At 42.6% G+C, this 288358-nt stretch overlaps 1 protein-coding gene across 1 annotated transcript; it reads right to left on the minus strand.

Moving 5' to 3' along the window:
• Positions 1-11361: 11361 nt before the first annotated feature.
• Positions 11362-242004, minus strand: LOC145391705 (nicotinamide phosphoribosyltransferase-like). The gene is made up of 12 exons (XM_080266243.1): positions 241954-242004; positions 217095-217165; positions 185312-185474; positions 182841-182969; positions 165544-165663; positions 153961-154041; positions 77384-77546; positions 56890-57044; positions 48343-48457; positions 45034-45116; positions 18219-18404; positions 11362-11493 (listed from the first exon to the last, which is right to left on the minus strand). Exons 1-12 carry the CDS (start codon positions 242002-242004, stop codon positions 11362-11364), a joined length of 1449 nt encoding a protein of 482 aa, XP_080122369.1.
• Between the last annotated feature and the right edge of the window lie 46354 nt (positions 242005-288358).

Genomic DNA, 288358 nt, shown 5'->3' on the forward strand with positions numbered 1-288358 from the left:
AGTCCCAAAGAAGGGTGACCACTCCCAACCCTCCAACTATCGTCCAAATTCAAAAGTTTTTGAGTCAATTCTCAATAGAAAAATTTTAAGGCATCTTTCCTATCACAACCTTCTTTCTGATCGTCAGTACGGGTTCCGTCAGGGACGCTCCACTGGTGATCTTCTCACCTACCTTTCAGACTCCTGGTCATCCTCCTTTCGGGACACTGGCGAAAGCTTTGCCATTGCACTATACATCTCAAAGGCCTTCGATCGAGTCTGGCATAAATCTTTAATTTCCAAACTGCCCTTTTACTGTTTCTATCCTTCTATCTGTGCCTTCATCGCTAGCTTCCTTTCTGGTCGTTCTATAGCCGCTGTTGTAGACGGCCATCGTTCTTCTCCTAGATCTATCAACAATGGTGTTCCTCAGGGCTCTGTCCTATCACCAACTCTCTTCCTTTTATTCATCAATGACCTTCTAAGCTGTACATCTAACCCTATCCACTCATACGCTGATGACTCCACACTTCACTTTTCCATTCGGTTCCCACAACACCCATCTCAGCAGTTACTTCAACAAACAAGGGATGAGGCTATGGCACACCTAATGTCTGACTTGGTTCGTATCTCTGACTGGGGTAAAAATAATCTTATTGTTTTTAATGCATCTAAGACTCAGTTCTTACACCTATCAACCTGACATAATCTTCCACAGATATACCCACTAATGTTTAATAATATTCAGATTAATCCTACATCATCCTTGAACATGCTTGGGGTTCATTTACTCGGAACTTATCTTGGAAAGATCATATTACATCTCTTGTAAAATCTGCTTCCAAGAGATTGGGTGTGCTAAGCCGACTCCATTCTTTCTTTACCCCTGCAAAATTGTTGACTCTATACGGGAGTTTTATCCCCCCGTGTGGAGTACAACTCTCATGTGTGGGGAGGCTCCCCACATACAGCTCTTCTCAATAGGGTGGAGTCAAAGGCTTTTCGTCTCATTAACTCTCTTCCTCTTACTGACTCCCTTCAACCTCTGTCTCTTCACCGCACTGTTGCATCTTTATCTCTCTTCTATCGCTACTTTAATGGTCACTGCTCCTCTGAACTGTCTGCATGCATTCCTCCATCTCTACGACGGGCGCGTAGCACCCGTCTGGCAGCAAACTCTCATCCCTTTTTTGTCCAACTCTCTAATGCAAGAGTTAACCGTTACTCCCAGTCCTTCATTTATGCAACAAGTCAACTCTGGAACTGTCTCCCTCTGTCTGTGTTTTCTGCTGCCTATGATCTCCAGTCTTTCAAACGCAGTGTGTCCAGGCATCTCGAAATGAATGGATCTTGAATTTGGCTCTCGTATTTTGTTTTTCTCTTGGAGGGAACTGTTACTGTGGGCTCATGGCCTTTGGTTCCTTCTTCCTCGCATAAAAAAAAAAATTGCAAGGAGAGTGGAAAGGTTACAAGAGGATGAAAAAAAGGCAGAATATAAGAGAGAATTGGAAGAACGATTGGGTAAATATGAATTAAAGCACATGGAAGACAAAGAAGGCGTGAGCAAGATATTCACAGAAGAAATCTGCACAGCATGTGAGGCGGTGTGTGGGATGAAAAGAAAACGAAACGGAGTGTTGGGAACAGAATGGTGGAATGAAGAGGTGAGACAGGCTGTGGCACAAAATAAGAAAGCATATAATAAATGGACGAGAAAATGAGGCGCGGAAGAAGTTGAGAGACAGAAGAGGGAGTTGTATGTAGAAAGGAAGAGAGAGGTGAAAAGATTAGCAAGAGAGTAAGAAGAGAGTGGATGAGGAATTTGGAAGGAATTTGAGTGTAAAGTGGAGGGAATGTAAGAAAATGTTCTGGAATGAGGTAAAGAGGTCAGACAGGATGGCAATGAAGTTAGTAGGGGAGTGAAAGATAAAAATGGTAGATTACTAGTTGAGAAGGGAGAAAAAATGAGCAGATGGAGAGAACACTTTAAGGAATTGTTGAACATAGAGAATGAAAGTAATGCGAGTATAAGTGGCTGGGGAATGGCTTGGAAAAGGAGGGAGGTGAGAAGCGAGGAAGAAATCAGTAGGATGGAAATTGTGGAAGCAATGAAGAAAGTCAGACTGGGGAAAGCCCCAGGAATTGATGGAGTGTGTTGTGAATTGCTGAAGCATGGGGGAGAGATAGTAGTAGAATGGATGTGGAAGATGTGCAGATTGGCCTGGGAAGAAGGTAGAGTCCAGGAGGATTGGAAGTCAGGTATAATTATTCCCTTGTACAAAAGGAAAGGGGAAAAAGAAGTGTGTGGTAATCATAGGAGCATCTGTCTTCTTAGTGTAATAGGAAGAGTATATGGTAGGATACTTATTGACAGAGTTAGGGAAAGAACAGAGAAATTAGTTGGAGAAGAAGAGGGAGGCTTTAGGAAGGGAAGAGGTTGTGTAGATCAGATATTCATTCTTAGATCTTTAGTGGAAAAGTTTCTAGAGAATGGAAAGATGTTGTATCCGGCCTTCATGGATTTGGAGAAAGCATATGACAAGGTGGATAGACTTGGATTGTGGAAAGTACTAAGGATATATGGAGTAGATGGGAAGTTGCTGAATGCTGTGAAGAGTATTTGTGAGTGTGGTAAGGCTGCAGTGCGTGTGGATAGTGAACTGAGAGAATTTTTCTATTTGAAGGTTGGGTTGAAACAGGGATGTGCCATGTTTCCATGGTTGTTCAATCTGTACATGGATGGGGTTATAAAAGAGATACAAGGTAGGGTAGTGGATGTTGGAGTGGCCCTAGTGAGAGAGGGCAGTGTTTGGAAACTCCCTGTACTGTTGTTTACAGATGATACTGTGTTGTTAGGTGAAGACGATGGGGAGCTGCAAGGCACGGTGGATGAGTTTGGGAGAGTGTGTAAGAAACGGAATCTAAAGGTGAATGTAGGGAAGAGTTAAGTGATGGTCTTTGAGAGAAGTGAAGTCAGTGAATGTACAGTGAGGTTGGATGATGAGGAAATGGAAAATGTGAGTATGTTTAAGTACTTGGGTAGTCTGGTGAGTAAGGATGGAAGTTTGGAGGGTGAAGTGCTTGAAAGGGTGCAACAAGGAAGAAAGGTTACTGGTTCCTTGAAAGCAGTGATAAGAAGCAGGGAAGTGAGTATGGAAGTGAAAAAGTTACCATAAGACAGTATTGTGATACCAATTCTAATGTATGGAAGTGAATCTTGGACGTTGTTAGAGGGACACAAGTCAAGAGTGAGAACAGTGGAAATAAGTTATTTAAGAGGAGCCTGTGGAGTCACATGGAGAGACAGGCTGAGAAATGAGGATGTAAAGGAGCGTTGTGGTGTGGATGTAGATGTGATGGGAAGTGCTAGGAGAAACGCATTGAGGTGGTTTGGCCATTTGGAGAGGATGGAGAGTGAGAGGATGACGAGGAGAGTGTATATGAGTGAGGTGGAGGGGGAGAGAGGGAGGGGGAGGTTAAGGATGAGGTGGAGGGATGGAGTGGAGAGGTATATGAGAGATGGGGGTGTGCGTTGGAAGCAGAGCAGTGAAATGGCGGGGGAAAGGGCGACGTGGAGCCGATTTGTTTGTGGTCACCCCGTATGGGATTAAGGCGTCTGGCAATAGATAGATAGATAGGCAGATAGTCTGCAAAAACGAAATAGAAAGTTCCTGGACCTCTTATAACCTCTCCTCAAAAGTATAAGAGGTACATGGTCATTTAGGAGTAGAAAGAAAGACTGAAAAAAACAAAAAACAAATAGGATTAGAGTGTTTGCCTTTCTGGTCCGGGGAATGCCGGGTACCCCTGCTAGTATACACACACACACACACACACACACACACACACACACACACACACACACATATATATATATATATATATATATATATATATATATATATATATATATATATATATATATATATATATATATATATGGAGTCTCTGTGGTACAGTAGTAGAGTGTGCGTTTCGCACGCTGGTGGATGAGGTTTCGCCTCCCGCCAGAGTTGTAAAAACTTTGGGAATCGTTCACAGAGCCACTTGCTACTTTGGCGGACATAAGGGGTGCTGTGGTTGAACCAGTGTCGTATACTAGTATGCTTGCACCCAATAGGCTTAAGGCGGGCCGATACACTTGGTTCACAGACTACACACACATCCAAAGCCACTACAACACTACAATCACACTTACAAGCACTTCTAACCCTACGTACAGTCTCTACCAGACAGCCTAAGCCACTGGGTAGAGATACATTGGCTTCTATCGTCCCTGGTTCGGTAGGGATAGGCCGGTCCTGCAGTGGACCTCAACGGCTGCTGCTGCTGATATATATATATATATATATATATACCCATCTGTCTATCTATCTATCTACATATCTGTATATAGAAAGATAGATGGATAGACAGATAGAAAGAATGATATATATATATATATATATATATATATATATATATACTGTGAGGCTTGACATCACACCATTAGGTTACCTGTGGTTTACTGTATGTAAGGTTCGACATAATGTAAATGTAGTTCCCACGGTGGGTACATCGATATCTTCTACAAGTTTACGACAGAATACAAGAGCAATAAAGTCTTTGCATAAACAGCCATCAGTGCATTTGTGACTTCACCCCTAGACAGGCAATTCCACACTATGTGTGTCAGTCAGAATAGGGTATGGCCACCATTTGCAGCCATGTAAGATGTAATCCTATCCCTCATACTGGACACTAGTTCACGTAATGTGTACTGTGGAAGCCTCTCCCACTCTTCTTGCACTACCTGGATCAAGTGTCGTCAGTTTTGTAGTTTGGGGTCACGCTAATATAGGCGCTTCTTTAGATAATCCCACACATGCTCAATTGGGTTTAAATCAGGTGAGGAAGTAGGCCATAGCAATATGTTGACATTCTCAGCCTGCAGAAACTCAGTTATGGCACGAGCAGCATGAGAAGGAACGGTATCTTGTTGCAACGTTGTTACCTACGGATAGCCTAGTCGCGTAGAAACAAGATCACATGGGGCCTGAGAACATTGTCGACGTATCCTTGAGCCGTCAGGTTGCCTTCGATTATCGCTGGTGGCGTTTTATAGCCTGCTGAAACGCCTGGTCCACCCATGCCATGATGCCTGGTCCAACCCAATGGTTAACTCGTCTCACACAACAGTCAGTATAAAGTTCATTACGTCGCCTCCATACACGAAGACGTCCATCAGAGTGATCCACACAGAAACGACATTCATCACTGAAGAGAACAACATTCCAGTATCTTCTGGTCCAACGTTCATGTTGGCTACACTATTGGTAGTCTGTTCCGACGACGGGCGAGTGAGGGATCAAGACCCCTTACGGGTCTGTATGCTTTTAGGGCTAACGACTGTAGTCGCTGCTGCACGGTGGACCAGCTTATCCGATGATTATGTCGACTAGGAATCTCACATGCCGTTTGTTATGCCGACCAGAATCTGTACCGGAGATGCATCCGAATGTGGTGATCTTAACGTTACGTTATGACAAGTACTCTTCCAGAACGCTGTCAGTCGTCGACTGAGCGTCTTTTATGATGCCCCGGGATGAGCCTGACAATCATTGAATGATGACAGCCCATTCTATAGAGCTACCTCACGCCGCGCCATGCCGCCCTCCAGCATCCCTAAGACGTGTTGACGTTCAAGGCATGACAAACGTGGCATGGTGGCAGTTTTCAAGATCTAACAAACCGAATATTCCACTTATACACAACCTAACCTACGTCCTAGATGTAAAACAACCACCTGTCCAATCTCCACCAATAGGCAGCAAGTGGAATGGGTTGAATAGATTAATCTTACCTCTGAGACATTCCTTCGTGCACAATGTGATTCTCTTTGCTCAGACGGGTGTTAGCCTATATGACTATATGATCATAACAGATCTGATCAGTGTTAGGAAAGTACAATGTTACGCAAATTATTGCATAAATATAACGTGATGCGTTTTCACTGCTTCAGTGTGTGTGTGTGTGTGTGTGTGTGTGTGTGTGTGTATATATATCTATATATATATATATATATATATATATATATATATATATATATATATATATATATATATATATATATAATAGATAGATAGATATGATATACAGGTGAGTAATATCACACGAGGATGTGGTGACAGATGTTTGACTCGCCGCAAAATAAAGGGGACCAGTAACTGTTCGTCTGCATTTCAAGAAATCTTCAGAGCGCTATTCATGAATAAGTGCTACGGAAAGATGACAGAGCCGTAGTATTGTTTTACTTTGCCCTGATCTACATCAAATACGCTGCAAAAGGAAAAAATAGAAAGCGCTCAAAGAACGCATACCTCCTGCAATTCCATTGCCATTTAAAAGGATCCGGATCCGGATCCTTGGATGTGGGTTCCGGATCCGGATCCTTCCCCAAAATTTAATCGCTTCTTTCTTGGTCCATTGCCCACCTTTCCACAAAATTTCAATGGAATTAGTTGAGAACTTTTAGAGATATTGGGCTGGATACTCCGGATCCGAATCTCGCTCAAAATTTAACTATTTATTCCCTGGCTCATGGCCCACCCTTCCACAAAATTTCATCAAAATCTGTTCATAACTTTTTGAGTATTCCTGCTAACAGACAGACAAACTAACACGGGATAAAACATAACTTCCTTGGCAGAGGTAAAAATATGGGCTAAGCTAAAAGCGTGTGGAGTACGGAATGAATTGATTACATCTATAAATATCCCTTCGTGTCCGAAAAGTATCTTTTAAGGTGACTGAAACCGTTGCGGAACTGAATGAATATAGGCCTATTAATAAATACTGTACGTCATCGGAGTGACGTGCTTACAGTACCGGATCCGCCTTTACATCACTTGCCTGCCTCATCATCATCATCATCATCATCATCACCACTGGGATCCATCATCATCACCACTGGGATCCATCATCATCTTCATTATCCATCCTACTTCTCCTTTTCATGCTCCTCCTCCTCTTCATCATCATCACCATCATCGTTAGCATTCACCATCATCATCATTGTCCACCCTCTTCCTCATTCACGCCTCCTCCTCCTCCTTCTCCTCCTCCTCCTCCTCCTTCTCCTCCTCCTCCTCCTTCTCCTCCTCCTCCTCATCATCATCATCATCATCAATATCCCGTATATCAGGAAACATAAGAAACTGGCTTATTCTTGCCAAATCTTTACGATTATACAAACCACGATCTTCACAACTACTACCATCATTATTACAACTACCCACACCATCACCGCCCCCACCATCATCATCACAGCCACCACCATCACCACCACCATCACAACTACGACCACTACCACCACCACCACCACAGCTAAAACCATCACTATCATCACAGCTACAACCACCACCACAGGTAGTATCATTATCTACTGAATAAATTCATTTGTTCACAACATCAGTGAAGTAACAGACGTCGGACTGTAGATCTGCAGTCACCCCCTCGCTCTTACTCGCTCTCTCTCTCTCTCTCTCTCTCTCTCTCTCTCTCTCTCTCCACATCCACAGATATCCCCACCGTATTTTTCTGCATACACTTAATTGGGGACAATCATTTGGAGCCAAAACACCCCATCAGAAAACTTCAATCAACTTGAAACTGGTCCATCTGGGATCCGGATCCGGTTCCATCCATCTTGCCAAATTTCACCAAATCATTTCTCCAGTTTTCGCTGCCCAATGAGCGCGAGCATGCTTGCACACACACACACACACACACACACACACACACACACACACACACACACCCGAGCGAGTGTGCGTCCAAGATTGTACTATATCAGATTCATATAATAATAAACCTTCTCAGTGGAGGAGATAGACAAACCTTCCATCACCTTCAACACGAGTGCTGTTTCTAAGCGGAAGAAAGTCGTCCGAAAGTAGCAATAAAACTAATGTGACGTCATCGGGTTTTAGGGGCTAATTACAGATTTTCAGTTGATGAATTATAAACCTTTTCACCACGTTTTAAGTAGTCAATCTCCAGACATTTTATGCAGCTTAGGTGAGAGTTTGAGCTACTATACCAAAAAGAATAATTCACGTTTTCCCCGTTCGGCACGAGGAAGTTATTTGTCTTTCTGCGAACAAATGACCTAATTCAGCTTCCTAGAGCATCTTATTAGTGAAGAGGTTGACACGAATAGTTTTCAATATGTTTTATAGTTTGATAATTAGCCTATACAGTAGTTTTACCTTAACCCGGCCATGATTTGTGTCTTTATGCAGTTTATTTTACGTAGCTCAGTGGCAAAATAAGATTATACTGTAGGTCTTCATCCTTTTCGTGACACCTTTTCACGACAAATATCATATTCTAGTGTTACAACTCAGTAGGCCTATTCAAGTTGGAGAGATGGTAATTTTGGGCCAAGTTAGAGTAAAAAGAGTAAAGTAGCGGATAATTTTATCCAGCGTAAATGAGCTTCCTTATAGGTTGTACCAAACCACAAAATCAGTCACGTTCATCAAGAAACTAAACAACTTCCAGTCAAGGATTAAATGAATATGAAAGGCACACAGTTCATTCCTGCAGCCAAGACCCATCCCACCCTAGTGACGTCATGTTGCGTCATTTCCTATACAAAGGAACATAGAACAAGCAACCTTCCAATATTACACTGAGTATCAGCAATATCCCTCCTCATCTACCCAACACTACGCATCACATACACACATAATACATAAATACTTAACTCCCACAGCCAACCAAAGTCTTCAGCCAAATAGCATCCTTCATGAACTATTACCGAACATCCATCTCTCAGAAACAATCTTACCCAGAGACACACGAGTACATCAATCCAGACTGTGATGCGGTCACCACCCTTCTCTGCCACAGTTCCAACACAAAGCACAACTGACAAACAATTCACTCTGCCCACACTGCAACTCATCCCCCACCACCATCACCACACACACATGCACACCACAGCACACTTGATCACCTCATGCACCACATTGGTACGGCACAGACAGTCGTTCAGTATAACCTCGATAATAGACCTCCGGGAACGACTGGTTGAAGTGGACGGCTTCCTGCAGTCCACTGGACTTACATCCAGATGAGGTGGGGTTACAAAAACAACAACTGACTAAGGAAAGTTGCCAGAGAAAATTGTTATTTTTGTATTCCTGTTTGCACGTGTTTTGCATGCGTTTTGAGAGGACCGTGGACGTGAATGGCGTACCCGTGTATATACTGTACAAAAGATAAAGTTTATCTGTCTGTTTGTCTGTCCTCTATGGAGATTGAGAGGGATGCATGTAGAACTCGTAAACAGCTCTAGGAGGTGTAACATTTTACGACGAAATTATATGTGATGATTACAGTTGTGAAGGTGGCGTCCCTGATGGACAAGATTAGAACTAATTAGAAGTAATCAACATGGAAACATGGTAGCCAATTACCGTAGATTTTTTTTTTTTTTTTTTTTACTTGTACAACAATATCGTTATTGGCTACAGCGGGTCAGGTGGGTGGACGGAATGGTGGAGTGGGCTTGGTTGAGTGGATGGGTGGGTGTGGAGGGGCATGGTGGGTGGAAGGGTGGGTGGGTAGGCTTAAGTGGGTGTGACAGGGTAGCATGGATGGGTGAGTGGGTGGGTGGCATGGATGGGTGAGTGGGTGGGTGGCATGGATGGGTGAGTGGGTGGGCAGGATGGGTGGGTGAATGTGAGTGCGTCGACTGGGTGGGTGGGAAGGTGGGTGGATGATGGGTAGGGTAAATGAGTGGGTGGGTGAGCAGGGTGAGTAGGAAGGGTTGGTGGGTTGATGGGCAATGGGAAAATAGGTTTATGGCAGGAATTGGTCCATAGGAATAGATCCCAGGGGAAATGGGCCCAAGGAAGAATATTAGCTCCATGGATAAAATAGGACCCCAAGCGACTTTTCCCACACGAGTAGTGGCCATCCAGGGTTCCAGGCAATGCCGATATCCACGATAACAGAGTTTTACCCGGGCAAGGCCGGGTACCCTTGCTAATGTACAGTAACATAAATTGTGTAGGTCTGTGTCTGTGTTGGACACCTGTGCATTCAGTTTTGGATACTAACACGCCATGTGCTTGTGACGGCTGAAAAAAAGAAAAGCTTGTTATCTTCTTCATTTTTGCTTACCTGTGCTTGTGTAGACGAAGGGGAAGGTGAATGAAATACTCACTGTGTTGAAAGGGATATATTTGGACACGTGTGCTTGCTACTTTTAATTTCGAGTACTAACTTAAGTGATCAGCTGGTGAATGCTGAAAATTGATTGAGTGTGTGTGTGTGTGTGTGTGTGTGTGTGTGTGTGTGTGTGTGTGTGTGTGTGTGTGTGTGTGTGTGTGTGTGTTTTATTCTGTCTACAGCATACAGCATGAATTCTAGAAGAGGTGACGGGCAATTCTATTTTACCCCTCCGAGGTGTGGGATCCCGAGGCAAGGTTAGTGTAGCCCAGTGGATTTTATGATAGATGACAATGGTACTTGCGTTGCTGGAATGACATGATCGAAAAGCCCCCAATCACCTCCTTGCGATCCAACCTATGTAAAGCCGCCACTCCCACTGGGGCGTTCTAATCTCTACATCTCTAAGCATCTGACTCAGTATCTAGGGTCGTATGCTTCAACAAAAATGTGCAGGCCGTGAGTCGCATTCAACACTAATAACATGCTTAAAAAATTGTGGAATCCTCGTTTTTGGAGTGCCACATTGGTGAAATCTTCAAACGGTAAAATTACTGGGAAAAAAGTAAAGCGTTAGTAGATTTTTCACAATCGTTCCCAGATACAAATATAATGATATAGTATAAAACCATTCTTCTTGTACCGTCACGGTCTCACCCCACGACACAGCCGCGATTAGCATAAGGACAAATATTATTGTGGAATGCACCTATGGAGCGCGCCTATCGCACATATGTGAATGCCATCATTTTGTTTAAGCATACGACCAACAGTAAAACAAAACCGTCTAGTGCCAGCCTCAATATAAAACCTATAGTCTTTTTACATTAACCTGATCCATGTTTTTCTCTTTTTGCAGCTTTCTTTCCACATGGCTCAGTGGCAGAAAAATGTAATCCTAACTACAGCTCTTAAATATTTTCCACATCATTTCCTTGTGACTAAAATCGTATACAGGAGTAAATCATGGCAAAATTATGCATTCAGTATGGAGGGAGGGTAATTTTAAGCCAAGTTCGAGTCAAAAGAGTATAGGTTTTATCTATAAATACTAAAGAATTAATTCTAAGATCCTAAAATGCCAGAGATTCCTTTACCTATGCAGAATCGTCTTGTGTAAATATATGGATCAAGGCTGGATTACTGCTCTCTCTCTCTCTCTTATTCTACTTCCTCTGCCAAAAACTTCATAATATCAATATCGTCCGCAGTTATCTTGGCCCTCTGGCGGATGTCTTCGAAAGTATAGTCTTTCACAAGCTCTCCGTTCTCAAACACTGTCACCAACATGTCCTGTGGGGATAAATAAATGAAAATAAATACAGATAAGTAAACAGACGGGCCAGTGACGCCTGGTGGTTTATTTGGTTAAGGCGATCTAACCGGATGGGGTTGTGGGGGTTGCACCTGAGAGGTGGTTAGGGTTCATTGCTCACGCAATACCACTCAGAGACAAGTAATGCTGATGGCCTTTTCTTTAAAAGTCAGCACTGAATAGCATAGTCCCGGACACTGAGCCCCTGTTACATATGGAAATTGGGATTGAAACTGTGGGTTGAAGAATATCTAAATAAACTGATAAATAACTAGAGCAATTAATTAATTTTCGTTTTGTCCTTGCTACTCTGGGATTATTTCTTTTCTTGTCTTATGAAGGATCTCAGACAGGGATGTGGTTATTGGTTAGCTCTTAAAGTTCGAAAGATCTTTCAGAATCTGTGTAAAATCGCCTGTGGAAAGCAAGAATAAACTGAATTGGACGTCATCTGGATTCAAAAGTTATTATTACTGCCACTATAATCCCCATTATAATTAATCTAAAGTCACAGTCAAAGCCAAAGCATTTATTAGCCTAAACAAATTACATTTGCATAATGGAAAAAAAAAGTATCATATGAAAAAGACTGAGTCCATCATATGAAAAAGACTGAGTACATCAAATGTGAAAATTTTTTAAGGGCCTCAGGAAATCATTAAATAACTATTGAGAAATAAGTGGCATAGCTAAAGACACATTATTATTATTATGGTATTTTAGAATTACAATAATGCAAAATTATATAAGGGCTTAATATTCACAGAATACTAAGATTCGTACTCTTGACTTTAAAAGCAGCTTTGTTAGTAACTGACATGATATCAGGTAAATTATTCCAGTTCAGACGTCCTAAATATGGTGATGAAACTTCTGTCTAATTCACTGTTAGGTTTAGGAGGTCTTACCATTGATTTATTTCTGATGTTACGGTTGTGGGCATTTAACGCAGCTTCAGAACTTATATGAGTTACTATGTAGTTGATCATACATAAGTTAACCGAATTATATATATATATATATATATATATATATATATATATATATATATATATATATATATATATATATATTGTTACATAGCCTATGATTTCATCATCCTTTGTGTAATTTTAACGCACAGTATGCTGCATGTTTGATCACGAGCGTGTTCTGCCTCAGTTCTCCCCTTCTACCGTTATAGTAGAGTAAGTCGACATTTCTGTTATTCAGTGCGGGATTGTCATCTCTTTGTCCCCATGGCTTCATTTGCGCGTCCTTCTCACAAGTTGTATCAAGCTCTGCCGGCCCCTATATAATGAGCTCAGTCTCTGCATCATTGCCACTTAGATCTGCTCCTCATTTTGTTCACATCTCTGTCCTCCCCTGTACAGATATTATTATTGTGAGTGCTCAAGAAATCTCCAAACATCTAGCAGCTGTGTGTAATTTGAGTATAACTGTTGTATTTTTTTCTTGTACTGTATAGCATAAGTTTAATTTGTAGGCCTAGTGAAGTTTTTTGTAATTCATGTAGGGATCTTTATGTCCATCAGTTTTAATATTATTTTGTATCTGTAATAATTTATCTTGCATTCACTGAGTATTATCTGGTATCTCATTTTATCAGGGCTGACTTAGATAAATTTACTCTTGCTAATTTCGTGTTAATAGAGGCTATTGCAGTTAACCATATATTTAACCTGTTTATTTGCCATTACATTATCCTTATGAGTCCTGAATGTTTTGTTGTTAGTTTAAGCATTAAACTTTAACTTGTAATTTTACCTAACTCTTTTGTTTTGAACCTGGAACTTTACGGGACAGTAGTGACTCTTCGTATTCTCACTTAAAGTGTACATTATCTTTCTCTGTTCCGTAACATAAATTTGGCGACCTCATATCAGGATATTCAGGATATTATCATAAGGATATTGCTCGATATTTTGTGACTTGTTACTTATTCATGATGGCTACTATTACTACACTTGATGAAGCCAAAGATTTTTTGTCAAATGTGCAAACAGTGTGTGATATAGAAAACAGAACAAAGAATGAACTTAAGCTTGTTGCTCAACAATTGGGAATTGCTGTTCGCTCTCATCATTCTAAAGATCAAATTGTTGACATGATTAATGAAAGCTTGTTTAATGTAACTCCTCCAAATGAGCAAACGCAGATTGAATTAGCTAAGTTACAGCTAGCCCTGCAGGAGGCTAAGGCTAAGGAGGCGGAGTCTCGTGTTAAGGAGGCTGAATTTCAGGCAAATGCTCGTATTCACTCTGTGCAGAGTGAATTTAGAGTCTGGTTTTGTTAATGGTTCCGTTATGGTTGGGTTGGTTGAGACACTCCCAATGTCAGGTGTAACTTTCAAATTGAAATTGCTAGGATTCAGGCAGACCATGAGTATCGCATGAAACAAGGTGGAACTGGATCATCTAGCTCTGATGATTTTGATGTGGCTAAAAATGTTAAACTTGTCCCTCCTTTTAATGAATCTGATTTAACAAAGTATTTTCAGTTGTTTGAGAGGGTAGCTACAGGTTTTAGTTGGCCCAAGGAGTATTGGCCAGTACTCCTTCAAACTGTTCTCACCGGTAAAGCTCAAGTAACTTATGCATCTTTGCCTCAGGATCAATCTGATAATTATGATGTAGTTAAGAGCTTGATTCTTAAGGCCTATGAGCTTGTTCCTGAAGCCTATAGAGTAAAATTTAGGACAACTTACAAGCAAGATAAGCAATCCCATGTTGAGTATGCAAAAATCAAAGAAGATTTGTTAGAGCAGTGGTTAAATTCTAAGAATATGGATTCTGATTTTGGTAAATTTAAGCAGATGATTTTGCTGGAGGATTTCAAAAGGTGTATTTATAAAGATGTAAGCCTATATCTTGATGAGAAAAGAATAGATAATTTGTCTGATGCTGCAGTTTTAGCTGATGAATATGTTCTCACTCACAAGAGATATTCTGGAGGAAAAAGGAAAGCTGAGAGTAAGTACGTTGCCTCTACTCAGAGTACAGGTAACAGGAAAGAGAATAAGGATGATGTTTCTCAGGAAGTAAATACCAGCTTCACCTCTAGATTTCAGAAAAGTAAATGTACTTATTGTAGTAAGCTTGGTCATACTACAGAGAGATGTTTCAGGAGACAGCGTGATGTGAACAAAAAGGAGTCTTTAAATATTCAGTCAATTGGTCTAGTGTCCACCCTTGAGAGTTCCCAGAATTCTTTAACTGAGTTAACTGAACCTGCTTTGAGGGGTAACTTAAATTCTCATGATGGAGCTCCTCTTTTGAGCAGTAACGTGGGTGACACTCTCGAGAGTTCATGTGCTAATTTCCTGTCTGATGGTTTTGTCAGTCCTCTGGACAGTAATGACAGGAAATCAGTTAAAATATATCGTGATACAGGTGCTTGCCAATCCCTTATGCTGACCAGTGTTCTAGGCTCTAATGTTAATTCCTCTGATGAAACTGTAATCTTACAAGGTGTAGGGAATAATTACTTCTCTGTCCCTCTGTGCAGAGTGAATTTAGAGTCTGGTTTTGTTAATGGTTCCGTTATGGTTGGGTTGGTTGAGACACTCCCAATGTCAGGTGTAACTTTCTTACTTGGAAATGATATTGGTGGAAGTCAAGTGTGTCCAGCTCAAGTGTGTCCAGCTCCTCAGTTGTCTAGTGAGCCAGTGGCTGCGTCCCAGGATTGTGATGTCCCTGATGTGTTCCCTGCATGTGCTGTCACTAGGGCTAAGTCTAAAGTTACTGGTGATTTAGAGGATAATGATGATGATGATGTTATCCTAGCTGACACTTTTCTTGCTAATTTGGACCACTCACCAGATGAGGCAGTACCCCGTAGTGTTGATAATTTGTCTCGTCAAGAGTTGGTTGAGTTGCAGGTTGCTGACCCTGAGTTGAAAGGTCTAGCTAACTCTGCTTACAGTGAAGAAGAGTCAGCCGGTGCTTCTACTTGTTATTATGTAAAGTCAGGAGTACTTATGAGGAAGTGGAGACCCCCAACAGCATCAGCCGACTGTGAATGGGAGGTTGTACATCAAGTTGTCATCCCTCGTGTTTGTAGGCAGGATATCATTAGAGTGGCTCATGATTCCAGTTTGGCAGGACACCTTGGAGTGAGGAAGACTGTGGCACACATTTTGAAACACTTCTACTGGCCAGGTATCTTCAGGGATGTTTCCTGGTATTGTAAGTCTTGTCACACCTGTCAAGTTGTGGGGAAGTGTAATCAGACCGAAAAGGTTGCACCTCTAGTTCCCATTCCTCCTTTTGAGGCGCCTTTCACCCGTGTGTTGGTGGATATTGTGGGCCCTCTTCCTAAGACTTCTTCAGGATTTTCTTATGTGTTGACCATGATTGATATCGCTACTCGTTATCCTGAAGCCATTCCACTTAGAAACATCTCAGCAAAGAACGTGGTTAAGGAAATGCTAGGGTTCTTCACAAAGTTTGGTCTGCCCAAGGAGGTACAGTCAGACCGGGGAAGTAATTTCATGTCAAATGTTTTCAAGCAGTCTCTGAAAGAGTTGGGCATCACCCAGATCACGTCTTCAGCTTACCATCCCCAGACCCAAGGAGCGTTGGAGAGATATCATCAAACACTCAAATCGATGCTCAAGAAATACTGTTTGGAACATCAGAAAGACTGGGATAAAGGTCTTCCATTCGTTGTATTTGCTGCAAGAGAATCTCCAAATGAATCACTGGGCTTCTCACCTTTTGAACTACTGTTTGGCCATGAAGTAAGAGGACCCCTTAAGCTACTCAAGGAATGCTGGCTGTCGGAGGAAGATGACGTCAACCTGCTGGAGTATGTGATGAAGTTCAAAGAACGGCTGTCCACTGCTTTACAGCTGGCGAGAGAGAATTTAGGAGCTGCTCAGGAGAAGATGAAGACTTGGTATGACAAGAAGTCCAGGTTACGCCACTTTCAGCCAGGAGATCAGGTTCTGATTCTGCTACCAGTTCATGGGCAACCTCTTCAAGCCAAGTTTAGTGGCCCTTATTTCGTGGAGAAGAAACTCAGTGATGTCAGCTATGTCATCGCCACACCAGATCGTAGAAAGAGCAAGCAACTATGTCACATCAACATGCTAAAGTTATATCACAGGCGGGACGAAAATAATCCAGTCTGCACTGTAGCTGTTCCACTCGAGTCTGCAAGTGAAGCTCTCCCATGCAGTATGAGCCTGAGTGATAGTTTGGGGAAGAATCCTGATATCATGAATGATCTCCAGACTAAGCTTTCTCATCTACCTCCCAAGGAAAGGCAGGAGTTTTCGGCATTACTGCAGGAGTACCCGCAAGTGTTCCGTGCCACTCCAGGAAGAACCACTGTGTTGATGCATGATGTCGATGTTGGAGACGCAAAGTCAATTAAATTGCCTCCTTACCGTGTGAACCCAGTGAAAGTTCCTCTCATCCAGAAGGAGCTTGGCTACCTGTTGGACCACAAGATGATTGAGCCCTGTCAGAGCGAGTGGAGTTCTCCTGTCACTCTGGTCCCTAAGCCAGGTGGGTCACAGCGGCTTTGCATTGACTACAGACGTGTTAATCAGATAACCAAAACAGACACTTACCCTCTCCCTCGTGTGGAAGATTGCACAGACAAGATCGGAAAGGCTAGGTACATAAGTAAGTTTGATTTGTTAAAGGGATACTGGCAAGTACCTATGACTGAACGTGCTAGGGAGATCTCATGTTTTGTAACATTAGGAAAGACCTTTGCATGGTCTGTAATGCCATATACAGATTGTTTTAGAGTAATAATAAATTTCCTTTGTAAATTTCTTTTTTCTTTGTGGGGAGGTGTTACATAGCCTATGATTTCATCATCCTTTGTGTAATTTTAACGCACAGTATGCTGCATGTTTGATCACGAGCGTGTTCTGCCTCAGTTCCCCCCTTCTACCGTTATAGTAGAGTAAGTCGACATTTCTGTTATTCAGTGCGGGATTGTCATCTCTTTGTCCCCATGGCTTCATTTGCGCGTCCTTCTCACAAGTTGTATCAAGCTCTGCCGGCCCCTATATAATGAGCTCAGTCTCTGCATCATTGCCACTTAGATCTGCTCCTCATTTTGTTCACATCTCTGTCCTCCCCTGTACAGATATTATTATTGTGAGTGCTCAAGAAATCTCCAAACATCTAGCAGCTGTGTGTAATTTGAGTATACCTGTTGTATTTTTTTCTTGTACTGTATAGCATAAGTTTAATTTGTAGGCCTAGTGAAGTTTTTTGTAATTCATGTAGGGATCTTTATGTCCATCAGTTTTAATATTATTTTGTATCTGTAATAATTTATCTTGCATTCACTGAGTATTATCTGGTATCTCATTTTGTCAGGGCTGACTTAGATAAATTTACTCTTGCTAATTTCGTGTTAATAGAGGCTATTGCAGTTAACCATATATTTAACCTGTTTATTTGCCATTACATTATCCTTATGAGTCCTGAATGTTTTGTTGTTAGTTTAAGCATTAAACTTTAACTTGTAATTTTACCTAACTCTTTTGTTTTGAACCTGGAACTTTACGGGACAGTAGTGACTCTTAGTATTCTCACTTAAAGTGTACATTATCTTTCTCTGTTCCGTAACAATATATATATATATATATACTGAATGTGCTCATCTCACGAATCAATGCAAATTGACGGAAACTAAACTAAACAAACTTAGCTAAATGTAATATGAAAATGCTCACCTCATCAGGGTTTCCACTTCCATGCTGTGCCGTGGTCCATTGTCCGTCCTTGTAGTGCAGTGACAGTCGACCTTTTTTGCTGGTTTTGCCCGGGTCTGTACGTGGTTGTTTGTATACTTCCACCTCATTCCCTCCCACCACTGCATGGCTTACCTTGTAGGCACACTTTAGGGTGTCTCTGTTTAGCTGGGACGGTCATATTACTATTATTATTACGATTAATATTATTACTATTACTATTATTATTATTATTATTTTTTTTTTTTTTATTATTGTGTGATAGGTGGGAGCGCTCACCATCCACTCACTCGATGTAGTGCTGCTCTCGGGCGTCTGTCCTTTCCTCTCCTCTCTCCATTTCTTCCTTCCTCTTCTGTCTTTCTTTACTTCATTCTTTCCTCATCCTTCTACCTACGGGTGACTTTACACTCCCTCTTTTGTATTTCTTTCCTTCATTCTTTCCTCTTCCTTATGCCTATGGGTGACTCTACACTGAGTGACAAGCCTAATGGTTTCCTGTACACCAGGAAACCATATACTACGCTGGGTGGTAACCATATAACCAAATTATGGCGCCTGGTGGTTTTGTGGGTATTTACAGCACTCCAATCGGATTGAGCTGGTGAAGGTTTATATCCAAGGGATGGCTAGGTTTATTGCTCATGTAATGCCACTCAGGGATGAGTGAGGCTGGTCACTCTCATCTTAAATGTTAGGACCGAATTGCCTAGCCCCGGGCTTCTACGCTCCTCATGGGGCAACTAAGAATTGGATGATGGATGGATTATAGTTATTATTATTATTATTATTATTATTATTATTATTATTATTTCCAGTCGATCAGGGCGGTACTCCCGAGGAGGATGGGAATGCTGATGATTATGGGGAGCTGGAGCTCCTGTTTCACTAGCCTAGCCATCAGGATACCTTGACCTTCCCCCTTTGCTGATCTTTAAATGCGACCCTAACACGGAGAGTAGGCCAGCATATTCCCCTAAACACTTTTCTATAAATATCTCATGCCCTACTCTACACGTACATTACATACTGAACAATGTACCCCACTACATCACATGGGATGACGCCAGCAAGAGCATTCAGCCAGAAAACTTTGCCTCTGCTGCCTAGTGAGTGACCTAAGGGGAACGGGCTTCGCCAGAATAGTTTTTGGAAAGGGGATGGGATGGTGCTTGGATCTGTGCCAGAGGGCACAGTGCACTGCGGTTCCCAGGCTACCGCCTGGGTCCGACAGAGGGTGGCTAAAACCTGAGAGTAGCGCCCTAGGATGTTACCCTACCAGTGGGTGTATAATGGCGGGGCAGTTACAATGCCAAGGCATGCTTGAAGGCTGTCCCTGTAGCTGTCCTAGCAGAGTGCCCCGAGGCCACTGCCACAGCCACTGGCCACGGCTGGTGGGATATGGCTTCCAGGTCCCATGCCTGGACTTGGGACTGAGAGGGTTGACAGGGCTTGTGGTTTGTCTCATTCTTTATTTTATTGTCTTATGACAAAAAAAATGAGAAAAAATAATAAGTACAAGCCTGAAGAAATTAAATTACCCAGGGGGTTCAGCATGGTACCATAGACTGTGTGTAGTTTGAAGGGTACAGTGGGGGAAGTAACAGAGACACTAAGTAGGAGTAGGGTGGATGTTGGCTGGGTTCAAGAGCTTAGATATAGGAAAGGATCAGTTACAGTGATATTCAGGAGGGACTGTAAATATTAGCTATTTTGGCAGGAAAGTGTAGACGGATTTGGTGGTGCTGGTCGGGGAAAAATGAATGGAATATGTCATGAAGGCAATGATAATAAGTGAAAGGATTATAGCTGTGAAACTATTGTTCAGCGAACTCATGATTTCATTTACATTGTCATATGTTCCATACCCTGGCTTGGATGTTGCAGAAAAAGGAAGATTATGGGATGATATGATACGTTTGGTAAGTGGTATGGGGAAAATGAGATTGTAGTTTTGGGAGGGGACTTAAATAGTCATGTGGGTAAAGTGGCTCAGGAATATGAAAGGATACATAGGGTATGCACAAATGGCACGAGGAATGTAGAAAGAGAAAGGATACCCTAATTTTGGGAGAAAATGAACATGACTGTGTGCAACACACATTTTAGGAAAACAGGTTGATTACATATGAATCTTCGGAAAATAGTGGCCAGACTGATTATTTCCTGATCAGGAGGGCTGATAGGAGATGAGTGAAGGATGTTAAAGTCATAGGGTGCGACGAATGTGTGCTGCAACACAAATTACTGATGTGTGTCATGGTGCTTAAGGAGTGGGTGGTGAAGCAAAGGACCTATGCACCTAGGAGGAAAAAATGGACGCTGAAAACCAAGCAATAGGCCCGGGATGCCTTCTATAGCGAGATGAGTAGAGTTGCGACTGAACAGGGGGCTGCCGACAGAAATGTTAATGAACAGTACAGAGTTACTGATTCAGTGTGTGCATGGACAAGAAGCCCTCCAAAACATACGGTAACATGGTGGTGTGATGTGGGTGTAGAAAACACAGTTAAGGAGAAAAGAAAGCTTTTCAGGGAATGGAAAAGGGGTGGTAACAGAGAGGAATACTTGAACGCCAAACGTAGGGCTAGAAAAGAGGTACAGGGCAAAATCGGAGTCTCAGAGACTTTTACTGGATAATCTAAATAGCGCTGAAAGAAAAAATATGGTATTAAATGTGGCAAATCAGATGAAAATGAAAAACAGGAATGGCACAGATGAACAGTGTGTGAAGAATGATGAATGAAAGTGCTGGTGCACAGTGAGGATATTAAAGACGCCTTGAGATAACATTATAATCAATTGCTGAATGATGAGTTTCACTGGAATAAAGAAGGTTTGGAGTCAACGGATCCAATGTTTGGCCATGGCCTTTGATTGATGCTGGTACTGTGAGCAATGCAATGGGCAGGATACAGTTAAGGAAGGTGGTAGGTGTATCTGGGTTCACTGCTGAAATGCTGAAGGCCTTAGGAGGTATAGGAATGGGTTCAGTTACTGACTTGATAAATACGATTACATATGAGTGTGCTGTTCCAGATGACTGGCTGAAAAGTGTGACTGTAAATGCGTACAAAGGGAGTTGATGCCCTGGGTAGAAGAAATTACAGAGGCATAAAGCTTTTGGACCAGATAATGAAGGTAATGGAGAAAGTCCTAGAAGGTATGATTAGGGAATGTGGGAATACTGAATAACTGTAGTTTGTGTTTATGCCAGGCAAAGGGAACATTGATGGCAATTTCATTGTCTGACAGCCTCATGAAAAATACACAGGAAAGAAAAGGGAGTTGTACTTTGTTTTTATTGATTTGGAGATGACCTTTGACAGCGTCCCTCAGAAGGTGATGAAGTGGGATATGAGAATCATTGGGATCTAAGAATGGCTGGTCAGAATGGTTGTGGCTATGCATGTGGGTGTTCGCACTCAAGTGAGAGTGACTGGAGATTTGAAAGATGAGTTTTTCATGAATGTCTGCATGCATCAAGGGTCAGTCTTGAGCCCCTTATTGTTCTCAGGGTGCTTGAAATTCTATCACATGACCAGAAATTGGCTTCCATGGGAGGTGTTGTATGCTAATGACCTGCTGTTGATTGTAGAACATGCAAGGAAGACGGAGGAAAGATTTACAACGTGGAGAGATAGAATGGGGCAGAAGGATTTAAGGGTAAACGCGGTGAAAACACAAATAATGAAATCTTAGGCTGGTGGTGTTACTGTTTGCCACAAGGGTGTGGGATGTAACTCCATCTTGTGCAGTATTTGCGGTAAGTGGTTGTATAAGAGATGCAACGGTATAAGAGGCAGACAACGAGATACAGGCCACGAACCAGGAAGGCGTATCTTGTACCCCCCCCCCCAGGATCCTCCGTGGGTGGTCTGATTTTGTTCAGGAGACACTTCTGGCCACAAAAATCAAGATGTTAACAGACATCCATGGGGAGAGGAAAAAGTTATGAACAGTTTTCCAAGACTGCTGCCATGAATTCAGGCAAAATCACTAATTCACTAAATTATCTTACAGACGACATATATTTCTTAATATTTTGGTTAAAATCTCGTTGTTAGTGACCAGTGTTCAGTTATCATGTAAAACGTGTAATTATCCCAGTTGTTCTTATATAACATTATGTTTAATCAGAATATTGCAAATAAAACTTCGTGTTTTCAGGAAAATTTACATACTTTGTTGGTGTTTTGATTTAAAAGTAGGCATACACATGTTCAAAGGGTTTCTTCAGTTTCTATAAACACAAAATATTGTCCACGAATTGATCATGGTTTTTATATGCTTGATATTCGTTTCAGCAACATTTTGAGAGGCCATACCCACACCATATTCAAACTGTGAACATGTGCGTATGTCTCATTTACAAGCATACACTGCTCCCAGCCCTTGCCATACATGGTTGTGACAGTTAAATAATAAAACTGGGCTATTTTTAGCCATACCTAATAGAAGTAAACAAACCTGGCCCTTGGATATGGCCTCTGCTGTAAATGGTTGCTGAGGTGATAAAAATGTTAGTACTTCAGGAAGAAGTACAGTTTTCTTACACAGTCAAACCTTTCACTTTATTTATGTTGCAAGATTTTATAAATATTAGCAATAAAGTTCCTGCAAAACTTATATGGAATCAATGGTCATCCTCTGTCCCTCTCGTTCAGTTCGCACTAATGTTCTTCATTATCTTCTTCATTACTACTGTCAGAGTCCTCTACATCCTTGTCAGCGAGAATCCTGCCATCATCCATAAGGATTGGTGGTAATTACTTTCATCCCATAGAAGCACCATTTCGCCATCTACGTTTATCCAACCATGACCATCAGTAGCGCGGGGTATATCAATGATAGGTTTATTTGTGTGTTTCCAATTTGCCATCTGATAGTCTACTTGGTGAATATGTTGTGTGAGCGACCTCCTGTATGGCGGAAAACTGCAGAAATCGATATTTTGTAGGTTACTTAATTTTCCTTTTTTTCACTTTTTTTTTTTTTTAATTTTTGATAAGGATACATCTCAGTTCATCGACACTTGCGACATGACTCCCTCCATGTACTGCACATGTGAATGCTTTCAGACAATTAATAACCTCTTCTGCAATGTACCATCCTTCTCCAAGTTTAGCAAGTACCCTCTGGAACCTAGAATTCTTCTGCCTTACTTTGATGGGCTTTACTTGCCACTTCCCTTGAAAGCACTGATCGAGCTGCATTGGATGAAGGCATGTAAGGCAGTAAGGACTGTACAGTACTCCTGTGTGATGATTGCTACAAGGTTTGTCATGTTGATCAGGCGTTTGTTATTCCCTCTCCCAGTGTCAAGTGTGATGTTGCATGAGAGTGATGATGTGTGATACAAGAGTACAAAGAACATATCACTGTCGGGACTGTGAACACGAACATATTCTTATCCCTTTTCTTGAACAGTACAAGACTACTCTGGAGTCTGTGTCTTTCTGGTTTGAATGAAGTGACTTATCTCTTCTGATTTGGTGAACTTGTTATCACAATAAAGGCAGTGAGCATATCCGTCAGCGATAACCATACATTTCTTGTTCTGATATTTGTGTGCTAATTCATTAATCTAGACACGTAGAATGAGTCTTGTTAGCTGAGCTTTGTTTTCCTCATTTACTAGAAATGCTTTCCCGACAGATGGTCTTTTTTGTCATTTCTCCCTGAAGGATGGACTTCTTTCCACATCCTCGTCTCCTTCTCTCTACAGATTTGACTGAATTGGGCCCGTACATGTCAGTACTAAATAATACATCTGTACCTTTCACCTTCATGTCAAACAGCTTTAGACAGATAGCCCTGATGTCGTCTGGATGCTCATGCATATAGTGACGCAGAGCATTTCCATCTTCAGTGGTCAGTGTTTTCTCATGAAGTGGCAGAGTATCATTCTAAACATCTTTGATGAGGTAGTGCAAGTCTTTTGCGTTGTCTGTCTTACTGAAGTTGCCATCAGCTGTGGCTGAGCTGTAAGGAACAGGTGTCAATGGGTATGTCATAAATTCATATACCTTTATTGTCCCACCTTCTTATACTTTCATTAGCAGTTGGAGAAAGACATTACCTTGGCGACGATACTCAACAACTTTGTTTTGGGTGGTGGGGATTTTTGCAGTCTTCTTGTTACTACCCATCGTCTTCAGCTTCAACTTTTTCAGAGGCTCGAAGAAATGATCTTTTCCAAGTCTGTGTTTTATGAAGTGTTCTTTGGCTTCTTTCCCTGTCTGTTCTTCAGGTATTACGTCTTTCTCGATCACAGGAGATGCTGCAGCACCTGAAGATAAACAGTAAAGCTTGGTTCTATCTGGCATGTCGAAAGGATTTCTGAAACTTCTAATTGCTGCCACGGTTTTCGTGACCTGTTATTCCCCTTTCTTTACGTCAGTTGGGCATAAATCTTTGTGTTTTCTGCACTGTCGAGACTCAGAAAGCATATTTGCAACAGATAACATCACTTCAACAAACTGGGTTCTCTCATGTGTGGTTTTCACCCATAGCCGGTATGCCTGAGAGTCACTGACAAGACCAGGTAGACCTATTCCTGTGCCACCAGCACCTCCGTGAGATTTGGAATGACGCATAAAGGCCTCTTCCATACGCTACCTTCATGTAGGTAGCGTTTTAGCATACATATCAATCTTGATTTTTTAAATAACTTAAGCGACCATTTAGAGGACGTACCCAATAACCAAGTCTGTTTATTTCTATTAGGTATGGCTAGAAATACCCCAAGTTTATTATTTAACTATAACAACCATGTACGGCAAGGGCTGGGAGCAGTACAGCGTATACTTGTAAATGAGATATGCGCACGTGTTCATTGTTTGAATATGGTGTGGGTATGGCCTTTCAGAATGGTTACCGAAGTGAGTATCATGCATATAAAAACAATTATCAATTTATGGATAATATCTAGTGTTAACAGAAACTGATTAAACCCTCTTAACTTCTGAATATCTACTTTTAAATCTATCTGTCTGTCTATTGCCGGACACCTTAATCCCTTATACGGGGTGGCCACAAACAAATCGCCTCCACGTCAGCCTGTTCCCCGCCATTTTGCTGCCCTGCTCCCACTTCACACTCCCCTCTCTCACATACCTCTCCACTCCATCCCTCCATGTCATCCTTGGCCTTCACCTCCCTCTCTCCCCCTCCACCTCACTCACATACATTCTCCCCGTCAGTCTCTCATTCTCCATCCTCTCCATATGGCCAAACTACCTCAGTGTATTTCTCCTAATGCTTCCTATCATATCCACATCCACACCACAACGCGTCTTCACATTCTTACTTGTTAGTCTGTCTCTCCATATGACTCCACAGGCTCCTCTCAAATAACTAATTTCCACTGCTCTCACTCTTGACTTGTATCTCTCCAACAACGTCCAGGCTTCACTTCCATACGTTAGAGTTGGTATCACAATACTGTCATGTAATAACTTTTTCACTTCCATACTCACTTCCCTGCTTCTTATCATTGCCTTAAGGGAACCAGCAACCTTTCTTCCTTGATGAACCCTTTCAAGCACTTCACCCTCCAAACTTCCATCCTTACTCATCACACTACCCAAGTACTTAAATATGCTCAATTTTCCATGTCCTCATCATCCAACCTCACTGTACATTCACTGACTTCACCTCTCTCAAAGACAATCACTTTACTCTTCCCTACATTCACTTTAAGATTCCGTTTCTTACACACTCTCCCAAACTCATTCACCAAGTCTTGCAGCTCCCCTTCGTCTTCACTTGACAACACAGTATCATCTGCAAACAACAGTTCAGGGAGTTTCCAAACACTGCCATCTCTCATTTGGGGCACTCCAACATCCACTGCCCTACCTTGTATCTCTTTTATAACCCCATCCATATACAGATTCAACAACCATCGAGACATGACACATTCCTGTTTCAACCCAACCTTCAAATAGGAAAACTCACTCAGTTCACTATCCACACGCACTGCAGCCTTTGCACAGCATTCAACAACTTCCAATCTACTCCACATATTCTTAATACTGTTACATCCTCTCCCCACACTGTCATAGGCTCCAAGAGCAGTAGTTCAGTACAGGAAGGACTTTGACCAGTGAGTTGTTCTTCTATGGTCAGCCTTAAGGTGAACAGCACACAAGATCAGCTGAGGCGAAAATAAGCACTGGCTTCTTAAAGATCACTGTCTTTATTTTCCAAATAATTCCACTTAATGCTTTTCAACTTCACTGTTCTCACAAGCACTGGAGCTATACACACTTTACTAACTGCTGTTACACTTAATGCTTAACAACACTTCACTGTTAGTACACTTAATGCTTGCCAACACTTCACTTATTACACAAGTACCGAAAATAATCTTCACTGACAGTAATTACACTTAATGCTTGCCAGCAACTCTTCACAAACTTCACTAATAGCACTACACCAAAACCGACTGCACTTCACTCCAACTGACCTGACACCCGACTAAACTCAAAACAGTCTCTACCCCATCCTTATATAAGCTTGCATTATTAGAGAAACGTCTACATTTTTCCACATTATTGGTGTATTCTAGAGAAAGAGCACAGTTGCCAACTCGGAAACAGCCCGAAAACATGCCAGTGTTGTCTTACATTACATAACACTAAATCATTTACTATACGAACTTAAATTACATAATTTTACAAGTAATTCCATAAATAAAATATAAAGAAAAAGAGCACAAAAATTAATGCATAACTTACGAAATAACTACGCTCACAAACAGCAGGCTAACTGGCAACTCTGACTGGTACCGATCCCGGAACCAGCGTACCGTAAATACTGGGAAATATCGAGATGCTTCTCGAGCACCTAACGGGCAAATCTCGCTTCTTAACACAACCCCCTCCCTAGTTCTTTGTCGTACCGACAAAACTACACAGTATATCCTGTACAAACATAAACCTTAGTCCTAATGAAACATCTAACTGTACATAAAATAATCCTTCAACTTATTAGGTCTTCTTCTATGCTGCTTCTGACGATGTCCTTGTTCATCCATACAGTCCACTTCTCCTGGAAGGTCTTGGTCCTCTTCTTCATTCGTTTCTTCTTTTAAGGAACTGTCACCATCCTCTTGCACTTCATCTCCTTGGTCCTCCTCAACATCCTCAGGTGCGGATGAGCACAATTCCTCGAAGACGTCCCAGCTGTACTGTCCTGGCCCATGGTACTGCCGCAGACGGTTCGAGTGTACCACCTTAGGCCGAGATTTCCTGTCTCCCCGAATCCGATACATTATGTCTGATAGGCGGTCCAATACAGTGTAAGCCCCCTTCCATGGGCTTTGGAGCTTCGATGACCGTCCCTTCTTTCACTGAGGATTGTATAACCAAACTTGGTCACCATCCCTGAAGCTCACCTCATTTGCCTTGGCATCATACTTGCACTTCATCACCTCTCCTGAAAACTTCAGGGCTCTTCGCACTTGATGATGTACCTCAGCCAGCCTTTCCTGAAGGTGCTTCGCACAGCCGGTGGTGTCTGTAGGCAGCTCTTCACCAGGTGGCCTCCCCATTAACAAGTCGACTGATAAGTGTAACTCGTGGCCCAGCATCAGTTTTGCAGGAGTGTAGCCAGAAGACTTGTGGGATGCAGACCGATATGCCATCAGCAATGCAGGTAACTTCTTGTCTCATTCTGTTTGTCCATCAATGCAGTACTTGGCCAGTTCTTGTCCAAGGGTCCTGCTGAATTTCTCCACCATTCCATCTGACTGTGGCCTTAGGGGGGTCGTCCTGGTCTTCTTGATCCCCAATAACTTGCAGCAATCACGGAACACAACAGACTCGAAGTTTCTATCCTGCTGTGAATGTAGCCCCTGTGGCATCCTAAAACGACAGAAAAACTGGTCAACCAACAGCTGAGCAACAGTCACAGCATAGGCTTCTGGCCACTTTATGAAGTAGTCCATGGCGACACATATATATATGGGTTTCCTCTCTTAGTGAGTGGCAAAAGGTTCAGCAATGTCCACCGCAACTCTTTCCATCAGTGCACCCACTTGGTACAGCTGGAGAGGGGTGCAGCAATGTTTCTTGTGTCCATTCTTGGCACACCACACATCACAGGCCCAATACCACTCTTCAGCATCCTGATGCATGCCAATCCAGTAGAACCTCTGTCGAAGCCGGCTTAGAGTTTTCTTCACTCCCAGGTGCGCACCAGTGATCTGGTAATGGGACTCATCCAAGATCTCGGACCTCATCTTCTTTGGAACCACCAGTTGCCAATCCTTGCTAAGGCCATCGGATGTCTCCCACTGATGCTCCAGTAGTCCGCTGTTCAGATGAAGAAGGTCCCACTGACTCAAGTAACTCTTAGTTGTAGGGCTTAACCTGGAAATTTCGTCCCAAGATGGTCGCATTGTACTCCACTGCAGTCAGTCTAGCACTGGTTGTAAATCTGCATCCTCTTCAGGTCTTCATCTGACGCTAGCCCTGTCTTTGCAGTGCAGCTCATTTCTTACTGTGATCTTCCTTTTTACTACACTGACGGCACACTGAATCACAAGGCCGACGACTCAGGCTGTCAGCATTGCCATGTACCCGCCCAGGACCGTGTTGCACCTCATAATTGTGTTGGTCTAGCTTCCCGAGCCAGTGTGCCAGTTGTCTTTCTGGATTCTTCAGCATTTTCAGCCACTTGAGTGCCACATGGTCTGTTCTGATGGTGAAGTTTGACCCATACAGGTAGGAATGGAAGAAATCAAGGCTCTTCATCACTGCCAAGAGCTCCTTACGGGTCACACAGTAGTTCTGCTCCGGTGGGTGGAGCTTCTTGCTGTAATAAGCAACCACATACTCCTTGTCATCTTTTTTCTGTGACAGGACTCCACCAATACCATGGTCACTAGCATCACAGTCCAAGATAAATGGCTGATTCTGGTCTGGGTATGGCAATACTGGAGAGCTTGCCAACGCATGCTTGAGTTCGTCGAAGGCTTTCTGAGTCTCTGATGTCTATGCAAATTTCTGCCTTTTCCCCAAGAGCTTGTGAAGAGGTGCAGCTATCGTTGCAAAGTCTTTGACAAAACGTCGATAGTAGGTGCACAAGCCCAGGAAACTCCGTAGCTCTCTCAAACAAGTTGGAACTGGCCAGTTTTCCACAGCCGCCACCTTCTCTGGGTCAGTACAGATGCCGCTTTTGCATACAATGTGTCCCACGTACTTTACTTCCTTCTGAAACAAGTAGCATTTCTTGGGGTTCAGATTGAGGTGCACTCTGCGGATGCTGTTCAGCACCTCCGACAGCCTCTCCAGTTCCTGGTCGAAAGTCCGTCCAAACACAGTTACATCGTCCAGACAGATGAAAGCTGTCTGCCAGTGCAGGCCTTCCAGTACACGATCCATTAAATGCTCAAAAGTAGCTGAAGCATTGGATAGCCAAATGGCATCACCTTCAACTGCCATAAACCCCGCCCGTATGAAAAGGCTGCCTTCTCTTTGTCCTTCTCTGCAACCTTGACCAGGTGGTATCCTGCTTTCATGTCTAGGGTGGAGAACCACTTAGCACCTGACAGAGCATCCAGGGTGTCATCAATTCTTGGCAGGGGGTATGCATCCTTCACTGTTACTTCATTCAGGGCTTGATAATCTATGCAGCACCTTACTGAGCCATCCTTTTTCCTTACCAGAACCACTGCTGATGCCTAAGGACTACTGGACTTTTCTATTACTCCTTGACTGTGAAGATTCTCCATCACCTTCTTCATTTCTTGCCATTGGGTTCGTGTCATTCTTCGCGCAGGCTCTTTAATTGGGCGGTGATCCCTGGTGTCTATACTATGCTCCACCAGATCAGTGCACCCCAGGTCTAGGTCTCCTGTTGAAAAGACATCAGCATATTACGTCAGCAGCTGCCGCAACTTCAGCACTTGTGAACCATCCAGGCATTGGCAACTCCTTGAGAAGAGGTCTTGCAGGTGGTCTGGCACATACCCGTCTTCCCTGACTATGCTTCTTTTACAGGCCTTCCTCCGATGCCACTCAGGGTCCACCGTCTGGCACAGTCGCACAATTTCTCCCTCGTTAATCCTCTGTGGCTCGTGGGAGAATTTGGCCACCACAGCCGGCACTTCACCTGCACCTGTTTCCACCAGTGTTCTCCCCACCATCACTCCAGCCTTCGTCTTGCACCATACATCAGACTCCACTACCCCTATACAGTTGTCAAAACAGCCACTCACCTTACACTGGAGCAACAGTTCTGATTTTGGGGGTATCACTGTAGTGTGGAGGGCCCTCACCTCGCCACCAGAACTGGTACGTTTCACTGCTGTAACGGGAACTGACCTTTCCTGAACCTCCAGCTTCATGGAGCATAATTCCAGCTCACGTCCCATGGACATAAGGTAATCCAGACCCACAGGGCAAGGATCCTCCATGTCGGCCATGTAGACTGGTAGAGTAGCTTCTTGCCCTACCACTTCAGTCCGGACATCCAGAGGTCCTCTCAGTTCCACACGGTGCCTAGTTATGCCACACAGTTGTCCTGATGACTCAGGCAGGTACCGATGATGTAACACATCAGGCCTCACAAAAGTCTGTTTTTGAGGCTGAATCAATCACCAGGGAACGCTTCTTTCCATCTATCCTTCCATCTATTCACACAGTGTCGATTGCCATCCTCTTGCATTTTCTCAATGGTGGGGGCTACTTGGGAAAAGCTGGCTGGTGGTTGCCCCTTCACACCAGCCTCCACTATTTTTTCCGCTTCTTTCTGGTCTTCTGCAACCTTCTTCTTATCATCCTTTTTCTTCTTTAGACACTTGGAACTGAAGTGTCCCACCTCACTAAATGTCCAACACGCTTTTGTTATAAGTGAAGATATCCTTAAAATTGCTCTGTTCTTGCTCTTTCTTCCGTTTGTGACAATCTTCCTTCTTGTGCCCCGACTTCCCGCAGAACCAGCAGCCTCCTCCGGTCTTCTCCTGGTCCCTCTTCCACTTGTAGCAGTCCTCTTTTCTGTATCCTGACTTTTCACAGCGTCAGCAATTTCCTTCAAATTTTTCTTTTTCACATAGCTGTCTCTTTCTTGCCTTGAATCCTGCACTACAACCTGCATGAAAGGTGGATGTACCTGACCTGACGTAGGACTCAAATTCTAGAGCCCTGGCTAGTGCTTCTTGCATGCTTCTTGGTTGTGCCTGCTTCACTTGCACTTTCAACTCTACATCCATGAACTGGTCCCTCACTAGAATACAAACAGGTTAGATGCTGCTCCAGGGTACACCTTATATGCCATACTCTCCAGATCATGAGCAAGCTGCTGTAGGGATTCTCCTCGAGACCATACACGGCTCCGAAATCTTGCTCTATAAATCTCAGTCTGTTACATGGTTCCATATCTGCACTCCAGCACTTCTACAAGGGACTGATAATTGTTCCTCTTCGTCACTGACATCTGGCCCAGAATTTCCACTGCAGCACCCTTAAGGCTAGTAGCAAGCGGCACTGCCCTTTGCCTATCATCCCAACCATTCTGATCCGCAAGTAACTCAAACTGTGCACGGTAAGCTTTCCAAGATACTCTGCCACCAAATTCCTGAGGATTCTTTTTAACTGGACCCCCATTATAGCCATGCATTTCACTAGTTCGGGGCCTAAAAGCTGGGACATCATAATTAAGGCCTGGACCCAAAACCTCTGCATTCCGATCATTCAGCTCTGTAATGTTACCTTTAGATGCCTGAGATCCGTCAAGATTCACCATATACTGTCCTGTCCATTCCTGTCATACGGTGCCCGTACACCAACCTGAGGCTCAGCAGTGCAGCATCTCTCTACAGCCCCAATTTTCTCACTAATTATCTTAACATGGTCGACTTCATGCGTCAACTTGCTATCTACATGCTGTCTGCACGCTATCACAATTCCCTCACTAATCTTTAGCTGGTTGTCTAGATGCTGTCTGCACTCCGTCCCTATTTCTTCACCAATTGTCTTCAACTGTTCATCCACATGCTGTTTACACTCTGCCACATTATTGCTTACCTCATACTTCTGCTGCTCTAGCTTAGCATATACTTCCTTCTTCAACTTCTGCTGCTCTTCCTTCATTTCCCCCATGAAAACATCTAGCTGTCCTTGCACCCTCAGTTGTACAGTACTTCCCTCTGTTATTCCTTTGATGCCTGTTGAAGTTGTTCATCTTGTTCTTTTTATTCTTCACTTTGTGCCTCTAGTTGTTCACTTTGTGGCTTCAGTTGTACACTTTGTGCCTATAATTGTTCTTTGAGTTCTTTAGTTTGTTCTTTGAGTTTTTTTTTAGTTTGTTCCTGTAATAGTTCTTTGAATTCTATATGTTCTTTATGTTGAACCTCCAGTTGTTCACTCTGTGTCTGTATTAGCTTCACGATTGTCGCCAGGGAAATTTCCTCCTCCTGCCCAGCTCGAGACGTTGTCTTCACACCCCCTGCTTCCATGTCAAAGGTTAAACTCACTCCAGCCCTAAATAATCCCACACTCCTGACACCAGTGTTACGTCCACACCCCACACTGCCACAGGCTCAAACAGCAGTAGTTCAGTACAGGAAGGACGTTGCCCAGTGAGTTGTTCTTTTATGGTCAGCCTTAAGGTGCACAGCACACAAGACCAGCTGAGACGAAAATAAGCACTGGCTTCTTAAAGTTCACTGTCTTTATTTTCCAAATAATTCCACTTAATGCTTTTCAACTTCACTGTTCTCACAAGAACTGGAGCTATACACACTTTACTAACTGCTGTTACACTTAATGCTTAACAACACTTCACTGTTAGTACACTTAATGCTTGCCAACACTTCACTTATTACACAAGTACCGAAAATAATCTTCACTGACAGTAATTACACTTAATGCTTGCCAGCAACTCTTCACAAACTTCACTAATAGCACTACACCAAAACCGACTGCACTTCACTCCAACTGACCTGACACCCGACTAAACTCAAAACAGTCTCTACCCCATCCTTATATAAGCTTGCATTATTAGAGAAACGTCTACATTTTTCCACATTATTGGTGTATTCTAGAGAAAGAGCACAGTTGCCAACTCGGAAACAGCCCGAAAACATGCCAGTGTTGTCTTACATTACATAACACTCTAAATCATTTACTATACGAACTTAAATTACATAATTTTACAAGCAATCACATAAAATATAAAGAAAAACAGCACAAAAATTAATGCATAACTTACGAAATAACTACGCTCACAAACAGCACGTTAACTGGCAACTCTGACTCGTATCGATCCCGGAACCAGCCTACAGTAAACATTGGGAAATATCGAGATGCTTCTCGAGCACCTAACTGGCAAATCACTCTTCTTAACAATCCTTTCCACAATCCTTGTCTATCCACCCCGTCATATGCTTTCTCCAAATCCATGAAGGCCGCATACAACTTCTTTCCCTTCTCTAGAAACTTTTCCACTAAAGATCTAAGAATGAATATCTGCTCTACCCAATCTCTTCCCTTCCTAAAGCCTCCCTGTTCTTCTGCAACTAATTCCTCTGTTATTTCCCTAACTCTGGCAATAAGTATCCTACCATATACTTTTCCTGTTACACTAAGAAGACAAATGCCCCTGTGATTACCACACACTTCTTTTTCCCCTTTCCTTTGTACAAGGGAATAATTATACCTGACTTCCAATCCTCCGGGACTCTACCTTCCTCCCAGTCCAATCTGCACATCTTCAACATCCATTCTACTACTATCTCTCCCTCATGCTTCAGCATTTCACAACACACTCCATCAATTCCTGGGGCTTTCCCCATTCTGACTTTCTTTATTGCTTCTGCAACTTCCATCCTACTGATTTCTTCCTCTCCTCTCACCTCCCTTCTTCTCCCAGCCATTCCCCAGCCACTTATACTCGCATTACATTCGTTCTCTATGTTCAACAATTCCTTAAAGTGTTCTCTCCATCTGCTCACTTTTTCTCCCTTCTCCACTAGTAATCTACCATTTTTATCTTTGACTCCCCTACTAACTTCATTGCCACCCTGTCTGACTCTCTTTACCTCTTTCCAGGACATTTTCTTACATTCCCTCCTTGTTTACGAGTACACTCAAATTCCTTCCAAATTCCTCATCCACTCTCTTCTTACTTTCTCTTACTAATCTTTTCACCTCTCTCTTCCTTTCTACATATAGCTCTCTCTTCCGTCTCTCAACTTCTTCCACGTCCCTGTTTCTCATCCATTCGTTATATGCTTTTTTCCTTTGTGCCACAGCCTGTCTCACCTCTTCATTCCACCATGCTGTTCCTTGCACCCCCTTTCATCTTCACCCCACACACCACCTCACATGCTGCACATATATCTTCTTTGAATATCTTGCACACACCTTCCACGTCCCCCGTGTGCTCCAATTCATATTAACCCAATCATTCCTCCAATTCTCTCTTATATTCTGCCTTTTTCTCATCCTCTTGTTACCTTTCCACTCTCCTTGCATCTACTCCTTCCTCCCGCCCTTCCCTTCTTCTATTTCTCCATTTTACTTGGACCTTGATTCTGACCAACACCAAGTGGTGGTCAGAAAGTCCACTCCCCCAGCTTCTATGTGCTCTTGCATCCATTACACATCTTCGCATCGTTTCATCCACACACACATAATCAATCACTGCCTTCCTTTCATTCAGTTCACCATCCACCCTTCTCATCACTTGCCATATATCCCTGTGGACGATTTTGTGCCTGAAGAGGGTATTGGCTATAACCAACCCCCTCCTGGCACAAATGTCCACTAAAGCACTGCCATTCTCATCTATCTCAGCAGGCACACCCCACTCATCAACTACTCCGTCCACCTTCACATTCCCTACTTTACCATTCATATCACTAATCAAAAACACTCTCTCATTCCTTTCCAACTTTTCCAAGCACACTTTCACATTTGTCCAGAACTCTTCTCTTACTCTGTTTACATGTTCTTGTGTTGGTGCATACACGCACACAGTCACCCATATTTGTAGTACAACTTTCAGTCTTACCAACACAATGCTTGAGCCAGCTGATCCATCCTATCTTATATTCTCCTTCCATCTGTTACTCACAACAATACACACTCCTTCTTTTGCCCTCTCAATCTCATCTACTCCTGCACATATACCCCATCCATACTCCCATTCTCTCACACTCTCACCTCAGCATTTAGTTTAAGTTAATCCACTTACATCCACTTTCGCACCCTCAAGCACCTGGACAATCTCCCTCTCTTTCACCTCATCATTGCACCCCTTACATTCCACGTCGCCATTCGTATCACGTCCTTTGTTCGGTCCTTAGATGTCATCTTTTGGTCAGTCCTGGTCCGAGGCTTCTTGTTAGTATTTTTTGTTAGTTGTGTTCCGGGGAGGGGCACTAACCCTCTGCCAACCAACTTGCTTTCACGTAGAGAACACGTGTCTGTTGGCTATAAGGTTACCACCCAGCACTGTAAATGATTTCCTGGTTTACAGGAAATCAATTGGCTTGCCACTCGATGTAGAACCACCCTAAAAAACAGGGTATCACTACATTAAGAGGGTGGATGATGGACGGCCCCACCTGCCACACTTTTAAATAAAGACATCAACAAAGTATGTGTATTTTCCTGAAAAAGAAACGAAGTTTTATTTGCAACATTCTGTTATAAGGGAAAAACTGGGACTATTACACGTTTTACATAATAACTGAACACTGTGGTCATTAACAGCGAGATTTTGACCGGAATCAGGTTCAAATCCCTGCTGCAACAGGGAACAGTTTAAGGATTTGAATTTCACGTAAAGCAGACTTTACCGATCTACCAGAAGACCCGCCGACATGTAAAAATACCCCCGCTAATACCAATACACCAAACCTGTATGAGACAGCCCTAGCATGTATTCTGTATGGACGGTAGGTGTTAGCGCCGAAGTGATGACATGTAGAGGTGTATGATATGCAGAAGGACCACTGGGCCTTGGAAGCAGGTATGAAGCCTATGCCCAGAGTCGAGCACATAAATATATATATATATATATATATATATATATATATATATATATATATATATATATATATATATATATATATATATATATATATATATATATATATATATATATATATATATATATATATATATATATATATATATATATCCTGTATATATATAATTATGTCGTCTGTAAAAAAATTTAGTAAATTAGTGATTTTGCCTGAATTCATGGCGGCAATATAGGAAAACTGTTCATAACTTTTTTCGATCCCCATTGACTTCTTTTAACATCTTGATTTTGTGGCCAGAAGTGTCTCCTGAACAAAATCAGACCACCCATGGAGGATCCTGGAGTGGGGGAACAAGGTCCCTCTATGCTGGCTCATGGCTTAATAATGCTTATTTTGTGTGTGCGGTGTATCGGGGCCAGCATGTGAAGATTGTCAGGCGTAAAAGGAATGACTTTGCTAGAAAGCCTCCTGAGTGTGTGGAAGAGTTTTTTTTATTTAGGAGATATGTTATGAACTGGAGCTGGAGCTGGAGTCACTTGGGTATGAAGTGGTTGGAAGAAGTTCAGGAAGCTGTTGCCTCTCCTGACACTTAGAGGACTCTCCCTCCGCGCTATGGGATCTTTCTATGCGGCATGTGTTAGGTATGTAATGCTGTGTGGTAGTGATACCTGGTCAGTAAAGGATAAGGATATACGCTGGATCAAACGCACAGAAACGACAATGATTAGATGGATGTGTAGTGCGTCCTTGAATGCGTGGCCTGGAGGGGCTAAGTTTACGATTGATGAGTTGAAAGGAAGGATGGAACTGGAGTGTACAGATGTTGTGATGTGGAGGAGATTGAGATGGTTTGGGTATGTGGAGTGGATGGAGGACTAGTTTTGATCTGGGCTGACGCCCGCGCATGTACACCTAGTATTGATGGGTAAGGTGGAGGTTATGCAGTTATGGCCACCACCACCACCACCACCATCACTGCTACTAACAGGACCGTCATCGGAACTACCATCACCACCACCACCACCACCACCACCACCACCTTAAGGCTACCACAATTTTCTGCTTAATAAAATCATCCATTCGTGGCATCACATAAGTGATAGAAATTTGACTGTTGATATGCTACCCTCTCTCTCTCTCTCTCTCTGCATAGATGCATGAGTCCTACGGACATGCCCGCCGTATTTTTCCTGTGTTCGATGGAATATTATCGAAGAAAAATCACAAATGTTAAGGTATGTGAGAGCTGTACAAAAGATTAATACCCCTCCCTTAACTACAAACATAAATTTATATTTCGAGGAAGTCTTGAAGTGTTCAGCCTCAACACTAAAGAGAAGAATCCTATGACACCAATCACCGAAAGGAGCAGAATATAATATAACCGAAAGGAGCAGAATATAATATAACCGAAAGGAGCAGAATATAATATAACCGAAAACTGAGTCGGGAAAATGAAGTGTGAGCGTGGGGGGCAGGGCTGCAAGAGGCAGACAGAAAAAAAAAAAACTGGGACAAGGTTATAGAGTGTGATCTCCGGGATAAGGGACTAAATAGGGAGGCTGCCAGAGATCGAGCAGCGTGGAGAGCCGCCATTAGGTGACCGAAGCCGAAGCATGGAAGCATACTGGATCCTTTATAAACGATACGATTATTATCATTATTGTTATTATTATTATTATTATTATTATAGTGCTATGTTGGGGCTCTCACCATCCATTCACTCGATGTAGTGCTGCTCTTGGGTGACTGCCCTTTCCTCTCTTCCTTTCTTCCTTCCTCTTCATTCTTTCTTTCCTTCATTCTTTCCTCTTCCTTCTGCCTATGGGTGATATTACACTTCCTCTTTTATCTTTCTTTCCTTCATTCTTTCCTCTTCTTTCTGCCTACGGGCGACTCTACACTGACAAGCCAAATAGTTTCCTGTACACCAGGAAACCGTTTACTACACTGGATCGTAACCATATTACCAAATTATGGCGCATGGTGGTTTAGTGAGTAATATTAAGGCGCTCCAACCGGAAGCCTGTGCAGGTTTATATCCAAGGGGTGGTTGGGGTTTATAGCTCACATAGTGCAGCTCAGGGATGAGTGAGGCTGGTCGCTTTCATCTTAAATGTCAGGACCAACTTGCCTAACCCCAGTCTCCTACGCTCCTCATGGTGCAACACAGGAGTAGATGATGGATGGATGGATGGATTATCATTATTATTTCGTAGTAGTAGTAGTAGTAGTATTGGCGATGGTGATGGTGATGGTACTGATAGCAGAATCCTCCTCCTCCTCCTCCTCCTCCTCTCTCTCTCTCTCTCTCTCTCTCTCTCTCTCTCTCTCTCTCTCTCTCTCTCTCTCTCTCTCTCTCTCTCTCTCTCAGGTTTTCGATTTTAATTATGTTAACACCAGACGATCTTATTCAACTTGGTAAGGTCGACTAGTACCGAACGAGTTAATGAAGGTTGTATCTAACCTTTTCAGTTCAACTGGTCTCTTCTAAGCTGAATACTTGTAAAACTGTGTGCAAGTAGCCATAATAGTAGCAGCAGCAACAGCAGCAATAGTTGTAGCAGTAGTAGTAGCTGGGTCCTTCATAAGGTTCTCAGCCTCACTCAAAATAATGTAACTGGGGAGAGTCTTGTATTATATCTCAACACAGTCTCCCCTAAGTCCATGCCCTTGGTCCACCGATGTTTAAGCATTGCTACCCCATTGCAGAAATAGGTCACATCTTAAGCCACCAAAAACAACTCAGCAGAATGAACGACTTCATCATCACTCCAAAAATGGTGCCCACACAGGTCATTTGAGTTTGAGAAACAGATGGAAGTCAGATGGAGCCAGGTCGGGTGAGTAAGGAGCATGAGGCAACAGTTGGCTGCTTCAGTCACTGCTGCCTGTAACATGTGGACAAAGGCATTGTTCTGGAGCAACAGCACACTCTCTTCGCAGCTTAACTCTCTGTTTTTCTCAGACTGCTTCTTTCGACTCGCACTTCTGAGACATAATAGGTCCCATTAATGGTTTGACCCTTTTGCATGTGGTCAGTCATAAGAACTCCCTCAGTGTCCCAAACAGAGGCCATCACCTTGCCGACATATACCACTTGATGAATATTCTGGGAGATGGAATCGTGGTTTTCCATTACTTGCTTTAATTTTTTTTTTCCTCACTCATCCTGGGTCATCCTGGGTCACAAATCTTTTGAAGAAACTGGCTGGATCAGCCTGGAAACCACTCAAAAGTGTTCTTGAAGTTTCCAGTTTGGTCAGCTTCTGGTCTGGTATCAACATTCTGGGCACCCATCTTGCACACAGCTTACTCATACCAAAGATGTCAGCCAAAATAGTGTACATCGAGCCAACGCTGACGTCCATGGTGTTGGCTGTTACACAAACAAACGTCTATTACTCATGACTATGCCGTGAATGGCTTCCACTTGATTGTCCATGGTCGATGATTTGGGGCGTCATGACCGTGGGGCGTCTTCGATGCTCTCTCTGACCTTCTTGAAATCAGCAGCCCACTTCCTTATAGCGGAATAACAAGCACAGTCCGAACCAAGTGTGTTGACTGTGTCTTAATGGATGTCTGTGAGGGTCTTACACTTTTTTTTTTTTTTTTTTTCAGATACTTGTTCCCAGCACAGGCTTTTTTCTTGTCCATTTTTGGATCTTGCTTTAACTTTCCGAATTTCAAATGGTCCCACCCACAAACAAATAAAGACAAAAATTTGAGTTCTTGTGTAGTCATATGAGACTTTATAATATACAGTCATACTCAGAAGTTGTGGTTACTCTCCTTGGTTTTGGATGAGACAGAGAACTTTCTGAAGGACCCAAGTAGAAGTAGTAGTAGTAGTAATAGTAGTAAAACCGGTCTATTAAGTCGAGTAGACCCACCAACCGCAGGCAAGCAGTCACCCCAACAGAGCCTCCCTTGCAGTGAAACAATGTTCTCTTGCGGTGAACAGGTTTTTGCCACAGTGAGGCACAAGGAAGAGTATGTATGTTTGGTTCCTGGGCGGACGCCGCATTTGCGTCTCCCCACCCAGATAAGAGGGGCACAATAGTACGGTTCACAATGGACCATTATTTGGTTATATGGTTATTATCCAGCGTTATAAACTGTTTCTTGGTTTAGAGGAAGTCCTTTGGCTTGTCACTCAGTGCAGTCACCAGAAGTGGAAAAACAGGTAATAAAAGTGATAGGAAAGACAGAAAAAACCGAGAAAGAATGTCAAAGGTGGAGGACGAAGCTAGTAGTCCTACATGGACCGAGTGAACGAAGGTCGGTACCACCTACCACTTCGCCTGGAATTTGTAAAAATAACCATATAACACCACTTCTGACTGAAGGGTTTAAAGTACCTGGTACAGTATACTGAGTGTAAACTACCATATGTCTTTTTGACCTAAAGAATGGAAATGATAAGTTCGTTCAATGGAATTTACAAAGGCAACAACAACAACAACAACAACAACAGCAACAGCAACTTTCTGTCACTTTTTCTCCCATATAAACAGGAGCATAGGAGTCCCGGGCTTGGCTACTCGTCACGGTATTTAAGGCAACGGTGACCAGCCTCACTCGCCCCTGAGTGGCATTACACAAGCAACAAACCCCAACCACCCCTCACATGGAGCCCCTGCACTCCTACAGGCTACGTCTGGCTGGAGCGCCTTAGCCCACTAAACCACAAGGCGTCATCTGGTTATATGGTAACCACCTAGCATAGGAAAAGGCTTCCTGGATTACAGATAACCGTTAGAGAGAGAGAGAGAGAGAGAGAGAGTGGATGATGAGCTACTGCATCTACTGCCATTTATAAATGATAAACATAATGTTCCTGACATTCATCCCATGGTAGATTTTGAAGCAGGTTCTTCATAGCAATGTATTATGTCTATTACGCCATGATATTCCCTTTAGACATAGGGTGGTCCATAAATAACGCTCCACTAGAAACTCACATGGCGGTATGTTACACGTTGCAGGGACGGCTCAGTCAGCTTGTGTGGGCGTGATTGTGACAGTAGTAGGTAATTAATAAATGATTCATTACCAGCCACACTGACTGGACCGTCCCCGCAACACACCAAAAATAACCTGGCGCAGTGGAAGAAAAAGCATTATGTGAGTCATCATACATATGATATATATATATATATATATATATATATATATATATATATATATATATATATATATATATATATATATATATATATATATATATATTTCATTCATTCATTGCCAGACGCCATGTATCCCAAACAGGGTGACCAAGGGCTTAGAGTTAATTGTTTTACAGGGAGGGGCACTAATCCTCCACCAACCCCACTTGACACGTAGGGAGAACGTTATGCCAACAGCATCTGGTGTTCCCAGGCGGTCACCCATCCAAGTACTAACCAGACCCAACGTTGCTTAACTTCACTGATCGGACGGGAAGCGGTGTGTATATATATAGATAGATAGATAGATAGATATAGATAGATAGATAGATAGATAGATAAATAGATATAACAAAACAGAATATACAAAATAAATCGCCTAGGAAGAGGCATTACTGTACATCACCAGAGCCACTTAGAATACACGTATAGGTATCACATCAATATAGTATCAGTTTCGAAATTACACCCAATAACGGACTCTTAAATTGGCCACTTCCGAGTTTTGGGCTACAAGGAAGTTAAAATTATCGACATCGGTAAAATTTTCATAGCGTTAGTTATAATCGCGCTTAAAATTGATAAAAACGTATAAAACACCTTTGACTTAATTAATACCAGCTACTCGCTCAACTAAGTTTTGTTTTGACGCAAAACAAGAGAAATAATATGCAAGTTTAAAAAAAAAATGATTGGTCTTCGATAAATTACTTTTTTTACGCAAAATCGAAACAAAACATAACTGAGGAAGTTTTTAATATTGTGTCAACACTATTTACATTACTTATTTTTTTGTTTTAAACGCGATTTGTCAACGAAAGTTATCCATGTCGATAACTTCAAATTCCTTCCGGTCCAAAACTCACAAGTGGCCACTTAATATGCTCATTAATATACTTCAGCAATGGACTGGTTGACGGTCGTCTGCAAGTTGTATAAAGTAATACAATTGTCGCTCATAATCCTCGGAATATCATTATTTTGCTCTCCGATTACATATTTATGAAAAAAAAAAAAAAGCCGATCAAAGTTGGAGATTACCGTACCTCGCGCGAAACATGTACCCTCACATTGACGTCGCAAACCCTACTAGGGCCACAACTGACCCAGCCTAGCTGCCACTCACAACAATGGGAACCATTCTTCAGTACCAGTAAGATTTCTGTGATATTCAGCTAATATAATCATACTATGTGTGAAATACCTAGTGTGATAACTCTCTTAAAAATGAAGTATGCTATGTTTGTGCTTTAAGGACGAGTTTTGTTGGTTTTAGAGAGACTAGTGACAGTGAACCTTGTGACAACCAGGTACCTGTAGGACAACTCGGTAGCTACAAAGATTAGATTTGATAAAGTCGTAACGAAGTGATTTATGAACTGAATCAGAATCAGTATTGGTAGGTCCTGACTCTAGGGCCATATAGTCCAGAAATTGGGCAGTAATACACAGGGAATATGCCACAAAGACCGAAATATTTCAGTGTTTTTTCCTCTTAGGCTTGACTGTCGACAACTAGAGCTCTGTGGATTATTTGGTTATCTAATTTCTTGGTCTTATGTACTGTTGATGTTTGAACGTCTTTCTGGTAACAACCAGTCTGATCTGGAAAATAAGACAAATCACATCGCTACCAACGGCTTAAGCCAATGTTAGGGTTGGTTTTGCTTGACAGGTGACTGTTAGGTTAAGCTGTATATGATAGACAATTATAATTTTTATCATCATATAGGTTCATACACACGTAATTATCTGACATATCATCAAAAATTTGTTTTTAATTGACCATTAATATTTCACGATTTAGAGCAAAATTTGCTGAAGTTAGCAGAAGTGTTTCACCTCTAGCTTGACAACTTTCACCTCTAGCTTGACAACTTGCTTTGACAGGCTTGTTTTGTGTAAATATTGATTTAGAATGCAAATACATTTACTTGTGTTTTAAATCAATATTTATGCGAAATGGATGTCTGTCAATTTGTGTTAACAATCTGAAGGGTAAATATCTGCTAACTTTAGCACGTTTTGGCTCTGAAACCTGTTTTTATAGTAAGAGTCATCTTAAGCACAAATTTTTTACCTGATTTCAGATGATTAGGTGTGGATGAACCTATATGGTGATAAAAGTCATAATGTTTTATCCCCGATTCGGTATTTCCTCGTACAGCTGCACAACAGTCGGAGATGGCAGTTGTGACTCTCGACGCACTGCATACCATTGCAGCTTCCTGGTTTTCATCTTTTGGAACAGTGATGAATCTTTTTTCTGGTGTGATTCTACTTGTGTTCTTGCACAGTGGAACAAAGCACCAATGATGTTTGTTTGTTGACCTGGCCATGACGAAGCAAAACTTTGCTAATCAGCAGAACCACAATCAAACAATTTAGCTGGGGATCACAGTCTTGTTTTGTCTCCAGGCTTGGCGGCCAGTGACGTCACAGCCACTGAAGGCTCGCGCTACTATCAACCTCTTTTGTGCAGCTTTAAAGGCTTCTGTCTCCAAATTTTTACCTTGGTTTTTCAAATTAACTATATAATAGGATAATTCAACACATTCATCACTCAAATAAATTTTGCTTAAAAAAAAAAAAAAAAAATCGACCGTCAACCAGTCCATTCCAAGTACTTTTTCTCTTATCTTTAGGCATACGTCACAAATGTTTTTTCTACGTACAAATTATAAATGAAGGTGCTGGGAATTTCTCCAGATCCTATCTCCGTCATTTATTACATCTACGTTAAAACGAAATAACCTAATCTAACCTAACCTAACGTAAGTTAATCCTAATCTAACTTTAACATAGGTGCGATAACTGAAGGAGCTAGGAACTGGATAACCCCTTCTCCCTCCTGTTATACAAAGTACTAAAAAGTGCATTTGCAATGGTTGTATACAGAAGGGAAATGGCTTAAAATTGCATAAGCTAAATGATGAACCTATTAATGTCATTCTCCATTGGTTAAACATAATTCCGACATACTGCCATCATCTGCTGCTACCCTGAACATATTCGTCTGGCCAACTGTTTAAAGAAATTAAAGACATTAAGTCACCATCAGCAGCAGTACTAATGGAGATGTTCTTGTTGTTTTGGCCCCAAGCTCCTCTGAAATTGAACCCGGTGGATTGCAGGCTGAAGTTAGTTGCTTTTTTACTGTAGTCATCCATCCTCCTTTCGGGGGTCCATCCTCCTTTCAGGGGATGGGGAGGGAGTTATGGACGCTTGTATGGCCTTGCCTGGTTATATAGTGCCACCACGTGAAGGCTTCCCTATCCAACACCTTTCTGGTTATTTTGAACATAAATGTGGTCGCTGTTAAAAACGTGTATGCCTGGCCTGATACTATGCAAGAAGATCCTCCTCCTCCTTCTGTTCCTCCTCCTCCTCCTCCTCATCATCATCATCGTCAACAACAACAACAACAACAACAACAACAACAGTAGCTCAGAAGAGTAGGTGTACGAAACTAGGATACTCAGTCCCAACATTTATGGCAAGGGAAACCACTCTCCAACCAACCCTTGACTGCACACTCATGTGGGGCACATCCAGCTGGAGCTCCTTCACCCACCACGCCACCAGACTACCAGATCACATGAAAACTGTTAATAGTTACCTTCTGGAGTATTGCTGCTCCTGATCCGAAACTCACATTTGCAGCAGACCATCCTTTCTCCTCCATGGCGCCCAGTGTCTTGGCTGAGAGAGAGTTAACTACAGTATATATATGTATATATATATATATATATATATATATATATATATATATATATATATATATATATATATATATATATTTAAAATCTTTTTTACTTATTCTAACAAGTGAACAAGTGAGTTTCTGTACATCAAGAGGGACTCCCTGTAGTTAAAGAAGAAAGTAAACATAGACCTTATTCTCAAGTGACATCATGGGATTCACAGCACCTCTTCCTTAGCGATTTATTTTGTTTTTTATAAACATAGGATGAACAGAAGGAAAAATAATAAAAAAAATGAATGATGTAACTGATTACAGGTGTCCTCCATTCATAAAAAATCTCACACAGTTGGACTTGAACTGCTTAGGGTTGAAGTTTGGGAGGAAACTAAACTGAGGAAGCGACTTTTAAAGGGAAGTAGTTCGGGGAATAGAGGAATTCTGATCGGCAGACGTTCTGCAATATGGCAGTGTGACATTCCAGTCATGAGCGTTACCAGGTGGGAATGTAGCATGGGGGAAGACGTGGAGAGGTGACGCAATGACTGCAACTTCGCGTGAACATTTACCATAAAAGTATCTGTAAAATATTGCAAAGGAGGCAACATTCCATCTAACTTGCTGGGGGGGGGGGGTTGTTCATTTGTAACTGCAGGTTACAATTACTCTTATAGCTTTGTTCTGAATTTTGTCCAGCAGTTTTAGTGCAATTTTCTACATTCACTCCACAAGGGTGAGCAATATTCCAGGTGAGGGAGCATATGACTCTCGTGAATTATAGCTAACCATTGGTTAGTGAAGAAGTCAAGGACATTGTACAATAATCCAAGTTTCTCTGAAGCAGTTTCAGCAAGTGAGAGGTTTTACCGAGGCTAATGTTAAGCGAAACACTGAGAATTTCAATACTCTTAGACAGGAATATTGGTTGCATCGAAGATCAGGCAATATCTGTCGATTAGTATGTTGGATATATTGGATATTAGTATGCTGGATATATTTGATTTTCCTAGCATTAAAAGAGACAAGGTTATTTTGTTCCCATTCAAAGATCTTAATTAAGTCTTTATTTACGAAGATTGCTCTGCTGAGATGGGATACCGAGATATCAGACTTTATGAATAGGTGGTTATGTGTAAAGGAACAATGACGCGATGAGTCATCTACATATGAGTGAATAGTATTATAAGCGACAGACAAGGGGTCTTTAATATGAACGAAGAATAGGGTTGGAGCCAGGACAGATCCTTGTGGCACACCGGTATTAACTCAGTGAAATCTCCAGTATACATCATCTATCTTTACTCTTTTCTTTCTGTTGCTGAGAAGTGAGGAAATCAGAGGGAGTAAAGATGACAGGCAATAACAAGGGAGTTTGGATAACAGGGAACGGTGCCACACAAAAGCGCATTCTCTTGTATGTTATTCATAACGTTGTAATATCGACATGGTTTGCATCAGTAGCACACAAGAGAATACTGAAGTGCAACGCGAAGAAGGAAAAATTTAAGGAAGAGCGTTGTGGTGATGTGGACGAGATTGAAAGTATTAAAAATCATTGACATCGTTTGGTCATGTGGAGAGGATGGAGAATGGAGAACGAGAGACTGGCCAGAAGAGTGTATGTCAGGAGGAGGAGGAGGAGGAGACCAATGATGAAATGGAAGGATGGATTGAAAAGAGATATGAGAGAGGGGTGTGTGAGCTGGAGAGAAGGCAGCCAAATGAGAGAGGATAGGGCGTAGTGGAGGCAATTGGATTGTGGCCAACCTTTACAGAATTAAGACGTCTGACAGTAGACAGATACGATATATAAATAGATAGATAGAGAAAGGCTGTATAGAAATTTTCAGATTTACTTAGGATGTGACTCCAAATGGCCTTGGAGGTTCCTTAACACCTCTTCATTAGCGTTTTATTTTGCACATTACGTCTCTGCGTCCTCTTGCATGTCACTGATACAGACTGATATTGCTCGTAATGCGGTTATTACCAAATACACGGGAATGGAATTGAGAGAGAGAGAGAGAGAGAGAGAGAGACAGACAGACAGACAGACAGAGAGTAACCCTTCCATTCCGCTTAAAATACACTCCTAAAGTTGTGTACGCAAACCTTAAATCGCAGAGTGTATACCCCTAATGTCTGAAGGACACTAGTGGAACTCCTGCGGTCATCAGGTAAGATTAGTCTGCATCCAATACTACAAAATGCAGTAAACAACGCTATAGGATGGCTAAATAAGTTCCCTCTTCGTTAAATGCTTCAAAAGTAATTTTCAATTTTTTTTTTTTTTCGGTCAGCGCCTCATATGCTTAAATAGTAATTTGCAATGTGGAAAGCAAACATAATATTTTTTTTTTGTCATTTTCGGAGCATCTGTGGTTATTATATCATCTTTTTTACTTTAGCTTGGCCTAAAATTGTCATCACTCCATCTTGAATACTGATCTGTGACTAGAAGGGCAGATACATGTACAGGTGCTATGGAACGCATGAAGATCCGTTGTACTGTCATTTGTCACTTAGTGACGTGAAATAAACTGTCAAAGTACGAAAATCAAGGCCAGGGTAATGTAAAAGCATTATACTGTATATATGGTCGGCCTGCATCCAGCATTATAGAGTGCTGTCAGCATCATACAGGAAGGCTAAACATATCCATCTTCGCCATGTACCTCAAAAATTAGCATAAAAAATTCTGGGTCTGAATGAGTAACATACAAGAGGCCACTGACACGTACTGTGCAGAATAAATCACTGCGGAAAAGGTGCTACGCAATCACCAAAGCCACCCACAATAAGACCTTACTATGCTCCGTATTGTAGGTGGCATGACAGGCTCCTTAGCACTCCTTCCTAAGCGCCTTATCCTGCAGATTTCACATTTCTATCCTCCTGTATGCGACTGAAAGAAACCAAGTCCATAACTGAAATGTATAAATAACATCAAAGAGATTATTACAGTCAATTATGAAAAATGTCACTTAGGAAAAGGTGTTATCATATCTCCTAATTTCCGGTTCTAAGACGGTATTGTATGAGTGGCACCGGAGACTTCCTAGCACCTCCTCCTAAACGATTATTTTGCTCATGACACCTAACTTTCTCTCGTATGTCATTAATAAAATTTAAATATGGGCATTGTGAGGGATAAGGTACAGAATAAATCGCTCCGGGAGAGGTGCTATGAAGCCTGGTATGTCGTTAAAAACGAGCACGTCTCACCAATGGAGCGACAGTTGACGCCGTCACCAATGGCAACCCTGAGGAATGGCGGGAGCAGCTTGTATCCTTTGGCGTTCATCTCTGTGCCGAACTTCTCTCCTATTATTTCAAGGCACTGTGAAGGAAATAATGATATTGATAATAACAATAATAATAACAATGATAATCAACATCATCATCATCATCATCATCATAATCCTGATCTCCTTTCCCACCCTAGAGCAGGGTGAGGAGTAGCAATGTCAAGACAGCCCAAATCTGCCCAGTCCAATGGGCCACGCTTCCATTCACTCATCATTTAAGCCCCCGGAATCCTGGCTCTATCGGATACGCCAAAAACATTCACCACGTTCTGTAGCTTCACATAAACGTATCCGACTGAGTCAGTCTGGACTCTGCCACGTTAAAAAAGGGGTGCCAAATCCCTGATCATGCACTTCTCACAACATTCATCCAGCCAGCTCGATCTCTTGTCAGTTCCCTAGCCTCACCGACTTCCAAACCTCTCTTCCTTACACATTCATCCACCATATCTCTCCACCTTCTCCTTGGCCTACCTCGCCTCCTCCCATACCTTTTTCACCACTGTGTTGTTATCCTTCTCTCTTCACATGACCATATCATCTCAGTACACTCTCTTCAATTCTGGTGTCCACCAACTTCCTCACTCCACATCTTTCACGAATCACATTATTTCGTATTCTAGCCACCTTCTGTACTCCACATACATTCCTCAGCAGTCCCATCTCCACTGCTCTTACTCTTGCCTTTTCATTTTCATGCCACACCATAGTCTCACATCCATATGTTAAAGTTGGCGCTAACATTCTTTCACGTAAGCCTCGTGCAGCTGCAACACTCAAACCTCTGTTTCTTATCAAGGCCTTCATTGCATCAGCTACTTTTCTTCCTTGTGTCACTCTGCTTTCAACTTTTGCACATTTTCCTCTCTTTTCTATCACCGTACTCAGGTATTTGAACTCTCTCACCAAATACAGTCTCTCTCCATACACAATAACATCGCACTGGGAGTCACCTTCTCTCTCAATAACCACCACATTACACTTTTCTACATTTACTCTCAAGGCACGACGCTCACAGACATCATCAAAACTCAGCACTAGCCTACCAAGTTCTTGTCCGGTACTTGCAAGCAGTACTGCATCATCAGCATGCAACAAATTTGATATATTTCATTCATCACCATTCATTAGCAACGTCATCCCTCTCTCCAATACTTATGTTTTTATTTCTCTCATCACCCCATCCATATATATATTGAACAACCATGGGGACATCACACAACCTTGTCGCACGCCCACACCGATCGTGAACCATTCACTTAGATGCCCATTATTCCTTACACATGCTTCACTACCATCATGAAAACTCTTGACGGCACCAAGCAGCTTACCAATTACACCGCACATGCGCAAACTTTCCAAAATCCTTCTCTGTCGCCTTTGTCATATGGTTTTTCCAGATCCATGGATGCCATAAACACCTTGTGGTCCTTCTCACAAGCCTTCTCTGCTATCTGCCTCACTGCAAATACTTGATCCACACATACTCTGTCACTCCTAAAGCCACCCTGTTCATCACTCACTAGGGCTGATGATATCTCTCTTACTTTCTCCATAAAATTTCTTCCATACACCTTCCCCACCATACTCAGTAAACTTATGCCACGATAATTCTTGCACTCACTTCGCTCACCTTTATTTTTGTACAGTGGTACAATCACAGCCTTTTTCCACTCTGCAGGCACAGTTTTACTCATCCATGCCTTCTTAGATATCGGTAGAGAGGCGGCCTGCAGTCCTAATGGACCCAGGATCGAATCCCGGCTGGGGCAGGGAACAGTTTAAGGATCTGAATTTCCTAAAAGCAGACTTTCCTGATCTACCAGATGACCCGCCAACATGTTATAAAAATACCCCCGCTAATACCAATACACCAGTCCTGTATGAGACAACCCTAGCATGTATTCAGTATGGACGGTGGATGTTAGCGCCGAAGTGGTGACATGCGGAGGTGTAGGGGGACTACTGGGCCTTGGGATAGGTTACTGCCCCCGAGAAATAGGCCCTGAAGCCTTTGCCCAGAGTCGGACACGTATAAAAGAAAAAAAAAAAACTACACTTAATCGTCTCTACATACACCTCATCAACCCCAACTGCTTTTCCATAATAATAATAATTATAATTATAATAACCAGTGTACACCCATACCTTCACTTTCTTATTAATTTATTATTATTATTATTATTATTATTTGATAGCAACAACAGCAGTAGCAGTGGTCGTAGTAGTAGTAGTAGTTGTTGTTGTTGTTGTTGTAGCAGCAGTAGTATCTGCAACCCAAGGCTCAACTGAAGGCCAGGTTGAAGTTGCCCTCCTCCAGTAGCCTAGTTCGCCATTTTCCTATGGAGGGATAGGGAGTGAGTGAGGGATGTTTGTATTGCCAAACAATGTCACTGTCCGGCCATAGTTTTTTTTTTTTTTATGATAGGAAGAAGGAACCAAAGGCCACAAGCCCGCAAAAACTGTTCCTTCCAAGAGAAGAACAAAATACAAGCGAGAGCCAAATTCAAGATCCGATCATTTCGAGATGCCTGGACACACTGCGTTTGAAAGACTGGAGATCATAGGAAGCAGGAAATACAGACAGAGGGAGACAGTTCCAGAGATGACGTGTTGCATAAATGAAGGACTGGGAGTAACGGTTATCTCTTGCATTAGAGAGCTGGACAGAAAAGGGATGAGAGTTTGCTGCTTGACGGGTGCTACGCGCCCGTCGTAGAGGTGGAGGAATGCATGCAGACAGTTCAGAGGAGCAGTGACCATTAAAGTAGCGATAGAAAAGAGATAAAGATGCAATAGTGTGGCGAAGAGACAGAGGTTGAAGGAAGGCAGTATGAGGAGGAGAGTTAATGAGATGAAAAGCCTTTGACTCCGCCCTATTGAGAAAAGCTGTGTGTGGAGAACCTCCCGACATATGCGAGTTGTACTCCACACAGGGGGGGATAAAATCCGTGAATAGAGTCAACAATTGTGCAGGGGTAAAAAAGTAACGGAGTCGGCTTAGCACACCTCTCTTGGAAGTAGATTTTACATGAGATGTAATATGATCTTTCCAAGATAAGTCCCGAGTGAATGAAACCCCAAGCATGTTCAAGGATGATGCAGGATTAAGCTGAATATTATTAAACATTAGTGGGTACACCTGTGGAAGATTTGGTCGGGTTGATAGGTGTAGGAACTGAGTCCTAGATGCATTAAAAACAACAAGATTATTTTTATCCCAGTCAGAGATACGAGCCAAGTCAGACATTAGGTGTGCCATAGCCTCATCCCTTGTTTGTTGAAGTAACTGCTGAGATGGACGTTGCGGGAACCGAATGGAAAGGTGAAGGGTGGAGCCATCAGCTTACGAGTGGATGGGGTTAGATGTACAGCTTAGAAGGTCATTGACGAATAAAAGGAAAAGAGTTGGTGATAGGACAGAGCCCTGAGGAACACCACTGTTGATAGATCTAGGAGAAGAACGATGGCCGTCTACAACAGCGGCTATAGAACGACCAGAAAGGAAGCTAGAGATGAAGGCACAGATACAAGGATAGAAACCGTAAGAGAGGAGTTTGGAAATTAAAGATTTATGCCAGACTCGATCGAAAGCCTTTGAGATGTCAGGTGCAATGGCAAAGCTTTCGCCAAAGTCCCGAAAGGAGGATGACCAGGAGACTGAAAGGTAGGTGAGAAGATCGCCAGTGGAGCGTCTCTGACGGAACCCATACTGACGATCAGAAAGAAGGTTGTGATAGGAAAGATGCTTTAAAATTTTTCTATTGAGATTTTGACACCACGTGAGGGCATCCCTCTCCAGAACCTAGTAGTAGTAGTAATAGTAGTAATAGTAATAGCAGTGGCAGTTGTTGTTGTTGGTGGTGGTGGTGGTGGTAACAATTGTAGCCTAGTAGCAGTATTGTTGTTTGTTGTTGTTGTTATTATTATTATTATTATTATTATTATTATTTTTATTATTATTATTATTATTATTATTATTATTATTTCTTTCCTTCATTCTTTGCTCTTCCTTCTGCCCACGAGTGACATTACACTCCCTCTTCTGTCTTTCTTTCTTTCATTCTTTCCTCTTTCTTCTGTCTGTGGATAACTCTGCACTAAGTGACAAGCATGGGTGGCAACCATATAACCAAATTATGGCGCCTGGTGTTTTATTGGGTAATTAAAACGGTCCAATCGGATTGAGCCTGTAGGTTTGTATCCAAGGGATGGCTGGGGTTTATTGCTAACGCAGTGCCACTCAGGGATGAGTGTGGCTGGTCACCCTTGTCTTAAATGTCAGGACCAACTTGCCTAGCCCCGGGCTCCTACGATTCTCGTGAGGCAACATAGGATTAGATGATGGATGCATTATTATTATTATTATTATTATTATTATTATTATTATTATTATTATTATCATTTTTATTATTATTATTATTATTAAGTAGTGCTGCCTACTTCTTCCTTAGTCTTTATCATTCTTTGTCTGTGCCTGCCCTCCGCTCTTCTTATTTCTCCCATCTTTCCTGTCACTTCTTATTGCTTTTCTTTCCTTTACAGGTGGCTTTACATTGAGTGACAAGCCAAATGGTTCCTGTACGCCAAGAAATCATTTACAACGCTGGGGGGTAACCATATAACCAAACCATACGTTCTCCCTACGTGTCAACAAGTGGGTTGGTGGAGGGTTAGTGCCACTCTTCGTAAAACAAGTAACTCAAAGTCAAACGGCTACCCCTTACGGGATTATGGCGTCTGGCAATAGATAGATAGATAGATTATTATTATTATTATTATTATTATTATTATTATTATTATTATTATTATGTTTGTGGTAGGTGGGGGCGCTCACCATCCACTCTCTCGATGTGGTGCTGCTCTCGGGTGTCTGCCCTTTCCTCTCTTCCATCCTTCTTTCCTTCCATTCTCTTCTGTCTTTCTTTCCTTCATTCTTTCCTTGCCCTTCTGCCTACGGGTGACTTTACACTCCCTCTTCTGTCTTTCTTTCCTTCATTCTTTCCATTTCCTTCAGCCTGTGGGTGACTCTACATTGAGTGACAAGCCAAATGGTTTCCTGTGCACCAGGAAACCATTTACTACGCTGGGTGGTAACCATATAACCAAATTTTGGCGCCTGGTGGTTTAGTGGGTAATTATTGCGCTCCAATCGGATTGAGCCGATGAAGGTTTATATCCAAGGGATGGTTGGATCTGATTGCTCATGTAATGCCACTCAGGGATGAGTGAGGCTGGTCACTCATCTTAAATGTCAGGACCAACTGCCTAGCCATGGGCTCTTACGCTCCTCATGGGGCAATGTAGGATTGGATGGTGGATGGATGGATTATTATTATTATTATTATTATTATTATTATTATTATTATTATTATTATTATCATTATTATTACTATTATTATTTTTTTTTTATTATCATTATTACTATTATTATTTATTATTATTATTATTATTATTATTATTATTATTATTATTATTGTCATTATTGTTATTACTATTATTATTATTATTATTATTATTATTATTATAATCCACCCCTTACGGGATTATGGCGTCTGGCAATAGATAGATAGATATTACTATTACTATTATTATTATTATTATTATTATTATTACATCCGCCAAGGAGGTTATGTTTTCACTCTTGTCCATTTGATTGTTTGTTGGTAGGTTGGTTTGTGAGCAAGATTATACAAAAACTACTGGACGGATTTCCACGAAACTCGGTAGAGGAATAGGCCTTGGCCCAGAATAGACGTTATTATATATTGGTGCGCATCCGGATAAAGGTGCAGTTCCAGGATTTTTTTTTTTTTCACTTTCTTTAACTTTGCGAGATATGGCGTGTTTCGACATTTTCGTAAATATTCCATGTTGGGCCTTGGCGGAGGTATGCGCTCTGTTGAGTGCCATTTTAGTTATAAGAATAATAATAATAAAAAAATAATAATAATCATCAACATCATCATCATAATAATCATAATAATAATAATAATAATAATTATTATTATTATTACTGGTAGGTGGGGGCGCTCACCATCCACTCACTCGATGTAGTTCTGCTCTTGAGTATCTGCCGTTTCTTCTCTTCTATCCTTCTTTTCTTCTATCCTCTTCTGTCTTTCTTTCCTTCATTCTCTCCTCGTCCTTCTCCCTACGAGTGACTTTACATTCCCTCTTCTGTCTTTCCTTCATTCATCCCTCTCCCTTCTGCCTGTGGGTGACTCTACACTGAGTGACAAACTAAATTGTTTCCTGTACACCAGGAAACCAATTACTACGCTGGGTGGTAACCATATAACCAAATTTTGGCGCCTGGTGGTTAAATGGGTAGTTACGGCGCTCCAATCGGATTGAGCCGGTGAAGGTTTATATCCAAGGAGTGGATGGGGTTTATTGCTCACGCAATGCCACTCAGGGATAAGTAAGGCTGGTCACTCTCATCTTAAATGTCAGGACCAACTTGCCTAGCCCCGGGCTCCTACGCTCTTCATAGGGCAACGCAGGATTGGATGATGGATGGATGGATGGGTGGATGGATTATTGTTATTGTTATTGTTATTATTATAATTATTATTATTATTATTATTATTATTATTATTATTATTATTATTATAATTATTATTATTATTTTTATTAGACACGATGATATCCTCAGTTTCCACTAACTAGATCTAGAATTGTCACCTCTCCATCTTGAATGCCGAGTGGTGGCACTACATTAACACAAGATCATGGTGCTAGTTAGGAAGAAGTGATAACACGATGAAGAACCGTAGTACTTTATTTTCCTGGCACTGAGCTGCGTGAAATTATCTTGCAAAAAGACGAAAATCTGGGCCAAGTTAAGATGAAAAATCTATAGTGATGGAGAAATGCTATGGGATTTATGTAGAACAGTAACACTACCTTCTTTTCCTTCTGCCGCTGGGCAATGTAAATTAAGTTGGAAAAGGGCGAAGAACTAGGCCAGTTTAATATAAAAAGGGTATAGTAGAAGGCATTATATTACTCAGAGGGACGTTGTAAATTAGCTACAAAAGATAGTTTTCTGTGACTCCTTCACTGGAATATAACTCAGGATAATATTCTGAAACTTGAGAAACTGCAATAAAACACCACCGTATTGGTTGAGCTAGATTTAAAACATCATTACTCTCTGTATGTATATATATCATCATTACTCTTTGTATACAGGCATACCCCGGTTTAACGATCTAACTGGTTAGGTAAAACCCCATTGTTAGGCGAGGTATCATATATTGGGGTACTTTTAACATGTATAGTATTTCAATGTGGACCGTTTACCAGCCTTTGGTTTCTCCCCAAACCAAGTCCAAAACCCACACAAACAAGCCTCAAAACAGGTTTAAAGACAATGTAAATGGCCTAACAGCTGTCTAGGATGCTAACCTAAGCCTAATGCCTGTAAATAACTCACTAAAACCAACAAATCCAATTTGAATATCATCAAATATAAGTCTGGAAAAAATCAAGCTTAGTAAGCTGTACCTCAATATGGCAATGTTCATCCCACTTGTGGCTAAAACACATTAATCAAAGTCTAAAAATAGTTTATAAATCAACCTAAACAAACAATTTTAGTCTAAAATATCATCAAAATCGGTAAGAAAAATCAAAACCCATCATTAACCCAGGGTTTGGCCATCGTTAGGCAGGGTATAGTGCAATTTCTACTCCCATCATTAACAGGGGTATTGTATCTAGGGGTATCGTATATCGAGGTATTACTGTATATATATATATATATATATATATATAGATAGATAAATATATATAGATATATAGATGTATATATATATATATATATATATATATTTATCTATCTATCTATCTATCTATCTATCTATATATATATATATATATATATAAATATATATATATATAGTACTTGCTGTTGAGGCCCCAGGCTTATCAGAATTTACACCCATGGACTGCAGAATGAAGCTGTCGTTCTCCTGCAGTGTAGCATCTTCCTTCAGGAGGATTGGGTGGAAGCTGAGGTGATGGTGCCGCCACGTGAAGGCGTCTTTCTCCAGCAACGTACCGTAGCAAACGATACTGTGCACTAGGCTACACTAACAATTAAATGACATGCTTTAGGGGGAGGCAGTGGCCTAGTTGGTAGAGAGGTGATCTACTGCCCAATCGAAGTGAGTTCTAATCCCGGCTTGGGCAGGGAACAGTTTAAGGATTTGACTCTCATTAAAGCAGCTTCCTGACCTGCCATACGACCAGCCGACATGTAAAAATACCGCTGCAAATACCAGTACATCAGTCCCATAAGGGACAGTCCCACCCTATTCAGTATGGATGTAGGTGTTAGCAATGAAGTGGTAACATATGTAGGCATGTGGTACGTAGGAGGACAGGTGGATTTCGGGGAAAGGACAGTTAAACCTATGCCCAGAGTCGTGGGGGAATAAAAAGAAAAAAGATTCACCTTGAGTGAGACCTGTTTAGGGTCGCCACTGTCAGGCCTAAAGAACACCGAGCCACCATTCCTGCCCTGCTCCACAATCGCCTCCTTCAGTTGTCCGCAGAACACCTCCAGGCACCCCCACAGGTCGTAAGAGTCGGCCACGCAACCAATATGCTCTGGGGATTGATAATGTGCTTTCATTAACAACCACTAACCTGGACAAAATCTGCTGAGTGTCATAAAGAATAAAGCAATAAGGTACAGTATCCTGCCTACCATGCCAACTTTTTTTTTTTTTTTAATAACAGAACGGAGGAAGGAAAAACAAATGGGGGAAAAAAAAATAATCCATACACCAGATTACTGGTGTCCTCTATTCATAAAATATCTGTAACAGTTAGACTTGAACAGTTGTGGGTTGAAATTTGGAGGAAAACAACTCTGGGGAAGCGAGTTCCAGAGAGATGCAGTTCGGGGAATGAAAGAATTCTGATAGGCAGAAGTTCTGCAATATGGCTGAGTGACATTCCAGTCATGAGCGCTACCAGATGCCCGTGTAGCACGAGGGAAGGCATGGAGAGGTGGCACCATGGACGCAACTTCGTCTGAGCTTTTGCCAAAAAAATATCTGTAAAATAATGCAAGGGAGGCAACATTCCTTCTTATTTGCAGGGGAGGTAGTTTATATGTAATGGCAGGGTTGTTAATGATTCTAACAGCTTTATTCTGAATTTTGTCTAGTTGTCTTAATGCATCCTCTCCACAACCATTCCACAAGGGTGAGCAATATTCAAGCTGAGAGCGCACATGATTCTTATAAATTATAGCTAACTGCTCATCGGTGAAGAAGTTACGGACTCTGTACAATAATCCAAGTTTCTTTGAGGCGGTTTTAGCAAGTGATCTGACATGAGAGGTCCAGCTGAGGGCACTGTTAAGTGAGACACCAAGAATTTCAATACTTTTGGAGATGGGAATATTAGTAGCACTGAAGGTAATGTACGAATCTGGCAATATCTGTCTATTAGTAAACTGTATATATTTAGTTTTACTAGCATTAAAAGAGACAAGGTTGTTTTGTCCCCATTCACTGATTGTAGCTAGATCTTGATTTATGGAGATGGCTGTACTGAGTTGAGAGGTAGAGATATTAGACTTTGTAAATGGATGTCTGAGTGTGAATGAACTATGTAGTGTTGAGTCGTCTGCATATGAGTGAACGGGATTGTGAGTGACAGATAAGAGATCATTAATATGAACCAGAAATAGGGTTGGCGCCAGAACTGATCCCTGCGGCACGCCAGCGTTAATTGAGTGGAAATTCGAATATACATCATCTACTTTTACTCTTATTTTCCTGTCACTAAGATAAGAAGAAATCAAAGGAACAAAAGACGTTAGTCCATAGCAAGGGAGTTTGGACAGCAGGGAACGGTGCCATACTCTGTCGAAAGCTTTAGAGATATCAAGAGCTACTGCATGAGTTTCTCCAAAAAGATCAATTGATTGATTAATGGTATGAGTTAAGAGATTGAGTATGTCAATGGTGGATCTTTCGTGGCGAAAACCATGTTGTCTATCACTAATTAAGTTGTTGGATTCAAGATGTTTAACAATATGCTTATTAATTAAAGTTTCAAATACCTTACCAAGAGAAGATGTGACAGCTATTGGTCTGTAATTGGAGGGGTCAGACGAACTTCCTTTCTTCGGAACTGGGTGGATATTGGCTTCTTTCCATGAATTTGGGAATAAAGAAGTACGTATGCATAGTCTGAATAATTTGGCTAGGACAGAGGCAAGTTCAGGGGGACACTTTTTCAAAACAATTGGAGGAATTCCATCTGGGCCTGGAGCTTTGTTGGTAGGTAAATTGTCTAGGATGGATTTTACGAATCTTGTCTGTATTTTAAGTGGGGCAATTTCGGGAGAATCAAGTTCCAGTACTGAGACATTCTGGCTGGTATCATCTATGGTAGAGTTTCTTGCAAAGGTACTAGCAAAGATATCTGCTTTCCCACGTGGGTCATTTGTAATATTGCCATCTGAAGATTTTAGTGGGGGAATGGAAGATGACTTATTAAAGTTATTATTGAAAGAATTAAGAGTTGACCAGAATATTCTATTGTCATTAGGGTTGTTAAGTAGTTTTGATGCTTGCTTTTGAAGAAAGTTTGATTTAGATAGATTTAATACAGCTTTTGCATGATTTCTGGCAATTTTAAATTGGGAGAGTGAATCAGATGTTTTTGATTTTAAGTAAGAGTTATATGCTAATGACTTTTGGGCTGTTGCTCTGGCACAATTGCCATCAAACCTAGGGGAAAATTACCCCCCGAGGGTAATATGGCAATCTGTTGGGTGTAACGGAAGGATGACAGAATGAAAAGTCGACGAATGCGCAGGGAACCGGGAAAACAATGAAATGACTGGCGGCAGGATATTGTATTATGTATATGATATACAAGTCACCAAATATACATTTCAGGAAACATACACCGACTTAATGTAAACCTAGTAAGTAATAAAGTTAAAACTAATAACAATAACTATTAAAAATTATTTTTTTAAATCTGAAAAATGCAGTTACATGTGTGGCAGAAGTGACTGTTTGGCAGGTATGCTTCAGGACACAACCAGTCACTCAGCAGCCCTGAGAATGACGCATCATTGTTTAGTCAACTCACTCAACTGCCTGAGCCTGCCTCATACTCTCAGTTTCTTCGTGAACACCTGCTGGGGTGGATCTAAGCAGGTATGTACAGTTGCGGACATATCAAACAGAAACACACCGTCCACCAGCGAGGTGGTGTAATGTTCTCCATATCTGGTAACATTGATGAGTATTGAACTTCACCAGGTTACGTTTGTTTCGCTAGGACGAACTGAACGCGGTGATCATTGCCTCTGTGCGTAATTATTGGTGGTATATAAACAATGTCCTGCCTAACAATATACTGAAAATAACAACATTTTGTGAAATGGTTATTAATAATTTCACACCATCCATATTCGTATTTTGTTCATACGAAACACACAGGTTTCATAAGTGTGACTTTTGACAAACATCATGAACCATACAACATTTACCGATGGCCAGCATATACGCCATTATAACTTTATCTTCATTCCCACACCTATCATAATAACCACAAAATTCCCTTGACCCCCCTTTTTCATTTAAAAGGTCTACCAAGGGAAACTGGTAGACCTTTTTAATGAACACTATTTCATAAGAGGTGGGGCCACAGGAGGAGGCAGGAAGGGGCGCCTGGGAGACAGGAGGAGGGAGGTGGTTGAGGAGGGGGCAATAGTGGGCTGGCTGGTGGGAGGGAGGGGTCTTTACAGGAGACGAATGATGGAGTAGGGGAGAGTGGACTGTGGCAGGAAGCTAGGATGGGATGAATAAATGATACGCTGGTGGCATGGTGCCAAATCACCTATAGTTTAACGTTGATTATGGAATTTGATAGTCAGGCCGTTAAACGTTATGCAGACTTTGCCACGTTATGCAATCTGCCAGCATGTTTCGTTATATCGTCCATAGAACATACTTCCCATGGGGTGGCGCATTACACAGACCCTTCATTATTAGTGTATGGTGATGACAGTCATCACATGGTAATACATACTTCTCCTCTAGAATGTCTGATGTCACATCTGTTGTCGTAGCGATTTGGAGAAATTCTTATTGAGTTTACGTCACATCATGGATGACAACTGTGATATCAAAAGCAGAGGAAGGGGATGGAAGAATTTTTTTTCTCTTGCCTCAATAAATAATATTAAACAGTAGTGATTCGTGCCTATAGTTCTCGTTAGTATCTGTATGGCACCGATGTAAACGAAAACATGATTTGATGGGGGGAAGGGGTTGACTGGGTCCCAGAACATAGGTGGCGATATTGGGGTGGGCTAATAGATGGATAGAGAGATGCCTTACCAGCTGTATTACATGATCTTTATATCGGATTACAGTAAACCATATAATGATAGAGTAAATCGTGGTATGAAGGACGTGTAACTGTTAAGCAATCTGATTCACAACCTCAGTATCCAGTTCACTCTCCGCCCCTCCCTCTTCCCGAGGTGCGCTCAGACATGGGTACTGACGGGGAGGGGAGATGGCCGTAATGACTGCTACACCATGAACAGCGGATCACATGTGTATACATCAACGTTAGTGTTTCACCTGTCATCTTTAATGGAGTGCAATATACACCGTTACTTAGCCAGGGCAACAGCTCAGTGTTCGGACACTGCTGAGATATGTGGCCCAGTAATTGCTCTACATGAACAGGGCAATGGTAGCCTACTCGTGTTTATCTTTATCCTATCAATTTCATACAGTGTGAACGCTACTCGGTTGTTTATCATTACAGAACACACTGCAGATAAAGTGTGTGTTTGCATTTATACAAGCGACTTCTGTACCTAATGGCATAGTTCATGTAATATGCACGTGCTCAGACTGGATAGCTGCAGACATTACAAGATTGTTCCACTATTAATGACTCCAGGATTTGTGAGGGAATGCTTGGGGCATACGACTAAATATAACAAGTAACCACTGGCAATGTGTAAAAGCAACAGCCAAACACGGTATGCAGAAAACGGTAACATAAATCTGGGTTAAGTAAATCCACCTTTATTTTACATTGATGCTCTCTCTCTCTCTCTCTCTCTCTCTCTCTCTCTCTCTCTCTCTCTCTCTATATATATATATATATATATATATATATATGTTAATGAGAACCATAGTTACCATAATTACTCTCAGACTGTTCGTATTTATTGGTGACAAAGGACATATCTACATAGGTCTATCCGTACTCTGTCTGCGATATCAGTCATCATCCTTGAAGATATACTGTAATAGGCAACAAGAGATATTCCCAATCACTATGACAACAGCTGTAACATCTGAAACTGTAGGGACGTGTCTTAACTTTCACATTAACATTTAGTCACCATACTCATAATACAGGGGTTCTGAGCCACCTAGTGGAAAGTATGTCGTGAATTGTTACAAACCATGACAGTCGATGACAACAAGTGGCAACTTCAACGTAACGTTTCATGGTCTGACTGTAAAATTCCATATTCTCCAAGAGACAGTGAATTGGGCCAGTCATCACCTTGTAATCTGTCCCTCTCACTGTAGCTCCTGTCGTCTACCACAGTCCACCGTCCCCTGCCCCATCACCCCTCTCCTCTAGCCCCCAGTTCGACCGCTGTTGCGCCTTTTCTCATCCACTTCCCTCCTCCAGTTTCCTAGGTCCCCCCATCCCCAACCTGCCGCCTCCTGTGGTGCCACCTCCAGTACGTAATGAACTTGCTTCGATTTCAGAGGTCTACCAATGCCATGTTTACGGTGGGGAGGATGGGCGTCACGATAATTCTCTGTTCATTGATAGCTGTGAGGAAGCTGATAACTATGACTTATGATGAATTAACTGTTGTGTGGCTTATGACTCGAAAGTAAACTACTCAATGAAATCCGTGTCATAATAAAAAATATATATAATCTTGATATGCTATTATCACTATATTTTCTGACGGAACATTGCTTATATATTATATTACCACCAATAACTGAGCACAGCGGCAATGATCACAGCATTCGGTACGTCCTAGCGACCGAACGAAACCTGGTGAAGTTCCATACCTATCAGTGTTACCAGATGCGGAGAGCATTACACCACCTAGTTATTGGACGGGGTGTTTCTGTTTGATATGTCCACAACTGTACGTGTACGCTACTGTGGAGTATAGTTAGCTGTTACTGTTACAACCTGAGGTGTGAAACAGTGAACTTGTGAGGTAAGTGTACTACAATATTTTCTGTGTAAGAGATATACGGTATATATATATATATATATATATATATATATATATATATATATATATATATATATATATATATATATATACAGTATATATATATATATATATATATATATATATATATATATATATATATATATATATATATACAGTATATATATATATATATATGTATATATATATATATATATATATACAGTATATATATATATATATATATATATATATATATATATATATATATCCATCTTCCAATCCTACATTGCCCCATGAGAAGCGTAGGAGCCCGGGGCTAGGTAAGTTGGTCCTGACATTTAAGATGAGTGACTATATATATATATATATATATATATATATATATATATATATATATATAATTTCCTGTGGCACCCCACGGGATGCATAGGGCCTCGATGAACTCTCTCCGCCAATATTTGTCTCTTGCCATCTCCTTCAGGTCCCACCAACACTCCTCTCCCGCTTCTCTTTTCATTGTCCTCAAACAGGTTTCCCTCGGCCTACCTCTTCCTCTTCTTCCTCTAGCAGTCCACTCTGGCACATCCTGTAGTAAGCTGCCTTCTTTTCTATATATGTGCCCCAGCCACTTCCAGGGAGACAGTCTCACATATTCATCAACTGGTTCCGCTCTCGTAATATCTCTTACTCTTTCATTTGTAAATCTGTCTTGCCACTTTACCCCAAGAATCCTTCTCAGTATTTTATTCTCAAATCCTAATACTTTCTGATTTGTTGCATTTGTACTGTACCATGACTCATGCCCATAAATTAAAATTGATCTAACCATGGACTTGTAAATTATTACTTTAGTATGCATCGAAAGCATATTATTATTCCAAACAGATTTCAACAATCCAACAGCTCGCCAAGCCTGTCTAATCCTCTCCTCAATTTTATTGTTTAATGATCCATTAGATGATACAATCGTTCCCAGATATTTAAAAATTTCTACATTCTTCACCACATTATTTCCAATTACACAATGGATTTGGTTCTCCACGGTCATATTAATAATTTCAGTCTCTCCACAATTTATTATCAATCCCATTTTTTCTCCTTCCTCCACCAGACAATCAAGCACTCTCTGCATCTCGCAAATACTTCCGCAAATCAGTACAATATCATCAGCATAGTTCAAATCCATCAGCCTCTTATTTTTCCTTCCAGTTAATTCCTGCACCTGTTCTCCTTACAACTTTTCTCATAACATAATCCATAACCAAAACAAACAGCAAAGGCGAAAGAACTCCTTGAATCACTCCTGACCTAATTTCAAATGGATCACTCTAAGAACCACCCACCATTACCTTGCAAAATGTACCTTCATGCAAGCTTCTAATAATATTTACAAACTTTTCTGGTGTACCATTGAATCTCATAATTTTCAACATAGCTCCACGTGAAACACCATCAAACGCCATTTCATAATCAACAAAACACATACTAAGTGGCATTTTCATCTCATTAGCTTGTTGCATTAGATGCCTTACAATAAAAATTTGATCATTACAACCTCGACCCTTTCTAAATCCCGCTTGTTCTTCTCTTAGAATTTTATCAATTACTGGCTCTATTCTGCTCAACAAGATTTTGGAAAAGACTTTTGCAGCTACAGGTGTCAAAGTTGTCCCCCTCTAATTCCACACACACTTAAATCTCCGTTTTTTGGTATTTTTATAATCACTTTATTTATTAACTCTTCTGGAATTCCTCCATTATCCCAAGCCACATTAAAAAGTTTCAAAAGCGCATTCATCAACTCATCATTTTCAACCTTATGCATTTCAGGAAATATTCCATCCTCTCCTGGGGCCTAAAAATACTTTAACTCCTTTATAGATTTTGCTACCTCTTCCAAGGTTTCTATCTGCAAATCTCTCTCGACTGGCAAAACGTCCTCTTCAGCTGGGATTGGTCTGTTTAGAATAGACTCAAAATGCTTCTTCCACCTTCCTTTTATATCCAAATCTTTAGTCATCAAGTTACCATTTCTATCTCGTACAGGTATTTCCTTTCTTCTCTTTTCAGTCCCAGTTAACTCCTTTATAGCCTGATACTCTGCTCTTGTGCTCTGACCGTCATTTCTACTTAATTTCTGTCTCTTTTGCCTTTTCATCATACAGCCTCCTCTTATCACGTCTAACGAGTCTTTTTACTTCAGAATGTATACTCCAGTACTTTGCTGTAAGTACTTCAACTACCTGGCCATCAGCATGCTGTTCTTCACTTCTCAACTTCGCCTCTTTCCTTTTCTGATTTGCATTCCATGTTTCATCTGACATCCACTTTTTCCTTCTCGCTTTTCCCTTTTCCTTAATAGTAACCTTAGCACTCTCATGCAAAACCTCTTTTACCTCTCTCCACATTTGATTAATATCATTGTCTTCAGATTCCATCAAAGTCTGCAGGACTAGAAATCTGTTCCTACATTCCCACAGAAACTTCTCCTTCGTGTTCTCATCATTTCTCAGCCCATCAAAATCATATCCATCACCTCCTGTACAATTACCATTAACATTTCTCTTAGTTTTATTTTAATCTTTGACACAAGTTGATGACCACTACCTAATCTGTCCCCCTCCTTATGCAAACATTTTGCAAATAACTTCTATGCCTTCTGCTAATTGCAATGTGGTCAAATTGATTACAATATTTACCACATGGTGAAATCCAAGTAGTTTTATGTATTTTTCTATGCTCAAAGATGGTTCCACCAATTATAAGGTCATATACCAAACAAAAGCTTCCAAACCGCATCCCATTTTCGTTTCTTATACCAACACCCTCCTTACTCATACAATCTTCAAAGCCATCCCTACTACTATATATATATATATATATATATATATATATATATATATATATATATATATATATATATATATATATATATATATAATGTCTTGATGTATCATGTTATATTATATCTATCTATCTATCTATATAGATAGATAGATAGATAGATATAATATAACATGATACATCAAGACATTATATCTATCTATCTATATATCTATCTATCTATATATATATATATATATATATATATATATATATATATATATATATATATATAAATAAATAAAATGTCTTGATGTATCATGTTATATTGCGTAACGAGCCGAAAAAATGTTGAGAATCAATGCCAAGATAGTCAGGTAGACACAAAGTGACAAGGTTGTCACGAATCAAATTCGCGACATTTTCCTTTTGTGAGAAACCACGAACTTTAGTGGAAAACTCACTGTGTCTCGTTCAGTTAACCGTTTCTCTCTCCATTTCGATGGTATATTTTTTTCAAAACATTCGTCACTGTTTCAAATCTGACCGTTCTAATGCACGTCATTCAGTGCTCTACTGAGCAATATTATTGTTTCTATATTGCTCGCCCCTGCTTGCCTCAACCATTGGCCACGCCCTTCTTCCGGCTGGCCTGGGCATCCTACCCCACACATCGAATTTGAATCAGTCCTTTATATGTCGCAACAGAGTGTAGTTCTGTGTTCCAGTAGTGAGAGTGAGAGAGGCCTTCTAGCACCCAGACTCCACTAGATCTACAGTTCTCCAGGCTCCCACCCTTCCTTGGTGATACACAACATTGACCAGTATTTCTTTAATTTTTTTTTTTTAGTTTTAAAATAATTATTTTAGCTAGCTTTGTGAAAGAGTGAGTGAGTGCATTCCGTTTAATATTTGAATTCGTTTTGCTCTATGTAACGTAAATTTATTAATTGTAATCAATAAATTTACAGTTCTTTCCTTTGAGCTTAATTGTGAGTCGTGTTTTATTTCACCACGAGCTTCTTTAGTCTGCTTATCTTAGCTTGCACAACTTACTTATTTTTCATAACTGTACTTAAAGCAGTTCTTTCATATTAACCCTCCCCATCCCGACGTTTTCTGGGCAGTGGTACGCCCCAGTCTCGACATTTTTGGACCTTTTTTTTTTGGGTCAAACATCCCCTTTTGGTGAGAAACATCGAAAATTCATAAAGAAATCGCTCACCTGAGGTTTAAAATACTCGATCCAGGTAGGAGTATCTCCTTACCTTACAGGGTTTTCTAACAGGCTGGCTGCAAAGAAAACGAGTTCTATGGGAGGATAACTATTCTACACCACTCACAAACGGTATTTATTTATTTACTTGGTACGAATTTATATGTAGTACGATAGTATATTGGTTTTCAAATGGTAATATAGGCATTATAAGCATTGTTTCACTCACTTACTCATCACCATTCCTGACCTTTTTTTGCCACATTACCTGATCATCATTTCTGACTGTTTCTTCCTCTAATGTTTGTCCTCCACATTGTCATCGATTGGGGAATCACTCTGGCCCTGAATTTCGTACTGTGGCATGACATGGCTTTACTGGCCAGGTCACTGATAACAGGTGAATTGCTGAGAAAAGGTCATGCAGGGGGGGAGGAGGTCATGCTGGGTAAGGCATTGTCCCTGCCTGGCATCTTGTAGAGGAAGGTGTCCCGTGTATACATGCCAAAAATCACTCGCGAAAATTGAAAATTGTGCAAATTAGGGACCTTGCAATGTTGCTGCGTTAATTTACGTCTCCAGGATATGAGTGCACATCATGTGAGGACGTGATTTCACGTCTCCGGGACGGGGCGGGTTAATTCTGAAATCCGTTGTGCTAGCTAGGGGTTAAGCTTCAGCAAGAACCTGTCTGTTATTAATATTAAATATTGATTGTCAGGGGGTGAAAACTCTCAGGGGCCTGCAGTACCAACTGTACAGCATTTGTGAGTAATTAATCTCCGCTGTATACTGTAGAGAGAGACAGCATTAATTCTCATCTTTTGAGAATCGGCAGTCAGCCGGAATAAAATGGCGATCTATTTGCCATAAATTTATTAATCATTAAACTTCCATTAAGTTTTGGATTACACACATTCATAAATTACAAAACCCCATTGACAACTGGCGACCTCATTTCAGGATTTAACTCCTAGTACTATCATTAATGAAATAAAACTCACTCACTCAGCTAGTTAGTTATTAGTTATAATAACTAAAGGTTATAGGCACAAGCTTACTGGTGTTTACCGTTAGTTTGGCAAGTGAATTTCTGCTTTAATAATCCATAGAGTACTTAACTCTATTTAGTACTTTATTCTTGGTAACACCAGACGATTTTATTCGCTCCTGGGAAGTCGCCGTACCCATTGCATTAATTATTGAATCTTCCCAGTCATTTGCATTTTTGCTTTATTCTTTGCCAGTTAACTAGATAAGACTGGTCACCACTAGCTTGTGTCTGTATTCTTTACTTGTGTTTATTAGCATTCGTTTGCGAAGCAGCAGTCAGTACTCAGTTTTGGCTTGCTTAGTAAATTAGCATTATGGCTACCACCGTATTTTTACAGGAAGCCAAAGACATGGGGCTTACCGATCCCCAGGAAATTAAAGAGTACATACTCTCACGGCATAATCAGGAGCAGCAGCGCAAGAATGATGCCTGTGAAGAGCGTAAGATTCAGCGCGAATACGAGTGAGAACAGTGCGAACAACGTGAAAGAGAGCGTGCATATGAGCAAGAGCAGCATGAGAAAGAGTGCGAATACGAGTGCGAACAACATGAACGCGAGCGCAAACAACACGAACGCGAGCGCGAACAACGTGAAAGAGAGCGCGAACACGAGCGGGAACAACGTGAACATGAACGTGCTGAACGTAAGGCACGAGAAACACATGAGTTTGAGGTTTTGAAGCTCAAGCGAGATTCCTTAGCTTCAGGCACATCTGCTGCAGCCAACCCAAGCTCCACTAGCTCTCTTCCTACACATGTCCTGGCTACCCCACGCATCAAGCTTCCTTCATACAAGGAAGGCGAGCGAAATGAGCTGTACATAGCTCGTTTTGAGGACATGGCAGACATGTATCAACTGGATGAGGCAGCTAAACGGCTCCAATTTCTTAGTTTATTTGAGGGCCCTGCCCTCGATATTCTCCACAGAATTCGTGGAGACAATCTCACGTATAAGATGATGAAAGCTGCACTCATTAAAGCATATGGTCTCACAGTAGACGACACCAAAGTTCAGTTTATGCGAGCTCGTCTCCAAGACAAGGAGACAGCTGTTCAGTTCCTCGACCGTCTCACTGCTTACTTAGGTGAGTGGATGGAAAAAGATGAGACCCCTCACATGCTAGAGGGGATAATTGACCTCATGCTGTGTACACAGCTAGAGAGGTCGTGGCCTGCTGAGCTCATAGCACAGCTTAAGATCTGCCAGGTGAAAGATGCCAGCCAAATGGTGGAAGAGGCTGATTCATTCTTCACTGCTTACGGGTACCAAACTCGTAAGCAAAACACCTGGAACAGCAGAAAAGATACTGCCAAGTCTGGGAAGCCGTCTCAGACTGAATCCCAGCACCAAGGCCGTTCTCAGAGTAATGGCCAAGGTCCAAGCAAACCGCAGAAAGACCAGGGGCAAAATACACAGCAGCCTGCTTGGAAGCGGTACAACAAGCACCCCAACCAGCAGCAGTTCCCCAAGCAACAGCAGCAATACAAGGACAAGCCACGTAACCCTCAGTCAGGTCATTCAGTGTATCGGAGGCAGGAGGCAAACGCAGCCTTCATTCCACGACAAGCAGCACGGTGGTCACGTCCCTACCAGTACGGGTACTCCCCCACAGTTCTCTAGTCCCACAGTGACAGTGAACACCCCTCCACAGATGGCCAATGTTCCATCTTCCCAGGCAGTGAGTACGACCCCTCAAGTATCTAGTTCACAAGGCACCATGTTTGCCGCATCATTTATTCAGCAGCCTCATGAGTGGCTGGCTGCTTCCTCCACAGGCCCTCCCACAGGTGACAGTACCTTCCTTGTTCAGCCAGGGTTAGTGGGAGACATCCCTGTGAAGGTCCTGAGAGACAACGGGTCCTCAGGTTGCTCTGTCAAGCAGAGTTTAGTTCGGCCTGAGCAGTACACAGGTCGACAGATCCATGCAAACCTTATTGATGGATCAGTGAGATTGTTCCCTGAGGCATGTATCCAGGTGGCATCTCCATTTTACACTGGTATGACACTCGCAGTTGTCATGCCAGAACCTTTATTTGACCTGATCATAGGCAATATTCCCGGTGTCAAGGATAGTTGCACCGAAGATGACGCTACTCAGACTTCGGCTGCAGAAACACGAGCCATGACTGAGGCTCCAGATTGTGTCACCCCAGTGACCATTGAATTGCCGCAAGATCTGATGTGTAGCCAACTTGTTCAAGAACAACATTCTGACCCAACACTTGCTGCCGTGCAAAAGAAACAAAAGGGTAGAGTGATAAAGTATTCACGGGGAGGTCGAGCCAAATTCCTTCACAAACAAGGATGGCTCTACCGTGAGTCACGAACACCCGAGGGCAAGGTTCGATTGCAGTTTGTCGTTCCCGCCAAGTACCGCCTAGCAGTGTTAGAATGGGGTCATTGTTCAGCCTCAGGAGGTCACGTGGGCAAAAGGAAGACCCAGGGCCGTATCCAAGCTGACTTTTTCTGGCCAGGGATGGGACGAGACATAGATAGTTTTGTGCGTTCCTGCAATGTGTGTCCATGTAACACCAATCAGGGACCTGTCCTTCCTGTGCTGTTTGTAACCACACCCATAATCTCTGAGTCAGTTCAGAGACAGGGTAGTGGTGAAGTGGGTGCAGACCTGACGTCTCGCCCATTGGCCCCACAGGACACAGTATGTCCAGGGCCTGTGCATACATATGTACCGTAAGTTAAGGGAGGAAGTTTGAGAACCCACAGAGGCGACCCGTGGCTGTGTCTGCGGACACACGAGCCCGAGTTTGCGTAAGAATTCTCAGCTGCCCCGATATTGTATATACATGTGTACTCTAGGTTAAGGGGGAGGTTGAGAATCTGTGTGCAGTCCGAGGCTGTGTCTGAGGACACACGAGCCCGAGTTTGCATAAGGATTCTCAACTTGCCGACACTAAACATAAGTGTAGAGTTAAGTTTAACCAGTAAACTACACGAGTCCTCGAGACCAACGGCGTCCAGGGACTACGTTTCCTGGTTAATAATGTACCTAATAAATTAATGGCGACCTCAAATGTACGAAGCTTAGGCTGTCACTCGTATTTTTCAGCTAGAGTGTACCTTTCGTAGCATGTACTGATTGCTAGGCAGAGAGAGTAATTGTAATGTAATAAGAATTTTTGTCTCATTGACACTTTTGATGCTCCACCTTAATTGAGTTTGCAGGTACAGCGATGGGTGTAGCAGTTTTGCTGTGCGGGCCAGCTGATCGTCTGCCACATGCTGCTGCCTCTTCTTCTCTGCCTTCGTTGTCGCCATATTATTAATATTTACTGTATCATTTTACACGTAGGTACAGTTACACTACAACTGTCACATCTACACCGTGTATCTCATACACCATGCAACACAACAATTAGTTGTCAGTGTAAATGTAGCGAACTTTCACTCAGTTGACCTGAGTACAGGATTTTCACCGTCGTCACGGTTTTTTTTTTTCCCTCAAGCTTGCCTCTATTAACGTAAATACGAGGTTTTTATGCTCATTGGCGATAGTGATTTTCTCCTGTAGCAGGATAGCACACACACCACAGTGTGAATCATATGTGACTAAGTTAGGATGTGTACATATATATATATATATATATATATATATATATATATATATATATATATATATATATATATATATATATACACAAATTTTTTCCCATAAGGAAAACATTTCATTTTGAAGGGGCGTAATGTCACGAATCAAATTCGCGACATTTTCCTTTTGTGAGAAACCACGAACTTTAGTGGAAAACTCACTGTGTCTCGTTCAGTTAACCGTTTCTCTCTCTATTTCGATGGTATATTTTTTTCAAAACATTCGTCACTGTTTCAAATCTGACCGTTCTAATGCACGTCATTCAGTGCTCTACTGAGCAATATTATTGTTTCTATATTGCTCGCCCCTGCTTGCCTCAACCATTGGCCACGCCCTTCTTCCGGCTGGCCTGGGCATCCTACCCCACACATCGAATTTGAATCAGTCCTTTATATGTCGCAACAGAGTGTAGTTCTGTGTTCCAGTAGTGAGAGTGAGAGAGGCCTTCTAGCACCCAGACTCCACTAGATCTACAGTTCTCCAGGCTCCCACCCTTCCTTGGTGATACACAACATTGACCAGTATTTCTTTAGTTTTTTTTTTTGTTTTAAAATAATTATTTTAGCTAGCTTTGTGAAAGAGTGAGTGAGTGCATTCCGTTTAATATTTGAATTCATTTTGCTCTATGTAATATAAATTTATTTATTGTAATCAATAAATTTACAGTTCTTTCCTTTGAGCTTAATTGTTATTCGTGTTTTATTTCACCACGAGCTTCTTTAGTCTGCTTATCTTAGCTCGCACAACTTACTTATTTTTCATAACTGTACTTAAAGCAGTTCTTTCATATTAATTCTGAAATCCGTTGTGCTAGCTAGGGGTTAAGCTTCAGCAAGAACCTGTCTGTTATTAATATTTAATATTGATTGTCAGGGGGTAAAAACTCTCAGGGGCCTGCAGTACCGACTGTACAGCATTTGTGAGTAATTAATCTCCACTGTGTACTGTAGAGAGAGACAGCGTTAATTCTCATCTTTTGAGAATCGGCAGTCAGCCAGAATAAAATGGCGATCTATTTGCCATAAATTTATTAATCATTAAACTTCCATTAAATTTTGGATTACACACATTCATAAATTACAAAACTCCGTTGACAAAGGTATTACCCCTAGACCTACTGAAATAAACAACGAAGCAGTAGACCAAGATAAACAGAAATTGTAGTGTCTCAGCTGGCCATAGAACACATCCCCCTCGCAGGCAACGTGCTCTGGGAACGGTCACAGAGGGTTGGCAAATTTTTTCTGTTGTGGGCTAGATATGAGTTTATATTTCGAAATACAGAGAAACAGATAGAAGTAATGAGGAAACAGATGCACAGATAGATAGATAGGTAGAATGACTGATTGACTGACTGATTGATTGACTGACTGAATGACTGATGTGTAATTAGGTAAATGGGTATAGACTGTTAAATATATACATAGAGCGAATATAAAACTCAAACTCCCGCGTAACACTGTATGTGGTGTGAGCTTGTTTACATTTCGAAAAACCGAGATTAATATACAAAGAGGCCTCAGGAGATATAGTTAGATAGTAGATAATTTGAATTGTATGCATGTATAATACGATCTCAATGAACAAGACAATTAGGTAGAAAGAAATGTCTGCATAACATGACAAAGGAACTAGTGCTTCCTTCAGCTCCACACAAAACAGTCTCCAGGCACCTCCACCGGTCGTTCGTGTAAGCGGCGCAGTCAACCCTCTCTGGGAAGCTGATAAATCGTAGTTGTTAACGAGTACGCTCGGAAAAAAAAATGTTTGATTAGCTAGAATATAGTGATGATACGTCCTCGTTTGAATGACTATAGTACGAGTACAGCCTACAATACAGTACAAACTCCAGGACTAGACATGTTGTAGATTTGATTACGTATTGGAAGATAGAGACTGATGCATAAATCGACCTAGACAGACAGACCAATAGACTGATACCACCTGATAGACCTATATAAATAGACTGAAAGGACAGGTAGGTCAAGATAGACAAACAGGAAGGAATTGCAGTGCCTGCTTCCACATTCTCCAGGCAACCCTGCAAGTCAAATGAGTTAGTCATTTACAGAGACTGCTGTGGAGCCAGGCACAAGGGGTTGGTAAACCATCTTTGCTGTGGACTAGATGTGTGTTTTCTTGCATTTAGATGTACAGATGATGTAGTAAAGGGTAAAATCACACAGGGGTTAGGAGGAGGGCAGGACAGAGACAAGGCAGAGACGGTGAAACAGAAGACAGTTGATGTAGACAGGGATATAGTGTAACTCGTTTTTTTTTTTATTATTATTATTATTATTGTCGCTAACGAAGCGTTAGCGTATGAGTGTCCATCCACAAACTTAGTGGCAGTTGGTGGGGCTCGAACCCACCATTCAGCGTGCCCTCTAAATATAGGGCCAGCACTAAACCGGCCAAACCACAAAGTTATTCTTTCGATGGTGTAGATTTATATGGCATGCCGTCACCTTTTTGAGGGTTTAGGTTTTGTCCCTATTCGGAGGACTCTTGTTAGTGTTTGTAGATGCACTTCCTGTCATCCATTACTAACCCTAGGCTGGAATACCGTGCATCTGGACCACTGGACTATAGCTGCTCTATATCTAGAAGTACAGTGAAGCTAGTAAATACGCCTACACATATACAGGATGGTCCGTAAATTTTGCTTCCTTTGAAACTCACCTGGTAGTAAATGATAATTATATTGCACGGACGACTTAGTCGGTTAATGTGGGCGTGATTGTGGCAGTGGGAGTAGGAAATAAATAAATGATGTGGGGTAGCTAATGATAGCACTGATTGAGCCCTCATCATAACACACAAGATATTGCCCAGCAAAGCGGAAATGAAGCGCTATACATGAGCTACTCTATAGATAAATAAAGAAATGAATTTGCAGAGGAATTACTGATACACTGAACCATGTTGCAGGAAAGCGTTAGGGTGTATTACATTTGATGCGGCTTGTTTCTGTATGTTAGAAAGATTCTGGAAAAACTTGATGGAACTGCACCAACTTTGGGATTATAACTGGGGACCATCAGTTTAACAGGTGACTAGGGAGCCAAAATGGGATTTTGTGATCATAGTTCAAAGGCAAAGTCAACTCATGGAATTCTGATTCGATTTTGATCAAATTTGGTGGAAGTGTTCAGAGACAGAAAAGGATTTTTTGTGTGTGTGTGTGTGTGTCCGACTCTGGGCATAGACTTCACAGCCCGTTCTCAAGGCCCAGTAGTCCTCCTACATACCATACACCTCTCTACGTGTCACCAGTTCGGTGCTAACACCCACCGTCCATATTGAATACATGCTAGGGCTGTCTCATACAGGACTGGTGTATTGGTATTAGTGGGGGTGTTTTTACGACATGTCGGCGGGTCTTCTGGTAGATCGGTAAAGTCTGATTTAATGAAATTCAAATCCTTAAACTGTTCCCTGCCCCAGCGGGGATTTGAATCTGGGTCCGGTGGGACTGCAGGCCACCTCTCTACCGATTGAGCCACCGCCTCCCCCAAGTGATTCAATCGGCCACTAGCGAGTTTTGGATGCAATGAAGTTTTAAATATGGACATAAAAACAATCACAGAATTCGTACAATCGTGTTTAAGATACAAAAATACTATGTGAGAAAAGATTTGACATTCAATACTTGCTGAACAATACTATGGCCCCAGTCACACTGCAGGTACGACTTATCGCAAACCACCCACGACCTGCAAGTCATCGGTGGTTTTGATGAGGTTTACGACCGGTTTTCATATGTCTCAGTCTAGCCGCAGGCCACCATGGCGACCAAAAAATCGTTGCGAGGCTTTTCGTGCTGCACGAAAAACCTCCCCGCGACCACCAATGTCATGGCACAGAAGCCTCCCAGTGGGTGGCTGGACTGCTTCTGGCCGGCTTACGGAGTGCGACAGGTTAGCAACACCTGATTTTTAAGTAGTGGTTCCCATCCGGACGGAGACGGGCTGCCGCCCGCTCTGTGCGGTGGTCGTCTGCACTCCGTCAAGGCGACAACTGGACTGTGATGGCCGCCATCCACAAGCCTCCAGGCAGGGGTGGTGGTTGAAGTCTGGCCACCATCCAGCCGGCAACTGGCTGAGCGACAGGTGGTGGGCTGGACCGAGACCAGCCGCCGGCCAATCTGCGGCAGATGTCAGTCTGGTGGTCATGGTCTAAACTGCGACAGGACGTGGACCAGCCACCGTTTGTTGGCAGCCTGCCGACGACTGGCCGGCCACCCATTGGTGTCTTGACCTGTGTGTACCTGGCCATGGTTGCCGTTCGGCCGCCCGCTGGACGGACACTGGACGACCACCGGTAGCCGATCGGTGGCATAACTGCTCGGAGACCTCCGTGGTCGGGGACTGGTTTCGAGATTTTCAGGTTTGCGACAAGTCGTACCTGCAGTGTGACTGGGGCTTATGCTTCAACTTGGTCGTATAGGCTTATATGGAAAATGCAGTATCACGGACCATCCATATTTTCACAGTGGTTCAAAACCTATTATTTTCCCTATTTACAGTTAATATGACGCATAATGCTGTTCAACAAATACTTTACGCCAAAGCTATTTACATATGATTTTTATCATTTTTAAAGGGTAATTTATACTGATTATGAAAATTACCCATTTCGATAATTTCAGTTTCCTTCTAGGCCAAAACTCGCAACTGTTCAAGTATGAGAACAGTTGGTCAGAGATAAAGGCCAACGGTTTGACTTTATAACCCAAACATTATTATTTAAACTGGATCAATCTTTGTAGACCGTTTAAGGTTAGGCAAAGATGAACTGATTTTATTTCCAAAACAATAGGTCAAAGGTCAAGATCAAAAGGCAAGATCAACTTCAGTATATTTGAACCAGAATTGGTGGATAAGTTGAGGATCAGGTATAAGGATGAAGTTATTCGATTCTGACTAAGAAATCAAAATTCACTGGCAAACAGTGTGGCCTTAAACCAACCAAAGGACGCCGGTGATGCACTTTCTGAGTGAACCTGCATGCTTAGCCTGCAAGAGTGAAATGAACAGGTAGCCAGATATACAGAGAAAAATTAAGAGAAAAGCATAAATAACACACAAGCGATTTGACAGATAAAAGTTAAGCAATCTGATAGGGCGTCACACAGATCAGCATTTCAAGGAAAAAACTTGATAAGGTTTTGTGTGCTGGAGATCCACTTTTTCTGACCGTGAGATGCATGGAACAACAACCAGAGCAGAGCCTACAACCAACCCCGATGAAAATAGACATGGAGAAATCGATAGGCGTGGATAAGCAGACAGACAAACAAGTCTACACAGAGAGGTAAAGAGATAGAAATTAAAAGTGTAACGATGTACAATCGATTAAAAAAAAAAAAAAAGAGAAATCGGAACCCTGGGGTCGGATAAAATGTGAAATGCTTCATCTCTGGTTCAGTCGGTAGTGTTGACATGCATGTTTAAGTCACAAAAATTATAATGCAATACAGTATGAAAGTGTGGGGTTATATATTACTAACTGGCAACTCTCACAATAGCAGTACCAACATATTCTTGTCATTTCCTGTAAATCATAGTCTGTGTATCATAATGTCACACACTGAAAGGGTGAGAATATATATATATATATATATATATATATATATATAATATATATATATATATATATATATATATATATATATACAGTATATGATCGAGGGTACAACACCAACTACAAGATTAGATGTGTTAAGGGTTTGTTTGCATTTCGAAAACTGAGAGACTCATGATTCATTGGCTTAAATAAATACATGAAGAGATGTATAAATGTGTCGAGACAGACAAATAAATAATTGGGTGAACTAGCACAGTACAGTACAAACTACAAGACTACGCCCGATGTGTTAAGGGTTTGTGTACATTTCAAGAAACAGATTCATGAACACAAAGCCTATAAAGATGAATAACTATGCCTACACAAATAGATTACTATGTGAGTAGATAAGCAATACACCACCTCCAGGGTGACTCTTGATAATGTCTTCGTGTGCTCGAGCTTCGTTTTCTTTGCCCCAGGTGGTAACGGTGGAGTGCTCGGAACAACTGCCCGAGTACCCAGCCACGCCGTCCAGGTGGTAGTACTTCCTCAACATCATTGTGCCAGCCACCGTGTCTGATGACTGTAATTCATAAAAAGAAAATGCTTCAATTTATATTCTATTATTATTATTATTATTATTATTATTATTTTTATTATTATTATTATTCAAACTTCCACATCCCTGTGGGAAGTTTTCTTGTTTTTGTCAGTATTATTAAATTTATTCTAGGGAATATATAAATCAGTTTCATTTGCATACCATTTCAGCTACAGCCTTCATATCTGTGCCGTATTATAGTACTGGTTGGCTGCTTCAACGGACCAAATGTCATCCTGATCCGACTACCGGAGCCCGGATAGAATCCAGAAAAAAAAAAAAAAAAGACCCTGAAGCTCAAGAACCATTTAAGTTACAGGGATGAATTTTTTATGGCATATACATGGGACTTGATCAGAATACACTGCTTAATATAGTCCAGATCCGATCAATATTCTCTGAGATCGCCTATGGTCTAAACTTTTGAACTACTCCAGAAGACAGAGAAGTCACCTGATTTTTCATGAAAGAACAAAGCGAGAGCCACCAGACTTGGTGGACTTACAGATCTTGATGACCTAAGGTCACATGCAGAAAATCATTGACCTTGACCTCAAGATCCCCTTATAGCAATGCTCCCAGCAGGCAATGGCTGTGGGAAGTTTTTCTTTATCAAAATTGTCCTTGGACAATTTTTCGGCGTTATTGTCATTATCGTTATTACTATCATTAATTATTATTATTATTATTATTATTATTATTATTATTATCATCATCATCATCATCATTATGTTATTATTATTATTATTATTATTATTATTGCTATTATTATTATTATTATTATTATTATTATTATATTATTATTATTATTATATAGGGTAAGGAAAAACCTCGAAGCACAGTCAGGACACTAAGATATCATAACACACTACATAACAGCTAGTGACATATATGCTTTTAATTTGTAATATAGAAGTTTGAGGAAAGTTGTGCCTAAATTCGAGAGAGCTGGAGGCAACAGCAGTGGAGATTCTAGCTAGGGAATGTCGCACACGGCACATCGACGTCATGCACAGCCACACCTCACACCTAATGGAAATCACCACACGGGCCCACACACATGACCCAACCAGTCATATACAGGGAAAATTGGAGAGACAGGGTAGAAGGGGTTGGGATGCGATAGGAAACAGGAGAGGCACACGGGAAAAGGTAGGAGTAGAGGGCACGGCGATAGCTAGCATAAAAACCGCTCTCACCTTAGTACTGCTCGTGTCAAGATAATTCCCATGGGATTAAAACTGCAATCAAACCTCAGACTCATTTTTATCTTTCTCCTGCCATCCACGACAAGACCGACTTGAGAATTCTCTCCTCTTATAACCCTACAATCTAACATTTTTGGAAACACCTCGGCTACGTCTGTGAGACTTTTGGTGGCAACAATCCTACGAACCACGACTACAATTCTACAGTTGAGGCTACAAGGCAGATAACAAGAACTGAGACAAGTTCCCGCCATATGAAGTTCCCGCCATATGATGTCTTATGACTTTATATGCACCAGCCGGCTACCCTTAACCGCTACAACGATAAACAACAGCGTTAAACAAAGTCGATTAACGTCTCTATCAACAATCAACAAACAACCTGAATCAACGCTACAATCAAATTAAGAAATTACGATTCTACAAGTAAACTACAAGCAGGTGAGACGGTAACCAAGATCAGCTACAAGTTCTCACCATACAGCATGAAACTACAATTAAATGCTGGACAAGTAATCACAAGCCTACAAGTTAATCACAAGAGGAGGAAGTGGCGCGAGCATGTAACACAGCAAAAGAGTGAGGAGGCGCTGATATAGTGGTGACTGGGGAGAGACAATGCATCAACACCTAAGCCTGCATTCACCAGCCCTGACTCACCACTACTCACCTAACTCACCGGTACTCACCATTACTCATCGCTATTCCATCACCACCACGCTGAGTTTTCGAGGGTGACGGTGCATGGTGACATCAGGATGACAACCATCACCCACCTGCACACCCTGCATATCATCCTGAACCTTCTCTCCAGTGAGTGAATATACTTTTACTCTACTGTATTTCTCCCAGGGAGCTTAAACATATAATCCTTTTTTGCTTATAACTTCACAAATGCATATCACCACTATCCTGTAGTGATGTGTTCCTAATACAAAAATGAGAGACAAAATACTTTGCACAAACATATAACACGTGCTTTATAATTACAACCAGAAATATTTGTAGTTAATTGTAGAGAAGTATATGTTAGACTTGTGGTCGAGCGGCTTTTATATCTTGTAGTAGTTTCCCCACCAGATGTCATGTAGTGACGGGAGAGGTAAAGAATAGTATGGGACTATCTTTATTTGTCTTGGAAATATTAAACAGGTATAATAGTATAAGTCCTGGGTAGCTACCTCCCTGTCTCGCTATCTCTCTCTCTCTCTCTGTTCTCAAGCTAATCTCCGTCTCGACCTCTCTATAGGGTCGCTTGTCTCCTTCTGTCTAGCCTGTTCGGTGGCTAATCTAGGTCTGAGCTCTCTTTCCTAAATTCTGGTATAGCAGGGGTGTGTCACATGTGTTCCTCGTGGGTGGACTAGATCTTTCTCACGAGAGGACTGCTGACAGCTAACTGAATCATCTCCTTACTGGCCGCTGTCGTCAGCTTTCCTCCGTGTAAGCGTTTAGCGCTGCTCGCTTCTCGCAAACACAACACCTTCTCATCATTTGACTTCCTGCTTCTATCTGTCTCTCTATCTATCTATTTATCTATCTATCTAGTATGATTTGCAATTATAATATGGAGACCTACCACATTGCTCTGCCGCGCAAAATGGCGTACCATCGACATTTAATAGTCATAACATATTAATACATATTATATATACATTATAATGAACTTATAAGCTAATTAAGTGAAATACATAATATTGTAAAGTAACATAATTGTATGAATATTGTATACATATATTATTCATAGTAAATAGTGATTATTCAGTAATATTACGCATATAATTGTGCAATGGTAATACTGCTAGGTTATTACATTACATATTTGAGTTATCACTTTAGTAATGTCTAATATTTCACCTAACTTGTATGATGATACTGGTAATATAGAATTGTGCTATAATTGTATGACTTATAATATTGTACTAACATTGTGGTACTACATAATTGTAACATTTTATGAATTGTTACCAAATATTGTGTTAATGCATAATTGTGTTGGCCTTATAATTATAGTTACATAAAAGTTACATCTTGTTAATGCAACTGTTACATAATTGGCAAAGTGTAACATAATGCAATCGTTTGTCGTTACATAATTATAATATGGAGTAACATAATTGTAATAACTGCAGTCCTAACATATGCTGCGGTCGATGATAGTGATGATGTGTCGTGCCACTTGTATGTGGAGACAACAATTTGCTTTTTTGTTTGTAGTTTACGTGGTATTTTGACTTATGTAGTAACACTTACACTTATTTTCATTTGTTTGTTATGTGATCTTACTCTATTTCTCTTTTTTCTTTCTTACTTTTCTTTTTTTTTTTTTTTTATTTTTTTTCTATAGTTTGTTTCTCTTTGCTTGTGTACGCTTTTTTCCATGTTGTTCATGGTTACATAAGTACTGGCTAATTTCCTTGGGATACTTTTTTCAAAGTTTAGTTTATATTGCACAGATACTATGAAATGATATTATATAGTCCCATATTTTGTTATTTTATATAAAAAAAAATATATACATATATACAGTATTAACTATACACACTGACTTGTTCACCTGTACCTATCGTGAGTAATATGTGTGTCAGCACTGTGTGGAAATCATTGTCTTCACGATTGTGTTGAAGATGTTCACTCTTGCTAACGGCATTTGTGTTGGCCATTTTTTTTTTTTTTTTTTTCGTAAGTTAATTTATCTGTTTCCACTAGGTAGCTTTAATTAATAAATGTTTAATACAGTTCTTTTAATTGCTCACTGAGTAACTGTGATGGTATATTTTCTTTATCGCTTGTAGATATAATAATGTATAGTTGTATGTATGAAACACGTATTTTATGTAGGTATGAATGGTAACACTCGTTGGTAGTAAATAAATGTTATAATAAATGAATGAATATATACAGTGTAGAATATTTATTGTTGGTGATTATTTAGTGTTTGAGTTACGGAGATAACTGAAGTAAGTATGTGTATTTAAACTGTAACTATACAGCACGTTTTATATGTTTGTGCAGAAGCTTATTGTCTATCACTGTGTATTGTATGAATGAAGTAACGATGTAACTCACTAATTTTTTACCGTGGTGAGAAATGGTGTGAGTGGTGTTGCACGTGGTGATAGCGTTGTCCTTTGCGGGTTGATTGGCGTGTTGTCGTCTCAGCACATGGTGACGTCGGCTTCCCACACTGGTAGCTGTGGTGAGTGAATGAGTAGCGATGAGTAACTTGAGTGAAGACGAGTGAGTAAGATGAGTTGTAAATCGTGTCTCACTCTTCGTTTGTTTGTTCCCTTTATTCTATGTGGAAGTTTTCTCTGTCCTTTTCTCTAGTGATTTATTCGTAGAGTTGTTAATTGTAGTTGATTGTAGATGGCTGTAGTTGATTGTAGATGGCTGTAGACTTTGTAGAACTGAAGCTAACCTTGTAGTCTCGGTTGCTTTTGTAGAAATTTGCTTTTAATTCGGAGACGATGTCCGCAGATTTGCTGGTTTGGCGTTAAGCTACTTGCAAGGCGTCGAGTGATCTCTTGACCTCTGCATCAGCGTAATGATCTGGGAGACGGAGGGGGCAGGAGCTGATATTGTTGGTTGTTGTCAATCTTGATATTTTGTAGGCATTTAATGTTGATTCGTAGACGAGGTTCGTATACGTTCGCTGCTACCAAATGTCATAAAGACTTTGTATCATAAAGCAGCGACTTTGTATTTGCTTGTAGAGGCGTATATTTTAGACTTGTGGTCGAGCGGCTTTTATATCTTGTAGTAGTTTCCCCACCAGATGTCATGTAGTGACGGGAGAGGTAAAGAATAGTATGGGACTATCTTTATTTGTCTTGGAAATATTAAACAGGTATAATAGTATAAGTCCTGGGTAGCTACCTCCCTGTCTCGCTATCTCTCTCTCTCTCTCTGTTCTCAAGCTAATCTCCGTCTCGACCTCTCTATAGGGTCGCTTGTCTCCTTCTGTCTAGCCTGTTCGGTGGCTAATCTAGGTCTGAGCTCTCTTTCCTAAATTCTGGTATAGCAGGGGTGTGTCACATGTGTTCCTCGTGGGTGGACTAGATCTTTCTCACGAGAGGACTGCTGACAGCTAACTGAATCATCTCCTTACTGGCCGCTGTCGTCAGCTTTCCTCCGTGTAAGCGTTTAGCGCTGCTCTCGCTTCATAAACACAACACCTTCTCATCATTTGACTTCCTGCTTCTATCTGTCTCTCTATCTATCTATTTATCTATCTATCTAGTATGATTTGCAATTATAATATGGAGACCTACCACAATCAAACCAAGTAACAACTGAGATAGGGTTATTAAGGATAACAATGTTAGGAGAAAAATAAAACAAACAGGCAGTGAGTTGACGTTACGACCTGAGTTTGCACATACGACTGAGCCCTACCACCCTCCACAATCTGTTGTACTCTTTGCTTTTTAACACATTTTACTCTTTCTAGCAGTTTAACAATACCACTTCTTTTATATACAAACCTACGTACATATACCTTCTTTAATTATTTATATTAAGTCATCACTAATGTGATGTATGTTATCAACAGTAACCATTATATATACTGTATATCGGTAGAGAGGCGGCTTGCAGTCCTAATGGACCCAGGTTCGAATCCCGGCTGGGGCATGGAACAGTTTAAGGATTTGAATTTCATAAAAGCAGACTTTCCTAATCTACCAGATGATCCGCCGACATGTCGTAAAAGTATCCCCGCTAATGCCAGTACACCAGTCCTGTATGAGACAGCCCTAGCATGTATTCAATATGGACGGTGGGTGTTAGCGCCGAAGTGGTGACATGTGGAGGTGTAGGAGGACTACTGGGCCTTGGGATAGGCCACTGCCCCCAAGAAATAGGCCCTAAGCCTTTGCCCAGAGTCGGACACGTAAATATATATATATATATATATATATATATATATATATATATATATATATATATATATATATATATATATATATATATATATATATATATGTGTGTGTGTGTGTGTGTGTGTGTGTATCATCATCAGCCGTTTGAGTATCCACTGCAGGACCGGCCTATCCCGACCGAAGTCGGGACGATACAGCCAATGTATCTCTACCAAGTGGCTTAGGCTGTCTAGTAGAGATTGTATGTAGGGTGAGAAGCGCTTGTTAATGTAATTGTAGTGTTGGAGTGGCTTTGGATGTGTGTGTAGTCTGTGAACCAAGTGTAATCGGCCTGCGCAAGCCGACTGGGTGCAAGCATACTTTTATAGTAAACGACACTGGTTCAACCATAGCACTTCTGGTGTCCGCCAATGCAGTACGTGGCCAGGTGAACACTCCCAAAATTTATTACCCTGGCGGGGCGCGAACCCTGGCTCACCCGTGTACCACTGTACCACAGGGGCTCCATATATATATATATATATATATATATATATATATATATATATATATACAGTGCCGGATTTGGGATGTGGGGGACCTGGGACCCGTTTTGGTGGGGGCCCCATCGCTTGCATCAAATTAGCATGATGCTAAATGAAGATACATTTTTAATCCTCGCACTGTCGCAACGACATGCTCGCTCGCTCGATACGACTTGCTCCCGACGACCCATGATAAAGTGGGGACCCTCAACTAGTGTTTCTTCAGCTAGCGATTTCAGGACTTGCGATAGGATCGAAACTGTAACAGTCCCCATAACAAGTGTTAAAACCCCACAAACTAGCCGTTCGGCAGCTTGAATTTTGGTCAAAATTAGTTCGAATAGTCAATGTTGCTGCCAAGGTATTTTGACTGATATTATCTTTATAATGACTTTACCATATTGTAAACACACACTTGTGTCAGCTCCCCTGATGAAATATAGGCTCCTGTAATGAATTAAATAGTTCAGTGCACACCAACATAAAGTGGTGTGGCTGTCAGTAAACACAGCAAGATACAAAATGAAACATGTGACCACACTATCAGCTGATCTGTTTTGGCTACACACCATATCTGATATTTTTAAAAGGACTCATTGCTTTCCTGGTCCACTGAGCATTACATTACTCAATAATAATAATAATAATAATAATAAAATGTCAGAACTTATTTTGACATTATTATTATTATTATTATTATTATTATTATTATTATGACTGTTAACAATAACCAGTACGTGTTATATATAAATACAGGTATATTCTTTCAGGGGTTAAATGTTTTGACCAGCAAGTAGGAGTGGAGTGCAGCCTCCACCAATTTAGAATGTTTTGTTTTTCCGATCAGCTGATGGCCAAGCTTTTTTTTTTTTTTCATTCGATTCATATCCGGCAAAATTGCCTAAGCAGACACAAAGAACGAATTTTAAAGAAATAAAAAATAGTTATAGGGACACAGTTCATTCATTCATTCATTGCCAGACGCCATGTATCCCAGACGGGGTGGCCAATGGCTTAGAGTTGTTTTACAGGGAGGGGCACTAATCCTCCACCAACCCCACTTGACACGTAGGGATGCCAACAGCATCTGGTGTTCCTCGGCGGTCGCCCATCCAAGTACTAACCAGACCCAACGTGGACACAGGCACAAAGGAAAAAAGAAAAAAATCTGTTGTCAAACAATACCAGATCATGTTTATTCATTATCAGACGGATTTTTCATTATCAAGTCGGCCCTGATATGGTAATGAAAAATACCAAATGTCAAGCTGCCCAACGTTTGATGGGGGGCCCCTTCTTGTGGGAGGCCCGGGACCCAGACCCCGTGGGCCCACCTCTGAGTCCGGCCCTGTATATATATATCTATCTATCTATTGCCAGACGCCTCAATCCTGTTTGGGGTGGCCATAAACAAATCGCCTCCAAGTGGCCCTGTCCCCCGCCATTTCACTGCCCTGCTCCCAACTCACACCCCCCTCTCTCATAGACCTCTCCACCCCATCCCTCCATCTCATCCTCGGCCTCCCCCTCCCTCTTCCCCCCTCCACCTCACTCACATACACTCTCTTCGTCAGTCTTTCACCCTCCATCCTCTCCACATGGCCAAACCACCTCAGTGTGTTCCTCATAACGCTTCCTATCACATCCACATCAACACCACAACGCTCTTTTATATCCGCATTCGTCAGCCTGTCTCTCCATATATATATATATATATATATATATATATATATATATATATATATGAAGCTCAGCAGCTTCACATAAACTTATCCGACTGAGTCAATCCAGACGTTGCCATGCTCACAAGGCGTGCCAAAATCCCTGATCATGCACTTCTCCTCGCAACATTCATCCAACCAGCTCGATCTCTCGTCAGTTCCCTAGCCTCACCGACTTCCAAACCTCTCTTCCTCACACACTCATCCACCATATCTCTCCACCTTTTCCTTGGCCTACCTTGCCTCCTCTCTCCTTCAAATCCGCTCAGCTATACCTTTTTCACCACTCTATTGTTATCCATTCCCACCACATGACCATACCATCTCAGTACACGCACTTCAATTCTGGTGTCCATCAACTTCCTCATTCCACACTTCTCATGAATCACATTATTTCGTATCCTGTCCACCCTCTGTACCCCATATACATTCTTCAGCAGTCCCATCTCCACTGCTCTTACTCCTGACTTCTCATTTTCATGCCATACCATCGTTTCACATCCATATGTTAAAGTTGGCACTAACACTTCCTCATGTAAGCCTCGTGCAGCTGCAACACTCAAGCCTCTGTTTCTTATCAAGGCCTTCATTGCACCAGCTACTTTTCTTCCTTGTGTCACTCTACTTTCAACTTCTTTTGCACATTTTCCTCTCTTTTCTATCACTGTACTCAGGTATTTGAACTCCCTCACCAATTCCAGTCTCTCTCCATTCACTGTAACATCACACTGGGAGTCATCTTCTCTCTCAGTGACCATCACTTTACTCTTTTCTACATTTACCCTCAGGCACGACGCTTACAGGCATCAGCAAAACTCTGCACTAGCCTACCAAGTTTTTGTCCAGTACTTGCAAGCAGTACTGTATCACAAGCACACAACAATATTGAGATAATCCATCCATTACCATTCATTACCAACGTCATCCCTCTCTCCATTTGGCCTACTCGTGTTTTTACTTCTCTCATCACCCCATCCATATATATATTGAACAACCATGGGGACATCACACAACCTTGTCGCACACCCACGCCAATTGTGAACCATTCACTTAGATGCCCATTAACCCTTACACGTGCCTCGCTACCGTCATAAAAACTCTTGACAGCACCTAGCAGCTTACCATCTACACCATACATCCGCAAAACTTTCCACACTTCCTCTCTGTCTACTTTGTCATATGCTCTTTCCAGATCGACGAATGCCATACAGTAAACACCTTATGGTCCTTCTCACAAGCCTTTTGATCCAAACATCCTCTGCCACTCCTAAAGCCACCCTGTTCATCACTCACTAGGACTTCTGATATCTCTCATACTTTCTCTATAATAATTCTTCCATATACCTTCCATACCCCACTCAATAAATTTATGCCACGATAATTCTTGCACTCACTTTGCTCACCTTTATTTTTGTACAGGGGCATAATCACAGCCACAGTTTCACTCAACCATGCCTTCTTACATATCTCCAACAAGCAATTCATTCCACTCTATCCATTACACTTAAGCATCTCTGCATGCATCTCATGAACCCCAGCTGCTTTCCCATTTTTCAGCCGCCCCACAGCACTTGTCACCTGTGTGAGTTGCACGTTTCCTGGCACTGCATTCCCTCTCTGCACACCCCCAAAACCAATCATGTTCACAGCCGCTCTGCTCTCTATTCCCATTCATCAGGCTTTCAAAGTATTCTTTCCACCTGGTCCTTACTTCACCTCCATGGGTTAATAATCTACCACCAGCATCCTTCACACCATCACATTTCTTTCCGCTTTCACTTCGACATTTCCGCACCTCTTTCCAGAATAACTTCCTATTTTCAGAGTAGTTTGCATTCATTTTTCTTCCTAGATCCTCATTTCCCTCCCTCTTTTTCCTCTTCACTAGTCTCTTTATATGCTTCTTGCTCTCAATATACTCAGCTCTTAATTCAACTAAACCCCTATCCTGTAACCACTTTAGCCATTTCTTCCTCATTTCCTCCACCACTCTCTTTATTTCATCATCCCTCCATGCCGTACCTTTCCTCTTTGTTGTTACTCTTGCCACACCACACACCACTTTAGCATTTCTAACTAACCAATCCCTATAATGCATTCCACAGGCTGTCCAGATCCATTTCATTCCAGTTCACTGATTCTAACTCCTCCTCTGCTTTGGTCCTGTAATCATCTGCCATTTCTTTGATCCTCAACTTCTCAACTTTCAGTCTTTTCCCTGACTGCTCCTCTCTCTCCTGATCCACCTCACTCCTCTCCGCTTAATCTTGCATACCACAATAATATGATCTGACAGACCTCCACATCATCCTTTCACGGCCGTCGTATCAGCATCCATTCCCATCATCGACCTCTCTATGAGCATGTAATCAATCAGGCTTCTTTCAACACGGTCCCTGTTCTCTCTATACTACGTACATTTACGTACATCTTTGTGTTTGAAGTACGAGTTACAAATGCACAACCTCCTCTCCTGACACATATCCTTTAGTTGCTTCCCATTATCATTTTCTCCTGGTACTCCATTAAAACCCATTATGTCATCCTCAGGACCAATGCCTACTCTTCCATTCACATCCCCCATTCCAATCAGTTTATAGCTCCTGGGCATTTCTCCCACTACTTCAGCCAACTCATCCCAAAATCTGTCTTTCTCTCTCTCATTCCTGTCCTCACACGGTGCATATGCTACGATGACTGCCACTTTCACCTTCTCAAACTTGAACTTGACATATACATACACCTCGAGCTGACACATTTGTAGTCTCTCATGTCACTCTGCAACGCCTCATTCATCAACAAAGCAACTCCTTCCTTGCATCTTCCTCGCCCATTCGTTCCCAGCCTTACACGTTTCACACCCTCCCACTCCTGCACTTCACACCCTTTCATCTTTGTTTCACACAATGCCATCACGGCATATCTTGCACTCTTGAACACATTCACCACTTCCACCCTCTCGCTCTCCTAATTCACACCTCTCACATTCCACATGGTCATACGAATCTGCCCATTAGGTTGGGGCCCTGGGCAGGTATTGGGACCTCCAAGGCTCTCTGAAACGACTGCCATGATTAAGTGATTTTGGATAGGGGAATCTGGGGGACACTTAACTCTGCCAGAAACCCCGGTTAAATGGTTACCACCTAGTGTAGTAAATGGTTTCCTGGGTTGTGTAGATCAGATATTCATTCTTAGATCTTTAGTGGAAAAGTTTCTAGAGAATGGAAAGAAGTTGTATGCGGCTTTCATGGATTTGGAGAAAGCGTATGACAGGGTGGATAGACAAGGATTGTGGAAAGTATTAAGAATATATGGAGTAGATGGGAAGTTGTTGAATGCTGTGAAGAGTATGTACGATGGTGCGAAGGCTGCAGTGCGTGTGGATGGTGAACTAAGTGAATTTTTCTCTTTGAAAGTTGGGTTGAAACAGGGATGTGTCATGTCTCCATGGCTGTTCAATCTGCACATGGATGGGGTAATAAAAGAGATACAAGGTAGGGTAGTGGATGTTGGAGTGGCCCTGGTGAGAGAGGATAGTGTTTGGAAACTCCCTGTACTGTTGTTTGCAGATGATACTGTGTTGTTGAGTGAAGACGAAGGGGAGCTGCAAGGCTTGGTGGATGAGTTTGGGAGTGTGTAAGAAACGGAATCTAAAGGTGAATGTAGGGAAGAGTAAAGTGATGGTCTTTGAAAGAGGTGAAGTCACTGAATGTACAACGAGGTTGGATGGTGAGGAATTGGAAAATGTGAGTAAGTTTAAGTACTTGGGTAGTGTGATGAGTAAGGATGGAGGTTTGAAGGGTGAAGTGCTTGAAAGGGTACACAAGGGAAGAAAGGTTGCTGGCTCTTTGAAAGCAGTGAAAGAAACAGGGAAGTGAGCATGGAAGTGAAAAAGTTACTACATGACAGTATTGTGCTACCAACTCTAACATACGGAAGTGAAGCTTGGACGTTGTTGGAAGGACACAAGTCAAGAGTTAGAGCGGTGGAAATGAGTTATTTAAAAGGAGCCTGTGGAGTCACATGGAGAGACAGGCTGACGAATGAGGATATAAAGAAGCGTTGTGGTGTGGATGTGGATGTGATAAGAAGCGTTATGAGGAACGCACTGAGGTGGTTTGGCCATGTGGAGAGGATGGAGGGTGAAAGACTGACGAAGAGAGTGTATGCGAGTGAGGTGGAGGGGGGAAGAGGGAGGGGGAGGCCGAGGATGAGATGGAGGGATGGGGTGGAGAGGTATATGAGAGAGGGGGGTGTGAGATGGGAGCAGGGCAGTGAAATGGTGGGGGACAGGGCGACTTGGAGGCGATTTGTTTGTGGCCATCCCAAACGGGATTGAGGCGTCTGGCAAAATATATATATATATATATATATATATATATATATATATATATATATATATATATATATATATTCTTCACTGATGAGCTGTTAGCTATACTCTATAAGACCCATGTGCGCTGTCAGCTTGAATATTGCTCACCCTTGTGGAATTGATGTGGAGAGGTTGCACTAAAACAACTAGACAAAATTCAGAACAAAGCTGCTGGAATTATTAATAACCCTGCTGTTGTAAATAAACTACCTCCTCTACATATAAGAAGGAATGTAGCCCCCTTGTATTATTTTACAGATATTTTTATGACCAATGCCTAGATAAAGTTGCGTCCATTGTGCCACCTCTCCATGCCTTTCCTTGTGCAACACGTGCATCTGGTTGCACTCATGACTGGAATGTCACACAGTCGTATTGAACTTTTGCCTATCAGATGTCTTTTATTCCCCGAACTGCATCTCTCTGGAACTCTTCTCCCTGGAGTTGTTTCCCCCCAAACTTCAACTAAAGCTGTTCAAGTTCAGCTGTTACAGATATTTTATAAACGGAGCACGCCAGTAATCTGGTGTATGGATTATTTTTTACATTCATTTGTTTTTCCTTCTTCTGTTCTGAGAGAGAGAGAGAGAGAGAGAGAGAGAGAGAGAGAGAGAGAGAGAGAGAGAGAGAGCATTCATTTATTCCTAACCGTTGTTGTTATCTATATAGTTAGCATATACATAAAATAAGTGTTTAATGAGTACAACTAGGCAACATTTCTTAGCAATATGTGCCTCTTAATTAGTGATTAGTGTTATTATGGGATGTTAAAAAAACACCAACTTTAGTGCCAGAAGAGACAGCATGTGAATTACCCAGTGACAATTCACAGTTTGTAGAACGACAAGAAAACGTAACTAACATACATAGTTCTCCAGGAACACGAGATCAGGAAACAATTACATCACCTGTGAGAGGAGTTGAGGATAATGACGTTTCTTGGAAAGTTTTCTCTGACGTAGAGGGCGAAGATTATGGATCAATCCTACACACTTTTGACAACTTATTCAATAGGATACATAGGTCCAGAAATACATATGCAGCAGTTCCTTCTCATAACAACAAGGCACTTCAAGTGGATTTGACTGAACAAACAAGCAAAATGGCCAGCGGACCTAACACCACAGCCTCAGCTTCCCCACATCAAGTATTTGTGTATCATGAAGATAAAAATCTCACAAAATTTTCAGGCATGGACAAAAATTAAATTGATGTGATGTCACTTCTAAATGAATGTGACAACTTTTTGTTGAAAGGTATATAACAAATGAGAATGAAATTTTTTTTTTTTTTTTTTTTTTTTTTTAATCAAGAATTAACCAAGAAAGGTGCCCAGCTGGCGATTTGCTTTAATCTGATAAGCTTTTGCGAGCTCAGAATTTATGAAGTGTTTAAAACAGAATTCCTGAAGAAATTTTCTTGAGGTATACATTTTTTGCTTGGTATAACTCCAGAATGACATAAGATCGTGGATCAGTGAGCCAACATAACTCTGCCTTAGGTGAAATAACGGCAGACATGTCCACAGTCATGAGAGCACTGTTAGCCAGTATAGAAAACTCAAATTGGGTAACAGCTGATGGGAAGATGTTACTAATGCATGTTGTTGACATCCTTGGTTATGTAGCTGCATTGTGTAAATTACCTGATGGTGTACTCAAGATAGCAAAAACAGTTGCTCATATTCCAGGAATGTGTTTGTTAAATTTTATGAACGGGGAAGAGATGAACTGCAGCAAAGCAGGAGTGAGTGAATTATCATAATCCAGTACAACAAGGATGAAAATTAAAGACACAGTGACAGCCATGAATACATTTAGCACAAGTACAGAACAAAAAAGATCGTGACCTGACAACAGACAAATAAAACATCTGACATCAAGGCAACATTCGCAAACAGTAGGCCACAGACAGCCTCAAAAATTTGCACGTAGTCCGAGCAAAAACCGTGCCACAGAAAAAACAAAATATAGAAAGTCATCTCGTGGATCGCATTCGGGAGATAGACCTACTCTATGTTATTACTGTGCTAATCCCGGTCACATGAAAGCTGAGTGTTATATCAAACATAAGAAGGACAGAGCTAAAGAGAAAGGGGTACAGCCATATTACAGAAGGCATCAAACCAAAGGACATTGGACATCACACTGCAAAAGATTAAGTCGGAGGAAGGGCATGCCACTACAGAAAAAGACGGTACATAAAGAAACAATCCTAGAGTACATTTAGGAAGCATATACGAAAATTAGTGTATTTTGGTGTCCGCTTCCTGTGAAGATCGAAAGATTTCATTATTCTTGGATTCAGGCTCACCAGTGAATTTAACATCACAAAAGGAATTACAGAGGATTTTTAGAAATAAGAATTGTTACGGCTATAATTATTACTCCTCCGCCTCATCCCTCGTGAACTCCCATCTTTTGACTGAAGTCAAGCACTCGTCCACCTCACGCTACCAGCGCTCCATCTGTTGACTGGATTTGATACTACTAGTTTCCCAACATGTCACCTGACTTTCCCTCCCTTTTTCTGTGTGAAGCGAGGTTGCCTGATTATCTGGTTTCCCGCGCAAGTTCAGTTCACACTCATCCTCTGCCCTGGGAATATCTTAGTGAACCACTCCTGACCTTTACCTGGAAGCCTGTGTTATAGGGAACCCATCTTCAACGCCTTCTTTTGCTGTAAACCATGAGTATCAGTTTTCTCCTTGCATTAGTTCATTAATCTTCTGATGGTGAATGGCTTTAGGTATTTATATTGTTTTTTTCTTAGGTTTAGTTAGGTTTAGGGTTGTAATTATTGTATGTTTAGTTTGTTAAATTAAATGAATAATCAACCAAATCATTATCAATCTACCCTGTAGTTTGTCTAGTTGCATAGTGTTCATGATCCTTCTCTTTTCTTATTGCTTTCCATGGGTCTTCATAGGGTAGATACAGTTAAATACTCCCCATGGATCGTAATAAATGGCGACCGTGACAGGACCTATTTCAGCTAGACAGACATTTACAGTAATGGTGTTTTGAGGGGTTGCTGTTGCTTGTTCCCATAGATTTTAAATTTTCCTTGATGTATTTAGCATTTTGGTATTAGTGTGAAACTTGTTTCCATTCGATTTAAAATCCTTGATGCAATAAACATTTTGGTATTTGTGTGAACTTGTCAGCACATAGGTTTATAGGTTCAGGGGTCTTCATAGAACTTATCTTTCATTTTTAACGAAATACAGGGTCGTTATAAGTTCTATCAAATGTGGGGAATATATCCGGATCGTTTATAATGCCGTATCCCACGCTCCAGTGAGGTCTACATCTGCTAGTTGCGATAGGGCAAGTGGCTAGTTTGATACACTCACTCTTCCAAGTCCCAGATTATTCAAGAATCAAAGTTGTTTTGTCTTATCCTATAATCAGGGGTAATCCGGATCATGCTAAAAGCCGTCATCCTCTGCTCTTAATCATAGACAACGACTTTCGTAAGTTAATATTTTGGTCAAGGCTCTGGAAGTTTCCAGGACTTCAAAGAGTTTTCTTCCTGTAATCTGTGTCTAAAATATAACTTACCATAATTTTTCTCATACATTTTAATCATGTTTGACCTTCAAAAATTTGTTGAAAATCCTAGCCATGAGCAATTAAAAGACTTAAAGAAAGATGAGTGGAAAAGCATTGCTACCTACTTCCAAATAGAAATTGAATCTCGTATGACAAAAGAGGTCTTAAAAAACACAATTATAGAGTCTTTAGTTCAAAGGGAAGTCCTGGGGACAGAGGCTATTGATGTTTTGACTCCTATGAGTTATTCCTTTCCTACTAGGGTTGATAATCCTTATTCAACTCATACTAAACAAGGACACAGTGACCCAGTGGAGATGGAAAGATTAAGATTAGAATATCAGCTTAAGATAGAACAATTAGCTCAAGAAGAGAGAATGAGAACAGAACAATTAGCTCAAGAAGAGAGAGTAAAAATGAAAGAATTACAAATAAGAGAGCTTGAAGCAAATGCAAATTCAAACCTTAGGGAAAAGGAAATTGAATTGAGAGAGAAATTAACTGCGTTTAAACCACACAAGGAAGCTGCTTTATTGCCTCAGTTTGATGAGAATGATGTGGATGGATTTTTAAACACATTTGAGCACATTGCCAAGAAAAATGAGTGGCCTGAACAACACTGGATATCAGTCTTGGTCCCAAAGCTGATCGGAAAAGCTCAGAGAGTTTATAATAGTTTTGATGATAAAAATGATTATAATGGTTTAAAGACTAGTATTCTTCGTGCATATTCAATTTCTCCTGATGGATATCGACAGAAGTTCAGAAAACATGTAAAATCAATTTCTCATACTTATGTGGAGTTTGCAAATGATAAATTAAGACAGTTTAAGAAATGGCTTGAAACAACTAACACCTCAACATTTTCAGACCTGGTTAATCTCATGGTTTTGGAAGAGTGGAAGAGTAAGTTGCCATTCACCATCCTGAAGCATGTGGAGGAGCAAGGACAGAAGGATCTCATGAAAGCAGCGGAGTTGGCTGACGCCTATGATTTATTGATGGGATCTCTAAATAACAGGAGTGGTTCCATCTCAGGTGTTAAGTACTCCTCTGGTGTAAGCTCCGGTATGGTGGGTGGTAAGCAGAGCTCTTCACACTTGATGCCTTGGACTCAAAATATCTCCAATATATCCTGTAGTTATTGCAAAAAGCCAGGTCATTCTATCCAGTCCTGCAAACACCCTAATTGTAAAACTTCAAAAAACATGTTTAACCCCAAAGAAAAATCTCCTCATGAAATTGAAAAGCCAGTAGTGACTTATGATTCAAATAAGCCTCATCAGAATTCCTTCCTTCCTTTTATGTTTCAGGGTACAGTCTCACTGAATAAAGATGATGAGTCATATCCCATTACTATCTTGAGAGATACTGGAGCATCTCAATCAATTTTGGTCAGAAATGCTATTCCTTGTGTATCTAGTGCCTTCACTGGGGAGAAGGTGATTTTGTCTGACCTTTCATCTAATCCCTCCTATCCCTTAGCTGAAGTTTATCTCCAGTGTGACCTTTTATCTGGAAATGTTAAAGTAGCTGTCAGAGAAGACCCTTTGCCAGTCAAGGGATCTCATCTGCTATTGGGAAATGATTTGGCAGGAGAACTCATTGTGCCTATGGTTTCAGTGGTTGAAAACCCTTTAACTGAGAGCCCAACTGAGATTCTAGATACTGTTGCTCCCCACTTATTTCCCTCCTGTGTTGTAACTAGGTCACAGAAGGCTAAAAAGAACAAAATCAATCCATTACCACCACCTGCTCCCAAGGAATATCTGCTGGATCAGACTATCTCAAAAGAAAACCTAATTAAAGCTCAGAAGGCTGATCCATCACTTGCTACCCTGAGACATGCTGCAGTCGAAGGTAAAGACCTAAATACATTGCCTTGTTTTTACTTCCATGATGGCGTTTTGATGAGAGCTTATAGACCACCAGAACTAAAACATCTTGATACCTGGTCAGAAATCCACCAAGTTGTGATTCCCAAATCTGTCAGACAATCCATCCTTAAACTGGCTCATGACGGGATAGCTGGTCACCTAGGGGTCTTAAAAACTTACAAAAAATCCTACAACATTACTATTGGTCAGGTCTTAGAAAGGATGTTTCTACTTTTATAAAAACTTGTCATGTTTGTCAAGTGGCTGGTAAACCTAATGAACAGCTTAAGTCTGCTCCACTCCATGCAATTCCTGTAGTGACAGCACCTTTTGAAAAGGTAGTTATTGATTGTGTGGGACCTCTACCTAGGACAAAGAAAGGTAACCAGTACTTATTTACTATCATGGATACTGCAACAAGATACCCTGAAGTCTATCCCCTCAGAAATATCACCTCTAAAACTATAATGAAATCCCTGCTTCATTTGTTCACTGCATTTGGCATCCCTAAAGAAATCCAATCGGATCAAGGGACGAATTTTACCAGTAGGCTTTTCAAAAAAGTTATGGAGGAACTAGAGGTTAAACATGTCACTTCCTCGGCTTATCACCCACAATCCCAGGGCTGTTTAGAAAGGTTCCACCAGACCTTTAAATCAATGTTGAAAAAGTATTGCTTGGAAAACCACAAGGAATGGGATGAAGGCATAGACTTTCTTCTTTTTGCTATAAGGGAGTGTCCTCAGGAGTCTTTAGGATATTCTCCATTTGAGGTATTATATGGACGACAAATAAGGGGTCCCTTGAAGCTTCTGAAAGATCAGTGGTTTAACAGCACTACTCAAGAAAGTCCATCTGTATCTCACTATATTGATAATTTAAGATCTAGATTATCAGAAGTCAGAACGATTGCTAAAGATACCTTATTAAAGGCTCAGTGTAAAATGGAAAGACTTCAACATCCATCGTCTGTTGCACACAGTTACTCCCCAGGAGACAAGGTCTTGCTCTTTCTTCCCATTCCAGGTAGTCCCCTCAGGAGTAAATTCACTGGCCCATATGTAGTTGCCAAAAAACTATCAAAGTTGAATTATGTAGTACACACCCCAGATAGACGTAAAGACTCTCAACTTGTTCATGTGAATTTAATGAAACCTTATTTTACTAGATGCCCAGAGGAGCACTATGCAGAGAGAAATGAGATGAACCCTGTACTGTTTGTGGGAACGGAGCCAGAGCCAGAGCCAGAGACTTCAGACTTGACAAACCCAGAATTGGACCTACCCCAACCGTCCGGTAACCTACCTAACAGCATGATCATGGAATCTCTGTGATTACCTATCAAGTTTGACCAACATACAAAAGGATGACCTAGAATTGTTATTGAAGTCTTATCCTGAAGTTACTGCTGATTTACCAGGGTTTTGTGGTCTCTTAAAACATGACATACGGTTGGTTAGCGATGCTACTAGTCCAATTAAACAGCCAGCATATCGTCTTAATCCTTTAAAAATGAAAGTAATGAAAAAGGAAGTTGAATTCTTAACTGCTAATCACCTTGCAGAACCAAGTTTTTCTCCTTGGGCTTCCCCATGCCTTTTAGTTCCAAAACCCGATGGAAGCCACAGGTTCTGTACAGACTATCGTAAAGTCAATAAGGTCACTGTCTCTGACTCTTATCCCCTACCACTCATAGAGGACTTAATAGATTGCATAGGAAACTCCGAATTTATTAGCACAATAGATCTCCAAAAAGGCTATTACCAGATAGGTATGACAGACAGAGCTAAACTAATATCTGCTTTCATAACCCCATTTGGGTTATATCAGTACACTGTAATGCCATTTGGGTTATCTAATGCTCCGGCCACATTCCAGAGGATCATCAACTTCATCACACAGGATTTGGTTGGGACTTCAGCTTATCTGGATGACCTTGTGGTGATGGCTGACCAGTGGGACGAACACCTGACACGTCTCCATGCCCTCTTCAACAAACTAAAAGAAGTAGGATTTACCATCAACTTAGCTAAATCTACTTTTGGAGACTCTACAGTAACATATCTTGGACATGTTGTGGGACAGGGGCAAGTTCTACCGAAGGAGGCCAATGTGGAAGCAGTTCTAGCGTTCCCAACTCCAACCACCAGAAAGGAAGTCATGAGGTTTTTGGGGATGGCCGGTTTCTATCGTCGTTTTTGTAAGAACTTCTCCAGTGTTGCAGCTCCACTGACTGATCTCACCGCACTTCGAACCCCCTTCAAGTGGACCTCTGCCTGCGAGACTGCCTTTCAACGTCTGAAAACTTTTCTTGCCAGCAGACCTGTCCTCAGAACTCCTGACCACTCGCAACCTTTCCATCTTCATATCGATGCTAGTGGAGTTGGGGTTGGTGCTGTTTTGCTGCAAACCAACCCAGTGAGTGGTGTTCTCCATCCTATTGCCTACTATTCGTCGAAGCTGAAAGGACATCAACGGGGCTACTCCACAATTGAGAAAGAGGCTCTAGCTCTCGTGCTAGCAATCAAGAAGTTCGAGTGCTATCTTCGCCACCATCCTCATCCTACTACTGTCTTTACGGACCACAATCCTCTTGTATTTCTCCAGACTATGAAGAATTCCAATCAACGGATTCTATGATGGGCCCTGCTTGTTCAGCCATTTAATCTTCAAGTTCAGCATATAAGGGGTGTTGACAACATTCTCGCGGATACCCTGTCGAGACATCCCATCGAGGCTACAGAGTAATCTACCTCCTTCGTGCTTCCACTGCGTAGGTCTTTGTGGGGGAGGTGTTACGGCTATAATTATTACTCCTCCGCCTCATCCCTCGTGAACTCCCATCTTTTGACTGAAGTCAAGCACTCGTCCACCTCACGCTACCAGCGCTCCATCTGTTGACTGGATTTGATACTACTAGTTTCCCAACATGTCACCTGACTTTCCCTCCCTTTTTCTGTGTGAAGCGAGGTTGCCTGATTATCTGGTTTCCCGCGCAAGTTCAGTTCACACTCATCCTCTGCCCTGGGAATATCTTAGTGAACCACTCCTGACCTTTACCTGGAAGCCTGTGTTATAGGGAACCCATCTTCAACGCCTTCTTTTGCTGTAAACCATGAGTATCAGTTTTCTCCTTGCATTAGTTCATTAATCTTCTGATGGTGAATGGCTTTAGGTATTTATATTGTTTTTTTCTTAGGTTTAGTTAGGTTTAGGGTTGTAATTATTGTATGTTTAGTTTGTTAAATTAAATGAATAATCAACCAAATCATTATCAATCTACCCTGTAGTTTGTCTAGTTGCATAGTGTTCATGATCCTTCTCTTTTCTTATTGCTTTCCATGGGTCTTCATAGGGTAGATACAGTTAAATACTCCCCATGGATCGTAATAGAATAAAGTAACCTTCGTGGAGAAATCTAATTTTGACTTATATGCTAAGATAGCAAACAAACAACCATAAAGGACATGATACAGTTAGACATCAATTTTACAGAGACTACGAAAACAATCACCACTGATTTAGAGAACTTAACAATAAGAGCTAATGAGTTTGAGAACCATGAGGAAAGAGAATATCAAATTACTCCCACACATGGACGGGAGAGAATATGACAACGAATTCATAGAGGAAATTTCACCAGAAATATCATTCAACAATCGTAGAAAATCGAAGGGAGCTGGAACGATCAAACACCGTAGCAGAAGGATTCAGTCTAACCTCAGAGCAAACGAAAATACACATACACTCAATAAGCCTATTCAACCTAACTTCCCATCCCTACCATCCTCTTTACCCAGAGACTGAGGTGACAGTAAACTTCCAACAGTAATTCCCTCACATCTCACCAATGATGCAGTTATTCCACCAAAATTATACATGAAAGTCACCATAAACAGTAAATTGAAGAATGGCATTGTTACTGTCTTCGAAGAATCATGTAAAGTGAAAGGACTCACGATGGAAAACGCTTTGTCAGGTGAATAATGATGGGGAAATTCATGTGTTCCTAATTAATCAGATGAATGCAGAAGTGCAGATCAAAAAAGGAACTTGTATGTGCAATTTCGAGACTTGACCAGCTCCTATACATGAAGTAACAATAGCTGGAACATCAAGTAAGACAAAATCGACAAGCAATGACTGCATAGAGGAGAATTTCATTCACTCAGGAAATTATGGTGTGGAAAATGATCTACTGGATTTATTACAAAAACACCAACAGGCAGTCGCATTACCTGGGGGAAAATTAGGTTGTACTAACCTGATTAAACACAAGATTAACGTACACTATGCAGGACACACACAACCAATATATGTACAGCTCCGGACAGATGAAATGGCTACACCCCATCCACCAGCGACTTGGTTTGGGTCTCAGTGGTTCTGGTAACAGTTGCAGGTGGAGGGAGGGGGGATGTGGGAGGGTGAGGAGGGGAGAAATGTGGGCGGAGTTATATAGGGGGTAGTGTGGGAGGGTGAAGAAGCAGCACAGTCTGGCTGGTGGGAGGGGGAGACGAATGGTTGGGTAGCGGAGACGAGAGTCTGCTGGAGGGTAAGACAGGTGAGTGTGATTAGATGAAAAGAAATGACAAAAAATGAATTATTATAATATCTGCTGCATATATTGCATTTTATCTACTAAATAAAAACACTGTCTATTATTCACCACCGTATTTGGGTATCCTACTCATTATTATTATCCTTTGGATATTAGGCAATAAATAAAGATATTGGACGGTCTTTCGGACCCGAACCAATTTTTTCATAACTTTTTTCTTGAGCTATTTCCGTATGCCTATTATCCCTCGTGCTTGAAGTCCCCCTTTTTAGGCATAAGGCAGTTTAACTTTCTCTTTAAATAACCATATTTGTCAACAAATATTCCTTTCATTAATCTATTTAATTACCTGTTTTCTTTCAATATGCATTTGTCTAATAATGGGTGTTACACCTTAATTGGCGCCGCTATTTGACGTTTTGAATAAATTTGGTCTAAATTTACGCATATATTGCAGTCTCTCTCAAGTAGGCTGGCAACCTCACACATCCTCCCCCCTGTTTTCTCCTTCTCTCGCTACCCGTTCCCTCCTTTCCTTTTGTAGTACTGTTTATCTATTCTTTCTCATATTTTTAACATCATTCCTTCTTACAAACTTTTAGTGCCATAGGAATTTCTCCCTTATCACCTACAGTCCTACTACATGAAAGTGGAAAAAACTGCCATCGGGAAAAGAATAACTGGAAATTTATGGCGAAGGTTACGATATTAGTTATTTAGAATGAAAGTGTTGGCAGATACGCATTCTTGACGTGATTATCACAGCCACAGCATTTCGCCTTCATAAAATAACACGCACACAATATATATATATATATATATATATATATATATATATATATATATATATATAATCATACAGGCTCTACAATTATGAAATTTAACATCGAGTAACCCTATATGCCCAAAGTAATTTCCTCTGCATGGACTGACGTTGTAACGAAACTGGTTGTCCCCCTGCAGTAATTATTAATATATTTTTATGGTCATGTATGACTGAATAGTTTAGTTTATGCAAGCGAAAACCTCATAAATAATACTCACCGAGTATTATTCCTTCTCCATCAGTTGCGCCTTCAGTGACACACTTCCAAAAATCCTCTGGCTTGTCAACATAACGTTTGCTAGGGTCCTGTGATGCAACCCTGCTTCGTTCAATACTCTTCTCATAGTCTTTTCGCTGATATCATGGTCTGTGCATCGGTGTCTGTGGCGTGTAGTGCAACATGGTGGTTTCCGTGTGGTAGGTTGCCATGCTAGTTAGTGTCCTCTGCTTTACCCAACACAATAAATTTTAGATCAAACAGTGTTGTTCATGGTTATTAATATATATATATATATATATATATATATATATATATATATATATATAGGATCATGTATTTAATTTCTTCAGGTTACATGTGATTGTGTGAGCTGGTTACACCCTTGAGACTGCAGCACGGAGGCAGTTTGAGCTTTGTTGTATAATAAATGATAATTTGGTTGTATATATTGTATTTATTATCTTTGCCTATCATTGCCATGATAAGAACATAATTCTGAAGTTGAGCATAAAGCACTGTTTTCAATAGCCTATGGAGAGATTCATGAGAATCACGATGACTACCAGTACTGTCCTTGTGGTCCTTAATGTGTTATACATGGCGTTCTGCACAGTAATGCTGGACGTAAGGAGGTAATGCATGAAACCTATAGTCCTTCTGTTTTATGAAGGCGAAATGCTGTGGCTGCGATAATCATGTCAAGAATGCGTATCTGCCAACACTTTCATTCTAAATAACTAATATCGTAACCTTCGCCATAAATTTCCAGTTATTCTTTTCCCGATGGCAGTTTTTTCCACTTTCATGTAGTAGGACTGTAGGTGATAAGGGAGAAATTCCTATGGCACTAAAAGTTTGTAAGAAGGAATGATGTTAAAAATATGAGAAAGAATAGATAAACAGTACTACAAAAGGAAAGGAGGGAACGGGTAGCGAGAGAAGGAGAAAGCAGGGGGGAGGATGTGTGAGGTTGCCAGCCTACTTGAGAGAGACCGCAATATATGCGTAAATTTAGACCAAATTTATTCAAAACGTCAAATAGCGGCGCTAATTAAGGTGTAACACCCATTATTAGACAAATGCATATTGAAAGAAAACAGGTAATTAAATAGATTAATGAAAGGAATATTTGTTGACAAATATGGTTATTTAAAGAGAAAGTTAAACTGCCTTATGCCTAAAAAGGGGGACTTCAAGCACGAGGGATAATAGGAATACGGAAATAGCTCAAGAAAAAAGTTATGAAAAAATTGGTTCGGGTCCGAAAGACCGTCCAATATCTTTATTTATTGCCTAATATCCAAAGGATAATAATAATGAGTAGGATACCCAAATACGGTGGTGAATAATAGACAGTGTTTTTATTTAGTAGATAAAATGCAATATATGCAGCAGATATTATAATAATTCATTTTTTGTCATTTCTTTTCATCTAATCACACTCACCTGTCTTACCCTCCAGCAGACTCTCGTCTCCGCTACCCAACCATTCGTCTCCCCCTCCCACCAGCCAGACTGTGCTGCTTCTTCACCCTCCCACACTACCCCCTATATAACTCCGCCCACATTTCTCCCCTCCTCACCCTCCCACATCCCCCCTCCCTCCACCTGCAACTGTTACCAGAACCACTGAGACCCAAACCAAGTCGCTGGTGGATGGGGTGTAGCCGTTTCATCTGTCCGGAGCTGTACCAGCATATAGGGTAGCACACACAATCTACCTTTGCAAATGAATGTTGTTAGGAAGCGAGATTTGCCAGTTAGGTAGTCAAGGAGCTTTTCCTCGTTTCCCGTTGTTTACCGTAGCTTCGGTACGAGTCAGAATTGCCAGTTTGCCTGCTGTTTGTGAGCGTAGTTATTTTGTAAGTTATACATTAATTTGTGCTCTTTTTCTCTATAATGTTTTAAGCAAGTGATTGTTAAATTATGTAATTGAAATTAAGTTTGTATGGTAAATAATTTACAGTGTTACATAATGTAAGGAAACTCTTGCATGTTTTGGTTGTCTCCGAGTTGGTAACTGTGCTCTCTCTCTGGAATACACCAGAACTGTGAAAAAATGTAGCTAATACTAGAACAATGCAAGCTAATATAATGATGGGAAGGGGACTAGTTCAAGTTCAGTCGGTTTTCAGTTTAGTTTGAGAGTAGTTCAGTGTCAGCGCAGTGCTTGTGGAAATAGTTAAGTGCTGTTGGCAAGCTTTAAGTGTCAGTGCAGTGCAGTCTGTTTATTTCCGGTACTTGTTGTCAAACAGTGAAGTATTGTTGTCAAGCATTAACCCCTCCATGGCCGTGGGTCTGGAATTTTACATGCATCCCAGGCCAACACCAGAGCCATTTTCTGAAGTTTCGAAAATTGATTTTTTTTTCTTGCCATATTGAAGAGAAAGTTCAGACGCACGTAACAGTGCAAATCCCATCTTCCTAGACCCATTCTGTGGCTTGCAATGGAGCGCAAAAGTTGCAGAAATATCGGCAATCGATATCCGCCGCCGAGAGGTGCTGCTGCATTGCAACATCAAACATGTTATCATTTTTTTAACCCCCGAAAACAGTATGAATGGTGCTGAAATGTGCGCGTGTATTTGATATGATGATATCGAATGATTTCAGTACATAATATGTTAGGATTGGCCCAAATTTTTTTTTGAATATTTTATCACCTTTTTTATATAAAACATGTTTACGGTAATGTCGAGTTATTTTTTACATTATCGTTGTGCCCATGCTTGGAAAATGGAGTAAAAGGGTTGAATTTTCAGTCCTAAATGAGGAAATTGCCCGTCCCTCGAGGGTATGCTCTCTCACGGGGGATGAAAGTGGAGGGTCAGATCCGAATAGGAATAGGAGAGTTGAGTTGCAACTTCTGCTCCCACACCACGTGCATGGCTAAAAATAGAATTGTAATGCAATTTCAAAGCTACGAATAAGCCTAATTATTACGAATAGAGAGACAAAGCAGAAATAAATACGTTTACAGACAGGGGAAAACAAATTTTTCCGTAATAAAATGTTCACCTTTATCATTTTACCTTGTAATTTTCGCAAAACATTTTGCTGTCTGTCGTGAGTGTGGAAAAGTATATTTTCTGCCTGGGTGAGGAAAAAGGGTACAACAGGATGTTTCCCTTTATACAGTCTGAATTGGGAGACGACCTGCCTTTCGCACCTTGCACAAGCTGATCAGCAGGAAGGGTAGGAAGTTCTTTCCACCCATGAAAGCATCACGTGAACACAGAAAACTTTCCTGGTATGCTTGTAAAAGGCAAAGAATATGTAAAATGATTCAAAACAGTGCAACAAATCTGAGCAAATAGGTAAAGATACCAAGCAAAAATAATTTATTTTCGTTTTTTTTGTTTATGCCTGTGTTTACTTATAATCGTAAACAGGGTAGTTGTGTGTGTTCTGCAAGGGAGGAGAAAGATGATAATTTCTGTCTGGATCGAGATAATGGGTGTGACTATGTGTGTTTAGTCACGGCCAGGAGTGTAAAAATCGTACAACCACTCGTCACGGCAGCTGGTGGTGAACTGACAGATGAGGTGTGACCAGTGTTGCCAAGCAGAAATCTTCAAAAGCGCTAAGCTCAACTTTAAAACGCGCTAAACTATAGGTTAAGAGTTCAAATTTTCGCGCTAAATTGGACTTGAAAACGCGCTAGATATAGAAGAACTCTAATATTTTTTGGCGCTAAATTATTATAAAAAGCACTAGATCTAGCGCCAAAAGCGCTAAGTTGGCAACTCTGGTTGTGAGAGCATGAAGTGAAGGTTAATCTCATGTCCCAGATGTTCGTTCACCTCCCAAAAGTTTTCATAGTTTTCTACAAGTCGCACTGCATCAAATGATCCAAACCAAGACAAAATTGTATTTTCCATGTCTTTTTTGTCTGTGCCTGTGTTAATTCATAATCGTAAATAGGTGGTGGTGCGTGTTTTGCAAGAAAGGGCAAAGATTATTTTTTCTGCCTGGGTCGAGATGATGGGTGAAGTTGTGTTTGTTTAGGCATGGCGAGGAGCGAAAAAATCGAAAATCCACTCATCACAGCATCAGACTTTGAACTGCTTGATGAGGTGTATGGGAGTGTATTGTAGGTCAGTCTAAAGACGTTCAGAACTTTCGTTCACTTCCCCAAAATTTTTGCCGTTTATTATAGGCCGTGTTCGAACGACGCCTGTGGCCATTTATCAGCTAAACGTCATTTGACGCCGGTGGCCACGGAGGGGTTAAGTGTAACTGCAGATAGTATAGTTTGTATAAGTCTAGTGCTTTTGAAAACAGTGAAGTGAAGTTGGAAAGCATTAAGTGTAGTTACCTGGAATATAAAGACAATGAACTTAAGAAGCCAGTGTTTATTTACAACACCTCACCTGATCTTGTGTACTGTACACCTAAAGGCCGACCATAGAAAGAACAACTCACTGAGCAACGTCCTTCCTATACTGGACTACTGCTGTTGGAGCCTGAGGCAATGTGGGCACTGGTGTCAGGATTGTGTATTATTTAGGGCTGTAGTGAGTCAAACATTTGACATGGAAGCAGAGGGTGTGCAGACAAGGTCTCGAGCTGGGCAGGAGGAGGATATGTCCCTGGCGACAATTGTGAAGCTATTACAGGCACAAAAGAAAGAACTTGGAGAACAATTACAGGCCCAAAGTGAAGAGCAGAAAGAGCTCAGGAACGAAATCATTGAGCAATTACAGGTACAAAATGAAGGACAGAAAGAACTCCAAGAAAAATTACAAGTACGAAGTGTCCAACTACAAGCACGAAATGAAGGACAGAAAGAACTCAAACAACAATTGCAAGCACAGAGTGAACAACTGGAGTCACAACGTGAAGAACAAAAAGAACGATATGAACAACTTCAAGAGGCATTACAGGAGCAACAGAGGGAAGTACAACTGAGGGTGCAAGGACAGCTAGATGCATTCATGTGGGAAATGAAGGAAGAACAGCAATAGCTTAAGAAGGAAGTAGATGCCAAGCTAGTGCAGCAGAAGTATGAGGTAAGCAATAATGTGATGGAGTGTAAACAGCATGTAGACAACTAGTTGAAGACAAGTAGTGAGGAAATAGTGATGGAGTGCAGACAGCATGTAGATAGCCAGTTGAAGCATGTAGTCGACCATGTGAAGATAATTAGTGAGAAAATGGAGGCTGTAGAGAAATACGGTACTGCTGAGCCTCAGATTAGTGTACAGGGAGCATATGAAAGGAATGGACAGTGTATGGTGAATCTTGACAGATCCCAGGCATCTAAAGGTAGCATTACAGGGATGAATAATCAGAATGTAGGAGATTTAAGTCTTAGCCTTAATTATGATGTCCCAGTTTTTAGGTCTCAAACCAGTGAAGTGCATGGCTCCAATGGGGGTCCAATTAAAAAGACGCCTTAGGAATTTGATGTTAGAGTATCTTGGGAAGCTTACTGTGCACAGTTTGAGTTTCTTGCGGATCAGAATTGTTGTGATGATACGCAGAGGGCAGTGAGGCTTGCTACTAGCCTTAAGGGTGCCACAATGGAAATTCTGGGCCAGATGTCAGTGATGGAGATGAACAGTTATCAGTTCCTACAAGAAGTGCTGGAATGCAGATACAGAACCAAGTACCAGACTGAGGTTTACAGAGCAACATTCCAGAGCCATGAATGGGCTCGAGAAGGATCCCTACAGCAGCTTGCTCATGACCTGGAGAGTATGGCATGTAAGGCGCATCCTGGAGCAGCACCTAATCTGTTGGCTCTTCTTCTGAGGGACCAGTTCATCGATGCTCTTGACAGTGCAGAGTTGAAAGTGCAACTGAAACAAGCACAACCCAGAAGCATACAAGAAGCACTCTAGCTAGGGCTCTAGAGTTTGAGTCCAATGTCAGGTCCAGCATGTCCACTTTTCAGACAGGTCGTACTGCAGGATTCAAGGCAAGAAAGGGGCAGGTATGTGAATTGGAAAAAGTTGAGGGAACTTGCTGGTACTGTGAAAAGCCAGGACACAGGAAAGAAGACTGCTACAAGTGGAAGAGAGAACAGGAGAAAACCGGAGGAGGCTGCTGGTTCTGCAGGAAGTTGGGGCACAAGAAGGAGGATTGTCACAAATGGAAGAAGGAGCAAGAACAGAGCAGTGCAAGGACTTCTTCAATTTGTAACAGAAGCATGTTGGACATGTAGTGAGGTGAGACACTTCAGTTCTGAGTGTCCAAAGAAGAAAAAGGATGATAAGAAGAGGGCTGCAGAAAACCAAAAAGAAGCAGAAAACTAATGGAGGCTAGTGTTAAGGGGCGACCACCAGCCAGCTTTTCCCAAGTCGCCCCACCACCAAGAAAATGCAAGAGAACGGCAATCGACAGCGTGTGAATGGACGGAAGGATAGATGGAAAGAAATGTTCCCTGGTGATTGATTTGGCCTCAGAGCAGACTTTTGTGAGGCCTGATGTGTTACATCATCGTTATTTGCCTGAGTCATCAAAACAACTGTGTGGTATAACTGGGAACCGTGCAAAACTGAGGGGACCCCTGGATATCCAGATTGAAGTGGTAAGGCAAGAGGCTACTCTTCCAGTCTACGTGGATGGAGGATCCTTGCCTTCTGGGTCTGGACTATCTGATGTCCATGAGATGTGAGCTGGCCTTCTGCTCCATGAAGCTGAAGGTTCGAGGAAGGTCGGTTCATGTCACGGCAGTAAAACGTACCAGTTCTGGTGGCGAGGTGAGGGTGCTCCGCACTACAGAGATACCCCCCAAATCGGAACTGTTGCTCCAGTGTAAGGTGAGTGGCTTTTTTAACAGCTGTCTAGGGGTAGTGGAGCCTGATGTACAATGCAAGACAAAGGCCGGAGTGATGGTGGGGAGAACACTGGTGGAAACAGGTGCAGATGAAGTGCCGGTTGTGGTGGCCAATTTCTCCCACGAGCCACAGAAGATCAATGAAGGAGAAATTGTGAGACTGTGCTGGGCAGTGGACCCTGAGTGGCATCAGAGGAAGGCCAGGAAAAGAAGCATAGGCAAGAAAGACGGGTACCTGCCAGACCACATACAAGACCTATTTTCAAGGAGTTGCCAATGTCTGAATGGCTCACAAGTGCTGAAGTTGAGGCAGCTGCTGACGAAGTTTGCTGATGTCTTCTCCACCGGAGACCTAGACCTGGGGTGCAGTGATCTGGTGGGGCATAGTATAGACACCAGGGATCATCGCCTGATTAAACAACCAGTGCGGAGGATGGCACCAACCCAAAGGGAAGAAATGGTGAAGGTGATGGAGAATCTGCAAAGTCAAGGGGTAATAGAAAAGTCCAGCAGTCCTTGGGCATCAGCAGTGGTCCTGATAAGGAAGAAGGATGGCTCAGCAAGGTGCTGTGTAGATTACCGAGCCCTGAATGATGTGACAGTGAAGGACGCATACCCCTTGCCAAGAATTGATGACACCGTGGATGCTCTGTCAGGTGCTAAGTGGTTCTCCACCCTAGACATGAAGACAGGATATCATCAGGTTTTGCAGAGGACAAAGAGAAGACAGCCTTTTCACATGGGCGGGGTTTATGGCAGTTTAAGGTCATGCCTTTTGGCCTATGCAATGCCCCAGCCACTTTTGAGCACCTAATGGATCACATACTGGAAGGCCTGGACTGGCAGACAGCTCTCATCCATCTGGATGATGTAATTGTGTTTGGACGGACTTTCGACCAGGAATTGGAGAGGCTGTAAGAGGTGTTGAACAGGATCCACACAGCGTACCTCAACCTGAACCCAAAGAAATGCTACTTGTTTAAGTAGGAAGTAAAGTACCTGGGGCACATTGTAGGAGAGAGCGGCATCTGTACTGACCCGGAGAAGGTGGCAGCTATGGAAAACTGGCCAATTCCAACTTGTGTGAAGGAGCTACAGAGTTTCCTTGGCTTGTGTACCTACTACCAGCGTTTTGTCAAGGACTTTATGATGATAGCTACACCTCTGCACAAACTGTTGTGGAGGAGGCAGAAGTTTGCGTGGACAGCAGAGACTCAGAAAGCCTGCGACAAACTCAAGCATGAATTGGCAAGCTCTATAGTATTGTCGTACCCGGACCAGAATCAGCTATTTATCTTGGACTGTGATGCTAGTGACCATGGTATAGGTGGAGTCCTGTCACAGAAGAAGGATGACAAGGAGTATGTGCTGGCATATTACAACAAGAAGCTCAGCTCACTGGAGTGGAACTACTGTGTGCCTGTAAAGAGCTCTTGGCAGTGATGAAGAGCCTTGATTTCTTCCATTCCTACTTGTATAGGTCCTACTTCATCATCAGGACAGACCATGCGGCACTCAAGTGGCAGAAAATGCTAAAGAATCAGGAAGGACAACTGGCATGCTGGCTCGGGAAGCTAGACCAGCACAATTATGAGGTGCAGCACCGTCCAGGGTGGGTACATGGCAATGCTGACTGCCTGAGTCATCGGCCTTGTGATTCAGAGTGCCGGCATTGTAGTAAAAAAGATAGTAAGAAATGCAGCTGTACTGCAGTGGCAGGGCCAATGTCAGTTGAAGACGATCTGAGGAGGATGTAGATTTACAACCAGTGTTAGAGTGGCTGCAGTGGAGTACAGTGCAACCATCTTGGGAAGAAATTTTCAGGTTTAGCCCTGTGACCAAGAGCTACTGGAGTCATTGGGACCTTCATTTGAACAACGGGCTACAAGAGTCAATGGGAGACGCCTGATGGCCTCAGCAAGTACTGGCAACTGGTGGTTCTGAAGAAAATGAGGTCCAAGATCTTTGATGAGTCTCATAACCAGATCACTAGTGGGCACCTGGGAGTGAAGAAAGCCCTAAGCTGGCTGCAACAGAGGTACTACTGGAATGGTATGCATCAGGATACTGAAGAGTGGTGTTGGGCCTGAAATGTATGCTGTGCCAAGAAGGGACCCAAGAAACCTGGTTGCACCCCTCTTCAGCTGTACCAAGTGGGTGCACCAATGGAAAGAGTTACGGTGGACATTGCTGGACTTCTGCCACTGACTGAAAGAGGAAACTGGTATATATGTGATATATGTGTCGCCATGGACTACTTCACAAAGTGGCCAGAAGCCCATGCTATCCCCGTTCAGGAGGCTGCAACTGTTGCTCAGCTGTTGGTTGACCAGTTTTTCTGTCGTTTTGGGATGCCACAAGAGCTACACTCAGAGCAGGGTAGAAACTTCGAGTCTGCTCTGCTCCGTAAGTGCTGCAAGTTACTGGGGATCAAGAAGACCAGGATGACCCCACTAAGGCCACACTCAGATAGGATGGTGGAGACATTCATCTGGACCCTGGGACAAGAACTAGCCAAGTACTGCATAGAGGGACAAACAGAATGGGACCAGAAATGACTTGCACTGCTGAAGGCATATTGGTCTGCATCCCATGAGTCTACCACCTACACTCCTTCAAAATTGATGTTGGGCCACGAGTTACGCTTACTTGTTGACTTGTTAATGGGAAGATCACCTGGTGAAGAGCTGCCTACAGACACCACTGGCTATGCAGAGCACCTTCAGGAAAGGCTGGCTGAGGTACATCATCAAGTGCAAGGAGCCCTCAAGTTTTGAGGAGAGGTGATGAAGTGCAAGTATGATGCCAGGGAAAGTGAGATGAGCTTCAAGGAAGGTGACCATGTTTGTTTATACAATCCTCAGCGAAAGAAGGGGCAGTCACCGAAGCTGCAGAGCCCATGGGACAGGCCTTACACAGTGTTGGACTACCTTTCAGACGTGACGTATCGAATTCGTGGAAGGAGGAAGTCTTGCCCTAAGGTGGTACACGTGAATCGTCTGTGGCAGTACCATGGGCCAGGACAGTACAGCTGGGACATCTCCAAGGAATCGTGGTGTTCTGCAGCTGAGGATGTTGAGGAGGACCAAGGAGCTGAAGTGCAGGAGGATGGTGACAGTTGCCCAAGAGGAGATGTGAATTACGAAGAGGAATAAGACCTTCCTGGAGGGGTGGACTGTTTGGAGGACCAAGGACGTTGTCAGAAGTGGCATAGAAGGAGACCTGATAAGTTGAAGGATTATTTTGTGTATAGTTAGATGTTCCATTAGGATTAAGGTTTATGTTTCTAGATATTGTGTAGTTTTGTCGGGACGACAAAGAACTAGCGAAAGGGTAGTGTTGAGAAGTGAAATTTGCCAGTTAGGCAGTCGAGGACCTTCTCGACGTTTCCCATTGTTTACCGTAGCTTCGGTACGAGTCAGAGTTGCCAGTTAGCCTGCTGTTTGTGAACGTAGTTATTTTGTAAGTTATGAATTAATTTGTGCTCTTTTTTTCTATAATGTTTCATGTATATGATTGTTGTTAAATTATGTAATTGAAATTAAGTTTGTATGGTAAATAATTTACAGTGTTATGTAATGTAAGGAAACTCTTGCCTGTTTTCGTTGTCTCCGAGTTGGTAACTGTGCTCTCTCTCTCTCTGGAATACACCAGAACTGTGGAAAAATGTAAAAAATTCTAGAACAATGCAACCATATATAAGGATGGGAGGAGACTAGTTCAAGGCATTTCTCGCTGCTGCAGTTGTGCCGTCAACACCTCTCTCCCAGCTCTCCAGCCCTTGCCTAGTGCCTTGTTCCTGTCTCCACGTTGCCTTGTCGTGATGTTGTTTTCAGAGGCTTGCCTCTAATTAATCATCACTGGCTCGCCACTGGAGCTGTGACTACGCCTTAGTCGGTGCTGCTTGAGCTATGTTTGACCGTGTTTTTCCACTGCATAGCAATTTCTCCCTGCTTTTCAAGAGCTCTGCTCTTGCTCTCGGGAGTTTTTCCTCGTTTTTATTCCACGGCCTGCCGTTAGTGTCCCTCACCGTAGTACGACGCCGAACTCTGAAGGAGTGTCGTTAGGGCATTTCCATGAAGGGGGGCCTTTAGGGCCTAGTTATAGGAGGCAGTGAGGGCGGCTTTTCTGCTAAGGCTAGGGGTAGGCTTGACCCTCACGGGTCAGTGACGGGGTCTCTTGCGTCGCCATTTAGGGAATGGAGAGAACCCCCCCCCCCCGTCACTGTAGGACCTTAGGCCGTTTCTCATTTCTCTTTTTTTTTTTTTTTCACACATTATATATATTTATATCTGTATATATTTATATATTCTGTGTGCCTCCTGCTTTTTGTTTTTCCTCACACACATTATATATATTTATATTTATATATTTATATATTCTGTGTGCCTCCTTTTTTGTTTTTGCTTACACATTATATATATTTATATTTATATATTTATATATTCTGTGTGCCTTCTGTATTGTTCCCGCTCACTTGTAGATTGTTTTTATATACATATCTCCTAGCTTGAGTTCTCCAGGTATTTCCTGGCCCACTCACTGGCGATATATATATATATATATATATATATATATATAATCTATCTACTCAGCCCTCTTGTTCACACTACTTGTACAGTTGTACACTGTATGATTATTTATATAATTGTACATTGTATTTTTGTATCGTCAGAGTGAGCTCCCTCCGTGCCTTCATTCGTGCCTGCTTAGTCCCTGTGGAGGCCTGATCATGCAGGCCCCTCACCCCCCTGCGGGGGCTCAAAAACCGCGCTGTTCAACCGTGCGCAGCTCAGCCTCCACCATCAAGGCACGCAGTGGAAAATCGACCGCCACCCCCTCCACCTCCACTGCCCCCCCTCGTCGCTCGCTCATCCCCGCCCCCACCAGCACCCCCCCAGCCCCCCGCCCCACTCCCAAGCGGCGCCCTGCCTCCGAGATACTCCTCCTCTGACGAGTCTACCCCCTCCACCATGCTCACGACTGCCGCTAGTGACTCTGCTTCCTCCGCTGCCCAGGCCTGTACCAACTGCCCTCTCAAGTCTGCCCACCGCCATGAAGGCATGGAAAGATCCCAGGACCTCCCCCCATCAGAGATTCCTCACAGCCCCTCAAGGAATGGCTCGGACTCCTCCCCTACCACCTCAGAAGCCTTCCACTCTGCCAACCATGATCCCATGCCTACCTCTTGTGCTCCCTCCGCCGCTGATGACGATGATGGCTTCACCCTGGTCACAAATAAGAAGCCAAAAAAAGAGCAGGCAGGGAAACCTCCCTCCTTGGCTCCAGGCAACTCACCTCAACAATGCCCCACTGCACCCACCACCACCCAGCAGCCAAAAGCCACTACCACCCAGAAGCCATTTGTGTCTGTGGCACCTCGGCCCTGCCCCACATCGCAATACCCTGTGTTCCGTGTTCCTGTGCAGGAGGGTTTCAGCACCTTCTACAATGCAGTTGCAGACATAGAGGCCGCCCTGCCCAACCTCCGATGCTCCAACACTATGGGAGCCAACGGGAGCTCCGTCATGATCCATTGGACGGAGAATCCTACGATCGCCTCAAAACTGCTGCAGGAGATGAAGCCTTCCCTGTCAGGCTCACGGAGCTCCCCCCATACAAGCTAACCACCAGGGCCATTGTGATGGGATTTCCACGCCACTTCACCACAGACATTCTCCTGTCCCACGACCTTGTGGAATCAGCAGAAAGATGGCAAAAGGCTTGATCCCGAGATGAGACCAGACAGGTTCTGATCACCCTCCGGGGTCCCCTCATTCCAAAGATCTCACTGGGGAACTGGGGTGCATACAAGCTCTGCCCGTTCACCCCGGAACTGCTACGATGCTTCAGGTGCCACAGGTTGGGGCACCAGCAGTCCACCTGCAAGTGTCCTCCAATCTGTGGCATCTGCAGCCAAGGGCAGGACACCGACCTGTGCCTCTCTCAGTGCAAGGCGGGAGGAAAGATCCCTGCAAAATGCCCAAATTGCTCCAGCAATCACCATGCTTGACACCCCAGTTGCCCAATGCGAGTCTCATTAGTGAACCAGGGCCACCTCCACCAGGTCACGTTGGTTCAAGAAAAAGAGAAATCGTGCCCTGCCCACCCAGGCACCTTCATTTGGGGTACCCAAGTACAAGAAAAGACTCAACCTCTTCCTCCCCCCAGCGCTGCTGAATTCCCGCCCCTTCCTTCCCCCGCCCCCCCTCCTATCCTCACTGCCCCTCAATCTATCCCTCTGCCAACAGCTGCTCCTCCCCAGCAGCCACCTCCTGCCTCTCCAGACCCATCGCCCATCCTCCTCTCCAGGGACGACCTAAGGGGAATCCTTACAGAGATGGCCATGAGCAAGGCGCATCTGCTGGCGGGGATACTGAACACTCCCCTCAACCCCTGTCACCTCACAGCCCCAGTCAGTGCACTGGCAGAGAAGGTGGCAGATCAAGCCTTCGCCACCAAACTGGCAGCTCACCAGGCCTCCCCCCCAGCAACAGACCAGGCTCCCCCCTCAGCTCCCTCCCCCCAGCCCCAAACGAGGAAGCCACACTCTGCCCCCCTGGCATCTGCCAAGCACCCCAAGGGGCAGCCAGTCGCCAACAAGCCTCCAGTGAGCAAGGCATCTGCCGCTCCCACCACAGCTGCCACGCAAAACAGGGAACAACCATGCCCCTCACCTCTCCTCTAATGAGACCACCTATCCTTCCCACGCCGCGCCTTTGCATCCTACAGTGGAACTGCCTGGGAGTGAGAAGCAAACTCGCCCACCTTCAGGAAGTGGCTGCTATGGATGACATCCAAGTCATCCTCCTGCAGGAGACACTTCTCCCTGAGGACTCCACTGTCAGGATCAGAGGGTTCACTGGCCATTTTCTCCCCCAGATCCCTGGTGTCACGAGGGGATGTGCGATTCTTGTTAAGAACCACATCCCACATTCGCCCATTGCTCCTCCCCTTTTTTGTGGGGAGGGAGTCGAGGTGCAGGGCATCACCCTACATCTTGCCACCACCTCCCACAACATATTCAACATTTAAAGGAGCTGGCACCCTTGGTCTGGGTGAGATCATGACACTTGCGACTTCTGAGCCCACGTACATTGCTGGAGACCTTAATGCGTATCACTCTATCCTCTCCTCTCCCTCTCCAGCCATCGAAGCTGGGAGGCACCTCGCTGAGACCCTTGAGGAATTTCCTGGCTTGTCCTTGTTAAATGATACCTCTGAACCAACTCACGTTTGAGGTGGCAGATTGGACCTCTCACTCGTTACCTCTGCTCTCGCCAGAGACTCTGCATGGTTCCTACACCAATTCCTCACTAGTGACCACTTTGGCATAGTGACGGAACCTAATGTGGCTGTCCCCACACCGCCGCCAGCACCCCCCCCCCTCAGTGGAACCTACACAGAGCTCGCTGGAGTGAGTACGAGGAAGTGATTGAGGCACATCTTAACAATGTCACGTCCCCTTGTTCCCTTGATGATCTCTCTGAAGGCGTCGCAAATGCTTTCAGACAGGCTGCCACTGACTCCATCCCCCTCCCTAAGCCCCCCCGTTCTCCCATCAGAGACCAATGGTACTATGATGAGAGAATGCGGGAGCTTAACCATAGGCTCAACTCAGCCCGAAAAGCCTACAGGAGGGGACCCTCAGACCTCACCAGACAATACCTGGCTGCAGTGGCACGTCATGTCTCCAAGGAAAAGTGGCGCCTTAAGGAAGAGGCCTGGATATGATGGTGCAGATCTCTCGATTCACACTCCTCCCTGAAGGATATGTGGACGAAGATCAGAAGAGTCTCTTGCAACAAACCACCTAACCCCCCCTCTCATCCCGATCCTGCAGGAGAAGCGAACCGCCTTGCTATCCTTTTTGCCAATAGAACCTCTCCTGACATCCTTCCCCAATCAATTAGAGATGAGCAGGTGAGCCTGGGGGGCCCCAGAAGGGACGCCACAGATGCAGCCTGCTCCCCCCCTGATACCACCAATTGCCTTTTCACCCTCAGGGAATTGGAGAGTGCTCTCCATGGCAGAAAGGACACAGCTCCTGGGGCAGACGGCCTCACCTACTCTCTCCTTGCAGGAACGGCCATTAGAGGCAAAACCTCCATCCTCAAAGTTGTTAACAAATCCTGGGAGGAAGGAAAGCTCCCCAGATCTAGGAAGCAGGCAATTATACACCCAATACCCAAGCCTAAAGATCGCACTGTCATGAGACCCATATCGCTTCTCAGCGGCATTGCCAAAACAGCTGAAAGGCTTGTTCTCTCTCAACTCACCTGGAAGCTAGGTACATTACACCCTAGGCTCTTCTCCTACCTGCAGGGCCGAGGCGCCCATCAGTTTCTTGCCTCGTTTCTAGGTGAGCTGAGGAATGGCAGGGGTACTGCTGTCTTCCTTAATCTGGAGAAAGCCTTTGAGTTAGCTAACCCTGAAGCCGTCCTTGCTGCACTTTGCCAGGAAGGGGATCCGCGGCAGACCACTCCTGGATCAGAGACTTCCTCTTTGATCGTGCTGCTTGTGTCCGTTTTCAGGGCCAGCTCTCTCCTTCCTACCCCCATATCAACGGCACTCCTAAGGGGAGTGTGCTCAGCCCCTTCCTGTTCAATATTTTGATAGACAACCTGCTGTCAATCGACTTTGGTCAGAGCATCACGCTATTTAGCTATGCAGATGACCTTACTCTAGTTCTCTCTAGCAGAGCCACCCACAACCAGGCCATGACTGCCCTAACCCTCCTCCATAATAGGTGCCGTGACCTCGGTCTAAAGATCCACCTCGAGAAAACCAAGTACATGCACTTTGGCATGTGCCCCCCAGAGCGCCCCCTTTTTCTCGGGGAACATCGATTGGACCGCATTCACAGGCACCAATATCTGGGGGTGTAGTTTGTTAGCAGTCTCTCTTTCGCACCTCACATCTGCTATCTGAGAGAGAGAGCCACCCCTAGAATTACAGCTCTCAAGGCTATAGCATGCCGCTCCCTCGGTGCCTCCAGGCGTGTCCTAAGAATGTTTTACACCCACGCCATCTGCTCCCTTGTTGATTACTGTGCCATTTGTCTTGTAGGGCTTTCTAGATCTCAAGTCCAGGCTCTAGAAACTCTGCAAAACGAAGCCCTCAGAGTCATGCTAGGGGTGCCCCACTGGACTCGGCTGGAGAACCTAAGTATTGAGAGTGGGCTTCCCTCTCTCAAGCTTAGAATCTGGAGTTGATCGACAGCCATTGCTGCTCAACTGTGCAGACACAGACCTCTTCTCCCTGTCACAACCACTCTCCATTGCACTGTTGAACGCCCCCCTCACCCTCGTCCAGGAAGGGACTGGGTACATTCCCTCATTAACATCACTCATACCCTTGGCCTCACACCCACACTCCGAGAGGGTCCTGATTCCATACACCCTGAATACTCCTCTCTCCCTCCATGGCAGTCATCACCCATCACCTTCATCCATCCGAACTCCCACTGCCCCAGAGCATCCATCCCCACTCTCCTCCACCAAGACAGCCTCAGGAGAATTTCATCCCTCCAAATGCCTGACACTGCCGAATACTACACTGATGGATCAGTTACACAAGAGGGACTAGCAGGCTCTGCATTTGTCACTGAAGGCCTTGTTGAGAATTGGCGGCTCCCCAAGGGAGCCTCCACGTACGAGACAGAGCTCGTAGCCATCTTATGTGCACTACGTCACGCCTGCGAGCTCCATAAACACCGCATTGTAGTCCATACTGACTCACTCTCGTCTCTGTACGGTCTCCAATCAAGGCACTTCAGAGACAATGCTAACCTGCTATCCTCAATTCATGCTGTAGCTGACTCCATCAATTGATACGGGGGTGAAATTCTCCTCCACTGGCTGCCTGGACATGTAGGCATATTGGACAATGAACTCGCAGATGCTGCTGAACGAGCTGCAACTACCCTCCCACACCCCACCTTCCCTCTCCTCGCCAGTCTGTCTCGTATTAAATTTCACACCAATAAGGCCATCCATGATCAGACCATAAACAATCATGTCACTCTTGTCGCGGATGGTTCGTTCTCTGCCTCCTGGGTTGCCAGAGCCACAGCATACGAGCCGCTGGACATCCCACCTCGCACCCCCAACTCACTAGAAAGGCATATTCATCGCCTACGCCTCGGCTTCTCAACTTTCTCGCAAGTCACTCGCCTTGACCCAGAGCCATGTACGCACTGCCACCACTCCGACGAGTCTCCTCTGATTCACTATATCCTAGACTGTCCCACCACAGCCTCACTTCGCGCTACCATCTCACCTGCCCTCATTCCAAGAATATCACGATCCCACACTGCCGCAGAAATAATACGCCTCCTTCCCTCATCCTCTCTCCTCCAACTTGTGTCCTCCTACCCCTCCCCTTACTAACTCTCCACTCCTCTGCTAACTCATCGCCATATCTCTGCACCCTCTCTGCACTCACCTCATCCATTATCCCTCTCATTCCACCATCCTCATCTTCTGCACTCATACCTTCCTTCCCCTAACAACGATCTCTACACGATTTCCCCCTTCATGCATAAATCTCTGACGGGCTTCCACAATCTGCCCGTGTCCACTCTTCCACTCTTCTCAGTAAGGTGGACGAATCAAAACACACACACGACTAGTTCAAGCTCAGTTGGTTTTCAGTTTAGTTTGAGGGTAGTTCAGTGTCAGTGCAGTGCTTGTGGAAATAGTGAAGTGTTGGCAAGCATTAAGTGTCAGTGCAGTGCAGTCTGTATATTTTCGGCACTTGTTGTCAAACAGTGAAGTATTGTTGTCAAGCATTAAGTGTAATTGCAGTTGGTAAAGTTTGTATAACTCTAGTGCTTGTGAAAACAGTGAAGTTGGAAAGCATTAAGTGTAGTTACTTGGAATATAAAGACAGTGAACTTATGAACCCAGTGTTTATTTACAATGCCTCAGCTGATCTTGTGTACTTTACACATAAAGGCCGACCATAGGGAGAACAACTCACTGGGCAACGTCCTTCCTGTACTGGACTACTGCTGTTGGAGCCTGTGGCAGTGTTGGGACGCGGACGTAACAATATGTTGATGAAATGTTTAAAAAATGGGTCTTACTGAGCCATCAGTCTCCCCGTGGAATGCCCCATTATTTTTTGTGCCAAAACAAAACGGTGGAATGCGTGCAATCGTTGATTATATGAAATTAAATCAACACACAATCCCAAATCCGTTTCCTATGCCATTGTTAAGTGACGTCTTGCTAAATATTGGACCAGAAAATATTGTATTTTCCACAATCTTAATGGATATTACCAAATCGAGTTAGACGATGATTCACGCAAATACACTGCTTTCTCTACAAATACAGGGCATTATCAGTATAAAAGAATGTCGATGGGATTAAGGACAACTCCAGGCACATTCCAACAATTAATGAGTAGTGTATTATCAGGAATGTTAGGTAATGGTATCATTGTTAACTTGGACGACACCATAATTGCAATACACACAATAGATGAACATTTACAGAAATTATACCAGCTCCTACACACGTTAGCCAATGCTGATTTGAAAATTAAGCGGTCTAAATGCAAATTTTGCTTCAAGGAAATAAAACTTTTAGGCCACAGGCTTGATGTAGAAGGCATACACACAGACGAGAAAATAAAAGCAGTAAGGAATTTCCCTGAACCCACAAACGTGGATGAAATAAGACAATTTTTAGAACTACCAGGATATTACAAATCATTCATACAACAGTCCTCTCCCACAACAGGACCCTTATTCCACCTACTGAAAAAACAAGCTGTATTTCAGTGGGAAGAGGAAAAAAAACTTGCACTGAATGAACTGAAACATAAACTTACATGTGGACCTTGCTTAGCCTATCCTAATTTCACAAAACCATTCATAATATGCACAGATGCATCTCTTAAAGGATTATGGGCCGTATTGATGCAAGAAGATAAGCATGGAAAAAAAACACACACACACAAAAGCATTCGCTTGCAAACAAATAAAAGGTGCAGAGAAAAATTATTGCACTACAGACCCAGAGGCACTTCCCGTGGTCTTTGCATTACAAAAGTTTCGAGATTTGGCAGCCTAGGTATATATATATATATATATATATATATATATATATATATATATATATATATATATATATACCTAGGCTGCTTCCCCCAAGGAAAGGGAGGTAGCCAAGGCAGGACGACACACTGTCAATTTACTCATCCACTCACACACATTCATTTGCATCTTAGCTCCATGGGGAGAAGGGACAGATCCTCACCGCACCACACCGCATGAGGGTCAACTGGCAGTGCAATCAGTGACGTCCGCAGCAGGGCCCGATAGCGCAGCTGGTTTACCCCTGCCACATCATAGTGGACCCATCCCCTTACGCACACCTGACCTGATCAGATGATTAGACCAAATGTGGGAGAATATCCCCTCAGGACTGCGTCATCATTTATTCAGTCACAATTTCTCCCCAATCATTTCTATCATGCACAGCCACTCTTCCTTGCTCAACAGACATCCCTCTCACATCGAACGCTCTCTTCACACTGTCCATCCATCCTATTCGTGGTCTTCCTCTCAGCCTTAAACCTCTCACATCAGATCTAGTTATCTTTTTCACCAATCGCTCATTATTCATTCTCTCGATATGCCCAAACCATCACAACACCCTCTGCTCAACTCGATCAGCCATCTCCCACACAACTCCAGTACTTCTTCGCACTTCATTTCTCACTCAGTCCCTATGCATCACTCCACACATACTCCTCAGACACCTCATCTCCATTACATTCAAACTTTTCCTCTCTGCTACACCCATATTCCATGTTTCAGGCCCATATAACTCAGTCAGTATCACAACACCCTCATACAGCCTTCTCTTTACATCCATTCTAAGCGAATGACATCTAAATATTTTTTTAATTCCATCCAGCACCTTTCCTACTTCATTCATTCTAAACTTCACTTCTGCATCTATTCTTCCATCCACAGCAACATATGACCTTAAATACTTAAAACACTCTACCTCCTCAAGCAACTCACCATTCAAAACTATATTCATCCTCCTACCATCCACGAACCTCATACACTTCATCATTTTACTCTTATTCTCATTTACTTTCAATTTCCTCCTTTCAGACACCCTTCCAAACTCTTCCATCAACTGTCTCAGTCTCTCCTCTGAATCAGCCACCAGTGCAGCATCATTCGCAAATAGCAGCTGCTTCAGATTCCACTCTCTACCGTCAACATTCACCAGACTCAGACCTCCACCTAACGCTCTTGCATTAACCTCCTTTACAACACCATCTCTATAAATATTAAACAACCAAGGCGACATCACACATCCCTGCCACAGGCCCATCCTTACGGGAAACCAATCACTCACACTATTTCCCACTCTTACACAGGCTCTACTATTTACATAAAAACTTTTCACTCCTTTTAGGAATCTACCACCAAGTCCATACAATCTTAAAACAGTCCACAAAGCCTCCCTATCAAGTCTATCATACACTTTCTCTAAATCCATGAACGCCCAAAACACATTTTTACCTTTCGCTAAATAATCTTCAAACACCTGTCTCACACCAAACACCTGATCCACACATCCCTTCCCTCTCCTAAAGCCACACTGGTCATCACCAATCACTCCCTCTGTACCCTCTCTAACTCTCTTGATAAACACTCTACCATACACCTTACCTACAACACTCAACAGACTTATATCCCTAAAGTTAGTACATTCATACCTATCACCCTTACCTTTATACAACGGGACCACACAAGCACTTGCCCAGTCAACTGGCACGATCCCTTTCTTACTAACCAGTCAACAATAGTCGCTCCACCACCCTTCAGGCATTCCACAGAACACCCATACATACCTGCAGCTTTCCCTGTTTTCATCTCCTTTACTGCCTCCTGCACTTCCTCCATCGTGATCAAAGAGTCATTCATCTCTCCCAGCGCATACAGTATATTCCTTGCACCCTTCCATCTGCCACAATCTCAGCCTCCCTTTCCTAATCTACATTTAAGTCTTTCACTCCGCCCGCCTCTTCCTTACTGCATCCATCTCAATTAACATCCTTCCATCCTCTGCTTTTACTTACTCTTCCTTCCCAGACTCTCCCTTTTGCACCTTTTTCACCTCCTTCCAAAACATTTTTTTATTCTGTTGAAAATTCTCAGTCAACCGCCTACCCTACCTCTCATCTGCTGCGACTTTAGCATCACACACAGCCATTCTCGCCCTATTCCTCTTTTCCTTATACCTCTCATGTGACACCTCATCCTTCCTCTGCAGCCACACTTCATATGCACGTCTCCTCTCAGCCACAGCCAGACTTACTTCCTTTCACCACCATTCACTTCCCTTTCTTACACCACCACCCACTCGTCTCTCACCACACACCTCTTCCGCCTGCCCCACCACAGCACTTTTAAACAATGCCATTTCTCCACCACACTGCCATTCTCCTGATCTTTCACTGCGTTCCACTCATCTTTCAATTTCTCCTGATACTCTATCATCTCTCTTTTATCCAACTCACTCACTTTCAAAACCTCTCTGCCACACCTAACTCTCCTAGCTGTCACCCATCTCTTACCTACTCTCACCTTTCCCTCCACCAGGTAGTGGTCAGACATACCTCCACCCTCCCCTCTCAAAACTCTCACATCCAACAATCTTCCTATTACATTCTTGGACACAACCACACAGTCCATCAATGCTCTGTCAACAACCCTTCCACCTTCCTGTCTCACCCATGTATACATATAAATATCTTTCCTCTCGAATAAGGTACTTCCAATCACCATCTCTTGCTCAACGCACATCCCTATCATTCGTTCCCCATTTTCATTTCTTCCAGGCACACCATGCATACCAACTACACCTTCAACTGCTACATTTCCCATTTTAGCATTCAGGTCTCCCATCACTACCACATTCACATTCGCATGAAAACTCTGCACTCATCATCATTCCTGAAAGATTCCTTCTCTTCTTCATCCCTTTCACTACAAGGCTCATATGCACTCACAACTACCCACAACTCACGTTCAAATTTCTCTTTCACCCACATCAGTCTCGATGACACATCCTTCCATTCAATCACACACTGCTGCACTACCAGGCTCCCTATCAAGGCCACGCCTTCTATTGCCCTTCCTCTATCAACACCTGACAATCCTCCATTCACACTTCCAAACTTAGAATCACCTTTCCCTTTCATCTTCGTTTCACTCAAAGCTAACACATCCAACTTTCATCTCACAAACATTCTCCCAATCTCCTCCCGTTTGGCCTCAATCGTACTGTATCCACGCACATTCATAGACCCAATCTTCAGGGTATGCAGATAACTCAATTCTCCATCCCTTACTATGGACTGTCTCTTTTTAGGAACTAAAAAAAAAAAAAAACAAGGAAAACAGAGAAGGGGGTCCCTAGACCCCTCACCCCGCCCCTTTCAGTCGCATTTTACGACAAGCAGAGAATACGGTGGCAGAATTCTTCCGAACACAACTTGTCTGCAGAGTACTAGTACCACCCCATAGTGCGACCAGACTGTGTCCCCCCACCATAGGGATATATATATATATATATATATATATATATATATATATATATATATATATATATATATATATATATATATATATACTGTATAATCTATCTATCTATATATATATATATATATATATATATATATATATATATATATATATATATAATCTATCTATCTATATATATATATATATATATATATATATATATATATATATATATAATCTATCTATCTATATATATATATATATATATATATATATATATATATATATATACATCATCATCATCATCCGGACCTCCTCTCCCACCCCAGGGCAGGTTGAGGAGTAGCAATGTCTAGACAGTCCAAATTTGCCCAGTCCAATGGGCCACGCTTCCATTTACTCATCATTCAAGCCCCCGGAATCCTGGCACTATTGGATGTGCCAAAAACATTCACCACGTTCTGTACCTTCCATGAACGTATCCGATTGAGTCAATCCGGACGCTGCCACGTTAAAAAGAGGTGCCAAATCCCTGATCATGCACTTCTCCTCACAACATTCATCTTGCCAGTTCGATCTCTTGTCAGTTCCCTAGCCTCACTGACTTCCAAATCTCTCTTCCTCACACACTCATCCACCGTATCTCTCTACTTTCTCCTTGGCCTACCTCGCCTCCTGCCTCTTTCAAATTCGCTCAGATATACTTTGTTCACCACTCTATTGTTCTCCATTCTCTCCACATGACCATACAGTCTCAATACATTCTCTCCCAGTCTGGTGTCCACCGACTTCCTCACTCCACATCTTTCACGAATCACATTACTTAGTATCTTATCCACCCTCTGTACTCCACTTACATTCCTCAGCAGTCCCATCTCCACTGCTCTTACTCTTGACTTCTCATTTTCATGCCATACCATAGTCTCATATCCATATGTTAAAGTTGGCTTTAACACTCCTTCATGTAAGCCTCGTGCAGCTGCAACACTCAAGCCTATGTTTCTTATCAAGGCCTTTATTGCATCAACTACTTTTCTTCCTTGTGTCACTCTACTTTCAACCTCTTTTGCACATTTTCCTCTCTTTTCTATCCCTGTACATTAATGGTAAGGGAATGTTGGTCCCGCAGGATAAACAGTGTGTGAGTGTAGACACACGATTAAATAGTATAATGCGTCTGGAGTTAAGGAGGGCCTGAATGTGTCAGATCTTGTATGAAAACTAATATATGAATGTTTACAAGAGAATATACGATGATCAATGTTTCTGGATGTTGTCACAACTATCCAGACTAACGAAGTAGCACCTCGAAGAAAGCGACATTATAATTTTATGGTCTGGACATCCGTAACACAGTTATTTCAGTTATTATAATACAAGATATGCATTTATTATGCAAATAAAGTATCTCATTACCTCCATGTGATCCATCAGTATGATGACTGCACAACATTTTTGCACAACAAGCCAATAGCTGTCCAACACTCAAAGTAGCTATAATCCTATGCAACAGGATATCTACTTATACCATGGTTTGCGAATATAATGATTGTTATTCCTCACAATAAAACAGTCTAGATGATGCACAACATGGCACGACCGTTGTGTCACATGGATAATCACGAATCATTTTTATGGCAACCCTGGTTCAGCCACAAAAACGTTACAGCAGTTGAGTCAGGTGAACCACGTTTCGAGACACCGAACATCACACCTTCTAACATTTATGCTTAACTACATTTGTTCACCACATTGTATGACGAACATTACGTCTCCAACATTCATCTAATACACGTTATTGCATACGGAGTAAGCAATAACCTCAGAACATCTGTATAATCACACCCTTCATCTTTCTAAACGAAACACGACAAAGTTTCGATACATGCGCTCCCATCACCCTTCCCCCCTCCCCTCCTTTCCACCTCGCCTCACAGTAATCTCCTGTCAGAGAAACAATGGGAACCAATGGCATCACTATTTTTCTTTCTACCTTCCACTATACATACGTGGCAAACACTTGTATTTGCAGACAGAGAATGACTTGATAAAACATAGTTTCTGTGGGTACTAGATACTGTAGCGGAGGGGAAGCTCTGCCGGGTCTGTCCATTCACTTACTATTACTACGGTTTAAACAAACACAGTGGTGCCACATTTCACCAAACACACCACCCGCTGTACTCGTTAGAAGTGGAGGTAACTGTACAATCACAGCCTTTTTCCACTCTGCAGGCACAGTTTCACTCATCCATGCCTTCTTAGATATCTCCAACAAGCACTTCATTCCACTCTCTCCACTACACTTAAGCATCTCTGCATACACCTCATGAACCCCAGCTGCTTTCCCATTTTTCAGCTGCTTCACAGCACTTTTCATCTGTGCAAATGTCATGTCTCCTGGTACTGCATTCCTTCTCTGCACACCCCCAAAACCAATCATGTTTACAGCTGCTCTGCTCTCTCTATTCCCGTTCATCAGGCTTTCAAAATATTCTTTCCATCTGGTCCTTACTTCATCCCCATGGGTTACTAATCTACCACCTACAGCCTTCACACCATCACATTTCTTTCTGCTTTCACTTCTACATTTCCGCACCTCTTTCCAGAATAACTTTCTATTTTCAGAGTAGTTCACATTCTTTTTTCTTCCTAGATCATCATTTACCTTCTTCTTTATCCTCTTCACTAGCCACTTAATGTGCTGCTTGCTCTCAATATGTCCAGTTCTTATTTCAACTGAACCCCTGCCCTGTAACTACTTTAGCCATTTCTTTCTCTTTTCCTCCACTGCTTTTTTTTAACCTCCTCATCACACCATATATATATATATATATATATATATATATATATATATATATATATATATTCATACAGTGAGTCCTCAAAATACGAAAGGGATAGGGACCAAAAAAAACTTTCGTAATCCGAAATTTCATATATCAGAACGATTTTCCCCATTGAAATATACATATAAAGGGGGGGATGGATTCCAGGACCCCATTGGACCCCCCCACTTAAACTTTACCCCTCCTACTTAGAAGTAGGCAATACATGTATATGGTACTATACTATTGTACAGACATAAAAAAATAAAACATACAACTAATTACTGTAATATTAGTACACTACAGTTAAATGTAGACATATGCTGCAGCTGGAGATTCGTGTCGTTGATATGGTGCTAAGTCACATGGTGGGACCCTATTGCTCCTCTGGTTCTTCATCGACTGGTGCAGGTGTTTCTGAAGCTGTTGATGGTCCAATTTCCTCTCCAAAGTCAGAGTATGGTGCTGTTTCTTCTTGGCAGCTGGTTCCCTGGATGCTGGAGATGATGCAGGGTGCTTGGGAGGCATGGCGAAAATATGAAACAAGGAAGAACAGTGAAAAACTGTGTAACGTACAGCGAATCTGAGAGAAGAGGACGGACGTGACTCGACTGAGAAGCACGCGATAATGTGTTTACCAGAGAGGGGTTAATTTGTTTTCTCGCCACAAGTGAGTGCGGTGCTGTTAGCACACTCATTTTGAATTTTTCGTATTTCCTCTCGTATCGCTTCTTGTACCATCGAGACATACTTTCGTATTGTGGTATTTGTCCTACATTCATCTCTTTTGTACCATTGGAAATTCGTGCGTCGAGTTTTCATATTTCAAGGACTCACTGTATATATATATACATACAGTAGGCTCGCACAGTGCATGAGAGATTGGGCGGTCCACGACCTCGCGCACTGGGAATTCGCGTACTGGGAATACATAATCTTATGGGAATAATTACATATGGGCGGTACCCCCTCATACCTGAACATTCATTGGCCCTTAGAACATAATAAAGGTCATATTTTTCAGACACTGTACTACAGATATAGCTACAATAACAAAAATATGGGTAGTCACCTTAACAACAGTAGACAACAGGCCTGATGACCTTAAATAACAGGGGTTCCAAGGCGCAGCAACACTTACAGCGCTGCACTCCCCACCGCACCTCCCACCGCACCAACACTTCCCTCCACAGACTCCTCTTGAGCACCTTCCCAAGGAGCATCAAAGTCACTCACTTCGGCCGTAAACCCTTCAAAGTCTAATGCTGACACTTCTGACATTGCATCCTCTTCATCCTCAACAGGAACAGGAGCAGACGATGTCGCTGGTTCCGCAATTTCACCAACTTGAGCCCGCTGTGTGTAACTTGTTATGAGCATCTATCTTCTGTTTATTTCTTCCCTGTGCCTGTCTGTGTAGAAATGGAAGAGTTTGTCGATACCAACCAGAAGTTCCTCCGTACTTAGGTTGCTCACTTCCTGTTCCTTCACCTCTTCCTTGAGCTTATCCAAGGCAGCTATGATCTTGCAAATGTTTGACATACACAGCTCAGTCCAGTCTTCCATCACGCTAGGCTGCTCAACTTGACTCTGCCTGGCGTCGGGCTCTGCATCAGCCTCGTCTATCCGTTGCAACACTTCCTTGGGAGGCTCTTCCTCAGTAGCAGTGTGTACTTCTTGTATGTCTGCCAATGTAACGTCCTCAAAACCTGGTACAGCTTGTGCTGCTGTCAGTGTTGCTGCCTCAGCCTCGGCCAGTGGTTGAATGGCCGTCTCCTGGGTCGTGCATAAGTGAGGCACGAGCATTCGCCACGCATGGTTCACCATTGCAGGTGTAATCTGGTGCCAGGCTTGTAGGAGAAATTCAACTGGGTCCTTCACCGTAAAATTACGCCAAAATGCCTCAACAGTCATGGCATCTGTGGCAGGTCGGGATACAGCTGCTGGTGGAGATGGAACGGGACCAGATGCCTCATCAAGGTCTTCGTCGTGATCTTCTTGTAGGGCATGAAGCTCCTCTTGAGTGTCGGTCTTCCTGCATAGGTAGTCGTACACTTGCTTATGGTAGAAGTGCTTCACAGTGGTGATTAGTTCTTGATCCAGTGGCTGCACTAGTGACGTCATGCAGGGCGGCAGAAACGCAACACGACAATCCTTATGCAGATCTTCAAGGTATGGAGGGTGACTTGGTGCATTATCAAGCACAAGGAGCATCTTAAATGGAATGCCCAGTTCCCGACACTTGGCCCTGGCATCAGGGACACACTGCCTCGTTAACCAGTCTGCCATAATGTTCCCGGTCATCCAACCATATGCGGACTTGTACCAATACATGCCACTTGCATCCATGTTCGTGAGGTTTTTGTAGCACCTTGAGTGTGAAGCTGTGTGTACAACAACTGGCCTCATCTTGTGGCTCCCAGAAAGGTTTACGGCAAACATTATCATCATCTTACACTTCTGGAGCTTGCGACCAGGGGCTTGTTTCTGTCTTTTAGCAATGTAAGTTGATTTGGGCATGGCCTTGTAATATAACGACATTTCATCGATGTTGTAGATCTGGTCCTTGGTGTACTGTCCCTCATCAATAATCGCTCTAAATATCGCAGGATAGTCTCTCGCGGCCAGCTCGTCGGCAGAGGCACGTTCACCAGACACTTTCATGTAACGGAGTTCCTTGCACTTGAGAAAACAGTCCAGCCATCCAACCGATACCCTGAAAGGCTTTTCCACTTTAAACCTGCGAGATGCTGCCTTGTAAAAGAGCTGGCTTGGTTCCGAATAAATCTTCCATTCAGTGGAACACCTTCCTTTTCCTTCCTCATTATGAAGGTGGCAAGACAGTGCTCAATTAGTATCATAGCACGATTTCCCACCCGCGAACGGCCAGCTAGGTCAGAGGCACCGTACGTCTTCACTACAGCCTTTATGGCTTCACGGTTCTTCCACACAGTTCTCACTGTACATTCAGCCAGTCCCAGGGCTTTCCCAATGGCAGTGTTTCCTTGACCCTCCTCCTTCATCTAAATGATCTCTAACTTGGTGGCGTGCATCAGAAGTTTCTTAACTCTTAGGGTTGGAGCCATGGTGCGACAAAGTACAGGCAAGGATGGAGCAGCACAAAAAACACCTCACATTGTACACATCAGGTTAGCGTAGAGAGCGGATCCGCACAGTGCACGACCCAGGACTGTTATGGCACGCCCGCTCCCTTGTACCCCAAGCTGCGCAGTAGAATGCCCGGGAATTTCTGCGCATCAACGTGACGACACATGACACGCTGTGTGAGGGGTGGTTGCGCACTAATAGAAAATGGCATTTTTGAGCCACTCTTTGCCTCTGCCTCGCGTTCTGTGTGGTAAACTTGCGCATTCAAGGTTTTTTATTATGATTTTTGGTCACTCGCACACAATGCGAATCGTACACTGTGATGACGTGCACTGTGCGAGCCTACTGTATATATATATATATATATATATATATATATATATGTTATGCTAGGTGTTTAATGGGCAGCTGCGTCCCTAAAACGCCTAGAATGTAGCTGGGTTCCCTTTCTAGACCGTAGCTTAGACAAACAAGAGAGGGCCAGGGCATAAAAACACAGAGCAACAACCTTACATGTATATTGACAAATTAAACTGCTGTGGAACAGGTAGACAATCTTAACCAATCTCATGGGCAAAAACCAATACATAGGCTAGTATTAGTGGGTATAGCATCACACAGGACACTAGATGTACAGGAGTCTACTGTAAGTCTGGGTCAGGAGAGCAATGGCACTATTACACTGTCTGTGGTGAGGAGGCACTGTTGTGAGGCATTCACTGTTCTGACTCTAAGTTTATAGCCTGAGCACAGGGGGGGGAGGGTGTTATTCACTCTGCACGAGGGAGGGGAGTAATTTTTAGCACTATTTGCATGCGCCATTACAGGGGGCGAGGGTAGTGTCACTTTGTAATATTCACTGTCTGTGTTTTTGTATTTTAACCCAGCCCGTCCTTGCGACATATATACATGTCCTCCCGGGGCCATATAGGGGTCATGTATACATGATCTAGTAATTCGCGCCATTGTTTGAATACTCAGCTGATTATTTTCACCACCCGCACCCGCTGGCAACCCCCCACACGCATCCCAGTTGTGCTCCAGTTGCCTGCTTACCTCCGTGATGGATAGGCCTACATGTAAAGATATTCCTGTGTCCTGACACTTGGTCGACCGCCCACGCCCTCCAACTTCCACTCCTTTGAAGTCCAAAGGCTCTCAGAGGAAAGGCTTAGTGATAGTGCAAAAGGGAGGGAGTTAGATGTACCACTATCACCAATTGTGAGTGGGGAAAGTGATTCCTTCTTTGAAAAACCAGACTTAATCATGTTGAGTTTGGGAAAATACACATCAGAGGAGGAGAGTGACTGTGAATTCACCACTGTGTGGTGATATTTTCAGTCTGCAAGATCATCAGCCTCTTCTGGTTATGAAGGATCAGATGTAGTTGATGATCCTGCAGAGGGTGATATATGCAGTGGAGAGAGTGAAAGTAACAGGGGAGGTAGAGAGTGAAGGAAGCGAGGAGGCTGGCGGGAGGAGAAAACGTCGCAGGCTGAGCCATCGGGCATGAAAGCGGTGTAGGGTGGAATTTTCCACCCATACACCATCACCACCACGTTCACCCACATGGCCTGCATCACTTCATTCATCACCACATGCATCACCACGCTGGCTTGCATTACTCCAGGCCTCACCATGCCGACCTGCCTTACCACACCAATCTGCCTCACCACGTGCATCACCACACAGACCTGCCTCACCATGTGTATCACCACGCCGACCTGCCTCACTTCAGGCCTCACCACGTGCCTCACCACACTGGCCTGCATCATTACAGGCCTCACCACACCAGCCTGCATCACTACGGGCCTCACCACGCCGGCCTGCCTCACCACGTGGTGGTCACGCCAGTCTGCCTCACCACATGCCACTTCACCATAAACTGGCCCATCTGGTTATGGTGGTGCTGGTGCACGCCAGCAGGCACTTGCCTGCCGACGCCTTTCATCAACACCATCACCACCACGATCACCATCACCAGCATCATCACCTGCCTCATCTAGTGGTGAGTCAGTGGAATCGCCACCACGCCGCCATGCTAGGGGCCGTGGCAGGGCACGGGGCAGGTTACGTGCACGGCAGGCAAGGCAGGAACCACGGACTGGTAGGTTTGAAACCTTTGTGTGGGAGGAAGGGATGGGGGTTTCAGCCTGAAATACCTGTTTTTGACAACATAAATGCAGGTGTCTAGCCAGAATTTCCCTGCAACAGGGCTTCTTCTGCGGTGGACTTCTTCCTTGCTTTGTTTCACAACAGCAGTGATGGAGTTCATTGTGAAAGAAGTGAACAGTTTCAGGGATTTCTGCCGCAATTGGGCTGAAACCTCACACGTGAGAGACTGCGAAAATGAAGGAATGGACCACAATGAGTGTTAGCAAAATGTATGTTTGGCTAGCATTGACAATGTTGAAGCCTCTTATTAGGAAACAACATACACAATTACTGGCTCGTGGACGATATTGCTACGACGCCAGTATTCGGTAAGTATATGCCAGGTGACAGATATCTTGACATTTTGGGGTATTTACATTTTTCCACCAATATGGGCCCACATCTGAATGATAGGCTGTAGAAAATTCACTCGATTCTAGAGATGATGAAGGAGAAATTTCAATCATTTTTCAGGCCATTTTAGAAGGTTGTTATCAAAGAGTCGCTTGTTTTGTTCAGGCGACATCTTGCCTTCATTCAGTACATTCCATCTAAGAGACATTGTTTTGGAATAAAGTTCTTTGTCTTGTGTGATTGCAAGACTAGATACGTACTTGATTTCATTGTGTATACAGCGAGTGATGCGGTGTTGTCGAAGAACGACCCCCATGGTTTCTCTGGCTCTGTGATCAAGAAACTAATGGACAGGTACTTCGGTGGCAACCATATCCTTTACACTGATAATCATTACGCAGAACCAGGTCTTCCAAAGTACCTGCAAGAACACCAAATTGGATCATGTGGCACTGTGCATGCAAAGAGGAAACATTGACCATCCTTTCCCAAAGGCACCATGAAGGGGGAGTGCAGGACCTTGCAATGAGGTAAACTCCTGGCAATTCACTGGCACGAGAAGAGAAAGATGAATGTCCTCTCCACGGCCCACGAAGGTAAGTTGATTGACACAGGCAAGGTCAATAGAAGAATGAGGCAGCCAGTCTTCAAGCCTGATGCTGTTCTGGATTATAATGTGAACATGCGACTCGTCGATAAATCAGATATGCAGTTCTGCACAATTGACTGTCTGAAGAGGTGCTGCAAGTGGTAAAAGAACACATTCCTACATGTACTGGACATCTGTGTACTGAATGCCTTCATTCTGTACAAGAAGGTTACACAGACCAGCACATCCATCAGACATTTCGAGAAGGATGTGATTTACGGCCATCTGGAGAGGTTTGGACAGGTAAATCCTTCCGTGAAATGTAGGCACAGTGTTCAGCAACTGCCTGACTGCCTGCGGTGCAGGGACTATCTCAGCAGGCATTTCATGGAAATATTACCTCCCACATCTGCAGGCAAAAAAGCCTTCCAGCATTGCTATGTTTGCGTCAATTCATCGCGCCGACCACAGCAACGCCGTATGACGAAGTGGTGGTGTGCTGAATGTGAGGTTGCACTGCACTGTGTACTGACTGTTTCTTTAATTTCCACACAAAATCTGAGTGGTAGGAGTTTGAGTATTATGAATAAGTTAGTTTTGTACATACCGGTATGTTGTTTTTTGTTGAAATAGATAATAATATGATTTCGCTGCTCTGTGTATATTTATGTGAATAATGGAGGTGGAAAGTATGTTTCTTGATAATCTCGCAGCCTTATTTTATTTAAGAAACATTTGTTTATACATATTAATGATGAAAAATTATAACTCAAAGGAAAGAGAAAGTCACAGTGGTATGTATTTCCGTTTGTGGGCAGTACGTAAATGACTGCCGGTACTTGGTTCACATTTTTTTTTTTTTTCAGTAGTACTTGTAGTGGTAGTAGTAGTGATAGTATGTGTAGTAGGTGTTGTAGTAATAGATGTGGTAGTTATAACAGTAGTAGTTGTGGTAGTGGTAGTAGTACCTGTAATAGTGGTAGTTGTAGTATTAGTAGTAGTTGTGGCAGTGGTAGTTGTACTTGTACTTCTAGTAGTAATAGTATTATTTCTAGGAGTTGCAATACCCAGACTTCTACTCGATCACCAGTGCCAGAATCGAGCAACAATCCTAGCCAAACATACATTTCCGTGTGTGTGTGTGTGTGTGTGTGTGTGTGTGTGTGTGTGTGTGTGAGAGAGAGAGAGAGAGAGAGAGAGAGCGAATAAGAGAGAGCGAGTGTGAGTGTCTGTCTGTCTGTAACGAGGAAGACCAGCAGCGTGAGTTCAAGGTCGCTGCTACTGTGACCGGCCTTCATTCACCCAGATTGACCGATTATGGAAAAATATTCACGGAAACAGTGTTTGTAGTGTATTTAGGTGTCCTGGAAATGTCATCGAAGTGATATAATGTGATGGGCTAGTGTAAGCCATTGTTGTGTCACCGAACCTCCGCCACCCATACGGACACCAACAAAAAACACCAAAAATTGCCCCGATTCCCCACTCAATCTCCCTATCTGCACTTCACGGACCATCTGATGCCATCAACTTGAAGTCGAAGGATTGGTGAGTTATATGAAACCTTATTCGTTGCAACTGGTTAAGTATTAACAGAGATATGAAGGTTTAAGGATAGATGATTTTGCCAATTTCTGTTGGGAATGCCTGGCTGTGGGGAGCGCTCGCGACAACATCTGCCGGAAGGGAGGGGTTAAGGTCTTATGTTCTTACTTGGCCCCACTGTACACTTGTAGCTAGATTTCACTACAGCGCCTATTCTTTGACACTCACTGGTCTCAGTCTTTTCTGGGCCTCACTGTACTCTGGTATCACAGTAAACTTGCTCTTGTGCATTAAGTGTGGGTCTCACTGTTCACTGTAAATTCACTGTCTTTAGGTCCAATTTGTTTCACTGGGGGAAGGGGAGGTCTAGGGCTTACAACTCTCAGCCTGAGGTAGGCAGAGGCCCTTTGGGAGTCCCTTCGTCCCACGGCCACAGGACTACTCTCAGGGGTGTAGTCTCTCGGCTGGGGATCAGGCTGTGTGTGGCGAAGGGCCCCTCACTGTCAGGGCTGGGGACTGGGGTCTGGCCCTCAGGACTGGGGCCAAACAGGCATTGGAGGTGCTCACTCAGGCACCTGGTGGAGGATGGGCGTTGCCTTCATCGGGGTGGGGAGTAGGCCATTCCGGAGGACGTCCTCGGAGGGGTGCTGGCTGCGGTCTTCTGCTGGGGGTGCTGCTGTCAAGGCTGGGCTGCAGCATCGTTCCCAGCCGGAGTCCGTCAGGTAGGCCTCCTCTTCCTCCGGACGGAGGGAGAACAACCCTATGGACAGTATGGGGCCTCTCCACCAATCCTCTGGGCAGCAGTTCTCCTCCTGGAGGTTGCCCGGTCTGGGTGGACAGGAGGGTAATCTGTTCTCCTGCCGGAAGGCAGGACTGACCACAGCTCACCGTCTCATTGCAGAGTCACAGAGGGTGAGAGACTTTGGCGTCTCTCCTCGGCGTGGCTACCGGCCATCACTGGGTTCCCTTGGGCAACAGACAGAGGGCGGCTACAGGCCGTCCCTTTGCTGTCGGCGCGGCTACAGGGCATTGCCAGGGTCCAACTCCCTGACGGGAACACAGGCGAGGTGTGGCTACTGGCCTTCACCTTCCTGCCAGTGCAGCTACCGGCCGTCACCAAGGTCCCGCAAGGAGGGTGACGTGCAGGAGAGGAGTGGCTACAGGCCGTCTCCTCCCTATGGGTGTGGCTACAGGCCATCGCCGATGTCGTGCCCTCTGAGGCAACTACAGAAGGAAAGGGGACGTACTGGTCTCTCCCCAACATGGGTACAGACCATCACTGGTTTCAGTAGCGGGTGTGAGCAGCATTGGGCAGAGCGGCTACAGGCCGTCTCCTAATTAGTGGTCCGGCTATAGGACGTGACCTTTTTTGTGAGTGGCTACAGGCCGTCTTTGGTGCCCAGCTACAGGCCATGGCCCTTTGTGGTGAGTGGCTACAAATGGTCTTTGGTACCCGGCAACAGGCCGTGGCCCTTTTTGGTGAGCAGCTACAGGCCGTCTCTTTATTCTCTGAGCGGTTACAGGCCATCTCAGGTGCCCGGCTACAGGCCGTGGCTGGGGTGCTGCTTGGAACTGTTAGGCCAGTTCCACCCTGATCCTGTCGGTGGTCAGCTCGCCCAGAAGGTAGTGTACTTTGACTAAGTAGGTGGCGGCAGGCGAGTTTCGGGGACTAGGGATGCGCAGCCTAGGTGAACTTATGACCCTGTTGCCCGGGCGCGTTCCACGCGCCGTCTAGCCCTCTGTGTCCTCCTCCTGGGGGTGTGATGGCAGCTTGCGTTGTCACAGCCGGCATTTTACCACCGTCATAGGGGAAAATGTCACGACCACGTGACTGCAGATAGTAGGTCTTGGTGGTACTGGTGGTGAGTGCCGGTGTTAGATGTTGCAGGAGGGCAGTCCAGTTTGAGGTGGTTTGATTTATGTTGAGATGTGGGTCAAAGGTCAGAAAAAGTGTGGAGGGCTCGGGGGTTGTGAGAAGGAGTTGTAGGAGATCGTGAGGGCCTCGTACACAGTGTTTCCTGGCGAGGGTTGATGCCCAAGTGGCGCGTCGTAGTCTCATGTTGGGAGGTGTTGCCTTCTGCAGAGGATCGAGCTGAATGCTGGACACTGAAGCTATGATGGTGGTTTTATGCCAGGGTAATGTGCCATCGGATTCCCTCAGGGTAAGGGATGGGGCGATTTGGGTTTGAGGTAGCATGAGTGTGATAACAGTCATGTTGGGAGTGTGAAGGGAGGAGGGGGCGGGGACTTGCAGGAGGGCGTGGGAGGTGGCTGGAGCGGGTGATGGTGGGTTTGAGGATGGGGGTGGGTGGTCAGGTGGGAGTGGGACACCTGGGTGCACTGGGGATGTGTGGTGTAGTGGGGGAGGGATTGGGTAAGGGTGGAGGTGTTCGAGGTGGTGTCTTGCGGGTGGCGTTGGAGGGAGGTGGGGAGGTGGTGCTGGTGGTCTGTGGGATTGGTTTATGGGCATGCGTGGGCGTCCAGTTTCCAGAGGGTGGTGGCTGGGCGGCAGATGAGAGGGCGTTGGGTGTGGGCGGGGAGGGTGGTGGTGGTGGTGGTGGGGTGGGGGATGGGCCAGGAATTTGCGGCACGGGTGAGTCTAGCTGTGAGGTGCTAGGTGGCGTGACAGTTAGCGGGGTCGGTGCAGGTGACTCTAGCTGTGAGGTGCTATGCGGCATGACGGACAGCGGGGTCAGGGGAGAGGGGGTGGAGAAAGTTGGGAGAGAGGGTGAGAGTGAGATGTAGCAGTTATAGAAGTCAGGGGGAGGAGTGGGGCAGGGGACAGGAGGTGGGGAAGGACAGGGGAGTCGTGGGGCGGAGGCTAGGGAGGTGGTGGGGTGGAAGGGGCGCACGTGGCGATTTCTCAGGGTGCAGGGAGTGTTATTGTAGTCTATGACTACTTGATATGGGTTAGGGACGTGGGTGATGGTGTATGGGCCCATGAAACGGGGGGAGAGTTTATGTGGCACAGGGAGTTTAGCTATCATCACTGTATCGCCTGGTTTGTAAGGGTTGGGGGCGGTGTCTGGCTGGAGGTCGAGGCCATTCTGTAGGTGGTGGAGTTACCTTTTGAGGTGGTGGAGAGGATCAGATGTGGGTGGTGTTTTGGGTGGCTGTAGGTGTTGTTGTAAGGGTATGAGGAGAGGCACTTCCCCTAACACATGCTCGTGGGGTGAGATACCGTCCTTCTGTGGGCAGGAGTTTATTCCCCACTGAACAGTTTATACATGGGCTGGCCAGTCCTCATTTTAAGTTTCCTCAATCTGTGCGTGGATTTGGTTCATGATGGATCGGTGGCTGCATTCACAAATGACGTATCTCTGAGGCCAGCGGGGGGATGTGATACTGAAATAAATTTGAGAGTTCCTGCCAGATGCTGCTGGTGAATTCCAGGGTGTTGTTGGAATGTAGGGCTTGGGGAATTCCAAAGTAGGGGAAGATGTGTCAGGCCTGGGCAGCGGCTACAGCCACGGCATGATGTTCCTTGGCGGGCTAGGCGATGATGAATTTCAAATACGTGTCTACGAATGTGATGATGTAGCGGTACCAGGATCTGGGTGGCAGGGGCCCCACAACATCCACCGAGAGGGGCTGCCAGGTTTATCGGTGGTCAGTCGTCCTGAAGGGTCGGCCGTGCGGGTGGTGTCCATGCCTAGTTCACAAGCTCAGCAGGATCGGATTATTTTCTTGGCAAGGTTGGAGGGGTTGGGGGTCCAATATGTGTCGCTGAACATCTGGAGGAGTATCTTCATGCCCAGGTGAATGCCATTCTCGGAGTGGAGGTGTTTCATGGCATCAAGGGTGGTGTTGGGATCAAGGGTGATGTGCCCTGACAGGGTATAGAGGTGATCTCCCTGGCGGTAGAGTTTGTTGAATAGGTGGGAGGGGATCCAGGAAGGTCTGTTTTTGTCCTACCACTGCTGTATGAACTCCGTGTCGTGTTGAATGGCGTGGATGGGGAGCCGGGATAGGGCATCAGCGTTGGGGTGGAGTTTGCCGGGATGGCAGGATATTTCATTGATGAATTCCTCCAGGATTTCTCGCCGCCGGATTAGCTGTGCATTGTGGGTGCCCGACTGCCACAGCCATTGGAGTGATTGATGGTCCATGATGATCATCACGTTTGTCCCCAATAGATAGGCCTGGAAGTGTTCAAGGGCCCAGATAATACCCAAGCACTCCCACTTAGTTGCGACTTAATTTTGCTTGGCCTGGTTGAGAGTGCAGCTGGCGGAGGTGATGATGTGTTCTCATCCCTCCTGGACTTGGGGAAGGACAGCGCTGATTGCTGCTAGGGAAACGTCGGTATATAATAGGGAAGGATAGGGAGTAGTCGGGGAAGGCGATGATTGGGGCCGTTAGGAGTTTGGTCTTAAGTTCTTGGAAAGCAGGTCGTCGCTCCTCGGTCCAGGTAAAGAGCTCTTCCTTCTGGGTCAGGTTGTGGAGGGGCTTGGCGATGTTGACAAATCCTTTGACAACGCGTCGGTAGTATGAAGTGAGGCCCAGGAACGCTCGGACCTCATGAACATCTCGTGGTAGGGGAATATTTGCAAAGGCACGGAGTTTGTCTGGGTCAGGGGATATCCCATCTCAGGAGATGACGTGCCCCAGGAAAGAAACAGTTTTGGCAGCCAGGATGCATTTAGAAGGCTGGAGCTTGAGGCTGGCCCGGCGAATTTGGTGGAATACCTTCCTGAGGTGCTGTAGGTGATCGGCCAAAGTTTTGCTAAAGACAGTCATGTTGTCCAGGTATGCCAGACAGATTTCCCAGGTGAGGTCGCTAAGGACAGACTCCATTAGTTGGGAGAAGGTAGCAGGGGCATTGCAGAGCCCAAATGGCAGGACATTGAATTCATAATGCTTCCTGTTGCTGATGGAGAAGGGTGTCCTCAGGGTGTACGGTTTACCTGCCAATACCCTGACTGGAGATCAAGGGTGGAGAACCAAGAGGCACTGCACAGCATAGGGAGTCAAGGGAGTCGTCAATCCTGGGGAGAGGAGTGGAATCCTTGATAGTTACGTCATTGTGCGGCAGTAATTCATGCAGAAATGCATGGTGCCGTCTTTCTTCTTCATGAGGACGACGAGGGAGGACCAGAGGCTGGTGGAGGGGGAAGCAACACCAGCATCAAGCATTTCCTGGACCTGCCGGTTTTCCTCAGCTTCTTGTTTTGTTTTTTCCGCCGGGAGGGCTGGTGGATTTGTGGTTCTGTTGTGCATATTTCATGCGTCAGGTACGTGGTGTGGCCGATATCTGAGGGGCCTGATGCAAAGAGGTCCTGAAAGGCCAGGAGGAGATGGTGTAGGGTGTCCAATTGGTGGGGTGATAGGTGATCAGGGATGGGGGTAGGAGGGTGGAGGAGGAAGGGGAAAGGGCGGTGCATTGCTCAACTTCTTCCATTTCTCCCACTACGAGTCCCTTAGGTAGCATGAGGGGGGTCGTGGTGATGTTTGCGATCTGAACTGCTGCAATGTGTGTGAGGAGAAAGGTGGGGGGGAGGAGGCAGGTCAAGAGTGGTCCAGGCAGCAGGTCGGGGGAGAATAGGACGGATGTTCCTGTTGGCCTGTTCAGTGGGAGCCATGCTTCACGGTGAAGGGGATATCGTTATGGTGGTGGTGGTGGTGGTGGCAGAGAAGGTGGGGGGAGGGGGGGCAGGGGGGATGGGGAAGGGGGTGGGGGCAGGGCTAGGGGGAGTGGTGGAGGAAGGGGGGGAGGGGGCGGCTGTGCAAGTGCATACCGCCCTGGGGGGTGGCGGGGGAGGGGGAAGGGGTTTCCGGAACTGGAGCTGCTGCTTGTGGCAATCGATGGTGGCTTGTAACCTTTGCAGCAGGTCCAGTCCCAGGTATCCATCATAATTTCAACAGGAGGAGTCAAAAACTTAAGAACTTGTGTTGTGTTGATGCTTGCTGGTGGGTGTCTGTGCATAGTGCCCGCATTTCCCCACGGATGGGTAGGGAGCCATCCCCTGTGTGTATGAGATGAGTTGACATGGGGAAAAGTGGGCCAAAAGCTGACTTATGATGAGAGTAGAAATGGCTGTATAGACATGATCTGGTCGCTCTCTTGTTGATCAGAAGCCTTGTTTTTACCCCGTTCAGACTCACCTTCTCATAGACTGGGGTGCGGTACTTGAGAGAAGTGGCTCCCACCACCATGGGGAGATGCGAAGGTAGTCCTAAAAATCCAGCTGCTGTTGGGTTTCTTCCTCCTCCAGCTCCATTTCCCTGGGGTCGGTTTCTCCCGTGGGTGCGGGTTCGTCCTCGGGACCCTCGTTTTCTAAGGAAGACACCTTGCATCGTCCAGGGTTGGTTAGTTTGCATCTGGCAGCTTTGAGCTGTTCATGGATGTTGTGCAGTGGACATCGGTGACTGCACGAGGAGAACTCCCAGGGGTTAATTGAGATAAGGTTCTGCTTATCCTTGTGGCTGGGGCGCTTGCTTGTGGGGTGGGCCCTGGGTAAACTGGGTGCAGGTGCTGTGCTGGTCTGGGGTAGCGGTGGTTGAGGTTTGTTGCGTGGTGTTGGTTTATTCGTGGGGAATTTACTGACCACGTTAATTTGTTGAGGGGTGGAGCGGGAGGTTAAGAGTCATCATATCAGCTGGATGTCTCAGTCGAGGTCTCCTGTTGGGTCGTAAATCGTGAAATGTTCTTTGACCATGCTGGGGAGGACTCTGAGGAGAATGTTGAAAGTATGTTGTTCCTGAGTTTCATCATCTGCTTCTGGGTAAGCGGCGGTGATGAGTCACCTAGCCTGGATCAGAGAGTTGTCCAGGTTGCCGTTGTATGCAAGGCTATCCAATTGGGATAGTGTTACTACCTTTCCCAGTGAAAGTGTGATAGCTTGGATTACTACTTTTGTAGAGGTTGCGCATGTGAGTTCAGGGACGACTTTTGGTGCAATATTGGCCGCAGCTTTGCCCAGCAGTGGCAATGTGACAGCAATTTTCTACCTGTCATCTTCGAATCTGACATCCAGCAATGGCTTGATTATTGCTAGATATGTGTGGATGTCGTACTGTTCTGGGTCAAATTTGGGCAATTGTACGTGAGGTTTTGTTGCTATTTTGAATGATTTCCCCGTTGGTCCTCTCTGTATACAACCAGGTCAAGAACCACCACTGCCCATCAGTATTATGCTAGGTGTTTACTGTTCTGACACTAAGTTTGTAGACCGAGCACAGGGGAGGGGAAGGGTGTTACTGACTCTGCACAAGTGAGGGGAGTAATTGGTAGCACTATTTGCAGGTGCCATTACAGGGGGCGAGGGTATTGTCACTGTAATATTCACTGTCTGTGCTTTTGTATTTTAAGGTCCTACATTCTTACTTGGCCCCACTGTACACTTGTAGCTGGATTTCACTAGGGCGTCTGTTCTTTTACACTCACTGGTCTCGGTCTTTTCTGGGCCTCACTGTACTCTGGTATCACGGTAAACTCACTCTCGTGCCTTAAGTGCCGGTCTCACTGTTCACTGTAAATTCACTGTCTTTAGGTCCACTTTGTTTCACTGGGGAAGGGGAGGTCCAGGGCTTAACAACTCTCAGCCTAGGGTAGGCGGAGGCCCTTTGGGAGTCCCTTCATCCCGCAGGCACGGGACCACTCTCAGGGGCGTCGTCTCTCGGCTGGGGCTCGGGCTGTGTGTGACGAAGAGCCACTCACTGTCGGGGCTGGGGACTGGGGTCTGGCCCTCGGGACTGGGGCCAAACAGGCGTTGGAGGCACTCACTCAGGCGCTTGGTGGAGGATTGGCTTCGCCTTCATCGGGGTGGGGAGTGGGCCTACCCAGGGGTCCAGAGGATGTCCTCGGAGGGCCGCCAGCTGCGGTCTTCTGCTGGGGGCACCGCTGTCAGGGCTGGGCTGCGGCGTCATTCCCAGCCAGAGTCCGTCAGGTAGGCCTTCTCTTCCTCTGGACGGAGGGAGAACAACCCCGGGGACAGCACGGGGCCTCTCCACCAGTCCTCCTGGAGGTTGTTTCAGTCTGGGTGGACAGGAGGGTAATCTGTGCTCCTGCCGGAGGGCAGGACTGAGCACAGCTCACCATCTCGTTGCAGAGTTACAGGGACCAAAAGACTTTAGCGTCTCTCCCCAGCATGGCTACCGGCCGTCACTGGGTTCCCTCGGGCAACAGACGGAGGGCAGCTACAGGCCATCCCTTCGCTGCTGGTGTGGCTACAGGCCGTTGCTGGGGTCCGACTACCTGACGGGAACACAGGTGAGGTGTGGGTACTGATCTTCACCTGCCTGCCGGCACAGCTACCAGATGTCACCAAGGTCCTGCAAGGAGGGTGACGTGCAGGAGAGGAGCAGCTACAGGCTGTCTCCTCCCTGTGGGCGCGGCTATAGGTTGTCGCCGGTGTCGTGCCCTCCTAGGACACTACGGTAGGAGAGGGGATGTACTGGTCTCTCCCCATCATGGCTACAGGCCGTTGCTGGTTTCTGTAGGGGGTGTGAGCAGCACTGGGCAGAGCGGCTACAGGCCGTCTCCTAATTAGTGGTCCGGCTACAGGCCATGACCTTTTTTGTGAGCGGCAACAAGCCATGGCCCTTTGTGGTGAGCGGCTACAGGCCATCTCTTGTACCCAGCAACAGGCCATGGCCCATTTGGTGAGTGGCTACAGGTCGTCTATTCTCTGAGTGGTTACAGGCCATCTCTGGTGTCCGGCTACAGGTCGTGGCTGGGGTGCTGCTCGGAACTGTCAGGCCAGTTCCACCCCGATCCTGTCGGTGGTCAGCTCGCCCGGAAGGTAGTGTACTTTGACTTCGGTGGTGGCAGCAGGCGAGTTCCTGGGAATAGGGGCACGCGGCCCAGGTGAACCTATGACTCTGTTGCCTGGGCGCATTCTGCATGCCGTCTATCCCTCTGTGTCCTCCTCCTGGGGGTGTGGTGGTGGCTTGCGCTGTCACAGCCGGCATTTTAATATATATATATATATATATATATTTTTATTTATATATACATTTTTTAATATATATAAATAAATATATATATATATATATTGTTAGATATATATATATATATTGAGAGAGAGAGAGAGAGAGAGAGATGTATATATATATATATACACACCACTTTGGCACTAACACCCATCCATATTGAATACATGCTAGGGCTTTCTCATATTAGCTGGGGTATATTACGACGTGTCGGCAGATCTTCTGGTAGATCACTGAATGATCAGCAAAGTCTGCTTTAATGAAATCCAAATCCTTAAACTCATCCCTGTCTGCACGGGGATTTGAACCTGAGTCCATGAAGACTGCAGGCCATCTCTCTACTGATAGTTGAATTCACCTATTCACTGATCATAAACCACTCATGGGCATGTTCCAAAGAAAACTCCTCTCTGTGAGGAGAGCGAGATGGTAATGTACGGTTGATAATTATAATGTTTATATTCACTATATACAAGGCAAAATAAATTTAGCTGCAGATGCATTATCTAGGAACCTGATGGCAGCTCATGTCGCAACATTAGGTCTAAGGGAAAAAATACCCAACCATGACGAAATCTCGAGAGCACAGAGACTTGATCCAACGTGGTCTAAAGTTATAAACAAGTTGGAGAGTGGTGAGGACATACAATTACCCATGCTACATATACCACTCGAACAATTCACAATTGTCGACAATGCGTTATATAGGATCAACCCAGGACAACCAAATTATAGAAGAAATGACAAACAACTACTGGTACCTAATGATGTGATACCTAACATGTTAAGGACGATACATGTAGGACATCCTGACGAAGATAGGACGGTCAGACAAACCCGGATGTTGTACTATTGGCCATCGTTACATAGACATTCACGATCACATAGGCAGATGCGAGTCATGTGCGGGACACAAAGGTTACACATTAACACCTGCACCTACAGGGAAATATCCTGTACCTAACCAACTGTGGGACGTTGTCGCGGTAGACATACTTAAGTTACCCTTATCTTACAATAATAAGCAATATCTCTTCGTTGCTACAGATAATTTGTCAAGATATGGGAGTTTGTTCCCAATTAAGGATAAGACAGGAGAATCAGTAAAAAAGGTCTTAACCTACCACCCAGCATCCAATGGGTTGGCAGAGACAAAACAAAAATGTGTTGGATGTGCTACGAACATTCTTAGTGAAAATTAAGCAGTCTGGGATGATTGGATTCCCAGAGTGAAAGCATCAATTAACTGTGCGATAAACAAGTCTATACAAGACACACCAAATTTCATCATCCACGGGACAGACAAAAAATTACCGCACGAGATTCTGGAGGGTGAAAATTTGCCTTTATACAGTTATGTCTATTATCCTAAACTCTGTTTGCGTGAATTCCAAGAGATACACAAAGTGGTGATGAAACAATTATCAATGTCCAATGAAGAAATGATGGAGTCATTTAATAAAAAGGCAAAATAATCAACTATCAGCATAGGTGACATTGTCTATGGCATCATTCACACTAGGGTCAATAAACTATCACCGAAATTTGAAGGCCCAAACAAAGTAATTAAGAGAACAGCCAAAAAGGAAGTAATGAAGTCATTGTCGAGTGGCAAAGAAAAACAAATTCATGTTGATCATATCAAAAGGGTATTAAGGAATTTGGCCAACAGTTATGTAATTTCGGACACAACCAAAAACTGAACACAAACGATGACAGCAAAGTAGAAGAAATTGATACCTACGGAAATAAAATAAGATCGCATAATAAAAAAACAAAAACAGGTGCAACTGTTGCTACAAATGCCCCAGTATATACAGCATTTACATGATCTAGGCATCGATTGAAACTCCTTCTATAAGTGAAACAACGATCATAGTTACTGTTCTCCAAGAGCCAGTTTATAATGCGCGTCATCAGTCTCATCTACCTCAACATGGCTGGATTAGATAATTAATAATACTTCTGTTAGACATCAGGGCTCGTTATCAAGCTTTGATGAAAAGTATTGCAAATGCAGGTAACGGCAAGATCACCATTAATTTACTTGAAGCCTTTGTTTCAGGACATGAATCTCATGATATATTATCCACACTTAGAAGCGACTCTAACACCATCATCAGTAACAGTTCACGTACCATTCATAACAGATAATCTGGTCACAGCCTATCAATATACCCTTTTCCTTCTAAGAAGAATGGCACCTTGGTCACCATCAACATCAACACCAACACAGAACCCATCATGGTCTCCAAGAGGCAGGACATTATCACTTTCGCTAGTGAATCAATGAATGAACTCAAGTGCCGTACATCCTTATATGCTGTTCACCTATGTCCTGCGTACATCTTCACATTTCAGCCAACTGGAACATTCCCTTGTGAAACAGTTATAAGAAATCATGACATTCATCAGCATTGCAACTTCACAATTGTTCGACATCAGGTATTAACCCACCATCAGCACATCAGGCATTCACAGTTTTTTTTCACTCATGACACATCAGTTTTCGTAATTTGTCCAGATACACCACCATCTCATACTGCAGCATCAGGACAATACATAGCACCTGACTTTTGTTCTGTACTTATTGCTATAATATGTTTTGTTTCTACAATATTATTGTGTCTGTGCTAAATTGTGATGAATACCATGTTTTAATATGTTATGGCAGAATATGTAAATTGTTAATACCTGCTGTCGTAGGTACAACAGCTTGGCGTGACAGAGCGATGTCAGGACACGAAGATATCATAACACACTACATAATAGCTAGTGACATATATGCTTTTAATTTGTAATATAGAAGTTTGAGGAAAGTTGTGCCTAAATTCGAGAGAGCTGGAGGCAACAGCAGTAGAGATTCTAGCTAGAGAATGTCGCACACGGCCAGTCGAGCAGGGCAGTACTCCCGAGGTGGATGGAAAGCTGATGACAGGGAGTGCTGGAGCTCCCGTTTCATCAGCCCTCAGGACTAGTTCCTGACCATCCCCCTTTGCTGAACTTTTTCAGTGTCTCAGTTACACAGAGAGTAGGCCAGCATGCTCTCCAGTACAAATTTCTCTAACTATCTTCACCAAACTACATGCACAGTACACACTACACTTCCTATTCAAAATTACCAAAATGGCGTCGATTAATCAAGCCTCGGAGTCCCCAGGGGGGGGGACCATAAATGCCCCCGCCATCTGCCCCTCTCCCGGTGACGACTCGAGGTGCCTGGAACCACTGACTCTCTTCTTCTTCATTTCTGCAACATTCGCAGCCTTTCATCTAACTTTCGCTCTGTTGAGCACCACCTCTCCTCCTCTAAACCTCACCTTCTTTTTCTAACGGAGACTCAGCTGTCTGAGGCAACCGACAGCAAACCCTTTTCTGTATCCTCCTACTTTCTCTATACTCATTTCAAAGCCAAAGGTGGCTGTTGTGTATATATACGCAACGACTTATCTTGCTCTCGTGTTCCTGAACTTGATTCTTCTAAATTCTCCACACTCTGGCTTCGGCTTTCCTGTCATTCTCTGACTAAATATATCTGTGCTGTTTACTTATCCCATAATTCTACTGACTATCAAAAATTCTTCAACTATCTTACTTCTACGATGGAACACATTCTATCCATTTCTCCTTTCTCTGAAATCTCCATTCTTGGAGATTTCAATGTTCACCACCACCTTTGGCTCTCCTCTCCTTTCACAGATCCACCTGGTGAACAAGCCTACATCTTTTCTATCCTTAATGACCTAGAACAGCTTGTACAGCACCCTACCCGTATCCCTGACCGCCTTGGATAGAGCTCCAACATACTTGACCTCTTCCTCACAACTAATCCTTCTGCTTACTCTGTTAATCTTTTCTCTCCGTTGGGCTCCTCCGATCACAACCTTATTACCTTAACCTGTCCTATCACTACGGTACGGCCTGTGGACCCTCCAGGGAAACGTCGTCTGTGGCATTTTGGAGCCGCAGACTGGGAGGCCCTCAGGCTGTACTTCTTTGATTTTCCCTGGAATGATTATTGCTTCCATGGCCGTGAGCCATCTGAGTGTGCCTTGCGCATTACGGAGGTTATTCTCTCGGGCATGGAAGTATACATTCCTTTCTCATATCCTTTGACTAACGCAAGAAAGCCTTGGTTTAATCACGCTTGTTCTAATGCTGTCCGCAACAAGGAGAAGGCCTACAAAAGGTACCGGAGCCAACCCACCCCTGAATCACATCATCTTTACGTTTCTGCCCGGAATCGTGCTAAGTCTGTTCTTCGCTCTACTAAAAATAATTTCATCCATACTAAATGCTCTCAACTCTCCAACTCGAATTCTTCCCGCTCCTTCTGGCACCTTGCCAAAAATCTTTCTAACAACTTTACCTCATCATCCTTCCCTCCTCTTTTCTACTCTGATGGTTCTGTAGCTATTTCTTCTACTGATAAAGCAGATCTCTTCGCACAGACTTTCTCCTCCAATTCCACCTTAGACGATTCCGGTGCTGTTCCTCCATCACTTCCCCCCTCTGACTTCCTCATGGCTGCCATTAAAATTTCTTCAGTTGATGTATTTTCTGCCATCACTGGCCTCAGTACTAACAAGGCATATGGGCCTGATGGGGTCCCTCCTGTTGTTCTCAAGAACTGTGCTTCTGTGCTTACACCCTGCCTAGCCAAACTCTTTTGCCTTTGTCTGTCAACTTGTACCTTTCCTTCTTGCTGGAAGTTTGCTCTCATTCAGCCAGTCCCAAAGAAGGGTGACCACTCCCAACCCTCCAACTATCGTCCAATTGCTTTAACGTCCTGTATTTCAAAAGTTTTCGAGTCAATTCTTAATAGAAAAATTTTAAGGCATCTTTCCTATCACAACCTTCTTTCCGATCGTCAGTATGGGTTCCGTCAGGGACGCTCCACTGGCGATCTTCTCACCTACCTTTCAGACTCCTGGTCATCCTCCTTTCGGGACTTTGGCGAAAGCTTAGCCATTGCACTTGACATCTCAAAGGCTTTCGATCAAGTCTGGCATAAATCTTTAATTTTCAAACTGCCCTCCTACGGTTTCTATCCTTCTATCTGTGCCTTCATTGCTAGCTTCCTTTCTGGTCATTCTATAGCCGCTGTTGTAGACGGCCATCGTTCTTCTCCTAGATCTATCAACAGTGGTGTTCCTCAGGGCTCTGTCCTATCACCAACTCTCTTCCTTTTATTCATCAATGATCTTCTAAGCTGTACATCTAACCCTATCCACTCATACGCTGATGACTCCACCCTTCACCTTTCCATTCGGTTCCCGCAACGCCCATCTCAACAGTTACTTCAACAAACAAGGGATGAGGCTATGGCACACCTAATGTCTGACTTGGCTCGTATCTCTGACTGGGGTAAAAATAATATGGTTGTCTTTAATGCATCTAAGACTCAGTTCTTACACCTATCAACCCGACAAAATCTTCCACAGGTATACCCATTAATGTTTAATAATATTCAGCTTAATCCTGCATCATCCTTGAACATGCTTGGGGTTTCATTTACTCGGGACTTATCTTGGAAAGATCATATTACATCTCTTGTAAAATCTGCTTCCAAGAGATTGGGTGTGCTAAGCCGTCTCCGCTCTTTCTATACCCCTGCACAACTGTTGACTCTATACAGGGGTTTTATCAGCCCCTGTGTGGAGTACAACTCTTATGTGTGGGGAGGCTCCCCACATACAGCTCTTCTCAGTAGGGTGGAGTCAAAGGCTTTTCGTCTCATTAACTCTCCTCCTCTTACTGACTCCCTTCAACCTCTGTCTCTTCGCCGCACTGTTGCATCTTTATCTCTTTTCTATCGCTACTTTAATGGTCACTGCTCCTTTGAACTGTCTGCTTGCATTCCTCCACCTCTACGACGGGCGCGTAGCACCCGTCTGGCAGCAAATTCTCATCCCTTTTCTGTCCAACTCTCTAATGCAAGAGTTAACCGTTACTCCCAGTCTTTCATTTATGCAACAGGTCAGTTCTGGAACTGTCTCCCTCTATCTGTATTTCCTGCTGCCTATGATCTCCAGTCTTTCAAGCGCAGTGTGTCCAGGCATCTCCAAATGATCGGATCTTGAATTTGGCTCTCTATTGTATTTTGTTTTTCTCTTGGAGGGAACTGTTACTGCGGGCTCACGGCCTTTGGTTCCTTCTTCCTCGCATAAAAAAAAAAAAAAATGCACAGCCACAGCTCACAGCTAGTGGAAATCACTACACGGGCCGACACACATGACCCAACCAGTCATATACAGGGAAAATTGAAGAAAGGAAAATTGAAGAGACAGGGTAGAAGGGGTTGGGATGCGATAGGAAACAGGAGAGGCACACGGGAAAAGGTAGGCGTAGAGGGCACGGCGATAGCTAGCATAAAAACCGCTCTCACCTTAGTACTGCTCGTGTCAAGATAATTCCCATGGGATTAAAACTGCAATCAAACCTCAGACTCATTTTTATCTTTCTCCTGCCATCCACGACAAGACCGACTTGAGAATTCTCTCCTCTTACAGTCCTACAATCTAATATTTTTGGAAATGCCTCGGCTACGGCTGCGTTAAAAAAAAAAAAAAAAAAAAAAAAAAAGCTTCCTCGGCATCATTGTGCCCGCCACTGTAACTGATTGCTGCTACTGACCACTTGCGCGTTTTGGGCTACAGGGAAGTTCAAATTATCAGCACTGATAATTTCCATAGCATTATTGTTAGTGTTTTCAACAGATAAATATCAAGTGGAATTAACTTACATAATATCAGACCCTTGCTGAACAATGTTGTGCTTCGATTTAGCCGTATAAACGGAAAATGTAATACCTTTGACCGTCTAGCCCTTTGCAGTGGTCGAGAAAATGCTTATTTTCCTTACATACTGCTAAACCAAAGCATAACACTGTCAAGTAAGTATCCTATAACATGTCAATGCTATTTGCACACAGTATTTATGTATCTAAAAAACGATTTATAATAATACTACGAAAATTATTACTGTTGATGGTTCGAACTTCCTTCTAGCCTTAAACTCGCAAGCGGTCTTTTCATGAAACAACAATGGTTTGATTTATATTGTGTGACCATAAAACCTGGACAAAAAGAAGCATTAATAATAATAATAATAATAATAATAATAATAATAAAACACTAATGAATAGTTATGTACTGTACAGTTGCCTGCAAAAGTTCCTTACCTCCTCCTGCCATTCAGAAACCCATATCAAAGTAGTAGCTTGAGTAAGGTTCCATGTAAACACTATAATCTGTCTGGCTACTTACACAGTTCACTTTTACTATTAATTTTCATTACCCATACATTATAATGAGTTACAGAAGGGAGGGAAGAGGAAGGGAACTTTTGGTGACAGATGTACAATATATTCTATGTAGTGGCAAGACGACAATGTTTTGCACCCAAATATGCCGGCCAATAAAATACGCACTGGCCTGTATTAATGACTTCACTAGACACTCATCTGATGGCATCTTGTCTTGAGAGGACGGCTCAGTCTACTGGTGTGGATGGCGCAGTGAGAGTTGGAGATTAAGAGATGATGCAGGAGTCCACTGTGTTATTGGATGTAATGCTGTGCAGAAGGTCACGTAAGTATTCCTCTCAAATTATACTGTTCATCGGCGAATATTAGCCATGTCTGAAGATATCAAACAAGTGATTGATGAGCTAAAAGGGGCATCATTAAGCAAAAACACAATTCATATTGATGCGTCGACTGACGTTGCTGCTTGTGCTCAACTCGTGGTGTTTGTACGATGCATTACTTGTGGAGATTTGAAGGGTGATTTCATGTTTTCTCTTTTTTAGTGGTTGAATGACTTTCTTGGTATACATATGTGCGTGCACAACTGACGGAGCACCAGCCATGCCTGGCCGTCGATCAGTTTTTGAGGAAGAGTGAATGAGGCAAAATCCTGAAATACGGCATCTTCATTGTATCATCTTCACCAAGTCAACTGCCCTAAATACACGACTCTTCCACCTACTGTGCCAGGAGTTTGAAGCAGATGAAGAAGTGTTACTCTTTCACACCGAGGTTCGCTGGTTGTCACGGAGGAAAGAGGTATCAAGAGTAAAGTAACTGAGGGAGGACATTTCTGAATTCTTCATACGTGACAAGACAAAGTTGCCTGAATTTACCAAGATTTTGTCGGACAACCAGTGGCTTCAGAAGCTGTCCTTCTTGAAGGACATATTCTTACAACTAAATTCATTAAATTTATCCCTCCATGGTCGTTTTACCACAGTGATTGATTTGATGGACAGACTAAGGTCACTCAACATGAAGTTGGAGCTGTGGGAAAGGAAGGTCAAAGGCGAAAATCTTAGCCTTATCGTGTGTGAGTACCTTGGGGAGGCACTTGATAAAAGTAAAGACACTGGAAAACTAGAATTTATGCACCTTGTGCAAACACATTTTTCTTCCCTGCGGCAAGAGTTGCAGTCTCATTTCCCAGAACTGAGAGAGTTGGAATTAAAATTGACTACAAACACATTCATTGTGCATCTTCTCCCAGGTAACAAGAAGAATTCCTATAGTTGGTGAATGACACTGCTGCAAAAAGTGCAATTGAAACACTTCCCCTGACCAAATGCTCGTGTAAAATGAGTGAGCTTTTCCCTACTGTAGCTGAGGTTGCTGAGATCTTTTCTAATGTTTCCTAGTACTTAACTATGTGAACAAGGATTTTTAACACTGATGAACATGAAAGCTAAACACCGAGTACGGCTTAACGTGGAGCATGACTGAATATGTCTGTCTAAATACTGCACCTCAAACTGAGAAACTTGTTTGCACAAAACAGGTTCAGCCTTCACACAGAAGATTAACATTTGTCATATTTTAAAATATTAAAATATGGTATAAATGCTTACATGCCAAATGAAGTAATTACAATTTCGTTAATTTACAACAGCCCATATAGTATCATTTTATGTGAATTGGTGTTTACGTTTTCTTCATAAAGTAACAACAGTTTCACTTGTGTAGTATCACTATACGTTAACCATGATGTTAATGCTTAACTGCTTTATAAAGTCATTACAATTTCAACCATATGATAATATCCATTGTAATACTATTGTGGCCTATAATGAATTAGTGTTAATATATTACCATTCTATATTCAGTGTCAGATTAATTGGGGTACGGGTCGATGGTCTGATAACTAAATGGGTACTCAGAGGGAAAAAGATGGAGAACCTCTGCCAAAAGGGGTGGCCACAAATAAATCGCCTCCACGTCGCCATACGGCTGCCTTCTCTTCAATCCACCTCCCCAACTCTCTCAGATATCTCTTACCTCGACCTCTCCATCTATTGTAAATCTTGGTATGCCCTTTCTCCTTTACCCTCAGCCTCACTTACACACTTCTAGTCAGTCTCTCATTCTTCATCCTCTCCACAAATTTTTAATACTTTCAGTCACATCCACAACATGTAATGCAACTAAAAATACAATAAATACTAATAAAACAACTTACAAGAAAAGTGTGAAAACTGAGAAGACAAGTAATAAAAGAGGGTGGTCCAAAAATTGTGCCTGTCTTGTGTGTTGCGGGTAAGGCTCAATCTGTTGGTGTGGGAAGGTCAAATATTTAAGCAGCTTCATTAAATAACTGATAACCAATGCAATCAATGAACGTAAAATGCTGGCACTATAAACCGTGAAATGGGTTAGCAGAAAATGTTGCAGGATAGACAACTAGAAATACTGATAAAGACGCCCCTGCAACGCAACAAAATTGAAATGTGCAGTACACGGAGCATCAAGCAGACACGCCAGTAACGCTAATGAAGCCGTTATACCGCCCCAGCAACACACAGGGAATATTGACCACTTGCAAATATGAACTACATGGAAGTTGAAAATATCGACAATGGTCTGTCTGTCTATAGCCAGACGCCATAATCCCGTAAGGCGTGGCTGTTTGTGTTTGGGTCAGTCGTTTTACGTGGCAGGGCACTAACCCTTGACCAACCCACTTGTTGACAAGTAGGGAACACGGATGGGTGGGTCATATAGTTACCACCTAGCACTGTCAATGGTTTTCCGGCTCACTGGAATACATTAGGCTTCTCACTCAGTGTAAAGCCACCTGAAGAGGAAAGAAGAGCAATAAAAAGTGACAGGAATGCTGAAAGAGGAAATGTGGATCACAGACACAGAAAAAGATTGATAAAGGTGAAGGAAGAAGTAGCACTATATCATGTGATGATTCCCAGTACTTACCTCCATTGACATTGATAATATTCGTACTGTCCGCAAAAATCGCATTAAAACAGATAAATACTATGTGAAAGTAGCTTTGAAAAGCACGAGTAACAAGTATTTGCTGAACAGCAACTGTTTAAACATTTTGAACAGTTGGACGGTTTTCCATACCGTACTTTTTTTATATACCGTAAAATACAAGCATAACATGTGACAGTAGCTTTGAAAACATGAGTAACAAGTACTTGTGAACAATGTTATACTTTGCTTTAGTCATAAAAAAAGGACAATAATCAGCAACTGTTCATATATTGTGGAAGGATGGACGGTTTTCCACATCGTACTTTTTTTTTTTTATTTACCGTAAAATACAGGCATAACATTATTTATATACGATAAAGCAAGATTTAATTTCACACGAAATTTTCTGTTTTAAACACAATTTATGCTAATACTGCAAAAACAATCAAGGTCAATATATTGAACTTCCTTGTAGCTCCAAAAACTCGCATGTGATTTACTAAGATGGTCAGTATACCTAGCAGCCTGAGCGTTTATTGCTTGACGTACCTGGAAGTTAATCATATGTGCAGCCCCTCCAATGGCAGCAGACTCCACGGACGACACACCACGATATCCACACTCGTGTAGCTGTGGCCAGGATAGATTTGCAATGTGAGAAATACTGCACAAACTCTGAAATGCATGGGTTTAAAGGCTTGATGGAAAATGGAATATTTTGGAAAACAGAATCATACTGATAATTAGAAAAAAATAAACATCAGTAACATACACTATCATGAACTATAAGTGCAATAAAGTATCCTGTATTAGTAGTGTATTATCTGTTCTTTTGTTGTCGACAAATAAACTTGGTCGTCAAATATGCACAGATTGTGATGAAGGAGATTCCAGCACATCCCTGTTGCACAATGAATATATATATATATATATATATATATATATATATATATATATATATATATATATCTATATATATATATATATATACTCACAGCTTGAGGAATTAGAACTCGTTGGTAATATAATCCACACACCAGTGATATGGAGAGGTAAACCAAAAGAAGAAGTGGTGCACAAACAGTGTTTTGTAATCAGAGTGAAAGATTGTATGTGCAGTAGTGTGTCTGGTTATAAAATGTGTGAAACTGTGTCTCTCACTAGTTCCTCAAGCTTATATAACAGTTTTACTCTGCCTTCACAGACTTAACATACATAAGGCGTGAGCTACCAGTTACAAGCTAGCACAACCTATATATATATATAGATAGATAGATAGATAGATAGATAGATAGCTAGATAGATAGATAGACGGATAGACAGATATAGATATAAAGATATAGATAGATAGAGATAGATATACATATAGATAGACAGACAAACACATAGATAGATTGATATACATATAGACAGATAGACAGATAGATAGAGAGATAAATAGATAGATGTATAGATAGATTATTTATTAATTTATTTATTTATATTTTCACGTGCACGACGTAGGATGGACTCAATCAATCACACAATATGGGAGTAAACAAAGAGGCACAATAATTGGATTTTGTACCAAAACATGTTAAATCTACCTTATACACGACAGCAAAAAAGGGGAAAATAGGTTCAAAGTGCAAATTATCAAAAGGGGGATGCGCAGTAGTATTATACAATACAATCAATGAGTTATTAAAAAGGAAGATTACACAAACAAAAGTTTGGTGATATCTCTCTAGGGCACCTAGACTTTGGGCGTGATACGCAGCTGAAGTGATATGAGAGATACTTAATTCTTCTAGAGGCTGTCTGAATAGCCTGGAAGTGAAGTTGCTACCTTGGTCCGTCTGTACTTCCTTTGAGAGACCAAAGCGAGTGAAAAGAGATAGCATCTCTCATATCACTGCCTTAGCTGTGGGGTGTCTAAGAAGGATGGCCTTAATATATTGAATGGGCATATCAATCTACGTTAGGATGTACTGGTCACCTGAAGGGGTTTTTTGGTATACGGCCAACAATATCGGTGAGGACTCTAGTAAAGGGTGCCTCGAACACTGGCAAAGGCGCTAAAGGTGCGGCAGAGATCAGCTTGTTGCTTTTTCCTCCTAGCTGGCAGGTATGGCAGGTGCAGCAATGGCGGGAGACATCACGTCGTATCTCAGGCTAATAGAAATGTCACCACACTCGAGAGAGTGTTTTCCTCACTCCTTGATGTCCTGCTAAAGTGGAATCACGGGCTAATGAGAGGATTTGCTGCCGATATGCTTTCAGTACAATCACCTGATGTACATTCTCCAGTCATACACCACTCAAGGAGAGCGCCATCTTCTCATCAAGATCCCAGTGTTGGTGACATAATAACTTGGCGATAATTCATTCTCGCATTCCCCCTCTTTTCCTGCAATTTCATAGATAGGTGCTGCCTCAGGGTGGGCTCGCTGTAGCTCAGCTAATCGCAAGTCTGAGTCTATTTCAGGGGTATCATGTTCCTCAGAGCCAAGGAGTTCCGCAAGAAAGGTGTCTGCTAAACCAACATTCTCCCCGCTATATTTACAGTGCCAATTTCCAAATTACTGTCAGCCCCACTGACGATTCCACTCTGGTTGCCAGGATTCACAAGGTCAGACTCTCTAGCCATCACAGACCTAGTTACAATGCATGAGGGAAACACAGTATCACAATCAGGCACTAACTATGATGCCATATCATCACGTGAAGGGTACGTGGACACTGAGGGAACAACATTCCTCTCTCCTCCAGCCAAATCGTTACCCATTAGGAAAGTGACTCCCTTCTTTGAAAGTCGTTCAGCTAGTCCCACACAGACTGGTCCACTAACTAGAGAGGACTTTATGTTCACCTCCACAAGAGGGACGCTGATACCGGTATCGATCCCTTGAAGGATCACAGATATGGCAGAGTCTGGCACTATTCCTTTCAACATCAGGGATTGGGAAGCTCCTGTATCTCTCAGAATGGTTACCTTCTTTTTTTTTTTTTTTCCCCTCGGTGCCTATCTCAAAGACTACACCTTTTGAAAAGAACGGGGCATATCCATCAGAGGAGTCACTTTGCTTATTACGCTTGGAAGGAGGACACTTCGAGCAACTACTACTACTATTATCCTCACAATTAAATGACACTTCCATCATGTCACTCGTTGCAGCATGACACACAGGTATAGCTTTGAGCCTCGGCACCTACGGGCTCTCTGCTACTCTCCTCAGTTACTTCAGTTGCGTTACACGGTACAATGAGAGGTTCTTCCATTACTGTGCCAACGTGAGCCTTCAAGTTTACACAACCCACCGGCTTTTGATCCTTCCCATGCTTCTTCCAACACGATGCTTCCAAGTGACCCTTCTTCTTGCAATAATCGCATGTATATATATATATATATATATACATATATATATATATATATATATATATATATATATATATATATATATATATATATATATATATATATATATATATATATATATATATATATATATATATTCTGGGTAATATTGCTGCAGAGTGTGCTGATTGGTAAAGCCCAGGAGGCATTTCCAGCTCTGTTTGTAGAACAGGGCATGAATTACGAGGAGGTAAAGAACTGTATCTTGAGAACCTATGAATTAGTCCCAGAAGACTACCGCATCATGTTCAGGACCACTCCTAGGACTAGAGACCAGACTCATGTGGAACATGCCCGTACTCTCCCAGATTTGCTTGATAGGTGGCTGCGTGCCAGGAACATAGATAGTTTCTCAGCCCTCAAGGAGTTGATAATTGCAGAACAATTCTTTAACAGCACTGATAGATACGTCACTACCCATTTGATAAGGCACGACGTTTGCACTGTTTCTGTAGCGGCAGTCGCTGTAGATAAATTCTCTTTGCCTCACAAGTATAGTTACAAGGCACAAACTTCTGTAAGAGATGAGAAAGTAGATAGACCTGCATTTGTAAACTCCTCCACTTGCAAGTCAAAGCCGACAGAAAAGGACACAACTGTTAAATCTCCTAATGTCACAGTTAGTAGGCCAGTTAAGACCTGGGGAAACAGCTTTCCAAGAGGGTCAGGGAAAAGTATCCGAATGTGCGATTATTGCAAGAAGAAGGGTCACTTGGAAGCATCGTGTTGGAAGAAGCATGGGAAGGATCAAAAGCCGGTGGGTTGTGTAAACTTGAAGGCTCACGTTGGCACAGTAATGGAAGAACCTCCCATTGTACCGTGTAACGCAACTGAAGTAACTGAGGAGAGTAGCAGAGAGCCCGTAGGTGCCGAGGCTCAAAGCTATACCTGTGTGTCATGCTGCAACGAGTGACATGATGGAAGTGTCATTTAATTGTGAGGATAATAGTAGTAGTAGTTGCTCGAAGTGTCCTTCCAAGCGTAATAAGCAAAGTGACTCCTCTGATGGATATGCCCCGTTCTTTTCAGAAGGTGTAGTCTTTGAGATAGGCACCGAGGGAAAAAAAAAAAAAAAAAAAAAAAAGGTAACCATTCTGAGAGATACAGGAGCTTCCCAATCCCTGATGTTGAAAGGAATAGTGCCAGACTCTGCCATATCTGTGATCCTTCAAGGGATCGATACCGGTATCAGCGTCCCTCTTGTGGAGGTGAACATAAAGTCCTCTCTAGTTAGTGGACCAGTCTGTGTGGGACTAGCTGAACGACTTCCAATGAAGGGAGTCACTTTTCTAATGGGTAACGATTTGACTGGAGGACAGAGGAATGTTGTTCCCTCAGTGTCCACGTACCCTTCACGTGATGATATGGCATCATAGTTAGTGCCTGATTGTGATACTGTGTTTCCCTCATGCATTGTAACTAGGTCTGTGATGGCTAGAGAGTCTGACCTTGTGAATCCTGGCAACCAGAGTGGAATCGTCAGTGGGGCTGACAGTTATGTGGAAATTGGCACTGTAAATATAGCGGGGAGAATGTTGGTTTAGCAGACACCTTTCTTGCGGAACTCCTTGGCTCTGAGGAACATGATACCCCTGAAATAGACTCAGACTTGAGATTAGCTGAGCTACAGCGAGCCCACCCTGAGGCAGCACCTATCTATGAAATTACAGGAAAAGAGGGGGAATGCGAGAATGAATTATCGCCAAGTTATTATGTCACCAACACTGGGATCTTGATGAGAAGATGGCGCTCTCCTTGAGTGGTGTATGACTGGAGAATGTACATCAGGTGATTGTACTGAAAGCATATCGGCAGCAAATCCTCTCATTAGCCCGTGATTCCACTTTAGCAGGACATCAAGGAGTGAGGAAAACACTCTCTCGAGTGTGGTGACATTTCTATTAGCCTGAGATACGACATGATGTCTCCCGCCATTGCTGCACCTGCCATACCTGCCAGCTAGTAGGAAAAAGCAACAAGCTGATCTCTGCCGCACCTTTAGCGCCTTTGCCAGTGTTCGAGGCACCCTTTACTAGAGTCCTCACCGATATTGTTGGCCGTATACCAAAAAACCCCGTCAGGTGACCAGTACATCCTAACGTAGATTGATATGCCCATTCAATATACAGTATTAAGGCCATCCTTCTTAGACACCCCACAGCTAAGGCAGTGATATGAGAGATGCTATCTCTTTTCACTCGCTTTGGTCTCTCAAAGGAAGTACAGACGGACCAAGGTAGCAACTTCACTTCCAGGCTATTCAGACAGCCTCTAGAAGAATTAAGTATCTCTCATATCACTTCAGCTGCGTATCATCCCCAAAGTCTAGGTGCCCTAGAGAGATATCACCAAACTTTTGTTTGTGTAATCTTCCTTTTTAATAACTCATTGATTGTATTGTATAATACTACTGCGCATCCCCCTTTTGATAATTTGCACTTTGAACCTATTTTCCCCTTTTTGCTGTCGTGTATAAGGTAGATTTAACATGTTTTGGCACAAAATCCAATTATTGTGCCTCTTTGCTTACCCCCATTAATCACATGAATGGGGAAATACAGTTGAAAAAGGGGACTTGTATAGTTAATATTGAAAAAAGTCCCGCCCCCGTGATGGAAATAGTTTTAGCTGGAGTGACAAGTAAGATAAAATCTACGGAATGAGAAAGCATAAAAGAGAATTTGATTCACTCAGGTGAATCTGATGAAGAAACTGTTTTGTTAAACCTGTTGGAAAAACATAGGGACACCGTAGCATTACCCGGAGAACAATTAGGGTGTGCTAACCTGATTAATCACAAGATTAACGGGCACCCAGACACACCACCGATTTTCGTACTTGCCTATCGAGTCCCACAATCTCGACGTACACTCGCAAACCAGTATGTCGATGAAATGTTAAAACTTGGAATTATTGAGCCATCAGTTTCCCCGTGGAATGCCTCATTATTTTTCGTGCCCAAACGAAATGGAGAAATGAGTGCGGTAGTAGATTACCGTAAACTAAACATCACACAATCCCAGACCGGTTTCCCAGGCCATTGCTAAGTAACATGCTACAGATTATTGGACCAGAAAATAATATATTTTCCACGATAGATTTGCTCAATGGATACTATCAAATTCCATTAGATTAGGAGTCGCGTAAATACACTGCCTTTTCCACAAATATAGGACATTATCAATACAGGAGAATGCCAATGGGATTGAAGACAGCACCAGGCACTTTCCAACGCTTGATGAATTACGTATTGTCCGGAATTCTAGGACATGGAATATTCGTTTATCTTGATGATATAATTGTCGCAACTAACGATATAAAAGAACATCTCCAGATATTAAACCTACTCTTACAAAAGCTTGGTGATGCTGGTTTAAAAATTAAGCTTTCTAAATGCAAATTTTGCTTTACGGAAATAAAATTCTTAGGCCACAAACTAAATGCTGAAGGTATTCACACCTCCGATGACAAAATACAGGCAGTGAGAGACTTCCCAGAATCCATTACGACAGACGAAGTTAGACAATTTTAAGGTCTAGCAGGGTATTATAGGTCATTCATACAAGAATTCTCTCACATAGCCTTTCTTCTATTCCAACTACTCAAAAAAGACGCTATATTCCAATGAGGAGAAGAACTAAAACAAGCATTTAACGAATTAAAAATGAAACTTACAAATGCACCATGTTTGGCATACCTGGATTTCACAAAAACATTTATTATTTGCACAGACGCATCAGTTAAAGGATTAGGGGCTGTATTGATGCAAGAAGATAAAAGAGGACAGAATCAACCAATTGCATTTGTCAGCAGACAAATAAAAGGTGCAGAGAAAAATTATTGCACTACAGACTTAGAGGCACTTGCAGTGGTTTTTGCATTACAAAAGTTTCGAGATTTGGTATATAGTTACGAAATACACTTATTCATCAATCATAAACCGCTAGTGGGTATGTTTAAAGAGAAACTCCTCTCTGGGAGGAGAGCAATATGGAAATGTACTGTACAGTCGAAAACTACAATGTACATATTCATTACATACAACGCAAAATGAATCTAGTAGCTGATGCATTATCTAGGAACCCAAAAACAATTCATGTCGCGCCATTAGATCTCAAAGGAAACATCCCAAACCACGATGAAATCTCGAAAGCACAAAGACTTGATCCAACATGGTCTTAAGTGGAGATGACATACAATTACTCAAACTACATGTACCACTAGAACAATTCACAATTATCAATAATGTCTTATACAGGATCAACCCAGGACAACCAAAACGCCGAAGAAATAATAAACAATTAGTGGTACCTAACGACATGATACGCCAAATATTACGAACGATACACGATAGCCCACATGCAGGACATCCTGGGAAGGATGGGACATTCAGACAACCCCAGTTGTTATATTACTGGCCATCATTATGAAAAGATATAAACAATCATATAGACAGATGCGAATCATGTGCAAAACACAAAGGATATCCAATCACACCTCCACCTATAGGTAATTACCCTGTACCACATCAATCATGGGACGTTGTCGCGGTTGATTTACTCAAGATGCCGTTGTCATACAATAATAACCAATACCTATTCGTAGCAACGGATCATTTTTCCTGCTAAATAATTTTAGCCCCAATTAAGGATAAAACAGAAGAAACAGTAGCAAAGGCAATAATAGATAATGTAATATGTCGCTTTACTACCCCAAAGGTACAAATAAGCGATAATGGAGGTGAATTTAATTCTGATATCCTACAAGAAATATGTAAACAATACAATACAAAAAAGGTTAACGTTTTAGCCTATCACCCAGCATCCAATAGGTTAGTAGAGTGACAGAACAAAAAAGTATTAGATGTACTACGACACATTCTCAATGAAAATTATGCAAGCTGGGATGATTGGATTCCCAGAGTAGACGCCTCAATTAATGGATCTATAAATAAGTCTGTAGGAGACACACCACATTTCATTATATGTGGAACAGATAAAAAACTACCATATGAAATTCTAGGTGAAAATATGCCCATATACAACTACGATGATTACTCCATATTCCGTTTACGTGAATTCCAGGACATACATAAAAGAATAAAAAACAATTAACTATGTCCAAGGAAGAAATGACAGAGGCATTTAATAAAAAGGCAAGAGACTCGCCTATCAGCTTAGGAGACATTGTCTATGGTATCATTCATACGAGAGACAATAAATTATCCCCGAAATTTGAGGGCCCATACAGAGTAATTAACATAAAAGCAAACAAAGTTTTAATTAGGTCACTGTCAAGTGGCGAAGAGAAACAAGTTCATATTGACAATTTAAAACGAGTTTCAAGGGAACTATCCAATTATTATACAGCCTCGGATACCACCGAACAACTGAACATAACTCATGAAACCAAAAGTAAACAACAATAATAATAAAAGTAAATTAAGGTCATATACCAAACAATCAAACATAGGTGCAACTGTTCAAAAAAAAAAAAAAAAATCCACAGTACCTCATTTACATGATTTAAATATCGATTTAAACTCCTTCTATAAATGAAATAACAAGCACGTTATTGTTCTGCGTTAGTCAACCGTAACGCACATCATCACTATCACTGACCACAGCATGACCATATCAGAAAAATAATAGATTATTTTTTATCGGCAGGTAACGATGAAGGGACTTATACCATGGATTCTCCTCTACATAGCAAGAGGATATGCTCACTTAGACCCCCAACACATAGTACGGCAAGGATTCCTCATAGCCCCAATGGCCAAGACGTCAATCGTGAAAGATGTGATGAGTACTGAAAAAAGCTTAGACTATTTGGAAGAATTACCTTCTTTTCTAGAGAACATCGCTAAACCCATGAGTGTCCTGGACTTCATGATAGGAGGCTATGTTTCACAAGCATATAACACAGAGGAAGTGGATGAAATCGTGAAGTTAGCGAAATGGAAGATAGAACAGGCGAAGTCAACTATGCTCATCATGATCCAAGATCTCCCATCTCATGGAACGGAGGTATTGACCGACACGAACAACATTACACTTACTCGCTAAAAGCGCGGCTTGTTCGACCTGGGTGGTGCAATTCTTGCGCGAACATCTCTGGATTGGCTACAGAAGAAGACCTTCAAGAAATAAACAACAGATTTAATAAAATAGCTCAGGTACTAACATATCAAGATAAATTCATCGCAGGATATAACTCAGCAATGAAGACAATCGCGAAAAATCTAAAAAGGCGGAAAGCATAGCTCTCAAAAATGTAGACAAAATAAATGCCATGGAAGGGAAAATAACATTTTTCCAACACTTCTCCATCATCACGGAACACATTGACACAATTCTGCTCCAATAAGACAACACTACAGTTCGTTACAGGGCACTTATGCAAGGAATTTCCAATGCCGGTAATGGCAGGATCACAATTGACTTACTTCCAGTTCATGAGCTAGGTCAGATAATTAGTCAAGGCATACATAAACATAAATTGAAGCCTTTGTTCCGAAGTAGGGATTTCATGCAATATTATCCATATTTAGAAGCTACACTAACACCAGCATTAGTAGTAGTTCATGTACCATTCATAACTGAAGACCTGTTCACAGTATACCAAATACACCCCTTCCCTTCTAAGAATAATAACACTTTGGTCATCATCAACATCAACACAGACACCGAACTCATCATGGTCTCCAAGAGACGGAACACTATCACTTTCGCAAGTGAATCAACAATTGAACGAAAGTGCCGTACATCCTTACATGCTGTTCGCCTTTGTCCTGCGTATATCTTCACGTTTCAGCCTACTGATACAGTCCCTTGTGAAATGGCTATCATAAGAAATCTCAACATTCATCATCACTGCAACTTCACTTTTGCTCCAGATAAGCTTGTACACCATCAACGCATCGGACACTCACAGTTTTTTTTATTTCACTCATAACACATCAGTTTTCATAATCTGTCCAGATATACCACCATCTCATACTTCAGCATCAGGATTATACATAGCACCAGACTACTGTGCGGTACTTACACCATCCATGTCCACTTTATCCACCATCAATCACTACGCCATCCTCAATCATACACTCAAGCACAAGTATTAAGTTTAAAACTATGCAACTGATCAATGAAACAATGAAGCCCTGGGAAGATTTGAGTATGAGTATGTTCAACCCATATTATGTGTATGGCCCAGCACCTACTGTCTTTATAATATTCTGTATTATAATTGCAGTAGTGCTGCTCGCAATGCACAGAATGCTTGCAAGAATTGCAAACTTGGAGTCAGTATTTAGTGGGGGTAGAATACGAATTCAAGTAAACTCCCCTGAATGAAGTGTACATATTTTGTATATAGTATTAATTTTATATATTAAAAAAAATTGGAATGACACATGATACAGGAGTATACCAGTATCATTATCTCTATATAAAATATTAATAGCTCTAACTATAATCTTAACTTTGAACTATTTTTTTTTGCATATATGCATATGATTGTTATACATACACATCTTACAATATGTCATACAATATTCTATAACCAGTTTAACTATACTGCATTTGTTCAATTAAGTATACAACTTGTTTAAAATGTAATATTACTGGATCATTGCAATATTAACATGAATATTATATCTATGCACTATTATAATCAATGTTATGTATTAACTGATTAGCACAAGTCAATGATGATTGCTGTCGAAGGACTGCCAGATGGCGTGACCGAGAGATATCAGGACTGCATATTATAATAATACAACTGATTGCATGACAGATAGATAGATAGATAGACAGACAGATAGAACACCAGCCAAGGTGTGGGAATAGGAAGTGTGTCAAAGAGAATCTACCAAAGGAAATGAGTTCAGCAAGACTTAATCAACAGTATGCCAGTGGGCACTGGAAGCACTACATACACACAGACATTCAGGGTTCTAGAATCTTCCAACTGCAGTGTAGTCAACGTGACACGAGCCCTGCTAAACAAGAATGCAGGGATTAGAGATCAAAAAGGTTCTAGCCATAGAAGCGAGAGGTCGTGGAGAGAGGAAATAAGAAAAGGGGTCCGACGACACTTAGTAAATTACGTTCCTGTATAATACATGCACTGCTCAATTTAGACTTTCCTTGAAGATAATAAAATCAAGATCAACTCCCTGTATTCATCTTTAACTTCTCCTGCCTTCGACTAGCACAATAACTAAAAACCAAAACTCAGGATTAACATATTACAAGACCAAAGATTCACATATAGTGTCATACGAACGTCTGCGTTTTTACACATGGCAACAACCACATCTTTTTGACTGATCGCTTGCGTGTTCTTGGCTATAAGGAAGGTCAAAATACTGGCACTGATAATTTTCGTACCATCACCGAAAACGTCGTTTAAAACATAAAAATATCGTGTGAAAATAGCACTTACATATCAAGTGCTTGTTGACCAACTTTATGCTTCGATTTAGTCAGAAAAAGACCCCCATTCTTCTCACTCTGTTTGAGAAATTGCTTAATCATTTTCCTTATTTATGGCTAAATTGCAGGTATAACATTATTCACTTGATATTAGGCCAAAATTTTTTCCACACGATATTTATCTATTTAAAACACGATTTGCTAATATTACGAAAATGATTTGTGTCGATATTCTGACCTTCCCTGTAACTTGGACCGTATAAGAAGTCAAATTGTAGGAGGTAGAAGGATACTTACCATGAACTCCTCAGAGTCGGTATCGTCGTGTGTGAGGGCAAGGTAGTGATGGATGACCTGCTTGTTTATGCGTGATATGGTTGCCACCGTTATGGGGTACCAAACTTGTACCAGCACTGTCTGTTGGCACGAACACACATTGATTACTATGGTGATAATAATAATAATAATATTAATAATAATAATAACAATAATAATAATAATAATGATAATAATAACAACAAATCATTTTAGTGCTGACGCATAAACGCAACAGGATATCTAGTCGAAGATGTCACATATCAAATTTGGTGTAAATCGGGTGAAAATTGACGATTTTATGCCCATTTTGAAATTTTAGGCCCAACCCACCTAACAATGACCCCCCTACCGCTACCTGGGGGGTGACCCCCCCCCTGATGTACCGAGGCATGTTATAGCATGCAGATTCGGAAGATGCACCTTTAGGTTTTGGTTTCATGTCAGTATGACGGATTTGACAGGAGTAATGGCAGAAAAAAAAAAAAACTTGTATTTCTTTTATTTTACATTTTTCGGGCCTAGAACCTAGGCCTTGACCCAAAATTTAATAAGGTGATCAGAAGGTCACAGTCCATCATCCCTGCAAGTTTAGTCACAATCGCACCAGTAGTTTTCGTGTCAAGTTGTTATCAGACAGACAGACAGACAAGCAAACAGACAAACCGAGTGAAAACAATACCCGCCCCCGTGCCCCTTCGGGGTGGGGACGGATAATTGTGATAATGATGATGATAACCTGTAAAAACACTGTCTTTCGGCACGCAAAGATATGGATTAGGATAGTGATAAAATGGTAATGTGAAGAAATTAATTATAATGATAGCAGTAGTAGCAGTAGTAATAGTAGTAGTAGTGGTAGTAGTAGTAGTAGTAACAAGAACAATAACACGCACTGCTGAAACAGATTAATGGGTGGGTCTGAATAGTGTTATGGAAGAATACAGTACGACTATAACTATTACAACAAAAACACCTGCTACTACTACTACTGTACTGCTACGGAAGAAAAGCTTACGTCTGCAACTATTAAAATAACAACAACAACAACTACTACTACTACTACTACTACGGAAGATAATAATGCGACAACAACTATAGTAACATCAACAACAACTACTGCTACTACTACTACTACCACCACTACTAATGATAATGATGAACTTGGGTTACTGAGCAGAATAAAATGAATCTGGTCAAACACTAGAAATATTTCACATAACTGTCGGTGGAATGACTCAAGTGTTTATTAAAGAGATTGAATACTTATAAAGTAGGCCAATATGGTATACACTCATAACCATTCAAGCAAGGTTCTCACGATTTGTTTTATCATGGGTATGTCATATCATAAATGCGTGTTATTCACGTAATGTTACTGAAAGGTGATGTGAAGCCAGTTAACAAAGGAAGTACTTCAGACCCAACAAAGTATAGTAGATGATTATATCGTTGTGGCTCCTGAAAACTATAGCTGCATTTATTAGAAACTTTAGGAGAAAAAAACGTAATATAATTTTAGGCAATTTGATTTGAGTAAAGTGAAGTCTACTTTTTAATTTTAGAGAAACTTTATGGAAATACACACAAATGGGTGGTAAGGCATTTGCTTCTTTTATGAATTTGTTTAAATCTTTAGATAATGTTAATCATTTTATGCATAGTGTTATGATGTCATGACTACCGTCTCGGTCTAGCCGACCGCCGTGAACAGGAATTCCCTTTTGTTGCTAGCCAGGTGGGTGAAACACACTGTAGTCAAACTCTTATTTTACTATACATCTGACTTATACTACTACAAGTTCTGAATATTTACATAAAACAGGTACGCAAGCCCAAGATACTATCCTAAATGCAAGAGAGGGGACAAGATACATAAAGGGGGTAGGGAGGTATTTACTAAGTGGCCTTAGACTAACAAACGTCTTGGTTCGCCATACATGACGAGTGATCCAGCCCGAGGAGGAGAGAAAGCTTTCCTCCCAATCCTACAGGTTATAATGGGACTTGGCTCTACCTGCAACATACACAATAGGACACAGCTAATGTCGGCTCACCAGGGCAGCCTATCTCTATCTCACTGGCTCCTCACTAATCTAGGTAGAAACAGGAACCAGTGATCTGATCTGTAGATTCGCTCGAAGAGGCTCAGTTTGACAGAACTCCTCTTTCCATGAATCAATCACACGCTGCTCTCATTGACTTATACACCTGGATGATCTAGAACAAGGGGCACTGCCAGGCCTGTTCCAGTTATGGGATTAGCGCTCTCATTAGAAGATGTAGTTCCAAAGGCAGCATGAAGATATCACCACGCCTACCGCTCATCCGCTTGGAGCTGTTATCAAGGATCCATTTGGAGGCATTCAGTCCAATACAGGTAATGAAAAAAGGTCACTCCATAATCCTCAGTTAGAACGGGTCAATGGTTACGGTCAGTTCATACCTGGGAACCAGCCCACTTGCTCCACGTGACATTGGACATATTTTATTGGAAAGGAAAGTTTCTCTTGACTTGGTCATGTTATTAAGGCGATATCTTAGAAATCAAATTGAAGAATAATTAGGAATGTCGTGCATGGAACATACTTTACTAAAGGTAATGGTGCAAGGCAGCGGGTAATTCTCTCTCCTTTGCTTTTTAAAAAGTATAATGTAATTAACAGTATTGCAAAGATGAAAGTAGGATGCTGACTGGATGTATAAAACTCAATATTTTGGCTTATGCAGAATGATGCTACTCTTTTCGTCAATTCCAATGTAAGTCTTAAAGATTCATGTGTAAAATTTAAGAACATGTGAAAAACCTATAAGTATTGTGAACATGGAAAGATATGGGATAATTATGAGGTTGTGCATGAATTCAGTTATTTAACGCTCTTGATTCAGATCAGTCTGAGGGATAATTTAGACAGCATAATGCAACTTAAATTTTATGTTAAGTTTAATTCTGTTTGGCGGAATTTTAGACAGGTTGATGCAAATACATTATTGTTTTTGTTCCACTCTTTCTGAATGCCAGATTGTGGACATCAGTTGTACAGTTATCAGGAGAGATTTAGATGTAACACATTTAAATAATTTGTTATTGTATTTTCTAATACTCTCAGGAGAATTTTAAATATGCCTCGGTATCAGAGTAGTCATACTACTGCAGCACTGTACAGTGTGTACCATGTAGCTTTTGTTCAAGTAAGATACTGAAAATTTTTAGTGGTGATAAATGATATAATGATGAAATTATTACATTCTTATCTAAAAGAGGGGCTGCATCTGCCCAGTGTATGTACGAGTAAATCAATCAATCAATCAATCATTTCCTGTGGCACCCCACAGGATGCATAGGGCCTCAATGAACTCTTTCCACCAATATTTGTCCCTTGCCATCTCCTTCAGGTCCCACCAACACTCCTCTCCTGCTTCTTTTTTCATTGTCCTCAACCAGGTTTCTCTCGGCCTACCTCTACCTCTTCTTCCTCTAGCAGTCCACTCTGGCACATCCTGTATTAAACTACCTTCTTTTCTGTATATGTGCCCCAGCCACTTCCAGCGAGACAGTCTCACATATTCATTAACTGGTTCCAATCTCGTAATATCCCTTACTATTGCATTTGTAACTCTGTCTTGCCACTTTACCCAAAGAATCCTTCTCAGTATTTTATTCTCAAATCCTAATACTTTCTGATCTGTTGCAATTGTACTGTACCATGACTCATGCCCGAAAATTAAAATTGGTCTAACCATGGACTTGTAAATTTTCACTTTAGTATGTACCGAAAGCATATTATTATTCCAAACAGATTTCAACATTCCAACAGCTCGCCAAGCCTGTCTAATCCTCTCCTCAATTTCACTGTTTAATGATCCATTAGATGATACAATCGTTCCCAGACATTTAAAGTTTTCTACATTCTTCACCACATTATTCCCAATTACACAATCGATTTGGTTCTCCACATTCATATTAATAATTTCAGTCTTTCCACAATTTATTACCAATCCCACTTTTTCTCCTTCCTCCACCAGACAATCAAGCACCCTCTGCATCTCGTAAATACTTCCGCAAATCAGTACAATATCATCAGTATAGTCCAAATCCATCAGCTTCTTATTTTCTTTCCAGTTAATTCCTGCACCTGTTCTCCTTGCAACCTTTTTCATAACATAATCCATAACCAAAACAAACAACAATGGCGAAAGAACTTCTCCTTGAATCACTCCTAACCTAACTTGAAATGGATCACTCAAAGAACCACCCACCATTACCTTACAAAAAGTACCTTCATGCAGGCTTCTAATAATATTTACAAACTTTTCTGGTATACCATAGAATCTCATAATTTTCATTATAGCTCCACGCGAAACTATCAAACGCCTTTTCAAAATCCACAAAACACATACTAAGTGGCATTTTCATCTCATTAGCTTGTTGCATTAGATGCCTTACAATAAAAATCTGATCATTACAACCTCAACCTTTTCTAAATCCCGCTTGTTCTTCTCTTAAAATTTTATCAATTACTGGCTCTATTCTGTTCAACAAGATTTTGGAAAAGACTTTTGCAACTACGGGTGTCAAAGTTGTCCCCCTCCAATTGCCACACACACTTAAATCTCCCTTTTTTGGTATTTTTATAATCACTCCATTTTGCCACTCTTCTGGAATTCCACCATTATCCCAAGCCACATTAGAAAGTTTCAAAAGCGCATTCATCAACTCGTCATTTTCCACCTTAAGCATTTCAGGGAATATTCCATCCTCTCCTTGGGCCTTAAAATTCTTTAACTCCTTTATAGATTTTGCTACCTCTTCCAAAGTTATATCCCCTGTTTCTATCTGCAAATCTCTCTCTGCTGGCAAAATGTCCTCTTCAGCTGGGATTGGTCTATTTAGAACAGATTCAAAGTGCTCTTTCCACATTCCTTTTATATCTAAATCTTTAGTCATCAAATTACCATTTCTATCTCGTACAGGTATTTCCTTCCTTCTCTTTTCAGTCCCAGTTAACTCCTTTATGGTCTGATACGCTGCTCTTGTCCTCTGACAGTCATTTTTACTTAATTTAATTTCTGTCTCTGTCGCCTTTTCATCATATAGTCTCCTCTTATCACGTCTAACGAGTCTTTTTACTTCAGAATGTAAACTCCAGTACTTTGCTCTAAGTACTTCAACTACCCGGCCATCAACATGTTGTTCTTCACTTCTTAACTTAGCCTCTTTCCTTTTCTGAATTACATTCCATGTTTCATCTGACATCCACTTTTTCCTTCTCGCTTTTCCCTTTTTCTTAATAGTAACCTTAGCACTCATGCAAAACCTCTTTCGTCTCTCTCCAGATTTGATTAACATCATTGTCTTCAGATTCCATCAAAGTCTGCAGGACTAGAAATCTGTTCCTACATTCCCACCGAAACTTTTCCCTCGTGCTCTCATCACTTCTCAGCTCATCCAAATCATAATTATTACCTCCTGTACAATTACCATTAACGTTTCTCTTAAGTTTTATTTTAATCTTTGACACAACAAGTTGATGATCACTACCTATATCTGCCCCCCTCCTCACGCAAACATCTTGCAAATAACTCCTATGCCTACTGCTAATTGCAATGTGGTCAATCTTGTGGTATAAATATGATATAAACATACTAATTTATATAAGTATGCCTTAGACATTATCAGATCTAGAATTCATAGGTGCAAAACAATAATCTAGAATTCGTAGGTGCAAAACCATGAGTGAAGTGCTTGAAAGGGTACAGCAGGGAAGAAAGGTTGCTGGGTCTTTGAAAGCATTGATAAGAAACAGGAAAGTGAGCATGGAAGTGAAAAAGTTACTACATGACAGTATTGTGATACCAACTCTAACGTATGGAAGTGAAGCTTGGACGTTGTTGGAAGGACACAAGTCAAGAGTGAGAGCAGTGGAAATGAGTTATTTAAGAGGAGCCTGTGGAGTCACATGGAGAGACAGGTTGACGAATGAGGATATAAAGGAGCTTTGTGGTGTGCATGTGGATGTGATAGGAAGCGTTATGAGGAACACACTGAGGTAGTTTGGCCATGTGGAGAGAATGGAGGGTGAAAGACTGACGAAGAGAGTGTATGTGAGCGAGGTGGAGGGGGGAAGAGGGAGGGGGAGGCCGAGGGTGAGATGAAGGGATGGGGTGGAGAGGTATATGAGAGAGGGGGGTGTGAGTTGGGAGCAGGGCAGTGAAATGGCGGGGGACAGGGCGACATGGAGGCGATTTGTTTGTGGCCACCCCAAACGGGATTGAGGCGTCTGGCAATAGATAGATAGGCAGAAAACCATGAGCCAAGAAGAGCAGCATATACAGCTGGGCCAGTAACCTACCAGCTGGTTGTTGATGGCTGTTTTAGTCAGGATTCCTATAGTAGAGTTAAGCCCGTATTGGTTTTTTTATTTAGTATATTTTTTTTATTATTTTTATTACCTAGCTGTCTATGCTTATATTTGTATCATATGAAATAAATGATGACTGACTGCCCAGTTATCAACCCAAACTTTTCGTTCTCTCTCTCTCTCTCTCTCTCTCTCTCTCTCTCTCTCTCTCTCTCTCTCTCTCTCTCAACCACACTTTCATACACTGGCAGTTAAACAAGTTGTTCTATCCGTCCTATCTTCTGACCATTGTATTCAGCTCAGGAGAAAATATTTCAACAGGTTGTTACTGAGTAACCCCGGTCTATCTAGCCAAGCAAATCCATCAACCGCAGGCAAGTAAGCGCTCATCCCGTGATGTTCCTTTGCGGTGGAGAGCGCCTAGCCACAATGAGAAGCAGAGAAAGGTGTGAAAGTTTGGTTCCTAGGTGGACGCCACCTTTGCGTCTCTCCACCCAGTTAGCAGGGACACCATAGTAGGTTCAGCATCATCCAGCCATATGGTTACCACCCAACATTGTGAATGGTTTCCTAGGTTACAGGACACCATTCACAATGCTGGGATACAGGAAACCATAAGGGTTGGCACCATGTAGACCCACCCTGCTACGGAGAGTAATAAAAATGATAGGAATGATGGGAGAAAGAGGGAGAGAGGAAGGCAAACAGGAAAAGAATGACGAAAGCGAAGGAAGAAGTAGGCAGCACTACATCAAGTGAGTGGATGATAATCGTCACCTAGTGAGGTATTGATACAGCCTTCATTAACCTCTTCAGTGTGATACAAGTTTCCCATAAAACTTAACAAAATCGCGTGGTGCCAGCATGACTTAAATTATGAGTATAACAAAAATAGCAATAATAAAATTTCAGAGTAAATAATATAAATGATTGATAGTTTTTATAAATTAATAATAACAATGCAAAAAACAATAATAAAGAGTAAATAAAAAGTATAAACAATTAATACCCTTAACAAAAAACAAAAAAAATAAAATAATTCGAATTAACTATTGTTATAATAATATTGGAAATAAATATTAAATATAATGAAGAAAAACAATATGTAATATGTTATTAAATATACGTAATATGAACAAAAATCATAATGATGGTTTCAGGCTGGACGGTAATACTAGCAAAACACGGCTGCCCGAACGAATTGGTAAGGGGCCTTGAAATGAGGAGAGAGAGAGAGAGAGAGAGAGAGAGAGGGATACTACTGATCGTACAGTTACAACTGTCACGAACACTGCACATTTTGTGTGTGTGTGTATATATCTATATATATATATATATATATATATATATATATATATATATATATATATATATATATATATATATATACAGTATATGGGAAGGAAAGAGAGGAATAAGAGAAAGAGGAGGCATGGGAAGCGTATGGGGAGCGAACGAAGACGATAGCATGGGAAGGGAAAAGGAAAGGAGGGAAGGGGGATTGGAGGAAAGGGAAAGAAGAGGAAAGGAAAGTCTGGAGAGAGAGAAAAGGGTAAAGGGAAAGGAAACAGAATGGGGGAGGGGAAGAAAGAAGAGAAAGGAGAGTAAAGGGTGAAGAAAAAGAAGAGGGAGTGAAGATGAGAGGAGAATGGAGAGTAAAGGGAGAAGAAGAAGGGGAGAGGAAGAAGAGATGGGAAGGGAGAGTAAAGGAAGTAGAAGAAGAGGGGGAGGGAAAGAAGGGAAGAGAAAGGACAGGAAAGAGAGAAGAGGAGGAGAACGAGAGAATGGGAAAGATGAGGAACGGGAGGGAGTGGAAAGAAAGGGAAGGAAGGAAGGAGATGGGAAGAGGACTAGCGAGTAGGGAAAGGGAAACGGAAGGAATGAAGAGGAATAGGAGAGAGAGAGATAGATAGAGAGAGAGGGAGAGAGAGAGAGAGACTGGAGCTAAGAAGGGGAAGTAAGGAAGTGGGGGAGTGAAGTTTACTTCAGCCTAAAAACCATACGTGTTTGTGAGGGTGGGATTAGTTTGTCTTCTAACGCATGTTTATTCCTGTTGTTATCCTCATTATTATTATTATTATCAATTTTATTATCATCAAAATGATGATGATGATGATGATGATGATGATGATGATGATGATGATGATGATGATGATGATGATGATGATGATGATGATGATTATTGTTGTTGTTGTTGTTGTTGTTGATATTATTATTATTTTTATTATTATTTTATTATTATTATTATTATTATTATTATTATTATTATTACTGTCGTCGTCGTTATTGTTCTTAATTGTGGTTGATGGGGCACTGACCATCCACTCACCCAATGTAGGAATAATTTTAGGTTACTCTACTGTACACACAGTGAAATGTTTCCTGTGTCCCATGAAACCATTTGGTCGCTTTCACACTGGGCCACCGGTGGCCGCCACCGGTGGCCCAGTGTGAAGGGGCCGGCAACTATACTCCATTTTTTTTTACTGAGGCGAAGACGCACTTGACAGGTTGGTGATGATTGGCGGAATGCAACATGTCCGAATAACATTTACTAACCCAAATTACCCCCTCAGATATAGGTTGTCAATTAATAATGCTAACGAGTAAAGAGATTATAAAGTAATGTTGCATTCAGCCAATCATCACCAACCTGTCAAGTACATCTTCGCCTTTATAAAAAAAAAAAACTGAGTGTAGTGTAGCCGTATGAAAACTCCGATTTGAAAAAATGCTTTACAGAGAGTGGCAGCAACCGCCAGTGGCGGACATTAGTTGCGCGAGCAAACCACCGCCGGGAGCTGGTTGCCGGCCGGGCAACCGCAGTGGCCTCGTATGAAAGGCTCCATTGAAAACTATGGGAGGCAACTAATTGCGGCCACCGGTGGCGGCCACCGGTGGCCTTGTGTGAAAGCGACCTATACTAAGCCGGGCAGTAACCACAGAGCCAGATAACGCCTGATGTCTGCTGAGTTTTTATTATTGTTATCATTATTACCCGTCCCCGCCCAGAGGGGCTTGGGAACGGGTATAGTTTTCACTCGGTTTGTTTGTCTGTCTGTCTGTTAACAACTTTACGCGAAAACTACAGGTGCGAATTTGACTAAAATTACTGGGACAATGAGCTATCACCTAATCACCTGATTCAATTTTGGGCCAAATTGGGCCAAGGCCTAGGCTGTAGGCCCAGGAAATGTAAAGAAAGGGAGAGGGGGGAGTAAAAATGGTTTTTTCGGCATAACCCCTTTGAAATTCGTCATATCGCATGAAACCAAATTTGCATGCTATAACGTGCCTCAGTACAGCAGGGGGGGTCACCCCACAGTTAGCGGTATGGGGGTCATTGTTAGGTGGGTGGGGCCCAAAATTTCAAATGGGCATAAAATCGTCAATATTCACCCGATGTACTCCAAATTTGACATATAACATCTTCCTATTGTGTTTATACGTCAGCACTAAAATGGCTGCCGGGAACGGGTTTGCTGTGCCTTGGCACCACTTCTTCTTCTTCTTCTTATTATTATTATTATTACCGGTGGTTGTAATACTGGTATTACTAGTGGTGGTAGCAGTAGTAGTAATAGTAGTAGTAGTAGTAGTAATAGTAGTAGTAGTAGTAGTAATAATAGTAGTAGTAGTAGTAATAGTAGTAGTAGTAGTAGTAGTAATAATAGTAGTAGTAGTAGTAGTAATAGTAGTAGTAGTAGTAGTAGTAGTAGTAGTAGTTGTTGTTGTTGTTGTTGTTGTTGCTGATGTATTTGTAGCAGTATCATTATTATTATTATTATTTATTTATTTATTATTATTATTTGTATTATTATTATTATTATTATTATTATTACTATTATTATTATTATTATTATTATTATTATTATTACTATTATTATTATTATTATTATTACTACTACTACTAGTAGTAGTAGTAATGGTAGTATAGTATTTGTAGTAGTAGTAGTATCATCATCATCATCATCATCATCAGCAGCAGCAGCAGCAGCAGCAGCAGCAGCAGCAGCATTCTAACCCTCACCCATCCGCCATGACAACAGATGGGTGTGAGTGGGCGTGGACGACGGAAGTGGGTGGGTGGAGGATGTGGGCAAAAACTGGTCAGCACACACACACACACACACACACACACACACACACACACACACACACACACACACGAGATCTCTCTCTCAACCGGACGTGAGTGTACAAGGTTACACCAGCTACGCATTACACAGCAGTTTCAGGAGGGTTCACTATTGTCATATATTGCCTACGGTCCAGATTTTTTACTTTCCACTTTTTTTTAGTTAACCTGCCACGTATCCCTCTTTCTGTCGGCTGCCAGGCACCATAATCTTGTACGGAATGGCCACAAAAAAATCACTTGTACATCGTCCTGTCCTCTCCCATCTGGACTCCCTCCCTCCAACTAGCATCCCCTTTCACATCAGGTCTCTCCATTCCATTCCTGTATCTCAATCTCACTCTCCCTTTCCTCGTTTTCCCCTCCATCTCACTCACATAAACTCTACTATTCAGTCTGTCTCTCCCCATCCTCTCCACACGGCCAAATCTTCTCGGAGTTTTTTTCTTAATATTTCCAATCACATTCACATCAACACCACAACGCTCCTTTACTTCATTTGTCTGTCTGTCTCTCCATGTAATTCCACATGCTGCATATCCACATCGACACCATAACTCTACTTCCTCATATAAAGCATCTATCAGTCTCTCCATGTAACGTCACATGCTGCTCTGAAATCTCATTTTCGCTGATCTAACTCTTGTGTCCTTCACACGAACGATTTTATTCACGTCACTCCTTCAGTACAGTAACCTCTTTTATTTTATTCTTTTCCTTTCCAGACGAATTTATTCACCGTTAGAAAACATCTCTCGTACTGATGGCATCAGTGAAGGCTGTTGTGAGTTTTTTCGGTTCGAAAAGTCTTTTCTAATTGCAGTTGTTTTATGCATAGTTCTTCGATGTCTCCATGATTTTGTTTTATGAGACTAGATGTTATGTGGCTATTTTACTATGCATTATTAATGATCTATCTATCTATCTATCTATCTGTCTATCCATCTATCTATCTATATATATCAATCTCTCTCTCTCTCTCTCTCTCTCTCTCTCTCTCTCTCTATATATATATATATATATATATATATATATATATATATGACCTGTGTAGTTACGCTGCCATGATTATTTTCTTTTTAATGTAATAAATTTCTTAAGTTGAATAACATCGTCTGTCGGTAGCAAGGATAAAAAAGTAACCTGCCATCGTAGTGATGGAATTAATATTGACCTCTTAACTGGGAAAACAGTAGGTCAGTAAAAAAAAAAAAAAAAAAAAAATCACCACCAGGGAAAAAGTCTGTCAGTGCAGAGCACTTCTGCTAACTGTACTAAGGCCCTTGCTCTAGGTGGCACAAGATATTTCGTAGCTCCCCTTCCTCGGCGATTTATTTTGAATATTACAATTTCTTACTTTCTTCCTCGTTACTGAGTCATTCAGTTATCAAAGAGTGCAATGTTTAATCTGGCAAATGTTGAAGAGAATGTACCGACGATCCTTTACAAAAAAAAAAAAAAAAGGCACAATTTATGATGCCGAAACAATGCGAAGACGAAGCCGCCAACCGAAACCTCATGTACCGATGTTTCCAGAAAGACAACAACAAAACATGACGCGGGCGTGCGCTTTATTCCTATAAATATTTTGCAGCCAATCGACTTCGTGTTAGTAGTATATATAGACATATAAGTCTGAAAGTTCTATTTGATCAAAACTATATTTACAGACATGACTGGGAATGTAAGGAATTGGTTTCAAGCTACGAAGAATATTAGTCACCAGGTTTAGACGGTGAGTAATTAGTGAATCCCTTCATCATACTGAAGGTTCTTCTTCTCAGCTTATTGGGGAGCGCGGTAGCTCAGTGGTAGGGTGTCGGGCTCATTATCGTGAGGTTGCGAGTTCGCGCCCTGCCCGGTGGCTGCTGTGCTGGGAGGGGTAGCGCTCTCCTGCAACCCTAGCAGGGCCGAGCTCGGGGATTCAGCCACTCAGTTTGTTGAGTATATATGTTAATATAATTATACATATGAACCATGAGATAAGGGAAACGCTTTCAAAACAGTAGTTTTGTTGACTGCGTTATTATTTTTAAGGTGAAGATTAGCAACTTTTGGGACTTTGTGAACGCTCCTATTTTGGAACAGGAGGGATGTGTGTGTGTGTGTGTGTGTGTGTGTGTGTGTGTGTGAAAAATGGCAGCTATAGACCAAAGGAAAAGCCTGGCAAGATGAACTCATGTCTGGAACTGCAATCACAGATGTTCTCTAGCTTATGCTGAACAGAAGAGTGTTTGTGTACACATTTATTGTGACTCTTTGGACCTTAATATAGGTGAGATGGGACGCTTCGTAACACCTCTTCCTAAACGATTTGTTAAACGATTTATCTTGCAACTTACACTTTAATATTTTTTGTTTATGTTCTTCAGATCATCTACATATCGTCAAGGTTTGCATCAATAACATACAGGGGAACAATGAACTGTAATGTGCAGAATAAATAATTGAGGAGAAGGTGCTACGAAACCTTCTCTGCCACCTATGAATCATCGTGGAGAGCTGTCAAACATACTATAAGTCATAATGATTCCTGATAATATTTCAACCTTGTGGAGATTTGCTGTGTATGAACGGACCACTTACAAGTTTTGAACTACCTGGAAGGTCAAAATATCGGCACTGATAATTTTCATAGTACTAACATGAATCGTGCTTAAAACAGGAAATTATTGGATGAAAATAGCTTTGATCTATCCGGTACTTGGTGAACACTGCTGTTTCGATTTAGCCATAAATAAGGAAAGTATAATACCAAAGACCTTCCCGATTTCCACAGTGCTTGAGAAATTGCATGTTATTTTCCTTACTGTTAAATTGAAGCATAAAACTGTTAAGCAAGTAATGATAGTATGCCCATGCTATTGTATTCTCACCAGATATTCATTTAATTTTATCACGATTTTCTTCAGTACTACAAAAATTATCAACCTTGATATTTTAGAATTCTCTGTAGTCCAAAACTCGCAAGTGGTCATTTATTTCAGGTCCTTTATTAATAAGATCACTGGTAAGAAAGACTGTCCCTCGAAGAACAGTGTGAGTCAGAGGAAGATGGGAAAGTGCTCACCCTCACAAACACTTGTGGTTATTAAGTTCAATTAAGCTTCACTCCCTCTCTTCCTAACCTGCCCCCTTTAACTCCATTTTCTACCCACCTCTCTCTCTCTCTCTCTCTCTCTCTCTCTCTCTCTCTCCTCCCATCAGGAGCGCAGAGGCCCGGGGCTCGTCTACTCAGTCCAGACCAATAAGGTGATTACGATCAGTCGATGTCTACTGCGTGGCAGCGTGGTCTTAGGTGAGGAATAAGCCCGAACCATCCCTCGATTTTACACCCTTACGAAACTAGAAAGTGTAAGAAACTCGTATATATAAGAGTTCTGGTAACGAAGACTACACTTTGAAGTATACAGTGTCTCATGGCACGGTGGCAAATTTTCAATATGTAGGTGGTAAATGGGTGGCTACCATTGGCCGTGGGAGGTACTACCGTGAGTGTGAAATGTGACTACAGGCTTTACAACTAGCCACACAATCATCATTCTTGGGCAGGAAACATTCAGCCACAAGTACAGTTGCTTGGTGATCCTTCTTGTGAGCAACTGTACATAGAGTCAAATCTGAAACTCTCGTCCAGTTACAAATCTTACTACACATCTATTTTTTTTTAACAGCTTCCAGCAAGTGCTGGGAAGTAATTAGTTGGTTTTGGCACTCGGCTTCCAGTCCCCAGAAAACATCAGCTGCACATTCACCTACCATGGCCAAACCCAGTTTGAGGATTCCTTAAAGGGATGTAGCCTATGGCGTCATTTTCAAATTAGATTAGATTTAAAAATTAGAGCAGTGGAAACTCGCGATGTGAAACAGTATTAAGTTTGCAACTGCTGTGGTCGGTGGCAAAGACATAACCGGTAATTTCTGCTGCGAGGTTATACAGACGACCCTCATCTCCCTCCCAGTCCCCCGAAAGGTGGATGGTGGACTGCAGAAACTTCTGGCAAACGGGTTTACGTACAGTACTGATGAGCTTGTGGCCAGAACAACAGCAACAACATCAACTACTACTACTACTACTATTACTACTACTATTACTACTACTATTATTACTACTACTACTACTACTGATTTCTTCATTATCATCTCGTACTAAGAAATATAAGGGTATGAGGGTAAGAAAAAATAAACACAGAATTATTCCTGGTTGGAATAGAAATGTTAAAACACTGTATGAGAGATCACGCTGTGACTACATGGAATGGTTGAAAAAGGGAAAAGAAAGAAATTCAAAGGAGTACATGAAGATGGTTGGTAGTAGGAAAGAATTTAAATTAGCACTCTCTAAGTGCAAGAAGGAAGAAATTAATGAAAGATCAAAGGCTGTGGAAGAAAAATTCTTAAATAAGAATATGACAGCCTTTTGGAAAGAAATCAAGAAACAAAGTAATAAAATAAGGTCATCAAAAGTAGTTGATGGGACCAGTAATGATAAGGAAATAATAAACATTTTTAATGGAAGAATGCTCAGAGGAGTTGGAGATGTTAGTAGTGGTGATGAAGAGGACTCCTTTCTCACAGTATTGAAAGAAAGGTGGAAAATTAAAAGAAAGTTTCATATATGCATATCAGTTGAAAGACTTTCTGTGTTAATTAAGTCATTGAATGATGGAATAGGGCATGATGGATTACATTCTTTTTTACTAAAGCATGCTTCAGTGGAGTTTTTAAATATTTTAACACATTTTATCAACAGTTGTTTTACTCATTGTTACATACCTGTTGAAATGTTAAAGGGTGATATCACTCCCATAGTGAAAGATCTGAAGGGTAATGCAGCGGACTCTGCTAACTATAGACCAGTAATGGTTTCATCTTGTCTTTTAAAAATTTTAGAACTTCATTTTTTAAATATTTTAAGTGGGAGTGTATTTTTTGATTCCAAACAATTTGGCTTCTGTAATGGAATGTCTACAAGAGATGCTTGTTTTTTATTAAAAGAAACCATTAGGTCATATACAAAAGGAGGCAGAAAATCATACATAGCTTTTATGGATCTATCAAAGGCCTTTGATAATGTTGATCATTTTAAATTGGGTCATATTTTACTGGATAAAGGAGTTCCCCCTGACTTAACATTAACTTTAATGAGATATTTAAGAAACCAGTTAGCAAGAATTACATGGAATGGGAGTAAAGGAATGTATCATATAATTAATAAAGGAGTGAGGCAGGGAGGAGTTCTTTCTCCTTTACTTTTTAAACTGTACATAGATAATGTTTTAAAAACCCTGACGGAAACAGATGTGGGTTGCTGCCTTGGGGTTGTTAGATTGAATGCAATTGCATATGCTGATGATATAGCATTACTAGCTGATAGTGAAGAGCATATTCTATATATGTGTGACATATTTGAACAGAATATTAATAGTCTTAATTTAAGAATTAACAATGATAAATCAAAAATTGTTATATTTCAACATAATAAGAAACAGGCACAAGGTATCCGTTATTTAAATTGTTATGAAGTGGTAAATGAATACAAATATTTAGGCCATGTAATTCAAGACAACTTTTCTGATAATCAAGATATTTATTTCAGATTGAACTCATTTTATGCTAAATTTAATTCAGTAATTAGAAAATTTAAGAACGTTAATGCACAGACGTTACTGTATTTGTTTAAAGCATACTGTGTCCCTGACTATGGTTTAAGTATTTGGAATATGAAAGATATGCTTAAAAGCAATGTATTCAGAAGCTTTGAAAGTGCATTTGCAAATGCTCTTAAGAAAATATATAATGTGCCAAGATTAATAAGTAATCATAGTATATCTAAGGCAGCAGGACTACTTTTACTTAGACACCATGTTGCCCTAGTGCAAGCTAGGTATTGTAAAGCCCTAAGTAGAAAGAATAATGCGGTTTTTAGGTTATTTTATCAGTCCTCTGGCCACCATGTTCCTCATTTATTGAAATATTTTTATGATAAATATGAGATAGATATATTGGATAACTCTGTGGACATTATAAATGCCAGAATTCAGTGGGTGCAGAACCATGAGGAAATAAGTGGTGTGGAGTTAATGTAAATTTCGAAAAAGATGTATAACAGTTGATACTGAATGTGTTGGTATGCAAATTGTATATATTGAATTTATTTATTTATTTATTTTTTTTTTAATTAATGAAATTGGATCAACTCCTCGATCTGATTGTTAAGGATTTATTTATTGTAAATATTTTATTAAATTCAATTGTAAAGGAGTATCTATAGTATTTATGATGATGAAATGTATTATATTTTATGTATCACGAGATACGAAATAAAGACGATTGATTGATTGATTGATTGACTACTACTACTACTATTATTACTACTACTACTACTACTACTATTACTACTACTACTACTATTACTACTACTACTGCAGCAGCTGCTGCTGCTGCTGTTACAGTTCCAGGATCGAAGTACGTATCTATGATTTAAAAAAAAAAAAAAAAAAAAACAGAGGAAAATTCTGTGATTCTACCGACTGTGAAGTCTAAATTGTGATCAAGAAGGCCTTTAGAAAATAAAGTTGTCAAAAAAACAAAAAAAAAAACGGAAAAGTACAGCAAGTTAAAGAGTAAGAAAAGTGCAAACTCTGTAGACAGCGATCATTGAAAAATGAAAATATGGTAAATTATGTTATTCTGCCTAAATCTGTAGTCAAGCAGCCCAGTTGAAAAAAGGGAAAAGTTTAGAGAGTTGGAGACTGAGGAAAGCGTAACTCTCTGACCTCGAAGTACGTCGTCAGCCAGGGTAGCTCCGGATCCGTATTTTCGACGGTGAAGAGGACATTCTTGGTGGGCAGGACGGTACCTTCCGCCACAGCCTTGATGCGAAGTGGCAGTCTTCCTCCATGTTTCTGTTGGTAATATGATAAGTATAATTCCTTCAACTTAATTTGGCCCAGACTTTCATCCTTTTGCGGCTTGTTTCACGTAGGTCAGTGGCGGAAAAGACAATACCACGGCTCTACTGTACAGTCTGTCCATGGCACCCCATCGTGACTAACATATTCTACCGCTAATCTGTTGTTACAACTCAATATTCAAGATGGAGAGATGTCATCTTTATGCAAAGTTAAAGTGAAACGATTAGAGATCTATTTATGTCACATTGGCGACTCCATAACGACTCTTCTTCAGAGGTCAATAATAGACAGTTCGTTCATTACATTCTTATTTTAGAGCAAAGCACACTAGCTTCAATATATATATATATATATATATATATATATATATATATATATATATATATATATATATATATATATATATATATATATATATATATATATATATATATATATATATATATTTACGTGTCCAACTCTGGGCAAAGGCTTCAGGGCCTATTTCTCGGGGCCTTTGACCTATCCCAAGGCCCAGTAGTCCTCCTACACCTCCACTTGTCACCACTTCGGCGCTAACACCCACCGTCCATACTGAATACATGCTAGGAGTGTCTCGTACAGGACTGGTGTATTGGTATTAGCGGGGGTATTTTTGCGACATGTCGGCGGGGCATCTGGTAGATCAGGAAAGTCTGCTTTTTAGGAAAATCAAATCCTTAAACTGTTCCCTGCCCCAGCCGGGATTCGATCCTGGGTCCATTAGGACCGTAGGCCGCCTCTCTATCGATTCATATATATATATATATATATATATATATATATATATATATATATATATATTTATATATATATATTGCAAAGAAGAAGGAACCAAAGCCTAGAAGTCCGCAATAATTCTTACCTCCAAGGAAAAAAAAAAAAAGTCAAAATCAAGATTCCTCCTTTTGTATTTGGCTGTCTTATTATTTCTTGTTGGAGGAAACAAATCATGGATTTCTGGCATTTAGTTCCTTCTTCCCTGCATTTAAAAACAATGGAGATGCCTAGACATATTATATTTAAAAGACTGGAAGTCAGAGGCAGAGGGAAATATACAGTACACAGAGGACGATAGTTTCTGAGTTGATATGTTGCAAACATGACGGACAGGGTGTATCGGTTGGCTCTTGCTTTACAAAGTTGGAGACAAGGGGGTGATAATGTGCTGCCAGACGCTGCACAATAGGCGTTACGGCAAATACTGTAAAGCACGGACCGAAAAAAACCATGAAATGCGATTCTGTCCTGGCATACGTTGGCAGCCCTAACGATAGATTACTGCCACATCAACTACTATACTCTTTTTACTCAAACTTGGCCCAAAACTGCCGTCTTTCCACCATGAATGCTGAATTATGACAATATATTAGTACGAAAATATGATGTTAGACATGAAGAATTAGTATGGAAAGGATGTACAGCCGTAATAGTAATAGTCTTTTTTCTGCCACTGAGCTACATGAAATAACCTGCAACTGGACGAAAATCTGGTCAAGTTAGAGCAAAATGAGTATAGCTGTAAATAAGAGGAAGCGGAGTTATATGTTATGATTTATATAGGTAATACAGAACAGTCAACTCCACATGGTCCAATAACTGCGGATGGCACTGAGCCCACGTCCTGAAACAGAATACGTCAACACTGATTAACAGCTTGTAAACAATACGCCAAAGTTCTCCAAAAACCAGTGCCTGGCACCCAAAACTTAAATATATATATATATATATATATATATATATATATATATATATATATATATATATATATATATATATATATATATATATATACCTACTGGAATGTAGGTCGGAGTTGGAGAGAAAGCGGCCAAATGGCACAGGAAAGCGTGACATAGAGGCGATTTGTTTGTGGCCCTCCACTATGGGTTTAAGACGCCTAGCAATAGACTGATAGGAAAGCCCTATCACGTCACAAGTTATTTTTTTGTTTTATTGGGGAAAATATTGCAAGGCATGAAAGTTAAAAGTATAACAGGTGTGTCCGGGAAGGATTACTGTATCTCAACAAAGAAGCATCTCTATGTGTATATATATATATATATATATATATATATATATATATATATATATATATATATATATATATATATATATATATATATATATATATATATATATATATATGCTGTAAACGGAGAGAGAGAGAGAGAGAGAGAGAGAGAGAATGTAAAATATTTGCACTTAAGTGAAAGAGGGTATACGTTTGCTTGAGAGTAGGTGTGTGTGATAAGCATATAGAGGATGACACTAAAAAGAGTTAGGCCTAGAGAGTGAAGAGGTAAGTAACTCACCTCCACTATTTGCTGCCATCCAGCCTCGTTAAAAACGCCGTCCTTCCTATACACAGCAGAGTAAATCCTTTTGGCTTCATCAATGGCCTCCTGAGTCACCACGGGCCCAACCAGCCATCTCTTCAACACGTACTGAAGCCCGAAGAAACACGTGTAGGGGAACCTGAAGTAAATCAAGGGCCGAGATAAAACAAGGCTAATTAGATTGGCTTTAAGGTGACTAGTAACCAAGGAGACTCAAATCCAACTCATTACTAAGGCTCATCGAATTTCATGCAACTATGTCTTGGTATTCTTGTTGTGGGAGTGGCCCAGTTCCGTCAGATAAAAACAATCAGACCATAATGGAGGGGTTAACTATGGCAATATGTAACCCCTTCAGTGCAAAAATTGTATACTTAGGATAACTGATCGAATGACTGAGTACATTAAAAAGATCAAGGAAGCCTTACGACAGAGGACATTGCTGCCGTACAAAAGAAGTAAAGCTGAGCAAGGATACAATACATACATACAGCATATACATAAAAAATAAATCAGAAGTATGTAGCATACCGCATGATACAGTACACTACAGTATATCACGTGATCACCTGCTAAACCCGCTGAGGTATGTGGCACTTCCCAGTCCTATCTATGCCAGATTCACTTTGGTTAACCAGCGGACAAGTGAGTTAAACTCCTTCAGGTGGTTAAGTCCACCACCGGTTGTCAAGTGACTGCTAAGTCCCGGAAGAGATTAGCCATAATAAAAACACAGGCTGAGCAGGCTCACTCTCAGTCACTCACTACGTCACACCACATGGTATTCCCCCCCCCTCTCTCTCTCTCTCTCTCTCTCTCTCACAACATACCCATGTACCATACAGTGTGTTACAGCGCATCAATATTATGTAACCTGGGCTGTACAACAGAGTGTTTGATAATGTCCTTTGTGGTAGCACGAATCTCGGTCCATTACATTAGTGAATCCTAGAACTATCACACGCAATCAACAACACACTCCTGTAACAGACATTCTTCTCAGACATGTCAACGTGGCTGCCTCTTCTGGATGCCTGCCTTAACGATCCTAAACTCACCGACCTAAGGTGATGCCATGCAATACTGTGAGCTATCCCATCGGAGGCGGCCACACTCGTCCTCTGCATCACAAAGGCACCACCAGAAGAAGAAAAATATGAGGCAATAAAACCTGTCCTTCAGGATGCACTAGGTAAAACACGCCTGACGTACACCCTCTCAAAAATTTTTCGGCAGTCCTTGCTCTGATACCCTTCGCAATGATTACTGTTACAGACGGCGAGAATACGTGGTGTGGTTGGTACCCCTGTACCTCTCTCCCTTTCCCACTAGATTTCATCAATAGCAGACGAATTAACACACACTAGCAACACAGGGCCAGGGATTCCAACCACGCACAGTCATTCAGGAGTTGATGCAGAATGCCTCGTGTGGTGTGTAATAATGTATTGTGCCGTAAGCGTGCAAATAAATTTTTTATAGCCTGTACCTTAAAGAACTTGATAACATCAGGGCAGATGGCAAAAGTCCTTCTGTGTTACTCACTCACATGCAAGCCCTCAACACAACGTCAAGCGTTAACCTCTCAGGCCAACTTCTCCACCTGTGGCTGAACTACTACATGCCAAGTGAAATTAAGATGCACCTTGCAATGGTTCGGGAATCCATCAGCCTGGATGAATTCGGCCAAATGGCGGATCACCCCTACGACCAGTTTGAGTATGCCACTAATACAAAAACTTACAGCCAACCTCATATGAGTCCCCCACCATTGCACCATACTTATCTCTTGCCACCATAAGCAATGATGACGGTGCAGTACAAAATCCGCCCAAAGTAAACACTAACCCACCCATCACTTAAGTTACTAGCATTACCAACACAGTGCAAAAACCATATCACATGCAGCAAACACTAGCTAATTCAATCGGACAACCTGAGGAAGTTAAAAAGTTTGTCTATCCAGGTAAACTGTGATGTGTTAGTGAAAGTGCTTGCCTGCCTCCAGGAAACTGAACGGTGACTTCCGTGTGTCACTAATACGTCTCATTTCCCTAGTGCATTCCAGCACCAAATACCCCCAGTCCATAGACTCCATTGTAAACAATCCCCATAATACTATTACCACTGCTGGGTTGGTGCACAAGCGCAACGCTGCATATCTCCATGTGGGAGGCCGGAAAACAACTAGAGTGGGGGAGGGTGACTGCCATCTTGTGATGTTTGTGATGTTGGTGATAGATCAAGCAACAGCCACACACTTTCTTGTTTACATAGGGGCAACTGTCAGTGTTGTCCCGTCCACCTCAGATATCACGGTTCATGAACATCCCTTGTATGGCCTCCTGGCCGCCAACTGATGTCTGATTGCCACCTATTGCAACGAAACAATATACCTCAATTTCGGAGTGAGGGAAAGCATCATTTAGCCCTCCATCATGGCTAATGTGCACCACCCCATATTGGGTATCGATTTTTTATGCATGTATGACATCCTGGTTGATACTAAATGCTGCTGGCTCATCTACATGCCAACGAACCTCCCTATCTAAGCAACTCCATGCACTGAGGACACACCATACACAACACATCTGGGCCCACCATCATCCTACGATGCCCTGCTCCTGGAGTATTCCCAGCTCACCACCCCTGGTCCACAAACAACCACACACAAACATGGGGTGGTGCACAGAATAATTACCTCCGGTCCACTGTGCTATGCCAGCTTCACTGTCTCCCACCTGAGCTCCTGCAGGTGGCAAAGAAGGAGTTCAGTCAACTGTCTCCAAGTGGGCGTCATCTTCCACTCCCGCAGCTGCTGGTCATCACTGCTTCTCATGATGCCAAAGACAACGGAAGGGGAATGGCGAGCAGGTAGGGACTACAGGGCATTCAGTGGACTGACCATTACCCCATACCCAATGTGTTAAATTTTCATGCCAGACTTCATGGCCATATTATATTCTCCAACACTGATCTTTTGTGGGCATTTCATCACATACCTGTGGCCCCCAGTGATGTGCAAAAGGCGGCAGTCACAACACAATTCAGCCTTATTGAGTACCTTCTGATGAATTTCAGCTTCTGAAGTACTGTGCAGACATTCCAACATTACATGGACCAGGTAGTGCGAGGCCTTGACTTCGTTGAAGTGTATATTGACGACATTCTCGTTGCCTCAACAACTGAACACGAGCATGCATCTCTTCTCCAGACTACAAGATTTTGGCCTTAAAATCCATCCCTCCAAGTGCATATTGGAAGTGCTATCCTTGAACCTCCTTGGGCATCATGTGTCAGCCACTGGCATCGCCCCTCTACCATAGAAGGTGCTGACAGTTAAGGATTTCACTCAACCCCAGTCGGCCTGTAAGATGCACGAGTTCCTGGGCATGATTAATTATTACCACTACTTCATCCACCACGTTGCCACACTAGTGACCCCTCTTATGATCACCTGAAGGGGCTAAAGAAACCAGCTAACAATCCTCTCGCATGGATAAAGGAAGCTCAAGAAGTGTTCACTACTGTTAAAGATTGACTGGTGTAGTTCACACTCCTTGCCTATCCAGCCCCTAATGCCTCCACAGTCCTCATAACGGACACCTCTTCCTCGGCTAGAAGCAGTCCTGCAACAAGAAATTCATGGCGCCCTCAGACCTTCTTTAATCAATGCCTAGAGCCCGTGCAAAGAAAGTACAGTGCCTTCGACAGGGAACTCTTGGCCATCTATGAAGCTATCCATTACCTCTGCCTCTTTCTCGAAGCCAGAGAGTTCCATATATTAACAGACCACAAACTCATGATATTCGCCATGGCTCAAAGCAGTAACAACTTCTCCCCATGGGTGCATTGGCAACTAGCTTCCACTTCAGAATACACCTCAGATACCCATCATATTCAGGGGCAGGACAATGCTGTGTGATATGTCCTTTCCCAAGGCATTTTTTTTTTTTATGAGGGGAAGAGGGAACCAAAGGCAAGAAGCCCACATATTGCTTCCTCCAAGGAAAAGCAAAAACAGGATTACAGAGAGCCAAATTCAAGATAATTTCATTTTGAGATGCCTTGACACACTGCGTTTGAAAGACTGGAGTTCATAGGCAGTAGGAAATACAGACAGAGAGAGAAAGTTCCAGAGTTGACCTGTTGCATACATGAAGGACTGGGAGTAATGGTTAACTCTTGTATTTGAGAGCTAGACAGAAAAGGAATAAGAGTTTGTTGCTAGACGGATGCTATGCACCTGCCGTAGTGGAGGAGTGATGCAAGCAGACAGTTCAGAGGAGCATTGACAGCTGAAGTAGCAACAGAAAAGAGATATAGATGCAAAAAGAGACAGAGGATGAAGTGTGTCAGTAAGAAGACGAGAGATAATGAGACGAAAAGCCTTTGACTCCAGCTTGTTGAGATGATCTATATGTGAGGAGCCTCCTCACACGTGAGAGGTAACACAGGGGTGAATAAAACCTGTGCATAAAGTCAACAGCAGTGTAGGGATAAAGAAGGCATGGAGTCGGCTTAGCACACCTGATCTTTTGGAAGCAGATTTTTCAATAGAGGTAATATAAACCCTTCCAAGATAAATTCCGAGAGAATTACACCCCAAGCATGTTTAAAGATGATGCAGGATTGACTAGGAATTTGTTGAAAATTAGAGGATACTCCTGCGGAAGACTGTTGGGTTGATCGATGTAATAAATGAGTTTTTCATGCACTGAAAACAAGAAGATTACTTTTACCCCAATCAGAGGTATGTGCCAAGTCATACATTAGGTTTGCCATAGCCCCATCCCTTGTTTTCGTAGTTACTGCTGAGATGGACACTGCAAGAAGTGAATACAAAGGCAAAGGGTGGATTCATCAGCATATGGGTGGATAGGGTTAGATGTACAGCTTAGAAGGACATTGATAAATAAAAGGAAGAGAGTTGGTGATAGGACAGAACCCTGAGAAACACCACTGCTGATAGCTCTTGGAGAACGGTGGCCATCTACAACAGCAGCTATAGAATGACTAGAAAGGAAGCAGATGCAAGGATAGAAGCCGTAAGAGTGCTGTTTGAAAATAAATGATTTATGCTAGACTCGATCGAAAGGCTTTTGAGATATCATGTGCCTTGGCAAAGCTTTTGCCAAAGTCTCGAAAGGAAGATGACCAGGAGAATGAAAGGTAGGTGAGAAGATTTCCAGTGGAGTGTCCCTGCCAGAACCCAAACTGACGATCAGAAAGTAGATACTGATAGGAAAGATCTATCTTGCCAAACGCCTCAATCCCGTAAGGGGTGGTTGCAAACAAATCTCCTTCATGTCGCCCTGTCCAATGCCACTTCACTGCCTTGCTCCCAGCTCACCCCCCCCCCCTCCTCTCTCTCATATACCTCTCCACTCCAACCCTCCATCTCATCCTCGGCCTCTCCCTCCCTCACCTCCCCCCTCCACCTCACTTGCACAAACTCTCCTCGTTAGTTTCTCGTTCTCCATCCTCTCCACATGGCCAAATCACCTCTGTGCATTTCTCCTAACGCTTTCTATTACATCCACGTCCACACCACAGCGCTCCTTCACTTCCTCTTTTGTCAGTCTGTCTCTCCATGTAACTCCACATGCTTCTCTCAAAGAATTCATTTCTACTGCTCTCACTCTTGACTTGTGTCCTTCCAACAAGGTCCGAGCTTCACTTCCATACGTTACAGTTGGTATCACAATAGTGTCATGCAGTGGCTTTTTTACATGCATGCTCACTTCCCTGTTCCTTATCACTCCTTTCCAAGAACCAGCAACTTTTCATCCCTGTTGTACCCTTTCAAGCACTTCACCCTCTAAACTTCCATCCTTACTCATCACACCACCCAAGTACATAAATGCACTCACATTTTCTATTTACTCCTCATCCAGCCTCACTGCACATTCGGTGACTCCACTTCTCTCAAAGACAATAACTTTATTCTTCCCTACATTCACCTTAAGATTCCATTTCTTACACACACTCCCTAACTTATTCACCAAGCCTTGCAGTTCCCCTTCGTCTTCTCTTAACCATACAGTACAGTATCATCTGCAAACAACAGTACAGAGAGTTTCCAAACGCTGCCCTCTCTTATCAGGGTCGCTCCAACACCCACTGTACAACCTTATATCTCTTTTATAACTCCATCCATATACAGATTGAACAATCATGGGGACATGTCACATCCCTGTTTCAATCCAACATTCAGCTAGAAAAATTCGTTCAGTTCACTATCCACACGCACAGCAGCCTTAGTACGCTCATCCATACTCTTCACGGCATTCATCAACTTCCCATTTACTCCATATATCCTTAATACTTTCCACATTTCTTGTCTTTCCACCCTGTCATATGCTTTCTCCAAATCCATGAAGGCCGCATACTTCTGTCCCTTCTCTAGAAACTTTTCCATCAAAGACCTAAGAATGAATATCTGATCTACACAACCTTTTCCTTTCCTAAAACCTCCCTGTTCTTCTCCAACCTATTCCTCTGTTATTTCCTTAACTCTGTCAATAAGTATCCTACCATGTACCTTTCCTATTACACTAAGACAAATACTGTACCCCTATGATTACCACACGCTTCTTTTTCCCCCTTTCCTTTGTACAGGGGAACAATTATACCTGACTTCCAATCCTCCAGGACCTTACGTTCCTCCCAGGCCAATCTACACATCTTCCATATCCATTCTACTTCTGTCTCTCCCCAGTGCTTCAGCATTTCACCACACACTCCATCAATTTCTGGGTCTTTCCCTATTCTGACTTCTTCATTGCTTCAACTACTTACATCCTACTGATTCCTTCCTCTCTTCTCACCTCCCTCCTCCTCCCAGCCATTCCCCAGCCATTTATACTCTCATTACTTTCATTCTCTGCATTCAACAATTCCTTAAAGTGTTCTCTTCATTTGCTCACTTGTTCTCCCATCTACACTAGCAATCTACCATTTTTATCTTTCATTCCCCAACTTACTTCTTTATCGCCCTTTCTCTCTTTACCACTTTCCAGAACATTTTCTTACATTTCCTCCACTTTAAACTCAAATTCCTTCCGAATTCCTCATCCACTCTCTTCTTACCGTCCCTTACTAATCGTTTCACCTCTCTGTTCCTCCCTACATATAACTCTTACTTCTGTCTCTCAGCTTCCTCCATGCTCCTGTTTCTTATCCACTCACTAAATACTTTCTTTTTTTGCGCCACAGCCTGTCTCACCTCTTCATTTCACTATGCTGTGCCTTGCACTCCATTTCGTCTTCTTTTCACCCCACACACCACCTCACAAGCTTCACAGCTTTCTTCTGTGAATATCTTGCACACACCTTCCACGTCCCCCATCTGCCCCAGATGATATTTACCCAATCGCTCCTCCATTTCTCTCTTATATTCAGCCTTTTTTTACTTCCACTTGCAACCTTTTTGCCCTCCTTCTATGGACTGCTTCCTCCTGTTCTTTCCCCTCTCCTCCTCCTCCATTTCATTTGAACTCCACCAAGTGGTGGTCAGAAAGTCCACTACCCCAACCTCTGTATGCTCTTGCATCTATTACACACCTTATTCTATCATCCACACACATTAAGATTTTTTTTAAGAATAGACTCGAAAACTTTTGAAAAACAGGATGTTAAAGCAATTGGGCAAGAGTTAGAGGGATGGGAATGGTCATCCGTCTTTGGGACAAGCTGTATGAGGGCAAACTTCCAGCAGGAAGGAAAGGTACAGGTTGACACACAAAGGCGAAAGAGTTTACCTAGGAAGGGCGTCAGCAAAGAAGCACAGTTCTTGAGGACAATTGGAGGGACACCATCAGGGCCATATACCTTGTTAGTACTGAGGCCAGTGATTGTAGAAAATACATCAATTGAAGAAATTTTAATGTCAGACATGAGGAAGTCAGAGGAGAGAAGTCATGGAGGAACACCACCAGAATCGTCTAAGGTGGAATTGGAGGAGAAAGTCTGAGCGGTAAGTTCTGCATTATTAGTAGACGAAACAGCTACAAAGCCATCAGAGTGGCAAAGAAGAGGGAAAGATGATGATGTAAAGTTGTTAGAAAAGTTTTTGGCAACGTACCAGAAGGAGAGAGAAGTGTTTGAATTGGAGAGTTGAAAGCATTTAGTGCAAATGCAATTAATTTTAACAGACTTAGCATGATTCCGGGCAGAAACATAAAAGATGAGATTGAGTGGTTGAGTTGCCTCTGGTAGCTTTTGTATGCCTTCTCTTTATGTGGACAGCATTAGAACAAGTGTAAATAAACCCTTTTTTTTTTTTTTTTAAATTAATCACAGGATATGAGAAAGGAATGTATGCTTACATGCTCAAGAGAATAACCTCTGTAATGTGCAATGCACACCCAGATGGCTCTTGGCCATGTAAGCAATAATCATTCCAGGGAAAATCAAAGAAGTACTGCAGGGGGCCTCCCAATCAGCAACTCCAAAGTGCCACAGCCACAGCTTTTTGGGAGGGTCCATAGGCTTTACCAGAGCAATACAACAGGTGAAGGTGATAAGGTTGTGATCGAAGGAGCCTTACAGAAAGAATAGATCAACAGTGTAAGCAGTCTTAGTTATAAGGAAGAGGTCAAGTATGCTGCAACTCTCACCAAGGCAGTCAGGGATATGGGTAAGGTGATGTACAAGCTGCTATAGGTCATTAGCCCTTTAAGCCCGGGCGAGGGGCTCGGCCGCTTACCTTCCCAGCCTGGGATAATCAGCGATTTTTGCCCCGTTTTCAATTATTTGCCAAAAAAAAAAAAAAAATTAATCTAGAGTCAAAAACTATACAGGAGATGAAAGTACAAACCTTTGGCTATGCGATGATATTACCAACAGACAGGTAGGCAATAAACAATGGGGGGAGGAGGGGAAAACAAGTGACCAAAACCACTTTTTTTGGCACTTCGCCACCTGCCTGGACGTACCGCTTCTCATAACTTCTTGCTTATTCCTTGTTTACAGTAAATTCAGACAAACAAACTAAAATATCTTCCTTTCTATATACATATATATATATATATATATATATATATATATATATATATATATATAAATATAGATAGATAGATAGATAAAGATAGACAGATAGATAGATAGAGATAGATAGATAGACAGATAGACATAGATAGACAGATAGATAGATACTATACTCATGGGAGACTTCAATGCAAAAGTTGGGAAGTCAAAAAATGGAGAAGCATGTATGGGAAAATTTGGAGTGGGAGAAAGGAATGAAAGAGGAGAAATGCTGGTAAATTTTGGTGAAATGTTTAACATGAGAATAATGAACACATTCTTCCACAAAAGAACAGGGAGAAAGTGGACCTGGAGAAGCACAAATGGAGAAATAAAGAATGAAATCGACTTCATTATAGCAGATAAGAATAACATGATCACAAATGTCACGGTTATCAACAAAGTAAATATAGAATGGTGGGTTACACAGCCAGATTCAATTTCATGAGTAAGAGAAAGAAGATGATTAAAGAAAAAAATATATATGACCAAAGAAAGTAAACCAAAACAAAGCAGCCTTTCAGTTGGAAACAACGAACAGATTTCAGGCTCTAAGTAATGCTGAATGTGATACTGATGAGCTGAATGACAGACTAACAAAAGTGCTAAGAGAATCAGCGGAGGTAGTAGGAAAACCTAATACAACCAAAGACAAGAAATATTCAGAAAAGACACTCGAGCTTATGAAAAAACGAAAAGAAATGAAAGTAAAAACAAAGAAAGATAAAGTAGAACGAACAGAATTAAATAAGCTTATCAACAAAGGACAAAGAGAAGAAAAAAGAAAGAGAAACATGGTTCAGATCAAAGAAACCATCAAAAAGGAAAAAAGTCTGAAACAGGTCCGAAGTAAAACTAAAGTAAGTTTAATCCACAAACACCAAAGAGCGTCATTAGAACCAGCGAAGAAATTCTTGAAGAAGTTAAGAAGTAGAACTACTTAGAGGAAATACTAAAAATAAATGAAGATAATGGTAGCACAATAAGAAGACTCATTACAACTGGACGGAAAGCTTTCTTGAACATAGAGACATTATGAAAAGTAGTTTGCCAGTTTGTATGAAACGAAAAGTATATAATTAATGTATAATTCCAGCTATGACGTATGGTTGTGAGACCTGGAAACTTGCAAAATCGATGGAAAATAAATTAATCCGTTCTCAGAGAGCAATGGAAAGGTCAGTGTTGCGAACATCTTTAAGAGACAGGAAAAGATTAACTTGGGTGAGAAAGCAGACTAAAGTCAAATATATTATAAAAGTTGTAAAAGAACAGAAATGGAGGTGGTCAGACCAAAGCAAGAATAAGGGATAACTGATGAAGCAAGAGGCTGACTGACTGGACACCAAGAGATTGTAAGCATAGCAGAAAAAGGCCAGACAGGAGATGGAGAGATGAGACAGAGAGATTTGCAGGGAAAACGTGGCAAAGATTGGCTCAGGCAAGGAATTCGTGAAAGAGGTTGGGGGAAGTCTTTGTTCAGCACTGGACTTGTAATGGCTGATAATGATGATGATGATTACACACACACACAAACACACACACACACACACAATTTTCTAAGATATCTTACTGACTGCGACAGGCAGACTGATGGTGGAGGGTGGCAGAGGGGAAGAAGTCACGTGTCACCACCATACTGACACGTATACACTCGCAAAACACCCGCGATTTTTCATATCATTATTTCATATATATATATATATATATATATATATATATATATATATATATATATATATATATATATATAACCATATAACCAAACCATACGTGCTCCCTACGTGTCAGCAATTGGGTTGGTGGAGGGTTAGTGCCACTCCCCGTAAAACAAATAACTCAAAGTCAAATGGCCAACCCATACGGGATTATGGTGTCTGGCAAAATATATATATATATATATATATATATATATATATATATATATATATATATATATATATATATATATATATATATATATACATATATATATATATATATATATATATATGTGTGTGTGTGTGTGTGTGTGTGTGTGTGTGTGTGTATACACTATTTTCTAAGATATCTTACTGACTGTGAGGGTGGAGGTAGCAAAGGGGAGGAAAACACCCGCGATTTTTCAAAATTTGCCAGATCGATTATAGTCATCACCCAGGGTATAGAGCATGTTTCGCTTGATCAACTATAGTCGTCACCTGGGGTTAGGGGGTTAGGGATGGATAAGATTTAGGCCTGTTCAGCAGGTGGATCAGTCAAAGGAGAAGAGAGCCAAAGATGGTGGTGAACATTCAAATCTCCCAGAATGGAGATTTCAGAGAAAGGAAAAACTGATAGGATTTGTTCCATAATAGAAGTAAGATAGTGAAAGAATTTTTCATAGTCAGTAGAATTCGGGGATAGGTAAACAGCACAGATGTGTTTTGTCATAGAATGACAGGACAGCCGAAGCCAGAGAGCAGAGAATTTATAAGATTCAAGTTCAGGAACATGAGAGCAAGATATGTTGTTGCATACGTACACGCAACAGCCACCTTTGGCTTTGAAATGAGTATAGAGAAAGTTAGAGGATACAAAAAAGTTTGTTATCAGTTTGATATGGTGGCAGAAGCCCGGGGCAGTTTGACCAAGGAGACAGCAATCAGTGTGGTGCCACAAGCCACCATCCACACTGCCATTCACTGCCCCTGTCAACTACACCACCCTTGCACAGGCACAAGAGAGATGAGGAGCTGGCATCCTCACAATACGACACCAGTGCCCTTCAGCTCCAGCGGTCCCTTATCCCCAGCTCCCCACAGACTCTCTGGTATGACTTATCCTGTGGCAAATCACACCCATTCCACCACATTTCCACCAGCAGTTCTTCCATCACATTCACACCTTGGCTCACCCCAGGATTTGTACCACCCAATGTCTCATCAACATACAGGTCATGTGGCTGGGTATGAGGAAGCAGATCAAGCATTGGGCCTGTGAATGCGTCGGTTGTCAAACAAAAATAATCCACTGGCACATCAAGTCTCCCACTGATGCAATCCCCATGTCCACCCAATGCTTCCACACAGTCCATGTTGATATAGTCGGGCCACTACCATCCTACTGGAGCTGTAGATACATTCTCTCCTGAACCGATCAACGAACCAGGTAGGTGGAAGCCATTCCCCATGCGGGACAGCCCGGCAGAATGCATGGCTTACCACTTCACGGCGGTTGGGTTGCCAGGTTTGGTGTCCCCCTTACAGCCATTATGGACCATGGCATATAATTTTAAAAATGCACCTGGCAAAATATGATGCAGGTCCTAGACACGACTCGACATTGCACTACCGCCTGTCACCCTCAAGCAACTGAAGGAGATGCTCGGAGCCTGAGCACATCTGGCACAGTTGGTGGACACCCTAACAATTTTCCTCTTAGCCCATCACTCCATAGAGAAAGAGGACATCCAGCACTCTCCAGCTCAACTGTTTATGGAGAGGACATCTGCCTACCACGGCAGTTCACCGACACACTGCCTCTCTCCTTCCTTTCTGCCCTCAGCATGAAATAACTGCCTAACCACACACACACACACACACACACACACACACACACACACACACACACAAACTGATACATCCATCTCCCACGCCAGATTGAGTTAGTGGAGTTTGCCATTGTTTGGCAAGATGCACAGAGGAGCCCATTAGGCAGTCCACACACGGGGCCCTTCCGTGTTCTGTCAGGCATGTGTGTGTGTATGCATGCATATATGTATATACACTATTTTCTAATATATATATATATATATATATATATATATATATATATATTATATATATATATATATATATATATATATATATATATATATATATATATATATATATATATTGTTACGGAACAGAGAAAGATAATGTACACTTTAAGTGAGAATACTAAAAATCACTACTGTCCCGTAAAGTTCCAGGTTCAAAACAAAGAGTTAGGTAAAATTACAAGTTAAAGTTTAATGCTCAAACTAACAACAAAACATTCAGGACTCATAAGGATAATGTAATGGCAAAAACAGGTTAAATATATGGTTAACTGCAATAGCCTCTATTAACACAAAATTAGCATGAGTAAATTTATCTAAGTCAGCCCTGTTAAAATGAGATACCAGATAATACTCAGATATATTATTACAGATACAAAATATTATTAATGATGACTGACATAAAGAATCTTACATGAATTAAAAAAACCTCACTAGGCCTACAAATTAACAACTTATGCTATACAGTACAAGAACAAAATGCAATAACACTTATACTCAAATTACACAGCTGCTAGATGGTTGGAGACTTCCCGAGCACTCACAATAATAACTGTACAGGGGAGGACAGAGATGTGAACAAAATGAGGAGTAGATCTAAGTGGCAATGATGCAGAGACTGAGCTCATTATATAGGGGCCGGCAGAGCTTGATACAACTTGTAAGAAGGACGCGCAAATGAAGCCATGGGGACAAAGAGCTGAAAATCCTGCTCTGAACAACAGAAAGAACGACTTACTCTACTATAACGAAAGAAGGGGGGGACTGAGGCAGAACACGCTCGTGATCAAACATGCAACATACTGTGCGTTAAAATTACACAAAGGATGATGAAATCATAGGCTATGTAACACCTCCCCACAAAGAAAAAGAAATTTACAAAGGAAATTTCTTATTACTCTAAAACAATCTGTCTAAAGTCTAGATAAGCAATCTGCAATAACATTTTCCTTCCCCTTGACATGTTGTATGTCTAATGAATACTCTTGAAGAAGTAGACTCCATCATGTCAATCTCTGATTTTTATCTTTAAACTTACTAAGGAATTTCAGTGGGTTATGATCGGTATAAATGACTATGGGGTCAAAACCAGAACACAAATAAAATGAAAAATACTGTAAACCCAAAATCAAGGCCAAAAGCTCTTTCTCAATAGTTGAGTAGTTCTTTTGAGGTGGAGTGAACTTCTTACTGTAATAAGATACAGGATGTTCAATACCCTGATCATCCTCTTGCAGCAAAACAGCCCCAGCTCCTGTATCACTTGCGTCAACAGCCATCTTAAAAGGCTTAGCAAAATTTGGAGTAGCGAGCACTGGCTCACTTAATAGGATAGCTTTAAGTTTGTTGAAAGAGGATTCACAGTTATCGGTCCAGACAAATTTAACTCCCTTTTTCAGTAGGTCTGTAAGTGGTGATACAAGAATTGAAAAGTTAAGAACAAATCTCCTGTAATAATCTACCATTCCCAAAAATCTTTGTAGCTCTTTCCTACTTTTAGGTCTGGGAAGATCACTTATAACCTGAACCTTAGCTCCTGGTGGTGCAACATGTCCATCACCAATTACATACCCAAGGTACTGAACTTTAGCTTGACCAAACTCACACTTTGATAAAATAGCAACAAGATTAGCCTGAACCAAACGCTCAAGAAATTTACTGACATGGCATAGGTGATCTTTCCAGTTGTCACTGAAGATTAATACATCATCAATATAAACAACACATCCTGCCAAACCCTCTGTTACAACATTCATGAGCTTCTGAAATGTGGCTGGTGCATTCCTCATACCATATGGCATTACAGAACATGCAAAAGTCTTTCCTAGTGTTACAAAACATGAGATCTCCCTAGCACGTTCAGTCATAGGTACTTGCCAGTATCCCTTTAACAAATCAAACTTACTTATGTACCTAGCCTTTCCGATCTTGTCTATGCAATCTTCCACGTGAGGGAGAGGGTAAGTGTCTGTTTTGGTTATCTGATTAACACGTCTGTAGTCGATGCAAAGCCGCTGTGACCCACCTGGCTTACGGACTAGAGTGACAGGAGAACTCCACTCGCTCTGACAGGGCTCAATCATCTTGTGGTCCAACAGGTAGCCAAGCTCCTTCTGGATGAGAGGAACTTTCACTGGTTTCACACGGTAAGGAGGCAGTTTAATTGGCTTGGCATCTCCAACATCGACATCATGCATCAACACAGTGGTTCTTCCTGGAGTGGCACGGAACACTTGCGGGTACTCCTGCAGTAATGCCGAAAACTCCTGCCTTTCCTCGGGAGGTAGATGAGAAAGCTTAGTCTGGAGACCATTCATGATATCAGGATTCTTCCCCAAACTATCACTCAGGCTCATACTGCATGGGAGAGCTTCACTTGCAGACTCGGGTGGAGCAGCTACAGAGCAGACTGGATTATTTTCGTCCCACCTGTGATATAGCTTTAGCATGTTGATGTGACATAGTTGCTTGTTCTTTCTACGATCTGGTGTGGCGATGACATAGTTGACATCACTGAGTTTCTTCTCCACGAAATAAGGACCACTAAACATGGCTTGAAGAGGTTGCCCATGAACCGGTAGCAGAATCAAAACCTGATCTCCTGGCTGAAAGTGGCGTAACCTGGACTTCTTATCATACCAAGTCTTCATCTTCTCCTGAGCAGCTCCTAAATTCTCTCTCGCCAGCTGTAAAGCAGTGGACAGCCGTTCTTTGAACTTCATCACATACTCCAGCAGGTTGACGTCATCTTCCTCCGACAGCCAGCATTCCTTGAGTAACTTAAGGGGTCCTCTTACTTCATGGCCAAACAGTAGTTCAAAAGGTGAGAAGCCCAGTGATTCATTTGGAGATTCTCTTGCGGCAAATACAACGAATGGAAGACCTTTATCCCAGTCTTTCTGATGTTCCAAACAGTATTTCTTGAGCATCGATTTGAGTGTTTGATGATATCTCTCCAAAGCTCCTTGGGTCTGGGGATGGTAAGCTGAAGACGTGATCTGGGTGATGCCCAACTCTTTCCGAGACTGACTGAAAACATTTGACATGAAATTACTTCCCCGGTCGGACTGTACCTCCTTGGGCAGACCAAAGTTTGTGAAGAACCCTAGCATTTCCTTAACCACGTTCTTTGCTGAGATATTTCTAAGTGGAATGGCTTCAGGATAACGAGTAGCCATATCAATCAGGGTCAACACATAAGAAAATCCTGAAGAAGTCTTAGGAAGAGGGCCCACAATATCCACCAAACACGGGTGAATGGCGCCTCAAAAGGAGGAATGGGAACTAGAGGTGCAACCTTTTTGGTCTGATTACACTTCCCCACAACTTGACAGGTGTGACAAGACTTACAATACCAGGAAACATCCCTGAAGATACCTGGCCAGTAGAAGTGTTTCAAAATGCGTGCCACAGTATTCCTCACTCCAAGGTGTCCTGCCAAACTGGAATCATGAGCCACTCTAATGATATCCTGCCTACAAACACGAGGGATGACAACATGATGTACAACCTCCCATTCACAGTCGGCTGATGCTGTTGGGGGTCTCCACTTCCTCATAAGTACTCTTGACTTTACATAATAACAAGTAGAAGCACCAGCTGACTCTTCCTCACTACAAGCAGAGTTAGCTAGACCTTTCAACTCAGGGTCAGCAAACTGCAACTCGATCAACTCTTGACGAGACAAATTATCAACACTACGCGGTACTGCCTCATCTGGTGAGTGGTCCAAATTAGCAAGAAAAGTGTCAGCTAGGATAACATCGTCATCATCATTATCCTCTAAATCACCAGTAACTTTAGACTTAGCCCTAGTGACAGCACATGCAGGGAACACATCAGGGACATCACAACCCTGGGCCACAGCCACCGGCTCACTAGCCCCTACACCGCGGGCATGTTTACCGATGTTTTGCGTGTGCTGCGGGGTTATTCGGGCTCTGACAGACTCTCAAAAAATATTTGCCAAAAATCAGTTATTAGTCCTAGAATATTAAAATTATATATGCTTATGGCACATACCTTCAGCTTTCTCCTGGAATGTTTGTTGAGCCTTCGTCAGTTACCGTAGGACTTGTGGAGACCTCTGAAGTTGGGTAACGAAGCCTCCACTTTACAGTTCCTGACAACCCGTAATATGATTACCACAGCCAGATATAAACACTATAAATACTACTCTATGATTTTCAAGTAGTTTGGGATCCATACTCCAAAAAAAAAAAACACTGTGAAAGCAATGAAAATTATGAGCGCGTCTGACCGCCGCACTTCCGCTAGTTCGCTCTTGGTACTCTGTCATTTATTATTCATAAAACTCCTCACACTTTATATTTCTATAACTACATAACACTTATATATATCTACAGTCTTTATCCATAAGTTTCCTTCAGTAGTATTAGTTTATTGCCACTGTAGGGATTCAATTTCTTTCAGTAAAATACGTAGCATTCACTTTCTCGTCCTGTATACTGGCATTGAGAGTGAATGTCACTTTCATCTTCACTCTCATAACTCATAGTATTCAGACATGCTATAGTGAAACTTTCACTTTCATTACTCCTAGGGTATATACTCGTATTCTTATAATACTACTCATTTACATTTCTATTTACGTTCTCTATTTTATTTACGTTATTTTCATTTCTATTTAATAACACTGTGTTATGCACTGTCACTTGAAGTAACTTATAAAACTATTTTCCATTGTTCACGTATATTTACATTCATTACTTTCACTTGCTGTTTACACATTATTTACACATTATTTACAATTCCACTTGCACTGTTTTACTCAATAGAAAGATCGTAGTCACTCTTTTATCAATTGTCAGCCCTTTACCTCTTTCCACACGAGGTTTAGTAGGGGGTAAAGGTCACAGGGCCCTTGCATGGGGGGTGAAAAAAGGCCCTGAAGTCAGCAAGAGGATGAGCCGTACCTCCTCTTCGGAATCTGAGAGAGAACTGCTAGGAGGGCCTGCCGGGGTTGAGGCCTACTTGAGGGTTATTCAGCACTACCAACGTAGCTCTTGAAACAGCTAAGTCTAGCACTGATATGATTGGCAGGAAATCTAGACAATACATTATAAATTTGGTAGTTCCAGGTGAATGTAAATATCACTTAGGCTTCTCCCTTCCCTCCTTACATGTATATTTATTACGAAAATAGATTAGAGGCCTACTTAGGACATATTCAGAGCTACCAGTGTTAGCTCTTGAAAAAGCTTTGTCTAGCACTGAAATGATTGGCATGAAATCTAGACAATACATTATAAATTAGGTAGTTCCAGGTGAATGTAAATATCACTTAGGCTTCTCCCTTCCCTCCTTACATGTATATTTATTACGAAAATAGATTATACGGCATATTTCAAGGGGAAAAAAACATCGAAAATTAGCGAACGAGTGCACGTGAGGTGTTGTCAGGTGATAATTAGCCAATTCCAGGTGTATGGCACTCTCACTTACCTTATTTCTTTCTTGTATATATTATTTGGTATAAGAATACGACATAGGGCTTATTTCAATGGATGAAATCAGTGAAAAATTCCAGGGAAGATTTACTTAGCATAGCATGGCTGGGCAGGCGAGAGGATAGGGTAATGGAGGGGGGGTAGGGAGGGGAGTCAAGAACGGGGAGAAATGGCTAAATTGTCAACAATGGATGGGAGTACAGATGAGATTAGGAGTGCTGACTAGTGTTGGACATCGGCAGTACTGATAGATGATACAAGCCCCCACTTGGAAGCCCGGGTGAATTCAAAATAACACAGAATCACAAAAGCGACGCCCCGCGGTATGATCCCTTGCTCCCAAGCGTCACGAAAGTGACGCCCCGCGGTTAAGGGGCTAGACAACTGAGGAGCTGGACACACTTGACTTCCACCAATATCATTTCCAAGTAAGAAAGTTACACCTGACATTGGGAGTGTCTCAACCAACCCAACCATAACGGAACCATTAACAAAACCAGACTCTAAATTCACTCTGCACAGAGGGACAGAGAAGTAATTATTCCCAACACCTTGTAAGATTACAGTTTCATCAGAGGAATTAACATTAGAGCCTAGAACACTGGTCAGCATAAGGGAATGGCAAGCACCTGTATCACGATATATTTTAACTGATTTCCTGTCATTACTGTCCAGAGGACTGACAAAACCATCAGACAGGAAATTAGCACATGAACTCTTGAGAGTGTCACCCACGTTACTGCTCAAAAGAGGAGCTTCATTATGAGAATTTAAGTTACCCCTCAAAGCAGGTTCAGTTAACTCAGTTAAAGAATTCTGGGAACTCTCAAGGGTGGACACTAGACCAATTGACTGAATATTTAAAGACTCCTTTTTGTTCACATCACGCTGTCTCCTGAAACATTTCTCCGTAGTATGACCAAGCTTACTACAATAAGTACATTTACTTTTCTGAAATCTAGAGGTGAAGCTCGTATTTACTTCCTGAGAAACATCATCTTTATTCTCTTTCCTGTTCCCTGTACTTTGAGTAGAGGCAACGTACTTACTCTCAGCTTTCCCTTTTCCTCTAGAAAATCTCTTGTGAGCGAGAACATATTCATCAGCTAAAACTGCAGCATCAGACAAATTATCTATTCTTTTCTCATCAAGATATGGGCTTACATCTTTATAAATACACCTTTTGAAGTCCTCCAGCAAAATCATCTGCTTAAATTTACCGAAATCAGAATCCACATTCTTAGAATTTAACCACTGCTCTAACAGATTTTCTTTGATTTTTGCATACTCAACATGGGATTGCTTATCTTGCTTGTAAGTTGTCCTAAATTTTACTCTACAGGCTTCAGGAACAAGCTCATAGGCCTTAAGAATCAAGCTCTTAACTACATCATAATTATCAGATTGATCCTGAGGCAAAGATGCATAAGTTACTTGAGCTTTACCGGTGAGAACAGTTTGAAGGAGTACTGGCCAATACTGTTTGGGCCAATTAAAACCTGTAGCTACCCTCTCAAACAACTGAAAATACTTTGTTAAATCAGATTCATTAAAAGGAGGGACAAGTTTAACATTTTTAGCCACATCAAAATCATCAGAGCTAGATGATCCAGTTCCACCTTGTTTCATGCGATACTCATGGTCTGCCTGAATCCTAGCAATTTCAATTTGTGCCTGAGCCTGTACCTGTGCCTCTTGAATACGAGCATTTGCGTGAAATTCAGCTTCCTTAGCACAGGCCTCCTGCAGAGCTAGCTGTAACTTAGCTAATTCAATCTGCGTTTGCTCATTTCGAGGAGTTACATTAAACAAGCTTTCATTAATCATGTCAACAATTTGATCTTTAGAATGATGAGAGCGAACAGCAATTCCCAATTGTTGAGCAACAAGCTTAAGTTCATTCTTTGTTCTGTTTTCTACATCACACACTGTTTGCACATTTGACAAAAAATCTTTGGCTTCATCAAGTGTAGTAATAGTAGACATCATGAATAAATCACAGTCACCAAAATATCAAGCAATATCCTTATGATAATATCCTGAATATCCTGATAAGAGGTCGCCAAATTTATGTTACGGAACAGAGAAAGATAATGTACACTTTAAGTGAGAATACTAAAAATCACTACTGTCCCGTAAAGTTCCAGGTTCAAAACAAAGAGTTAGGTAAAATTACAAGTTAAAGTTTAATGCTCAAACTAACAACAAAACATTCAGGACTCATAAGGATAATGTAATGGCAAAAACAGGTTGAATATATGGTTAACTGCAATAGCCTCTATTAACACAAAATTAGCATGAGTAAATTTATCTAAGTCAGCCCTGTTAAAATGAGATACCAGATAATACTCAGATATATTATTACAGATACAAAATATTATTAATGATGACTGACATAAAGTATCTTATATGAATTACAAAAACCTCACTAGGCCTACAAATTAACAACTTATGCTATACAGTACAAGAACAAAATGCAATAACACTTATACTCAAATTACACAGCTGCTAGATGGTTGGAGACTTCCCGAGCACTCACAATATTAACTGTACAGGGGAGGACAGAGATGTGAACAAAATGAGGAGTAGATCTAAGTGGCAATGATGCAGAGACTGAGCTCATTATATAGGGGCCGGCAGAGCTTGATACAACTTGTAAGAAGGACGCGCAAATGAAGCCATGGGGACAAAGAGCTGAAAATCCTGCTCTGAACAACAGAAAGAACGGCTTACTCTACTATAACGGTAGAAGGGGGGGACTGAGGCAGAACACGCTCGTGATCAAACATGCAGCATACTGTGCGTTAAAATTACACAAAGGATGATGAAATCATAGGCTATGTAACAATATATATATATATATATATATATATATATATATATATATATATATGTATAAGGGTGTCCACAAAAACACTCCCTGATTTCAAACAGGTATAACATGTAACTTCATTGTAATAATCTTTCACAGTCAGTAGCTTCAGATGCAGGATTTCATTCAGTTTCATGTGGTATAGGGTAGCATTAAAGGCACTGAATGTGCGCCCCTCTGGCTGCAGTTCGCATGATAACTCCAGATATGCTGCAGAGCGTCTGGACCGAACTGGACCATCGCATCGATGTTTGCCGAGCAACCAGAGGGGCGCACATTCAGTGCCTTTAATGCTACCCTATACCACATGAAACTGAATGAAATCCTGCATCTGCAGCTACTAACTGTGAAAGATTATTACAATGAAGTTACATGTTATACCTGTTTGAAATCAGGGAGTGATTTTGTGGACACCCTGTATATATATATAAATATATATATATATATATATAAATATATTTATATAAATATATATATATATATATATATATAGAGAGAGAGAGAGAGAGAGAGAGAGAGAGATAATATATATATATATATAATATATATATATATATATATATATATATATATATATATATATATAGTCAACTAACATTAAAAAATCCATATAAAAATGTCAGGAAACACTGTAAAACTATTTATACAGTGAGGCGCAGAGTGTGGAGGTTTGGTTCCTGGATGGATGCCTCATTTGCCTCTCTCCATCCATTTAATAGGGGAAACATAGTATGCTCCACATCACCCAATTATCTGGCTGTATGGTTACCACCCAGTGCTGTAAGTGGTTTCCTGGGTTACAGGCTTGTTACTCAGTGCAGAGTCACCTTTGGAAGAAGTAGGCAGCTTTACATAAGTGAGTGGGCGATGGTCCTCACCACCTTCCACTTCAGCGTTAATAGGGACATTAAAGTGGATAAAATGTCATCCTATTAAATCCTGAGTCAGGGGAGGAGTACTCATACGTGAAGGGCCAAAGCTACAAAGTACTGACCACTTGCGATTTTTGAGCTAAAGGAAGTTGAAAATACAGAAACTGATAATTTTCGCAGTATTAGCGCAAATTGCGTTTGAAATAAACATCGTGTGAAAACACTTTTGACGAAATATCAAGTAATTGCTGCATTTGGCGTGTATAAGGGAAATAATAGGCACTCTCTGAAAGAATGGACGGTCTCCGATATTTTACGTTCCTTATTCACGGCAAGATGGAAACATAAAATTATTCAACAAGTACGTGATATACAGTAATGTGAAAGCTATGTTCACAAGATATTTCTCTACATTAAACACGATTTGAGCTACCGTAATACCACGAAAACTATCCATATCGATATTTTCATTTCTCTTTTGATCAGAACTCACAAGTGGTGAGCTGTCAAGAAGTGACACGATTTAAATATGACAAGTGGTGCCAGGCACGACAAACCTTGCTCAGCAGCAGTTATTTTATTGCTGTTAAATAGTAACTCGTTTCTGCCATTCAGTGTCAGTGCACAATTAAAGTCTAGGCTAATGGCACAAATATATTCATGTTACACCCTCTGAAAATCCATGGTCTTGCATTTGACCTTTCAAGGTCAGTCAAGGTCAAAGGTCATGGTGCCAAATGAAAGCCCATATGAGACTTCCTATATCTTGGTAATAGTATATATATCTATCTTCAACCAGTTTCGAGTTTCAGTCCCTTAATATCCGTGACCTTGAGTTTGGCCTTTCAAGGTCATTCACAGTCAAATGTCAGGGTACCAATTAAAAACCCATGTGGAATTTCCTGTATGTTGATATGGTAAGAACTCGTATCTCTCTACCATCAACCAGTTTCAAGTTATAGCCCCATGATTATCAGTGACCTTGAGTTTCACCTTTCAAGGTCATTCACGGTCAAAGGTCTTGGTGCCACATGAAAGCCAATATTACACGAGTTCCTGTATTTTCATAATAGTAAATATCTCCATCTTCAACCGTTTTCAAGTTATAGCCCTCTGAAAATCCATGACATTGATTTTGACCTTTCAGGGTTGCTTGAATGCCTCCAAAATTTAATTATTTTGGGGGGGGCTAATGCCCACACATCCTGAAAGTCTCATGTAGTTTCATTCAGCCGTTTTTCCGTAATGTTGCTACCAAAGAAACAAACAAACAAAGAAATTCCACCAGAAACAATAACTCGCCGAACTCCGTCCGGGCGAGGTAAATACCATCGTAGTGAACAAGGGCGGGTGAGCAAATGTATACACCAAGGCCTAAAGAATACCAGGTCTAACAACGCGTAGTGACGTGACGTCACGAGGCCCACCTGTCACTTTTCCCCTCTCTCCCCTACCCTTACTTCTCCTGTCTGCTCCATTTTCTGTGGTGTTTACACTCCCAAGCCTTCACTGACAGCTCCGTTTTCTTAACACTGTTTTGGTAAAAAAAAAAAAAAAAAAAAAAAAAAGAATGCTATTGCCCTCTAATTTACAAGATTTTTCACTTTTTTGTTTTATTGCTTTGAGATTTTCCAGTTGTTCCTACCTGCCTGCTTATAAATTCTACCCAGTTACTGTCATTAACTCTTTCACCATCTGCCCTCAGGAACTCATATTGAGGGAACTTACAGAAAGTGTGGTTAAACTACTAGAGCACGACAAAGTTAACAAGGTGAATCTAATTTACTACAATAAGACGACGATAGCAAAGAAGGAGGTTCTGTCTGTCTGTCTGTCTCTCTTTCTCTCTCTCTCTCTCCCTCAGTATATATTTATATGTATATAATATTATGTTGCTACAATGGATATACAGTACAATATAAAAATGTGAATAATATATTTCTTTTATATTTCTTGCAATAAATTTTCTCCACAAGCCTATGTATGTATATATGTATGTACATCTCTATTTTTCTCTGTCTAATATACTGAATCTCTCTCTCTCTCTTTCTTTCTCTCTCTCTCTCTCTGAGAGAGTATAAGTGAGGTGTTCCTTCTGATGCAATTCCCCAATGTCTTTTGACACTCCCATATATCTAGGCCTGTTCAATATTCTTCTCTCTCTCTCTCTCTCTCTCTCTCTCTCTCTCTCTCTATATATATATATATATATATATATATATATATATATATATATATATACGGTATAAAATCAGTATACATTAGATAGATAGATAGATAGATAGATAGACAAATAGAAAGGCTTGTATGGAATAGTTATTGCCAGAAAATTTTAGTGAATATTTATTAACCCCCTTGATATATACGATTTTTTATATTGTATATCCACATATGTGTCTACATAACGTTGTATACATGTCAATATGTAATGAGAGAGAGAGAGAGAGAGAGAGAGAGAGAGAAACGGTGTAACTGAGGTGTATGTAATGAGAGAGAGAGAGAGAGAGAGAGAGAGAGAAACGGTGTAACTGAGGTGTTCCTCCGAACTTCATGCAATATAAAATCAATATATATTAGACAGAGGGATAGATAGATAAATAGAAAGATAAATAGACAGATTTCTATAGAAGAGTTATTGCAAAAAAAAAAAAAAAAAAAAGTAGTATGATATTTTCATGGGTAACTGTTGAAAAGTATCTTTTAAAAATATCCCTTCTTTTTTTTTTTTTTTTTTTTTTTTAACTTGTGAGTCACATTCTGGCCTTTAGAATTTGGTAAAGTTAGTATTGGAAATGCATCATCCTCTAGTCTTCTTTGACTTGAAGGTATTGATATGTCCAGCAGTTCATATTTGAGTGACCTTTTAAATGCTATTTGCTCAAAATGACGACTGCATACTCGCGCTATGTGTGGGTTACAGTCGTCTTTTATTTTACCCAAATGTATCCACTTTTTAAGAACTTCATTTCTTGGTAATCTAAAGAAGCTGACACCCTTAACTTTCTTTCCAGAGTCTTCATAACACCCAAATACTGTACAGCTAGTAGGCATTGAATAGTTGTGAACAGCACGGTGACCTTAAGAGAACTGAGCGAGCCAGCACCACTGCTGGTCGCGTGACAAGTGCGTTTTCGTCCGGCCACGGTTTGACCTGTTGTATTCTTTAGACCTTGGTATGCACTGTACTTCCGCTTCGCTGGTCAATTTCTCGTGTGCTGTGGGGACGGCCCAGTCAGTGTTATCAGTGTTTACTTTGCATCTTCTATTCATTTCCTACTCCCACTGTGCAACATGGTGGCAATTCTCCACATTTCCTACCGGTTTCGACTGGAGAGTTCGGTGGGTCAGGGAGAGCCTTCCTGATTTTCTATCATTGTCTTTAACTCCCGGAATACTTTTGTTAGTTATAACATTCCCTACAATCCTACAATAAACAGCCATGGAACGACAAAGAGGTGTGATACCGTTTTCTTTCCTTTGTACTCCTTTGTACCCAGCAGTTCACTTGGGGACCTGGTTGTACAGTAAATTCGATCACAGTGCAATCGTATTCCAGGCAAAGACTGAACCTTAGCAAAAACTTGTTATCTGCCTTAATAACAAGTCGTGCAAACAACAGACATTAACACAGAGCCTTAGCATTTCTCTTCTCAGTACCATCATCATCATCATTCTCATCCTTTTTCTCACCACAACCAATACCACCGTCATCATTATCAACACCATTATCATCATCATCATTCTTCTTCCTTTTCTTTTTCTTCTTCTTCTTTGAGGTAGGCAAAAAAGAAAAAAAAAGGGATAGGTCATATGGTGTGACCTCAGGGGTAAGGGATTGAATAGGGAAGAGTCCTGAGATCGAGCAGCTTGGAGAGCCGTAAACAGGTGACCAAGACCGGCGCATGCAAACATGTTGAAGCCTTTATAAACGATACGATACAATAAGATACGACGATTTTCTTCTTCTTTTACTTCTTCCTCTCCTCCTCCTCCTCCTCCTCCTCTTCTTCCTCCTCCACCTCCTCCTCCTCCTCCTCCTACTTTTTGCTTCATAATTAATAAAACCGCATCCCATTAGGAATAGTTAAATAATAATAACAATACTCCGACTACTGCTGCAACAACAACAACAACAACAACAACAATAATAATAATAATAATAAAAATAATATTTTTTTTTAATTCATCATCATCATCCGGACCTCCTTTCCCACCCACGGGCAGGGTGAGGAGTAGCAATGTCCAGAGAGCACAAACTTGCCCAATCCAAATAGGCCACACTTCCATTCACTCATCATTCAAGCCCCCGGAATCCTGACTCTACCGGGTACGCCAAAAAACATTCACCACATTCTGCAGTTTCACACAAACGTATCCAGTTGAGTCAATCCAGACGCTGCCATGCTCACAAGGGGTGCCAAAATCCCTGATCATGCATTTCTCCACACAAAATTCATCCAGCCAGCTCGATCTCTTGTCAGTTCCCTAGCCTCACCGACTTCCAAACCTCACTTCCTCAAACACTCATCCACCATATCACTCCACCTTCTCCTTGGCCTGCCTCGCCTCCTCCCTCCTTCAAATTCGCTCAGGTAAACCTTTTTCACCACTCTATTGTTATCCATTCTTTCCACATGACCATACCATCTCAGGACACTCTCTTCGATTCTGGTGTCCACCGACTTCCTCACTCCACACCTTTCACGGATCACACTATTTCGTATCCTATCCACCGTCTGTACTCCACATACATTCCTCAACAGTCCCATCTCCACTGCTCTTACACTTGACTTTTCAATTTCATGCCACACCATAGTCTCACACCCATATGTTAGAGTTGGCACTAACACATCCTCATGTAAGTCTCGTGCAGCTGCAACACTCAAGCCTTTGTTTCTTATCAAGGCCTTCATTGCACCAGCTACTTTTCTTCCTTGTGTCACTCTACTTTCAACTTCTTTTGCACATTATCCTCTCTTTTCTATCATTGTACCGAAGTATTTGAACTCTCTCACCAACTCCAGTCTCTCTCCATTCACTGTGACATCACACTGGGAGTCACCTTCTCTCTCAATAACCATCACTTTACTCTTCTCTACATTTACTCTCAAGGCACAACGCTCACAGACTTCAGCAAAACTCTGAACCAGCCTACCAAGTTCCTGTCCGGTACTTGCAAGCTGTACTGCGTCATCAGCATACAACAAATTTGAGATATTCCACCCATCACCATTCATTACCAACGCCATCCCTCTCTCTATTACTCGTGTTTTCACTTCTCTCATCACCCCATCCATATATACATCGAACAACCATGGGAACATCACACAACCTTGTCGCACGCTCACACCGATTGTGAACTATTCACTTAGATGCCCATTAGTCCTTACACATGCATTGCTACCATCATAAAAATTCTTGACAGCAACTAGTAGCTCATCATCTACACCATACATGTGCAAAACTTTCCACAATCTCTCTCTGTGTACTTTGTCGTATGCTTTTTCCAGAGCCATGAATGCCATAAACACCTTATGGGCCTTCTCACAAGCCTTCTTTGCTATCTGCCTCACTGCAAATACTTGATCCACACATCCTCTGCCACTCCTAAAGCCACCCTGCTCATCACTCATCAGGACTTCTGATACCTCTCTTACTTTCTCTATAATAATTCTTCCATATACCTTCCCTACCACACTCAAAAAACTTATCCCACGATAATTCTTGCACTTACTTCGCTCACCTTTATTTTTGTACAGGGGTACAATCATAGCCTTTTTCCACTCTGCAGGCACAATTTCATTCATCCCTGCCTTCTTACATATCTCCAACAAGCACTTCATTCCACTCTCTCCACTACACTTAAGCATCTCTGCATACACCTCATCAACCCCAGCTGCTTTCGCGTTTTTCAGCCGTTTCACAGCACTCTTCACCTGTGCGAGTGTCACGTCTCCTGGCACTGCATTCCTTCTCTGCACACCCCTAAAACCAATCATGTTTACTGCCGCTCTGCTCTCTCTATTCCCATTCATCAGGCTTTCAAAATATTCTTTCCATCTGGTCCTTACTTCAACTCCATGGGTTGGTAACCTACCACCTGCATCCTTCACACTTTCACGTTTCTTTCTGCTTTCATTTCTACATTTCCGCACCTCTTTCCAGAATAACTTCCTATTTTCAGAGTAGTTCACATTCATTTTTCTTCCCAGATCATCATTTACCTCCTTCTTTTTCCTCTTCACTAGTCTCTTTACGTGCTTCTTGCTCTCGATATACTCAGTTCTTATTTCAACTGAACCCCTATCCTGTAACCACTTTAGCCACTTCTTCCTCTTTTCCTCCACCACTCTCTTAACCTCCTCATCCCACCATGCCGTACCCTTCTTTTTTTGTTGATACTCTTGCCACACCACACACCTCTTTAGCATTCCTAACTAAGCAATCCCTATATGCAGGCTGTCCAGATCCAATTCATTCCAGTTCACTGAATCTAACTCGTCCTCTACTTTGGTCCTGTAATCATCTGCCACTTCTTTGATCCTCAGCTTCTAAACTTTCAGTCTTTCACCCTGACTGCTCTTCTCTCTCTTGATCCACCTCACTCCTCTCAGCTTGATCTTGCATACCACAATCATATGATCTGACAAACCTCCACATCGTCCTCTCACAGCCCTTGTATCAGCAACCATTCCCATCATCGACCTCTCTACGAGCACGTAATCAATCAGGCTTCTTTCAACACGATCCCCGTTTCCTCTATACCACGTATATTTATGTGCATCTTTGTGTTTGAAATAAGAATTACAAATGCACAGCCTCCTCTCCTGACACATATCCTTCAGTCGATTACCATTATCATTTTCTCCTGGTACTCCATAGCAACCCATTATGTCATCCTCTGGACCAGTGCCTACTCTTCCGTTCATATCCCCCATCATGATCACTTAATAGCTCCTGGGCATTTCTCCCACTACTTCACCCAGCTCATCCCAAAACCTGTCTTTCTCTCTCTCACTCCTGTCCTCACACGGTGCATATGCGACAATCACTGCCTTTTTCACCTTCTCAAACTTGAACTTGACATACATACACCTCGAGCTGACACATTTGTAGTCTCTCATTCCACTCTGCCACACCTCATTCATCAACAAAGCAACTCCTTCCTCGCATCATCCTCTCCCATTCATTCCTGATCTTACACATTTCACACCTTCCCACTCCTCCACTTCGCACCTTTACATCTTCGTTTCACACAATGCCATCATGGCATATCTCGCACTCTTGAACACATTCACCACTTCCACCCTCTTGCTCTTCTCATTCACACCTCTCACATTCCACATGGCCACACGAGTCTACCCATTTGGTTGGGGCCCTGGACAGGTATTGGGCCCTCCGAGGCTCTCTGAAACGACTGCCATGATTAAGTGATTTTGGATTGAGGAATCTGGGGGACACTTAACCCTGCCAGAAACCCCGGATATATGGTTACCACCCAGGGTAGTAAATGGTTTCCTGGGTACAGGAAACCATTTGGCTTGTCACTCAGTGTAGAGCTCACATGGCATCACTTTACATTAAGTGAGTGGATGATGGGTGCCCCCACCTTTAAAGTATTCTTGAGGGTAGTCAAACCCACACTGGCAGACAAAAAGATTGAAATATTGTAATCCCCTTGTCTGCCAGTGAAAGTTTTTATATCCTCCTCCATGTTTATGATACTATGGCTCTTCAGCTTTACAGTATTCTTACAGCATACGGATGACTCTCTTATCAATTTTGGGGTGATGTCTGGTTGTGGAGGGTACATCTGACTCCTCTCGTCCAAAAATTCCTTATTAAGCTGAGGAAACAGGCTGGGAGTAACAAAAATAAGACATGTAGAAGATGTCACCACACTGAAGAATCCTATGGCACATAATTTTTAGCTTATTCACTGAATCTCTAAATGAGTTTGTCAGATCAGGAGAGACTTTTTGATTGGGGAGGGACTGATGTAACCTTAATAAATTCCTTCACAACTACTGATTCTTCCTACATTAAATAAAATCACCTGGGGATACAAAGAATGAAACAAAACATACTATACTGGAAACAGTAGTACCCTAATAATAATAAAACAAATTATATACTTGGATTTAAAGGGTTAATCAAGGTTATACACATTTCCTCCAGTTTGAAAAGTCTCTCCTCAGCCAAATAAAACTGTCTGGTACGAGCAGGAATAAGATGCAAATTAAGTTACCACATTGGAATATTATTAAGTTAAGTTATGAGATGCAAGTTACCACATTAAAATAATAATAATAATAATAATAATATAGTAATAATAATAATAATAATAATAATATAGTAATAATAATAATAATAATAATATATAGTAGTAGTAGTAGTAGTAAGTAGTAGTAGTAGTAGTAGTAGTAGTAAAGTAGACGTGCAGTTTCTTCCTGTGCGCTCAGAGAAAACATGGAAACTACATAACCAGTCAGCGATATGTACGAGTATGCAGATTTTGTTGAACTCTGTGTGCTCACTTCTCACTATTTCTGATTGTTATTGTTTCCGGGAGGGGGCCTGACCCCCCACCCCCAGAACCATTTTGGGGGTCATGCTCTCCAAATATCGCATTACAGATGTGAGTCCACTGTATAACATTTACTGAGATATTAAGCCATATTTGCCCTCCTTTCGCTATTTCTGAGAATTTTTAAATATGTGATGGGGCTGACCTAAAACTCAGGGATGGAAAACTGTATATAGTAGAAAACCTTTGGATTAACCAGACGAACTTACTTTATTTTAATGCAAGAAGAAAGGAACCAAAGGCCAGGAGCCCGCATTACCGTTCCCTCCAAGAAAAAAAAAAATTAAAAGAGAGCCAAAATCAAGATCCGTTCATTCCGAGATGCCTGGACACACTGCGTTTGAAAGACTGGAGATCATAGGAAGTAGGAAATACAGAAAGAGGGAGAAGTTTGAGGTTTCAGAATGGGAAGTTTGATTCAATTATTCCCTCTTTTTATGATCGTTTTTATTTTTGAGAAGGGTTCTGATCCCTCAAGAATCATTGGGGAAATATCACATTACGAATGAGAGCCCACTGTACAACTTTCCCTAGGATATCAGTGTCATGTATGTCCTCCTTCTCATATTTTGTATCCATTATATGTTTTGGAGGGGGTTGACTCCCCTAAAAGTAGTGGTGTAAAATATATAGTGAAGGACATTATTAAATAACCACACGAACTGACCTGTAAAGTTTCACTGAACTCCATCAACTCTCCTTCTATTTCTGATAGGAGGGGGGATTCCCAAATATCGCATTAGGGATACGAGTCCATTGTACAACATGTTTTAAGATATCAGAGCCATTTCTGCCCTCCTTTCAGTATTCCTGAAAATTTTGACTTGACTAGGAGGGCTGACACCTCTTCAAAATCATAGATAGAATATTGAATATGGTGGAAAACCTTGCCAGGAACCAGAACCTCACCTGGGAAATTCAAATCCATCATATAGCCTTGGAGTTAATGCACACACACACACACACACACACACACACACACACACACACACACACACACACACACACACAGGCTGAACCTTGAGCAACGACATAGGGCGTGTTGCCGAAAACGAAACCTTCCTGCTTCATAGAATAAATGGTGAAGATGATAATAATAATAATAATAATAGTAATAATAATAATGAATAAATAAGTAATACTTACTTTCCTCCCCTGGACTCGAAGTAAGCAGAGAGAAGAGAGGTATCTGGTGGGTACTGCTGGTAGTGGGCGACCTGAGAAATACAAAGAACTATTATAAAGACAGAAGTGCGAATTGCTTGAGAGACAGACAGACAAATGAGGAAGTAAAGGAAGTTTGTGGTCCTGATGTGGCTGTGCAGCATGTGGAGTTACGTGGAAAGCCAAACAGACAAATAAGGAAGTAGTGGACCGTTGTGGCGTTGATGTGTATGTCATTGTCATTGAAAGAATCAACAGAAATACTTTGAGATGGACTGGCCATGTGGAGAGGATGGACAATGAGAGTGCCTGGAAGAGTGTGTGTGAGTGAGGTGGAGGAGGAGAGGAGGGGGAGATCAAGGATGAGACGGAGGGATGGAGTGTGCAGAAAAAAGGAGTAACATGGGAGCAGATTATTTGTGGCCAACCCTTACGAGCTTAAGGCTTCTGGCAATAGGTAAACAGGTAGACGAACAACAGGATTAACCTATTCAGTCCAATGACCCGTGGCATGGACATGACCGGGCGGTGGAGTGGCCTCGTTGTATGGACATCCCTCAATTGCCTCTCTATCCACCAAATGGAGGATGGTGGACTTAGAAATTTGGCCTGCAGTCCTAATGGGCACAGGTTCGAATCTCCGCTGGACCAGGGAACAATTTAAGGATTTTATTTTCACAAAGCAAACTTGACTAATTTACCAGAGGATCTGCCCACATGTATAAATACCCCCGCTAATACCAGTCCTGTATGAGTGTCCTAGCATGTATTCAGTATGGAAGGTGCGTGTTGGCGCGGAAGTGGTGACATGTGGACGTGTATGGAACAGGCTGTGAAGTCTGTGCCTAGGGTTTGACACATAAAAAATAAAAAGAAAGGGGGCAACGTTAGCCTGCAGTCCTCCGATTCACGTCCATATGAGCTTGAGTTGCAACTAATATTTTCTCTCTGTATATACAGCCAGACGCCACTGTCCAGTAAGGGGTGGCCTTCTCCCTCTGAGTTAGTTGTATTACAGGAAGTGGCACTGACCCTTCTCCATCCCACCTGTTGACACATAGGGAACAAGTATGGGTTTGTCATGTAAGGTGAAGGAAGAAGTGGGAGCACTACATCAAGTGAATGGATGATGGTGAGAAATAGGAAGAGAGGAGGGCAGACACTGAAAAAGAATGATAAAGGTGAAGGAAGAAGTAGGCAGCACTACATCAAGCGAGTGTACGATGGTCGCCACCACCTATTAACTACTACCACTACTGCTACTACCACTACTATTACTACTACTACTACTACTACTACTACTAAGAATAATAATAATAATAATAATAACAATAATAATAATAATAATATTAATAACTGGCCAGCTCGATGCTGGCCCTATTGTTAGTCGCGTTTTCTTTCTTTCTGTCTTTCTTGTTTGATTATGGCAGGCACTTCTACCCTTCAGAATTAACCGATACCGGCCAAACTTGGACACGATGGCCAGCCTATGACCTAGTTATATCCATAAGGTGTTGGTTGTTAGGCAACTACTGGTTGCCTAGCAACTGCCGGAAAACCGCTTTAGTCATACTTTTACATTCTGAGCTGTAGAAGCATTACTAATGGGCATAGTAAGCTCTGACTTCGTTAGGCGTAATCTTCAGGTCATTCCCTATCGGAAGAATGCCATCCATTTTCCTCTCTCCTCTCTAGTTTTCGAGTGGCAACCCTGCAAAGATTGGCCTCAGTCCCTAGCAAACAGTACCGGTTTTCAAGAATGCCCCTCTAGTGCCCCAGCAGCTCCATGGAAGTGAATGAAAGTTTGGATGCTTATAAACACTGACTAGTACTAACACTTTCGACTGTTCACCTATGTGCTACAATGACCAGGTGACTATGCTCGAGCAAAATGCTAAGGCTCCAGGCCAGGTGACTATGCTCACACGAAATGCTAAAGGTCCAAACATTATGAAGCCAGGGCCGTAATTCTTGGATGGAACGTTGCACTGAAGTACCTCCATGCAAAAATGACATTTCATGTCAAAACTCACTTCCAGTCACTGGCAGCGCCACATAGAAATTGTACCACTCTTGGACCATTCTAGGAATTTCTAGTTCCCTAGCTCCACAGTGGATGAATGGAATCAAAAGAACTTTTGCATGCTTATAGACATTAATGAGCAGTACAAGTGTGCTTCGTACTTCCCTGACCTATATCTACCAGGTCAGTCAAAGGTCATCACGTGCAGAACATGTGAAATGCGCTAAAATTACAACCTTGCTCACACAAAATGCTAAGGCTCAGAAGATAATTAAGCCAGGGCCATGATTTATAGGTGGAATGCTGCACTGGAGTACCGTCATACAGAAATGACTTTTAGTGTCGAAACTCAGTTCATGTTGCTGACAAAGGTTGTTCCACTTGCAGCTGGTCATCATCACCTACTGGCTTATAATAATAATTAAAAGTGGTGCCAAGGCACAGCAAACCCGTCCCAGGCAGTCATTTTAGTGTTGACGTATAAACACAACAGAGTATCTAGTCAAAGATGCCACATATCAAATTTGGAGTAAGTTGGATCAAAATTGATGATTTTATGCCCATCTGAAATTTTAGTCCTGACCTATCTGCCACTGACCCCCTCAACCGCTAACTGGGGGATGACCCCCTGATGTAATGATGCATGTTATAGGATGCAGATTTGAAAGATGCACCTTTAGGTCTTTGTTTCATGTCTGCTTTACGAATTTGAAGAGTTATAGCGAAAAAACGATTTTTACCTGTCCCCAGTTTTTTATTTTACATTATTTGGGGGCCTATAGCCTAGGCCTTGGCACAATTTGGCCCAAACTTTAATCAGGTGATCAGAAGGTCATAGCCCATCATCCCTGTAATTTTAGTCAAAATTGCACAAGTAGTTTTTGCGTAACGTTGTTAACAGATAGACAACAAACAAACAAACAGACAAACCGAGTGAAAACAATACCCATCCCAGAGCCCTTCCTATATCTATAGCCCTATCTATAGCCCGACGCCCTAATCCCGCAAAGGGTGGCCGCAGACAAAACGCCTCCAAGTTGCTCTGTCCCCAACCATTTGACTACCCTTCCCCCAACTCATCCCCCCTCCCTCATATACCTCTCGACTCCATCCCTCCACCTCATCCTCGGTCTACCCCTCCCTCTCCCTCCCTCCATCTCACCTACATACACCCTCTTAGTCAGTCTTTCACTCTCCATCCTCTCCACATGTCCAAACAACCTCAGTGCATTTCTCCAAATCTTCTCAACCAAATCCACATCCACCTCACAACGTTCCTTCGCTTCTTCATTCGTCAACCCGTCCCTCCATGTCACTCCACATGCTCCTCTCAGGTAACTCATTTCCACTGCTCTCACTCTTGACTTGTTCTCCTCTTGCAAGGTCCACGCTTCGCTTCCATACGTCAGAGTAGGGATCACAATACTATCATGCTGTGACTTCTTAACTTCCATACGCACCTCCCTATTCCTCATCACTGTTTTCAGTGAACTAACAACCTTCCTTCCCTGCTGTACCCTTTCATGCACGGGTAATAATAATAATAATAATAATAATAGTAATAATAATAATACAAAAACCTATTATATAATTTGGCCATTTGCTGGTAATTATATTTGTCATATGGTGGACGTCTTGTAGTGAAGGAATCAATGAAGGTATTATCTGATTTCTGTCTTTACCTCTCTTAGATGGTAGTAAGAATGATCATTAATTAGCCATCAAACTCCAACCCTTCCTCTCTCACTCTCTCTCTCTCTCTCTCTCTCTCTCTCTCTCTCTCTCTCTCTCTCTCTCTCTCTCTCTCTCTCTCTCTCCTGTGACGCCTTGTATTTGTATTCTTGCCACCTCTAAGTGATTTTATTCAACCTGTTGAGTGCGTAGATAGAAAAGGGAAACGAACTCTGTCCAAAAGTCTGACCGGCCAAAGAATGAAAACAGATTTCTTCCAATACCCAGCTGGTTATGCTACTATTGCACCACCGACTGCTCAAGCAGAGTTATGCAGCACTGACTAGACAAATGAGGAAGTAAAGGAGCTTCGTGGTGTTGATGTGGATGTGACTGGAAGTGTTGAGAGAAGTACTTTGAGATGGTTTGGCCATGTGGATAGGATGGAGACTATGAGACGGACGAGAAGAGTTTGTGTGAGCTATGTGAGTGGAGAAAGGAGATACCATTCGTAAGGAACATCAGGTGGAGAAGTATTTGAAAGGGAGCAATGTGAGTTGAGGGGAAGGCAGTCAAATGGTAGAGAATGAGGCGACTTGCAGGCGATTTGATTGTGGCCACCCCTCTTACAAGATGAAGTCGTCTGGCTATATATATATATATATATATATATATAGAGAGAGAGAGAGAGAGAGAGAGAGAGAGAGAGAGAGAGAGAGAGAGAGAGAGAGAGAGAGAGAGAGAGAGAGAGAGAGAGAGAGAGAGAGAGAGAGAGAGAGAGCCTCTGTGGTACAGTAGTAGAGTGTGCGTTTCGTACACGGGTGAGCCAGGGCTCGCGCCCCGCCAGGGTAACAAACTTTGGGACTGTTCACCCAGTCACCCACTGCATTGGCGAACACATGGGGTGCTGTGATTGAACCAGTGTCGCTTACTATAAAGTATGCTTGCACCCAGTCGGCTTGCGCAGGCCGATTACACATGGTTCACAAACTACACACACATCCGAAGCCACTCCAACACTACAATTACACTTACAATCACTTCTTACCCTACATACAATCTCTACCAGACAGCCTAAGTCACTTGGCAGAGATACATTGGCTGTATCGTCCCGACTTCGGTCGGGATAGGCCGGGCCCGCAGTGGATACTCAAACGGCTGATGATGATGTACAGTATGTATGAATATGTATTTGTATACCGTATATCTTTCACACACCTTCCACTTCCGCCATCTGCACCATATCATATGTACCCAATCACTCCTCCACTTCTGGCTTATATTTTGCCTTTTTTCCATCATCTTGCATCCTTTCTACCCTCCTTGCATGGACTAGCTCCTCCTGTCCCTCCCTCCCTGTATTCTCCCATTGCACATGAACCTTGACTTTCACCACCACCAAGTAGTGGTCAGAAAGTCCACTCCCCCAACCTCCGTATCCTTTTGCATCCATTGCATACCTTCTCATTCTGTCATCCACACACACATGATCAATCATTGCCTGCCGTTCATTCAGTTCACCACCCACCCTTCTCATTACTTGCCACGTATACCTGTGGATCATTTTGTGCCTAAAGAGGGTACTGGCTGTGACCAACCCCCTCCCCACACATACGTCCACTAGAAAACTGCCATTCTCATCCACTACTACAGGCACACCCCACTTACCAACTACTCCATCCACCTTCATATTCCCTTCTTTTCCATTCATATCTCCAACTAGAAACACTCATTCCTCTCAAAATTTTCCACGCACGCCTCCACATTTGCTCAGAACTCCTTTCACTCTGCTTGCACCATCTTGCATTGGTGCATGCACACACACAATCGCCCGCGTTTGTATTCCCACTTTTAATCTTACCCACGCAATACTTGAGCCAATTGATCCATATTCTCTTACATTATCCTTTCGTCTCTTGCACACAATCATACATACACCTTCTCTTGCCCTCCCTTTCTCACCTACTCTCACGTACATAGCCCATCCACACTCCCACTCTCTCTCACACTCTAACCTCTTCATTAAGTCCCAGTTAATCCACATACGTCCACTTTTACACCCTCAAGCACCTGGACAATCACTCTCTCTCTCTCTCTCTCTCTCTCTCTCTCTCTCTCTCTCTCTCTCTCTCTCTTTCACCTCATCATTTGCACCCCTTACATTACATGTTGCAATCCATACCATGTCCTTTGTCTGGTCTTTGGTCGTCGCCTGTTGGTCTGTCCTGCTGTGAGATTTCTTATTTGTATTTTTAGTTAGTAGTTTTCCGGGGAGGGGCATTAACCCTCCCCCAACCCAGTTGGTGACACATAGGGAACAAGTGTTGGTGATAAGATTACCACCCACCGAATTAAATGGTTTCCTGGTGTAAGAAAATCACTTGCCTTTTCATTCAGTGTAGAGTTACTCGAAACAGAGTACTGTACCACAATATAATATATATATATATATATATATATATATATATATATTTATTTTTATATATATATATATATATATTTTTATTTTTATTTTTTTTTTTTTTTTGAGTAGACTGTAGCACCAGTCGAGCAGGGCAGTACTCCCGAGGTGGATGGAAAGCTGATGACAAGGAGTGCTGGAGCTCCCGTTTCATCAGCCCTCAGGACTAGTTCCTGACCATCCCCCTTTGCTGAACTTTTTCAGTGTCTCAGTTACACAGAGAGTAGGCCAGCATGCTCTCCAGTACAAATTTCTCTAACTATCTACACCAAACTTCGAGCACAGTACACACTACACTTCCTTTTCCAAAATTCAAAAAATGGCGTCTCATCACCAAGCCTCGGAGTCCCCAGGGGGGGGGGGGACCATAAATGCCCCCTCCATCCGCCCCTCTCCCGGTGACAACTCGAGGTGCCTGGAACCACTGGCTGACTCTCTTCTTCTTCATTTCTGCAACATTCGCGGCCTTTCCTCTAACTTTCGCTCTGTTGAGCACCACCTCTCCTCCTCTAAACCTCACCTTCTTTTTCTAACTGAGACTCAGCTGTCTGAGGCAACTGACAGCAAACCCTTTTCTGTATCCTCCTACTTTCTCTATACTCATTTCAAAGCCAAAGATGGCTGTTGTGTATATATACGCAACGACTTATCTTGCTCTCGTGTTCCTGAACTCGATTCTTCTGAATTCTCTACACTCTGGCTTCGGCTTTCCTGTCATTCTCTGACTAAATATATCTGTGCTGTTTACTTATCCCCTAATTCTACTGACTATCAAAAATTCTTTGACTATCTTACTTCTACGATGGAACACATTCTATCCATTTCTCCTTTCTCTGAAATCTCCATTCTAGGAGATTTCAATGTTCACCACCTCCTTTGGCTCTCCTCTCCTTTCACTGATCCACCTGGTGAACAAGCCTACATCTTTTCTATCCTTAATGACCTAGAGCAGCTTGTACAGCACCCTACCTGTATCCCTGACCGCCTTGGAGAGAGCTTCAACGTACTTGACCTCTTCCTCACAACTAATCCTTCTGCTTACTCTGTTAATCTTTTCTCTCCATTGGGCTCCTCCGATCACAACCTTATCACCTTAACCTGTCCTATCACTCCGGTACGGCCTGTGGACCCCCCACGGAAACGTCATCTGTGGCATTTTGGAGCCGCGGACTGGGAGGCCCTCAGGCAGTACTTCTTTGATTTTCCCTGGAATGATTATTGCTTCCATGGCCGTGAGCCATCTGAGTGTGCCTTGCGCATTATGGAGGTTATTCTCTCGGGCATGGAAGCATACATTCCTTTCTCATATCCTTTGACTAAAGCAAGAAAGCCTTGGTTTAATCACGCTTGTTCTAATGCTGTCTGCAACAAGGAGAGGGTCTACAAAAGGTACCGGAGCCAACCCACCCCTGAATCACATCATCTTTACGTTTCTACCCGGAATCGTGCTAAGTCTGTTCTTCGCTCTGCTAAAAATAATTTCATCCATACTAAATGCTCTCAACTCTCCAACTCGAATTCTTCCTGCTCCTTCTGGTACCTTGCCAAAAACTTTTCTAACAACTTTACCTCATCATCCTTCCCTCCTCTTTTCTACTCTGATGGTTCTGTAGCTATTTCTTCTACTGATAAAGCAGATCTCTTCACACAGACTTTCTCCTCCAATTCCACCTTAGACGATTCCGGTGCTGTTCCTCCATCACTTCCCCCCTCTGACTTCCTCATGGCTGACATTAAAATTTCTTCAGCTGATGTATTTTCTGCCATCACTGGCCTCAGTACTAACAAGGCATATGGGCCTGATGGGGTCCCTCCTGTTGTTCTCAAGAACTGTCCTTCTGTGCTTACACCCTGCTTAGGCAAACTCTTTCGCTTTTGTCTGTCAACTTGTACCTTTCCTTCTTGCTGGAAGTTTGCTCTCATTCAGCCAGTCCCAAAGAAGGGTGACCACTCCCAACCCTCCAACTATCGTCCAAATGCTTTAACGTCCTGTATTTCAAAAGTTTTCGAGTCAATTCTCAATAGAAAAATTTTAAGGCATCTTTCCTACCACAACCTCCTTTCTGATAGTCAGTACGGGTTCCGTCAGGGACGCTCCACTAGCGATCTTCTCACCTACCTTTCAGACTCCTGGTCATCCTCCTTTCGGGACTTTGGCGAAAGCTTTGCCATTGCACTTGACATCTCAAAGGCTTTTGATCGAGTCTGGCATAAATCTTTAATTTCCAAACTGCCCTCCTACGGTTTCTATCCTTCTATCTGTGCCTTCATCACTAGCTTCCTTTCTGGTCGTTCTATAGCCGCTGTTGTAGACGGCCATCGTTCTTCTCCTAGATCTATCAACAGTGGTGTTCCTCAGGGCTCTGTCCTATCACCAACTCTCTTCCTTTTATTCATCAATGATCTTCTAAGCTGTACATCTAACCCTATCCACTCATACGCTGATGACTCCACCCTTCTCCTTTCCATTCGGTTCCCGCAACGCCCATCTCAACAGTTACTTCAACAAACAAGGGATGAGGCTATGGCACACCTAATGTCTGACTTGGCTCGTATCTCTGACTGAGGTAAAAATAATATGGTTGTTTTTAATGCATCTAAGACTCAGTTCTTACACCTATCAACCCGACAGAATCTTCCACAGGTATACCCACTAATGTTTAATAATATTCAGCTTAGTCCTGCATCATCCTTGAACATGCTTGGGGTTTCATTTACTCGGGACTTATCTTGGAAAGATCATATTACATCTCTTGTAAAATCTGCTTCCAAGAGATTGGGTGTGCTAAGCCGACTCCGTTCCTTCTTTACCCCTGCACAATTGCTGACTCTATACAGGGGTTTTATCCGCCCCTGTGTGGAGTACAACTCTCATGTGTGGGGAGGCTCCCCACATACAGCTCTTCTCAATAGGGTGGAGTCAAAGGCTTTTCGTCTCGTTAACTCTCCTCCTCTTACTGACTCCCTTCAACCTCTGTCTCTTCGCCGCACTGTTGCATCTTTATCTCTTTTCTATCGCTACTTTAATGGTCACTGCTCCTCTGAACTGTCTGCTTGCATTCCTCCACCTCTTCGACGGGTGCGTAGCACCCATCTGGCAGCAAACTCTCATCCCTTTTCTGTCCAACTCTCTAATGCAAGAGTTAACCGTTACTCCCAGTCTTTCATTTATGCAACAGGTCAACTCTGGAACTGTCTCCCTCTGTCTGTATTTCCTGCTGCCTATGATTTCCAGTCTTTCAAACGCAGTGTGTCCAGGCATCTCAAAATGATCGGATCTTGAATTTGGCTCTCTATTGTATTTTGTTTTTCTCTTGGAGGGAACTGTTACTGCGGGCTCATGGCCTTTGGTTCCTTCTTCCTCGCATAATATATATATATATATATATATATATATATATATATATATATATATATATATATATATATATATATATTTAACCCATTGGAGCCCGGTGTCCGGAATACTGGACAGAACTGGGATTATTCAAGTCTTCATAAAGTAAGGAACCCCCGGGTAGGGACCTATGAGCTTCGCGACTATGAGCCGATAGACGGAGGGCGGTAAGCTTAGGACCCAGCCAGCGCCATGCCTCGCCCAGCACCCCGGGGATCCAATGGGATATATATATATATATATATATATATATATATATATATATATATATATATATATATATATATGATGGGCGATAGATAAGTAGACTGATTGATATAAATAGATAGATACGTTTAGGTCAGCTTTGGCCATTTAAAGGCACTTGCATCCATTCATGCACAGTTAGTTAATCGGGTCCAGTTAGTCATGGAGATCCAGTTCTATCCATTCATGTCCAGTTCTATTCATTCAGGTCTAGTAGGTCCATTCAGGTCTAGCTAACTCCATTTAGGTCCAGTGAGGTCCATTTCAGGTCATTAGGTCCATTCAGGTCCAGTTATGTTCATTTAGGTCCAGTTAGGTCCAATCAAGTCCAGTTAGGTCCATTTACAGTATGTCCAGTTGGGTCCATTCAGGTCCAATTAGGTTCATTCAGATCCAGTTAGGTCCATTTAGGTCCAGTCGTCTTCTCTGAAATGACGATGGTGGACTTCAAGAAAGATGCAACTTTATTCTGCAATCCATCGGGTTCACATTCAGAGGAACCCTGGTCTACAGCCGTACTGTTTTCACTCTAACTTAATCTAAAATTGCCATTTAGCCATTTTGCATGCTGAGTTATTACACTAGATTAACCCTACAATTTGATGCTAGTCACGAGGGGGTGCTATGGAAAGGATGCAGATATTTTTTTTCCGCCACTGACCTACGTTAAAACACCTGCAAGGGAATGGTAAGGTTAAAGGAATATAATTGCATCCATTCAGGTCAGCTTGCACTCATTCCAGTCATTCCTGTTGTATTAGGGAATATACAAGTGGGCGGGTTGGGATTGGATGATTGTGGGCGGTGTGGCATGCTGGGGGAAACTGAAGTGGGCGGGTTGGGGTTGGATGATTGTGGGCGGTGTGGCATGCTGGGGGAAACTGAAGTGGGCGGGTTAGGGTTGGATGACTGTGAGCGGTGTGGCATGCTGGGGGAAACTGAAGTGGGCGGGTTAGGGTTGGATGATTGTGGGCGGTAGGGCATGCTAAGGGAAACTGAAGTGGGCGGGATGGCGTGGGATTGTTGTGGGAGGTGGGGCAAGCTGAAGGGAAGTAGATCCTGTGAAAGCCAGTAGTGTAGGTGCAATAAGAAAGTGAGAAAATGCAGGGTAACTCGTCCATGGCTCTCAAGTAGGAACGTAGCTGATGGTATCCAGTGTATTTTAGAGGGGGCTCAGTCTGCTGATGTGGGTGTAGGTGGGGAAAGGAATTAAGCCGTCCCCACAACACACAGCAAATCGCCTGGTGGAGTACAAGAGGAGCGTTATATACGGGCCAACCTGTACATGGATGGAGACGCCGGAAAAAAGATTAGATGGGCTGAGAGAGAGAGAGAGAGAGAGAGAGAGAGAGAGAGAGAGAGAGAGAGAGAGAGAGAGAGAGAGCGTCCCCGTTGCCACGGTAACGTAACATGCCTTCCCTACAAACACAAACAACGCTCAATAACGGCAAAAGTATCTCAACTCTCCACTGCGTCAGTACCATTGTCTTGATTCACAAACAAATTTATGGTCAGTTCCCCATGTAACTGAGATTTCTCGTTGCGGGAAGGGCAAGAATAGCAGGGTGCAGAATATCCCCATATCTCGGTTTTCCTGCAAATATATGTCACAATCACGAGAGAAGAATTAAAAACGTTTTTTGAAGGTTCTCGCTGGACCAACATACACAAGTACACTTACTATCACTAGGCCGGTGGCGAGTTTTGGACTACAACAATATTGAAATTTCGATACTCATAATTTTCGTAAAGTTAGCATAAACCGCGTAAAAAAATGTGAAAATAGCTTTGAAAGTAAATTAGTGAACACCGTCAATCTTTTCATAGTTTGAAATTTTTTTATATTTCTTACGACAAAATCGAAGCTTAACACTGTTCAGCAGGTACTTGATATAACAGCAAATGTATTCCCGTAAGACATTCATCTACTGTATTTATAACACAATTTAAGCTAACACTACGAAATTTTCAATGTCAGTGTTTTGAACTTCCCTGTAACCCAAAATATGCAAGTGGTCAAATCCCCTTGGGAAGGAATGGAGGGTGCAAAAGTATTCCCAATGCTCTTGTTCCTGCTGCAAAAATATGTCTTGGCTACTCACGAGAGTAGAACTAATCCTTTTTTTTTTTTTTATTCATCCCTGAATCCACATTCACAACATACTTCCCATTACTCCCCTATTGTAGCTGAAATTTGTTTTTCTTCTTTTTCTTTCTTTCTTTAAAGGAAGGACAGGGATTGGAGGTGTAGAATATCCCGTGTCTCCTGTTCTCCCTGGAAAAACAAATCACACATACGCAAGGATAATTACTATGTATCTTTAGTGATTCAAAAAGGCGTATGGAACTTCTTTGCACCTCTTCATCAGAAATTTACTCTGCATAATACAACTAAGCAGTATCTTACTGTATATGGCAGTTTTTATGTTTTATATCGACACAAATTTCTGCAACAATATCAGTCTGCCTGTCTATCTATTGCCAGACGCCTTAATCCCATAAGGGACGGCCACAAACAAATCGCCTCGACATCACTCTCTTCTCTATCATTTAGATGCCTTCTCTCCAACTTACATCTCAAAAATTAAGTGACTTTCACAAATTAAAGGAAATAATTGGTTCTAGTGACCTAGACCCCTTTGTTCAAACTGTGGATATTAATGAAGCATGGAAATTATTCACCGATATTCTCGGTAAAACAGTAACATTATGTATTCCAATGCGAAACCGACGGCCTGCTGAAAACAATAAACCCAAATGGTGGAATGCGGAAATTAAGCGGTGCCTATCGGCTAAAAAACTTCCACACAAAAATTATACCATAACAAAGGATCAGAGTGATAAAAATAAATATGATGCTCTTCATTGAAAAGCAAAAAAATTAATAGAGCAGAGTAAGAAAAACTTTGAAACTTACACTGCATGTATCTGTAAATCCAATCCCAAAGAATTTTTCATCTATATCAGAAACAAGAAGGTAATATCACCAACAATTGGTTCCGTAGTCACCGATAATGGACAGTATACCGAAGATGAAACAGAGATGGCTAAAATTCTCAGCACTTTCTTTCCATCCGTATTTACATTTGAAAATACAAAATCTATTCCCATTGCTTTTCCTGTTACCATAGAAGAGGGCAGCATAACTAGCGACATTACTGTTAGCGAGAATGATGTACGACTTGCCATCGGTAAACTTTAAGTGAATAAAACACCAGGGCCACACAATATCTCTCCGCATTCTAAGAGAAGCAGTGGATGTAATATCAAAGTCATTAGCTGAGCTATTCAATAAATCACTAGGAAACAGTAAGCTGTCTTACGAATAGAAACTAGCAAATGTAACCCCGATAATTAAAAAAGGCAACAAATCGCAGCCAGGAAATTATCGACCAATAACTTTAACTTCAGTAGTGTGCATGTTGCTGGAAACTATTCTCAAAGATAAATCTGTTAAGCACTTTGAAATAAATAAGCTCATCAAAGATTCACAACATGGTTTTCGAAACAATCGATCTTGCCTCACGAAGCTCTTGGATTTCTTCTATGATATGTTCAATATATATGATGAGACCAGATCTGTTGACATTGTATATCTCGATTTTCAAAAAGCAATTGATAAAGTTCCCCATAAAAGATTACTTCAGAAATTGAATGCGCATGGGTTAAGGGGGAAATGTGCTCGGGTGGATCGATAATTGGCTTACAGAATGTAGACAGAGGGTCGTAACAAATGGTAAAGAATCGGACTGGAAAGATGTTACTAGTGGTGTGCCACATGGCTCAGCACCGGGTCCTATTCTGTTTTTAATATACATAAATGATATAGATGAGGGTTTAATTTGTAATATAACCAAATTTGCTGATGATGCTAAAATTGGTAACAGAGCAGACACATCTTTACAGAAGCAGGCATTACAGAGTGACCTCGATCGACTGTTTAATTGGGCCCAAACCTGGCAGATGGATCTTAATATTAGTAAATGCAAAGTGCTAAACACTGGAAATAGAAATGAAAAAGCCAGTTACACCATAAAATAACATTCAACAAGTGATACCAGTCATGAAAAAGACTTAGGAATTATAACAAATGATCTTAACCCACCGTGCCCTGACTGATTTTTCACCACTGACCCCCCCAAATCCAGCAAATAAAAAAAAATGGCTAAAACCTCCACTTTTTATGAGAAAAATTGGAAAACGCCCCCAAAAGTGTTCACTTGAGCTTAGAAGTGGTCTAAATAGGTGGCCCATTAAACACCTGGTACGGTGCTCTCTGGAGCCATGCTGCGGGTGTCGCGTGTTCTATGAAGCAGTAACTATTCCAAACCACTCAGGTAGACATTTGTTCATTTGGTAAGAATTTATATGTAGTACAAGAATATACTGGTTTTCACACAATAGTATAGGTGATATAAGTGTTGTTTCACTCACTGAACACATCAACATACTACACCTTACGTTACCTCCTTATCATTTCTGCTCGTTTCTTCCTCAGGTACCAAGTAATTTTTGTCCTCCACATCGTCATCGATTGGGGAATCACTCTTGCCTTGAATTTCGTACCGTGGAGCGACTTGTCTTTACTTGCCAGGTCACTGGTAACAGGTGAGTAGCCAAGACAATGGCGTGGGGAGGGAGGTCACGTGAGGTAAGGCAGTGTCACCGCTTGGCAGTAGGTAGAGGAAGGTGTCCTGCGTATACATACCAAAAATCATGCAAGAAATTTGAAAAATGTGCAAATGACAGACCTCGCAATTGCAAAACATATGGGCACGTCCGTAGCCACGGGGGGGGGGGCTATGGAGGGGCTTAGTCCCCCAAAAAAACTCATTAGCCCCCCTCCAGAAGTTTTTCACTTAGAAGTATATATTATTTCCTTATACACAAACCAGGAAAATATACAAAAATTCAAGCCAGATATACTACTTATTCACGACACATGATTTGATTCTATACAGCTACATGTTTAATGACGGTTATCATATGGTCATGATGTAATTCATTACATCAATATAAGCTGGTATATGTTATAGGAACCATATCAGTGCAGCGGCAGTTTGCATGTTTATATGGCAAGTGCTGCTAAGAAAACGGCATGCGACACCATTTCAAATTCAAACTTATACCAACGAAAACACCGTGAAGCCTACCAACCTTGGCAGTCTGGGCCCTGGCACACCAGATAGTAGGTGCAGCATAGTGTCACTCAACCGACAGTGCAAAACAGTACTTTGTGGGATGAGTGATCAGGTAAGCATGGCTTTTTGTAACCTCATTAGCAATATCAGTGCCAGTTTGTAAACTGCAAATACTGCTGGAGTTATAATTAGCTTTCAAAAAGGTACGACTTGATACTTACGAAAACTGAAAAAGCTATGAAGCTTCACATGTAGAGAAAATAATAATATTCACTTTGGCATCAAAAAACTGGTTTCAGTTGGTTTTAGTGTGTATACTATTATAATGCAGCATATATTAAGCTCACTAATGTTCATACAATACATTCTAGAACAAATATACGTGGAAGGAATAGAATAAAAAAAATAAAGCCCCCCCACCTTACGATGGAGATGGCCCCCCCAGATTTCAAGTCCTGGCTAAGGGCCTGTGTATGGGTATGTCAACAGGAGTCACCGTGATAAAACGTGGTGACGTACCCATACGTCAACAGGACGCCTCGGGTTAAACCAACCAAACAGTGTATGAAGACTGTTAAGAAAGCCAACAAATTAATTCGATTCATTGGTAGAGCATTTGAACATAAATCCAATGATACCATCCTCAACTTGTATTATTCTCTAGTTCGCCCACATTTAGAGTACTGTGTCCAGTTCTGGTAACCTTATTACAAAAAAGATAAAGAAAAGCTTGAAAGATTACAACGTCAGGTAACCAAAATGATACTTAGTTTGAGAAACAAACCATATGATGAGCGTTTAAAAGCCCTGAATCTCTTCACCCTGACTAAACACAGATTACGAGAAGATTTAATTCAAGTATTTAAAATATTCAAAGGGGCATGATAACATGGCTGTTGATAAATACTTCACAATTGACCACTTGAATTATACTAAAGGCAAACAATTCCAGTTGCATGAAGCTAAGGATTTCTTCATAAACATAGTTGTAAATATATGGAACAAATTGTCCTCCAGTGTAGAAAATTGTGACACAGTACTAACCTTTAAAGGTCATTTGGATAAGTATCTGTCGTCTAACCCACAGCTTAACATGTTTCTATCTATCTACCTATTGCCAGACGCCTCAATCCCGTTCGGGGTGGCCACAAACAAATCGCCTCCACGTCGCCCTGTCCCCCGCCATTTCACTGCCCTGCTCCCAACTCACACCCCCCTCTCTCATATACCTCTCCATCCCATCCCTCCATCTCATCCTCGGCCTCCCCCTCCCTCTCCTCCCCTCCACCTCACTCACATACACTCTCTTCGTCAGTCTTTCACCCTCCATCCTCTCCACATGGCCAAACCACCTCAGTGTATTCCTCCTAACGCTTCCTATCACATCCACATCCACACCACAACTCTCTTTTATATCCTCATTTGTCAGCCTGTCTCTCCATGTGACTCCACAGGCTTCTCTTGAATAACTCATTTCCACTGCTCACACTCTTGACTTGTGCCCTTCCAACAACGTCCAAGCTTCACTTCCATGCGTTAGAGTTGGTATCACAATACTGTCATGTAGTAACTTTTTCACTTCCATGCTCACATCCCTGTTTCTTATCACTGCTTTCAAGGAACAAGCAACCTTTCTTCCCTGCTGTACCCTTTCAAGCACTTCACCCTCCAAACCTCCATCCTTACTCATCAAACTACCCAAGTACTTAAACGTACTCACGTTTTCCAATTCCTCATCATCCAACCTCTCTGTACATTCACTGACTTCACCTCTCTCAAAGACCATCACTTTACTCTTCCCTACATTCACCTTTAGATTCCGTTTCTTACACACTCTCTCAAACTCATCCACCAGCCTTGCAGCTCCCCTTCGTCTTCACTCAACAACACAGTATCATCTGCAAACAACAGTACAGGGAGTTTCCAAACACTATCCTCTCTCACCAGGGCCACTCCAACATCCACTACCCTGCCTTGTATCTCTTTTATTACCCCATCCATGTACAGATTGAACAACCATGGAGACATGACACATCTCTGTTTCAACCCAACTTTCAAAGAGAAAAATTCACTCAGTTCACCATCCACACGCACTGCAGCCTTAGAACCATCATACATACTCTTCACAGCATTCAACAACTTCCCATCTACTCCATATATTCTTAATACTTTCCACAGTCCTTCTCTATCCACCCTGTCATATGCTTTCTCCAAATCCATGAAAGCCGCATACAACTTCTTTCCCTTCTCCAGAAACTTTTCCACTAAAGATCTAAGAATGAATATCTGATCTACACAACCTCTTCCCTTCCTGAAACCTCCCTGTTCTTCTCCAACTAATTCCTCTGTTCTTTCCCTAACTCTGTCAATAAGCATCCTACCATACACTTTTCCTATTATACTAAGAAAACAAATGCCCCTGTGATTACCACACACTTCTTTTTCCCTTTTCCTTTGTACAAGGGAATAATTATACCTGACTTCCAATCCACCGGAAGTCTACCTTCCTCCCAGGCCAATTTGCACATCTTCCACATCCATTCTACTACTATCTCTCCCCCATGCTTCAACATTTCACCACACACTCCATCAATTCCTGGGGCTTTCCCCAGTTTAACTTTCTTCATTATTTCCACAACTTCTATCCTACTGATTTCTTCCTGTCTTCTCACCTCCCTCCTTCTCCCTGCCATTCCCCAGCCACTTATACTCGCATCACTTCCATCCTCTATGTTCAACAATTCCTTAAAGTGTTCTCTCCATCTGCTCACTTTTTCTCCCTTCTCCACTAGTAATCTACCATTTTTATCTTTCACTCCCCTGCTAACTTCACTTCCACCCTGTCTTACTCTCTTCACCTCCAGAATAAAACACTTGCATACTGTATATATAAACATTTTTTTCCTCGGAGCTCAGATCAAATTATTAAATGCAAATATAGTATTGGCACAGACTAGCATATGCACAGATAGTCTGAGTTAACGGTCACAACTCTTACTTTCGACCTGTGATGGGCAGTGGATGACTGAGGGTCCCTGTTAGTGAAGTAACCACCATCGGGATATTTTTAACCCGTACCCTCCCGGTTTTTTCAGGTCCCCCCACCCCCTGAAAACCCGGTTAACTTTATTATTATTTTTTATTTTTTTTTTTGCTCAAACATTCCCTTTTGGTGAGAAACTAATGAAAATCACCAAGAAAGTTGCTCCCGTCACCCCTGAGTGCTCCTAAAATGGGTCCCCCTTCACCTCAGCCAGGTGTTCTGCGGCCGGGCCAGTGCAGCTACTCTGTTTTCTACAATGGGAAGGAGAAGAGTGATTAATCAAAATAAACCTAAATACATATATTTACATTGATCTGTTACAAAAGTACATATACAGCAACAATATTGTAGTATACATACAAAAAAAATGGGTGAAAATAATGTAGGTTCATAATGGTCTATCTATCTATCTATCTATCTATAGCTCGACGCCCTAATCCCGCAAAGGGTGGCCGCAGACAAAACGCCTCCAAGTCGCTCTGTCACCCACCATTTGACTACCCTCCCCCCAACTCACCCCCCCTTCCCTCATATACCTTTCAACTCCATCTCTCCACTTCATCCTCGGTCTACCTCTCCCTCTCCCTCCCTCCACCTCACCTACATACACCCTCTTAGTCAGTCTTTCATTCTCCATTCTCTTCACATGTCCAAACCACCTCAGTGTATTTCTCCTAATCTTCTCAACCACATCCACATCCACCCCACAGCGTTCCTTCACTTCTTCATTCGTCAACCTGTCCCTCCATCTCACTCCACATGCTCCTTTCAAGTAACTCTTTTCCACTGCTCTCACTCTTGACTTGTTCCTCTCTTGCAAGGTCCATGCCTCGCTTCCATACGTCAGTGTAGGGATCACAATACTATCATGCAGTGACTGCTTAACTTCCATACTCACCTCCCTATTTCTCATCACTGCTTTCAGTGTACCAACAACCTTCCATCCCTGCTGTACCCTTTCACGCACTTCATCCCCCAAAGTTCCATCCTTACTCATCACACTACCCAAGTACTTGAATGCACTCACATTCTCCATATCCTCACCATCCAACCTCACTGCACACTCTGTGACTTCATTCCTCTCAAACACCATAACTTTACTTTTGTTTACATTAACTTTCAGATTCCTCCTCCCACACACTGTCCCAAATTCATTCACCAAACCTTGCAACTCCCATTCATCTTCACTCAACAGTACTGTATCATCAGCAAACAGCAACACCCGAAGCTTACAAATCTCACCCTCATGCATTACAGCCACCCCCACATTCACTGCCCTACCTTGCACTTCCTTTACAACCCTATCCATGTATATATTAAACAGCCATGGAGACATCACACAACCCTGTTTCAGTCCCACATTAAGATCAAAGAACTCACTCAGCTCACCATCCACTCGCACCGTAGCCCTAGCTCCCTCGTACATACTCTTCACAGCACTCAACAACTTCCCCTCCACTCCATATATTCTTAATATCTTCCACATACCTTGCCTATCTATTCTGTTATAAGCTTTCTCCAAGTCCATGAAGGCAGCATACACTTTCCTTCCCTTCTCTAGATACTTCTCCACGAAACATCTTAGAACAAATATCTGATCTACACACCGTTTTCCCTTCCTTAATCCCCCTTGTTCTTCTCCAACTAGCTCCTCTGTCATATGCCTAACCCTATCAATAAGAATTCTACCATATATTTTACCAGTCACACTAAGAAGGCAAATACCCCTATGGTTACCACATACTTCTCTCTCCCCTTTTCCTTTGTATAAAGGAACAATTATACCTGATTTCCAGTCCTCTGGAACCCTTCCCTCTTCCCAAGCCAATCTACACAACTTCCATATCCACTCAATATCAATCTCACCCCCATACCTAAGCATTTCGCCACACACTCAATCAATTCCTGGGGCCTTTCCCAACTTAATCTTCTTCATCGCTTCCACTAACGGTACCACCCATAAATCGCCGATTTCTGGCACACTTAACTAGCTGATAGTGTTGTTTCCACTAACATACACTAGAGGAAGGTCTCACGCGTCTGCCTGCCATGAATCACCCGTGAATTTTGAAAAATGTGCACGCAATGTGCCTTGCAATTGCGAATCATACGGTGTATGACGGCAGGTCCACGGCAGCTAGCATGTACTGTCTTACAACGTATGATGTCGGGAGGGTACGGGGTAATGTACCAGAGGTCACTGCTTCAGGAGAAAACTTGTGTACTTGTCCAGCATGGGAAAGTTCCTTGTCTCAGTGGAGTGAACGAAGCTGGGGCCTGATTGACTGATGGCTACCTTAAAAGCACCAAGCAAGGCTGTTGCACCACCCCAGAACATCCACACTGAACAAATTCCACGCTGTGTCTACAGACGCCCTGTTAACTCATAGTAACCATACATGTTATGCCTTAGTTATATATTGTTTGATTATTCATTTTACTTTACTACTTTCTCTTTCAGGTTATTCAAACTGGTAGCTTATAGATAAAGTATTACAGAATGTAACTTCCTTTCAGTCTTTCCTATAATATTTCCATGTCAGTTTTTCCATGCTGAATGGTGGTTTTTCTCACTTTTTCTTTGCCAGTTTTAACTGGAGGGTTTTGAGGCGGGGGAACCTTCTTGCTTTACTATCCTTATCCTTCAGCACGTAGAATTAGATCTTATAGTCATAGTCTACTCTGTAACAAGCAGCCTCGAAAGGACTATAAGGTCTGTTGCTGTTTGCCTTCCTTTGTACTTCATATATCTCTCCACTCCATCCTTCCATCTCATCATTGTACTCCCCCTCTCTTCTTCCCCTTCTCCTTACTGACATACACCCATCTAGTCAGTCACTTAAGTTTCAATCCTCTCCACATACCCAGACCAACTTAAAATATTACTCTAAACATTTTCATGTTTAGGATGATGAATATAGTTTTGAACGGTGAGTTGCTTGAGGAGATAGAGTGTTTTAAGTATTTACGGTCACATGTTGCTGTGGATGGAAGAATAGATGCAGAAGTGAAGTTTAGAATGAATGAAGTAGGAAAGATGCTGGGAGGAATGAAAAAAGTGTTTAGATGTCGTTTGCTTAGAATGGATGTAAAGAGAAGGCTGTATGAGTGAGCTATGGTACCGAATGCATTATATGGGGCTGAAACATGGAATGTGGGTGTAGCAGAGAGGAAAAGTTTGAATGTAATGGAGATGAGGTGTCTGAGGAGTATGTGTGGAGTGATGCATATAGATCAAGTGAGAAATGATGAAGTGCGAAGAACTAGAGTTGTTCAGGAGATGGCTGATCGAGTTGAGCAGAGGGTGTTGCGATGGTTTGGGCATATGGAGAGAATGGATAATGAGCGATTGGTGAAAAAGATAACTACGAGGGTAGATCTGATGTGAGAGATGTAAGGCTGAGAGGAAGACCATAAACAGGATGGATGGACAGTGTGAAGAGAGCGTTGGATGAGAGTGGGATGTCTTGTGAGCAAAGAAGACTGGCTGTGCGTGATAGAAATGAATGGAGAGAAATTGTGAAATAATAAATGATGACGCAGCCCTGAGGGGATATTCTCCCGCATTTTGTCTGATTAGCTGATCAGGTCAGGTGTAGGTAAGGGGAGGGGTCTATTATGATGTGGCAGGGGTAAACCAGCTCTGCTGTCGGGCCCTGCTGCAGATGTCACTGATTGCACTGCGCAGTTGACCCTCGTGCGGTGTGATGCGGTGAGGATCTGTCCCTTCTCCCTTTTGGGGCTAAGATGCGAATGAATGTGTTGGAGTGGATGAGTAAATTGGGAGTGTGTCGTCATGTCTCGGGTACCTCCCTTTCCTTGGGGGAAGCAGCCTAGGTATATAAAGAGATAGATTTTCATTCACATCCACATCATCACAACAGTGATCCTATACACTGTTGTGGTGTTCATGTGGAGGTGAGTGAAGACTGAAATTCTGTGCCCGATAAATATTAACTCTTATTCCCAGGGAATTCTCACAGCTCAGTAGCATTGCCTGGCGTAAACTCACTCTAATTATCCACTTCAGGTGCTGGCCAAGGACGCCTAACTGTGGTGGCAGTAACAACCGAGCGGCTCACCTGCCTGGTTAAACAAACGTCCTCAACTTCCCTCCTATGTCCTGGACGGAGGATTGTTGACTATAGGAACCTAGAATCCAACGGGTTTGCATTTCACGTGAGCCTGGGACACAACAACAACATCAACAACAACAACAACAACAACGATTACATACTCGTTTTTTCACTGCATTCTCGTTATTTTCTAAAATATTTTCTTTATTGTAGGAAATTCCAGCTGGAGGGGTTAAATACAGTCGTCAATAACCAATTCAGTGAGGGAGACGTTTCCTAAGCTAAATAAAGTCGTTTGCAAGTAGCAAGAACATACCAATAACTTCCGCTCATGGCAGCAGCCACGGGAGGGCCGCAGTGGGTCCAGCCCCCTCTTCATTATGTATAACGTAACTGAAATACATGAAAAAAGTGGAGATGTGTAGGCATATATTCATATTTTCATTTTTTCATTGGGCTCTGTTTAGATCTCGATACATTCTTATCAGTCTACATACTACTAGTGCTCTCCAATCACGTGTCCTGGAATAAGGGAACCAAAATTCATCTCCCCCCCCCAAAAAAAAAAAAAATGGCTGCGCCCCTGCCCACATTATCGAACTACAGGAATTCATTCTATATTCACTGTTCAGGATAAGCCTCAACACTGTGAACGCTGTCCCCGCAGGCCAAGCAATGGTGAAAAATCAAGCAATTATAAGCTGGCAACAACAACAATAACAACAACAGTAACATCCAATCCCATTTTGCCCCATATAGACAGGAGCGCTGGGGCCCGGGGCCAAGCCACTCAGTCCCGACATTTAAGGCAACGGTGGCCAGCCTCACATGCCCCTGAGTGGTATTACGCGAGCAAGAATCCCCAGCCACCCCTCAGATTGAACCATAAAAGACTCCATCTGGCTGGAGCACCTTAACCCACTAAATAACCAGGCGTCATTTGGTTATTTGGTCATTTGGTAACCACTCAGCGTAGGAGATGAATAGGCATCGCTACGATACAGGAAACTGTTTTGCGTTATCATTCAGTGTGGAGTCAGTCAGAGCACCAAGAGAGAAAGGGAGAGAGAGAGGGGGGGGGGGAGGCAGCACTCTATCAGTTGGGTGGATTGATGGTGGGGCTCGCCCACCACCAAAAACTGGCAAATACTATCTATCTATCTAGCTATTGCCAGACGCCATAATCCCGTAAGGGGTGGCCACTTGACTTTGAGTTACCAATTTTACAGGGAGGGGCACTAACCCTCCACCAACCCACTTGTTGACATGTAGGGAGCACGTATGGGTTGGTTATATGGTAACCACCCAGCGTTGTAAATGGTTTCTTGGCTTACAAGAAACCATTTGGCTTGTCACTCAATGTAAAGCCACCTGTGAAGGAAAGAAAAGCAATAGGAAGTGACAGGAAAGATGGGAAAAATAGGAAGAGAGGAGGACAGACACAGAAAAAGAATGATAAAGGCTAAGGAAGAGGTAGGTAGCACTACATCAAGTGAGTGGATGATGGTCGCCACCACCTACCATTTTATTAGCCAAGTGCTAAAATATGGTGCTGATCTCAGTGACGTGCCTTGGAAATGATGCTGGGCAGTAGTACTGTACTTTTGTCTTACCAAGTTTAGGAAATATCATTCATCCATCCATCCCCCAATCCTACGTTGCCCCATGATGAGCGTAGGAGCCCGGGCCTAGGCAGATGGTCCTGACATTTAAGATGAGAGTGACCAGCCTCACTCATCCCTGAGTGGCATAACGTGAGCAATAAACCCCAACCACCCCATGGATATAAACCTTCGCCAGCTCAGTCCGATTGGAGCGCAGTAATTACCCACTAAACCACCAGGCGCCAAAATTTGGTTATATGGTTGCCACCCAGCATTGTAAACGGTTTCCTGGTGTACAGGAAACCATTTGGCTTGTCACTCAGTGTAACGTCACCCACAGGCAGAAGGAAGAGGAATGATGGAAAGAAAGACGGAGGAGGGAGTGTAAAGTTACCCGACGGCAGAAGGACGGGGAAAGACTGAAGGAAAGAAAGACGGAAGAGGATGGAAGGAAAGAAGGATGGAGGAGAGGAAAGGGCAGACACCCGATAGCAGCACTACATCCAGCGAGTGGATGGTGAGCGCCCCCACCTACCACAAACTGGCAAATACGCAGTGAAATAATTACCGTTGCCACCAGTAGATAAAGCTACAGGGCGGCGTAACACAAATTTAGAGTACAATTTCTGACGTAAGACTTTACCACCGAGAGCTGTTATCAGATTAAGGCACTCAAAGATATACCGCTATACACTTTTCACCTTAACCTGGCCCAATTTTTCGTCCTTTCGAGGCTTTTTTCATGCAGCTCAGGTGCATACAACAATTTGGCTCTGCATGATTTTCATACCACTACTTCGTGACTAGCACCCTTTTCCAGTGCTAATCTATGGTCACAACTCAGTATTGAAGATGTAGGTAGGCTATGGACAATTTCTGGCCAAGTTAGAGTAAAAAAGGTACGGTACAATGATACGGAGGTTAAATTATTTTTGTATTCATACGAAGTACAAGGAAAGGAGCGTGCAGAATCTTCCATGCCTCTTGTTTTTCCCGCAAAGAAAAATAAGAATAAAAAGAAAGAAGACGATGATGATCGAGAAGAAAGAAAGAAAGAAAGAAAGAAGAAGATGATGATGATGATGATGATGAACAAGAACGAGGAGGAGGAGGAGGAAGAATTCATGCTAACTTTGTGTATCAGTGCCATGAAGAGTGAGTGAATACGGAGAGTGTTACCTTGTAGCAGTCAGCCAGAAGGATGACGTTAGTCAACGGTCCTACGTCCATGGTTGTCCAGGACACACTGCTCACTGCTGAACCTCGCATACGCAGGGTTGCCAAGATCCTACGCCGCCACACAGCGCCAGGTAGTCCCTGAAAACAGCGGCATATTCTTCCAGAGTAGGCCAAAGATGTTATTCGCCATGATCAGTCGTCCGATGCTCCAGCTGACCACCGAAATTCACCTGAAAATATCTACACGGTCCCTAGTTAATACCCACCATGTCCATGTAGACCTATGAGCCCTTAAATGTATCAGTATCACAGAGTTCAGACCCAGAATAACAATGATACATTAATCTGAAAGAAGGTTGCAGATTTTGAGAATAAGCAGTACTTACTTTCATAAACCTATTAAATTTGATACCATTAATGCTTGAACCAGTTATGAAGATGAACTAAGATTTTTTTTTTTCTCCTCGCGAAAGCAATATAAACGAGATATGCCTGAGTTTTCTACATTTTACTTAGATTTCCTTCCGCGAGTTACATTATCTACTTATATGTCTACATATCTGTCTGTCTATCTGTCTATCTATCCGTCTGTCTATGATCAGATGCCCTAATCATGGAGGGTGTGGCCACAGACGAACTGCTTTCATGTCACCCAGCCCCTCACTCATATGCAGTACCTCTCCGCCATATCCCTTCATCTCATTCATGTCTTCCCCCTTCCCCTCCCCTCCCCATTTCACTCGCATACACTCTCTTTTAATCGGTCTCTCATTCTCCATTTTCTCCACATAGCCAAACATCTCAAGATACTTCTTTGAAAGCTTTCCAGCACACCCAAATGGACACAATAATGCTCTTTCGCCTCGTTTGTATGTCTGTCTCTCCAGTACCAGTAGCTCTATACTGTACGTACACTCCTCTTAAATTACTTGTTTCCACGCCTCTCAGTCTCAACTAGTGTCCTTTTAGCAGTCTAGGCCTTATTTACGTGAGACTGGGAATTAAAAAATTGGCACTCAATTATTTTTTTACCTCAGTGTTCACTTCATTACTCTTTATCACTGTTCTTGGTGAACAACACTGTTCTTGGTGGTTGGATCAGTCCAAAGATTTTGAATTTTTCCTCCCTGCTGGATCCTCACATGCACTTCATGCTCTAAACTTCCATGCTTAGTCATCATGCTATCTTATTATTACAAAGTATTCACATTCTCCTTTCGTTGAACACAGTCTCATTCAGCACTTCATTACCTCATTCCTCTCAAAGACCACAACTTTACTCTTTGCTACATTCACTTTAGTACATTTTATTCGTATATATTGCACATCCTGGTAAACTCATCCATCAAGCTTAGCAGCTCACACTCAACTTCACCTAACAAAAGAGAATCACCAAAAAACAGTACTGTCAAAACCCTACCTTCTCATCCACTACCCTACCTTTCTTGTCGGCAGAAGTACGGAACTATCATAGTTGTGCACATCATGTGCCATGGACCATTTTCCTCATTAAGGACAAAACGGATACATAAGGTGAGGGGACTATGTTTCGTAAATAATCATCATAACGAAATAATTGCTGGCTCCGCGGCCTGAGCTGCCAAAAGTAGCCCCAGAACAGGCAGGTAGCGGCAACAAATTTTCAAGCGCGGCGACCCTTTAAAAATAGTCAAATTCCGTGGGTAAATCGCGATGTTAGCAACACTGTCAGCTTGATTCACCTCATTGCCTATGGTTGCCAAATTCATGACACAAATTACACTAAATTTGCTCTTTAAAACCGTTAGATGGTCACTAGAAACCTATGTAGAAAATCGCTATAAAGTGTGCAGGATCATTAGAATTTTCCCAAAACTTAACACAGTATTTAAATTAACGCTAAATTTCTTACCGTTTGGCTATAAAAACTGCCGCTAATAATGTCCATAGATCTAGCCGAAGAATCGCTAAATTTGTAACACTATGCATCGCCCGGAAGCAATAGCCATACCGCGTTTGCGTAACTCAAGGACGATACTATATATATAAAGGTTCCTAAACGACTTTTACAATAAACAAACCATAACAATGAAATTACTATGACATACCGTTTTGCTTAGCATATATTTTATCTTTAGTATTCAATCTGATGGTGATGTGTTCGATAGCTTTATGAGTGAAGACACACTATATATTCAGGCAATCTACTACGCAACGAAAGTTTAGGAGATTTTGTACATATGCCTTGCGCAACCCAAGGTCGCAGTCTTGTCATCGTACCACTTCTTTCTTGCCGATTTACTTTTCTTATATATTTTTATTTCCATCTGCACTACACTGTTCTTACTCTAACGATCCTGATTATGGTCCTTTTCCAGCATATTTCACGTTGCTCAGTGACAGAGGGGAAAAAGAATGCAGCTTTGCATCCTTTCCACATCACTTCATGATTAACATATTTTTGTGTTAATCTATTAATACATTATTATATTACAGAGATGGAAATACTAGGTCAAGCAAGAGTGGGCAGATTATTCCAAACTTGTCATCGATTAAATTAACTATCCCATAATATGCCCTTACTCTTCTTGTAACACACAAGCATTAGTTATGGAAAGAAAATAACTGAATATTTTTTTTTCTTTTAAGGTATGTAATGAGTGTAAATTCTCCCATGCCTTTGTTGCATGGAGAGACTGACGGACAAATGAGAAAGTAAAGGTGTGTTGTGGTGCTGATGTGCATATGCAGCATGTGAATGTGTGACTGGATGTGTTAAGAGAAATGCTTTGAGATGGCTGGCCGTGTGGAGAGGACGGAGAATGAGACTGACTAGAAGACAGTGAGATGGAGGGGGAGGGGGAGATCAACGATGACATGGAGGGACCAAGAGGAGATGTATATGAGAAAAGGAGTGCGAGCTAAATGAAAGGCAGCAAGATCATAGACGACAGAGGAACATGAAGCCGATTTGTCTGTGGCCACCCCTTACGGAATTGAGGTGTCTGGCATCTGATAGTTACACAGATTGTTTTTTGCGCAAAAATAGTGTGAGTTACTTGAGGGAACTGACAGTATGTTTGTTAGTGAATTCACGTCAGTAGAGCAACTAGGGCTAGACGCAGATCATCACTTTTATCAACAGCCGTGTCAGTTCATTGCAGTAAGAAGGCTCCCTCTACCTTTCTACACCCTGACCTACTTGCGGTTGGCCTGTTCCATCCAGTCCAAGCAAACGTGCGATTTTCATCTGTCATCTTGCTCCCATTATGCCTTTTTCTCTCACTCCATATCTTGGGAGCCACTCAGTTACCCTCTTTGTCCATCTGTGTATCTTGTCTGTAAAGGATGTGATGTGGCCGCAGGCATCTTTGCATTTTAAATATCGCGAGCCAGTGGCTGAGCCAGAAGAGAAATTGCTGTTTTAGTGGAGATAGGTTTGCATCCCAGCTGGGGAAGGGAACAGTTTAAGAATTTGAATTTTGTTAAAAGCAGACTTCACTGATCTCCCATAAGACCTCCAGACCGTTCGTAAAAACACTCTCCGTGCACCAGTCCTGCCATAGTATGTGTTCAATATGGACGGTTAGCGCCGAAGTGGTGACATTTGAAGGTGTTATGATGAGGCTGCTGGGCCTCAGGGATTCGGACGGTTGAGCCTATGCCCATGGTCGGTCTCATTAAAAAAAAAAAAGAAAGAAAAAAAAAAACACTACTTTCGTCTGTGGTGCTGGAAAGACTACTTCATGCGGTGGCATCACTAAAATAAAATTCCTCCTCTGGTTATGCAGCCGTCCATCAACTCACTCCCAGTTCACGAAAGGTAGATGATAAGCTGCAGAAGGACGGCAGCTTTAGCCTGCAGTCCACCTGGTTCTCGTTCAGGTAAGACCGGGGTTGCAACTACTGCTACCGGTACTACCCTACTGCATTCGTCAGTTTAGCAATTCATACACACTGATACTTTCTTCAGCCAAAAGATTTTGAATGTTGTTCTCACTAATATAGTTCTTTTACCTTAACCTGGCCCAGATGTTTGTCCTTTTGCAGTTTCTTTCATGCAGCCCAGTGCCAGAATAAGGCATTACAGGGCCTATCAGCCTTTCCACAGAAGTTCTTTGTGACTATCCCTCTATTCCAGTGTTAATCTATTGCTGCAGTATAGCATTCAGAATAGGGAGGTGAAAATTATTTTCCTAGTTAGAGTAAAACGAGTATACCAGACGACATCAGTCAGGTTAGGAATGCACCCAATTAAAGAAGAGGTCAATAAAGGCTGTACTTATCCTCCCCACCCTACCAGAAGTTGATCCTAAGCTTAGTAAAGTCGTCTAAAGACATAGAAATTAAAACAAAACTAATGCAATTGCAGTAACTACATTACGTCTTTACATTCTCTTGTGGTACATGTAACATTGCAAGCTGAATTAATTTCATTTATCTGTCTATCTGTCTATTTGTTGCCCGACGCCTTAATCCTGTAAGGGGCAGCCGCAAACAAATTGTCTCCACGTCGCCCTGTCTTCTGTCATTTGGTTGTTCTCCCTCCAACTCACAATCCCCTCTCTCATATCTTCACTCCATACCTCCGTCCCATCCTTGGTCTCCCCCTCCCCTCCCCCTCCACGTCACACATAAACTCTTCTAGTTAGTCCCTCTTTCTGCAGTCCTCATTCTGCAGTCTTTCCACATGAATGGATATATATGAATAATATGAGCAGTATACAAAATACGTCGTTGGAGAACAAGTGTTTTGAAACCTCCCGAGACAAAGAGATTAGGGCCAACCCTGGTAGCAAGTCCTTAACTCTCAGACACTCTTCTGATTGCAGTAGTAATAGTAGTAGTAGTAGTAGTAGTAGTAGTAGTAATAGTAGTAGTAGTAGTAGATGAGAGGTAATAGTAAGAGCAGTAGGAGTTAAGGATAGGGAAACCCACAATGACAGACAAAAACTAATTTACTGTACTGTACTCCAGACGTTCTCAATCTTTTTTTTTTTTTTTTGGGGGGGAGGGGGCGCTGCCCTAAGCCTGGGTTCACATATCCTAGCCTTGGTCAACATAACCCCTTCCCCTACCTCCCGTCATCATGTCTCTCAAGAATTATTGCAGAACTATAATTTTTGTCGCAGGTTCAAGTGGACGTTAACCCAGCTGCATACAGGCTGCATTAGCCTTCTGTAATTCACAATTCCCGTTTTCGAGGGATAGGAGGGAAGTTGAGGGACGTGTATATTTTAAATGGGGTTTGGTCTGCCTTGCAATATGAGACTTACTGTTAACTTTAATTTTCTCTCGAAACAATCAGACTAGAGTAATAAAACAAACAAACAAACAAGAACGCGACCAGGCGACAGACATGAAGAAAAGAAATCAGTTTACTACAAGGCTGCAAAGAAAACTATGCCTTGAAGGCTGAAACAGATTATGGATACTTAATATAAATCAACAGTTCATCATGACACACACACACACACACACACACACACACACACACACACACACACACACACACACACACACACACACACACACACACACACACACACACACACACACACACACACACACACACACACACACACACACACTCACACACTTGTTCACGCCACTCACTATTTTTCTCTGAGTCCTCACGCCCCCCTTGGAAACTGCCCCCTAGGGGAGCACGTTTCCCAGTATGAGAACCACTGATATATTCCAAACATTTTCGTCGACAGATGTTGCCCTCTTCAGTGGAAATGCAGATCAAGGTTTGTGATGTGATTTCATGGCCTATATATCTGCCAGTGTGCGTTTCTCTATCGAGAACGATAGGCACAACATCGTGACTTCAGTAATAGTAAAAGTAGTAAAAGTAGTAGTAGTAGTAGTAGTAGTAGTAGTAGCAGTAGTAGTAGTTGTTGTTGTAACAGCAGTAGTAATAATGGTGGTGGTGTTAGTGCTAGTAGTAGTAAGAGGAGGAGGAGGAGGAGGAGGAGGACGACGACGACGACGAGAAGGATGAGGAGTGGTAGTAGTCGTAGTAGTAGTAGTCGTGGTGGTGGTAGTAGTAGTAGTAGTAGATTGTTGTTGCTGTTGCCCTAAGCTCATATGGACGTGAACCCTGTGAATTGCAGGCTGAGGCCCTTCTACAATCTACCAACCATTCAAGGGACAGGGAGGGTGGTGAGGAACATTTGTACAACCAGACAGATTCACCACCCGACTATATTAGTGCCAGGTGTCCTTCTGTAGCACCTTAGGGTGCAGCAGAAGAGTGATGTAAATACGTAGCTGAAGAGGGAATGGGTACGCTGGGAAAACATAAGCTAACCTAATATTTCACTTCTATTTGTCACTTTCCTCTGTTGGCTGAAAGTCTTAAGGTAAGTAAAGCTTGGTATATTTCTCTTGTCATAGATGATTCTCTTTGATATGCAACAGGGAGGAAATAATGGACATGCCGTAAGTGTGAATTGAGTCAGTGGAATACTAGATCTCGACTGTACGTCACTAATCGTAAACATGTAATAGGCATCCACACTGAAAGTGTGGAACGTGTTCGAGCGAGCCAACAATGAGATTTGTTGTTACAGAAGTGGTAGGATTCCAACAATGAAATGTCCGGTCACCATTTAAGCAATTGATATTTGATTTCAGTACTTGACGAAATGTATCGAATGCTTAATTTGTTTACCTGACATTTTACCGCAGTTGTTTTCAGAAAGACAGCAACTTGCTAAGCTTTACAGAGTAGTAAAAATATTTAAAAGCTGACTTTGCTTTTTGCTCACTCACAAAAATTACTTTCACTAAATTTCTCGGTGCATTCCGAGTCGAATCAGAAATCAGGAATTCAGAGTTTCGTCGATCTGGATATTGTATTAGTTTGACTCGGATTCAGTCAGAAAATTTCCAGAAAAAAGGCCAAACAGCAGGTATTACTTATTTTGAAAAGGCAAAACCCGGTTGCTTTTAGCAATCGTCGGAAAATACTGCTGCGCTACTCACGCAACCTCAGACCGTCACTCCTTGCGCAGCCGGTTGTTACGCTAATCTTTGCTGGGATGTTCAAAAGATCGTTGCGAGACGCCGTTATGATCATTAACGCGCTCATAGCGGCCATCTTTGATCGTGAGCTACGACAATCGCTAAGGTGTATCTTCTAACGCTCGCGGCAACGCTCGTAGCTCACGATGATCCGATCGTAAAATCCGTTCCGTTCCGTTCCTATCGTTCATAATGCAACCCAACTAATAGTCGCTGAGCCAATCAGAATAGAGATTTCATAAACCTTGAAAGATTGTGGGCCAATCAAAATGGAGTTTCAAAATGTTAAATACACTTATCCAAGCGCGCCATTACATCACTCAAACAACTACGATATTCATCCCAAGACATACAAGACATGACAAGTGACGAGTCCCCTACCAAACGAATTCGTCGAGCAAATTTTACACATGAGATGGGTTGGCTCGACAGACAGACACTGCTGAAGAACAATCACATCACCTTGGGTATAACTATAGTGTGGGGTGAAAGATCCACATCGTATTAACAAAACATTGTGATAATTTTGAAAATATCGAGATCCAAACTGAGACCCTTTTACCTGAATAAACTATACAGTATATCATTGGCTTCAGACTGTATCATTACAACCCCCACAGACTTAAACCATGTTTTAATGAACAGTGCATCGGTCTGCATTTTTACAGATATAAGGGGGCACGATAGCTCAGTGGTAATGCATCGAGCTCGTAATCGGGGGATTGCGAGTTCAAGCCTCGCCCGGGACTACTGTGCCGGGAGTGGTGGGGCGCTCCTGTAACCTAGCGGGGCTATATGATCCAAAACAGGGTCTAGCTCGGGGGAACGCCATTTCTCCATTTACAGATGTAAGCAGTAGAAACGAAAAATTCCCTCTCTTTGCTTACCTCTTGGCATCTTAACTTCCTTAAGAGATTTTCTGTACAACACGTGTGCCACTCTTAATTATTCTGCTCACACGTCCGTGTTAAGCCTAATGTGTCTGCCAACACACTCTGAAATGAGCCACTTGCATAAAATCTGAATGCCATTAACACTTGCAAATGACATGGCACAGCACGGGATCTTCTTGTCGCTGGTCCAACGAGTGGTTCAACTCTTGCACACCAGTGAAGGAGTTCTTGTCTGGGAAACCTATAATATCTCAACAAATGTTCGCCACTGTAAGCAAATGGATCCATTATGTCTCTGTAGTTCCTCTCAAATCTCATCGCTCTTCGTAATGCCAGTTCTACCTGTAAAACCACTTGTAACTCCATCTTCGTTCACAGAAAAGGGTAAATAAACAAACTTAGCATCACATGGTTCGGTTTGCTTATTAGAGAAACATCCACTATGCGACACTACGATCAGCTTAAGGGTGCTTGTCAGAAATCGTAGCGCTACGAGCAAATATGGCGGATGGAGGATCGTAAAATTTGTTTGAACATACACCTTAGCGGTTTACGAGCGCGCTATGATTATTGTACCCGCTACGATGATCTTAGCGGCCGTTACGAGCTTTCGAACATCCCACCCCTGGACATTAGGTTTCATGACATGGATAGTCTAAGGACTTCCCACACCAGTTCAACACCATTACTTCGACGTAAAACAGCTTCAACATCACTACCATTTCAGCATTAATACCACACTATCATTTCCCTTTCTGCCATTACCTTTCTCTGCCTTAGTGCCATAAAGGGTAAATTCTGCACTGCAGCAACCTATGACGTTGTTTTATACTCATTGGTTAAATGTACCCCGTATAATTCGTTGAACTAGGCCGAAAAAAAGGCAATCCATACATGTTTTTGTATTGCAAGTGACGAGTGTAGGTGTTTCAATATGGTGTTCAAAATCACAAGCTCTTGGCGGAGATGGCCTCTCCATACTATAGAGCGCAGTGGTTGAGAGTAAAATGTATAGTGCCTGCTGTGAAACAGAGGCACAGTGTACAGCAACTGCTTGACAAGTTGCAGTGCAGTTAATGGAAGCGCTGCCTTCAACACCTGCAGGCAAAGAAGCCATCCAACGTTGCTGTGTTTGTGCAAATTCATAGTGCCAACCACAGCAAAGCCACATGACATGGTGGTGGTGTGCTGAATGTTAGTTAGCACTGTGTACCACCTGTTTCTTTGACTTTCACACGAAGACCGAGTGGTAGAAGTCTGGGTTGTATGCATAAGCTGGTGTTAGTTTAGTATATTTGTTGGTTTTTGTATAATTAGGAAAAATGGTTTTGCCGCTCCGTATATATTTATGTGAATAATTGAAGAAGAAAGTTTGTTTCATGATGAAGTCAGTGCTTTTCTCTTTATTGAAAGTTTTTGTGTGTATACATATTTATTACGAAAAGTATAAATCACTGGAAAAAATATCTATAATACTGGTAAATATTTTCTATTATGGACAGTATGTGAATAACTACTTGTTTTTTTTTTTTTTTTTTTGTAGTAGTAGTAGTTGAAGCAGTAGTGGCAGTATGTGTAGTAGTAGTGGTAGTAATAGTAGTAGCTGTAGAAGTGGTAGTTGTAATTGTAGTGGTAGTTGTAATTGTTGTGGTAGTTGTAGTAGTAGTAGTTGTCGTAGTAGTGACAGTTGTAGTAGCTGTAATAATAGTAGTAGTATTTGTAGTACTTGTTGTAATACCCAGACTTCCAGTGGCACAACATTCCTAGAATCGAGCAACAATGCAAGTCAAACATACAGCTCGGTGTGTGTGTGTGTGTGTGTGTGTGTGTGTGTGTGTGTGTGTGTGTGTGTGTGTGTGTGTGTGTGTGTGTGTGTGTGCGCGCGCGCGCGCGCGTCCTTAAGGCAGTGAGGCGAATAGGCAGCCTGCCTCAAGGTCCTTGTTATGGTTACGCGACTCCCAGCAGCATGTACGCCACAATTACGAAAAACTTTCCCATAAATAGTGTTTGTGGTGGAGTGCAGTTTTCTCGAAGTGTTATTATTGTGTAGGGCTAGTCTAAGCTTTAACTGTGCCACACATACGGACACGGGCAAAAGAACAGCAAAAATTACCCCCTTTCCCCACTCACTCACTCTCCCTACACACACATCACGGACCATCTGATGCAGTCAGCTTGAAGACGAAGGATGGGTGAGTATTATGACACTTTTTTTTTGGGGGGGGGGTAACCATTAGCCAAGATAGGAAGGTTTAAAAATAGACGATTTTCTCGGGAATGCCCGGCTGTGAGAAGGGTTGGCGAGAATCTATGCCGAACGCGATGGGTTAAGAAAATTATATAATTTGGACAGAGATTGGCATGAGATAATGAGGCATATTTAAAAAATGGATAGAGGCTATTTTCGCTTTCAGTTTGCGTTGTTTTGGCAGTGGTCAACATTTGCTCTAGCACTATATTTTGTTCTTGGAAATGAATACCATATGCAGCCTTTGAGACTTCCTTATCATTAAGTGTTTTTGAATTGAAAAGATCAAACCATGAATCAACTAATGTTGACTGACATGATACAGGTGAGTTTATAACATTAGTTGATTCATAGTTTGATCTTTTCAGTTAAAAAACACCTAATTATAAGAAAGTCTCAAAGGTTGCATAATGTATTCATTTCCAAGAACAAAATATAGTACTAGAACAAATGTTGACTGTTGCCAAAACAATGCAAACTGGGAGCAAAAATAGCCTCTATCCATTTTTAAAATATAACAGTCTCTGTCAAAATTATATAATTTTGTTAGAGCAAAATATAATGTCACATAAATCATGACCTACATGTTGTATCATGATACCCTTGAGTATTTCTTTGGGTGTGTGTGACAAATGGGAGTTTCCCATGAACACCCATCGCCTGTGCAGTTCATGGACAGGATTATTTCTTGTTGATAAAAGCTGTGGTTTGGTGGGAGGAAACCATAACATTCAGAGGAAAAATAATGACACATCTTTAACAGAGGTATCTTTTTCAGGGGACAATCCATGCTTGTATCCTAGCGAGAACACAGAAGAACTGGAAGCTGAACTTCTGGTGTCGGGTTCCCGGTGGTTCTCACAGTTTCTGTTACGTGTCAGAGTTGCCAGTTAGCCTGCTATTGTTAGCAGAGATATTTTGTAAAGGGATACATTAATTTTTGGTTCTTTTTCTCCATAATGCTTTATTTTATTTTTTTTTTTTTTTCAGTTTGTATAGTAAATAATTTAGAGTGCTACATAATGTGAGAAAACTCTGGCATGTTTTGGATGTTTCCGATTTGGCAACTGTTGTAGCTAGAGCAAACTAGAAGTTGAGTAATGCAAGATTATATAAGAAGGGAAAATATAATAGACGAATATGAGTTTAGCTTGACTTGTGGCCTTGCGGAGTTAGTGTAGTTCTGGTGGTGTTGTTGGTGACCATACCGTGTAATTACTTGGGTAAATACGGATCGTGAACTTGAAAAGCAGCTGTTTATTTACCATGCCTGAGCCGATCTTGTTGCACTCCGAAAGGCTGTACATAGAGAGAATAACTCACTGTTCAGCGTCCTTTCTATACTGAACTACTGCTGTTGGAGTCTTTGGCTGTGTGGAATATGGACATAGCAAGTGGTATCAGGAGCTGGGGCAGAAAGTGCTGCAGTGAGTCAATTCTTCAACATGGAAGCAGAAGGTTTACAGAGCAGATGCCAGGCTAGACAAGAGGATGTGTGTCTGGCTGCAATCATGAAGTTTATGCAAGCACAAAATGAACAACTACAAGCACAAACTGAAGGGCAGAAAGAACTCAGTGAACAGCTAAAAGAACAAAGTGAAGGACAGATAGAGCTAAAGAACGAGCTCAGAGAACAACTACAGGCACAAAGTGAAGAACAATATAAACGATTTCGATTACAGGAGCAACAATAGGAGTTACAACTGAGGATTCAAAGGCAGCTGGATGCTTTTATGGTTGAAATTAAGGAAGGACAGGAACAGTTGAGGGACAAAGTATACTCTGAGGTACAGCAGCAGAAGCATGAGGTAAGCAATAACGTAATGGAATCCAGACAGCATGTAGACGGCCAGACGAAGATTTGTGAGGGAACTGTGGTGGAGTGCAGAACGCATGTTGACGACCAGTTAAAGATAAGTAGTGAGAGAATGGAGTCTGTTGAGAAATCTTGCACTGCTGAGCCTCAGGCTAGTATACAGGGTGCATATAATAAAAATGGACAGTGTATAGTGAATCTTGACAAATCCCAAGCATATAAAGGTAGCTCTACAGGGTTGAGGAATCAGAATGGGGGAGTTTTGAGTCCTGGACATAATTAGTTGCCCAGGATTTATGGCCCGGAACCAGTGAAGTGCGTGGGTATAATGGGAGACCAATTAAAAAGAAACCTTAGGAACTACAATTAAAATGAAACCTTAGGAACTCGATGGTAAAGTATCTTGGGAAGCTTACCGTGTGCTGTTCAAAATGGTTGGAATGATAGACAGAAAGCAGTGCAGCTTGATACTAGCCTTAGGGGTGCTGCAATGGGGATTTTTGGGCAGATGTCAGTGGAGGAGAGGAACAGTTATCAGTCCATAACTGAAATGCTGGAGTACAGATATGGGACCATGTACCAGACTGAGGTTTACAGAGCAAGATTACGGAGCCATGAGTGTGCTTGAGGAGAATCCCTACGGCAGCTTGCTCATGACCTGGAGAGTATGGTACACAAGGCATACCGTGGAGCAGCACCTAACCTGTTGGCTAATAATCTGAGGAATCACTTCATCGATGCTCTTGACTGTGCAGAGTAGAAAGTGCAAGTGAAGCAGGAAGAAGCCAGAAGCATGCAAGAAGCACTAGTCAGGGCTCAGGAATTTGAGTCCTACATAGGGTCCAGTATGTCCACTTTTCAGGCAGGTCGTAGTGCAGGATTCAAGGATGGAAAGGGACAGGTAAGTGAAGTGAAGAAATTTGATGGAAGTTGCTGGTATTGTGGAAAGCCAGGACATAGGAAAGAGGACTGCTACAAGTGGAAGAGGGAACAGAAGACCGGCTAGTTCTGCAGGAAGCTGGGACACAAGAAGGAGGATTGTTACAAATGGAAGAAGGAACAAGATCAAAGCAGTGCAAGGAAATCTACAATTGTAACAAGACGGTGTTGGACATGTAGTGAGGTGGGACACTTCAGTTCCGTGTGTCCAAATAAGAAAAAGGAGGATAGGAAGAAGGCTGCAGAAGTCCATAAACAAGCAGAAAACTAGCGGAGGCTCGTGTTATGGGGCAACCATAAGCTGGCTTTTCCCAAGTAGTCCCACCACTTAGAAACTACAAGAGAACTGCGATTGACAGCATGTGAGTAGACGGAAGAATAGACAGCAAGAAGTGTTCCCTGGTGATTGATTCAGCCTCAGAGCAGATTTTTGTGAGGCCTGATGTGTTACATCATCGGTATCTGCCTGAGTCATCAGAACAATTGTGTGGTGTAAGTAGGCACGACACAGAACTGAGGGGACCCTTTGATGTCCGGATTGAAGTGGCAGGGAAAGAGGTCACACTTCCAGTCTAAGTAACCAAGATGGAGGATTCTTGCCTTCTTGGTCTAGACTGTCTGAGGTCCATGGGATGTGAGCTGGACTGCCACTCCATGAAACTGAAGATTCGAGAAAAGTCTGTTCCTGTCACGGCAGCGAGACTTACCAGTTCTGGTGATGAAGTGAGGGCACTCTGCACTACAGAGATATCCCCCAGATCAGAACTGTTGCTTCAGTGCAAGGTGAGTGGCTCTTTGACTGCTGTCTAGGGATAGTGGAGCTTGATGGACAGTGAAAGACGAAGGCTGGAGTGATGGTGGGGAGGATTTTGATGTAAACAGGCGTGAGTGAAGTGCCAGTTGTGGTGGTCAATTTCTCCCGTGAAACCCAGGAGATCAATGAAGGAGAAATTGTGGGAATATGCCAGGTAGTAGACCCTGAGTTTCACCAGTGGAATGCCAGTAAAAGGAGTGTAGTCATAGAAGATGGGAATCTGCCAAACCACTTGCAAGACCTGTGTTCAAGGATTTGCCAGTGCCTAGATTACTCACAGGTGTGGCAGTTAGGGCAACTGCTAGTGAAGTTTGCTGATGTCTTTTCCACTGGAGACTAGACCTGGGATGCACAGAGCTGGTAGAACATTGTGTCAACACTGGGGATCATCGCCCAATTAAACAGCCAGCTCGGAGGATGGCGCCAGCTCAACGGCAAGAAATGGCGGTGATGAAGAATCTCAAAAGCCAAGGAGTGATAGAAAAGTCCAGCAGTCCTTGGGCATCAGCAGTCATTCTGGTAAGGAAGAAAGATGGCTCAGTGAGGTGCTGTATGGATTATCGAGCCCTGAATGAAATGACAGTGAAGGATGCAGATCCCTTGCCAAGAACTGACGACACGCTGGATGCTCTGTCAGGTGCCAAGTGGTTCTCCACCCTAGACATGAAAGCAGGATATCACTAGGTCAGGGTTGCAGAAAAGAGCAAGGAGAAAATGGCCTTTTCATATGGACAGGGTATATGGCAGTTCAAAGTGTTGCCACTTGGCCGTTGCAGTGCTCCTACTACTTTTGAGCATCTCATGGATAGAGTACTCGAAGGCCTACACTGGCAACCAGCTCTCATCTATCTTGATGATGTAACTGGGTTTGGACGGACTGTCGACGAGGAACTGGAGACACTGTCAGAGGTGTTCAATAATATCTGAGCAGTGCACCTCAAGCTGAACTCCAACAAGTGCTACTTGTTCCAGAAGAAAGTGAAGTACCTGGGGCACATTGGAGATGAGAGTGGCGTTTGCACTGCTTCTGATTAGGTGGCAGCTGTGAAAGCTTGTATGAAGGAACTACTGAGTTGCCTGGGCTTGTGTATCTGATATTGGTGTTTTGTCAAGGACTTTGCAGTGACAGCTGCACCTTTGCACAAGTTTTGGGGGAAAGAAGCAGATGTTTACATGGACTGTAGTGACTCAGAAAGCCTTCCATGAACTCAAACATGCGTTGGCAAGCTCTCCAGTGTTGTCGTACCCTGATCAGAGTCAGCCATTCATCCTGGACTGTGTCACTCATGACCATGGTACTGGTGGAGTCCTGTCACAGAAGAAAGATGGCAAAGAGTATGTGGTGGTGTATTAGTGCAAGAAGCTCAGCCTACCAGAGCAGAACTATTGTGTCCCAGAAGGAGCTCTTGACAGTGATGAAAAGCCTTCATTTCTTCCATCCCTACTTGTAGGGGTCCTACTTCATCATCAAGACGACCATGCAGCGCTGAAACAGCTGAAGACATTAACGAATCCAGAAGGACAATTATCACACCGGCTTGGGAAGCTGGACCAGAACAAGCATGAGGTGCAGCATCTTCCAAGGCAGGTGCAGTACATGGCAATGCTGACAGCCTGAGTCATCACCCTTGTGACCCAGTTTGCAGACAGTGTACTAGGAAGGAAGATCATAGCAAGAAATGCAGCCGTACTGCAGTGACAGGGCCAGTGTCAGATGTAGATCTGAAGAGGGTGCAGATGGAGGATGCAGATGTACAACCAGTGCTAGAGTGGCTGCAGCGGAGTACAGTGCGACCATCTTGGGAAGAGGTTTCCAGGTTGAGCCCTGCAACTAAGAGCCACTGGAGTCAATGGGATCTTCTTCGTTTGAACAACGGACTACTGGAACATCAGTGACAATAGGTTGGCGTGGAGCGCGTCTTCCAAAGAACACCCATATCTCTGAAACTGCTTATGACATCAACATGCATCTGGTTGCATTTGCTTTAGAAATGGCAGTACAATATTAAACAATTGTATATTCCAAAACCTATTGTCAGTGTCTAGGCTACCCTTCCCCACCAAAAAAAAAAAAAAAAAATGTCAGATGTAAAACCATATATTTACACTTCTATACACACATGATTTTTCAGTTTACATTATTGTTAAAACAGAGTGTTTGTTCCACTCCTGACTCCAGTTCTTATGCCCATTGGATTCGCAGAAACGTTGAGAATGACACATAGACAGGTCAGGCAGTTAAAGGTAGATGAATGCTTCAGAGCACAGCTGAGGTGCACCCGAAGAAAGTTCCGCCGTAACACCTACCTATCAGTTTGGACCTTTATGTGTGAGACAACCACTAGTGAAGCAGTAGCCAGACACTGAAATGTCTGGTACCACTGTGTGGAAAGGGAGAGATTAAGGGAGGAGGAAGGCTGGGGGAGGTGATAGTTCTTACCTCTCCCTCTTCCATCCCCAGCTTTCTCACACAGTTACCAGATAGAGGAATGTTGGCTACTGCTTCGCTACCACTTGTGTCACATTTACTATTTCAAAGTGGTGAGTGAGTGTATAACGAAGAACTTTCATCGGGTATACACTTGCGGAAAACTGACTTTTCTCCCCTATATTAACTCTGTCCTTCACTCATAACTGCTCGTTCAGTGACTAACTCTCATTGACTCTGCTTGACTACACCATCGTTCACTGATTATTCTCACTGTTTGACTCACTAACTCTGTCACTGATTTAATGACTGTTCACTAATGAAAAACAGAACTCACTCCATCTGTCACTCGTGGTTAATTGAAACTCTGCTGTCTTGCACACTCTAGGCTCACTGCCAGCAAGCCAGGTGGTCCCCTTAACCCCTAGGGTACGCAATTCTCCAGCCTTCACAACCCCTCAGGATGCAAAAACAGGCCTATGTTTCGACTATGTCAAAGGTTAAAAGTTTTATGACCGATTTATAGAGCTTGAATTTACACACCTGAAAACGCAAACCCCACCCTCCTAGACCCAATAGTTACCGAGCCATGGCCCGTCCAAGTTGATAATAGCTACCAATCACGGCCCCAGCGAAAAAGAAAATACGCCACTCGCACCTGTTTTCTTCGCAAAAATATGTACAAAAATCACGAATATTAATTTTTTGGGGATGTGTACAGATGTTATAAACCATTGAATTGTGCTTAGAAAAAAATGAAAGGTGAAAAAAACCCAAATAAATATGATAAATAGTAAAAATTATCCTCCCCTCCTCTCCTCTCCCCACACCTTCTATCCCCTCCCTCCCCTTCTCTTCCCTTCCCTCCCCTCCTCTCCCCTCGCCTAACCTCCCCTCTCTTTCCCCTCCCCCCTCCCCTCCCCACCGAGTTGTCAAATCTAGCTAGGGAAAATGGTCATGAATCCCCCAATAAAAATATGATAAATAGTAAAAATTATCCTTCCCTCCTCTCCCCTCCCCATACCTCCAGTCCCCTCCCTCCCCTGCCCTTCCCTCCCCTCCTCTCGCCTAATCTCCCCTCCCCCCTCCCCTCCCCTCGCCTAATTTCCCCTCCTCTCGCCTAATTTCCCCTCCTCTCGCCTAATCTCCCCTCCCCCCTCCCCTCGCCTAATTTCCCCTCCTCTCGCCTAATCTCCCCTCCCCCCTCCCCTCCCCTCGCCTAATTTCCCCTCCTCTCGCCTAATTTCCCCTCCCCTCCGAACTGTCAAATCCAGCTAGTTTTCGTTTCGTTTCGTTTTTGAAGGCTCCAACATGCTTGCATGCGTCAGCATAAAATAAAATTTCTTTTTCGAGTGGGTTTCGAATAAAGACAGCCAAAGTAACTGGTGTGCATATCTGTATGCAAAGTCACGAATAAATTACAGGTAATGATTCAAAAACACGCGCCATTAAGCGTAAAAAATACGCAATTTATTCGATATATATATATATATATATATATATATATATATATATATATATATATATATATATATATATATATATATATATATATATATATATATATGCACAAAGTTTGAATGCTAGGGATTCGTTGATACATCGAGAATGATGTGTAGGCTGGACAGGCGGTTAATCGTAGGCAGCTAAGCACTTTGTTTTATTCCCTCTAGGCACAACTGAGGTGCACTTGCAAAACACTGGGCTTTTCTCTCTCACATAACTCATTCCTTCACTGATTTCTACTTGCTCACTGTCCGATCACTGACTGACTGACTCACTGACTTTGGGTGACTAATCCATCTTTCACTAATTAGCTTTCACTATCTGACTCACTAACTTTGTCACGGATTCTCTGTGTCACCACTGACTCACTGACTGTCTCACCAGTCACCGACTGTCCATTACTGACTCTCTGAGTCTTACTGCTCTGCTGCACACAGACTAATGGTCTGCTACTCCCTGGCTCACTCAGCTGAACTGGCACATTCACTAAAACTGATCCATCCGGGATGTGAGACAGTTCTCCTTAAGCCTCCACCCCCCCCGCAGAAGGGGGTCACCTTGCCACGGTGGCGGGGCTTGAAGCATGGCTGGCAGTGCCACCTACTCTGGAGGCCTGCCTACCGTACCTTTGTTGGGTTCGGTATATGGCTGTCTCGTGGACCAAGCAACCTCCCTGCCTCAATGGTAGTGGAGACCTGCTGGTGGTGCTGCTCACCCGTGCCCATCCTCCATCTTAGGTGGGGGTTTCCCACGTGTTGTCATGCATGGCGTCCCGTAATGCTGGAAAAGGGAGTCCTGGAGGTTCAGTGATGCTGCATGATGCACCCTGCAACTAGCAACACACCTCTTTCGTCCCTATCCTGGCTAGTTGGGTGGCCTGGTTGGGCCTGGCCAGGCCAATCAGTTGGTCGATTGTTGCCTGGGGTCATATGGAAACAGGAGGGCCTGTTGGCTCCCATCGTCCCAGAGTCACCCTTGTCTGGGTCTCCTGGTAGTTACCTGCGACCTATGGGGTCACCAGCTGTGTTATCCCTGGCATATGAACTCCCCGTGTTGGGCTCCGTGGTGAGTGGAGGGATGAGGGTACGAAGTATTTGTCAGCTCTTTATGGTTTCATTTCATAATAATACTGTTGATGACTCTGCTCCTGTCCCTGGCTTATCAGCATCACAATCACTTACTGTCACTCTGGAGTCTTACCAGACCCCTTGGGACTATCTTGCTTTGCCCCAGTATCCAGCTGGGACTGGGAGGCGTTCACGTCTGGCTTGTGCAGCTCTGGAGTTGGGTCCAGACGAGACAATGCCTGCGTCATATGCAAAATATCTAATGATGAAATCCATTGTGGGTGGGTCTGTGCTAGATACTGACAAAATTGATTTTGCACTGTGCCTTGGTGTTGGTTTGTGGTAGAGAACCTAGACTCTCTTCCCAGGGAGAATAGAAGCATCCTTGTTGAGGTGTCCTCCCCAGAAGAGAGCTCCCGTTTACTGGCTCTAACCTCTGTTTCTGGTAACGATGTTTCTTGCACTGCTCATGCTACTTTTAACCAGTGTAAGGGCGTCATTTTTTCTGTGACCTTCTCTGATACTCAGAGGCATGGTTGTTGGAGGAACTGTGATCTACTGGTGTGGTGACCATTGAGCATCTACAGAAGAAAATAGATTGTACTGTGACCCTGACTCCGACTTTGTACCTAACATTTGACATATTAACATTGCCTATTTCTATGAAACTTGCTTGCCTGTCACTTCCTGTAATGCCATACGTGCCAACCCCAAAGCGATGTTTCCACTGTCAGGGGTATGACATCTTAGACGTTTTTGATGCCATGCACAGGTTGGCCTTCCTGATGTCTTCACAGTCAGCGATATGGACATGTTAGACATTTTTGATGCCATGCACAGGCTGGCCTTCCTGATGTCTGTGTCTCCTGTGGTGGACCAAGCTGTCTTCTCGAAGCTCTCCTCAATACTGTCCAGAGGAGGAGATTTTGTCCATTTGCACACATAAGGAGGTTTGTTTCTTGAAGCAAAGAGGAGAGCCCAGGCTTGCCTCTTCCAGCCTGGGGTTAATTATGCTTCCGTCCTTTCTGGAGCACCTGTGTGCTGTTCTGGGCCTCAGAAGCTGCTTTAGCCCATTCTATTGCCCACTTCTCCATCTGGAGATTTGCCAGAAGCAGTTCCCAACGTTAGTACTGTTTGTGAGACTGGTTTTGGCCCACCTTCTTCTTGGACTGTTTCTGTCCCCGATTCAGTTGCTGTGGGTTTGCTCACTTTGTGGTGGCGGTGGATGTCCACGTTGACATGTCTCCTTGTCCTGCCTTGTCCAGCCTGCCCAAAGTTCCAGTCGTACCTGACTTGTGTCACTGTGGTTCTCCAGAGTCTTCTGGGCCTGAAGACTGTCCACCTAAAGTATACTGTTAAGGAACCTTGTGTCGACCCCTTTGCTATTTCCTCTGTCCTGGGGTCTCTGGAATCTAGCCTGGTGGAGGCTGAAGTTAGTGGTTCACCTGTGGTCCGGCCCTCACCTGGAGATGTTGTTGGACAGATTGTTGATGCTTAAGTTCTGCTGCATAGAATATCATCCTCACTGGATACTGATCCTTTGGACTCATCTACCTCTGGGGCATCTGGTCGTGGCACTGGCTGTCCTACATAACCCATGGCGGCCTCCAAGCCACCTTCCAAGTAAACAGTTCTTTCTCAGAGGAGGAGTGTTGTAAAACTTTCCTCTTCATCGTCCTCACATTTTCCTTCATATGTTCGGCACAGAATGTGGGTTCCTGGTGCTGGGCAGTCTCTTCCTAAAGTCCTTCCTAAGCATAAATCCAGACTTGCTCGCTTGTCACGAGTTGTACAGTCCTACACCTTATCCTGATCCTCCCTCCATTATGGGTTCTATTATTAGGTGGAATTGTTAGGGTTTATGTGCCAGCTGAGAGGAACTGTGTCATCTTGTTGTACAATTTTCTCCTGTATGCATGTGCATCCAAGAGACCATGGTTCGTGATGTTGTTCCTTCTGGTCCTTCTGACTACCATGTCTTTTATTCAGATCCTGTGCCAGGCCAAGGTCATCATGGAAATGTTGCTATCCTCCTTCCCCAGGATATTCCATCCACTCATCTGGACACATCCACTACCATGCAAGCTGTTCCTGTCCAGGTGTTTTTATGTCATCAGTATACAGTTTGCAGTCTTTATCTTCTTGTTAGTGCTACTGTTACAAGAGTGGATCTGGAACACCTTATTCATGGCCTGCTTTCTCGCTTTCTGTTACTAGGAGATACAAATGGTCATCATCCACTGCTGGTGTAGACATTATACAGGCATTATATAGGCATTACAGTTTCTCAATTTACTCTTAATCATAGCTTGCATGAATGATTTTGGTGGTAAATTTATATCATAATTAATGCTGGCTGGGTGAGTGGGCGAGTCACGGTTGCATCGTGAGAGAGTGAGTGAGGAATGGATGTTGGCCTGAGACAGCTTGTCTACGTTCCCAATTTCTTTGAGAGGTTGTACGTCGGACTCCCCTGTTTTGGTTTTGTGTGTAATGGTTCTTGCCACGCTAGTTTTCCTATTGTTACGTCCCTGTCCCACACTACCACAGGTTCCAACAGCAGTAACACAGTACAGGAAGGAGGTTGCCCAGCGAGTCCTTCCTATGGTCAGCCTTCAGGTGTACAGTACACAAGATCAGCTGAGGCGAAAATAAACACTGGCTCCTTAAAGTTCACTGTCTTTATTTTCCAAATAATTCCATTTAATGCATTCCAACTTCACTTCACTGTTCTCACAAAAGCACTGGAGCTATACACACTTTACCAACTGCTATTACACTTATTGCTTGACAACACTTCACTATTACACTTAATGGTTGACAACTCTTCACTGTTTTCACAAGTACCGAAAATAATCTTCACTACCTGCAATTGCACTTAATGCTTGCCTGCAACACTTCACAACATTCACTAACAGCACTGCACTGAACTAAACCGATTGAACTTCACTCAAACTGACCTGAAACCCGACTAAACCTGCCCTAGTCTCTCCGCATCTTTATATAAGCTTGCATTAATCTCGAAACTTCGAGTATACCCTCGAAGGCAACAGTTGCCAAAGCTGTCTTACATTACATAACTCTCTAAATCATTTACCATACGAACTTAAATTACATAATTTAACAAGCAATCACTTAAATAAAACATTATAAAGAAAAAGAACAGAAAAAATAAAGCATAACTTGCGAAATAACTACGCTCACAAACAACAGGCAAACTGGCAACTCTGACTGGTACCAATACTGAAACTACCATACGCAAGATACAGAGAAGCTTCTCGAGCACCTAACTGGCAAATCTCGCTTCTTAACAGTACCTCCCTCCCTAGTTCTTTGTCGTCCTGACAAAACTACACAATATACAAACATAAACCTTAATCCTAATGAAACATCTAACTATACACAAAATAATCCATCAACTTATCAGGTCTTTTTCTAATCCGCTTCTGACGATGCCCTTGCTCCTCCACACAGTCCACTCCTCCAGGAAGGTCTTGGTCCTCTTCTTGATTCGCTTTTTCTCTTGGGGAACTGTCACCATCCTCTTGCACTTCAGCTCCTTGGTCCTCCTCAACATCCTCGGCTGTGGGTGAGCACAGTTCCTCGGAGACATCCCAGCTGTACTGACCTGGGCCATGGTACTGCCACAGACAGTTCAAGTGTACCACCTTTGGGCGAGACTTCCTCCCTCCCCTAATCCAATACGTTACATCTGATAGGCGGTCCAACACAGTGTAAGGCCCGTCCCATGGGCTCTGCAGCTTTGGTGACTGTCCTTTCTTTTGCTGAGGATTGTATAACCAAACTTGGTCACCTTCCTTGAAGCTCACCTCACTTGCCTTGGCATCATACTTGCACTTCATCACCTCTCCTGAAAACTTGAGGGTTCCTTGCACTTGATGATGTACCTCAGCCAGCCTTTCCTGAAGGTGCTTCGCATAGCCGATGGTGTCTGTAGGCAGCTCTTCACCAGGTGGTCTTCCCATTATCCCTCTCGTGCATGCATAAGTTTCAGTTTGTTTCCCAGCACACGATTTTACTCGATTGGCCACTGGCACATCCCGTCCGTGCGCCGCTGAAAACACGTATTCTCACCTTATTTTTGCCACCCAAACCTGAATATACTGCCATGAAACCTATATGATCTTATTCGTCAATGTTTGTTCTAGCTAAAAAGCAAAAAAAAAAAAAAAGAAAAACACGAATAAAACATTTGGCAACCCTGAATAAACATTTTCCAATGTCAATTTCACTTTCCAACATCACAATTTGAATGCTTTCTATCATACAGGAAAATGTTATTAGAAGTTTTGATAGAGAATTTCATCAGCTTTCTAATGAGAAATATCCGGTTGTGATAAGATTTGTAGTTTTCGAGAAAATAGCTAAAAACTGAAAGCCATTAAAAAAAAAAAAAACTTTTTTTTGTCCAGGGAGCTTTCCTGCAAAAGTTTTCTCGCACACCTTATGTTTTTATTTCATAATATTGTGTAGAATTTCATGAGGTTTTTCCTTGGTAAAACAGATTTTCGATACGCCTCATAGTTTCCGATTAAATCTCAAATAAAGACTGGGTACTCACGGCCATGTGTCACTTTCGTCATGCGCACACAGCAAACGCTATAGTCCCGCCTGCGTAACAACGACTTTTTATCAGAGATATTACATTATTATGTACTGTTCATACGTAGAATTTACTACTCTTTATTATGGTCCTTACAGGAAATCGATATGTCCAATAATTTTTGAGTAATTGGCCGACAAAGTGAGATTACTCCACCAAGTGTTTTTGACTAATACCACAAACGAGAATAAAACACATTCCATTCCCCCGCCTTTTCCTACAAAATATACTTCCCAAGGTTTATATTTTTGTAATGAACATACATAGAATTTACTGCTCTTTATCATGGATCTTACAGGAAGTCGATACGTCCAATAGTTTTCGAGTAATAGGATGACAAAGCTAGATTACTCTTCCGATCGTTACCTAGGTTTACCGCAAGCAAAAAAAAAAAAAAACACTGTCTTCCTCCAACCCCCCCTTTGTCAGAAGACTATGCTCCCAAAGCCTTTTTTTTTTTTTAATATCTCATGTACAAACTGTAAAATCTCCTTTTTTTTTTTTTTTTAAGTGTTATAACCTACTAGACATGAACACTAATTTGTTCTAATTACTGCTGATGAAACTGTACTTTCTGTCATATGTGTAATATGTAGGAGAAAATGGTTATTTGTTTGAAAAATAGAGGGGTATTGATAATAGGTCAGTATACATATGAACAAAATTCGGAAAACTCACTTCCTCCAGGAGTGTTGAAGGACCTGAAGGACCTTGTGGGATTTGAAGATGAGGAGTTATATAGTGTGTGTGTGTGTGTGTGTGTGTGTGTGTGTGTGTGTGTACGCTCCACTAGGGAATACTTCGCTCGGTACAGTGCTGTTTGAAGCAATCACCCACGCAAAGCGGCACATAAAAAAGAGGACACATGTGACTTGTGTCCCTCCTCATCTTCGCCAGGGCACACCGGAGCCTCCTCTGGTTGGGGATCCTCTCCCATCGATGGCCCAATGTGTGATCCCACTGCACTCTGTCGTTGATGGCTCTACGACGCTTGGTTGGATGTCCTCCTGGTCTTCTCCGGTTCTGTCGTCCTGGAGGTGCAGCTGCAGGGCCAGGCATGGCAGTGGCAGGAGGTTCTCCCGATGGACCAGGAACTGCTGCTGGTCATCTCAGCACCCGTGCTGGTCCTGCAGGCAATGGTGGCACTGGCTCCTGTGCTGGTCATCCTCCTGGAGATGGTGGTGTTGGCACCTATGCTGGTGCTGGTCCAGGAGACAGTGCTGGCCCAGGAGATGATGGTGATGGCACCTGTCCTGGTGCTGCTGCAGGTGCCGCAAGTGCCGGAGGTCCTGCTGGCCATCGGGTTGGAAGGTCAGGGGCATGGTGGATGATGTGCCCTGATGCCGGCCACTCTGCTTCATCAAAGTGGAGGAGCTTGTCCACTATCTCCTCCACAAAGTCCAGCAGACTGACTGACTCGCATGAGCACTTCTTGTACAGGGCACACGCATTGAACATGGCCATCTGGATGAAGTAGAATGTTATCATCTTGGTCCATTTCACGGTCCACCGCTGGATGGGGTAGTACTGGACCATCTGGTCGAAGTGGTCCACCCCACCCATGTATCAGTTATAGTCCTCCACCACAACAGGCTTGTCCATGGTCTTCTGGACATAGGTTGTCATCCCGTCAGGACCCCTGGTCTTCCCTTGAACCTGCTTCTGAACGGTGCTTGTGCTGTGGAAGGTGGAGACCATGTTGACAATGCACTTGTCCTTCCACAGCAACACCATCATGTTGTCCTTATGCATCGATGCCATGCCCCCCTCTAGCAGGTTCTTGGTCCTGGCGATGTCCTACAGCCACTTTGGTGCTCCTCTGGCCAGGCGTAGGGTCCCACACACGTAAGTTCTTGTACTGAAGAGGCGTTCTCACAGGGATACAGAGTTATAATAGTTGTCCATGTACACTTTGTATCCCTGATCCTTCAACGGCTCTACGAGGCTCCAAATGGTGGTCTCCAGTGCCTTCTTCTGTTCCGTATACACATTGAAATTCCAGGAAGCCTCAGCCAGGATATAAAACTTGATGGAATACTTCGAGAGCTTCATAGAGTTGTAGACATGGAAGCAGAGGCACCCCTTCCACACCAGCGAGCTCTCATCCAGGCTGAAGTGCTCCTCAGGTAAGTAGGTGTCCTGGAACCGCTGAAGGAGGTACTCCATCACCATGCGAACCCTGATGAGCCTGTTGCGATTGTCCCGGGGTATAGCAAGTGAGTTGAAGGCATGGAAGTGTTTCAGGATGGCCCTGAAATGCCTCCCACTCATCACTTGCTGGAAAAGGGGGTAGTTATGGAGACTGGATCTCTTCCAGTAATGCCTGATAGTCGGCATATTCACCACCCCCTTGAAGAAGCACAGCCCCAGGAACTTGGTCATCTCCTCTTCATTGCAGATGAACCATGTGTCCAACACAGTCCCCAGGAATGACGCATAGTTGTTGGTCTCGTGAATGAAATATGTCAACAACTCTCTGGTGAAAAACAGCTGGAAGAACTGAAGAGGCATTGTTGGCGGATCCACCCTCATTCCTGGGGATCCTGTGAACGGCCCATTAGCTGGTGTGAATGGGCCACTGCTCCACCCTGGATCCTCTGCGGCAACACCTCCCACAGTGGTGGCAGTGGGTCGACGTACCGACATTCTTCGGACTCCTCGGACACGCCTTGGCCGCCCGCCATAGCCGGGCCGTGGACAACGCCGGCCTCGTCGAGATGGTGAGGGTTCCGACGATGAGGATGATAAGTCTGTCTCCTGCTGCTGCAAAACGTCGGAGGGGGTGAATGTTGTCAAAGACAGTACTCCTGTCGACCAGTAGAGGACGACGACACAGTTGCATCCTGCACCAGTTGCGCCGCAAACACTGTGCCGCTTGCAGGTGCCAGTGTCACAGGTATACCCACTAATGTTTAATAATATTCAACTTAATCCTGCATCATTCTTGAACATGCCTGGGGTTTCATTTACTCGGGACTTATCTCGGAAAGATCATATTACATCTCTTGTAAAATCTGCTTCCAAGAGATTGGGTGTGCTAAGCAGACTCCGCTCTTTCTTTACCCCTGCACAATTGTTGACTCTATACAGGGGTTTTATCCGCCCCTGTGTGGAGTACAACTCTCATGTGTGGGGAGGCTCCCCACATACAGCTCTTCTCAATAGGGTGGAGTCAAAGGCTTTTTGTCTCATTAACTCTCCTCCTCTTACTGACTCCCTTCAACCTCTGTCTCTTCGCCGCACTGTTGCATCTTTATCTCTTTTCTATCACTACTTTCATGGTCACTGCTCCTCTGAACTGTCTGCTTGCATTCCTCCACCTCTACAACGGGCGCGTAGCACCCGTCTGGCAGCAAACTCTCATCCCTTTTCTATCCAACTCTCTAATGCAAGAGTTAACCGTTACTCCCAGTCTTTCATTTATGCAACAGGTCAGCTCTGGAACTGTCTCCCTCTGTCTGTATTTCCTGCTGCCTATGATCTCCAGTCTTTCAAACGCAGTGTGTCCAGGCATCTCAAAATGATCGGTTCTTGAATTTGGCTCTCTATTGTATTTTGTTTTTCTCTTGGAGGGAACTGTAACTGCTGACTCATGGCCTTTGGTTCCTTCTTCCTCGCATAAAAAAAAAAAAAACTAGGCCCTGCTACCGGTGACATGGGCTTGGCCAAGGGAGAACTGGAGGCTTGAGGTAGAGACTGCGATGGCTGCTGGAGCAAGAGGTCCAAGCAAAGGCGATGCCTGTCATCCAAGTGAAGACAATGGCTAGGCCAATAGTCCCGACACTAGTTGTGGTGGTGTCTGCTCCCATCGTGGTAGGGGTGGGGACAAAGCCGCCCGAGGGAAATGGCGTTAGACATCGTCCCAGTCCTCCTCACATGAAGCATCGCTCAGCTCCTCATCCTCCTTGCTCTCGGTGTCCTCCTCGAAGAGAACCTTCTGCCACTCTTCAGAAGATAAACCCCTCTTCTCCAATGTGGCGAGCACTAATGGCTGTATGCTTAAACACATATGGAGAGGCCCTACATTGGTCCCTACTTTACTCACTAAGGAAAGCACAAGCAAGCGCTCAGTTTTTAAACGGTGTGCTATGATGACATTAAGGGAAAGGGGGCGGTTGGTAGCCCTGTGTGACCAGTTGGTATGTTGGAAGTGTTCCTGTGGGAGTTGCCGTGACTATTCTTTGTCCAGACGATGTCAATCAGCACCAAACAAAATAATTTCCCGTCATGTTTTTTTAAATATCAGCACTAATTTGTACGTATACTTTATATACTATTAGAGTAATAAACTTTTCAATCAACACTTATGTTGTAAATATGATAGTTGGCACTGGAGATAGGTCAGGTTAGGTTAGGATAAATTTGGTTAGGTTACCTTAAAACTGGGTAGGTTAGCTTAAAACAAGTTAGGATAAATAAGGCTGGGTTGAATTACGAAAATTTATGTTAGGTTTGGGTAAATGAGCCCTGATAAAGGGCAATTTCGCTGAAAAATAGCTTTCTAAGATGGCATTTGTCAGTCTTCGCGCACAGGTTAGGATATGTTTTGTTAGGTTAGCATAAAATTGGGTAGGTTAGTCTAAAATAGGTTAGGTAACGTTAGGGGAAATAAGGTTGGGTTGTTACGAAAGTTTAGGTTAGGTTTGTACAAGTAGGCCTGCAAGGGTAATTTCGATCGTATATGGCGCTCTAAGATGGCGTCCATCTGTCTTCGTGCACCACAAGATAGTGGCTGTCCATGAATAAACACCATTTTTTAAAACACTTTTTACCACATTTAAAAGAAACGAAAAACACTGTAACTTGAAAACACAATTCGAGAGTACTTGAAGAATTCCATGAAGGACTAAAGCAAGGAAAAAATGCAAAATAAGGTGGTCCTAGGTCTCCTTAACGACTACCAAGAATTATGGATAGAATGCTTCTGATAAATAACTGTAAATGGTATTATAAGAAAATGAAAAACAGTTTGCAGTGCCTGAGAACGCAAAGATGATCCAATGCTGGCACGATGCTTAATAGTTTGGCCTATGAGCGACGAACAGTACCTTTCTCGTTACATATATTAATGTATATTATTATCTTTAGCATTGACTGAACGTTCTATATTCAGTTAAATCACATGGGTAACTTATAAAAGTGGTTTACACATGTCAATTTTAGGATCTCGCCTACTGTCAACGACTCTTAAAAAATTAAAAATGACTTAAAAATGACAGTGCGTGTCACCCCAAGGGCAGAGACAGGCCCGAGTTTGACCTACTACTCGGTAAGGTACAGCCTGCGTGTTTTAATAACCAACGGTTCAGCTCCTGTGTGTGTTTGCATTGCACTTTTAGCAAGTTAAAATATTTTTTACATAAATTATTTACATTATTCTATGCCTTCTGGAGGCACAGAGTTACTTTGTTACGAATAATTAAATATAGGGTTTCCGAAAGCTAATCATTCCTCCCCTTAAAAAAATGTTGGAACAACCCCTACATATTGAAGGAAGTCTTTCCCTACTTAAACTTTTGCATACCGTTTTGATATAGGGCCCTTAGGAAAGGCCCTACATTAACTTTAAGCATACGGCCGTGACACACAAAGTCCTGTATGAGCTGTTTAGGTTCTCAACTGAAAAACAAGAGATATTATTCACTGTCACGAAACACCTTCCTTTGAGAATAGCACTACACAAGTGATGTCATATCTTTCCTTACGGCCAATTGCTGCACCATTTACAAACAGTTCACGTCAACGATAACTTTTCAGTGTCTTTGCACGGTGTAATAACTATCCACTTTCGTCCGTGGGTGTGTGCCAAACACACACACACACACAGACACACACACACACACACACAGACACACACACACACACACATTGCGCAGTTGACCCTTGTGCGGTGTGGTGCGGTGAGGATCTGTCCGTTCTCCCCTTTGGGGCTAAGATGCGAATGAATGTGTTTGAATGGATGAGTAAATGGAGAGTGTCGTCCTGTCTCGGCTACCTCCCTTTCCTTGGGGGAAGCAGCCTAGGTATACTGAATAGATAGATTGAGAGTTATGCTAGGTGTTTAAGGGGCGGCTTCCTGTCCCTAAAACGCCTAGAGTGCAGCTGGGTTCCCTTTCTAGACCGGAGCTTAGACACAGTAAGAGAAGAACACGGCATAAAAACTATCTCTCTGTCTATAGCCCGACGCCCTAATCGCGCAAAGGGTGGCCGCAGACAAATCGCCTCCAAGTCGCTCTGTCACCCACCATTTGACTACCCTCCCCCCAACTCACTCACTCCTCCCTCATATACTTCTCAGCTCCATTCCTCCACCTCATCCTCGGTCTACCCCTCCCTTTCCCTCCCTCCACCTTACCTACATACACCCCCTTAGTAAGTCTTTCATTGTCCATTCTCTCCACATGTCATAAAAACACAGGGCGATAAACTTACAAATGTAATGACAAATTCACTACTGCAGAACAGGAAGACTGATACGCAATACACTGATCAAAATTAATACATGGGCTGGCAGGTGGATTTGGAGTATCTCGCAGGAGACAAGTCAGACAGGAGTCTCAGTTTAGGTTTGTGAAATACACAGTTTGACAGTCACTGCATGAGAGGCTCTTTTACCAATGGTGGCGACACACAATGGTTATAAGTTCAAGGGAATTTGTTCTGGCACGGACTCTAGTTCTAATTCTTAGGACAATTTAGGGAATTATGACAGTGTTCTCTGATTCTGGACTTACACAATATGGCTGGGCACTGATACTGAATTACAATAATAACACTGAGGATTTGCCTCAGTCTCATACAAAATAGCTATGCAGTGTTTCTTGTGTTTTCCTGATTGCACTGATTTACACTGTCATTTATATCGCACTGTATTGGCTTCTTGTTGACAGCCTGCAAGAGTCGTATCTCACTGTCACTATATGGAATGTCATTAATCGGGCGGTGGGAAGGGGGCGGCCCGGGGACTCACAGCCACCTGTCTGGGGTAGGAGGAGTCCCATCTGGAGTCCTTTCATCCTGCAGCCAAGAGACCACTCTCAGGGGCGTCGTCTCTTGTCGAGGGTTTGGACTGGGCGTGATGAAGGGCCCCTCACTGTCGGGGCTGGGAACTGGGGTCTGGCCCTTGTGGCTGGGGCCAAACAAGTCTCTGAAGTGCTCCTGCCGGCACATGGTGGAGGAAGGGTGTCACCTTCGGCCGGGAGGGGTGAGGTCTCGCCCTGGGGTTCTGGGGGCGCCCTTAGAGGTCCAGGAGCTGCGGTCTCCTTCTGGTGGTGGCGCCGTCAGGTTGGGGCTGTGGCGTCGTGTCCGACTGGAGTCCATCAGGGGGAGGTCCTCCTTGGGGGCCGACTGGATAGAGAAGAGCCCCGGGGACAACACCAGGCCCCTCCACCAGTCCTTGCGGCAGCAGTCCTCCTTCTGGAGATTTCCTTGGTCTGGGGAAACACAGGGGAGGCCTGCATTCCTGCCGATAGGCAGGGCTGACCGCAGGTCACCCTTGCTTAATGGAGTCACAGGGGGCGAGGGGCTTTGGTGTCCCTCCCCGGCACTGCTATGGGCTGTTGCTGGGATCCCTTGGGCAACAGACGAAGGGTGGCTATGGGCCGTCCTGACGCTGTCGGTGTGGTTATGGGCCATTATCGGGGCCTGACTCCCTGATGGGAATGCAGACGAAGTGTGGCTATGGGCCATCACTTGTCTCAGTATGGCAATGGGCCATTGCCAAAGTCCAGTATGGAGGGTGACGTGCAGACGAGGATTGGCTATGGGGCGTCTCCTGCATATGGGCATGACTATGGGCCGTCGCCTGTGTTGTGCCCTGCGAGACGACTGCAGAAGGAGAGGGGGCGTACCTTTCTCTCCCCAGTGTGGCTATGCGCTGTCGCTGGTTCTGCAGGGGGGTAGGCAGCACTTGGCAGAGCGGCTATGGGCCGTCTCCTTATATGATGGCCCGGCTATAGGCCATGGCCTTTTTTGTGTGCAGCTATTGCCCGTCACTGGGGCCTGGCTGTAGGCCGTGGCCCTTTGGTCGGAGCGGCTATGGGCCGTCTCCTTTTTTGCAGAGTGGCTATGGGCCGTCTCTTTATTTGTACAGCTTTGGGCCCTCGCTGGGGTGCTGCCTGGAGCTGTAGGGTCAGCTCCACCCCAATCCTGGTGAGGGCTAGCTCGCCTGAAAGGTAGTGCACTCTGACTGAAGTGGTCTAGTCAAGTGCCTTCCGGGGAATAGGGGCGTGCGGCCTGGGTCTACTTATGTCCATGTAGACCAGACATCCCGTGCTCACCATCTACTCCTCTGTAGTCTCCTCCTGGGGGTGTAGTGGTGCCCTGCGTTGTCACAGCCGGTAGTTCATATATATATATATATATATATATATATATATATTGTTGCGGAACATGGAGAGATAATGAACACTTCAGGTGAGAATACTAAAAATCACTACTGTCCCGCAAAGTTCCAGGTTCAAAACAAAAGAGTTAGGTAAAATTACAAGTTAAAGTTTAATGCTCAAACTAACAACTAAACATTCAGGACTCATAAGGATAATGTAATGGCAAAAAACAGGTTAAATATATGGTCAACTGCAATAGCCTCTATTAACACGAAATTAGCAAGAGTAAATTTATCTAAATCAGCCCTGATAAAATCAGAAAACCAGATAATGCTCAGTTAATGCAAGATATATTATTACAAATACAAAATATTATTAATAATGGCTGACATCAAAAACTCCACTTGAATCACCAAAACCTTACCAGGCCTACGAATTAACACCTTATGCTATACAGTACAAGAAAAAATGCAACAACACTTATACTCAAATTACACAGCAGCCAGATGGTTGGAGACTTCCTGATCAATCACAAAAATAATAACAACTGTACAGGGGAGGACAGAGATGTGAACAAAATGAGGAGTAGATCTAAGTGGCAATTAATGCAGAGACTGAGCTCATTATACTGGGGGCCGGCAGAGCTTGATACAACTTGCAAGAAGGACGCGCAAATGAAGGCACAGAGGACAAAGAGTTGACACTCCTGCTCTGAACAACAGAAAAAACGACTTACTCTACTACAAGGGGAGAAGGGGGGAGTGAGGCAGAACACGCAAGTCCGGTCACTATGGAAGCCACGAGGCGAATCGTGATCAAACATGCAGCACACTGTACGTTAGAATTATACAAAGGATGATGAAATCATAGGCTATGTAACACCTCCCCACAAAGAAAAAGAAATTTACAAAGGAAATTTCTTATTACTCTAAAACAATCTGTCTAAAGTCTAGATAAGCAATCTGCAATAACATTTTCTTTCCCCTTGACATGTTGTATGTCTAATGAATACTCCTGAAGAAGTAGACCCCATCTTGTCAGTCTCTGATTTTTATCTTTAAACTTACTAAGGAATTTCAGTGGGTTATGATCGGTATAAATGACTATAGGGTCAAAACCAGAACACAAAAAAAATGGAAAATGCTGTAAACCCCAAATCAAGGCCAAAAGCTCTTTCTCAATAGTTGAGTAGTTCTTTTGAGGTGGAGTGAACTTCTTACTGTAATAAGATACAGGGTGTTCATTACCCTGATCATCCTCTTGCAGCAAAACAGCCCCGGCTCCTGTATCACTTGCGTCAACAGCCATCTTAAAAGGCTTAGCAAAATTTGGAGTAGCGAGCACTGGCTGACTTAATAGGATAGCTTTAAGTTTGCTGAAAGAGGATTCACAGTTATCGGTCCAGACAAATTTAACCCCCTTTTTCAGTAGGTCTGTAAGTGGTGATACAAGAATTGAAAAGTTAAGAACAAATCTCCTGTAATAACCTACCATTCCCAAAAATCTTTGTAGCTATTTCCTACTTTTAGGTCTGGGAAGATCACTTATAACCTGAACCTTAGCTCCTGGTGGTGCAACATGTCCATCACCAATTACATACCCAAGGTACTGAACTTTAGCTTGACCAAACTCACACTTTGATAAATTAGCTACAAGATTAGCCTGAACCAAACGCTCAAGAAATTTACTGACATGCCATAGGTGATCTTTCCAGTTGTCACTGAAGATTAATACATCATTAATATAAACAACACACTCTGCCAAACCCTCTGTTACAACATTCTTGAGCTTCTGAAATGTGGCTGGTGCATTCTTCATACCATATGGCATTACAGAACATGCAAAAGTCTTTCCTAGTGTTACAAAACATGAGATCTCCCTAGCACGTTCAGTCATAGGTAGTTGCCAGTATCCCTTTAACAAATCAAACTTACTTATATACCTAGCCTTTCCGATCTTGTCTATGCAATCTTCCACGCGAGGGAGAGGGTAAGTGTCTGTTTTGGTTATCTGATTAACATGTCTGTAGTCGATGCAAAGCCGCTGTGACCCATCTGGCTTAGGGACTAGAGTGACAGGAGAACTCCACTCGCTCTGACAGGGCTCAATCATCTTGTGGTCCAACAGGTAGCCAAGCTCCTTCTCGATGAGAGGAACTTTCACTGGGTTCACACGGTAAGGAGGCAGTTTAATTGGCTTTGCGTCTCCAACATCGACATCATGCATCAACACAGTGGTTCTTCCTGCAGTGGCACGGAACACTTGCGGGTACTCCTGCAGTAATGCCAAAAACTCCTGCTGTTCCTCGGGAGCTAGATGAGAAAGCTTAGTCTGGAGATCATTCATGATATCAGGATTCTTCCCCAAACTATCACTCAGGCTCATGCTGCATGGGAGAACTTCACTTGCAGACTCGGGTGGAACAGCTACAGTGCAGACTGGGTTATTTTCGTCCCGCCTGTGATATAACTTCAGCATGTTGATGAGAATGGAGAATGAAAGACTGACTAAGAGGGTGTATGTAGGTGAGGTGGAGGGAGGGAGAGGGAGGGGTAGACCGAGGATGAGGTTGAGGGATGGAGTTGAGAGGTATATGAGGGAGGGGGGGTGAGTTGGGGGGAGGGGAGTCAAATGGTGGGTGACAGAGTGACTTGGAGGCGTTTTGTCTGCGGCCACCCTTTGCGGGATTAGGGCGTCGGGCTATAGATAGATAGATAGATGTTGATGTGACAAAGTCGCTTGTTCTTTCTATGATCTGGTGTGGCGATGACATAGTTGACATCACTGAGTTTCTTCTCCACGAAATAAGGACCACTAAACTTGGCTTGAAGAGGTTGCCCATGCACCGGTAGCAGAATCAAAACCTGATCTCCTGGCTGAAAGTGGCGTAACCTGGACTTCTTATCATACCAAGTCTTCATCTTCTCCTGAGCAGCTCCTAAATTCTCTCTCGCCAGCTGTAAAGCAGTGGACAGCCGTTCTTTGAACTTCATCACATACTCCAGCAGGTTGACGTCATCTTCCTCCGACAGCCAGCATTCCTTGAGTAGCTTAAGGGGTCCTCTTACTTCATGGCCAAACAGTAGTTCAAAGGGTGAGAAGCCCAGTGATTCATTTGGAGATTCTCTTGCAGCAAATACAACGAATGGAAGACCTTTATCCCAGTCTTTCTGATATTCCAAACAGTATTTCTTGACCATCGATTTGAGTGTTTGATGATATCTCTCCAACACTCCTTGGGTCTGGGGATGGTAAGCTGAAGACGTAATCTGGGTGATGCCCAACTCTTTCAGAGACTGCTTGAAAACATTTGACATGAAATTACTTCCCCGGTCTGACTGTACCTCCTTGGGCAGACCAAACTTGGTGAAGAACCTGAGCATTTCCTTAACCACGTTCTTTGCAGAGATATTTCTAAGTGGAATGGCTTCAGGATAACGAGTAGCCATATCAATCAGGGTCAACACATAAGAAAATCCTGAAGAAGTCTTAGGAAGAGGGCCCACCATATCCACCAACACACGGGTGAATGGCGCCTCAAAAGGAGGATTGGGAACTAGAGGTGCAACCTTTTCGGTCTGATTACACTTCCCCACAACTTGACAGGTGTGACAAGACTTACAATACTAGGAAACATCTCTGAAGATACCTGGCCAGTAGAAGTGTTTCAAAATGCGTGCCACAGTCTTCCTCACTCCAAGGTGTCCTGCCAAACTGGAATCATGAGCCACTCTAATGATATCCTGCCTACAAACACGAGGAATGACAACTTGATGTACAACCTCCCATTCACAGTCGACTGATGCTGTTGGGGGTCTCCACTTTCTCATAAGTACTCCTGACTTTATATAATAACAAGTAGAAGCACCAGCTGACTCTTCCTCACTGCAAGCAGAGTTAGCTAGACCTTTCAACTCAGGGTCAGCAACCTGCAACTCAACCAACTCTTGACGAGACAAATTATCAACACTACGGGGTACTGCCTCATCTGGTGAGTGGTCCAAATTAGCAAGAAAAGTGTCAGCTAGGATAACATCATCATCATCATTATCCTCTAAATCACCAGTAACTTTAGACTTAGCCCTAGTGACAGCACATGCAGAGAACATGTCAGGGATATCACAATCATGGGTCGCAGTCACTGGTTCACTAGACAACTGAGGAGCTGGACACACTTGACTTCCACCAATATCATTTCCAAATAAGAAAGTTACACCTGACATTGGGAATGTCTCAACCAACCCAACCATAATGGAACCATTAACAAAACCAGACTCTAAATTCACTCTGCACAGAGGGACAGAGAAGTAATTATTCCCTACACCTTGTAATATTACAGTTTCATCAGAGGAATTAACATTAGAGCCTAGAACACTGGTCAGCATAAGTGATTGGCAAGCACCTGTATCACGATATATTTTAACTGATTTCCTGTCATTACTGTCCAGAGGACTGACAAAACCATCAGACAGGAAATTAGCACATGAACTCTTGAGAGTGTCACCCACGTTACTGCTCAAAAGAGGAGCTTCATCATGAGAATTTAATTTACCCCTCAAAGCAGGTTCAGTTAACTCGGTTAAAGAATTCTGGGAACTCTCAAGGGTAGACACTAGACCAATTGACTGAATATTTAAAGACTCCTTTTTGTTCACATCACGCTGTCTCCTGAAACATTTCTCCGTAGTATGACCAAGCTTACTACAATAAGTACATTTACTTTTCTGAAATCTAGAGGTGAAGCTGGTATTTACTTCCTGAGAAACATCATCTTTATTCTCTTTCCTGTTACCTGTACTCTGAGTAGAGGCAACGTACTTTCTCTCAGCTTTCCTCTTTTCTTTAGAATATCTCTTGTGAGTGAGAACATATTCATCAGCTAAAACTGCAGCATCAGACAAATTATCTATTCTTCTCTCATCAAGATATAGGCTTACATCTTTATTAATACACTTTTGAAGTCCTCCAGCAAAATCATCTGCTTAAATTTACCAAAATCAGAATCCACATTCTTAGAATTTAACCACTGCTCTAACAGATCTTCTTTGATTTTTGCATACTCAACATGGGATTGCTTATCTTGCTTATAAGTTGTCCTAAATTTTACTCTATAGGCTTCAGGAACAAGCTCATAGGCCTTAAGAATCAAGCTCTTAACTACATCATAATCATCAGATTGATCCTGAGGCAAAGATGCATAAGTTACTTGAGCTTTACCGGTGAGAACAGTCTGAAGGAGTACTGGCCAATACTTTTTGAGCCAATTAAAATCTGTAGCTACCCTCTCAAACAACTGAAAAGACTTTGTTAAATCAGATTCATTAAAAGGAGGGACAAGTTTAACATTTTTAGCCACATCAAAATCATCAGAGCTAGATGATCCAGTTCCACCTTGTTTCATGCGATACTCATGGTCTGCCTGAATCCTAGCTAGTTCAATTTGTGCCTGTGCCTCCTGAATACGAGCCTGAGATTCAGCCTCCTTAGCACAAGCCTCCTGCAGGGCTAGCTGTAACTTAGCTATTTCTATCTGTGTTTGCTCCTCTGGAGGAGTTACAGTACATTAAACAAGCTTTTATTAATCATGTCAACAATTTGATCTACTGATGAGAGCGAACAGCAATTCCCAATTGTTGAGCAACAAGCTTAAGTTCATTCTTTGTTCTATTTTCTACATCACACACTGTTTGCACATTTGACAAAAAATCTTTGGCTTCATCAAGAGTAGTAATAGTAGACATCATGAATAAATCACAGTCACAAAATATCAAGCAATATCCTTATGATAATATCCTGAATATCCTGGCGAGGTCGCCAAATTTATGTTACGGAATAGGGAGAGATAATGAACACTTCAAGTGAGAATACTAAAAATCACTACTGTCCTGCAAAGTTCCAGGTTCAAAACAAAAGAGTTCGGTAAAATTACAAGTTAAAGTTTAATGCTCAAACTAACAACTAAACATTCAGGACTCATAAGGATAATGTAATGGCAAAAAACAGGTTAAATATATGGTCAACTGCAATAGCCTCTATTAACACGAAATTAGCAAGACTAATTTATCTAAGTCAGCCCTGATAAAATGAGAAAACCGGATAATGCTCAGTTAATGCAAGATATATTATTACAAATACAAAATCTTATTAAAATGGCTGACATCAAAAACTCCACTTGAATCACAAAAACCTTACCAGGCCTACGAATTTACACCTTATGCTATACAGTACAAGAAAAGTGCAACAACACTTATACTCAAATTACACAGCAGCTAGATGGTTGGAGACTTCCTGAGCACTCACAAAAATAATAAGAACTGTACAGGGGAAGACAGAGATGTGAACAAAATGAGGAGTAGATCTAAGTGGCAATTAATGCAGAGACTGAGCTCATTATATTGGGGGCCGGCAGAGCTTGATACAACTTGCAAGAAGGACGTGCAAATGAAGGCACAGAGGACAAAGAGTTGACAATCCTGCTCTGAACAACAGAAAGAACGACTTACTCTAATACAAGGGGAGAAGGGGGGAGTGAGGCAAAACACGCAAGTCCGGTCACTATGGAAGCCACGGGGCGAATCGTGATAAAAAGTGCAGCACACTGTACGTTAGAATTATACAAAGGATGATGAAATCATAGGCTATGTAACAAGATATATATATATATATATATTTATGTGTCCGACTCTGGGCATAGGCTTCACAGCCTGCTCTCAAGGCCCATCAGTCCTCCTACATACCATACACCTCTCTACATGTCACCACTTCGGTGCTAACACCCACTGTCCATATTGAATACATGCTAGGGCTATCTCATACAGGACTGGTGTATTGGTATTAGCGGTGGTATTTTTATGACATGTTGGCGGGTCATCTGGTAGATCAGGAAAGTCTGCTGTTATGAAATTCAAATCCTTAAACTGTTCCCTGCTCTAGCCAGGATTCAAACCTGGGTCCATCAGGACCGCAGGCCGCCTCTCTACCGATTCAGCGACCGCCTCCCCCAAATATATATATATATATATATATATATAGATAGATAGATAGATATATATAGATAGATAGATAGATAGATATAGATATATAGATATAGATATATGTTCCCTCTTTCCCCCAAGGTTCCCCCAGCACATGAAAATATCTCTCGACGAGCACTCGTGACACATATCACAAGCATTTTATTATAAATGATAAATAATCAACATCTGTCTTAGCAAGGTACAGTACCTGTCCACTGACGTCCGTTGTTGCCCGGCATCCTTACATCACCTGCACACCTTCTGCTAAGGTATTGCTGACATATGCTATGCACCCACATCCCACAACGAACACTCGTCTCGTGACACATATCACAAACATTTTATATAAATAATTAATAATCAACAAATGTCTTAGCACATTATGGTACTTGTCCACTGACGTCCATCGTTGCCCGGCGTCCTTACATCACCTGCACACCTAACATTAAGGTATCGCTGACATACACTATGCACCCACATCCCACAACGAACACTCATGACACATATCATAAACATTTTATATAAATCATAATCAACAAATGTCTTAACAGGTTACAGTACCTGTCCACTGACGTCCACTATTGCCCAGCGTCCTTACATCACCAGCACACCTGCTGCTAAGGTATCGCTAACCTTGGCCATGTGCCCACAGAATTCCTTCACGGACACTCACAGCACATTTCACGTTCATTGTACATAAAGTATAACTTCAAACTAAATGTTATAACAAGTTATGGTACCTGTTCAATGACATCCGTCATTGCCCGGCATCCTTTCATCCCCACATGCCTGCTGCTAAGGTATCACTAACCTATGCAATGCACCCACAATATCCCACAACGAACACATGCTGCACATTTCACTTTCATTGTAGATAAAGTATAACTTCTCACTAAATGTCTTAGCAAGTTACAGTACCTGTTCAGTGATGCACGTGGTTGCCCATCGTCCTGACATCCCCACACACCTGCTGCTAAGGTATCGCTTAACCTATGCTACGCATTCACAGAATTCCTTCATGGACACTCTCAGCACATTTCACAGTCATTGTACATAAATTATAACTTCTCACTAAATATCGTAGCAAGTTACAGTACTTGTTCAATGACGTCCATCATTGCCCAACTTCCTTTCGTCCCCAAACACCTGCCGCTAAGGTATCGCTAACCTACATTACGCACCCACAATATCCCACAACGAACACTTGCTGCCAGTTTCACGTTCATTGTACATAAAGTATAACTTCTCACTAAATATTAGCAAGTTACAGTACCTGTTCAATGACGTCCATTGCTGCCAGGCGTCCTTTCATCACCTGCACACCTGCCGCTAAGGCATTGCTAACCTACGCTACGCACCCTAAAATTATCCCTTCACGAACACTCACAGCTCAATTCACGGACACTTTACACTAAATCATACGCAAATACATGACTACCACAATTATTCCACCCTTACCTCTGCAATTATTTACGTTCTTTACTATGGTAGAACGTGACCGTGACGCAGCACTTTCACCTCGAGATTTACGACACACCGCTATGTTGGCACACACCACACACTCCTTCACGAACACTTGTAGCATGTTGGACTTATATTTCATACAAATTCATATGCATATACAGTATGACAATAACAATAGCCATCCCTAAACACCTCTAATAAGCCCTCCTGACTACCGCTTTTAGGTAACGTCTGCCCCATTCCACACTCTGGGTATGGCATACGTAAAGCATCCTAGTTCCAATATATCACAAAACAAGCCACTATAGCTTTCACACACTATGCAGTTTAGGCATTGGCTTTTATATATATGTATGTGTAGTCACAGCATAGGACCCAGGGGATGTGGAGCAGCGAAACCCCACTACAGTGAACAAGCGTCTTGCCCCCAGGCCTAATGACTGATAACGGGCACCATTTCTTCTCAAGATATATATCCATGTTCCATTGAGAAAATCACTTCAAATTATGCACAGAAATAATGGGAGGCTATACAGTGTTACCAAGTCTTTAGAAGAGGAACATGCCTGCTAGAACGCGCCCAAATTTGACACAAATCGGCCAAAAACTCTTCTTTTGACGAACGTTTTTTCTGCTTTTTCACACGATTTGTGTCAACATGCAATTATCTGCCAAAGTACAAAGAACACGATTCGTGTCAATGTGCCTGGGAGGGTTAACAAGTCGATGGGTAAGCGTAACTCATGGCCCAACATCAGTTTTGCAGGGGTATAGCCGGTAAACTCATGGGAGGCAGACCGATAAGCCATCAACAATGCAGAAAATTTCTGGTTCCATTCTGTTTGTCCATCTACAAAGTGCTTGGTCAGTTCTTGTCCCAGGGTTCAACTGAATTTCTCCACCATCCCACCTGACTGTAGCCTTAGTGGGGTTGTCCTGGTCTTCATGATCCCCAATAACTTGCAGCACTCACAGAACACAGCAGACTCGAAGTTTCTACTCCTGGCCTGAATATAGCTCTTGTGGCATCCCAAAACGACAAAAAAACTGATCAACCAACACCTGAGCAACAGTTGCAGCCTCTTGATCAAGGATAGCATAGGCTTCTGGCCACTTTGTGAAGTAGTCCATGGCACATATATATACCGGTTTCCTCTCTCAGTGAGTGGCAAAGGTCCAGCAATGTCCACCGTGACTCCATCAGTGCATCCACTTCGTACAGCTGAAGAGGGGTTCAACCACGTTTCTTGGGTCCCGGTCCCTTCTTGGCACAGCACACATCACAGGCCTGACATTACTCTTCAGCATTCTGATGCATGCCAATCCAGTAGAACCTCTGTTGCAACCGGTTTAGTTTTCTTCACTCCCAGGTGCCCACTAGTGATCTGGTTATGGGACTCATCCAAAATCTCAGACCTCATCTTCTTCGGAACCACCAGTTGCCAATACTTACTGAGGCCATCAGGTGTCTCCCACTGATGCTCCAGTAGTCCGTCGTTCAAACGAAGAAGGTCCCACTTACTCCAGGAGCTCTTGGTCCTAGGGCTTAACCTGGACTCTTCTTCCAAAGATGGTCGTACTGTACTCCGCTGCAGCCATTCTAGCACTGGTTGTAAATCTGCATCCTCCATCTGCATCCTCTTCAGGTCTTCATCTGATGCTGGCCCTGTCATTACAGTATGGCAGCATTTCTTCATATGATTCCCATTCTTATTACACTGCATATTGTCTGTTCTTCCATCTTCTCGCACACTATTCATAAAGGTACTCGTTCATTTCCTTAGTGGTGGGGCTTCTTGGGAAAAACTGGTTGGTTGTTGCCTCTCATCACCAGCCTTCACTAGGGACTGATAACTCTTCCTCTCTATCACTGACATCTGGCCCAGAATCTCCACTGCGAAACCCTTAACCCGTTTTTTTTTTTTTTTTTTTAATAACAGAACAGAGGAAGGAAAAATAAATGAATAAAAAAAAAATCCATGCACCAGATTACTGGTGTACTCTGTTCATAAAATATCTGTAACAGTTAGACTTGAACAGCAGTAGGTTGAAGTTTGGAGGGAAATAACTCTGGGGAAGCGAGTTCCAGAGAGATGCAGTTCGGGGAATGAAAGAATTCTGATAGGCAGAAGTTCTGCTGTATGGCTGAGTGACATTCCAGTCATGAGCGCTGCCAGCTGCCCGTGTAGCACGAGGGAAGGCAAGGAGAGGTGGCACCATGGACGCAACTTCGTCTGAGAATTTGCTGTAGAAATATCTGTAAAATAACGCAAGGGGGGCAACATTATTTCTTATTTGTAGGGGAGGTAGTTTATTAGTAATAGCAGAGTTGTTAATAATTCTAACAGCTTTGTTCTGAATTTTTTCTGCTTGTTTTAATGCAACCTCTCCACATCCACTCCACAAGGGTAAGCAGTATTCAGGCTGATAGTGCACATGACTCTTATAAATTATAACTAACTAATCGTCAGTGAAGAAGTTATGGACTCTGTACAATAATCCAAGTTTCTTTGAGGCGGTTTTAGCAAGTGATCTAACATGAGAGGTCCAGCTGAGGGCATTGTTAAGCGAGACGCCGAGAATTTCAATAGTTTTGGAAATGGGAATATTTGTAGCATTGAAGGTAATATACGATTCTGGTAAATTGTATATATTCAGATTTACTAGCATTAAATGAGAAGGTTATTTTGTCCCCATTCACTGATCGTGGATAAGTCTTGATTTAAAGAAATGGCTGTACTGAGGTGAGAGTTAGAGATATCGGACTTTGTAAATGGGCGTCTGAGTGTGAATGAGCTATGAAGTGTTGAGTCATCTGCATATGAATGAATGGGATTGTGGGTGACAGATAACAGATCATTAATATCAACAAGTAACAGGGTTGGTGCCAGACCTGATCCCTGCGGCATGCCGGCGTTAACCCCTAAAACGCGGATCGTCGCTTTTGCGACGGTCGGCTCAAAGGACAAGACGGCGGGTCGTCGCGTTTGCGATTTGAGTTAATTTTGAATAACCGCGGGCAAGCAGGCTCAAGCCGGTATTGTCTCTCAGTCCCGCCACCCATGAGCTACTTTTAGCACACTTGACCTTTGTACTACTGACCTCGGTTGTTGCCAAGTCTCATTTTTTTTACCCACGGACGCACCGATGCGCGGCCCTCCCTCGTCGTGCGATATGGCAACGCGCGGATGGCTGATACGTGTCAATCTGCGCCGTCATCTCGCAAGCACTTTTTGCTATTGGGAAACGCTTGTTTCCCCAGTTGTCACACTGTCATTTTTTCGCGCGGTTTGCCCCAGATTAGCGTCAGTCCACGCAAATCTGCCACGGTGACACCATGTCAGGCTCTAGCTCTTCTAGTTCCGTGCCTTCTAGCCCTCCAAAAAAGGGTTTTGTTACCTCTACGCCCTTCAAAACTTTACAAGTGACTACCAAGGGGCTAAGTGACTCGGCCATAGCATTTGAACTGTTGAAAGCCTCTATGGACTACGGCAGTGACGTGGGTGTTTTGTCTAGCCTGGCTGAATCAGAGACACAATCGAGTGCTGATTCAGCCCCGGAAGTGATGATTTCTGTGCCCGAGGAAACTGTGACTGTGCCCAGCACCTCTACAGGGAAGGCCCCGGTGAAAAGGGGGCTCGAATATGGAAAGGGAGAGAAAAGGAAGAGGAGCGGAGACAGCAGTGCACCGGCATTGTCCACTACGCCACGCCACACCACCGCAAGCCCGCCACGTTCTCCCAGCCCTCTTCTTCTCGTCCTCCTCGTCTGCTGTCCTGTCTCCTGAGTCATCGGAGTCTCCATCACCACCGAGAAAGGGAAGTAGACGAGCAATGTTAGGTATGAGAGGTTATCGTAGGCCTAGTGTTCGTGTGAGTAAAGTTAAGTCCCCTAGGCTAACTCCCACTAGGCAACTCAGGAGTCACGCCACCGCGGGTGACCTTGACCCAAGCGATAATCTCCTCCAACCACCACCACCACCACCACAACACCAACACGGCCTGGGATAACCTCTCCCTTACCTACTATTGCCCAGCCTGCCTCACCCACTCCCACACGACCTGCCTCACCCCCCGCCGCCCCAAGCACCTCCCAGCCTAGGCAGGGAACTTTAGATGCTTTTGTGTGGTCAGAGGGATCAGATTTTGTGCCTGAAGATCTGCCCTTTGACGAAAGTGAGTGTGGACTTCAGGCTGACTTCCCTGTGGACGACGATGGTGAATGTGTTGACTACCTGTTGGCCTTCCTTGACGACGAGGTTATGGAGCACATCTGTACCGAGACCAACAGGTACGAGGGGCAATGTGCGCCAATTCGCGAAGAAGGTGGTGAGGCTGCGACGCCATCCACGTCGCGGATGGCATCATGGGTGCCTTTGACGATCCGCGAGCTTTTTGTATTTATTGCCTTGATGTTGCTTATGCCGCACAACTGGAAGCATAAGCTGGAAGAGTACTGGGGTTCCGACGAGCTGTGCCCAACACCAATATTCAATAAATACATGAGCCGCGATCGTTTTAGGCAGCTGATGACTTATCTTCACTTCGCGAATAATGATGAGCCTTCCCAAACTGACCCATTATGGAAAGTGAGGGGAATCCTGAACATGATCAAAGATAAGTTTACGAGGTTCTTGCGCCCTTTCAAGAAAGTCGTGATTGACGAGTCTTTGGTATTGTTCAGGGGCCGTCTTCGGTTCGTCCAGTACATTCCAAGCAAACACCACCGCTTTGGAATCAAGTTTTTCGTGCTGTGCGACTGCAAGACGGGGTTCATCCTTGACTTCGTCATCTACACCGCCAGCAATGTCGACTTGGATAAGACTGACCCCCTTGGATTCTCTGGTTCTGTGGTGAAAGTGCTTTTGGAAAAGTACTTTGGCGAGAATCATGTCCTGTATACGGACAATTATTATACAGCTCCAAAACTCGTCAAGTACCTTTCTGAACACGGCGTCGGCTCCTGTGGCACTGTCAGAAGTAACAGGGCACATTACCCTGCCTTCCCAGAGGCTGAAAAGTCAAAGCGGGGAGACGTGCACCTGAAGAAATCTGACAAGATGCTTGCGATCAGGTGGCATGATAAGAGAGTCGTGAACATGCTCACCACAGTACACAAGGGTGAAATGCTGGCAACAGGGAAGGTCGACAGAAGGACTGGCGAGCCTGTGATGAAGCCTGATGCTGTAATTGACTATAACGTCAATATGCGGCTGGTGGACAAGTCGGATATGATGATTGGAGAGATTGACTGTCTGAGGAAAAATCGTCGTTGGTACAGGAAGGTGTTCTTGCACTTGATTGACATGTGCATGTTGAACGCCTTCATCCTGTATAAAATCAAGAACAGGAAGCCAGCCAACTACTCTCTCAGAAGATTCTCCAAGACTTGTGTCTACCAGCTGCTTCAGCGTTATGGCCAGGTGCTTTCAACAGGTCCCAAACGCCACCCTCACACACCTCCAGACCGCCTACAGTGTATGGCCTACCTTCAGCGACACCGCCTGGAGCCACTGCCAGCCACTGCAAAGAGGGGGAAAGCACTGAGGAGGTGTCATGTGTGCAGCCACACTACCAGGCAGGAAAGAACTTTTAGGCGCACCTCCTTGCAGTGCAAAGAGTGCAAAGTTCCCCTCTGTGCTTACCCGTGTTTTTTCGACTACCACAGCCTAAGTAGATTTTGAAAATAAGGGTAAAAATATTGGGAAAAATACTGAGAGTGACAGTGATAATATTGTTTAGTTTTCTTTTACGTGCTGACAGTGACAGCCTGATGAGTGTAAATTAGTGTATGTACTTGTAAAAGCACTGACAGTTACAGTGTTTTTTGTTGTAAATAATTGTACATAGTAATCATATAAGTATTGCGAGTGACAGTCACTCCAGTGTAAAAAGATAAAAGCATATTTTCCTATTCTATGTTCTGAAAGTAAAAGTTTTTTGTGTATAAAATATTATTTTTATAACACTGGACAGTGACACTGATGAATAGGGCAAAAAAAAAAAAAGATACAGTGAAAGTGAGCGATAGAAATGAAGTGCGAGTGGCCGACAGGAGCGAGAATAAAGTGCGTGCCGTAAGGCTGAATAAACTCGCGCCGCGGTGGTCTTCCTCATTCCCAGTCCACAATACTGGCAGTGACATTGATTTTTATTACCGTAATAGTGACAGGCAAACGTTTGCGAAGTCCTATGATGGAAAAAAAGGAGTATACGTGTTTTTTGCCGAGAAAAGGCAAATGTGACAATATTG

The sequence above is a fragment of the Coenobita brevimanus genome, chromosome 19 (assembly GCF_032717465.1).
Source record: "Coenobita brevimanus isolate Jiangsu-jjx chromosome 19, ASM3271746v2, whole genome shotgun sequence".
NCBI classification, from domain to species: Eukaryota; Metazoa; Arthropoda; class Malacostraca; order Decapoda; family Coenobitidae; genus Coenobita; species Coenobita brevimanus.

Excerpts from the sequence above, each read along its gene's own strand:
- LOC145391705 (XM_080266243.1), bottom strand. The coding sequence starts at position 242,004 with ATGGACGTAGGACCGTTGACTAACGTCATCCTTCTGGCTGACTGCTAC. Across the intron at positions 185,475-217,094 it reads TTCGAGTCCAGGGGAGGAAA|GTTCCCCTACACGTGTTTCT; the intron begins GTAAGTATTACT and ends GATTTACTTCAG. Across the intron at positions 18,405-45,033 it reads GAGCAGCAATACTCCAGAAG|CTAAACAGAGACACCCTAAA; the intron begins GTAACTATTAAC and ends TGACCGTCCCAG.